General features: G+C 43.0%; 4 protein-coding genes across 4 annotated transcripts; 1 reads left to right on the top strand and 3 right to left on the bottom strand.

Annotated features, from left to right (window-relative positions):
* Positions 1–3,777: 3,777 nt before the first annotated feature.
* COX17 (cytochrome c oxidase copper chaperone COX17) lies at positions 3,778–6,670 on the bottom strand. Its single transcript, XM_080362440.1, has 3 exons — positions 6,372–6,670; positions 4,364–4,474; positions 3,778–3,960 (listed from the first exon to the last, which is right to left on the bottom strand). Exons 1-2 carry the CDS (start codon positions 6,488–6,490, stop codon positions 4,390–4,392), a joined length of 204 nt encoding a protein of 67 aa, XP_080218566.1. The 5' UTR covers positions 6,491–6,670; the 3' UTR covers positions 3,778–3,960; positions 4,364–4,389.
* A 15,502-nt stretch (positions 6,671–22,172) lies between these two features.
* CFAP91 (cilia and flagella associated protein 91) lies at positions 22,173–53,689 on the top strand (the record flags this gene model as incomplete). Its single annotated transcript, XM_080350226.1, is given in 19 exon segments — positions 22,173–22,266; positions 23,117–23,193; positions 25,328–25,485; positions 27,367–27,427; positions 27,431–27,480; positions 28,206–28,289; positions 29,569–29,625; positions 30,504–30,685; positions 31,389–31,566; positions 31,903–32,060; positions 32,320–32,505; positions 32,618–32,760; positions 36,339–36,455; positions 39,487–39,558; positions 41,080–41,226; positions 44,291–44,512; positions 45,870–46,018; positions 47,234–47,325; positions 53,400–53,689. Coding segments are annotated over 19 exon segments (2,517 nt in total).
* Positions 53,690–67,890: 14,201 nt separating this feature from the next.
* GSK3B (glycogen synthase kinase 3 beta) lies at positions 67,891–219,409 on the bottom strand. The gene is made up of 11 exons (XM_080340922.1): positions 218,626–219,409; positions 161,537–161,730; positions 134,986–135,069; positions 122,518–122,628; positions 118,368–118,498; positions 113,815–113,921; positions 105,009–105,106; positions 93,830–93,925; positions 81,092–81,278; positions 75,043–75,141; positions 67,891–68,093 (listed from the first exon to the last, which is right to left on the bottom strand). The coding sequence occupies exons 1-11, from the start codon at positions 218,711–218,713 to the stop codon at positions 68,026–68,028; spliced, it is 1,263 nt and encodes a 420-aa protein (XP_080197048.1). The 5' UTR covers positions 218,714–219,409; the 3' UTR covers positions 67,891–68,025.
* Positions 219,410–240,339: 20,930 nt separating this feature from the next.
* On the bottom strand, positions 240,340–255,298 carry GPR156 (G protein-coupled receptor 156; the record flags this gene model as incomplete). Its single annotated transcript, XM_080344271.1, has 10 exons — positions 255,265–255,298; positions 255,005–255,147; positions 252,160–252,296; positions 249,683–249,818; positions 248,762–248,872; positions 247,622–247,747; positions 247,053–247,148; positions 244,116–244,352; positions 242,127–242,285; positions 240,340–241,524 (listed from the first exon to the last, which is right to left on the bottom strand). The coding sequence occupies exons 2-10, from the start codon at positions 255,107–255,109 to the stop codon at positions 240,340–240,342; spliced, it is 2,292 nt and encodes a 763-aa protein (XP_080200397.1). The 5' UTR covers positions 255,110–255,147; positions 255,265–255,298.
* Between the last annotated feature and the right edge of the window lie 19,516 nt (positions 255,299–274,814).

Genomic DNA, 274,814 nt, shown 5'->3' with positions numbered 1-274,814 from the left:
TCTGATGGTTCCTTATTTAAGTGAAGAAATAAATCCCACCAACTGAAGCAGAACAAGGCTCAGCTGCAAGAGGTACGGGGAAATGAAGAACTTAATTTCTCTTGACCTTCTCTGCAGAGGGAACGATGATCTTTTAGCCAAAGCACTATAATAAAAATCTTGGGAGCCAAGTTCTGTTTTTCATACCATTGCCATGTACTTGCTAGATGATACCAACAACAACTGCTCTACCTTTCAGCCTCTGCAAAAAAATCAGTATTATAAGGGGCCCTCTTTCCAAGATAGTCTGCTACTTGATAAAATGGGGAGTTGGGATATCAAGAGTGATACTTTATATCAAGATCAATAAAGATACTTTACTTAAGATCTGCAAGACAAAACTGAACTGCTATGAATGGCAACGTAGAACTACATTAGAGGGGGCATTCTGAGGATCAACATTGCAATTTCTCCCACCTTTCCATACTACCAAAAATCTTCTGCAGCAATGACAAAGGAAGTGACAAAAAAATAAATTGATTTCACTCTGCAGTTAAACTCCTGAGCTAGAAAATACTCTGGAACATAATGTCAACGACTCGTTAGAACAAAGAAGGTGCTTCCTCTGGCGTCTTCCAGAACATGGCAGTGACGTTGCAGTAACCTCAGAGGCAGGTGCTGGGGTTCTAGCACTGTGAGTACTGACGGCCCCTTGTGATTTCCCCACGGAAGACAAACAGGAAGCTTTAAAGCCACAGCAGTAACAGCGCAAAGCTCTCATTAGAAACCATACAACTTTTATTCTGGGGCTCAATGTGACCTTGTAGAGAGAATGATATAGCCTTTTAAAAGGTAGATTGCTGAGCACATGCTAGAGGTTAATTTAGGTGTTTTCAGGCCCAGTTTTCTAAAAGGAAGATTTGTAAAGTGGTTGAACCACCAAGGCTCAAATCTTCCTTTCTCCCTTGAGAGTACCGTTGCCATACAGACTGCCTTCACAGCACTTTCAGTCATCCACCCACCAAGAGTTCAAAAAAAGCTCTTAATTTCCCAAAGAGAAATTTTATTTTCATGCCTTGTCTTGAATTAGAATATATGCTTTCCATCCAGGGATGCTGGGCTTCCTCCAAGACAAGTGTTCAAAAGCCAATACTGATTAAAGGGGAAAGCCATGCAAGTATTAAAAGGGAGATATCAAGGCCCAAAACAGTTTGGAATCAAGAAAGCAAGTGCATAGAAAACACCTGAGCAGCGTTAAGACTCTTTACCGGAAGAACGCACATAGGCATTACAGCAAAATGAGTCTGTGAAGAAGTAGACATGTCAAGCTTTTCAGCACTGAAACTGGCACTGTGTAAACAGGTACTCCACTGATTTCCTCACTTACAATGAATTCAACCAGTAGCACTTAATATTTAGCTCCATGCAATTATGCAAGCCAGGTGCAGAGCCTGCACTATGTTTGGCCAATAAATCCCCTATCCTCGAGAGCAGTACCGCACTGAGAGATTATCAGTCACGGATCTCACAGCAGCTATAGCGACTGGCTATTTTGCCCATCCTCAGGAAGTCGACAGGTTCACTACTGATCCCATAAGCTGAAAACTAGTCCAACTGTGTGGAGGACACTAAGGCCTTAATGGCTTAGTCATTAAGTCAGAGATGGCATCATCAAACATCTCCTCTTTATTATAGAGTGCATTGCTGACGGTAGTCTGCAAAAGTGTTACATACTAATAATCCCTGTAGCTCCAGAACATCCACTTGATGTTTCAAGTTACATTCAATCTACAAACTTTACGTGAGGTCTAAAGCCTGCTCCAGACAAGTTCATGGCAAATCACAAAGAGACAAAGGTGGCATATATGGTATTTAGAACTACTACCAGATAGTTTAGTCAAGTTTGCAGCTACTGCCACATTTCATGCCATCGCAGGTTCACTCAACACCCTGTGCAGAGCAGTGTCTGTCACCAGCTCCATTGGTAAGTAGCAACACAGTGCCAATAATCTCTGTGCCCCGAATCCAACCTTTAATCCATGCCACAGGAATCCCACAGTAACAAATGAAACCTCTCAGCACAAAATGTGATTTGATTATCAATGTTTTTCCATTGTTGCTTTATGCATATGGTTGTCCAGTATCCTTATTGCAGCATCCCACTCATCGTCTTCCTTCCCAAAACTTCCTAAAATGTCTACCATGCTTTTATCTTCATGTAGGCCTGGATGTCACATTTCTTAAGCTTCTAGAATTTATGTATAATTGTGTGGGGACCTATTTTTTTTATTTTCTCGACTTAATTTAAATAACACCCCATTCTTACTTGATCACTGTCATCTCCTGCTCTGCTCTTAACTCTGTCACACCATTTCCACAGTTTCACCCAGACTGGACATGCTACCACAAAGCTCGTGCTTGTCCACTGTTTAACATTCTCTTCAGTTCAAGCCCATGCATTCAACAATAAATTATCTTATTCAAGTTTCTTACCTCAAAACAACAATAAATGCCAAAAGGAGCACTAGGTCCTGCTCCCCAGCTGGGTATGGTGCCACAGAAGGTTTCGAACGCTTTTTGTCAGAAATACACTTGTGTCCTTTCTCTAGGCTGGAAGCCAAGATGGGTGCAACACTTATCTCAGGACAAGTGATTAGACAAGCAGCGTAGAGCTAAGTCTAACAGCTTAGCTTCTCCCCTGCAAGCATTTGAGTCCATTTCCTCAGACTTTAGCACCTTTGTAAAACATTCCCAGAAGGAGAGTCTAAACCCTCCTCACGCAACTTGTGAGTCTCGGCAGAGACAGCACCAAGTGTCACATACTGAACTTTCACAGCCTGCTCATTGCTAGCTCAGAGTATGCAGTGCCCAGCAGGCAGAGAAAGGATCATTACTTCAACGATTCCTCCAACAGCATCAAAGCCAAGAGAACAATCAAGTTTAGGCACAGATTTTGTATCTTCAATTTCTGAAAATAAAACTTAACAGGAAGAGAAGCAGTAATCAGCAATGCCATCTTAAGCAAAGTCAATTCACCAAAGGAAGAACAACGTTAGGGTTGCACAGAGACATAGTGTAAAACTAAGAAAGTCCCACATGTGTAACAAAACTATCAACCGCACTTTTTTTGCTCTAGATTGTTAAGAAGGAATCAAAGGACACAACCACCTTTCCACTGTTATGTCACACAGGCAACAAAAAAGCCAGAAAACAAAAGCCCATGCATGCCTAGCACAAAACCAACAATAAAATGTCATTAAAAAAAAAAAAATTCTTTCAGGTGAGTGACCTCTACATACATCTGCAGTTCCTTGCTAGCCCTTCCATTGAAGTACTACTGACTCAAGAATTTGAGTTTGATATGGAAAATATTTAACTCTTCCTACTAGAGAATGAAGTTTAAATCCTAGGGTACAGCCATCAGAATTCTTCCAAATTATTTTGAATAGGGGAAAGCAAATCCAGTTTTGACTCTACAGAAAGTTCATTTCATAAAGCTGTGGTCGTCTTTGTACAAATACAGTTAGATCCACGGTCACAAACAGCACTACAAGCTTCAGCATGGCTTTGCTGAAAGCAGTAATGGGGTGGTGGTACTAGCATGATTCCTCAATTTGCATCAGAAGGAAAACCTACCAAAGGCCCATCTGTTCATCCACAACACCAGAGTAATCACTGTTCTCATTTCAATGAGTAAGCAGGCTTTTCTCATTCTCTTCATGCCCACAGCACACTGTTTTGAATGAGGAAGGCAATGTCATTTATTTACTTAAAAGAAACAGAAATCAGGAACACTGGTCATTTGCAGACTTTTATTAAGAGGAAAAAAGTATCTTCTATAGCAGCAGTCAAGAGCTAACAGTGGAAAAGCCGCAAATGTGATGCTCTGTCTGTCACTAGAGAGTCTTTATAAATAGGTTGTTTATATTGGTTCTTTGAAATAACTTGCAGCTTTCCAGAACAGTCACACCACAACATCATCTAGAAGAGAGGAAAAAAAAACACAGCTTCACAAAACATGGGATTTCCACTGGATACTGAGGGACAGTTCAACAATGAATGAAAAATCCCCCGGCAACATCCCACAAAAACCAAACCCCATACTGCCCTGCCACCAGAAACCTAAGTTGAAGTTCACATCTATTAAAAGACAACAGAGGCAGAACCATATTCTGCCACTGAAGAGCTACTCACAAAGGCTTTCCCGCCCTTACAAGACAGCTGTACTTACACTAGCAGCAATGAGGATTACTTTGCCTTTCCTCTCATAAGTAAGATACCCTTGCCATCGTGAAGTGCACTGTGGGCCTTCCAGTGGCATCAGCTGAGCTGCCATGGCACTTCAGAGGCAGATATCAAGCATGCTCCTGAAGGCTATACTTACCACATTCATAGTCCTGCTAATCTCGCTCATATCTTGAAGCCCAGCGCTCTCATACACTCTTTGTGAGCTTCAATTAGGTGCCCACAATTTTCTTCCCCCTTCTCAATGATGCTGCAAAACAAAAAGATTTCCAAGGTTCAGCAACAAAATATTTGCTTAATTCTTAGTCAAAGCCACAGAACTGACAATCTGTTAGGGACAATCAAAAATCCCTATCAGGCTCCAGAGATCATTCTGCCTATCCTGTCCAGGGTAGTGCTGTTTTGGAAAGTAAAATGCTATCTCAGAAAGGTGTCCAAGGCTGGAGTGGTGCACATGAAACTCTGATAAGATGCGTAACAGAATTTCCTATTAACAGGCCAGTGTCTGTTCTGGCCAAGTCTAGATAGGGATTTGTTACACAACCTAAGGCTGTTGCATCACTTCATTGAGTATGCTGATCTCACCAGCAACCAGTTTCAAATCACTCGATAGAGAAGCAACAAAACTTATCCAATAAGAGACCAATACAGAATAGGTTGACCAGTACATAAAGTTTTAGTCCAGCTTCAGTCATTACTTAGGGAACCTGAAGGAAAAACAACCCTGCCCAGCTACTCTTTAAAAAATTATTTACCACATATGGTAACTTTTGATTTGGTGTATTGCATATCCTGCAAAAGCAGTTCAGACTGGCTCTCTGACTGACTTGCAGAGTGCTTCCTGTCCCTAGAGGTGAAGATTCCACCACACGGCAGAGAGCAGGTCACAGGTCTGATCAACATTCATCTGCCACATTATGCTATTCTTGCTGCCAAAGGAAGAGACTATCAAATGGTGAATAACTAAAATATTTTCTTAATCATTTAAGTTTTATTACAATAAGTATAGACAGGTGTGCTGGCCACCAGGGCAGCTGTATCTAACCCAGGACTTGTATCCTAACACCCTGTTCTGAGCGGGCCATGGATTCACCTTCACTCTACCACGTAACTAGACACACACCCATAACTGTGGCAAAAATACAGTGTCCAGTATTATGTCACCTACTGAATAACGTCTGTACCACTTGTCAGGTTAAAAAAAAAAAAAAAAAAAAAAAGACAGTTTGGTCACCAGATTAAAGTAATTTACTGTCACAGACAAAGGAACTATATTCTGGCAGTGCATTTCATGCTATTTGATAGGTCCTATGATCATGACTAAGCCTATAATTACAAATGCAGCTATATATATCACTGTCAAATTTTGCACTGCTGTGAGAAATGCCGTCCTGAGACCTAAAAAACCAAGTATTTTTAAAAAAGACAGCAGTTAAACAATTAAAATGTTACTACCTACTGTTAGCTGTTGCTTCAGTCAGTCAAGAGCAGCAAAGATTTGTAAGCAGCATTAAAAGCTAATCTCTGAAACCTGTTTCAAACTAGGGCTGTTAGATATTAATCTCTTAATTTCTAGTTAATGCTATTACAACCGTTTCTCACCCACTCTTCCTCCCCTATTGGATCACACAGAATCACAGAATGTTAGGGATTAGAATGGACCTCGAAAGATCATCTAGTTCATTCTCCCAACTGGAGCAGGAACACCCAGATGAGGTTACACAGGAAGGTGTCCAGGCGGGTTTTGAATGTCTCCAGAGAAGGAGACTCCACAACCCCCCTGGGCAGCCTGTTCCAGTACTCTGGCACCCTCACTGTGAGGAAGTTTCTCCTCATATTTAAGTGGAACCTCCTGTGTTCCCGTTTGAACCCAAATGCTCCAGCACCGGGATGGGGAGGGCTCCCCAAACCCTTCGGCTGGTGCAGAAACTCCTTGAAGGTACCAACGAGCAGCGCAGGAAGGGAAATCCACTGGGCCAAGTCAGGAGCGGGCAGAGGATGGGTTAAAAGGCACCAACAACCCGACGACGGGCCGAGCCTGCGCAGGCGAACGGCCGCGCAGGAGCTGCCACCCGCCCCAGGGAGCCCAGGGCCACCCGAGGCCGCCCCTCCCGCCCCGCTTCCCCGAGGCGGGAGCCGGCCCTCACCAGGCGTCCCGCGCTTTCTTGGTCTCGGGGCAGGCGCAGCAGGGCCTCAGGGGCTTCTTCTCCTCCCGCACCTCCCCGGCGCCCTTAGTGTCGCAGCTGGCGGCAGCAACCGTCGACATGGCGGGCGGCTCGGCCGGCACCCTCAGCCCGAGGGGAGGAGAACGGGCTCGCGACCGGCCGTTAGCGGGGGTCCCCGCGCGACCTGGGAGAGCGCAAAGGCACCGCCGCGCGGCTCCGTCACAGCGCCCCGGGGTTCCGCTGTTTCCGGGTAACCTTCCCCGCCGCCCGCCCTTTGCCCGGCCCGTCTGCGCTTGCGCCAGAGGCCCGCGGCGTGCCGGGTAGTGTAGTTCGGGAGCCCTCCTTCCGCCCGCCTCCCCGCAGCGGGTGCGCATGCGCGACCGCGCTCTCCTGTCACAATCAGTGTTAGGGGTTTGAAGTGACCTCGAAAGATCACCCAGTCCAGTCCCCCTGCCGGAGCAGGAACACCCAGATGAGGTTACACAGGAATGTGTCCAGGCGGGTTTTGAGTGTCTTCAGAGAAGGAGACCCCACAACCCCCCTGGGCAGCCTGTTCCAGTGCTCTGGCACCCTCACTGAGGAGAAGTTTCTTCTCAAATTTAAATGGAACCTCTTGTGTTCCAGTTTGTACCCATTACCCCTTGTCCTATCATTGGTTGTCACCGAGAAGAGCCTGGCTCCATCCTCGTGACACTCACCCTTTACATATTTATAAACATTAATGAGGTCACCCCTCAGTCTCCTCCAAGCTAAAGAGACCCAGCTCCCTCAGCCTTTCCTCATACGGGCGATGCTCCACTCCATCATCTTTGTGGCTCTGTGCTGGACCCTCTCCAGCAGTTCCCTGTCCTTCCTGAACTGAGGGGCCCAGAACAGGAGACAATATTCCAGATGTGGTCTCACCAGGGCAGAGTAGAGGGGAAGGAGAACCTCTCTCGATCTACTAACCACCCTCCTTGTAATACACCCCAGGATGCCATTGGCCTTCCTGGCCACAAGGGCACAGTGCTGGCTCATGGTCATCCTGCTGTTCATCAGGACCCCCAGGTCCCTTTCCCCTACACTGCTCTCTAATAGATCATTCCCCAACTTATACTGGAACCTGGGGTTGTTCCTGCCCAGATGCAAGTCTCTACACTTTCCCTTGTTATATTTAATTAAATTTTTCCCTGCCCAACTCTCCAGCCTGTCCAGGTCCCGCTGGATGGCAGCACAGCCTTCTGGCGTGTCAGCCACTCTTCCCAGCTTCGTGTCATCAGCAAACTTGCTGATAGTGCACCCTTCCCTCAACTGATGGTCTACAACTGTTATGCCAGTGCGAGGGCTAGAGCAGATCCCCATTCTCTAACGATCAACCAATGTGTTGAAAGAAATGTTTGCCAGGAGCACTCAGTACTTAGGAGGCAAAACGAAAAAGGAAGCAGGAGCGGGCAGGAGGGTGTAAAATGGCATCAGCAGCTGAGGGGACCTGCCAGATGCCGCAGCTTAGCAAGAGCAGCCATGGACAGAGGGGATTGCAGTTGTGCTGCAGCTAGACTCCATGATCATAAAGTTGTAGCCAGCTACCTAAAGCTCTTTTTTCCTCTTCAAACTGTGGGGAAAACAAGGGCTCAGTTCTTTGTCGCACAGAAAACTGGAGATCTGTGGGAGCAAAGAACACGTGGCTGTGCAGGTGCTGCACATATGAGCAGAGCCATCACCATTGGCAACATGAAGTGTTGCTGCTTCGTGGCTGGGGGCCAGCCTGGCTGGTCCCTGTCGTGGACAATAAGGGAAAAGATACACAGCTTCTTTGCCGTTGCAGTCTGCCCCAAATCGGGCATCAGGAGCCGCTCTTGCCTTCCAGGAATCTGCTATATACTTGGCTATTGCCACAGTCATCATCATCTCTAAGGCAACTGCGTGCTACACCTGTGCCTGCAACTGACCTGAATGATGAAAGGGTTATTTCTGCACACATACAGACTGGCAGGCATGTTGCAGAGCAAAGAGATGCCCCACACAGGTAATGTGGGAAGGTCTGTACATCAGTGGATGTGCTGCTGCTGAGAGCTTGGAAAGGGAAAAGAACATGCCCACTGGGATGCAGCTGCTATGCCTTTTAATGGCATGTAGCAAGAGTCAAAGAATAATTGGCAGCTTATAGCAAGTACTAAGGGGATCCAAAATTGTAGGAATGCTGACAAGAACATTTGGAGGGGCTGAAAGCGTGTATTTTAGGTATTTAATTAATTTTTGATTTTTAGGATGAGTTTGTGGAGGCAGATTATTCCATACTTATCAATCACAGATGTATGTATTTTAGTCTGTGATGAAGAGTAAATAGCAGTAGCTACTATAAAATAGGTTATATGCTCTCAGTCTTGCAAAATTTGGGAGCTCAAAATATCTGCTAGGGATCTGACTCCAGTCAGGTAAAAGACTGAAAAGGGCCCTGCCCCATACAAGGCATGAAATATCAGGCAACCCCGTTGTTCAAGATTCCTGGGCAAGACAGAGAGAATGATTTGACTATTTTCAGTATTTACCCTTCCAATAAGCCAGGTCAGAAGTGAGATCATTCTCTGTTGAGAGATTTTGCTCTTCTGTTTCTCTGAATCACCAATGTGAATGCCAACACTGCTGACTCGTTCTACCTGAATAAGAAAATTATAGGAGAGGACTCTTTTTTGATCCTCTCATTCTCACAAAGAGAGATGAGAAGTAGAATCTAGCTCTTTTCCAGAAGTCCAAAGCTCCATTTTCATCACATGGGTAGATGAGGCTCTCCTCTTTTCACCACTGAGGCACCTCTGTGACACCTGGACAATGGGACTCCTTGAAATGCAGGCTCCCGAGGAGGTTGCCTGTTTATTGCCATTATACCTCTGAAATGGTGACATGTAACACTCACCCACCTAATCAGCCACCTACTTAATTAACCATGAGTCTCAGTTCAGTAGCCTGTCCCCAGTTATTCCATGGGAAGGCTGTTCAGACTGAACTATGCCCCTGCAGCCTCCTGGTTCAGCACACACACAGTGTGAGGCCATGCAGCCAGGCATGATGAACTGGGAGATGTAAAGATCACATATGTTGACTGGAATATGCTTCTCCCAAATCCACGCGAACGCGCTGCAAAATGGAGCTGAGATTGAAACATCTATCAAAAGCGTGCATCAGGTCTCCAAAGCAGTGCCTTGCTTTTAGTTTTTTTGAACATATGAAGCATATTTTCCTTTCAAATTAACTAGATTTATCCTTCCTAAAGCTTTATCTGCTGGCCACTATCCAAAGGCCTAGATGGAGCTGGTGATAGCAACATAAACTCTAAGGGAAAGCCTGTGGTAAAAAACCTCCAAGGGGGCCTCCCGAGTCTGCAAGTGAACAGTGTCTTTGATTTAACAACATATTTTGTTTAAAAAGAGTTTTCATGAGATTGATTTGGCCTGTAGAAACCAGGAAAATACCAAACAAAACACATTTTATACTCTTGCTGGAATTACAGAATACCAAGGGCAGAGGAAGGTTAAAATGTAGTCATCTTGAGAGAAGACTTCAAATGGGTCTCCACACAAAGGTATGGCCTGTGGAGACTAAACATCTCTGCAAGAAACACTCCTTTTTAACTTTAGCAGTTTTCCAAATAGATTAATGAGGAACACTGCTATTTTGACCATGCTCCCTGCATGGTAATAGTTTGTAACAGAATGTGCTGGTTTGACTGAAAATGAGTTAATTTTCTTCATGCAGTTAGAAACCTTTCTTTTTCATAGCTAGCACACTCATTATTTGGATTTCATTTGAGAACAAGAGATAACACCCCAGCAGAGAGTTAATGTTTTTAATTGCTCTGGTCTGAGAGCCAAGGACATTCTGAGCATTCTGAGGTGGCCAGTAAGGGGAGCATGAATGGGGCAGAGCTTGACTGACATCCAGACTGATCAATAAGAATATTCCATCCCATTAGCATTGTGCTTCATATTTAAGGAGAGTCGGGAGCTTCTGGTCTCTCTTTTGGTGGGGCATTCTCCCTCTTGCTTGCCCCACTTTCTCTCTCGAGCTGGAGGAGTCTGGTTCCAGACGTTTAGTTCGGCCTTTTGCCATTTTGCGGAAGTCTCTGAGCCTTTCTGCCTTTTTTCTCTTTTTTTCTCTGTTTGGGACCGGGGTACCACTTCCTGGGACTGGCTGCTTAGTGTGGATGGAGTTCATGAAGAATTGCCTTGAGTATCTTTTATTTCTATTTTATGTATATATTTACTAGTAGTGTACTAGTATTTTGTTATTTTATTAAACTGTGTTTATATCAATCCAAGTTTGTCCCTTCCCTTTTGATTTTCAACCCTATTCGGTGAGGGAGAGGGGTGAGTAAGCGGCTATTGTGGTTGTATTGCTAGCTCGGGTTAAACCACGACACAGAATCACCCTGGAAGAAGGAATCTTGTTCTTGGTGGGATGAAAGGGCAAGGGCTGGGAGGGAGGAGAAGGAAGGGAATTGCCGTTAAAGCACAGTTAACATGTTTTCATACTGATTGCACCAATTTGGAGTACTGTGCAGAGGGGAGATCACAGCCTTTTCTGACATTACATTGTGCGTAAGGATTGATTGTTAATTTTGTGCTTTTTGTTTTCCATTTGTCTGCTGCCTGCTGACAGAGGCAGAAGAATTATATTAAAGACTATGTGCCAGAATGAACAAATTTATCTACCAGTCAAAGAGGAATAGCTAAGGGCAGGCTACTGAGCTGAGACTGCTGGAAAATTGTCAGATCCAGTGCCCAGGAAAGGAGATTCAAGTGAAAAATCTCAGAGTCTCTGAAAGAGAGAATGAAAAAAGACCCTATTTCAACCTACCACATCACTTGGCAGCTTGGTGCCACATGTGAGAGTACAAGGGCTACAGATAGCTCTCGACATTCACAGCTCTGGGTTTAGAGGAGTAATGGGTGAAATAGGGGGAGACTGTCCGGTTGCCATGGGTTTCCAAATTGTTTTCCCTGTACCGCCCCTTATCAGAATTAAAGAACATACAGCAGTGACTCATGATGCGTAACACTACAGTAACACTGCAGTCATTGCCATTGGCTTCTTGTATCTTCAGCTTCAGTCCACTAACAAAAATGGTTGTCCACTAAAAAAAATGGTTGTCCAAAAAAAGAAGTACTTTTCTGTTAGAAAGACTCAAATGGACAAACTTTTCAAGGAACCTCAAAAATATATTTACATTCATTGCTACTGTTAAGTAGGGTAAGCCCCTATCAACGTCAGTTGAAAGTTGTAGTCTGGGGGTTTACAGATTTCTTACACTTCTGATATATATGATAGAAGGTAAATTTAGCTGTGGAAATTTTGTGTGGTGAAACAGAGCTGAATGTATTTTGGTATTTTCCATGTAGTGCGTATTCTGGGCACCACTAACCCTTTACCATTGAGAAAAAAAAAAAAAAAACCACCTGTTTAATATTGGTCTAGAAAAATATTTTTTTGCCTTTGACTTAGTAGAAACACAAGACAATGGCTGTTCTTGCAGCTTAGTCAACCATACATTGCATCTGATTGTCAAAGAAGTTGTCTGTGGTCTTGGTCAACGCTTATACACATATAAGAAGAAAAGGACTTGAAACCTCTGAGCATGATGACTTGTCTGGGCCCTGCTGCCTTTAATATTAACTGCCCAAGTAAAGGATAGATCTTTTGATCAGAATTGCAGACCTGCAAATACCAAATACTATCAGTTCAGCAGTGTGACCTGAGAGAATAAATGCTGGGACAGGAGGACCTTTGCTCTGGTCTAGTACAATGGAAGACACTCTAAAGTGATTAATTACAGCGCCTCTAAGCCTCAATCTCCACCATTAGGTGAATACAAGTGGCTCACTGGGCTATAATCACCTCAAGAAGTCATGTGCCAGTTCCTTCCCAGGCTGAAGACACAATTCCCCACACTTCAGGACTGTGGTATGAATTTTTTATGCAGAGATGCTGTACCACAAGACCGAACCATCCCCTCCTGGGAGATCAGCACAGAAGGCTGTATGGGTAGAGTCTCCTTCCATGCTGTCAAATAAGCCCTTTAAGAAACAAGAGTAGAATCAAAATTACTTTTAATGCATTTCTGTCTCTCTGAATGCCCCACAAGCTGGTGCTACAACAGATCATCACTTGCCAGACATTCAGATGAAACTTCATAGTGTCAGAGGCTGGAAGTGGAAGGTAGTTTGCAAGATTGCAGTGACTTTCCACTTTAGAACCAGAACTGCTGTCTCTGACATTGCAGGACTTGGCTCACAGAACCCCAGAAATTCTGGAGTCTCATGCTGGGACCAGGACTCTGTGGCCTAGCCTTCCAAAGTTTAGAAGATAGCAACTGTCCTACAACAACAGGCAGAGCAGAAACTCTTGTCCCAATCAAAATTTGCAGCAAAACTAATTCCAAGGATTTCCACCACAGCTTGGTTTTTCTAAGAAACCAATGTTTTTATAATATAGTCGAGACACTGTTTCCAGTGATGAATGACTTTTCCAGTGAAATCTGGATGTTTGTACAGGGAAAAAAAAAAAAGTTTGAGCTAAGATTACGACTATGATCACTTTCATGTTATGCCTCTTCTTTTTACTGCCCACTGAAAGCATATGCAAACATGTTTGTAAAGGTTAGGAATTTGCCAGGCATGCAACACTGCAAAAGCCAGTTCAGCAAACCCAGGCAGTCTCCCTGATAACGTGGCAAAAGAAGGAAGCCGACATTTTGTACCGTGCCACAAAGTAACCTGCCTGTTCCACACGCATTGGAGGCAAGGACAACCGAGCCTGTGGACACATGGCAGAGTTTCCACGATGCAGATATGCAGCAGGGGATGTTGGATGCCCAGTTCAAGGCTGGTCAGGCTTACTTAATGCTTGCTGGGATGACTGATAAGCTGCTCCTTTTTGTGGAGGGAGCGCCCATGAAAATCCAAGCATTCTGGCATAGATCCCATTGTGCAGAGTGGTGGGAAGAAAAGGTCAGGTGTTTGCACTGAAATGGCTGCATGTGCTACCAACACAACAAAAGAGCATGTATTGTCTGACAGTCTCTGAACTTAGTAACTCAGAATATCTCAACCTGTATTTGGAAAATAACATCACTATTCCTCCAAAAGACATGAATCTGCAATGATCTGTTCCTCTGCTGCAGTCAGACTCTGTTTTCACTTCAAAATCAGACAAAAATAGCCCAGGTTTAAAAGTGTTTAGGCACCTGGGGGAAGCTTTGCTATCCTCTGATTTTTTTTTCTTCTCCACTGCAGAGTTAACCAAGACAGCTACCTATATAGTTCCTTCCAAACAGGAAACCCCTTTCATTCTCACGTTTCATTAATGGAAAGAGTAGGACTCTAAAACTTCTGCATAACTCCTCTATGAATTGTCAGAACTGATCAGAATGTGACCCCAAGCAATCAGACAGCTGAGCCACTCTTAATGTGTGGCACCACGTGGATGCATAGATGATCTCTGTTTGGTCCCCGCACAAAATTCAAATGCTACTTAAGGTCTGTGCTTATGCATTACAGGAAATCTCATTCAGAACCCAAGTCCACTTGCCTGTGTATTGAAGAAAAACGCCTCACTGTAGTAAAGTACTCCAAATACAAACTTCTAGCCTTAATCAGTTCTGCTGCAAACCAGGCAGTGTTTCTGAACAACTCTGATGAACGATGTTAAGCTGTCAATCAACTGAAAAGCAACAATACAGTAGGTCCACTTCCTTTGCTCTGCACACATTCCAGTCATCCATTTTTTTTTCTTTGAAGCATTGCTGCTATTAACAATTTTATTCTTCTTGGTGGCATGCCATTTCGATGTCTGCGTCAGTGGCAAATCTGACTTGTTTGAATCTATTCAAGTGTCTCTTGATCACGTTTTATGAAATCTAAAGCTCCAGTGTAGCAAATTGTTCAACATTCACAAAAAAATGCAGGAGATAACTGTAAACCTGGCAGGAGTCATTAGTATTTCCAAATATATGAGTAATTCCATTTTTGAGATATCACTAATTGCAATTGCATACTTGCATGTACTCACATCCCAGCATCTCACTCTTTTAAAATATTGCATCAAGACATATACTGTACAGTGTCACAAGCTGCTTGTAAAGAGCCTGCAACACTGCAGATCTTCTGAATCCATTCAAAGTCCCCACAGCTGTTACTCATACAGTAACAAAATAATGTAGAAAATTCAGTCACTCTTAAGCCATTTCTTTTACACCAGTGGTCAAGCTAGACTTTGATTTTCATCACTTAATTCTCTTGCACTTGCTTTCTTCTGCTTATAGTTGATCCAGGAGAATAATTTCTAAGTGAGTCCAATGAACATTATTGGCACTTTCTGAAAGATCTTTAGAATCCTTATTCCCACCAAAAATAATTTGGACTTTACTATAAAGTGTTTAAGGATCAGATTTTAAGAAGCATTAGGGCATCTCCTTATACAGATGGACTACAGAGAGCCTATTTACATCAACATCTTCTTGAATACATTATGTAGCTGGAGTACAACTGATTTTTTAAAACATGACACAGGAACACAAGTCATCTACATGGCGGAAAATTTCATTGAAACCTTCAGCTCAAGCCCATATCCTGACTATTTTGCCCTGTGTTTCAATACACTGTACAGCATGCTGTGCAGTATTTTCTCTAAGTACCGAGTGTCTTGGGTTGGTACTTACTCTGTGTAACAAACACTGAACTTTACTCAACACATCCCGTCTGGACTCACGCAACATTAACTTCAGCTACTCCAGTCCCTTCTTTAAAACACAGAATAGATTCTTCCAGGTCTGATTCTCCTAGGAGTCCATCCAAATACGTATTCAAGATCAAAGAGGGAATGTTTCCAGATCAAGACACTAGATGCTGAGTTCCCATTGTGCTCACAGTTGATATGTCAAGATACCAGTAATGTGCTCTAGATCCTGTACTGTGTTCTGTTCAGTCTCCACCATTTGAGTCTGGGAAGTGACATGTGAAAGGCTATGTGGGTACAGGCAAAGACAGAGGGGAATGACAAGGGAACTTTCAAGACTGAAGAGAGCACAGGCTTTGTTTTCTTACATGAGGGAAGTGATACTTATGCATCCTTCCCCAGTCCTTGGAATGGACCTCATCCGATGCTAGCTTTTTTATTTTCATGGCCTGAGTGTCCTGTCACTGTCTCACCCTTTTATTTCTGGCAGGCCTTACCTGGGCCCTTGGGTGTATGCTAGCCCTCAGCTAACCTCCATCCAGTGGATTATAATTAAAGGATGATAAGTAAATATTTTTTTGAAAGGTTTAATAGACAACATCAAGATCATGTTGCACTAATTGTTTAAGGGGAGATTAGAGTGTAGTGTATGGAAGAGTTACGCTGTGTTATAATAAGAAGCTGAAATGAGTCTCCATAGCACTTCTGTCCAGATCAGGCAAGCACAAGCATTTGCTCCCTGGAAAAGTTTTCCAGCTAGTTGGAAGACAGACTTGACCAGGCACTTTGGCAAACAACAGGAGAAAACGTAAGGAGAATAGAAATGCTGCAGGGGTCAGCAAGGTACTCCATTTCATAGATTTTGACACATCAGATAAACACATACTACATGTTCCCCTGTCTGCTGAACTGTTACGCTACCCTGCACTACTGCAGGCTTTAGTACAAACCACCCATCAAGCAGCCAGTAAAAATCTAGCTACTAAATCCTGAGGGTAAAGAGACCTCCTTGACTCAAGGAGACAACCTTCTCTCTACAGCGCTTGACATTCTTAGGGAGCCACCACCCCTCTTAGTCCTGCCAATCCCCTGCCTAGTCTGGGGGAGAGCAGGGTTGGGAAGCGTGATCGGTTGGACAGGCCAGGATGGTCGTTGCTGGTGACAGCACCCTGCCTGCATCCCTTCAGGGGGAACAGGCACCACCAGCCAAGCATCAGGTAGATCAGTACTTCAGTAGAGCCTCTCCTTAGGCTTGGCTGAGCAAAACAGGGCAATTCACATATTTCCATCCAGACTATTAACAGGCTCCAAATGGTTTTTAGGTTGCCTTTTAAAGAAAGAACCCAGCTTAGCATGGAGCTGGCAGAAATGGATATCGCCAGAGCAAGAAATCAGAGGTGGCTGGAACCCCTTCCACTCCCTGAAACATCTCCCATCCCTCCTCAAGTTCCTTTTAGATAGAGCTGCCTCTTGTTTTCCCTCTCTCCCTGCACTTGGGCTCCTTCCCAGTCAGTGGGTTTTCTCTTTTCCCCCCAGCTCAACAAGTAGCTACCAACAAATACAGTTGTTAATTTATTTATTTTCTAAATAGACAAACAGATGACAAATCTGGAGCCGAAACCTCATAAAAAGCAATATGGAATCCAGTCACAACCCAGCTATAAGCATATTTCTCATCCAGATCTCCAGAAGCAAGTGGCAGTTGGATTGCTTTGAAGATACAAGCTCATCCCAACTTTTAAGCCAGAAATATGGGATGAAATCCTGGGTGTTAAGTCAATGTAATATTATCCTTCCATCAAATGGTTCCTCTGGTTGTTCTCTTACCTCTGTACTCTGACTAGGATGTAGCATCTCTTCTGCTGGTCCAATCACATTGATGCAGCAAGGATCAGGGCGAATCTAAGGTTTAATTTTAAAAGGAAATGTCTTAGCACACTGGAACTTGGCAGATGCAATAAATTGCCATTTATTCCTCTAAGTATTGCATGGGAGAAGTGAGAAAACTAGGAACTCACTAGTTCCCTAAGAAGTTCAGTCCAAGATCTTTTTCCTACTGAGGTGAGACAACAACATTCCTAACTTCAGCCCAGCAAATCATCCAAATGACATTCCTGTTCATTAAGAATCTAATTCAAAGCTCATCCAATTGAAGGGAAATTAGGTATACAAATGTCCTTCAAAGGATGCTTGAAGTATTGGTGAAGTCGTCTTTTTGTCACATGGTTTTCTGAACCATGGCTGAAAATGTCCTTAATTCTGCCTTTTTTTAAAGTGCTAATCAAAACCATTACAGAGGTCTTTCAGCAGACTTCGAAGTGAATCCTTTACCTATGATCACATAGTACTTCTACTTCATTTTCTTTGAACTTTCATCTTTTTAGGCTATCCTTACCTGCATATTGCCTTTAGTACAGGAAATGTGCCAGCATTCATACTAAGAAAAGAAAAGCAAGAGAGAACAGGTCTCCTATAAACACTTTTATCTGTTCGGTTTTTGTTTTTTGTTTTTCTGGTTCCATAGTTGTATCTCAAGATGAATCTCTTAGCAGGGCCAAAACAGCACAAACAAACCAAAGACTTCACCTTTGTGAAGCTCCATTTACCACAATCAGTACTCCAAGGCCATGTTTACAAAAGATGTCACAAGTTACGGGTGACGTATTCCACAATGGATATAGTGCCTTACTATAGCCAAAAGCCAGCGCAGAGACAAGGCCTCGGTCCACAAAACATTAGATTTCATAGCATTTGTTTTCTCACATCTTTTTGATAACTATCTCTGCTTCCTGCCAGGAATAGTGACCGCATCCTCTTCCTCCTGTTTTCCTCACTCTGCTTCACCATCTCTTCTGATGGGTTGGAAGGAAGGCCCCCTTCTGGATTAAAAACCTAACAACCACATTGACTGCAGCCTTGTGCTGCTGGTCTCTTGCTCCTTCTGGATACACATATGTAAAGAGGTGTTTATTATACACAGTTAGTAAGCCATGTGGAGATCGGTCAGGGAATGGAAATTAGGGCCTACTTTGGATAGGTCCAACGGCGAAACTCAATGTATATAATTTTATATTTAACAGAAGCGCTGAACTGGTGCCACCCAGCTTAGAAATTGTGATGGACCATACATGGAGAAATTGTGACATCTTGTGGCGAGAATGGTAAACAGCATGCTAACGGTTACTAACTTAAAATCGATTAATTTTGGCATTTTCTGCCATCAAAGCCTTAACAGTGCTTTTAATGCTGTAACTTTGTTGCCTGTAGCAGAAAAAAAGCTACCACGGAGCAGCACATGCAGCCAGCAACACAACAGTACTGTCATTGGAGAGATGCTAACAAACAAGAGAGCAGAAGAGGACCATCTACTTCTTGCCAGGGATTACACAGGTCCTTGCAGACTGCAGAGGAGAAGTCATGTTCAAGAAACCCAATTCCCTCCCAGGCTTAAGAGGCCAGAAGGAAGACAGAGTAGACTCATCATCTCTTTAGCTCAACTTCTTTGCCTTCTTCCCGCTAGTCCTGCTTTTCCATACCCTTCCCCACTTTTTCAGGTTCTCTTCTAGGTCTCTCATTTTCTTGCCCAGAGCACTTCAGTTCTGCTCTCCTGGCTGCCCACCCTGTCTGTCCCTCCTACCCCTGCACACTGGTTCTCTACTACCCCACTCTCCTAGTAATTTTTCTTTGCTCAGCCAGTTGAGTTTCTCCTCTAAAACAACACTTTCATCTCCAACCCATCTTCTAATTTGTCCAGCTACTATTTTGCTCTCAACTAATGCCTAATCCCACCCTCCTTGTCTAAATTTTCCCCTTCTCTTTGTCTGATTTTACAGTTCAAACACATCAGAAGTCATCAGAACACAAGGCCACCAACAGAATAGCAGTAATTCATCTCGCAGCAAATTACACCATCTATCTCAAGGATAACGTGAGGTAAAATGCATTTGGCTCAGCCTCTTTCATGAGCAACTAAACTAGTGCACTTTACCACAGCTTTGCAAAATGCTACTCAGTGGCACAGAGTTAGTCCATTCAGTCACTGCACAGTAACTCACAAAAGTGTGGATAGTTTACTCATACATCCGAGCATCTGGTGTCCCCTCAGAGCCAAGTGGCTATAAAAAAATAAATCTTCAGATAAATAGCACCCCAGATCAGCTACACAGTCTTGTTCTGGAAAACCTATTACTGGGGAAAAAAAAAAAAAACAAAAAAAAGCAAAAAACCCACCAAAACCAAAAACAAACAAAACACACACAAAGCCAACCAAACCAAACAAAAAACCCAAACCAAAACAAAACCAAAAACCCCCAAAACACCAAACAAACAAAAAAAACCCCAGCCAACACAAAAAACCCCAAACCAGCCAACCAACCAAAAAAAAAACCCCACATAAACAATGCCAAAAAACCACTCCAACCCAAAAAATCATGCTATGGCTTGCAGCTCTGAGGAGAAAGCCTATCAGTCAAGTTCTTTGAAAACTGTAGCTAAGGAACAAGAATATTTTTTTTTTATTTAAACAGTTTAGTTGCCTTCAGCTTACTTTCACCTGAGCAACAGGATGCATCCTAGATGCAGTCAAACAGACCTGCCAGATAAGCTTTGAGTTCCTTTTCTAAAATGCTGGTCAGAGGCAAGATTGCCAGAGTTTACTGCCCAGGATCAAACATTTTCTCAGAGCCTTTTGCGTCTGGGCATCTTTTTCTTTGGGAATGGATGATCTGCATTTAAAGAAAAAAAAGAACGCAACTGATTCAGACCAAACCTCACTGCTTTGCCATTTCAGTGTATTCCACAGCACACACCAGCATGCTAGGGGCCCTGGCCAGGTTTCACTCCAGCTGCAGGTCCAAAGAAATATGAAGAATTCAGGCAAAGAACATTCAAGATAGTAATAAACAACACATCTTTCAACACTTGTAAGGCTGTTCACCGCCCACATCTGTAATTCACAGAGATTTCTCAGAAATGTTAGTTAAAATAAGCCAATATTTCACACACATGCCCCCTAATCTAATCTAAACAAGTTCCATGAACCTGAACCTTAAGCTTTTTAGCTCAGCCACATATACCTGTCACCTCTTGTAAAAAAGTACTATTCTTCAGGGATTTATGCAGTGACCTGAAAACTTTCATCTTGTGTTTTCTGACAGTTTTCAGCCACATAATTCTCCTGAGATGGTTCCCCATGTAGTCTTTCAGCTGCCAGCACCAACAGGTCAGAGGCAGTGGGGCCAGACACCTCATGGTGAACAAAGAAGAAAGTGGCAACATCTTACATTTAGTCCAATTTAGTGTGGTTGAAGTTAACAGTGGAACTGGACCTTTTTGATCTTTCACAGCTCTTCACTACCCATCTGTCCCCTGGCATTTTGTTTTATTCTGTTAAGAACTCACGTAGCTGTTCCATTGCTCCTTCTCTACCTGGTTTCCATCTGGTTCCTTTCCTGATCAGAAAAACAGAAGTCCAGGCCACCTGTATCCAGTCATCTCTGAAAACCTTAAAGTGGAAAAATGTGAGAGGGTGGAGCTGACAAAGAATAATTTTTTGGCCAATATACAGTTTACACACCTTGTTACCTCAAAGCAGATGTCCAGCATGGAAAATTTCACCATGGAAATTATGAAGTTCTAATGAAATGAGATGCAAAAAATAGAAAACTGAACTTGATAATGAGAAATGTTGGGCAACTCTATTAACAAGTGACCTTCACTGTCCCTGTCAATAATTATAAGGTATCTATTTGTAAAGCTCTTCAGTAAAATGAGGGCCTTCACAGCCTGCTGGGTATCTTCAGGGCATAGATGAATCCATTGCAAAAAGTAGTATGCTACAGATGTCAGTCAGCAGCAACACAGCTGTGACAGCTTTTCTTAGTTCCAACCCACATCTGAGTCTTCAACTGACCCATTTTAATCAACTACCCGAAGAAATAAGTTGTTGCTTCAAACAAGTGACAGGCCTTTCTAAGACAGTAAACCAGGATTCAAAGTTGAATTAAATGTCTATATTTGTAAACTGGTAGAGCCAAGGAATTTGGAACCGCAGGCCTAATGTTGCTCTCCCACAACAAGCACTGAGGGGTCAAAATTTTGTCAGATATGGCAAGCTGTAAATAATTCTTCGATATACACGGTTTTATATACAAAATAACTAACACGAGGGACCTGCTTCAAGATTATAGGCAGAGGCCCCACTCACAATTCTGTTCCTTTGTATATCCTATTCCAAAGGTCTTGACAGCATTGCTTCCAAATCCCCTTAGGCTGACAAGAGCCTTGGTCCTCCCTGTTTAACAGCATGAAGAAGTTTCCAGCTTCGGTCCTCATAGAAGATGATGACCTTCTTCTTGTAAAAACAGAAACCCATCTTAATGACAGCAATAATGTTTATTTGTAATGCTTTGTGCAGATTTCTCCAGGTGCTTTACAAATGCAAAAATACCTGTGGCTTCTCTGGGAGGTAGATACCAAGCCCATTTTCACCACTTTATGGCAGCAGAAGTCCTAAGCATTAATAAGCGGAGCCAGGAATAAAAATATCCAGGCTTGAACGCAGTCCCCCACTGCAATTGCTAAACCGATTTTCTTAAGCGCTAAGCCAGGATGCAGGGGAACTGGAGAGCATCACATAAAGCAACTTGAGCAAGAGCTGTTAAAAAGCTAAAATACCCAGGTCCTGCTCTCCCCGCTTGGCTGATCATTCCTTCCTAAAACCACCGAGAACGCCCCCCATGCCCGTTCCACTGCGCAGACCAGCGCACGGGCTCTCCGCCGCCCTTCCCTTGGGAGAGCGCGATCACAGCGGGGAAGAGGGAAGCTGCCCCGGGGTGTGCACGCCGCCCGGCGGCGGGGAACGATTAAAGACCAGGGGCAAGCCCTGTTCATGGGGATTTGGGGGAGGCAGGGGCAAGTCGGGCGCACACCCGACAACCGAAGCTACCCCCGGGCAAATGCCCATCGCGCCCACACCGCAGGGGGCGTGGCCTTCCGTGCCCCCGCCCCTGCCGCTCCGCCCCGCCCGCCGGCGGTCGCCATGGGAACGGCAGGCGATGTCGCCCGGGTGGCGCCATGAGCCGCACGGTGACCGGTGCGGTGCCGGCGCCACTCAGGGGCGAGCGCTGCGGCCAAATGGCTCCCGGCCGGACCTTCGACTGCCTTTACGGTACCGTGACCGGCCGGGAGGGGCAGCGTTTTCCCCGCGCCCCCTGCCCCGCCTGCAGCCTCCAGGGCGTGGGGACCGGTGCGACCAGGCCCGACACCCTCCTGTGCGGGGGGAGACCGCGTCCGGCGAGGCCAGCCAGGCCTGGGGCGGGGAGTTAAGTGCTGGAGGGGGCGGTCTGCAGGTCGTGAAGCGGTTGGGCTGCCCGAGCAGGCCTCCCGCCTCTCCCCTGGCCTGCCCTGCCGGCCAGAGCGCACAGGCCGCCCCCCCGGCCGCCATGCAGGACGAGGCACACGGCCAGAGCTGGCCCGGGGTCGCTCATTGAGCCACCGGCCAGTTGCTAGGCGGGGAAGGCAGGTTTGGAGCCGGGGGGATGGGTGCTGCCCCAGGAGCGGTAGAGCGTTAGTGTTGGCAGCAGTAACGAAGTTACAGAAGCGAGGAGAGCCTTGGGACTATGAAACACTGGCAAGCTGGAGGAAAGCCAGCACTAGCTCTGTATCCCAGAGGGGAGCATCATGTACAGTATGGTATTCCCACTGATTACCATTGAACTATGCTTTCTTTTCTCTGTTTCATGTGTGCATTTTCTGTTTAAGTTGGCAGTGCTTCCAAAGAAAGAAGATTTTTATTTAGTCATGTGCATGTTCTGCTGAACAGTAGTATTTCAACTCTAAAGCTCATTTGGGGATGGTGGAATTGCTTTGATAAGGAGACATGTATTTAATTTTTTTTCCTCTCCCAGTTTGTTCTATACTCTCTTATGGACCAGCTTTTAAAGAAGGAAGCGGAGCCTTATGTTTCACACCATTTCCTCAAATATGAAACTAGTTCCATTTGTTTACTTATCTTTCAGACCCTCTGTACACACAATCAAGTGAGAAGGACCATTCAAAGTCAAATATCCATGTTCAGCTTGTTGGTGATAAAGTGGTAGGTGTTGGCCAAAGATAACTCACATGTGAACCTTATGTTTCTGTGTGTGTCTGTGTGTGTGCATACACATGGGTGAAAAGACTGACTGAGTTCTAAGCTTCTCTCTTAAAACAGCAAAATACAAAGCAAACAAAGCAGTTTTATCTGAAATGAGACTGAACACAAGGAGTAACCATGATTGCTGGCTGAGGGTGACTGTAGCAGCAGCCTAGAAATGCTCAGTTTCATGTTCTGAGTAACTTCATAATCTGTACTGTCAGTGTTTTTAATAGAGTATCTCTAAATGCTCTTAACAATAGCCTGTATATGTTATTAAGATCTAATAAAATAACTGGACAGTTGTTGAGCTGTTCAAGCAGAGCTGTTAAAATGTGTTATTTCACATCCCTCCTCACTTACCTTGGGATATACTTAGACTACAGCTTAAAGTAGCTTACTTAGTTTGAAATAAACTAGGTAGCAACACCTAAGTGGCCTGCAAAGGCTGCAAAGCCATCCTGATTCTTCGTACTAGGTTAGCACAATTTAAATTCCTCGTTAGGTAGGAAGCCCACGCTAGGTAGTTAGTCCCTGCTTAGCTCCCTACTGCATTTGCTCCCCTGCAATCAGAATTTACCCTAGCTAGTTTGAAACCAGCTAGTGTATGTCTGGGCGTGTTACAGTCACATGTTTAGACAGCAGTGACTGATGGCTGAACAGGCTGCATATAGGTAGAATGGCAAAGGAAAACAGACTTGGTACAAGTGCACATTGAGTTGGATTTTTAAGAGTCCTGAAGCTCTGCACTTGACTGAGCCTGCGAGACAGATATTCTGAACTCTGAAACTCCATTCCTGTCCAGGGAGGAGAAGATCCCTGAGCAGCTTTCCAACAATAGAATCAAGAAACATTTTTCTGAAGAATGTCTCTTACTCCATTATCTCAGACTCTTTCTTGTATCTACATGAATAAAACGTGTGTTTGTCTGCCTCTCTATAGAGAGACATACACGTGGAGCTGGAAACATTGCCTGTTATCATAGAGATCATTGCAACGATATGTTTGCGTTAGCAGTTCAGGCCAGACAAAGTAAGCAGCCATACAGAGTCACTATTGTTGTCATGACAAAAGTGTAATGTTGTGGATGGGTATGGTGACAGGCTGACTTGCATAAAATATGTTTTAAGCATATGAATCAGCAAGTGCATAATGTGCAGTACAAAACAATACGACTTTGAATTCTTAGTCAGTAGCATCATAAAATGGAGTGGGCGGGGTTGTAATAGTATTAGTTTATAGGGTTTTCCAAAGTCTTGAAAATTGAATTCACGTTCAAGATAAATGAAACAAAAATGCAGTCTCATGCACAGCAAGCAGCTACTGATAGCAGGTTGCCCAGATTGTCATCTGATACTCACTTTCTGGTGAGTTAGTGTCCTTGAAATGTCACCAGTACCCTAGATGCATCTGAGTTAGCACCCACTGAAACAAAAGGGGTGATTCACAATTCAAATCCGATTTCAGGATCACAGAAGCTCAAGCCAATATAGCCGCATTACTTATACTTCAGTCACTATTGCAAAGATTTATTGGCAACCATAAATTTAGAGATGTAAGGCATATCTGTGCAGGGAAATCATTGCTTAGAAGGAAGGGTGTGGATTTAATGTGACGACTTTTGTGTTCTAACTCCTGTTGAAATTTTTTTAACACATGCTAAAACTGTTACAGTATGAAATAATGTAACTTCACTCTGTAAGTAGAATATGTTCCTTCATTTCTAGAGCACATGAAATAGGAAGGAGTTACATGGGGTAATGTGCTAGCAGTTCTTATTACTGCACACTTGCAGTTACTGCACAGTAACTTTTTAATGTAACAAACTGTTAGACCCTTCGATTTAAGGTATAAGTTTAGACACTGGAAAACAGCCAGAAGACATATCTGTGCATCTGCTGCTAGTCTGGTATGTTCCACATCTTGAAAAGTACCATCTAACCAGCTGACATCATTAGCATATGTATGCTGCCTTCTTTCCCCAGCCCAAATGTGCAGTCCTGTAAATCACAGCAAGCTGAAATTTGGATTGCTTTAATGCTATTTGAAATTGCTAAATCACTGCCTCTCTTCTTTGTGTCCACGTAAACATTAGGTAAATGCACCAAGGTTCAGAAGCATGTTCAATAGCTTGATCCATTTCCCAGGCTACAGTCTGTTCTTGGAGAGCAAAGATCCATTGCCTCCATTTATTGACCGAAGATGGAGAGGGAGGTCTCAACAGTGCCTGGAGGCTCTTCAGCAGCTTGCTGCGTAAGTGTTCTATGGTTGGATAATTTAAACAAGCATACAAACAAAACCAACAAAACCCTATGCACACTGAAGTGGAGATGACTGCAATTTGCTCCTACTTATATTTCCCTTGAAATTAAGAGATTGCAGCTGTTGTGGAGTATGGTTGCCCATCTGTTTCTTACAGGGTGGATGTTGCACATTCCTTCATCCCTGTGCTATCTGCTTTGCAGCGGTTGCTGTGAAAGAAAAGAGAGTTATTTCAATCTCTTACAGATCAGATAAGTTATGAAGACTTCAGTGACTCATGTGTGTTACTTCAGCAGGAACTATTTCCTTTTAGTCCCATGTAGTTGCAGCTTGTTAGTTTGCTTTTGTTGCTCATTCAAGGGTGCCTGGGGCCTGAACCAGGACACCACATTTTTAGTGCGGGGGTTTTTTAGTTGAATTCTCTCCTGGCATTACAATTTGGGCTTCTGATTCAGCAAATATTAAAGGAAAAAACCCAAACATTTATGTGTTTTGCCACACTGTGTTTTTTGGAGTCCTCTTGTAGCTGTGTTCAGTACTGCAGTCATCAGCTTAGGTAGTTATTCTCAGAGGTTTTTGGTGCATTAACAAGCTAACGTTAGATCAGGGGCTTTTCAGATGATGCATGCTCTGGGTTTACTGGTAACTTGAGTTCTACCACATGCCAGACAGTAATCAAAGATGTTTAAGAGTGATACAGTGGGTTTCACACCTGGTTTTGTTTGGTTTCAAAAGCATATTCTTCTCATTTCCATAATAAAATAAGAATTTTGGAGCCCTTTTAAAAAATCATTATTTCAGCATTTCAAACTGTTCCCAGCACACAAAAACCTCAGTGTCTCATTGACACCTGTGCTGCTTTAAAGTTGATTTACATTTCAACAACACGTATTTGCAAAATGTCTTGCAATTATCAAAGAAAGAGAAACACATCCCCTCTCTTTCAACCTGCGCTGACTGACAGTGTTGCTGATACAGAAGATAGAATATTTCCCAGCTGTCTTCTCAGTAGTTGCATTGCCTCTGCAAGGTTACCAGGAATAAATGCTCATTTATTTCAGCAAGGTCAGCAAATATAAGTCAAGGACATGCAAGAGGCACGGTCTGTGGAATAAAAGGGGCTATTTCGCTGGATTCCCATTGTGCCTATAACTACACCATAACAGGATGAACGGCTTATGCTAATAAAGTTAGATCATAAGAATAAGTGCCCACCTGTGCTGAATGAAACACAAATCCATCTGGATAGAGCAACAGTCTGATACATAAGGAGTCAGCTAGTGGAACTGGCCATCAGCTCAATGATAGTATCTCCTTTGAATTACAAACACAATTTCACAATAATAGGTTGATTAGTGCTGAGCAAGTATCTCAGGTTACCACCCTGCACCTCAAACATTCCTCTTTCTTTTGTTATGTGATATGACTGAAAGCACTGGGACTTTACCTTGGCAATAAACTGTACCTCAGGGGAGGTGAATGAAACATCTCTCTATAGGCTTTGCTGTAACAGGTAACCATACTGTGCCTCCCCGAGTTTCACAGCACAGCTTGCAGGGCTTAGATGCAGTCTTTGAAGACAACTGATCTCAGCACGCAGTCCTCTGTTTTGATCCCAGCTGTCAAACAATGTTATGTATTGCCCCCTGTAAATATACCTCTGTATTTAAAATTAGGCGTCAGCAACCAACTCTAGCACCCACAATCCCAATCCCATACATCTGAGGTCAGGATTCTTACAAGCTGACAAAAATGGTCTTAAGAGAAGGATGACCTTCAGGACTTGCCTTATATATATATATCTTAAGGAAATGACTTACCTTAATGGCATGATATGAGAGCTGCTGTTTCTTGTCTTTAGCTGCCTTGCATGTTGAGAAGAGTAAGACTGGAGTATAAAGTGGTTGTGGCATCAAAGAGCAATCCTGATGTGTAGCTTTCAAAGGACTCATTTCTACCCGTTCTCTCACAGACTGCCTTAATGAGGTCTACCTCATGGTCTTCCAAAACTTTAAAATAAAGAAAACCCTCCAAGATGTTATAGTGAAAAATTTAAACAAGTCTGCCTATTTTGAATACAAAATGGGAGGAAAAAAAGAAAGACTGTTATTGCAAAAGATTTGCTTGTTCCAGCATGGGGTTTGAAACATTCACATAGTCATCCTGTTTTTTCTACTTGGAGAATCCAGATTGAAATTGCTCATTCTAAAGTTTTCCACATTTGCTTAAAATACCTTTAGCCACTTTTGAAAGGTAGAAAATGACAGTCTTCCCCTTTGTTAATTCTATTCCTTTACACATATTTTCTGTTATGGAAAGTTTTTCACTCTTAAGGAAATGAGCTTGCTCCCCACTCCTAATAAAACCAGTTTGCTTTACATTGTCAAGCATTTAAAAGTGGCCAATCCTTTTCATTACAAGCACATGAAAAAGTTTTATTAAAGGCAGCAAATGGCCATTTTTTACCCGTATGTAGTGGGAAATATACAGGAAGTGTCAAAAGGTTTTGTGATATATATATAAGTATGAAAAAAGCAAAATATAATTGCTTGTTTAAGTATGGGGATTTTGTGGAATTTGTAGTGTGCATGTTTGATTGTGCAACCGGAGGAGTAGAGAAAGGTATTAAAAAAAAAAAGCAGCACAAGGAAAAAATATCAGAACTGGTCTGAATGTACTTCTTAAATGATATCCTGTATTTTTACTCTTAGAGCTCAATCTTCTCTTCAAATACCTCAAATAGTATATGAAGATCCCGAAGTAAGTGGAAGGAATCGCTACAAATACTTTGCACGGTAAGGAATAAACTGGTTTGGAACAGCATTCAGAAGCTTGCTTTTGTGCAGTTTATAGAGCACCTAAATAAATGCCAGAGCCTTATTTTTTCTGTCTTTTCTGTCAGTTTTTTTATCACTGCTATGGAAAATCTAAATAGTAACCAAATCTTAAATCACAAAGTCTTTTAAAATTCACACTATGCCAGAATTTTCAGGAAATGAGTTACCATATGAGCAAATGTACCAGGTATTCTGTACTTAATAATTATTAGTAGAAACCTTTGGGCTGTAGATCCTCCTACACAAAGGAAGAAGATGCTCACAAACCCGTTGTGGTTCTCCAGACTCCTGGAAAGGTGCCTTCTTAAGAAGGAGCCTTTTAACTCCCTGTTTCTGCCAAGAGCAGAAAGAGAGCAAAGAGAATCCTTTATCAACTTTTTATCAATGTCTCCTACTCCAGGACTGCTCTGCTCCTTCCAGAATGACACTGCAGTTCAGCACTGGACTCAAGATCTGAACCAACAGCTAGCGTACAAACATTCTCAGCTTAGTCACATATACTTTGAATTACATTCACTATTATACTAAGCAGCTATTGGACAATATGTCCACCTTAAATATAAAAAAAATGCCCAGTTAAATAAATTGAAGTTCTTTCTGGCTCCTTTAACAACAACAACAAAAGGACAAAGATGGTATTATATTTTGCGAATTGAAGTTAAGCTTTGAAGTCGCTCAAAGGCTAAGGGAAATTGATAGTGAACTGCAATATGCGAACTCCAAGAATGCCAAAGAAGATATTAATATGTTGTTGAGCCCATATCACTTTCAAGATACTTCATAAAATACTGCAAAAAAGGAAACAATTAAATTAGATAAGTCCAAACCAGTTTACCTTACTAACCGATTGAAGGAACTCATTTCAGTATTTCAAGAAGTTATTAAAAATAATCTCTCAAAAGCTCAAAGTGAAAAAAGTCAACTAATTAGTGAAACATACACCAAATGCTGTGAGAACACTCAAGACTAACCTTTTGTAATTATTGTCTTATTTTGCAATTCTGCTTGCTGCTTTGACAGAAGAATAACAGTCCTACTGGAGAAACCATCCCTGTTACTCCTTAGCTATGAAATAATTATTTAACATTCAGGCACAAATCTTAACATGCAACTCCAGAATCTGAGTGGTGCAAAATCAGTGTAACTCCAGTGAAATTAGTGCACTACAGTTTTTCTAAACTGTAATGATCTTTTATGCTCTTGGCTGATATCTTACATTGGCATTCTCTTTTTTCAGACCTCTCATCCCTTCTAATATGCTGCTTCCGCTAAATATTGCTTACCCAATGGCAAAGTAAGTAGTGAGTTCTGGAACATTACTGTTGTAATGGGTCACACCTCACCAGAAAAAAGACTGGGAAACTATTTAGCTGAAGACTGATATTTTTCATAACGAAAAAACAGGAAAATCTTGTTAAGAGGTAAGGGTTTGTTCACCATTGAGAATTCCTGAGGAAAGAGGTGACTGATTGCTTCAGAATTTGCTTGAGGTATATAGGTAGTGCTTTGTGGGTAAAGGACATGTGCCTCAAGTGTGCTGATTATGAGGCCTGAAACAGAAGGCCAAGTGTCTCTGAATCCCACTGATGCAAAGAAGATTCTCCAATACAACAATATTGTTGGAAAATCTTGTGATATTTTATTCCAGTCTCTGTAATAGTTGCAATACTGTTCAGGGGTGTAGAGCATCCATGAAATAGTCTAATGTGGTTTTCAGTGGGGATGTAAGAAGATTCAGTTCCTAGTACAGCAAATGGAAGTTGCACTTGCTTACATCAGAACAGAATTTCTGTTCTGGAATTGCTGGAAAAACAAACACATAAGCTAAATTCAAGCAATCCTATTTTCACTTTACAGTCAACCATTTGTTACTTTTTGTGCCCATGGATGCATAGAGAAGATTTGCATGTAATAACTGATGAGAGCTGAAACCAGAAGATTTCTGGATTGTTTACCTAAAGAGGGAGGTTTCGAAGGATTCAGTGTAGCCTCAGTCTGCTTTTACTAAAGATAATGGAGCTAACATCAGTGGGATGCAATGTTAAGTTAAAACAAAACACATCTGGATATCCTGTTAATACCTTTGACTTAATATTGTCTTTCTGTTTGTTTTGTTTTCATTTTGTTATTTAAATGAATGTGACAAATGTTCTTCCATCTTGCATCTTCTAGGACAGAGCCCTATGTCCATTCAGCTACAAGAGACAGGGAGGTCTTTGGTCCCAGGTTCCGAACGCTGGGCACACAGACAGATTACAGGGATGGTGAAGCCCAGACAGACCCTTATTCCCCTGAATATGTAGTTCCTGGTGGCTCAGTCCCTGAACTTCTAACACTCGCTACACTCACTTGGGGTGAGTTGTGAAATCGACATAATGATAATAATCATGTTGACTCCTTAGCAGGAGGCTGGTTTTTTTCAATGTCAGGTTTCAAGTTTATTGCCGGTTTTGGCAGCCCTTTGTTGTCTTCCTTTGGGGTACATTATTTTGTTTATTTCTGCAATAGCTACAATATTTTCCTACCTAATAGTGCTGTTCTGTGGCATTTCATAAAGAGTTTAGAAATCAATATAAAAAGATCATGTGTTTTACTAATACAAACTAGGAGTAGTTTTTCCATTTACCTACTGCTCTTCAGCTGTTCTCAGCTAGACATCAGTAAATAAAAAACGGTACAAACAGTGCTATGTCAGAATATACCTGTGATTCTCATCTCCCAGTGTCTCATCTGCAATAATGATGGATACTGGACACGCCCAAAAAAGCGCTTATTCTCAAAAAGTGTGTTGTTGGAAATTTTCTTCCTCTGCAGCCTGCACTAGAGGAATGAAGTGTTAGTGTTGATGTCAACTAAGCTATAGCGACTGCAGGTCATACTGTTCCTCATACTGTAGAATTTTATTGGCCTTAGAAGTATTTGCTTATGGCTGTTGACACTTATGCTTGTGTTTAACATATGGGCTTGTCCTTATCCAGCTCTCTAATACTTTATGGTGGTGGTTATTTGCTGAATTCAGCATTCTTCTAATGAGATACTGCTTCTTGTCCCTGTAAGGTCGGGGGCTACCAGCAGGACTAGCTGAGGTGGAGATGATTGAACGTGCCCGGGAAAAACGTGCGTGGGAAGCAACTCTTCCACCCATGGTGACTGCCTTGCAAATCGCGAAGAGAAGGAAAATGATGGATGCTATGGAGAGGAAGGAGTGGGCCTTTAGAGAACAAGAAATAGAAAAGTAGGAGTCCAGTTATACTGTTTATTTTATTATTGGCTGGAGAGGGAAGGAACAAGAAGGTTTAGGGGATAGGCTGAAAGGTACAAGGCTTTTTACTTCTGTGAAAATCCCTTGATTTTGGGAAGAGATATTTTTGTTAGATTTAATACAAGAGACTGCTACCACAATACTTTTCATCAGTGCTAAACTTGCTTTTTTAAATGAAAGATTAAATATGAGCTATGCTATGAACTGTGTGTAAAGTAGTCAGTTGGTATGTAGGATTTGATGATGACAGGATTGCACAGAACACTGCAGAGTACAGTAGTTCATACCTGGCCTTTTCTTTCCCTGCAGATTGCAGGAGGCTCGACTGGAAGTCTTAAAGAAGCTGCTGCAGAGGCGAGTGGAGAATCAGAATGAACTGGATGCCAAGCGCTTGGATGACCACTGGCACAATCATCAGAAGGCTAAAGAAGAGAAAATAAAAAAGATTCAGCATGACTATGCACTGAGTAAGTCTGAAAGACAAGGAGAGAGCAGTATGAGACTTAGTTTTTGGATAAGCCATTTCTATTTTCACAAGATTGCAGTCTTTATTCAAGATTAAACAGGTTGCATCCACAATATGCATATTCATGAGCAGCATTTATTCTGATCAAACAGGTCATGTTTTTATATTAACTAGCCAAAGCTCTTGTTAATTTCTCAAGATAGGGCTTTTTTAGAACTATTTGTATGAAGAACCTTCTCATGTTTGTATTTCCTTTTCAGTGCTCAGGAAGCTGATAGCCAAGAGCAAGAAGAATGTGGTGGGGAAGCTGGAGAGACGAGATATCATCAAAGATTATACTGACTTTGGATCACAAACATACGCTCCTTTGTCTAAAACTGGTTATTTCCCAGACAACCATTCTGAACACTATGTGGTGGAAAACTTCTATCTTAACACCTTTGCAGGTAAGGCATTTTGGAAGACTTAGTTTGTATGAGATATTTACTTAAAATGTTAACAAAACTCAGATTTTTCTCCCCACCACTGCATTACTTAGTTACTATTTGTATTTCTCAGGACTCTGTGAACTGGAAGCATCTCTCCCAGATTCTGTCACCCAGCTCACAATTAAAGCTCCAAAACCTAAGTATACTACCACTAAGACTGGATATATTAAAAGATCAGCAAGGCTAGAGGTGGAGCTGGCAAAAGTTCACCAGGTATGGTGCATCCAGCAGCATGTCAGTTCCTCTTAGTTTTGAGCTACTCAGAAATGCAATTGGGAAGAGACATGCATAAGCTTTCTTCCAATTTCCTGTGCTAAATTCATATTTCCTCTAAGAAAACTTCAAAGACAAACATTCAGTCTGTTGTAAACATGACCAATATTGCTCTGGAACTTAGTGTGTCAAGTACTCTCCCTAATATCTGTGCTTCTGCTCCGACCCTATAGAAAACAAGCATAGCTGCTTCTGTCTTCCTACAGATCAGGTATTTGGATTGGAACATATTATGTCAGTTATAAATTCTTTCCTGCCCTTTGCTCATTCTCATTTCTCCCTTGTTTTTATAATGCACAAGTGGCAAGCCTACTGGTTACGCTGTCAAACTACTAATAACAAAATAAACCAAATCTGGACTAATATTCCAAAGTTCTGTACATTTAAAAAATGCACATTTTAAATACATATTGTAAAAACACTTGTAGCAAAACATGATTAAAATGACCCCACTCATAAAATCGGATCAGAACAGCGGACACACATCACTGTTGTTCCCTAACAACAGCATCTGATTTGCAAACATGCCAGCAATATTTTGCATATCTTAATTTATTACAACAGATGAGGTGTCCATATATGTAGTTAACCACTGAGGAAAGAAGTACCTCATTTGCATCTACAATTGCAGTATTTGAAAATTACATGTACTTTTAAATATGCTTCTTGTGATGTTGTTGATTTTTTGAAATCAAGCATGTTCTTGGCTGGCTGCTGTATCTCTGAAAAATATTGAATTTCATTTGTAAAGCTTGGCAACTTTCACTTATGCTTTATTTAGTGAAGAAATATTTCATAATTGGAAATTACGCCTATAGCTTTCTTGTTTTACTGTAATTTAGTAATACTCAGTGCAGACGGTAACTTTCTAGTAATGAATTCTAAATTGAAATCTTGTTCTGAAAAATAAATCATATTATCTCAAATTTAAATTCTAGTGGATCTCATAAAACATGAAACATTGCATCTGATTATTATTCAGAAGGAAAATTTTCAAAGGAAACCTTGAATACCACAGGAATTGTTTAAGAAGTAAGAACACATTCACTGCAGTTTTAAAGAAGAATCACAGAATCACAGAATGTTAGGGATTGGAAGGGACCTCGAAAGATCATCCAGTCCAGTCCCCGTGCCGGAGCAGGAACACCTAGATGAGGTTACACAGGAATGTGTCCAGGAATGTCTCCAGAGAAGGAGACTCCACAACCTCCCTGGGCAGCCTGTTCCAGTGCTTTGGCACCCTCACTGAGGAGAAGTTTCTTCTCAAATTTAAGTGGAACCTCTTGTGTTCCAGTTTGTACCCATTACCCCTTGTCCTGTCATTGATTGTCACCGAGAAGAGCCTGGCTCCATCCTCGTGACACTCACAACACTGTTAAAGGGGTTCAAGTTTGAGTGCTTTTTGCATATAATTCAAGTAGTGACTATTTATAATCTAGGTCACAATGTGGTTCTCACAGGCAGCAGAATGTTAGCCTGAGCTTTCAGAGCTGTATTCCAGTTGTAGCAATTGTATGCTGTTTGTTCAAAATACCTCTCATGGTTTGAAACACTACAGTGGTGTGTCTAAACTGTAGTCACAGAGAAGTATGCCCTAATACTGGCTGCTCACACAATAATGTCTCTTCAAAGAAAAACTGGTGTCCAAAGGGAGATGGAATGCAGAGCAAAAGCAGACAATTCTGCGTATTTTATTTCTTAAATCAGGATAGATCACTTGGTCTACATTTATTTATACCAACTGAGGGGCCAACATAAATTGTAAAACCATAAAAAGGCAAAATGTATATTCTTCTAAAATCACAAAGCATTTTCTTTGCAGGAAAAGATGGCAAATTTACTATGCAAAAACTTAACTGCTGCTTCTAGACATACAGAAGTAGACACCAGACTAGTTGCTCCAGACAAGCAGAAAGTACTGACCCTGTTAAACACCCAGACTGCCTCAACCACTGTCAGATTTAAACAAACTTTCTGTTCAGAGCAACGAGAAATTACTGCCCTAATTAGCACTTGGACTCTGTGGTGCTTTTACTGGTCACTTGTCCCATAAGTGGCTTTTGTTTCTTAAGTTTGGTGGCTGCAGTGTGTTCTGGCTTAGCAGAGCCTCTCTGACAGGTCCAACTCATAAGCTGCTGCAGCTGTCAAGAACAGGACAGTAAAGGGTGCAGAGTACTTGAATTAACAGAATTTAGCACTTGAGAGGACAGCTGTCTGACCACTTGGCATAAGCAGTCCTGATCCTGCCAACAACCTCCGTCACACACAGTATGAAAGAGGTTTAAAAGCAGGCAATTAGGGATCGTCTTAGAAAGGCACTGTGTTGCTTTGCATTACTTCTATAGCTGAGCAGTGAGAGCACTTTGCCTCTTTTTAGTGCTGTCCTAGCACACTTAGTTTATAAATTTTCTCCCATAATCCTAGAAATAAAAACGAACTCCAGAAAATTCAGAGAGCACGCAGTGATCTAGCTCTAGAATGAGTTCCATTCATTTTCCCTGGATAGTCTGTGGAAGGAGGTGGCAAATAGAGGAGTGATGCTAGATTTAGGCTTAGAAGTAATTAATTTCAATAGAGGAAATTTCCAAGGCTTTCTGCTCTGGCCAAACAAGTGGCAAGGTGGACTGGTCCTCCTCATTATGTACCTCTTGGTGTGCCATATTGAAGGTTTTCCTAAGTTTAGAGCTTGTAAGAAGGGATAAGCAATTATCCAAGGAACTACAAAAAGGATCTGTGTCCTCTTGAGCATAAGATCAGCTTCTTCCAGACTTGAAAGTAAGCCAAAAATAAGTGATTTTAGAAGCAGACTTTTTGAGGACCATCCTGAAACATTTTGCAGGAGTATTACATAGACTCAGTATTCTTTGAATAATTCTATAAAACAAGAAAACATAACAGAAACAGAAGTGACGCAGGATTTACAGTAAAAACAATCATCTGTATCTTAAGTCAGATCTGTAAAAGGACAAGGAAAGCTAGTTCCTAGCCAACACAGATGACAGTGCTTTAGGGAATGTGAGACATTATATAGCCAGCCTTGTGTGAAAATCCAAGCCATTAAGGAGATAGCATACCCATATAGCTAATAACTATAAGAAAGAAATGCAACTAGGTAACTGAATATACCAAGGAACGGAGGAGCTGCTAGAAGAAATCCCAGTGCAGAACAATGCATGACTTTAGGCTGGCCCTGTATGCTCTGGTGACTCAAGAGGGGTGAACTGTCAGGTAGTTTCAAAGTTACTCTGTGCTGTACCTGAGAATAAAATATACCTAATGTCTTGCTTCCTTCTTACGTATGATTTTGAAGTTCCCATCAGTATCTTCTGACCAAGCAATAGTCTTGTCTACTGACCACATTCATTTTTTTTAGTTGATGTGCAATAAGAAATAGAAGCCACAAGCCTGCAAAATGCAAAATAATTTCGGCTCCCTGTAGTCCCTCAGCATCTAGAAGACTGGACGTACAGTGTTATTCTATCTAGCCCAGTTATGCTTAAATTGTATGTTTGTTCCAGGCACTACTGGAGAAGAAGAATAAAGTCAAGGAGCCAAAGAAGCCTCTCCGTTTCCTTGAAAAAGTAGAAAAGCCCATTCCTCGGCCACCCACTCCAATCCTGCAAAAACCATCAATTGTAAGTTGTCTGGTTTTAGCACTTTTTTTTTCCTGTTGTTCCCAATTGTTTCCTACACAGTTGTTAAAGGAATACCTAGAGAAGGAAAGAAGTGAGTTTTAACTTTTTTGTATGTGTATTCATGTTAGAAACAGCCATCACTATTTCTTAAGGCTCTCTTAGTTTCTCTTTATTCTATAAAGATACTAGCAACCAAAGAATTGCAAATCTTTTACAATTACCATTGGCCAAATCCTTAACTAAACTTTATTTTATAGAGACATAAGTTATTAGACACGTTATTCCCCTGTTCTTGGGGAACAAAAAGGCAGAATCATTTTGTTGTTGTTATTATTCCACCCTTCTGATCTTACGACACTATCATAATCCAGTAGAGCAATTTTAGTTCCACTGAAGTCAGTGAGAACTTTGGGTGCTTAGCACTGAGCATGCACTTCATTAGTTTGCTAGAGTGAAGCCCTTGTCATCATGCAGGATACAGTCTTTGATGAGCATGCTCCAGTTCACAGAAAAGGAGCCTTCTGCAGAGACTGAAATAGCAGTAATGATGTGTCACGGGGGATGTGATATGCAGTAGGAAAAAACAACTTTTTAGGGGAGCTGCAGCTTTTTTTTCGTTCTTGAAATAACACACTTAAGAGGTGGTTGCCCCAGTGGATTGCTTTGTCTACTTATTAACAGCATTTTCATGATGTAAGTATCAGACACGGTTACCTTTTAAACTCGTGAATTTAAGAGAGTCACACAACCATGAAAGTGAGAGAGAGCAAGTCTTATTAGATCATCCATGCTGTCTTCCTTTATGCAGTGTGATGTCCTATGTTTCATAGTCTATTTTAAGATGACTGAAATGAGAATGTCTCCATGGGAAGAGCTTTCCACAGTTTTACTAACTCCTAGGTGTATTGCAGTCATAGATTTAAACTATTTAGATTTACCAGTTTAGCAGATTTTTATGTACTTCCAGGTAACATGGAAAGAAATGAGAAAGATTTATTCCCCAGTTGTAGTTGTTCTTGAGCGTGTTTACAGATTATAGAGAGTTTTTTTTGAGTTCCAGTACAATAGAATTCCGCCTAAATGAATTCTGTCAACATTGGGTTTATTTTCAAGTATCTCTATGTGTGAACATATAAAAGAGTGGTGCTCTCCTGTGAAGCTCTGTGTGTAAAACCAGGCCACTTCAGCCACTGAAGAGCAGCATTCTGAGCAGCATCTCCTGCCTTGCAGTATCCAAGTAAGATTTCTCCCACCAGCTGGCTGCGAGGAGCACTGAAAGCAAGGCTCCTCTCTGTTGTTAATGTTTCTCTTCCTGCCATACACAAATACAAATACCAACTGCGAAGTGCACCAGGCTCTTCTCACTGGTGTTGAGGATCTCAAAAGGCAAGTATGCCAGACAGGCTGGTGAGCTGAACCACAAGGGATATAAAAGAAAGTGGAGAGAACAGAGGCATGACTGCAGGCTTCCTCAGCTCCTCTCCCCCAGTCATTTCTTATGCACTTATACTAGCCACAACAAGCTCGCAGAGTGCCTCTGAATTCCTTCACTTGTTTATCACTTTCTACCAGTCAGTTCTAGGATTCAGCCTGCTCTTAGAGACTTCTATATCCTTAATCCTTTTTTTTCATTTGTTTCTTTTCCTGCATGGCATGATAGGCTTTTTGTCTCCACTCACTCTTCCCTGCTGGTGTGTAGCAGGCAAATGGAGAAGCTGATGATTACCTTTGCTAGGGCATCATTTGAGGCACTGAGTGATACAAGTACACAAAATTGCATCCCACAGAATTTTAAACCAAATCTTATTTTAAATCAAACCAAGCAGTTCAGCCTACCTGTCCAGTGTATGTGCCATCTCCTTTTCCAAAACTCTAACCTGAGTTTCACATCAGAGCCAGGTGATGTGATACAGTTTACCTCTCTGACTAGAAATTCATCCCCTCTTTCCAGAGAAAAAGAATATACCAAACCATAAGGCAGTTCTTTCCCTAGTTCTGCTTTACTCCTCCCGGGTGGTGGTGTGGAAATGCAGGAATACTTTCTTTTGCTTTTGGAAAACTTGATCTGCAACACCTAAGAAAAAATGGATACTAAGATTCAAGCCCACACCACTTCTCTCATCCCACGCTCTTCCCTGTTTTTCTGACACTTCTGAAATACCACATTCCAATGCAGACCTCATAGGCTCTTTATTAAAAAAAACTTCCTTGCAATTTTTAGGTTTCTTTTTATCTTTCCCAGGCACCCAATGGGCTTTTTCTTCTGCTACTGTCAATGCCAGACTACAAGACTCCTCAGCAAGAAAAAGTGCTGCCAGTTGTGCTGCTTCTAATTAAAATAAGCCTTCTTCTCCTATGGTCACGTTCCCATTCTCACTACACTGCATCATTTGTCCAAGTTGGTATCAGTCACACAATGCTAGGCCAGTAAAGTTCTCAAAGAAACAGGTCACAATATAATGTAATTAATCTTTGTTCCAAACTATCACTTTCTGAATCTTAAATTTATTGAATTACGCTGATAAAGGCCACCACTGGAATAAATTTTAAAAGAAAAATTGTATAGGTTCTCTTTTAATTTAATCCCTTTATTTATGGTTAACAGCTCCCTTGCACCTCCTTCAATAATAATTCTTTCCCCTTACTGTCTTGACCTGTTAAATTCACGTACCTGATACTCATTTCGCAAACTCAGTTTCAGTCAGGCTACAAACAGTGCTTCTAATGCATACAGTAATTTTCTGCATCAACATCTCCTTACCATTAGGTACTCCTCTCTAAAGACCTTCTAAAATCCCAAATAGAATCTAATTATACAGCCTTTCTCCCCCATTTATTATAAAACATGGAAGTATGTATTATTCTGACTCACGTTCCTTTGCCTAGAAATTAGAAGAATGGTGTTAAGAAACAACTGAGAAAAAGCTTGATATGAGTTAGACTTTTTGATAGTTAGATGGACAATCTCTAGAAATCTCAGTCTCCAAAGAATTAATTAATTATTGTGTGGATATTTGTTGTGTTCCGGCAGGAGGAAGAGGAAACCGAACTGGCAGTGATCTGTCTGCAGAAGTTGCTCCGAGGCAGGGCTATCCAGAACATGGTATTTTGTGTCTCTTCGTTTATATCTGTCTTTAGCATAATGGGGATGATTGAATGTGTGTTTGCAATCTCTCTTCCATAGTACTAATCAAGGGTAATGAGGATTATGCAACATATCCTCCTGTACGTTGTTTGAAGTCCTTCAAGGCTGAAGTCGTTGCTCTTCAATCCAGATTTCTTACAGGAACTTCTAGGTTCCTACACGTCTGTGAATGTCTCCCTGTTCCTGCCAGCCCCTACACTCAGCTGTTTAATTAAATGCTTCATAGCAAAATTACTCAATGGCAAATTCTAGAATAGATCTGGACCACAAGTACATTTTGCCTTGATTATGCCAAGATCCCAAGCATAAGAAGCTTCCCACATCCCAGCAGGGCACCTTGTGTTTAATACCATCTTTCCAGTTCCCTGTGATGGTGAGCTAAACCTTAGATTAGGACCAGTTGAAGCATGCCGCCATGACTTCCAGCAGCTACAGGACCCATCATTCTGCTTTCAGTGAAGCCAAAGTGGGTCTAGGTAAAAATCAATTGAGTAGCCATGCCTTGTGGGCTTTAAATTAAGCAAGTCTGTCGCTTTTGATCAGACCAGTCTAGAGGGTTTGTTTTCATGCCTGCTTCTGCTTCTGGATCATTGGTATTCTCTCACACTAATTGTTTAATGTTTGTGAAGTGTTTCCATGTTGAACCCTGACATGAGCTTTAGTGAACAATACAATACTGTGAAAGTGGCTTGAGGTGGAATATAGACTTCCCAAGTCTTCTCCACATCTGTGGTGATCTATGAGAAAGAAGTTTTATGCTATTGCAGGACTGTTGACTTTCACACCATGAAGTGCCCCATCATTTTTAGGAATCTCCTTCCATCTGCTTAGGGATCACAAACATCTGACTCAGTTGGACAATGACATGAGCAGGGCTGAATGTTCCTTAATTGCTCCTGGAAATCCTGTTGGAAGTTGGGGGGAATGAAAAGAAGATGGTTTCAGGCAAGGGGTGGGCCACAACCCCATAACAGGGACAGCATCAGTTTCAACAACCTCTCCACCAATGTATCGCTTTGAGCTGTTGCTGGACTCCCTCAAAATGAAGGTCAGAGAACAGCAGATGTTGAAACAGGAGATATCTAACCTAGGACTGAAGAAAAGGGGCAATGCTCACACTGGGAAGCTTTGACAGAAAACATCCAGAATGATGTTTACCTCTTTGCTGGATGCTGGTGTTGCTGTTCTGCATTCCAGTGGTTTGAGTTCTGGGTGAAGCCAAACAGAATTTAAGAAAAAAAGAAAAAGCAATGGATCACCTATACTCCACAGCAGAAGGTTGCAACTTTCATCTTCCACGCAGAAGGGTTTAGGTAAGAGTAGTGTTTGCCTAAATGTGGCCACAAATTTCTTAGAGAGAGCTAGGTCTTGGAACCAGTTGACCCTTGCAACTTGGAAAAAAAAGGTGTGCTCTGCTGGAAAACATGTTGATCTATGTTCTCCATTTAATATGCTTAATTCTTTAACTTTATTTTTAAGATGTTTGAAGAGAAGGAGAAGCAGGTGGATCTGATCCGAGAGCTGCGCACCACTCACGCACTCCAGGAGGATGGACAGCTGCTTTTGAAGGCAGAGGAGAAAAATATACTGGCCCTAAAGCAACAGCATGACATGAAAATGCACAAGGTTTGCCTATGTAGATGGGAAGGCTGATTCACGACGCTGTCTTGACAGGACACTCTATGCTCACAGTACCACCAACACTCTCACATTTGAATTTCTTTATGTTTTCTATTATCCACAGAACAGAAAAGACCTCAAGTAACAAAAATGCTCGCGTAGCACAGCCCAAGCATTGAATGCCCAAGGGGCTAAAATTGCTCTCACTGCTGTGGGGGCTCTGGGGAATGTCAGAAACAGACTGAGCCACCCTGACCACAGCTGCTACCCAGGCCACACTTGCTTTGTTTGCAGACAGAGCACTTATTTGTATTTACAGGGCTTTGAACAAACTGCATGGTCAGACAAATCTCAGTTTTCCCACATTTCAATCCATTTGAGTGGTGCTGTGACCTGGCACTACAATACATGCTTGTCACTCACAGCTGTCAGATGTTTTACTGAATGTGTTTTACTGCTCTGTCATTTCCCTGTTCTTTTTCTAGCTTGGCACCCCCTCAGGCTCCTCATCAGGTATAAAGCATCGCAAAGGAAGCCAAAGTAGACTTACATAGTAACTCTTGCTGGGCTCAAGACTTCTAGGACTTTAGCGATGGCATCGCATTGTTGTACTTGTTATGGAAAGGAGATAAATTTTGGGCTCCAGTCTCTGCCAAGAATCTAGTGAGAGCTTGGGATGCGAATTCCCATCCTATTTCCTTGCAGGGCCACAATCTTCCAGAGCAAAGTGAATCAAATGGCAGATGTTGGTCTGAAATGGATCATAAAGAAATTTTGCCCAGACTTCACTGCATCTCAGATATACAGTATTTCCCAGACTCCTGCAGATTTTCATACAATTTCTACTGCTCTCCTGTTTTTCCAGTGACCAGTTGTGAGGCAATTCTGCAGGTTCCAGATAGTGATAGCAGTTGGTTGGCCTGGCAGAGATGAAGCCAGACCACTGCTTCCTGCTGGGTGGGCAGCAAGAAAATTTCCCCACAGATCTCAGTAAAAATTGAACCAGGTGACTGTGTATTACTGTTTATTATTTCCAGATGCTCCCCCACACACAGGGAGCCCAGGTGTGGAATACAGGAATACTCAATTTTTCTACTGAGGAATTAAGAGAAAAATAAAAGCCTTAGGCATTAGGAACCTGACATACTCCTCTTCTGGAAACTTAGGTGAGAGTGAAGAAGAGAGCAGTTCAGACACCATAATGACATTCGTAGAGAAGGAGAGCAAGCAAATGGTAGAGACACTGACCTCTGAGCTTGTAATTTCCTTTAGGGAGAGCCACTATCCCCCTCTGCTGGTATGTCCTCTACCCTTGCCATTTTTTTTACTATGTTTCTGAAAGCACACAGTACAAGTCTCAGGTCTCCAAACATTTTGAACTTTACAACTCTCTGGAATGCATATGCACGAGTTTTCTCTGTGTGTGGCTATTTCAGAAAGCCACTGATGACTGAGAGTTCTTTAGTTTTCAGTGGCCACAGTTTTGTTTGGGTTTTTGAGCTTTCTATTATAAATTTTTTTCAAGAAATGCTTTCTGCAGAAAGAAGATGGAAATTCCAGACAGAATGGTAAGAGATGAGGGGCTGAAAATTTCCAACCCGATATACAACAGAAGTCTAAGACAATAGTGTTTCTGGGTTGTTTTCCTCCATTTCATATCGGTTTTAAACACAGCACCTGGAGCAATAAAGAGAAGGCAGCATGTTAGTTCCATGTTATCCCTCCCTGTAGCCTGCTGCAGTTACTGCAGTGCAGTCCTCCATCTTACACACCCATGGGCTGAACACTGTCGCTTCTAGATGTGTGCAACGCTGACAGTCTGCTTTGAAACGCTGCACGAGCAAATGGCACAGCAGTATAAGCAAGCTGATTTATTACTTCTTGTCTAGGATGTTTCAGTTCCATTTTGAGTTTTATGTTTAGATCTACTCTGTTATCACTTGTTAATTCCAACAGAGACACAACATTGCAGCCAGCTCCAGACATTCCCTCCTGCCAAGGACTGTGGCTTCATAGTCCATACTGGAGATAATGAGCTTACCACAGATCTTGACCCTTTCTGAAGTGCAATCACACATAACCAGCCCATAAAACATGACGTGCCTGGAGCGGGGAGTGAATGGCACAGTAACACTGAATACCTGGAGTCTAGTCTCAGCTCTGTCACATGCTTTCTGGTTTTCCATAAACTGGAATTTTGAGGTCTCGTTTGCACTTCTGCAAACTCATATTAATTACTGTTGATGTGAATTTGTTAGCAGTTAGTAACTTGTACAGTTTTAGGTAACAATACCTAAAACTATAGGGAGTCATGGTTGCTTTATTACCTCAGCAAGCTATATGACTTTGGTTGCATCATGAATGTCCTGCCAAAAATGTACCATTTCACTGAGGTAGTTTTGAACTGTAACAGACATTTTGTATCCTCAGGAGAGGATAGAAGTATGGCTGTACTCACAAGTACAGTTTCCTAAACCTTTACACAAGCTTCCTATTCATAAAGATTGAGGGTTTACTTTCCAAATGCTAGAGAGAAACTTCATTTGCAACTTTGGAGACAGATTTTCTGTTCTGGTCTGGCTAAGCTTAGCACAGAAAGATGGAGGGTATGCAGCTACTTCATCGTCACTTTTGTATCTCCCCTTTCTTGGTCAGGGCAGTGGAGCATTCCCCAGTAACATGCAGATGGCCTCAGCAGCTATTCTGATTATACTCACAGCCACAAAAGCAGTTCATAATAGCTCAAATACAGCATGTCTAGTGCTTTATCTCCTCCCACCCACCCAGGCATAGAGGCTGCTTGTCCTAGTGTAACAGCATGGGGACTGTTCCTGCACTGACTAGTGTTGCCATCCTTTAGTCTCTTAATGCCATCGGAGCCTGTATATAGGAACATTACATTATGCAGAATCCAGGCCATTGGATGTAAAATGAGAATGCAGAAGTCCTGGGGTTGTCCCATGGCTGGCCTGAGTGGCAGAGCTGTTTCACATGCCTGTGGTAGTCCTGGGACTTTGAACAACATTCCTGGGGTTCGTAACACAATTCTTTGCATTTTTTTTTTTTAAAGCTGTCATCCATGGAAAACCACTTGGCCAGGGAAGAAGGAAGGGTATTGGCGAACATGTTAGATTTCCTGTCCAAAGAGCTGTTGAGGCTGCTAGAAGAACGGAAGATCCACGCTTTCGTCATGCTGGCTGAGAGGCAGAGGCGGATGCGGGAAGCGGAGGAGAGCGGACGTCGTCAAGTGGAAGAGAGACGGCGTCAGGAAGAAGATGAGCTTTTCAAACAGGCAAGAGATTTTTCCAAAGAAGCAAGAACAACAGATTTTCACTAGACTTTTAATTTCAGGCAGGCCAGCCTGAGATTTGGTTTCAGAGGTGGTTTCTGGGAAAAATAACTGTGGGACTGTGGGTAGTTTGTAGGAACTTCCTCCTTGTGGGAAGGCCCAGATGGAAGGGAGGTGCTTCAGCTCTGACTTTGTTGATGGCTAGTTTTAAAATTGAAGAGGAAGGCTTAGGGAAGGGAGAGTGATTCCTTCCTGAAAGGGTCATGCCCATTAAGATAAGGATGATGTGAATACCTTTACAGACAGTCCTGTTAGGCATGCCATGAACAGATGTAGGTTTCTAAATTTCTACAGCCAGCACCTATGGAGAACAGATGTACATAGATAATCTTTTGGAATAAAGTTTTGTCAGCACTTGGTCAGTCCAGTAGACTGTTAGGTGCTCTCCCAGGAAGGATGCCTTTAAACAAGGCTTTAGAAAAATTTTGTCCCACTCCCAAAGTGACAACAAGAGGTACAAAAATTATTTTGAAATAATTATAATGGATAACATAACCTTGAAATCCAGAAAAAAAAAAAAAAATCCTAAATTACCATGTTCCATAAATATTCTGTAGTCCTGTTCCTATTCCCTAGCTCCTGACTGCATGAAGCATATTCCTCCCAGTTGAAAGGAATGAGTGGGAGCCTAATTGACTAAACCAATAATTTTCAAGTTTTGTGGGAGGAGGTTCGTACCAAGGGAATCTGGCATCATGTTTATTTTTCTTTTAATTTTAGCATCTCTTTTCTGCACCTCTGAGTGGGAAGCAAAGAGGGTCAAAGTGCCATAAACTTATGCCCTTCAGATTAGCAGAAGGAAAACACCCATTTCTATAATCTCTGCTTTACAACCATTATAAGGAAACCAGTAATTTTATCCTGGTTTTATTCATGTTACTTTGTCTGGCTTGATGAAACCTTTTCCTTCAGGATTTGCTTGAATGAAAGCTGATTAATTTACTCAATACTAATGATTATTGTTTAGCAGTTGTTGCTCAGGGGACCATGAGAGCTGAGGAAGCAACTGCCATTGCATTCACAGAGTTAACCTGCTGCAGCAGAATTGGATCTGCCAATAAGTTTTTCTTCCACCCTTGGTTCTTTCCTGCACTTGTTTCTGTTCAATTAATTCTCAGAAAGAATTATTAGAAAGTAAATAGTTATTTTTCCCAGAAACCATCTCTGAAACCAAATCGCAGGCTGGCCTGCCTGAAAGTCTAGTGAAAATCTGTTGTTCTTGCTTCTTTGGAAATCTGCTTCCACCATGCTCCTGGCACAGCAACAGGTGGAGGAACAATCTCTTGGTGTTTTGTTCCAGGTGGTGAAAGTGCACCAGAGCACTGTTGACTCCTACTTGGAGGACATTATCCTGAGTAGCATGGAGAACACAGCTGAAGAACAAGCCAGGGAAGAGGTTCAGAGAATGGCTGTAGAAATCAATGACATTGCTTATGAAATGGAAAGTCGGTATGTTATTAAATGGCACATTAGAGGCTGTTTTCGGCAGTTTAGAACCTGCCTGACCATCTGCATCTGTGGTTTTGTGTATAATCTAAGACATGGGAAGGGCAGAGCAGTATTGTTCAAGATCACTTCATTAATGTGACTGCTGTATGGGAACTGCACTGTTACTACCTGGGACACACATATAAATCAGAGCCTTATTTCTATACAGCATGTGCCAGATTCCCTTTGCAAATCACTTGTGGGATCTGTGAATCACCCTTTTTAGATTTCTCCATGCCAATGTGATGCTGTGACTGAGCTTTAAGTGAATCTGGGAACTGCCTCAAGCAATACCCATTCATACTGGTCTTTTCATTTATTTACACTACTACAGAAAATCTGTTTGAAAGAGATGCTAAAAGATACAGCTATACAGCAGCCTTTCATTCTGGGGTGGCTGTTCTTTAAGAAGCTGCCAATTTCCATGGGAGTCAGTCGTATTGATGGCTGCCTGACAACGCACTTTGAGTAGAGTAAGTTGTTGAGAACACCATAGTCTTGTGTTTGGCTGGGGCATCAGCAGTGAATACTTTTTAGGACTTGCCAAGCTTCCAGTTCAGTTTCTATGCTCTTTTTTTGGAATTGAGCCATAAAAATCCCAATGACACAGTGACTCTCCTATGGTAGAGCAGCTGTGTATTTTGTAACTAGATGAATACAACCAGAATGTTGAAATCCTTGGGGAGAATGAAGCATAGATAAAGCATGCAGCTCCTGGGCCAGTTGGGAACCCACCAAACACTGGCATGGAAAAGAGCATGGGGACCAGCCAAATGCAGAGTCACAAAAGGGAAGAATTTAGCAAACTCAGCAATGGGCCGAAGACTAAATTGACAAAGACGCAAATCCTCTGAGGTATCTGTGTGTCTAACTCAGTTTGTCATTAGTGAGAACTGGGTTCTCAAATGCCTTTGAGGATAATGAGTCTAGGGTGATCTTTTCCCTGGAAATATTGCTTTCCAGTGCAGTACTGAACACATTGGCAATGCAGTGCAAAGGGGAATAGTCACACTGTCATCTATTTGTAGGATAAAGAGAGACCTAGCTGACAATTAACTGCCGTGACAATACGCTCCCTTGAAAATAGTGAGAATATTTAAAAGGGAGTCTTGTGTTTGCAGAGGTGATCTGATAAGAAAATTAAAATACTAATACCGCTCTATGTCTGTTCTGTAGTCGAACTCGCCTACAGTCAGAAGAGATTGTAGCAGAGCTGGTTTATGATTTCATGATTCCAGAAGCTGAGAAAATGTCTATCAGAGAAAAAGGTAAGGAGCCCAGTAACTTTATTCTCTTTGTGAACTGGTTCACACTCCTCACGAGCTCACTGAAAGATACAGTGTCAAGAGTTGTCTCAGTTCTCTGAGATTCCTCTTTTTCACTTTGCAGGTAGAAAGTTAAGCCCTCTGCCCCTTAATTGCCAATTTCTCATGAGCTTTGCTCTTTTAAAATAGTGGTCTGAAATCAGACCTGATGTAAATTGGATATAAAACTACATGAAAAGAAGCAGCCCATTGCACCTTCAAAAACAAGCTTGGAAAAGTCTTTAAGTAGCATGGCTGTGAATATGACAATTTCTAAGAACTGTAGAAGTCTTTAACAAGCAGATTACTTAAACATATGCCACATGTGGAAGATTATATCCTTCCCCATCCCAGTTGGTTGAGAGCTAGAAGCAAATATCAGGTTTTAGGGTTTGCTGTAGTGGCATCATATTTTAAGTAGATAATCTTGCAGTGGTAAAGGATGCTTCTGTTTAGCCAAAATGGAATAGTGTGTGTCAAAACACAGCGGGGGGCGGGCCCTAGAAACCTGTGTATTACATTGACCATCATGAATAAATGGCAGTTCTTAACTGGGATGTTTCCACTGACTAGGACACTCAGACAACTGTGACTAAACCAGTCACCCATACAAAGTAGATATAACCTAAGAAATGCAATTGTATCAAAATTTAGTCTGAAGCAGCAAGCAGCCCTTGCCACAGTGTACTTCTCTGACTTACGAACAAAACCACTTCGTTGCTTTTTTTGGTGCTTTGTGAATGAAAACACAAACCCTGCAAACACATTTTGTGGTCTTCGAATTGTGCGAACTTTTTCTTCCTAGCTTGTGTATTTGTCACAACAACAGTGTCTGTTCAGCAGCTGGCACTTCTACATATGCTTGAATCAGGTCACTTCTCCTTAGCTCTGCTTCTGCAAGCCTGCCAAAGCAGGTGATGTAGTTTTAGCCAATGAAGACTGTAGCTTAGGCACTAACACACACAGGTTAGCCTCCTTCAGAAAGGAGAACAGAAGGAGAAGACCCGAAGATGGCCTGGAATTCTGGACATACAGAGGTACCATCAAGGAAGAAAATAAGTACTGGGCTTAAATGCAAGAGCAGCTTATGAACAAAGCACCTCAGAAGCACTCCCAAGCAAGAAAGGGAAAAAATCTTCAAAATGTGTGATAGCTACAGTGGGTTTGCCTGGAAAGCAGAGTTAACCCAGCCAAAGTGGATGCTGGTGAAAGAGCTAGAAGAATAGGTGGTAAAGTACGAGAGCTCCTTCAGATGTGATCAGGTGAAACTTGCCACAATATTCTTGTGACAGCAGACATCAAATGGGAGGAAGAGACCTGGCTCATACTCTCTTCTGCTATTGCAGAATAGCTGAATTCTGCCAAATGTACACTCTGAGGATCACACCTGACCACAAACCTCCTTCACAGTGATACCTTGGGGAAGCAGGATCAGTAACTATTCCACGTAAATCCAAAGGAAACAGTGTCAAATAATGGCATGAGATCTCTTGAGCACATCAGTGCATTGTGTTTCTAGGGAAGCTTTTAAAACTTTCCTTAGAGTGAGCCAGATCATTCATTACGAAACTGTGTTTTAACAACCTGGCGCGTGCTTGAGTATCCATGTTTGTTGAAACTATCAGGAAGTGAGCTGAGGGAACAGTTGTCTGGCCTGCCAGAGAAGCAAATCCATTTGTAGAACAGAGATTTGAGGGCCTGCAAGTTCAGTCTTTGTCCGCGCTTTATCTCCCCCTTAAACATCTCTATTATGCCATTACCTACTCTTTTCCTCTTTTTTTCTCTCTATCTCATTCCTACACATAAAAGCAAGGATTATCCAATATTGGCTTATCCTGAAACCCTTTTGCACCTAATTTCTGAACCCTCCCTCATTGGAAGTACAAGTCAATGTGCCAATATGAAAAAAGCTTGCTTTTAAAAGGACAATCACTTGCCACTTTGAGACCACTTTCTTTTAGATGGAGTTCGCTGTGGATGAAGGAAGTGACTGTGTCAATACCAGGGGAGTATCACAGAATCACAGAATGTTAGGGATTGGAAGGGACTTTGAAAGATCATCTAGTCCAATCCCCCTGCTGGAGCAGAAACACCTAGATGATGTTACACAGCAAGGTGTCCAGGCAGGTCTTGAATGTCTCCAGCGAAGGAGACTCCACGGCCTCCCTGGGCAGCCTGTTCCAGTGCTCTGGCACCCTCACTGAGAAGAAGATTCTCCTCAAATTTAAGTGGAACCTCTTGTGTTCCAGTTTGTACCCATTACCCCTTATCCTATCATTGATTGTCACCAAGAAGAGCTTGGCTCTATCCTCGTGACACTCACCCTTTACATATGTATAAACATGAATCAGGTCACCCCTCAGTCTCCTCTTCTCCAAGCTAAAGAGACCCAGCTCCCTCAGCCTTTCTTCATTAGGGAGATGCTCTACTCCCTTCATAATCTTCGTTTCCCTACACTGGACTCTTTCCAGCAGTTCCCTGTCCTTCTTGAACTGAGGGGCCCAGAACTGGACACAATATTCCAGGTGTGGTCTCACCAGGGCAGAGTAGAGGGGAAAGAGAACCTCTCTCGACCTACTAACCACCCCCCTTCTAATACACCCCAGGATGCCATTGGCCTTCCTGGCCACAAGGGCACAGTGCTGGCTCATGGTCATCCTGTTGTCCAACAGGACACCCAGGTCCCTTTCCCCTACGCTGCTCTCTAATAGATCATTCCCCAACTTATACTGGAACTTGGGGTTGTTCCTACCCAGATGCAGGACTCTACACTTTCCCTTGTTATATTTCATTAAATTTTTCCCTGCCCAACTCTCCAGCCTGTCCAGATCCCACTGGATGGCAGCACAGCCTTCTGGTGTGTCAGCCACTCCTCCCAGCTTGGTGTTATGAGCAAACTTGCTGATAGAGCACTCTATTCCCTTATCCAAATCATCGATGAATATATTGAATAATACAGGTCCCAGTACTGACCCCTGAGGCACTCCATTAGATACAGGCCTCCAACTAGACTCCGCCCCATTGACTACCACTCTCTGGCTTCTTCCCTTCAGCCAGTTCACAGTCCACCTCACTACCCGATCATCCAGACTGCACTCCCTCAGTTTAGCTGTGAGGATGCTGTGGGAGCCTGTGTCAAATGCCTTACTCAAGTCAAGGTAGACCACGTCCACTGCTCTGCCATCATCCATCCATCTTGTTATGTCTTCATAAAAGTCAATGAGGTTGGTCAAGCATGACTTCCCTTTGGTGAAGCCATGTTGACTGCCCCTAATGACACTCTTATCCCTGATATGCCTTCAGATGGCACCAAGGATAAGTCATTCCATCAGTTTCCCAGGGATAGAGGTGAGGCTGACTGGTCTATAGTTACCTGGGTCCTCCTTCTTGCCCTTTTTGAAGACTGGAGTGACATTTGCTTTCCTCCAGTCCTTGGGCACCTCTCCCGTTTCCCAAGACTTGGCAAAGATGATGGAGAGTGGTCCAGCAATGACCTCAGCCAGCTCCCTCAGCACCCGTGGATGCACCCCCTTTGGACCCATGGATTTATGGATGTCCAGATTGCCTAACTGCTCCCTAACCCAGTCCTCATCAACCGAGGCAAACTCCTCCACTGTCCTGACTTCCTCTGGGGCCTCAGCAGTACAGGGCTTCCCAGGACAGCCTCCGGCAAAGTAGACAAAGAAGGTGTTCAGTAACTCTGTCTTCTCTGTATCTCCTGTCACCAGGGCACCCACCTCATTCATCAGTGGGCCTACATTGCCTCTGGTGTTAGTTTTATCTGCCACATATTGGAAAAAGCTCTTCCTGTTGTCCTTGACCCTTCTCGCCAGGTTTAATTCTAAGGAGGCCTTAGCTTCCCTAGTTGCCTCCCTACACCCTCTGACAACAGCCTTATATTCTTCCCAAGTGGCCAGCCCCTCCTTCCATGATCTATAAACTCTTCTCTTCCACTTGAGCTTACCCAGCAGCTACCTGTTTAACCACGCAGGTCTCCTGGCTCCCGTCCTTGACTTCCTACGTGTCAGGATGCTCTGATCTTGTGCCCGGTAGAAACAGTCCCTGAACACTAACCAACTATCTTGGGCCCCTTTACCTTCAAGCAGCCTTGCCCATGGGATTTCCCTTAGCAATTGCCTGAAAAGGCCAAAGTTTGCCTTGCTGAAATCCAGGGTTGCAATTCTGCTTGCTATCCTGCTCCTACCACATGAGATCCTGAACTCCACCATCTCATGGTCGCTGCAACCAAGGCAGCCTTCAATCTTTACCGCTTCAACCAGACCCTCCTTGTTAGTGAGGATGAGGTCCAGCAATGCACCTCTTCTAGTTGGCTCCTCCACCCTTTGCATCAGAAAGTTATCGTTAGTGCACTGGAGGAACCTCCTGGACTGTGGCTGGCCGGCCAAGTAGTCTTTCCAACAAACATCAGGGAAGTTAAAATCCCCCACCACAACCAGAGCCTGTGATTGCAAAGCTGCTCCCAGCTGTCTGTAGAAGGCCTCGTCAACTTTCTTACCCTGATCTGGTGGCCTGTAAGAGATGCCCACAACAGTATCACCCTTGCCAGCCTGCCCCTTAACTTTCACCCACAGAGTCTCAACTCTCTCCTTATCCGTGCCTGGACAACACTCAATAAATTGTAGTTGCTCTCTCACATAAAGAGCAACTCCACCACCATGCCTGGCCAGCCTGTCTTTCCTGAACAGGACATAGCCATCCATGACCACATTCCAGTCATGCGTACTGTCCCACCGTGTCTCCGTAATTGCCACTAGGTCATAATCTCCTGCCCAAACACAGGTTTCTAACTCATCCTGCTTATTCCCCATGCTGCGTGCATTGGTGTACAGGCATTTCAGAGAGCGAGCTGAGCACTCTGATTTCACCTCAGGGGTATGGGGGGCTTCCCAGCCTTCATGAACTCTAGAGTGATGCCCTACTGATGCAAGCCCAGCTACCACCCCACCCCGCTTCGAGTCTAGTATAGTTTATGTAGTCGGTGCACACAGGATTGAAGCCAAAATGCCTTGGGTAGAGAAAACTCTCCTGGAAATTGAGAGCTGGCTGGTGAAAGTCAGCTTTTCAAATGCAAGTGAGATCCCATTGCATTCATTGTTAACAAAATGGACCTGGGAGCTGGATGAGCACAAACAGGATGGGTTAGTAACATTGGGTGACAGTCAGTGACAGCATGCAGAGCTGTATGACAGCATGCAAGACACCAGTGGTTCACATTCACAGTTAAAGTACAGCTCAGCCTTAAGTGGACCAAAGCAACAAGGAAGTCGTGAACTTTTGCAAAGAAGTGACATGGTGAGAGCCACAGTTCTTTCCTGCAACATTGCCCACACCCTCCTTACAAGAACACAGTATTTCAATTCCCATGGTGGTTTACCAGCATCTTAAGTCTAAAGAGAGAAAAAAAGGGAACAAAGAATAGTGAAAAAAAAAATGAAGAGAATTGTAGGATGAAGCATTTGGCTTGAGTAAATATTTCCCAACAGGCGGGCCAGAAATATATACAAATGGGATTGTATGAAAACTGTAAAACACAGTAAAGAACAATCCTGCAGTAGCAAAAGGGAGACGGTAAGGTAGGTGACTTAATGTGTCTGTACTGTCTCCAAGTCTTTGAACTCAGTAAGAGTTTCTCAGTGCAGGCAAAATCATAACACAGGAGAGGGCAAATTTCAGCTCCAGTCTTCCAGAGACCTGCTGCAATTAACAGACACCAAAGGAGAAGTTATTTTAAAGCCTGATAACATATCTTGGGCTGTTGTGCCCTAAACGGGAAAGGAAATCACTCTGGCTGTGCTTCCCACTGCGGGGGCTAGTCTTCAAAGTGAAATGCGAAGTTGGTTGCTGCTATTAGGTGGCAGTAGAACACTTTCAGCCAAAGTTAGAAGGGCGTGAATTTTTTCCTGAGATGGGCTTTTCCACAGCTGCAGGAAGGCTAAAAGCTGTCCCTCCCATCTCCCCTACAGAGAACACTTTGCTGTACATTGCCAAGTAAAAACCTTGCCTCTTTTTATGCACAGTGAGGCAGTCCCAAAGAAAGCACATCTATGCTGCGCATCAGATCATCCACAGGGGCACAGAGAGGGTAGTGGCTGATCTGGCGCTACCTCGAGAAACATCTGTCAGCAAGATAAAGAGAGATCCTCCTGCTGGAACAGCAAGCGCTGCTTTGAGTGGGACAGCTGCTGGAGCAAGGGAGGCTGACAGGATTTGCTCTGCTCCAGTTGCACAAGTAGCAGCTAAATTTCTGTTTGAAGAAAGCCCAGGAGAGACGTCAGACGAATCAGACGAGGATTCCACAGCCTCCTAGAGGCAGAAGATAAGCCAGGTGAGTTTCCCTACCCCTCTGTGATGTGAACTGGGAGCATGGGTCAGGAGAGGGAAGCACATTATATTTACTTCTTTCAGGGCACGGAGAATGGCAAATCCTCTCTCTCCCTTGGGTTGTTGTCTCTCCTGGTGCCTGCCAGCAATGTTGTTCTGGAACCACTCTGTATACATTTTGATGTGGCAGCCCCAGCTCCCCCCCATTCCCGACTAGCTTTGGACCTCATTAGCTAATTATTAAGAGAAGCTTGAGTGAGCAAGCAGTGTTAGCATTTCTTGTTTGTTTTTCTGGCACAGACAAATGAAGATCTGCACCTTGGCTTTTGATGGTATTTCCTTGCATCAATAACATTAAATGAACAAATATTCCAGCAGTGAGAAATTTTGAGTTCAGGCTGTACACAGAGTCTTTTCTCGAGCACGTCCCACCAATTTCCATAGTGGAGTAAAGTGAAGGGTGGCTTCCTGCATTTACACTGCTATTAATAAAGCATTGAAGCTGAATGAGAACAGTCAGATCTTGCATCATCTTTTCACATAATTAGTCCTTGCATAAAGAAGAGGTGCCCTTGACCTCAGCAGAGTGGTTCCTGCCAACCAGGCGGTGTCTGGCACTAATAACTAAGGCCGGGTGATGGCAGAGTGACATGGCGGGGGCTGATGTAGCTTGTGCAGAGAACCCATTAGCCAGTGCTTATGGCTTTTCCAGAAATGCTGCTCTCTGGGCTGACCTCTTGCTTTTTATCATCCCAAAGGAGAACAGTTCTGGAAATAATCTGATTTTTCTCAGAACAGCGTTAGTCGCTCTGGCTTTTCAGCTCCAGGGGACTATGCAGAAATGATGCTGGCTTTGCCTTGTTTGCAAGCATGGGGGTGCTCCAGCTCAGGATGTCAGGAAGCAGCGGGCTGCAGACAGGCACAGTGCTGCCCATCAGGGAGCTGTCAGGGACTGGCTCAGCTCTCCAGCACTCACCTGTCAGAATTCCTGAGCTCTGTGGGTTTAGCATCTGAAAAGTACATTGACGCCGATACCAACATCAACCGCATCAGCTTTCGGAGGAGCAGGCACAGCCAAACCAGCACACCCGAAATGCTTACTCATTGATGCTCTGGCTACAACTTACGCAACAAATAGCAGTATTGGCTCTCGGTGCCAACGTGATTAATGGGCTGATCACTGTGTGCTGCCACCATTTCTTTGTAACTGATAGTCCCTTCTTTGTGCTGGGCTGCGAAGCCTCAGGTATGGTCCAGCTGACTAATCCTGCTTGTAGTGCTGCTCCTTCAAAACACAAACCAGCAGCTGGTCAAAAATTCAGGCTCATTAGTGCATTCCTGGAAAAATTTTGTGTTGGCTTTCTGTTTTGTGGATATGGCTGAGGGTGGGGTGGCAGGCAGAAAAGAGAGAGAGGAGAAAAAAGAATTCTGAATATCCCCATATTCCAGTGAGCTGTAAATAAGAACTGGAGAGAGGAAAATTAGAGTCACACCAAGAAACTGCAGCTGGTCTCCAGATCACTGAACTGGTGGGCACCAGGTGAGCAGTGGGGTCAGGCAGCCTCTGTAAGCATCGCAAAATCTGGCCAAAGTTAGAGGTGGGTGATGAATTTTGGTGAGGACTCTGTGAGGATGATCGCTAAGGGGCTTGGGAATATTCTCACAGTGTGTGTAGCGAGTCAGTAAGAGGGAAGGTAGCAAATGCAAACACAGAAACACTCCCCACAGCGTGGGAGGAGAAGTTGTGCTCTTTTGCCTCAGGCCACCTTGGACAAATTTAGCCTGGTTGAAAGGGGGGGATAACATGAATCACTAGATCCAATGTAATAAGAGAGACATGGAAAACTTGATGCAGCAGAACAGGAAGACTGATCCATTGAGACACTTACTGTATTTCTGAGATGGCATATTGAAATAAATCTTCTCCTTGTGGCTCACTGTACAATTTGATGTGGTTTTTTTTGTAAAGATCAGAAGTATTCCAACAGGTGTGGGAATGAACGTAGGTTGCAGCGCTCTGGGCTGCTTCAGGAATACAGCCCTTTGCATGACAACGAGGGGTTAGGGGACTCCAGATGCTGTGCACAGGCTGAGCTATAAATGTCTTGGCTTCTGTTATGATTTAGGGGACGCTGTCAGGGTAAAGCCATCTTTTCAACATGACATTGCCTGGCATGTAAACTGAGGGCCACAGCAGGATTCCTGCAGGAAACTGTTCTAGAAACTGCTTTCAATTGTCATACCTGTGATTTTTCTTTCAAGCTTTGCAGAATGTGCCTTGAGAAAGAAAACTATCACAGTGAGAGGGAATTGGGTTCATAAATCAATAGCATGAGAATGCACCATTCCCTCTCCTAGCAGAATCAAGAATAATCCTGGGAAGGAGCCCGTACCCGAGAAAAACACAGCAGATGCCTCCAGGGCTGAACCAATGCAGTGGCAACAACCGGGGAAATTCCGCTTGTGCTGCTTTTCTTTCAGCAGCTGCCCTGGCTGGGCCACTGCTGGCTTCTGCATCCCGACAGGTGCAGGAGTTGGCCTGAACCAAACGAGGGTCACTGTGCTGTGAGAGTGGTGAAAAATTGGTCTCTTTGCTGGAAACGAATGCAAATTGTCTTGGGTCTCCCCTGCCCATACGCTCTTGCGGAGTGCAAGGGGGAAATCCTATTGCAGTAACTACGGTTCAGACCAGCAAAAAGGACTTTTGGTAGGACAACTGGAAGCCAACACAGCTTTTTCATCAGAAATAGAGAATGGTTTGGGTTGGAAGGGACCTTAAAGATCATCTAGTCCAATCCCACTGCCATGGGCAGGGACACCTTCCACTAGACCAGGTTTCTCACCACCCTCATAGTAAAACATTTCTTCCTTATGTCCAGTCTAAAACTACCCTCCCTCAGCATATAACCATTGCCCCTTGTCCTGTCACTACAGGCCTTGGTAAAAAGCCCCTCTCTGTCCTTCTTACAAGCACTCTGTATCTTGAGAAGACACAATAAGGTGTCCCCAGAGCTTTCTCTTCTCCAGGTATGGTCCTGACTGAGATGCAGGACCTTGCACTTGACCTTATTGAACTTCATGATGTTCACATGGGCCCACTAGTCCAGCCTGAAGGTCCCTCTGGATGGCATCCCTTCCCCCAAGTGAATCAACTTCACCACCCAGCTTGGTGTCACCCACAAACTTGGTGAGGGTGCATTGATCCTGCTGTACATGCCACTGATGAAGACATTAAATAGCACTGGTCTCTTACACTTATCATCTGCCTGCTACTCTGTCGGGCTCAGTTCAGCCCTCACACATGCCAGAGGCTGAATTGAGCCTGACGGAGCAGCCATCCTCACATGCCAAAGGCTTTTAGCAAGATCCAATTGCACTGACGATACTAACGTCACCTCCTCCCAGTCCTGTCTCCCTGCTTCCATCAAAAGCCTCTTCATGCATTTCTGATGCTGGTGAATCAGTATCTTCTTGGCATCCACCAGCCTCCTCACCTCAGTGACCTCCAAAGTCGGGCCTGGGCTTGGAAGAGGAGCTGTTGTTTCATACCTGCGCCCTCCACCCCACCAGAGAGGCAGGAATAGTTTTGAATATCAGCCAGAACTGCCAGCTCCTCCCTGAGATGTTAACCACCCAGCCTAGTCTGTTCATTTTGCCTGGGACGGCACTGGGCTGAGGTCCCCACTGCTCCCCACAGCCACTGCCGGCAGTGGAATTGGCAGGGGAAGCATCTCAGCAGACAGGAGAGAGAAAACCCCAGCGGGCCGGTGGGAAGGGTGTACGCCGAAACCTGGGGAGGAGCAGCAGCTCTGGCTCTCTGCTCCGATCGTATCGCTCCCTCTCGTTTTCCCTTTCCTCCCACGCACTGTGTCAACCCCACGCGCCTCTTCCTCCACCTCCCGTGGCTGGAGTCCAGGCCACTTCTCTTGGCCTGTTCCCACGTGCCAAAGCCCAAATCCTTCGCGCAGCACTGTGAAGGGATGTCCCATTCCCGTTCCCTTCCTGGACTGGTCACCTGTATCCCACTGGCCAGAGCCCTCCCGGGCCAGCCTGGCTCAGCATGTCCCCAACAGACCTGGGAGCCGTGCCTGCCCCTGCACGCACTCACCATCGCAGCCGTCTGCCTCTCCACGGCTGGTTGGACCTGTTGCAGAGTCCAGCCACGTGACATTTATCACATCTCGTTCCCCCAGCCGAGAGCTTTCATAGCAACCCGTGCTCCTTGGCCAGTCCTGGAGCTCCTCATCCAGTGCTGGGTGCGGGGATGTTCATCCTCTTCCTCGGGGCAGCGGCTGGAAGCGTTTGTTGCTACCTGCAGCACAAACTGCTGTGAGCTGATTGCAGCTGCGCAGCCAGGACCTGATGCTGTTGCTCTTGGTGACAACATCAGCACCGAGCGTGAACGCCACCAGTGCTCTGAATACAGATGCAGCAAGAAGCCTGAAATATGTAACCAGGGCTCTTACGTAGTCCCTAGACTGAGAGACCACTACCCCTTCTGCTCTCCTAAACAGGCTTCTTGGCCAGCATCTTCTCATCCATGGCTGTACATCGCTAGCCTTTGGAAAGCAGCAGCTCCCACCAGCATTCAGGAGACTGGAAAGCTGCATTCCCTCCTCTCTCCTTAAGTTGCTGCAGGATTGACCCTAAGAATGAATCTCACTTTTATTACTGAGCCAGTAACAGCCAGCCCTTCCCTTTAAATCCTTTTGCAAACACAATGTTGGTTCCTTACTTATTGAAGACTTTTTCCACATGCCCATGTAATTACTCCTTCAGCCAAATGCAGACCATTTTTCATTGCTGTGCAGGCCCCAAGTTTGCCATCTCCAGCAGAACCAGCTTCCACTGACGGACCCGTTCCTAGGCCTGGTGCCCTGAAACAAAAATCTTGAGGGAGGAGTGAGGTGCAAAGGCTCTCCAGCTGGGTGGTCCTCTTTGTTTCGCAGGGCTGCTAACAAACAACAGCATCCCGAGCAACATCGATGATCTCCTTGAGCAAAAACACCCTCAAACCACCTGGGTTTTGCCAGCAATCACCATCCAGCTCCTGAGCACTCTTGCCTGGCAAAAGGCTTGGTTACAGGAACGAGATGCTGATGGAGGAGGAGGACATGCCTGCCTTCACGCTGCAGGAAACATGGGGCAGCCAGCGGGCTGGTGAGAGGAGGATGCAGAGTTTGAATACCTCTTGCTTCCTCTCATGCTCACGTGCCGTTCCCACCACGCATCTGACCCCACCTCGCTCCCAGCAGCTCCAGGCTCCTCTGAGGAGCCCTGCCCTGCGTTCCTGTGCCAGCAGCCCACATCTGCACCCCGCACATGCTCGCCACAGGAAGGTGGCGTAAAGCACAGGGCGTTCAAACAAGTGAGGATGAAGTGCCCTGTCCTAACTCTTGGATTCAACCAGTTTTTAAAAACTTTGCTTAGGGAAAAAACAAATACAACACCAAAACTGACCCCCCCGCTACCCTCTCTATTTAGCAATCCATTACACATGCAGACCCCAGGGCGCTGCCACCATACGCAAGACCTGTGACTGCTCTGCTGGAGCGGGGCGGTGCTCAGCCAAGAATCTCTGCCTGGGGACCAGGTTTTGTTTGCCCACAGCTGCATTTTCGTGCTCTGCAGGCTGCTCTGGCCTCAGGCCACGTGCTGCGGCTCTCCCAACAGAGCACCCTGGACACAGATGCTCTGCTGGAGCCACTTGCAGGCTTCCACAAGGGAAGGGGTTGATTGCTCTCCACCTGCCTTGCCTTGGAGGACCCAGCCTTGCCTCTGGAGAACACCAGTGGAGACGGGTGACACAGAGAGCAGAGAGTCCCTGAAAGCAAAGGCTTTAACTCTGCTGACCACATGGAAGACCAGCCGAGCAGACTCTCAGAGGGCCACAGGATATACTAAGAAGAAAGCATCTGTGCCAGGACATCAGGAGCTAGCTAGGCATGCAACAAGGTCCGGGACTGCATTCCTGCATTGACGAAAGGCAGGTGTTTGCTGACAAAGTCCAGCTCTTCCTTACAGCCCTGACCATTGTCACCTGCACTGTCTCCTGCAATGAGCACCAGCAGGGGTTTGTTTGGGGGACTGGGCTCTGCTCCAGTGCCTCAGCAGTTGTGACATTCACACCAAGACGTGAGCCTGGGTTTCCTGCTGTGCCCCGTCTGGTGTTGCTACCTACACAACTTCCTTTCCCACCAGAGCTCGGCTTTGGCAGCAGGTCAGGTCTGACCCTGCAGCCTTTGGGCACGACTGGTTTTAGCAAAGCCAGCAAAGATGGAGCAGCCCTGCCCTTGCCAGGAGCGCCACTCCACCAAGGCGAGCGAGGGAAGAGAGGACAATGACCCAGCCAAGCCCTTCCCGGAGCCAAGGGAGGGAAGTGAGGTTCAAGACTGGCTAATGAGTTGTGTACCATCTGCTGGGCTCGCTGTCTCCAAGCAACTGGACTCAGCAATTTAGACACAAACCGCAGTGCTCCTGCTCTCCCCTCTGCATTCCACAGCTTGGTCCCCTCCTCCTTTGTGGCTCTTGTTCTTCTCCCACCGAAAGAAAAAGCCGCTTGGGCATTAAAATCAGCAGCCTGAAATCTGCCACCTTCCAGACAACAAATGGTGCCAGCAGTCTTGAATCCGACTTTTAATTCCAACCCTGATGGTTGGAAGTTTGGTCAATAAAGTCAGAGCACATCAGTGGAGCAGACTTCTGTACCACATTCAGCTTGGTACCACTTTGCGTTTGGTTAGCATTTTAAATCATCCAAGGGCACTGGTGATGACAACTAAGTGTGTTTGAACCTGGTTTACAGACAGGTATCATAAGGTATTTCCACATGGGGAATGGTGACAGAATGACTGTTCCCTGGAAGGCTGTGTGGGGACTGGCTCTTGATGCTAAGGTGCTTCATTATTTCTCTTTAGAAGGTGGTTGGGATGAAGGTGTAAAATGTCCTGTAGGTATTCTTTGCAGGGTTTGCAAGAGGAGGGGATAACAGATAAACTGGACAACTGCAGCCTCCACACAGAAGGGCGAATGTAGTCCTTGGGTAAGGATACAGAGGCACCAGCTGCAAGATGCTCTCTAGCGCCTGCATTCGACACTGGGAAGACCACTGCAGGAAACCGCTGGTTGATTTGGGTACCCACTGCTTAAGAAGAGCGTTAAAAGCAACTGCAGAGGAGATAAAATGGGAAAGATTAGAAAAGATGTGAAGTTGCTGAAGATCTCCTTCCAGTCAGCTTAGCAAGAAGTTATGAGGTGACAGGGTCCCAGCCAAGGGGCTTTGATGTTCAAAAGAGAGACCCGAGGCTGGAGCAGAGGGCTCCTGTGCTAAGACAATGCAGAAAGAGAGCGCACAGCTCGCGTTGTGGTGAAAGAAGGTCAGAAGAGACGGGAGGCCCCAGTGCGTGTGTGTCAAGAGAAGTGGCCAAGAATAATTAACTACCATCCTGAATCACTGAGGATTGTGATGAACTCCCCACCAGCAGCAAACTTTAAATCAATAACCTCACCCAGTGAAGAGCTGTAGTTCAGGCACTGATGCCTTTGCAGATATAGCTGTCCACCCTTAACGCCAGGGGCTGGACTAGTTGAGCAGAGCAGGTCTTGTCTCAGCACACGAGTAACATGCAGCCTGAATCCTGGTGACATTGTGGGACCGACGGGACAGCAGCTGGTCACCTGTGTTGCTTTCAGGGCCTGCTGCCTGGCCCTGCCACCCCGGCATCCCAGCGCCTGCCAGAGCGGCAGAGGCTGAACAAAAGCTGACCCTTGGGTCCATCCCCCAGCTGGCAGCGGGGCTGGTACCTGCTTTGAGCCTCAGTACCCAGAAGGGTCAGAACAACCCCCAAATGCCTTAGTTGGGGGGAACCCGCAGAGGTGGTGTTGGAGGTTCCACTTAAATATGAGAAGAAACTTCTCAGTGAGGGTGCCAGAGCACTGGAACAGGCTGCCCATGGAGGTTGTGGAGTCTCCTTCTCTGGAGACATTCAAAACCCGCCTGGACATGCTCCTGTGCGACCTCATCTGGGTGTTCCTGCCCCGGCAGGGGGATTGGACTGGATGATCTTTCGAGGTCCCTTCCAATCCCGAACAGTCTGTGATTCTGTGAAGGAGCCTCACCCAGCACTTACGGTGCAGACCCACTAAGGGCATCAACCCTCCCGCCACCACTGCTGCCCAGCCCTGGGAGCGGGGGACACCTAATGAATGTAGCAGGGCACCTGCCTAATAAATCAAGGTCCCTCCCCAAGCAGCCGTCTGGAGGCAAGCGGGACAGCCCCTCGCACCTCCCCGGAGCAGCCCCAGGCAGAGGCTCCAGCCCAGGGCCCAGCAGAGGAGGTTTCACCCAGACGCCCGCGGCGGATGAACAAACCAAGAGGAGGCTTATTTGCAATATAAATTTGTTTTTATTGAAGCAGCAGTCACATGACCTCGCATCTAGCCTTTAGGATAGCAACAGAATGGATTCGGCCAGGTCAGCCAGCCCAAAAAAAGGATTTTATTCTTTTTTTTTTCTTTTTTTTTTTCTTTTTTTCTTTTGCGCTAATAGACATGTCATGTTTAATACATACATTATCCAGTACCGGAAACCCAACTCAGAGATAGCTACGTGCTGATTTGCTGGAGGAACGGTCCACTGGACGTGGTCTTGACAAACTTTACAGATCACCACCAAATAACATTACTAATGGGATCCAATGATTTAAAAAACCAAAAAAAAAAAACCAAAAACCCAACAAAAAAACAACCCCAAACAACCATGAGTGCAGGATTCAAAGCCAGCAGTTTACACAGGTTCTTAAGTTTGTATCTATAGGTGGACGGTAAAGGAAGATCGGTTGGTTTTAATTTGAAATATTTGTGTCCCAGGGTTCCTCTCTCCATCAAATCAAACGGTATTCTAGACAAGCTGGCACCTCTTGAAAAACAGCATGGAATAACACAGCTCATTGAAGAAAACATGCTTATTTCTTGTGGTTTTTTCTTTTAATCATTATTACAAAGACTCACGTCCACCTACTCTCGCGGAGCGGGAAGAGGTGTGAGGGCGAGGAACAAGGGGCAGAGGAGGGAAAGAGGAGGAAAGAAAGGGGCACGTTTTTGAAATAAAGACCACACACTTGGTATTTTTTTTAAATTTCATTTCCAGGCTAACCTACTTTTTATTTAATGCAAATTACAGTACCAGTTAACTATTTCCGAACCGAGTCACACAGAACAAAACGTATTTACAAGGGGAACGGGGCGGGGGAAATAATAAAACATTAAGCATACTTTCCACAAAAAAAGTTTATATTTAAAATGAAAAACAAAACAAAAAAAAAATCAGTCACAGAGGCATTCAAGTAGTAATAATGTTATACAGGTTTTGCTTTTCCTTTAAATCAAGACAGATTTGCACAAGTGTATGCAATAGTTTGTATACAACCCACAGTCCTTAATATATATATAATTTTTAGATTTCTGTTTTTAAGATGGAAGTGGTCACGCTAATTGGTGTGTACAGGCCCAAGTGATCCATCAGCAACACATTAATGAACGCAAATTTTACAGGCAAGCAAATTATATATATATAAATATATTTTATATATATATATATTAAAAATAAATCGAGAAAGACCAACACAAGGAAGCTACTTTTCTCGAGCTAACCCCTTAGGTACTGTTTTCTTCCTTCCCTGTCGTTTTGCTGTTATTGCGGTGTTGCAAAACGAAGCCGAGTGCGGCCGAGAGCCCCATGGGAATCGGCTGCCCCCCGGGTACCCGCTGCCAGGCAGGCTCCCAAAGGCAGAGCCCAGACCGAAGACCCGACTGTGCTTCTCCTCATCGGCTTTTCCTTTTTCTCCGTGGTGAATGAGGTTCCCAGTACAGGAGCACGAGTGACAGGCTGCTTAGACTTCTATTTTCCAAGTACTGAAAACCAGGGGGGAATTTAAGTTGCAAGTCGCGGGCACCTGCTGTTATTTTAGGTACAGCTTGCCTTCGAAATAAGGGAACAAAGTGTTCGGGGATCTTCTACCAGCCAATTATCTTTTGCAGGTAATTATTATAATATTTCTTTTCCTAGATAAATTTAATATTAAAGAACACCAGCGTCTTGACCGAGTGTCCATCAGGGGAGACAGACTGCGATCAAGCCCGGCTCAGAGACCCACGCCACAGCAGGGCTGACGTCAAGGACAGACCAAGACCAGACTGGGTTAAAAACAAGCCCGAAAGAGGGTAAAAGAAGAGAGGGACAGCTCTGAGCGGACTGTCGCCAACAGCTTGGCATCACTGACCTTCGTGTCACCAGAAAGAAAGTGCAGCCTCTGCTTCACTGGAATGAACACGAGATGCTTCGAAATAAAACAGCAACCTTTGGTTTGGTAAAGAGTTAAGTGTTTTCCCATTCAAGACAATCTTATGTGGAATACTAACAAGGTAGTAAAACACAAGCAAACTAGTTTTAGAAACAAGGCCTTCGTGCTGGGCACAAGAAATCAAGAGTCATGTTAAACTGATCATCTCAAGAAAACAAAAAGTGACTTCGGGGAGGGTCATGGGGGGGGTCAAATAAGGAGAAGAGAAAGGGAACACGCAGTTCCCCTGGCAGAAGAAAAACCACCGTGGTCTCCTACGGCCGTGCCCCCGCTCCCACCACGGCCGGGGGGCTCCGAGGGCTTTGGGGCACTGGGGCTCCCCTCCCCGGGGGTCCTTTCCACCCCCCAGGCCCGGCCACAGCGAGGAGGGTGGAAAGGCCAAGACTCCTGGAAGCTGCTGCAGCCCAGATGGCTCCTGGGCACAGGATTTAGGGGGTGGCGGGGGGGGAAGAGACGAGCAAAGTCTAAACGAGCTGCGAGGGCAAGTGTCCCAATGGAACCGGTGGCTGCAAGTGGTGGGGGGGCAGGATTGGCAGGGTGGGCAACTTGGAGACATCCCGAACAAGCCACGGCTCCGAGGACGTGGGTGGCGGTGGAGACGGTTTCCTTTCGTTCCGCTACTGATCAGGGTATCACCGAAACCTTACAGCACTCAAAGAGTTAGAAAGCAGAGCAGGGAGGAGCAAAGATGTGGGTTCGGGGTGGGAGACATCGTTAATAAAGGGGGAGGGGGGGGTGGAAATAACGGGAAATAAAATTCAAAAAATCATGGAAGCGAAGGCACTCCAAACTATATAGATACACTATACATCGCTAGAGTTATTGTTACAATAATACAGGCCGGTACCTACTGTACAGAGTTAAAACTATATGGCTTTAAAAAGCTCGTCTACAATTTGTCTGATTATTAAACAGAATCACTGCCCTGAACGGTAACTTTTTGCTCATTAATAACAGTTCCTGGGTCCACATATTTACATACAAAACAATAAAACTCAAAATTCTAAAACAACCAAAAATAATAATGTACAAGCTTGAATTTGGTGAGGAGCTTTGTTTTTTCATTGTTGGTTTTTTTTGTATTTTTTTGTATTTTTTTTTTCTTATTATTTACAAAAAAAAGGTTATTGAAAGACCTGGATCTAACTTGTATAAAAGAGTGTGTGATCCTGCCATGATCCTTGGAAAAAAAAAGAAAAAAAAGAAATAAAACCAGAGGGGCACCCCCGACCCTCCCCCCAGCCTAAAACACACACACACACACACGCACACACACACACACAAGACACACACAAATGCCGGCACAGTCACAAAACCAGAGAGAAAAGCTCTTAAATCCCCTCCATCAGACTTAAAAGAAGAAAAACAACAACAAAAAAACACAAACAAAAAACGCCACCACAAAAAAAAAGAAGAAAAGCCACATTTCTGGGCACAAGCAGCAATTTTTCTTTTTTTTTTTTCTTTTTCTTTTTTTTAAAGACTCGGTATTTACTGCCTCCAAATACCAGCGTCTGTGGCCAGCGCTCCAGCAGCCTCGCCTACACAGCAGATCCAGACCCTGCCACTGCCCTACTTTTTGAGTCTCCGCATCTATTTGGATCACTGGGTCAACCAAGCCCCTCCACTTACCTTTCGGGACACGGACTGGCTGAGCTCTCACATGGAGACGCTCTTCAGCCTTTCCTATATTAAACTGCACATCAGGATTTGTAAAGCTTTCTGGTTTTAAGCATGGATGTGCTTTCCCTTTGCAGCCAGACAGAATTTAATGACACCTGAACGCTGTGGAGCCTTTGCTTTTTCTCTTGTGTATCTGCCCAACAGCGAATCGCCAAGGGGTCTAACATGAGGGTTTATCGGTTTCATGGTAGGTGGTCACTCACCCCTTGAAACAGCTCCTGCCTCCCCGAACCTCCCTGCCATGTGTCAGGCAGGAGGGAGCTGGCAGGGCTTTCTATGAGCTCCTGGGCTGCTGAAAGACACCTTGCCATTAAAAATACAATAAAAAAATCCCACATCAACAGGATAAAAGGTAGAAGAGGAACCACACCGAGCTCATGCGCAAAGCCCCTTCTGCCCCCGAGCTTGCCAAAGCCGCTGCTGCCGGCTCCCCCGGGGCCAGGCGAAGGTCCATGCCCTCCCAAAAAGCCACCGCTTGCCCTAGAGACACGCGGGTTGAGGAACAGCTCGATAAGCACCAAAGGCGACTACAGTTTCTCTGAAGGACGGTAAGGCGGGAGCGGACACCAAGCGCAAGCCTACGACAAGACCAGGTCTCCGAAAGTCTCGTTTCTATGCCGCGGCTGCGTCCGGCTGCTGGCCCGGGGAATATTGCTTTGACTGCAGGAAGAGAGACGTGGGTGCTCACACCACGCGCTGTCGCAGGGAGGAAACCCAGGCCCTGAACAGATGGACTAGAACAAGCATTCACCTCATGCTTCAGTCAGACTGTTGTGGGATCATAGACAAAATAATTAAAAAAAAAAAGCAGTATTGTGTCTATGTATACATGTATATATTTATATAATATATATACACACACACTCATATATAGCCAGCTTTCCTACAAGTCAGCAGGTACAAATTACCGTCGAGAGCACTCAGATGTGTATTTTATTAATATTCTACCCATGTAAAAACATAATGGCGATGTGGCAACACGCATCAATAAATAGAGATCAAAAAAAGCAAGAGGTTAAAAAAAGATGAAATTAAATACAGATTCTAGCTGTGGATTTAAAATCAGAACTATCGAAGAATGTGGCATCCTGCAAGTTAAAACTGCAGTTAAAAAAATATTACAAAATAAACCAGTAGACTGTTACAGTTCACATTATAAACCCTAGTGTCCTTTTCCTGTACGCACCTTGGGGAAGAGAAGCCTGTTCAAATCGAGAGCTGGGGGTGGAGGGGCTGGGTTGTGAAAAAGTAAAAGAAACAACTAAGCTTTCACAGTGGCCACTTCCCAAAAAAGTCCCTTAACATCCCTGGCTGGGCCCCGGCCCCCGGCCCACCAAGGATTTTGTTCGTTCGCTCTTCTCTGCTGAGGACGGGAGCTGAGCAGACGCCTCTGCCGGCGCTGCCCCCGTAAAGCCAACTGCGTGTGCTCGTGCATGTGTGTGTATTATATTATATAGGACTCGCTTGGGCAAGGCTTTTCCCATAATGAAGCTGCAGGTTTCTTCACTGCTAGCGCTGATTTTTAAAATGAAAGGCTTCCACTAGAGGTTCGAGCCTTAAACACATGGCAAACCCTCCCCCTCACCCCACAGCAACCTAAATTTTCCTACCACGTTGCCCGCTCCCCATCCCAAGCCGAGGCAGTTCTTCGGACAACCTGGGACATGGATTTGCTGACAAGAATCACTGAACTCTGTTGAATGACCCCTGCTAAGCTCCCGACCAAATTCAAGCTGTGCACTACACCAAAGTCTGAAACTTCACTTAAAAAGAAAATAAAAAAAGAGGTTTAAAAAAAAAAAAAATCAGCAGAGAATGAGGTTTGGGTTTTGTTTTGTGTTGTCTTTTTCTTTTTTTTTTTTCCTCCTTCTTTCTGTTGTGGGAGGGGGCATGAGGCAAGAGTCCTGGTTCTGAAGTACACAACAGCAAACTTCCAACATGAAGAGATTGTCGAGGAGAGAGACATTGGTGTGTTGTATTGCTCCACTTTCCCTCCTCCCCCCACCTAGTCCCCTGCCCCGGACACCCTGCAGAGTGAGAATACAATGAAACTGGTTTGTATTTATAGATATTTTACAAGGTTAAATAAGAACAACAATAATAATAATAAAAAATTGAACACTAAAATGATCAGGTTGGTTGGTTTTCTTTTTTTTTTTTTCCTTTTTTTTTTTTTTTTTTCCTCTTTTTAATTTTCTTTCCAAATGTGACCAGTGTTGCTGAGCAAGACTCAAATTACTGGTGACTTTTCCTGTGCAGCTGGCTGCTTGGTACCGGTTCAGGTGGAGTTGGAGGCTGATGCTGTAGCTACACTATTGGTCTGAACTCGTTCTCCTGCGTTAACATCTGCAAATGACAGGTGAGAGGAAAGGAAGAGAGAAAAACAACCAGCATTACCCCCAAAATACAGACACATTTGGAACAATAGCTACGACATTCCCTGCACAGGGAAACCTGCAACTCCCACAGAAGTGCTGTTTGGTCAGGATGCTCTCCGGACTTCAGGGGGTGCAGGTTTGGTCTGGGGAGAGGGTGGGAAGATGGTCTTTAAGCAGAGCAAAGGCAACCTCAAGGGCTGCAAGGCTGGCACATGAACACCCAGTTAGGCTCCAGCAGATTTTTGCAGAATGCAGCACTGCTCACACAGGGGTAAGTTACCCACGTTACATCCCTGTAGCTCTAATTGCAATACAAGACACTCTGGTATCACCAAAGCCACCGCATCAAGTATCCATGGCCAGTACACGGTTCCATCTTGGTGCTGAAGTTCCACATTGTCAGGCCTTGTTGTAACAAAGGTGCCTGTTACAAATTGTGTGAATGAGTACACACGATGACCTGCTTCCCTGGCAGGAACAGCCTGTGCGCTAATGTGCAATTCATGCACTTGCTGCCTCAGAAAACCATCTTCCAAGCCTACTGCTATATTCTGTGCTGCTCAACCAAAGTTGGGTCTCCCGCCCCCTGACCTGCTGAAGCAGATTCACATGGAGGCCTGCAGCCAGTAAGGAGGTTTATGCAAGCGTGTGACACTGTTAGAGGATCTGCAGTAAACGGTCTCCAACACCTTCTCTTCCCTGGGATGAACAGTGCTCCACAGAGAGACAAGTCACAGGATCATGGGCATATATCAAAAAGCATTCCAAGAAAACACAGGGTTTGCAAAAAAATACCAAAATTCAGTGTTTTCATGGGCCATATACATCAGGTATTCTCTTTAAAAAAATTGTTCTTAGTATTAGAAAAGTTTGTAGGGAAAAACATGTATCGACTTCATCTGGAACCATCCTACATAGTATCTAATTAGCATGGTCACAAAAAGGAAAGTGGATGAATGGTTAAACACATAAAATACTCAACACAATAAATACGGAATGGAAGAAGATATTAAGTGAAGTTTTCTACGAGAGAGATTTCTCCCACTGAATTTAAGCAAGGTTAGCAGCAAAGCTATCAATACTGCAACAGGAGAGAAAAAAAAATAAGAGACTTATTATCTTGCTACAGAAGAGGGCAGACTGTGCAAACAGTGCATTTGAAAGACACAGGGAAAAGGGCTCATACAAAGAAAGAACAGATTTAATGACCTCAGACTGAAGGACAGTATGACTAGCGTAAATAATAGACACAACAACATACAAGTGCTGGGCAGTGGAGGTGCAGCAACACTTCTCCAGCACAGAAGAGCTCAAGAGAAAACACAGCCGGGCAGTGCTCTACAGTCAGCTCTTCGCAAAACCCCCCTCTTCTGCTGCCACATTGACCTGACCGCAGCTGGGAGTGCAGCCATGGGCAATCTAAAGATGGGCAGCACTTTCTGAGTGAAAAATCAAGTGACATACACAGACAATGGCTATAAAAATAGGAAATCAAACAAACAGCAGCATCCAGGAATACAGAGGACAAGTGGGAAGAGAGGGTGATGCCTGTTTGAAAAGGAAATGCTGCGAGGAGTGTGTGGGAAGAAAGGAAAAATCTGTCTGTGGGCAGAGAATGCCAGAAAACTGCTCTGGGAGTTTCCCATTCCCTTTCCTTTCACCCCAAATTAATTGCAACTCCTCACTCACAAAGGAATGCCCACCATGATAAAAAACAAAGCTCAAGCAGTTAAAGCACCAAGGCAGCATGACGACAGTACCCATGTGATATGGAAAGCCAGTCTTGCATGCAAGAGATGCCCTCCTACATGGATAACTACCCTGAAGAAGCAGTTCCCAAACTCCACATGCAGGCAGGCTATCAACGACCATGAAAACCAAAAGTGACCCAGCCAGAGAGGTAACAGCTTCCACAGTTTAAACTCTCACTGTTCCTGTTCTAGATTTATTTTCAGGTAGAGATATACTCCAGTTAATGCAACATCTGCCGTGCCTGATGCAAGCAGGCAGTCCAGCTGGAGTCTGCACTGCTGGCAGAGGATTTCTCTATATGTGTACAAAAAGTGCTTGCATGTCATTTGCAGAAAAGAAATGTGCCTTTTGATCTCCTATTCCTGAAGACAGCAGAGGCTGAAATCGTTATCATTACATTGCTACTGAGCAGAGATAAAGAAAGAGAGAGGAGGGGATGGAGCTATTTCATGTAACATATGTAACATCTGCTCCTTTTCTATCATCACTCTAATGGGGGAGGTTCCTGAGAAATATCTATGCCACATGTTAAAAAGGAAATAAGCCAGGTGATACAGCCCAAGACCATTTACATGGGGCTTTTCACAACAATACGTAAAAGTTCACCCAAGCTGGGACAGAATGCAGAACCTGCTCAAGGTTGTACTGGCTCCAAATCTGCAAGAAAATTCAATATTTTGACATTCCAGATTGTTCTTTGACTCCATATCAACAGGACATTTGGGGAACAAAGAGGAGCTTGTTCCAGCATCTCTTTGCTGAAGCTCCAGAAAAAGAGCAGAACTGGAGTATGAGGGTCTCTGGACATCACTCACTCTTCCCTCACCACAAGAGATCAGTGTTTGGGCACAAGAGAAGACAATCCAGGCCTTCAGCAGTGTTGCTAAAACACACACTTCGTAAAGCAGTGGCCTGTGCCATCGTGGAAGCCCTGCTGGGGAGTAAAGAAAGGAGCTGACATGCAGCCTTCTGGTATGGGATAGATAACTATGCTGCAGAGTGTGGCTTGAGGTCAGGGCAGAGTCTTTGCCCTGAATTACCCACCTGACACCTATGTCTATGTGGGCAAAAAAACAACATTAGTGCTTAAGTGTCAGCTGTTTCCAAAGCTTCGTCCAAACAGAGGGCAAAAACATCTCTCAATGTAGAGCACCTCTTCTAATTCAGCTTTTCCCTCTGAGGAATGCCTCAGCTTTCTTGGAGGGGATGTGACCCTCCTTAGAAATCTCCCGGAAAGGAAAGATGGGGCTACAGTTTAGAGAAAGACAGAGATGCCAACTCAGTCCGAGAAAGCCCATTAGCACTAATGACAGCATTAGCTGGTTGGATTTGTAATGCTGACAGACTGTGCTGCTCATCTGCAAAGATAGGGAAACAAAACTATCACCAGCCTGGGAGTTCTCACAGGACAGCTGAGGAGACAAGTGGAAGGAGCAGAAAAGCCCAGTTTGCCTGTTGTGCCTGCTGCCTGGGGGTGTAGAAATCCAGGGCTCAGAGCAAAACCGGTGAGCCTGCGACGGGCAAGTTCTGTTCCTCTAAGTGTCCTGGGCTCATCTCTGTGCTGAGCTTGCAGAAGCCTGAGTAAATTGCTTGCCCCTCTTGTCCTGGTTAAGGAATTAAAGCTTTCCAAAATTCCTTCAATTGGAGTACAGTAAATGCACTACATCTTATTTTAGAGGGCATCGTGGTCTTTTTCAACTGCCACACGTCGGCAGGTAACACCAGCTCTAATCTGTTTTGTTCCTCAAAGTTCAGCCACACCATTGCATTTGGGATTACATGGGATCAACGCAGCGGGATGTCTGAGACCATGACCCCGGCTGGCATTCCTGCCTGCACGGCTCCCCTGCAGATGGCAATTACACTCTTCCCATCTTAACACCAACTAACCGAGAGGTAACTGCTGCTGCTGGCTGATCTGAGAAGGAAAATCTGTACTCACACAAGCAGATAAGCTTTTGGCATGGTGTGTGTACTCTCCTCTCAGATGCTGTGGCTGCATGGCTGTGAAACCATCGTCCTCCTCCTACAGCCAGACCAAATCAGGATCCACATGAAAAAAGCCTGCACTGGCATTTTTAATCAGTGGCCAGCATAACTCACAGAAAGCCAGCTCACCATTTCAAGCAGGGACCAATAACTCTCATCTTCCTTTTCTTTCACTCCACTTTAGACATGCCACTAATGTCACAGAGAGTTTCTCATCATTCAGGTGAATTTAATAATGCTGGTGCAACAAGGCTTCATACTCCCACTGCAAAGCCAGGTTCCACTAGTACAGTGAGTCCAGCTTTACACCCCAAGAGGAAATTTACAACAACTACATTTTTTAACATGCAAATATTACCTACAATAATTCCCTTGCATTTAAGATGATGATTCCAGGATTACTGTTGCATTGGGCTGTTGGAATCACCACTGTGCATCTATCAGTTAACAAAAATTACTTGTTTTGGATAGCTTTTAAAAATGCAGATGTGTGCCACACTGGTTAGCCCAAGGGCTAGTATTGCTGGCTTGAGAAAACCTGCACTGTTAAGGTGGTATGTTGAAAAGCCAATCTTTCAATTTCTTAACACCACACCACTGCTGCCTCTCCTGTCAATTACTACTTTGCTAGACTTCAGACAAATATATCTATTTCTTCTAGTTATTCTCTGACTATGACCCTGCCTTGGTACATGATAAAAAAACAGTGATTTACACCTTACCAAAAAGCTAAGATTCTGACATGGCTGCAAAGCAACAAGACAGCTATGAAAATGGAGTAAACATCTGCAAGCTGGTAACAAGAGCCCAGCTGGATTATCTACAGTGCTGAAGTAGTACGCTGCATTTCCATGTATGTGCACCTATGCTGCAAGCTCACAGAGCAGGCAACTATGCTGGATATAACAGCTGACACTTAAACCTCAGTATCAGTTCTGCTTGCTAGAGGGAGACAAGAGTGGCACTAACATTGTGAATTACAGTTACACAGAACTTGCTTCGCCTTTGGAACTGCCTTAAGAGCTACCTTTTACACCATCATAACCACTCAAAAATGTAGTTTCTGGACTTGTATGGCTTAGTCACATGAGCAAACATTTTGCAGAAAGCCTCCTGCCTGTTGGGATGCCGTGGGTTAGGTGGGAGAGTTGCTCCCACACTGCTCTAGCAGTTACTGAAGAAGCAGAAATTTACTGTTCTGCAATGTGCAGGGGGTACAGAGAAAGAAAGGACCCCTTCTATGAAAAGCTCTTGCTAAGTGTAGCATCAGCATGCAAAGCACAACAGATTAACAAAACCTCATAAAGGATTTAATCCTAAAATCACAATTCTGATGAAATTCCCACTGCCTGTTGTGAGAACCCATGTGAGTAAGAACCTACAAACGAGCTGTGCTGCAGAAACCCAAAGCTGCATGTTGCTCAATACTAAATTTCACAACTTCTTTCCAAGCAGCAAGGCTATTTTTTTTTAAACTATGAATATGAGGTCCTAACCCAATTCAGCACAGTGCTTGCATACAGGAGGTTTAAAAATGTTGACATCAGTAAGGTGAGGTTGGTTTTGGTTTCTCTTTTAGTGTACTTCACATTTAGAACATGTTGAGGACTCAGCCTAATGCATTTTCTCCCCACATGAACTCTTGAAAAGTGCTGGGTGAAAACAGACTTTGTAACTCAATTAATTCCTGAAGACTTGTATCTTGGCAAAGAAAATTCCTTAAAAGGCATGAAAGGGCCATTAAGTGAAACAGTATTTTTCAGAAGGGTTTAAAATAATTTTCATGTTTGTATTTTGCAGTTTTTCCAATCACTTTTACTACTTTATCTGTTTTTTCCCGATCACTTGTTGTTGAGTAACAGATGCACATAAAAAGGAAACAGAGAACATGACTATTTGCAAAATACTGCCAAGTGTATGAAACAAACAGTAAATTTGAAAATAGCAATTTTGCTTTCTCCTAAATTCAGAGCACGTAAATTGCAGAGGCTGTAGCTTTTATCTACTGGTACTACATTTTCAGAGAGAAGCTTCATCTTTAAAACCTGGGTGCATCTGTCTGTCCTGGAGTATGAAAATGCTTTCTACACAGCACTAGCTGGACTGGGCACATCAGGTATCAGGTACCTGTCTGGTACATCAACCTTCAAATGCGTTCCTGCACATTTCAAGAATACCTTTTAATTAGGGCTTCTCCTTATCAGCTAGCTTACACTGAGTAAGTTCCCTGCAGCTCAAAAGGGGGTCACAGACCTTGTCAAACTGGACTGAGATGCATACAGGATGTGTATGGCAGCACACCCATTCTGCAGCTTGCCTTTGGTTGCCCAAGCCCCGAGACAGCCAGCAGCTGTGCTGACTCAGGCCTGACTCAGAGTGCTGTGAACTGAATCACCTCTGCTCCATTCTGCAGCACACCTAGCATTGTGTCTGGGAGTCTCTCAACTGATATTACCCAGCTTTTAAGCTTTCACTGGAAACAGAATGCAATATAGAGTGGCTACAGGCCAACAGTGAGCTTCTAAAAGGTTTCTGACAGAAACTTGAGAGAGTGTGAGAGTGGCAAAAAAAAAGAAATTTACTCGGTGTTGGCCAGAACCCAAAAGCATCTGCCTTGTGCCCCAAGATGACACAAGTGAACTCAGTAAGCAGCAACTGTGACTACTTAGATGAGGCAGTGAGCACAATGACTGCACTCCCTAACCAGACTTCTAAGTGCTGTTGCCTTGGGGAAAAATCCTCTCCGTCCACGCTCCTTTGAGACCACGTGTACTGAAGCTAGGCATTTCTTCTCTTCCTAGGCATCACAAACTCATGCTCCAAGTCAGTATTAATTTCAGGCTGTCTGAGAGCTCAGAAATTATGTGCAAACCAACCCACAAGGATTGCTAATAAACAGGGGAGGTAATGACTTTTTTAGTAGTGAAAATGAAGGGACCAACAAATGAAACAGTTGAACAGTCTAAGCGTTAGGTTAGGGTTAGGATTCGGGTCAGTGACCACAGCTAGCACCCACAGGACCACCCACCAGGAGCAAGTTTGAGGTGATGCTGGAATGAACCCTTTCTCCCCATTCATCCCAGAGGCGAAGGTGGTTCAGGAAGCACAGGAGAGGGAAGGTGCCTGGGCTGGAGGAGCGAGGGTAAGGAGGGAGGCAGGCACTTGCACGTTCTCACCTGAGGCTGCTGTAGCATTTGTAGGGGTTGAAGCAGCTGCTTGGTTCCGGGCATGAGCAGGGATGAGGATCGAAGCCAGAGATGGGTTACTTGACAGTTCTGGAGGGGAGGTGGAACAAACAGAGTTAGCTCACGTCCACAACGAGCCTCACATGCAGGCTCAGCATCTTGGGTTTCCCCCGTAACAGCAACCTCGGGTGGAACACATCCCCTAAACCCAAAGGTCACTTTACGTTTTCTTCTTTGCTGACCAGTGAGAGGAAAACACAGTGATATTTGGGAACGCAGCCTCCAGTGCAAGACTGTCAAAACTACAAGTCATGGTGTAAGGGAAAGACACCAGCTTGGCAGTCAGCAAAGAACCAGCCAAGCCTATTCCTTCTCAATGGCCTGATTCCTTCTGAGCACTGGAAGGACTCATTTCACAAACCCACTTGCAATCAATCTCAAGGAGAAGGCTGGTAACAGTGGTGCTGCTTTGGGCAAGCAAACAGCTGCAACAGTTGCTCCAAGAGCTTCATGGATTTAGGTTTTTGACTCACTCAAACATCGCTTTCTCAAAGACCCAGGAACCCAAGACCGATCTCTTACAGCAATCTTCTTGAGCGAGGCCAAGAAGAGGCAACATCTCCTTTAAAAGCACAGGGAAAGGCAAAGGGAATTGGTCTGCTGGGCAATTTGAATGGACAAAATAATGACGCAATCCCTCTTTCTGAAGACATTAACCAAGGAAAAAATAGTCATGTCTTTTAGGTTCCAAATCTAATATAGCTTCAATGTGTATCAGAATGAGAAATAGGCATCTTACAGCCACAACTGTGGGAGGATTAACACACTGCTGACAAATGACAATCTTCTGGCACCCTTTCAAGAGAATCTAGTGTCTCACAGAAGGTGACACTGAGCTGAGACAAGACAGGTCCTGTTTGTTTCAGAAACAGGAGTGACTGGCTATCTCTTAAGGAAGCAACATCTGGTGAAAAGGTTGTAAACAGTCACCTCATGGAAGGAGACTGATGTCTTTTGGGGCTCCAGGAGGTCATCTGGAGGAGAGATGAGAATAGACACCTTGTTACATAAGGCCTCCAGATAGCAAGGGCTGTACAAAACCCCATCCAAATCACACCACAGGTTCACTTAGGGGGTTTTGTATGCAGTCTTAATTTATCTGGGCTCATTTTTAAGAGCCTATTGCTTTTCTTTAGCACAAGCTTTGAACTTAGGGCCTAAACAGATCAGTAGTCTACTTGGTGATTTTTTTTTTTCTCCATTAAGTTACATTAAGTTCATTTTCTGCTGTGAGAGCAAGATGCAGAAGACTCTCACCTGCTTACAAGCCTCTTATTACTACACATTTTGGGACTGAGTTTCAGCACTGACAAACACAAGCTCGAGTCTAGGACCAAACAGGAGCTGCTACAATTACCTGCAACCCATCCAGTCTCTCCTGTAATACTCCATTCAGGTCTAAGCAGACTTAGCTAGTCCTTCTAGAAAGCTTCAATACTCACAGCATTTGTACAAATACCAATGCTCAAATTCATGTGAGAATAATTCAGAATTCATATGCTCACAATATAATTAATAATTTGTCAGTCTTCATTTTAAATGGAAAAATAAACTGCAGAAACATGAATCCTCAAGTGTCAAAGCTGAACAACAGAATCACGGAATGTTTGGGATTGGAAGGGACCTTGAAAGATCATCCAGTCCAATCCCCCTGCTGGAGCAGGAACACCCAGATGAGGTTACACAGGAAGGTGTCCAGGTGGGTTTTGAATGTCTGCAGAGAAGGAGACTCCACAACCTCCCTGGGCAGCCTGTTCCAGTGCTCTGGCACTCTCACTGAGAAGAAGTTTCTTCTCATATTTAAGTGGAACCTCCTGTGTTCCAGTTTGTACCCACTGCCCTTTGTCCTATCATTGGTTGTCACCAAGAAGAGCCTGGCTCCATCCTTGTGACACTCACTCTTTACATACTTTAATACTACCTTGGGTATTAGCTGCTCCATGCTATAAAATAATGCTCCTTAAGTATTTTTGTCCAAAGCTCTTTCTCAACCTTCACCTAATGCTGTCAGAATACCTCCTTTTGCAGCCAATTCTGACAAATATACTGTTTGTTGTTTAACGGAAGTGCAACCAATTTTCTGCAGAAGAACTTGCATAGAGATTAGAAGAGTAATCTTGTTCCTTCCTACTCAAACCCCACATTATCTGTCTTGGTATGAAGTTTCTTAAGTGCACCATGCTCTGAATGTCTTGAAGCTTCACTTGGAGAAGCAGGTCAATTCAGACAAGAAATAATCAAAGTAAATAGAACTATCCTGTCTGAAGTTTAAAAAAAGCTTTACTTGAGAACTTGTTTGAATTTTTGTTCTACCTTATTTTTGCAGCTATCCCATCTGTAAGGATGAGACAGGTCAATACTGCGGAAAAAGCTTGACCTGTGGTATCTGCACTCTACAAAGTGTTGAGAATCCCTGTTCTCAGCGATTTCAACACAGCATTTGGACAAGCTGTTGAACTGCAGTGTGCTTATCTAAATCAAACTTGCAATTCAAGGCTGGGTTAATTACAACCAATATCGCTGCAAGAAGCTATTGTGATCAAGTCAATTCAAAGTTTTCAACACCATGATGTGAACAGAGCAGCTATCCTAATCCATTTATGGGACCCAATCCCCATTCACATCAGCTGGGAGAACAGCTTTGGATTTCTCCTGATCAAATCATGCCATTTGCAGCCAATTTGCATCTCCAATAAACAGCAGGCATGAAGATGTCCAGTTTTACTAGAATGACAGATCATCTTCATTCCCCAAACACAAGAAAATGTTTGGTGATGGGAAGCAGCGCAGTGCTCCTTTTCAGCATCGTTACATTTTGTACATCAACACTCCCAGAATCCCCTGGAAAAAATCAGTCTTGTGTCACATTTGCATTGTCACAACAACAAACTTTCTATGTAACTCAATTTATTCCAGCAGTTTCTCCTCAACCTAGAGGAGTACTGGAAACAGCACAAACGTCATCATTTTCCCTTCTTCCTCCATCCACATGCCCTGAACAGAAATACTCTGCCAAAAAACCAACCAACCAACCAACCTACATGGCACTGAAATGGTCACACTGAGGATTTCTGGTCACATTGAAACAGTTTGGTTATAAATGAAGAGGTTTATATAGCTATCTATATGTATACACAAAATACTTTTGAAGGTCTCAAGTCAAGCTTATTTAAAAAACAAAACAAAACCAAAAAACCCCCCAAAAAACCACAAAAACCCCATACTTTAGCAAAAAAGTCATTTGTCATCAAGAAGCATGATAACCATTCCTAAGTGCTGAATCACAGAAGAATTTTAGTGTCTTTAATGGAGAGACAGTAACATCTATGACCCAGCACAATCACCAACATGTTACAAGTTTAGGAAATGGTAGTCGTTTCACAGATTGTTTGAAAATTCAGCTTCTAAGAGAAAAACTGTTTTCTGTCTTCCAGGTCTAACAGCTACTGAACTGCAGCTCTGTGGTAGTAAAGATACTAGTGAAGAGATTTGGCCAAAATAATTTTTTCAAACCCCAATTAGCATATAGCATTTGTTTAAATCCTAAGAGAAACTTAAAGGCAAGTCATTAAGAGCGAACAGATAAAAGCTCTCTGACAGATCTCATCTCTACAATAAAGCACCTACATGTCCCGAAACTAATGCTGCCAGCCAAAGACCATGATCTTTATCTTTAATATATTGTCGCTGCTTATTTTCTAGACTATCTGAGCAGCATCACTGTCCAGATCAGCAGATTCCATATGACGCTTAGGTTCCTTCTGAAAATCAATCCAATGCACTGATGGTCAGATTTATGTTTTAATTTCTAATAGTTTTGCCTTCAAGCCATCTGCATCTACCTCCTACTTCATGGGTTTCACCAACTGCGATATAGCCAAACAAAACACTACTTCTAAAACTCAATATTGTTTGTTGAAAACAACTGTCGTTCAAAACAAAAGGATGTCTTTCATTACTTTTTAAATCACCACAGATGACTTAACATGAGTCATTTTCTGATTTCCAATGACCCGATTCATTTCCTGGTTGGCGTTTCTGCTCTGACAGGACTTTGCACAGTCTCGCTGAAGAGCAAGGACCGCACCATGGTCAGAGAAGGAGCAAAAGCTTCTTGTGTATCTTGAGGTCATAATCAAGATTGCTCCTACATGAGACTTGCTACTGCACATTTATTCATTACAAAGGTCTTAAAATCACAACACTAAGCAAATTATTTATTTTAAAAAATTCAAAAACCTCATTATTTTTTCGAGGTTGGCTGGCCACCTGCAATGGAACTTATTTGGAATGGTTTTAATGACCAGCCTCTGTCCTGTCCTCCCTTTTTAGATGGTAAAACTGGTACCTAACAATGACAGAAACCTGTTTTTTTGAATCTCAAGGAAATCACTCCACTGGAACTGATTTACCTTGCCATTCCCATGAGTCACTGTGCAAGGGGAGAGCACATCAGCTCTGTACGATGGCAAAAGAGGAGCTTTAAATTTGCTTGAGCATTAGGGTAGCTTACCCAGCAGCTCCCACACTGCCTGGGGGGAAATCAGGGACACAATCCCAATAAATACATTATTTTTTCCTCTAAGGATTTTTAAAAAGACTCACTATAGAACTTTCCAACCGCGTCTGAAATCCTTGTTTTAATGTAGTAGACAGGCCCAATCTTAAAATTGTTAGGAAACAATTAATAAGAAATTCATGAAGAACAGGAGTGAGGCTGTATTAAAAACACTGGGATCAAAACTATCTTAGCTACTGATGATGGCCTTAGAGTATTTAGAAAAGACAGCTCATGAATATTGTAACAAGGAATGGCCTGCAACATAACTATTAAATTCATAATAACAGATGCAGGAATCAGCACATAGGACAGTGACCTGGAAGTACAAGCTATCTTCTTGAACACTTCAAGGTGTTCAAGCTTTTGAAACATTTTAATATATTCAGTATATTTACTTTCTACAAGGCAGCCACTGAAGGATGTTAAAAGTTTATTTCCAGATAGCTTAAAATATTACTTTGTATAGACACTTAAAAAAGAAAAAAAAAATAAAAGGGCTCCACATGTTCAAGGAGAGGGCTCTGTTTCACATTTTGGCAGATAGGCATTGCATGCACAGAGTTTGAAAAAGTAGATTGATGCTAACTGAGCCAAAAGGTATTTTAGACTTTCAAGAGAAAATATACACAGATCTATTCTTGCTCAAAAGATGAGAATTGGCAGCTAATCACTTAAAAAAAAGTGTTGCAAAATTAATTACTAGCATATTTGTATGCCATACTTCTCACATTCTGTTTTGGCAGGCAAAAGTGTTCTATGGGGGATATCGGTTTTACATTTCTGACTTCTTTGGAAGAAAATACATGAATGGTTTTAAAATCTGATACCAGCCTGGCTTCAAATAAAAAAGTTAGTTGTCCATCATTTTTACAGTTTCTAAATGACTAAGTCAATGTAATGTGAGATAAACTGTACAGCACATAAAATCTGGACACTAAAGCCTCTGTATTTATCTCATATCCAGAACCAAAATGGGCAGTAACGCAACAAACCCCTGCCAAACCTAATATGAGTTACTGCTTATTATGGCATTTCAGATATAAAGGAGCAGGATCATCTCCAAAACGATAATCTAATCGTCACAGTCCACTGACTGTGACATTTCACACAAAACCATCAGCTAGGTTGCAGACACTGAGCTGCAAACGTAAGCCTTCATGACGCAGTCCAATAGTAACAACCCTCGGTCGCCTGCACTAAGTTCGAATGGAAGGCAATAGGCATCTGAAAATCCCATAACCCATTTCTCCAAATCTCTTTCCTCTCTTTTTGAAATGGCCAGCTGCTTACACAATCACATAATAACCTTAGTCTTGCTCAGAGATTTTTTACTTTTGAGGGAGCAACACCTGGATTACAGTGAACATTTAGCCCAGCGGTTCTTCTGAAAGAAGGGATCCTTCAACGCTGACAGGCTACCTTGAGTGGTGAAATTGAAGAGTGCAGGTTTCTCTCGCCCATTTGGTAACTTGACATTTGGGTCCCGTAGTTCATCGAAGAAAGAGTGCGCACAGGCCTCCAGGGGAGTCAGGCGGGCAGTGGGGGTGTACTCCAGCAGACGGCTACATAGCGCAATTGCTTCTGGTGGAGTGCGGGGCCGGAAGACCTAAAAAAAACCCAAGAAAAACAAGCAAGGAGAAACAGGTTGTCTGGGTACGTTTCTTTTCTTTGCTGACCAGAAGCAAGTCAGAGCAATTAAACCTCTCATTGCCCAACAAGCTGGAACAAACTTGTGGTTTGTTCTAATCAAAGTCCTCCAGTAAGAATGGGAAAATCTAGTTCCTGGGGTTGAGAAAGGGTTAATTGCAACGTCTCGCACTAGAGTGAGGGTGCAATGCCAGCATTGAGAGCGCACTCGGAAAGACAACTTTAAGAATGAAGGGGAAACTCATTTAAAAGTCATGACAAACACACACAGGTGCTACCAGCCATGCATATGGGGTGGAGTGAAGGGGGGAAGGAGGGTTCAAATGAGCAAGATTCACTGAATGTAAAAATTGAATAAGGCCCTGCTACGGTTGTGGGTTGGGTTTTTTTTGGCTAGTGAATGAAGTCTTACTAACATGGACTCTTGCAGGCAGGCAGGTCAGATTGTTGCTATGGAGGCTGCTGTTCAACTTTGGAGAACAACAAGGAAAGCACGGGTGGGGTGCAGGAAATGTCTAGCTCTAATTTGCAAGTTACTCCTTCTGTGACCTTATTCTGGCAAGTCATTCATGTAAGTTTATTGGGATAATTCCTGCACATTTGGGATTTGTAAGAACAGCTGAAAATTTCGTCAAGGGAACCAACTATTTTATTCTAACAGATTTTTACCTTGAGTGATTACCAAAAGTATTTATTCACTGCAGCTTTGTTTTAAGCCTTTAAGAATGGTTCTACCCACTGCTAATCACACCCCCATCTTCCTTTCTCATTACATCAAAAACAAAATATGAGCTAATCATGTACGTGACCTGGATGACCTCCTCAAGCACTTGTGTCTCACTATGCTGCAGGAGATACGGAGGATGGGAAAACGTGGGTGCGAGTGTTAAGATCTGATGCCAGCATTTTTCATAAAAATTGAGCTAATCCAAAATGCTTTTGCACCAGTGCAGGTGAACACAAGCCACACATCACCAAGGAGAAAAGAGGAAAAAAAAGTGCAGGACATGCTAATTAATTGTAGATGATGAACTTGCAGAGGCACTCCTTAAGTAGGTTTTACACCAAAGACATATATGCTCTCTTGAAAGAGAATTAAACAAATGCTAAGTTCTCTGGGGATCGAAATTTTATCCCCTTGGTGCCCAGCTGGCTCAGGAACACCTTGGTTTGCTGCAGTGTGTGCTGTACTAACTTGTGTGGCAGGGAATCCTGACTCAGAGAGTCGAAGAGCCAGGTAGCGAAAGAGCAGAATTTATTTCTGCTACCAGGTTAGTGCAAAACAAGCCAAAGAAGTTTTTGCACAAGGCCTATAGCGACAAAAAGAAAAAAAGAAAGGCTTTATTTAACTTAACACTGCTGGCAGAGAACTTCTGCCCATTTTGCCATGAACACTGAGGGGCAGCAGAAGCTGCTTTGAGCCCGCTGCCTGCTGACCCCAGTGCACAGGGAACCCAAGCATCACTCCCAACTCAACGCTTGACCAGAACAAAATCTTTCTCCAATTAAAAGAGATAAGCTCTTTGTTTCCTTTACCCCACACTAAGTAGCACAAATGAGTATGTCTTGAGGTAAATCCACAGAAGTGAAGTTGCTTGGTATTTAACACGAGATAAAACTACTAAGGTCTCCCTCATGCACCTTCGCACTGAGGCTAGATTACCACAGCTTGAAACTCAAGTACTTCACTGTTAGCTGTGTTTTTTCCTCAGGACAGCTTGCGTATCAGCTACTATGGAGATGTTTAAAATTTTTTAAAATAAATAAATAAATATTTTTTTCTCCTTAACGCGAAGACAACAAGTCTTTATCTTGAGCAAATTAGCGGGCAGTCACGAATCTACCACGTGTAAAAGGAGTACTCTTATTGTCCACTCTTAAACTACACATTTTCCAGTCAGCGAAACCCTAGTATCTACTTCTTAAATCCTGTTAAGAACTGCTCAGTCTGCCTTTGGATCAGAAATAAGTTACTTGGGGTAGGCAGTTCCGCAAGTCAACCCTAACTGCTTTAAACCAGGGAGGGAAAACAAAAATAATTAGGAGGCCTCGCATGGCTTCCCCCTGCAACAGGCAGTGACTAACATATGACGTGAGTTACAGGTCTGTGCCCATCCTATCCCTATCACCCTGTGTTGCAACATTCACCTGACTGCTGCCTCAAGGATGCGTTTTGAACTCAAATATTCCACTTCTAGCATTTCCCTCCTTTTTTCAAGGCTAGGCCTAGTAATTTGAAAAAATGTTCAAGTACATACCCGTACTCCTGAGGTGAAATGTCCTGTTCCTGACGAGTCCTAAAGATGATAATGCAGTGAAATAATCCAAACAGGGGGAGTCAATCCAAAAGAGAATAGTCCAGCAAGGAAAAATATAGCCAATATTATAAGAAATCCATGGTGTGGGGGACATAGAAAATGTTTATACAATTAGAAACTTTAAACATCAGTCTCCATAGCAGCAAGTCCAACTTCACCACAGTGTATGCCAAAAAAAAATATTGATTGTGCAATGGTGAGGCATAGTATAGAAACATTTCCATATTAAATTTATGTTCCAATGCCAGTGCATTTACTAAAAAAATAAAAAACAAAAATTGAAATCAAAACTCTAACTTCAACTAAAAGGGTAATTGAAATTCCCATCATAAAGAATTTTCAGTCCACGGTCCTAGATATAAACGTCCATAGACAATGGGGCCAGATTAGCTTGCTCCCAAACGTGCATCCCACTCGTAAATCTGTCCCAGAGAAACATTGTAAATTTTTGGGTTATTTTGGGTTTTTTTCCAAAAACACCCAAGCCCCTAGCAATTTATAATTTGTGCTGAAGAGGAAGTAAAAATCTGAGATCTGTACTTTGAATTTGGATGCTTTTAATTTGCATGAGCTATGAGTGACTCAGGCCGCCGCGGATTATTCTCCATTTTGGATTGACTTCCCCCGCCACTGGATTTTGTTTGCTGGTGATATCTCCTTAGGATTCTTCAGGAACTGGACGTACCACCTCAGGAGTGTGGGTATGGACTCAATTTCTCTCTATTGCGGGTTTATTCCCCCTCATACCCGTCGCACCTGTTAATAATTTTTTTCTTTTCCCCCCTCAATTTGTCCCCTCCCGCCTCCCTTCGGAATAATGTCCTAAGAAATAAAAGCGAAAACCCCTGCGGTCTTGTAGCTCTTCCCATTCAACACAGTTCCACCGGGAAAGCTGCCCAATTCACCCACCGAGAACTACACGAGCGGCTGCTGCCTGCGGCGATGGGTACGCCGGCACTTCCATGCCATGGGGTGCCAAAGCGACGGCAATGCCGGGCCGGCGCTCCGTGGTGGGAAGGGGTGGGAGGACAGACAGACGGCGGGACTCGTGGGCCATGAAGTCCCTCGTGCATACAGCTCAGTGAGAATTTAAGGGCTCTGTAGTTCTCAGTGAGGGAATCGATTTAGTAAATAATCCGCGGATTATTTTTAGTCTGCGGACTAAAATTTAGTGCACGGACTAAAATCCGGCCCATCGGAGCAAAGTCTGTCTCAGTCTAAAATACATCTGGGTGAAAGCAAAAGAAAAAAGAATTCAAAAGAAAGAAAAAGGAGAAAGAAAAAAAAAAAAGGAAAAGAAAAAAAGCTAAGTGCACAAAGTAAAGTGTTTGGGCAGACTAACATTTAGTATGCAGACTAAATATGGCCGGGCAAAAGGCACAGCAAGTCCACAAACAATAAACAAAAATAAAACACTGACAGGAACTTTTAAAGCAATCAAATACTACCCCACCGGCGCAGCAATTCATTTTTCTAAAATGAAACAAGACCTTGTGTAAGGCTATTTGTCCACAGGAGGGACCGAAGGCTCAAGTTTTCATTTTAAAAAATGAACCTGTTTTGGAGATAAACAAATGCAAAAAAAAAAGGCTTTACATACAATATTCTTCAAGGAAAATTTGCACTTGCATAACTCAAAACCTCTTGTTCTGCAAAGCAAATGAATTTCAGGCTGAAACCCAGGCTGCTGGTTTTATATTTGGTTGTTTTTTTCTTTTGGATGAGTTACAAAAATCTCTGAATGATCATGTCAAATGGAAATGCCGACTCATCCAAAACCACAGCTTTTGGGTGTCCCTCCCACCCCCTTCAGATCCCAATAAATATACCTCACCAAAAAGCTGAGGGACCAGTGCAAGTTCTTTCTTTGTTCAGGCATGCTGGTGATGCTCGAATGCTGACAGACTAACAGCTAGACAGCAAGGCCAGATACACTCCTCTCTCCTTTCTATGTTATACTGCTATCAATGCAAATTTTTTTATGTTACTCCCCTTTCATTTTTCTGGAACTACTACCATCTTCAACATTTCAAAAATGACTGCCAGGCTCAAATGCCCCTGGTGAACTATGTGGCTCTCATGTCCAAATGACTTCAATTTAGATGAAGTCTTTGTGCACTAGCAGGGCGGTCACACTTTATCTTACTAATTTGAAAGAGTTCCTACCAGTGTAGTGGAGTTCGTGCCCTTTTTTTTTTTTCTATTTTGTACACATGGAAAGATGAAAGAAAAAGGATGGAAAGCACAAGATTCTATTTCACTTCACTCACATCAGCATTCAGCTCTCAAATAAAACCACATGGGGCAAGAGCTAAGTATTGTTTTAACAGAATGGTTGCTCTGACTTTCAGGTCATTGACATTCTTCAAACAGACTTTCCATGCAAAACACGGAGCTCCATCGTCTTGGTCTAATTAAGCCCCAACGCCAAAGCTTCACAATGTTACACCAAGGTGCTCTTCTAGCCAATGTGTATTAAAAGACATGACTTCATGCCATCAACCACTGTGCGTTTTGCATGCAGACTATGAATACCGCTTGCATGCTGTGCTGCCCAAGAGAGCAGAGGCTTATGAAAATGACATCTGTTGCTAACGCATCAAGTTTGTGACACCATGGTTAAAAATTTCCTCACCAGCTTCAGAGACTCATATGCTTTGCCAAGAACCACCCACACCACCGACTCAGGCTGACAGTCTATGCACATCCCCTTTCAGTTTGTAAGCAGATTTTTGATGGCACATGAACATTAGGTAAGAGAAAACGCTCCTCCCTTCAACCAAAAACTTGTACTGTTTACAAGCAATCGAAATCGTCAGATGTAGGACATGATCCTAAAATCAACATTTTAAAAATGCATTTGCATAATATGATTACCATGACTTCATGACGTGAAGTGATATTTTGGTTAGGCAAGTTTAATGTAAAAAGCCTTATGATAAAACACGACACATTCATAAACACAAAAGGAGAGGGAAGAGTACATGTGAGAGAACGATGTTTGCACTGAGCTCCAGCAGACACAAGGAAACCCAAATCTGCGGGTGAAGCTCTGCCCTTGGGAACAGGCATGTTCCACAGGCCTCAGGCTTTCAGAATGGGATTTCTGAAATACACGATTTGGCTATTTTGAAGTACATAGAACTTGTGATACAAATAAAGGTTAAAAAGTTCACCAAAGAGGCACTGGTGTTGGAAGTTACTTTAAAATACATATAAGCACCCCCTAACTTCCTTCTCTGATTAAATCCCCCTACATTTTTTTTTCTAAATAGCGGCTCAGAAATAGCAAACCCCTTATTAGTCAAAAATGCCTGTCAGGTGGCACTTCCACAGAGGGTGGAAAATGAAATAAAGACAGAAGGGTTAAGTGGCTTACAAATGAGCCAACACAGAACTGGGAACAGGACCAGGAACCTGTCTCCAAAGCTACTTCTTGTTGAGACCACACACTTGTTACTGGGCTCCTTCCATTGAGGACCTGGCAGGGACAGAACGAGCAAGCGTTTGTTACCCAGTGCATGTGCTCTGCTTCTACAAGCTCTAAAGGAAAGCAATGAAGTTAAGCGGAGCAAAACAGCTCCCCTTCTTCTCAGAGAGAACCCTCAAAAATCCAGCTCTGGAAGCACTCTCAGCCTTGATGGGACAGCCGCTATGAACAGCCTGGACAGATGCGTTGCAATGGGACAGCTAAACAGATGGTACATTGCAGGGGACATGTTAAAGTCAGCATTTGATTTCCATAGTTGCAGTGATGCAAATTGTGTCTTTACATTAGTGCTCACTCAGTTATTGTTAAACAACTCTTCTTTACTGCATACAAATTGGGCAGAGGCAGGGTAATTTACCATCCGACAACTCTGCCTTCTCTTCTCATGCTTTAGATGGAGGTAAGATATTTACACTATCAAAAATCATTGCTCCTACAAAAGGAGCTGGGAAACATGAATTTGTCAGAAAAACCTGTTTTGTTTTGTTTTTCTTTTAAGTTAGTCTCCAGCAGAGCTGTTTTCAGTCTTTGCTTGGAAAGTCATTACACACACCAAGTGAAAACCAGAACTGTACTCTTCAGAAAGAGGTCAGGGCATGGTTTCACAAGAGGCACAAATCACCTCCTGTTCACTCTGGAAAAGACAGTCCTGCTCTTCTCCTGGCCACACAGGTCTGCCCTGCTCCTTGTCCCAGCACTTCCAGTTGGGGCTGAGTGGTCAGCCAGGTAAGAAAGGTAATCCAAATCCTGAACATTTGTGTTATCAAAGAGGTTTTTGCTATTATAGAAACATCAATGCAGAATGGAAGCAGCAAGAATATGCAAATGAGAGGTGGAGAACTGACCCTGCGCTGCATGACAAACTTATGCCAGTTATGAAACTGCACCCAAATAAACAATTTCACCCCCACTGTACCTTTGTATCTTTAAGACAGATCAGACTGCAACCTCAGAAGAAAGAGTTTGCATTTTCAGGTTTAAATCAAGTCCAGCTTGAATTAAATTCAGATTAAATTCAAATTTAATTCAAGTCCAGAGATTTCAGCTTTTAAGCAAGTCCATTTACAAGATTTCTGACTAAAGAATTTTTTGCCTTCTTTTGTCATTAGTTCTAATTAGAAGTGACAAAACAAGCTGTCTATTTATCTGCTTTAATATTTGGTATTCTTCCTCAAATCTACAGCATGAGCAGTCACTTTGGAAGCATTACAAGCAAAACAATCTGCTAAAAAAAACAGAGAAGAACCAGGAGAGCAGAAGTAGGACAGGATGAAGACATGAAACTGATTTTGGAGGATGGAAAAACATGCTCATGAGAGAGACCAGACCCTTACACACAGAGAAGATACTCAGACTAAAATATTAGCCAAATATTTTTAAATATTAGCAGAAATCATTTGATAATATAGGCAGAAATACGGATCTTGAAGTTAATATCCAAAGGTACTCTATAATACAACCAACTGTGGTTCTGCCCAAATTCAGCTGCAGCCGGGAGTAGCCAACTGCTTTGGAAAAGCGCCAGAAGGGATGAGCTAGAGCCTGAAGTTTCATCTTAGACACCATTTTCTTCTGCTATAATAATTTGGCTTGAAGACACAGACAGAAAAGTGCTCTCAAAAGTATAAAGAATGAAAAAAAAAAAAAAAAAAAAGGAAGGGTTTATAAAGTTGGGAGGGACTCTGCCCTAATCTGCTGCAACTTTATTGCAATGGCAAAGTGCTGCAGGAAGAAGTCCTCATGTATTCATCCACAAGAATGCACTGCAGAAGGGCAGAGAAGCTGAAAACCAATCCAGACACGACATTTTTTCTCTCTCTTCCACTGTTAAACGAATGACCCCTGTTTTTTTTTCCCCCTCTCAACACTGACTTGGAAATTATGATTCAGACACAAGCTAGCTACAGATTTGGGGATGGTGAATGAAGCTATTCTTTTGAGCACACTCAAACTTATCTCACCAACTGCATATTTAAAAAGTGCTTGCACCTTTGAACAATCTTGCAAGTATCTTCAGAACAGGAGAAACAAAGTACAGCACACTGAAGAGATGCACTGTCCATTTTAAAGAACTACCTGCAGTGGAAATTGCTTCTATGTCTATACAATGGAGACAAGGCAAAGGTTATGGTATGATTAAAGAAAACAGGTTATACTGATATAACCTTATATGGTTTTTTGCTATCACAAACCATGGGCATGTGTGCAGCTTAGTAGGTAAGTCAGTTCATTATAAAGCCATTACTGGCAAACATGTGGAAGTATCCTTGGGTGGGTAAAAAAAATCCTAATGAGTCATCTCTCCAATGCAGACAAGGCCTAACCTACATAATTCTATTACATTTACATCTTACTCAAATGAGATCCTTTACTAGCTGCGTGCAAGGTGGAAGGCAAGACATCACAGACAGACATTTTTTGTATTTCTGGAAATTATCACAGCACTTTGTTTTTTATAACCCAAGGGATCTGAGACCTGAAGGCAGTAGCCATTTGAGTAACGCTAGGATAAAAGCCAGCTGTAGTGTGGCCATGTAAGCAACGCTTATCTAACATAAGCTTATAAAGCATGTTTAGACCTTTTGTTAGCCACCCCACTGTCCCTACCCCCATCTAAAAAGGGCCAAAAGCTTCAGAGAAAGCTCAGCACCTAAGCTGGACTTTAACAGCCCTGTGATGTACAATCTTGCACTTGACCTCAGATCTCCTCTTGGCTTTCCAGTCACACAGTTATAAAGCTTATATAACTTATAAAGTTATGAATCTTACTTGGAAGAAGAGAAAAAAATAAGAGAAAAAAATATAAAGATTAGTAGCAGACATCAGACTGCACTTCCAAAAAGAAAGAGGTTGAAGGACTTGAGGTGTCCGAAAGACACAGAAGCCAAGTTCTGTATTAGTAAAAACAACAGTAGCAAAGCCTCTAAAAGGCTTTTATTCGATGAAATGATACAGTTGGAAAAAATTGACAGGTTTTCTAATGAAAGATAAACCTGAAGACATTTTTGTTTATCAATCTGTCAAAAGATATTCCCACCGCTGCAAAAGCCTGCTTCTCTTACAACTTAATGCTCCTTACTCACAGACCAAGGCAGACAAGCAATGTTCTATACAAGGTGAAAACAAAGGGAGGTCTGGATGAAAAGAACAGCTATGTTACTAAATTAAACACTCCAGTATTCTGAAGAGGACCTCTCAAAAGAACCAAAATGTCCCAGATTCCTCCTTTTGGGGGTGGAGTTATGGGGGTAGGGTACCAGAGGGGAAGAAGAGAGAAGTCCTGTTTTGGAAGAACTGTTTGAAAGACTCCTGGAAAGTTCAGATTCTCTTTTCTTTTGCTAGCCAGGGACATACTAAACTCCTATCATCACCTGCATCACGCATGTAACCGGTATAAAAACACACACATGCCTGGGCAACGCAGAACTACACTGGAGAGGAGAACGGCCTCTGTGCGCTTTATCATGAGAGATTTCAGCTCCTGAGTTACAAAAGTACTTCAATCTCAAATTGTCAACCGATTGAAAAACCAGTCTGAGAGCAGTTTACAGTGCAAACTCGCATAATTGCTTCAGCACAGAAAGATAACTTTTAGAGTGTTAGCTTGACTTCTCTCCTACTCACTGAATATCAATACTGTATTTGGATGATACCAAGCCATTTCTACTGAAAACTCTTAAGATGCACCTATAAAGGTAGACTTCAAATTTCCATAAAATTGGTGTTCAAAGTTCCAATATAAGCCTGAATCTGAATGAATCTGAGAAACAACATTCCTTCATGAACTCATCCTTATTCACTCAAACAATTTATCTGGTTCTTTAAAAAAACCCAGACCTATCTCATTCTGCTACAGCACCAGACACCATTCTTCTTCACCTAGCAGGTAACAGCAAATGCAGCAGATCATACCACCACTGATACTGAGTAGGAAAATAATGGATCTATGCCTGCCAGAAACGCATAGAGATCAGACCAGAACCAGGTACACCCAACAGAATTCCAGATGCAAACTACAGGTACCCCAACTTCCAAAGAAAATTCTTAATTGCCATCTACACGCACTTTTGCATACCAGGAAGTTCCCTAAAAACAACAGCGAACCATGGACCTTACTGAATACAACCAGTTCCAGACTGCACAGACAAAGCTAAACACTTAGGCAGTACCTAAACACGCACCTTCACTGGGCATCTCCATTGCATGAAATTAATTCCAAGTAGGACCTACAAAACCCTCAACTTTGAAAAGTATCCATGTTGTATTAAACATCACGAAACAAGGAGAGTGCCCTTGTGTCAAAGAACTTATAGCAGGGAGTGACTACACTCTCAGCAATTATCTCTCAGACATGCTGAAAACTAGCTGCCTGGGGGCTCTTGCACACAAAAAAACCCCCTAACTTCTTTCTGCTGAGTGCTCTGGTCATAAGTAGTCCACAAAAATAACAACCTTCTAACTACTGTGATCGTCAGTAATTCTTTAGCCTATAATGGCATAGGTTTGTGCTTTCGAGGCTGAAACCTGAAGTTCAAGCCCTGCTGGCACTTTAGTTACATACATAGTTATAACAAAACCACCTTTGCTCTTCCACTTCTTCAGCCATTCCTTTTCTGTTCATTAGACACTCAGAGTTCAGAAGTGCTTTTTCTCCCACGCTTTTCAGTTCACAGATACAGAAGCTCCAAGAGGCTGCACATGCCCACTGACGTGACATCAGATGTTATAACAATGCAGCCTGGTAAGGGAGAGCAATTCTACATAATATTCCCACTTACATCTTTCACAGCTCAACATGCTCAGAATGTTGAAAGGAAAGGATACTTAGAAGTAATACAGTAATACATAATATAAGCATTATTAACAACACCATGCTTGATAATCTGTTTTGTTAATTTAGCGCTTGTATAATAAGAAAAGTACAGATCTCATAAATGAAGTCTCATGTATCCCAATTGTAATAAACTGGCTTAAATGCTATTCTGTACCTAGCCAATGTCAGGAGGAGTTGTGTGCAGAATGACTAAAGAACGTGAAGCTATGTTGCAAGCACAACTCTCCAAAACTAATTGTATCCTAACAGAGAAAGCAGATCTGATTTTCTGGCAAGCTCCTCTCACTTTTTTATCAATTGACTTGATTTCACCTGTAATCCTTTAGGAAGTTTCAGTTTTTTCTTGACGCTTTGCCAAAAGATCACTGTTGTGGTCCAACAGACCTTCAAGTGCATACAGATGATTCTTAAGACTACTCAGGCAGCAGACCAGTTGTATTACTAGCTTAGATGCCTACTCTGTGCACTGAAATACAACTCTGTACTCATACTCCATTGCATATTAATTCAACCCTCCCTAATCCAAACACCTTCACTACAGGAATTCAGATGCAACCTTAGTATTCAATGCTAGAAGGCTTTTGGATTTATTCTTCCAGCTTCTACTGTGATGCAATTTGAAACTGAAGAGATCAACTCCTAGGGATTTCACTTGCCCTCTTTTTTTTTCTCCTATTAACATAAGGTAATAAAAAGCCTCACTGAATTTACTGAACTCTCATACTATTATAAACAATTAAACCAACCCATAGAAATAAACTTGGATACAGAAATGCAACCCAGGGATTACTGGGGAAAAGGAAAATTCAAGTGGCGCATAACTCAGAGAATCTATCACAAAAATAGTGACCGGCAGTACCTGGCCTGGCATGTACCTATAGCGTACATGGTCTGCTATCACAAGACCCTCAATGAGCTCTAGCTTGTTTATACAGAATTTCTACCAGCACAAAGCATTTAGTCTAAAAGAGTCTAACCTGGACACATGTGTGGCTAGCAGTGTGACCCTTTGACACATACACACTACTTTCTTAGCAAAAGAAAACTTGAGCCTTTAAGATATGATGAGAATATACTGCTACTATATCAGCAATTTCTCAAGCAGCAAAAAGAAAACATTAGCTACCTAGGTTTCAACTGCTTAAGACTCGATATTTAACTTTTTCTACACCCAAGAGGCTAATTAAATGATAGTTACCCTGTCTCAAATCAAATATCCATCATTCCTCCACATGTGGAAGACAGCTTAATTGTGTGGCAATTTTTTTGTTTTAGTGCTAGCAGCTTCCTCTTCCGTCACAGAGGTTATATAATATTGTCTGTATGTACTGCAGTAGTGCCTCCTTGTGAAAGCTAGATAACAAGAAATCCTAAGAAGTAACTTAAAAAAAACAACCAACCCTCAACAGGACACCTATTGGAATACAAATACCACAATATCTATGAGAGAACCAATTAAGAAAGTAACTGTCAGCCCTTGTTGTTACATTACATAATAGCATTACAAATGTGTCACAGGTGTAAGTAGAATACTTTCTTTTTTGTAGGTGACTTGTGTGCACAACAATTTACTCTGTGACATGATTTAGATTTATTGCAATCTACAGTAAACGCATGCACCATGGTAAAAAAAAAACAGCGAATCAAACAAACCACCTGTAGGCAACCTCAGAAAAACCCAGACCAATAGATATTACAGTGCGTTGCTTTAATACCTTCTTCTCCTTATCTACATCGAAAGTTACCAGGTCCTCAGCTTAAAAGCACCCAGTTCGGACTGAAAGCCACCAAGCCACCGAACAAACTGAACTCACTGAATTTCTACTTTCAGCCCACAAGTCTTTATTATTCAGTTCATATAGACTCACCTTAGTCCATGGATGTGCCTTAATCTGAGGGAATTTGAATTCAGTATAGTTTGGATTCATTTCTCTAATTTGCTCCCTTGTAGGCGTTCCCAGAACCTGGAAAGGAGAGGAAAAAAAATGCAAACTGTTTAGATATGCTTCATATTCACATGGTAACAAAGAGCTCAGTATAACCTATCACATACTGAGACAACTTAAGTGGAATCAATCCATGTAACTAGTGAGTTAATATAGCTTTGAGAACAAAACAACAAAACTTACGCAGAATCGTTTAAGTTGGAAGGCACCTCCCTCTCCTGGGAGCTTCTGATCCACCCCCCCAGCTCAAGCAGGGTCAGCTGGAAGAGGTTGCCAAAGACCATGTCCAGATACGTTTTTAGCATCTCTGTAGAAGGAGACTTCACAAGCTGTCTAGGCAACCTGCTCCAGTCTTTGACCATCCACACAGTAAAAAAAAAAAGTGCTTTCTTGCATTCAAATGAGTTTTGCCGTGTTTTACACTTTGTGCTCTGCCTCTTGTCCAGTCAGTGGGCACCACTGAGAAGTGCCCGGCTGTCGCTTCTTCATTCCCTCCCATCAGGTGTTTATACATATTGATGAGAGCCCCATGAGCCTCCTCTGCTCCAGGCTAAACAGTCCCAACTCTTGTAACCTCTCCTCATATGACAGATGCTCCAGACCCTTAATCATCTTTGTTGCCCTGGCTCCAACTTCCACAGTCTCTTACTGGCAGTTCAGTTCATGCTCCAAGCTCAGTGTCAAAAAATCTAATTATCTCCTACAGTTTTCCACAAAATTCAAGCATCTTTCTCAAACTTAGTAATATTTCTATGGGGAAGAGAGTTTGCTCTAATTAGACTGCTGAACACATCCAGGGATTGCAGCTCATTGCGTAAGGCTGATGAAGCATCAGACCAGTAGCATAGACTACATTTTATAAGCCATCAACAGCAGCCCTCTGCAGAGCTTAAAAGATCAGCGAGTTACTGCTGAGGGGATTCAGACTGGTTTCCCTCCCCGCAAACAGTGTGGGTTCTGGTGGTGGTGCTTCCTCACCCCAGTATTTCCGCATGGAAGATAAACTGGATTTAAACCTAACCTGGAATAATCTAAAATGCAAAAGTAAACCAAGGGTGATGTGCAAATTTCTATTTATCATTTCCAGAATCTGCACAATGTTATTTATACATGCAAATCAGTAGTTTTATGATAAATAACACATAATTGCCCATCTCTTTGTAGGGATCCATACATTTTTAAAGGATTCCAGAAATCCCTTCAGGGAATAAGCCAGACAATAGGGCATTAGTGTTTTCTGTTCAGTTAGCACTAATTGTAACAGAGCTATTGCCTTCTGCCTATAAAGAAAAACTGCAAAGCAGGTTCAAAGCATCCTGTTGTTTTCTGTTTGCACCCAGTTGCTGAGCATTCTTTTGTTCTGCAGAGAAGTGGAGAGGGCAGGAGTCGCTCCTCTACACTGGGCTCAGTTTCATCTTCCTACGGGAAACCTGTAGCCATGCTACTCTCGTCCTGGATAAATCTCTCCTCCATACAGATTAGCATAATGTTATCATCTCATGAGACTGCACCGTCACCATCAGGAAACAATATAAACCAGGGGTGTCAAACTCATTTTCACTGTATAAAGGTAACTACTCCTTCATTTATACAGTCCTAAAATTACATTCGGATCTTTGAAGGCAACTGCCAGGCTGATGTGGCCCCCAGTGAAAATGAGTTCAGCAGCCCTGATCTAAACCTATCATGTTAGCACTCTACCTTACTGCTTGATAAAGGAAACATCTGGTTACATATTGTAGTATCAGTGAACATTTTCATTCTGAAGTGGAAATTATACAAGTGTGCCCTAAAGAGTCAGGTAAAGAGCTAGAAAAGCAAGAGTCACTGTTTAATTTGTATGCAACAGACAAGCTATCATCAGGTATTATGAAAGGAGCTTGGTTATCTCTTTATTATTTAAAATATGAGCTGTACAACACAAACTAAAATACCTACCCACTAAGCAATCTTAAATAAACACCAGCAGCAGCAATAAACCCTGCAACTTGTTCCGACAGCTGCTTCTTGGATAACAGATTTAAGTGACAAGTTGTACAAACCAAATAATCACAGAACTACCTTCTCGTTGCTAACCAGGATTTAAATGCCACTTACTCTAAAAGCCAGTAACCTTCAGAGCTGATAGAACATTTTTTCCGTGCATGTCTGAAAACACTGGTTTTGCTTAGATGGTAGGAAAGAGGTTGTTTGCAGGCTTGCATACATTTTTCCCAACTTTCAAAGGAAAGAAGAGTTGAGAGGCAAGCGGGCCTTTCCCCGCTGGTTTTCTGTCTGGCTCCCCCAGCTGCCAGCCTGCCAGGACAGCACTGCTCTCAAAGCTTTGATGACCGCCACTCTCAAAGCTTTCCATCTCTAAAAGATTAGATGATTTCACACCTGCAAATACTATTTTTATCACAATTTGGGATAAAAGCCATTCTCAAAGCCTTGGAAGTTTTTGTATTAGTTGCATTAGCTTCCTGAAAGATTACAGATAACTTGTATTGCCATCCCACCTTTTCTAAAGGCTAAGTTTTCAGGCCTCCCTAGTATAAATAGGGCTTGTTTAAAAGCACATTTACCTTCTTTCCCCTTTTCTCTCTCAAAAAACAACCCTTTAATAGCCTTCCTTAGAAGAGGCAAAGACTAGATTTTTTTACATAGCCAAAACTCAGGAAACTGGCTCAGTTGCCAAGGCTGCTCAGAACAGGAGCCTACACAGCACAAGTATCTGTCCTTAAAGAATGCCTTTAGCATCAGAGAGAATTCAGATTAGGTAGGCAATGGCAATTTCATGGACAATGTCTATCCACATGTTTCACTAAAAACACAGCTGTAACTCCCGATGATGGGAGGGAGCAGCTCCTAAGCTCAAGCACAGCCGTTTAGGCAAAGAGTGCCTAAGGTCTCATGAATGTTTAGAAAAGAAGGTACTGAAGAGGGATCATGCCAGCTGAAAAAAGGTATCGCTTGACCTTCCAGTTACATTGCAGTCTTTGAAATACAAAATAACCGTAAAAAAGAAAGATGACTTATATTAGCCAGTGTATTTGCTTTGTCCGCTCCAGATTGTAAAACCAGACTAGACTGTGCTTTCCATTTGTATTAAAGGCAGATTGGGGGTGGGGGGGGAGAAAAGAAGAAAAGGAAGGCAAATAGATAGGAAGAACAATGAAGTTTTAAAGGTGGTGTCAAATTCAAATAATAACTCAGAAGTAAAATGTGAGATGAATAAAGTGATAAGCTATAAAATTGTAGCTAGCAGCATTTGACCCATCTTGGAAGAGGTCCTGAAGTAATTAATGGCCATCTCCTCTCCCTGCCCCCCTAACACACCAACGCTGTTTGCTACGTGATTTTTAAATTGTACCTCACTGATTTACACTTAGTTTTCAGTGTATTAGGAATACATTCAAGTAACCTTGGTGAATAACAGCAATCATTTAAGCTATTGCAAAAATTGGGCAAACCTCCTCTTTGAAAAAGTCATGTGACTGCTCTTTCCTTTTGAAATGCAAAGAAGCAGCATAAATTATTTTGCACATTTTTGGCAGAATTATTCCATGGACAGCTGCTCTTGCTATAACAACTCTGAAAATACTATGGAGCAGATGTTCCTTGGAGAGAGGTTTCACAGAATGGATGAGGTTGGAAGGGACCTCTGGAGGTCAGCTGGTCCACCCCTCCCAGCACAAGCAGTGCCGGTGAAAGCCAGCTGCCCAAAACCATGTCCAGATGGCTTCTGAATGTCTCAAGGATGGAGACTGCACAACCACTCTGGACAACGTCTTCCAGTGTTTGAACACTCTCACAGTAAAAACTGTTTTCTTGTATTCAGACTGAATTTCACATATTTTGAGTTTATGCCCATTGCCTCTTGCCCTGTCACAGGATGCCAAAGGAAAGAGCCCGGGTTCCCTCTTCTTTGCACCCTCGCTTCAGATACTTCTATATGTTGGAGAAAGTCTTACTAAAAGTAATACTGCCAAGGAAAAAGTTGATTTTTTTTTTTTTTAATTGGGCACTTTAAAAAGAAAGTGTGAACCACAACAAAGTAGGTACTAGAATAATAGAAAAAAATTCATACATCAGACAACTCCATCTGGAATGAAGACTAAACTTTTGAATGAATGAAGAGGGTCTACATGAGACTACAAGGGATCTTCCTGCAAGTGCAGACAACAGGTTAACTAGTCTTGCTCCTGACCTCAACTGTCATCGTCACCTCTTAAATAAAAATAAAAAGAAATATTATCTACTAAGATTAATTGAAGAATGCACTTGCTGAGAAGACATATCATGCTGATTCTCTCAGGACAAAAATTGAATACAACAGGTTTTACAAGTATTTCCTGGAAGTTTTGCCTTGACATTAAGCTCCCCAAATAATCTCTATTCCAGAACAAGGTTTGTGAAGGTAGGGTAATAGTATGTATCTCAACCAATTAAGAAAAGCTCCCAGTAATATCACCCTTAACAAACATGAGGAGATTTCTGAACCTGGAATACATCCTACATTTGATTACAAACAGCATAAAGATCTTCATTTTATGCTCTGCAATTGAATTTTCATAGGAGAAAAAGATGGATGATATTCAGCTCCAAAGGACACCTCGGTTATACCCAATACTGAAGAAAGCTGCTGTCCACGCCTGGCTTCACAGTGCAGAACTGTGCAGGGTTATTAATGACTGAAACCATACTGCTGCAACACCATGGGAAGAGGAAACCGCAAGGGTCTCAACAAGCCTCAGGGGAAGAAATGATCTTTCTGACAACCATTTTCACTGCTAAACCTTTGCCAAAATGTAAGAATCAGTTAAAAGTGTAGGGACACAGAGGGTTCAGCAGCTCTTGCTGGTGGTGATTGAACTAGATGGAGAGAAGCTGGGTATTTATACCAGAAACCTCTACAAAGCCATGGTTACAGTGGTATAGCGCCTTCCTTGGGAAAACCATCCATGTTTACAAGGAAATGTACTCCAGAAAGTCTGGTGTGTATGGCTTACCAGATAGCATAATTAATACTTCTGCAAACATGGCTGCACCTCTTCAGAAAGTTGTGAGAGATATGCCAAACAGCTATTTAAAAAAACTCCCTGGGCTGATGTTTCAAGCAGTAAAAACAGGTCAGCTTTGAAATAATACTTCAAGAGGTCTGTGGTAGAAAAAAAAGTAAGTTTACCCATTTTATATACACTTTCTTTCAGAAACACTCTCTCCTCAAACAAAATGAAAGTCAACTAAACATAGAGATTTCTTCTATTCGCAAACAGGAAAGCAGCTATACACCAGGAATAGGAAGAAACCCATTGTCACCACTGACATGAATGTAATTGCTCATCAACGTTTTTACACTGCCTGCCTGCAAGTGACAAATTACATGAGACATGAGAACAGACAGGTTGTGATGTGGAGGGCTCATCAGGGAAAACAAATGCCACGAGACTTCCCCTAGGGGTGAGGAGAGAGGACCCATGTGAAAGCCTCTGTCAGATGCAGGCAGGTCCTCAGCACAGGACCACATCCAACAAAATGAAACACACTCTCCTACTGTTTATTCTCCCGGAAGAGATGGCTCCTCTCTCCCCATTAAGCACTGCGACTGAATTTATTTTATTTCAGAACCTGAGCCCAAAATAGCACCTTGACATTTGAGCATGAGCCATATATTATAATTGCAGTCTATACTTAGCATTCAGCTCAGTAAAACTGTCAGAGACAAAAAAGTTACACATGGATAGGATTCCTGATACTATTGAGCCTGGCTTTTAATACATTTTTTTTCCCCCTTGCCTCATTCCTAACCCAGAGAACTATGGGAAGAAGATTTTATTATTTCTCTTAAATTACCACGAAATGCCAGTTTTGGTGCAAGAAATAATCACACAGACCAGTGCAAACTAAAAAACCCAAAACAAACACAAAAGCTCCCCCACAACCCTTTGAAGTTTTCACAAGTCATTTGATGCATCTCATACTCTACATTGCAGCATATGGAAAAAATGGAAAAGACAATGCAAGGCAGATTGGCAGATGCTGTCCTCCCCACATCCCAGGGCTGCTGAGACAATTATTGCTGCTTCATTCTTCTGATAGACATTGATATAATTCTTTTTCTTCCATTTTTGAGGGGAGTAGGGGGAATGTACCCTTTCAGAAGATCATTATCTTAGAAACAAAACCATTACGCTTCTGACATCCCCTTTTTGCAAGGGGAACAGAGAGTAACCACTGTCTGCAGGAATGAACATATTTTAGTTCGGGGTTGATATTCCAGCCAGTTTTCTCTTGATGGTTTTCAGTGTGCTGTAGAGCTGGGGGGGCAGGAATGCCTAAAACCTCTCAAGCTTTCACAGGGGCCATGACAGTCCTGGAGAGAGTGCTGCTGCACCACAAGGTTGGAGTTTTATGAAGTCTGCCTTGACTGTATCTCAAAAAAATCCCTCTTCTGTTCAAGAGCTCCTTCTTTTGAGCTGTATTCAGTGGTATCCCACTAGCACAGTGGCTTTTTAATAAGAAAGTGGCAACTGCAACCCTCTTGGGATGCTGGCATGAGGGCTTTCTCCCTTCCATGGGGGATGGACTGTAGGATTGCTCTGAGGTGCAGCATTTTCCTGAATTTCTTCATTTGACCGCTGATGAAACCCACGCTGTCACTGTGCATGCTTTGGAAACTAAGCGCATTTCTGAAGATGTCACTCAAAAGCCAGAAGGAGCATGAATTTTAATGAATATATCAGGTTACTCAAGATATTCCTAGCGATAGGATAACCTAACATTCGGAATAGCTCACAAGAGCCAAAAATAAGAAGGAAGAGTCACCATCCAAGATCAAACCTAGGAAAAAGCACAGCACATGATTTCTGTACTGTAATAGTTTAAGTATTCAAGAAGAATGTGCTTGGGTTATTTCTTCAGATGGTGCTCCAAGACAGTATTTTCCCATATTGAATATCATTTTGTCAGGGACAAGTGGTCAAAGATCTGTCTTTCCCAGACAGATTGAGAATATCTGGAAACACTGTTTTTAAAGAAATAGGAACAAGAGAAAAGAAGCTAAAAAGAAGAGGAGTGTCTTTTGATTCACATGAACGTGATACTGTGTTTCTATAAGGGCATGGTTTTTCAGAGCAGTTTGCAAATAGGCAGCAGGCCTGGAGAAACTCCAGGTGCAAAGGGATGGAGAAGATCTTGCCAGATTGCTTGAAATGAAACTACTTGAAGACTGCTCAAACTGAATAACAATCTGGTGAAAGCCAAAAATGCTTCTGGTGCAGCAAGGGACTGAGGATGTTGGGCATGCAGCCTGCAGGAAGGACAAGCTGTGCTGACTGACTTATCATAGAAATTCCATCTTTACGAACACAGCTGCCGAGGATATGTCATCAAGAACTGCATGAGAAGGAAGGACTAGTTTAATGTGATAATGTTTTGAAGTCATTCTCCAGCCTAATGCAAAAACTTCATACCCAGGTGTAGCATCCAATTCTTGTGTCGTGAAATGAACTCTGAAAAAAATCAAAGCTGAGTAAACAACTGAAGAGACAACTGAAAAATTTATCTTGGCTCAAAAAATGCTACAAGAGTGACTGTGACTCAATCATCCTGAATTGATAGGAACCAGCAGAAAAGTTTCTAAGCTGACCTCTCTTGCAGTGGAATCAAGTAGATTTTAGGGTTGAAAGGTGCATTTCCAAATGTGTGGATAAGTATGTTTTGACTATAGCCCCTTTTTGGCATTTAAAATACTCCATTTTCTCTGCTCCTATGCTTCAGACAACACAGTTCCAAGAAAGCTATCTGAAATGCATGACTCCAAGAGAGTCAAACAGGTCCCAACCTGCAACCTTCTACAAAGTTCATCGCTGTTCTACAAGTGGCAGATCCCAGAGCTCCGCTTCTCCTACAGCCAGCTAGCATTAAAATAAGTCTGTCTTAAAATGAAAGCTTTAAATAGTAGTATTCTAATGCTACAAATGGAAGAGGTGGACACCACCTGTTAATTTCTTTTATTTATTTTTTTTAAATGAATCCCATTGTAAACGAATCTTATACAACCTAATGTTTTACATGTTGTGCCCACGACTTAACAATTCTAGTAGTTTTTATGCTGCAGAATTGCTTATGTCTCCAACTATATTGAGGCTGCAGAAACCCAAGCTCACTCAAACATAGGTTGCAGTTTTTATACTAACCTTTTAAGCCTAAGTCAAATTTAAGCATCATGCTGGGAGTGGAGAAGAGCAGAAGTTTCATGACTTATTTGCAGATTCAAAAACCAAATCTGCTTAACTTGATTATATGTCACTTTGAATGGATACATAGTAGATGTGACAGATCCATGCCAACAGCTGGCAGAATGGAAAGTTAAGCACCTCACTTTCTACTTTTTCCTCATTCTCAAAAGGTGAGGAAAAGTTACTTGAAATGTGAGGTAAAAGTACTGTTCTCCCTCTACTCCCACTATGAGAAACACTTGTTTGTGGGTATGGCATTACAAAGGAAACACCTCATTGCCCAGTTCATGCAGTTTCGTAGACAATTTCTCATGGTTGTTGATTTTGAATGCAATATTCTCAATTATAACTCTCTCTGTATTCTCACCTTAGCCTCCTGCCAGAGTTTTCTGAATAGTTTATACAGAACTTCACAAGATTTGTTAGACAAGGGCAATGAAAAACAGTCCACTTCTGCAGTTTGCACTCATTTTCTCTTCCAGCATTGCCTTGAGAATCTATGCTACCTCATTAACAAATTTACAGGCAGAAAAAAAAACTTCATGGCATCCACCCATTCAGGCTTGCATTTTCCACCATATTCCCTTAACGATTGAGTAAACCTTATTTTTCGTGACTATTAATGCAACATTTACAGCATTTGTTCTCTCAGACTTTCCTAAAGCATACTGTCTGGTACTGTAACTTTTTAATTGAAGAGACCAGGCATACTATAAAATGGAGTTACCCCTATGTTTGTTTCACTTGATTTCTACACATAGGGGTCTAGGTATCTAACAGAAGATGAGGAAACCCCAACACACCATAGGTGTGGATAATCACTCAGTATCTCCTTTCTACATTCAAAAAAAGATTCAGAAATTTGTTCCTGCAGATGTGAAAATCATCATCTCAGGCTATAAATTACTCAAGTTTGAACCTTCATACCAGATACTTCTTCAGCTGTGGTGACAGATAACATGAGTTTTCAAGCACTATGTATTCACCTATGAATTGGCCAATAAAAATTATCAAGTTATGACACCACTGATGGTAAGGTCAATTAAAGAAACCACAGATGATACCTAGGCTACCAACGGTTTTATTAAAGTACTCCTCTACTTCAATATAACTTAAGTGAAAACAAAGCAGAATCATCACAATTGAAGCACATATGTGCCATAAAGTTATTAGTTCACAGATTATATAAGCAGATTTATTTATAAACAACTCATTAGAGGTAGTTTCTCAGGACTGTAGATATTAATCAAGAAAAAACCCAGCATTTTTGGAAAATGTTCAAAGGCAAACACCACAGGTTATTGCACAAACTCTTGAGGAACTCTGGCCACCTGAAGTGTTCACAGGGACCATTTCACATCTCACAAAAGCAGCATAGCAGAAAGCAGTGCACTGCTCCAACACACTTCTCAAAAGGAAAGAACTGTCACTTGTGCCATCATCAGCCCTACTCTGACAGCAACTCTGGTTTTCCCACTAGCGTTTCCTACGTAAACTGACCCAACTTGGGTATGCTGAGCTTGAAATAACACTGGGTAGACAGGTAAAAATAAGAAATCAAGAAAGTCATAGAAGTAGGTGGAAGGCATGCAGCCTTCAGACAAAAGTTGTTGGCTGGAGGATTTCCAGTAGGACAGAAAACCACTGTAACACAAGCTAGGTTTACATGCTCAAAGGCTGGAGGAGACACGGAGAGAGCCTAGAAAGGTCAGAGTACACTGGGCCTCATCAGCCCATTTCCTCCATGTAGGAGGATGACTACTTGGCATCGGTTGGTGTCACACACTCTTAGGACAGGGACAAAGACACCAGCAGCTCTTCTACTGAAAAACACAGATGGACATAGGACATTCTACTCTTCCAACCACACATTTTGGCTTTGAGGGGGTTTTCACATGCATACCACGCAAATATACATGCATCGAGGTGGCAGTTAAGTGGTAAAACTGATTTCCAAGAGGAAATCTCCTTGTGGTGATGAAATCAATAAAGCTGAACAGCATGTGCACACATCTTATCCTCCGTAATACTCCCATCTTATTATGTACATAGTATAGATTCAGAGGAAAAATATACTGCTCTTTCTAGAAATATTTCTTCCTCCTTCATCGCACAAGTTGAAGGAAGTAGAGGAGACTACAGTGCTGGAAAATCAGACAGCAGTCTTTTAAGCTATGAATTATTCTTCCATGCCTCTAATTTGAGAATCACAGAATATTCACAGCTTACCAAATGAAGTCAGTCAAGATGTGTTTGGATATAAGCGATATATAAATGTTACGTATTCTGAAATATTAGGTCTTTTTCACTTGAAATACAAGACTCTTCAGGTGGAAGGTACCTTTGCCCTACATTTCCCGATTCTCCATCTGCAAAAAAGAGTGCCCTTTCTCACCTTTCACCTCAAAGAGCTAGAAGGAAGGAAAAAAGAAAAGAAGGCTACATATGTGAAGAATCTGGCATAAGGAAATTTAATAACACTGTTTTCAAAGCCAAGTGCTAATTGCATTCAACAAAGGAAAAAGAGCCAGATTCTTAAAGACTGAAAATCACACATTAATAAATATTGGCTTAGTATGTAAGCACTATTTCCAAGCAAACTGAAAGTGCAGTCCTTTAAGAGGGAAAGACATATATAATTAAAAGATGATACATCATTATGCATACTGCAAGAGGGCCAATAGAGATGATCAAGTTCTAAAAAAAACCATGAGAAGTGTTTTCAAACACAGTTTACATGCAACACCCTATACAATGGTGACAGAATATACATGTTGACAAGTTTATATATATATATGTTGACAAGTTTATAACAATGCATATTTTCATGTTGATTCCCACGGAATAATGCGGTGAAAACAACACTTAGAATTCCATACCTTGATTATTTCCACCAACTGATCCACACCACTGTCACCTGGAAAGATTGGTTGTCCTAGTAACAGTTCAGCCAATACACAGCCTGCTGACCACACATCTAAACAAGGAAAAGTAGAAGACAGGGAAAGGTATCAGTAAAAGGTACACATTAGGCCATTTACACAAAACACAGCAATTTAAAATTACTTTATTCTTTGCCATGTCTAATAGTATATATAACACAGCTAAAAATAAAACACATTCTTCTCCTAAATTTTGATCTAGAAAACACAGTTATCTGGCATAAAGCAATGATGGGCAGACAGTCTTAGAAGTCAAACGATGAGAAGAGAACTGGAAAACAACATTAAATATCATAATATACTGACATCAAAACTTATACATGTAGGGAAAAGACATGAGAACACTTGCTACCTGAATCTTAAGAATTCCCCAAAACCCTGTGTTGTTTTAAAAGCACATTGATCATGAGCTATACACAGGTATCATCCACCACAACAGCTGATATTTTTACTGTTTCTGCTTGATGAACAGACTAAATTTTTCATCCATCTATTGAAAGCATATATTCACTAGCAGATGAAACATTGCTGCAAAAGTATTACTTGTAACCTATTGTACATGATGGTTAAGGTATCTGGGAGACAGCCTCTCCAACTCAGTCACATCAAGACCTAATCTTTATCCCAATTCCATTTGCAAAACTGGCTGGACAACAGAACTGCAAGTCATAGATCAGATCAACAGCATCCATTAGTTGATTAGCATCGACTAATTTTCATACAGGTACCAAAAGCTACAAGTAGTCACTAGCAGCTACTACTCTACATGAAGAAAATGTTCCTAATCTATTACAGGTATATCTTCTTACATGTAAATAAGGCAATTAAATACTACAACAGCAGCTTTAAAATGTTTAAGTGTACTGTAGAATAGTTAATTCAAATGAAAAAACTAATGAAGCAAATGCAGTAAACACTGCATAGCAGATGTCTGTAGAGAATCTACTGCAACTGCACATCAAACACTGAAGTTTAAGCTGTTCAACACCATAAAAGTAGTGCACCTAGATGCAGACATAACTGCTTCTCCAAAAAATAGATTGACTAAAAGTTTTTCTAGAAAGTCATCATTTGTTCAATGCATATCTGAAATCTGACACACACACAAGAAAATCTAACCTCAAACAAGCAATCAGTAAGGAAAGATTTGTAAAGCCTACAATACTGTAATGCCCCAAAAGGGAAAAGAACAAAACCAGTCCCCCTCCACCCATCTTTCTTTGAAGTCTTGCCTGCTGTTACGAGCTAACCTTCCCCCATCAAATAACAGTTGCATCACCACAATCCAAAACCCAGAGAATTTACCTCCTCCTGAGGCCTGTTCCAACCTGAGATAACCCACGCTGTGACACAGATCCTTATTCCTCTAGTGTATTTAATCTATGCCATTGGGAAGCTGGATGCACACAGTGTCAGTTATAGCTAAAGGTCTGTGTAAGGAAAATGTCTCCAACAGTTCTCTAAACAGTCTATTATCACTTTGTCACAACCATTAGAGAATGATGCAAAAAACAAACATACATACATACATTGAGGAATTCAAGATTAGTAACAAAATCTGCACATTAGAACAGACTTTTCCTTCCCCCATTTCTAAGTGAAAAAAGTAGCAAAAGTAGCTTCTAAGTGCAAAAATAGCTTCTCCCCTTCTCAAGAAAGATATGGTTCAATCATAACATATGGTAGGCAAAAAGCACTGCTCATTATTGCAGCTTTCTAAATCATTCACCTCTGAGTCAAATGGATGTAATCTACATAATGCCTTAATACAAACTACATCTGGTTTTATCCTGAAAAGCAACTACTTCCAATACAAACAGCAACCAGAGATAATCTGAAGTTTGAGCCTCAAATTTCAACAACCAAGCATACCAGATTGTGCTTTGGATCATATTTAATAAAAGCTGACATAGCCACCAAGGTGTAAAAGAATGTTCAATTGCATCCAACTTCTAAACAACATCTTTCTCTGATAGCTCCTGTTGTTGGACTAACACACAACAAAATCATGATGCAAAGAATCACTGTTTATGTCATCCTATGCATACTGTGTTTATAGGAAATTACATAACAGTTCAACAGATAGCACGGATTTCTTCAGAAGTTTTGAAGAAACAGATTAAATGTACTAAGCAGTCAAGAGTACTGTAACTTAAGAATATTTAAAGGCACCTTAAAGGGTTTTTGAAAAAGCTAAGTCCTTTACACTGAGTATACAAAACATGTGGTACCTCAGAGCCATAATCATTATTTACAACTTCAATCCTTATTTTATGCTGAAAAAGAAACAATATATGAAAAGGAAAAATACTTGACAGAATACAGACAAATCCAAAGCTGACATGGGAGTAAATCAGCATTCACAGCTTGCTTCCTTTTAAATATTTTGCAACTATGCCAGCATGGTTTTTTTCTGAATTAGACTGTGGCTTTTAAAAACCTATTTTAAATAATGTCCTGGTCTGGCTGGTCCATGAAGTTGGCTTTGTGCTGTCCTATCCGTTCCCAGTCCCCCCAAATGCCTTTGCACTCCACCAGCCAATTCCAGACAAGTCTGAAAGGCAGAAGTCTCGAACCAGTTACAGAAGTTTTGTAGCAGCAGTGGGGAGAGCACGCATCAGTGTTGCTGCTGGGGAGAGGGGGGCTCAGTCCCTGCAGAACCCGCTGGGCTTGCCCCCAGCCTGCCAAACTGCAGCTGCAAACACGTCAAAGGATGTGCAGGCCCTTGCTTAAACAAGAAGGTCAAGCAGAAAACAGCAGAAGGTACATGAGAAAGCTGAGTGCATCACAGGAGGGAGAGAAGAGAAAAAGATGTAAGTCACGAGGAAATAGCTGGGGAAGTCTGAGGAATACTTGATGCGTTTGTGATTGTAATCCATCAAGCACAGAACAAATACATCGGAAACATATGTGGTGGTTCTTCATTCAGCAAAATCTTCCAAATGGAGTGATTTAATGCCTTGTTAAAAGTCTACTTAATTTTCCATGGTTTTCCTTGCTAACAGTTTAAACACACACTGAAATAAGCTACAGGCATTCCAAAAAAACCCAACTATTTTTCAGGAGTGCAATTTCACCGACTTCCAAATTGGGGTTTGTGCAATGTTTCCTGGGCAAGCAAGTGAACAAACCCTGGAAGCATCCTCAAGGAAAGCCAGAGAGCAGAGGCTAACTTCAGCAGCTCCAGGCAGGGATGGCAACAAAACGTAACTTACACAGGTGTTTATACAGCTCTGATGAGCCAGGTACAATAAGGAAGAAACCGGGAAATTTCAGCTCTGCTGAAACTTGATGAAATTTATGCCATTGACTTTAACAGGACTAAAATTTGGCTCCGGGATAGCTTGCCTCTCCCCCACCCCCCGCTGTGAATATGGCATTTTAAATTTTATCTTCCAAATTTGGGTGGTAACACCTTCTCAAGCCTGAAGTAAAAAAGGACTAAATTCTATATTTAAAGACACGTTACTTAAGAGAAGTGATAAGGTAGTCAATATTAGTTTTTGATAACTCAACATCCTTTTCTGCCTTAGCACAGTCACGGCTAACAATTATAGGTTAATAATCTTTCAGAGCAAACTTGTGGTGTAACTACTTGCTCCCACAGGAGGAGAAGCATTTTCTGAACTACTTGTTTTTAATATGTGGAATTTAATTAAGGCAAAATATGACTATCATTCACATGATGGACTCGATGATCCTGAGGGTCTCTTCCAACTGAAATTATTTGGTGATTCTATGCTTTAAACTAGTTAATATATAAAAGAGAACCTTTTAAGAAAACAAGTCACAGACCATCTTTATGTTAAACTACTTGGGATAATGTGAAATTTTAGGAGAAAATACTGAAAGCTATCAATTTTATATAGAAGAAAGTAGGCAAAGCTACCTTTTTCAAACCTTCAGTGAAATGTAGTCTAACCAACATGGACAGTAAATGCAACTACTCTCCAAAAGCAACCCTCAAATAAGCTAATTTCAGATAGCTTTCACACACTGTAATAGTAGCTAATGTCATATCTTTTGTAGACTGAAGAACACTCAGATAAATACCATTATCACACTAACTACCTGCACCAATTTAAGCACACAAAAATTCATATAGCCTCTTACACTACAAAACTTTTCTTAAATTAAGTTTCTGTTGCTTTATTATCTTCACAGTTGTCAGGTGGACATTAAATTGCCTAATAATATTATCTGTATAATTCCCTTGCTGTTGAATGCCATTCCAGCATTAGAAAAGGTAAGAAAATTTCTCTTCAGGAAGAGGCATCTGGCAAGACTGGCTGAAAAATACACTCTTTAGCTTCAATTCTACAAGTGGACAAAGGTGAATTCCAGCTGTCTATAACAGACTACCCTGTCCACAAATTTCATTTTTGTGATCTCAAACTCTGTCTTTCTAAGCTGAGAAGCTGGCCCTCCTCTCCACCACAAAAGCACCATACATTGTATTACACTATTACACTCCAGCTCCTCTAACTTGTTACCTGGAGAGCATGAAGAGGAAAAAATACATATTAAGAAATTTCCTTTATCTGACACTTTACAGGGTACATTTACCTATCCACTTTTTTTTTTTTTTTTCATCTATTCATCTCCGCTTCACTATCCCTTGATCTTGACAGACTTCCTTCATCTTGGAGACAACTCAAAGTTGCTGCTCTGGAAACAGTGAAAACAAACTAGCAGGGAGGAAATCAGGAGTCAGAAAAGCAGCTCTAGGAAATCATAAAATCAGCAGCTTCTAGTTGCCAAATGCCAGAGCCTGAAGTGCTTTTCACTGCTGCTGGTTTGGACCAATTTTTGGGATGTCAGAGTGAGAGCAAAATTCTGGATTACAGGCATGTGTGCTACACTGGTGCAAGTTTTGCACATCAAGCCACCACAGATCCACACATTATGGAGACAGAATGAGGCTGAAACCTGAAAACACTTGGAAAGCCATGCTTGATCCAGTATTTGGAACAAAAGCTAAATGCAAGTATCTGTATTCTTCTGTAATGAAGAGATGAAACTACAATGACAGGTGATAGACGACCTCAGTAAATTAACGCACGTGCTTATTTTCAGCGTTAGAAGTTGCCATCCCAGACACAGAGGCAAATATTTTTCACTGCTTGGCAACAGGTTTGGGACATCTTGTGGTGGTTCTTCCCCAAGAAACTCTGTAACAGCCCAACTACACATGCCTCCAGAGGAGCTTCTGCTCCAAACTGCTGAGGTGAAATACTCTCTCCCTCCGTCTTAGTGCTTGCTAGGAAAGTGAATGAGTAACTTCATGACACTTATTTTTGGACACCCCAAGAGAAGCCAGCAATACAGCCATGCAGATCAATCTTTCCCTGCCAGTAGCTATAAATGTTCCCCCTGGAACACTCTCAACTCCCACCAGTGCAATGGCTGAGAAAATGTGCTGAGACCAGCAGATCCTTGTTATGCAGAAACACTGCCATGTTGTGCTGAGTCCTCCATTGCCCCATCACCTAACTTGGCAAAAAAACCCAAACAACAGCACAAAAAAAAAAAACAAACAAAAAAAGCATGTTATGGAGGTAGACCTTAACTGCAGGGCTTCTTTTTATGCAAGAGGATCATGTGGCAACAGACACATCTGCACCCACCCCTGCTCCAGCGCCTGTGTTTGTCCCAGGACGTTGTAGGGGAATGTGGGCAGCCATCCCACTGTTTTTCAGCAGCCAACAGCATCCACATGACCGGAGCAGCCAGCACATGCCAGCAACATACTGTGGGATGGCGTAACACACACAGAGCTGCAAGGAAGACACTTCAGCCAAAACGCTGTCAAGTGATAGCTGAAGGGATTGGTCTGCAAAAAAAGCCTCCTGCGAATCAGCTGCAGGAACAAAACTATGTACCATCCCCAACAAGACTTAGGGACATGCACATGCTTGCAGAATTCACAGTCAAAGGTGCATGAAAGCCCAAACTGTACAAGCTATGAAGGTGTCCAAGTGACATGAATGTTTGTGCCTGACCACTGAAAAATCCTTTAAAGTTGTAGCACAGGCAGATGACAGATGCTATATTGCAGCACGTTACAATAATAAGCCCTGCAGTGACGTTAGCAAGCAACAAAAACCTTAGGATAACAGCTGGATGCCTCACAGATAACATACAGAAAAGTTCTAAGTAAAACACTTTTTGGCTTCACATTCTTCACTGATTTTATTTTTAATGTAGTTTTAAGACAGTATATTTAAACAGAAGAGTGAAGATCCCTACTTTACACGTAAACTCAGTTTTTATTACCACATAACACACACACAAATGGATTCTTCTACAGAGAAAAAGACTCTATAGCAGGAAAAGGCTGTTGTGCTAACACTTCAGAAGAAAACAAATGAGAAGACACAAGCATGTTCACATCACAAAAAAAAAAGCTCTAAAACGTGGCATTACAATACTGAAGCATTTCGCAGTTCCCTATACTTTGAGCTATGGATAAAATACTGATAAATAAATGTTCCTTCCTGTCCCTCTCTTTTAAGAAACCTATCTGTGCCTGTTGTTTGGTGTACAAATAATGGTGGTTGAGTTCAGATGAGCAGTCTCATGTGAAATGGGGAAGATTTCCCACTAAGCGCTGTTGCTGCCTATCCAGCAAGAACTAAGGAATATCCTGGTATGTACCGCCACTGGAAACAACAGCATCACAAACCTAAACCCCTAGAATTTCTAACATATTGCAGAATTCTGGGAAACTGCAAAGTAAGTTTGTAAAAGTATTTTATTACTTCTCGGCTCTCAAATGCAAAGATTCTGTTGAGAAGGAAGTAAAGGATAGAAAAGAAAGAGTATTTGCTGAACTTCATTTTCAAGCTATTCCACACAAGTTTCAGAGAAGAGGCTTGGGGGCACAGGGGTTTTTTTTGGGGGAGGGCACAAGAAAGTCTGAAAAACGATTAAAACTCATGATGTTTTTGGCAAGTGGAAAATGGACTCCTCACTTTAGAATATTTTCATTAGAACTACTTTAGGGACCAGCAGATAAGAAAACAAAAATAGAAAAAGCAACTTTAAACCAGTTCTGCAAATAAGTTTAATCTTAAAGTCATTATACAGTTGGAGCAAGAGACATTTCACAAGCTTATCTATAAAGAAGTCTCTTCTGGCGACACCTGAAATATTTGTTTTATGCAGTTATCCTCTGAAACAAGTTGTCTCGGTGCATTCTGATAAGGCAGCTGAGCCAATCTATCAGCTCGCAGCTGGCAAAAAGATGTCAACCAGGACCAGCCACCTTCCTCTCACTCATGAGCTACCACCACGTTGCTTTTACCAGGGCTCTGCTACTTATCGAACTACACAGTAATGCTGACTCAACTCACTAATGTAGCAGAAAGATATACTATATATATACTATATGTCTCCTGCCAATGGAAGCTGCACTGGTGCATTAAACACTAAACCATGAGAGCCAAGGTACGCAGGGGCAAGAAAGAACAAGGGCTGGGACTGCCACTTTTGGCAGCAGCCACCAATAAGTAAGTTCTGCCCTTTTATCTTTGTGTCATTACTTTCCTCACACTTCTTATGGTTCTGCCTCTTTTTTCCTATCAGGGAGATACATAAGTGTTGCTATAATACATACTGAAGAATAAGTAATTGAAAAAAAATAGTGAGAGCAGGAAAGTCTTCAGGAATGCTTCTGTTCTCAAAAGAAATGCAGAGCTCAGATGGGCCAGCCTACCACTGAGTTAGCACCAGTCAGAACATACTAACTTTAACTGTTTATAAACATATCCCATCAAGACTTACTGTGATCTCCAAATCCTTCTGGAAATATTATACCTTGCCTAAGTGACTCAAGTCCATTAGCAAGGTAAAACCTTAGCACAGTATTGGGGAACCTGAGAGTCAAATCCTGTCTCTACTGCTAGCACCCAGAAGCAGCACAGGGAATATCTTCACTAAAAAACTGAAGTTACCCAAAACCAGCTGACACACTGATGCTCATTTTAATGACTTTTCATTTTGTTGTTCATATTTTGGACTCCACTGTAAGAAAACCCGTGTGTTCCCTGTCCTCTGCCAAAACTTCCAGCTTCCCTAACATTTCCATGAGACAGCTATGTGCCAGGTATTAGACAGAAGTCTTCATGTTCAAAATTAATGACTAAAGAACAACAAAAGTTATCAGAATACGTGAAATCAGAAATACTGCTGTATGCTATGTATTAAAAATGTCAAGAGAGTTTAAAGCCCATCATTAGGCCACATTTTCCCTCCCACTAAAAGCTCTCTACTAAAACCTAAGTAAATAAGTTACAGAATTATTTGTGTGTAATTCACAGCATTTAGAAGCAGTAGTTGAGATTTCTGTGGTCATTCTTTATAGTTACTTTAAGTCATCAAAATGCTTTTATGGCTTGAGAACTCATACCTACTTTTAAACTAAATGCCAAAACTAACTGGACATTTGTTTGAAATCAGATTTCCCCCATATATTAAAAAAGCCCCTTTCCTAATGTAATTGACACTGAAATCTCAAAAAGGCATAGAAATCACAGCAGCTGTCTACAAAACGTGTATATTTTGTTAAGAAGTTGTACATGCCCACTGACAACAGAATTCTGCCTCAGCGGATTATAGCCAACATTTCTGGAAACCTTTAACTTTAATTTAACTTTTAAACCTTAAACCTTAACCTTTAAATTTAACTACAGAACAAAAACTCATGCAGTTGGTATAGATTTCAACAAATACGCATACATACCTATACTGGAGGTATAATCGGTGGCTCCAAAGATCAACTCTGGTGCCCTGTAGTACCGAGAGCAGATGTATGAGACATTAGGTTCTCCACGAACCAGCTGTTTTGCACTGAAAAGGAAACAAATCTTTCAGTAATGAATAGTTTCACAATGTTGCAGTACAGACCAACATTAAGCTTGGGCACCCTTCACCCACACCCAATTCCTAAATGCTACAGTACCATGTTCTTCTAAGTTGACGCAAGCCACAGACTCAATGATTTACCATGAAATCAGTCCAATCTATCAAGAAACTGCCTTATATTAGACATAGCAAAGGAGATTCTGACTACAGTCCAGGCAATATATAGGGTCAGATTTTTGGCTGGCAGTTGTCTTTTACCAGGTACAAAGGTTGGTTTACAAAGAAAAAGAAGACAGAATACGTTGCAGTCAAACATTTTAAGGTTCAAAAGCTCTGGATACTCACCAGAAACAAGAGTAGGGTTTTTGATAACTATTTTTTTTTTAAATTTCCATCAGAAATTAAAGGATCTTTGCTGTTTAAGGGAGTGTAGCATGAGGCAGAAGAAGTATGAGGAGACAAAGGAAAAAAACTTTGCCATTATAGTCACATGATAATGGTCCATAACTAACATGAAGGTTTAATTTGTACTCCAATAGATTAGTCACAAAGTATCTAACCTACATTATTACCCTAACTATCACCTTTGAAAGAATTTCAGAAAGTAAAGGCACATGAGAGCACATTACTTTTGGAATACGAGCCTATGAACATATTATACTTCTTTCTTAATTAACCCTAAGTATTAGATGGAAAGAAACTGGAAGATAAAACTAGCCTTTCAGAAATACAGCATTCAAGTAAGCAGCACCAAACTGAGCTGAAAGGAAAGCCAGACAAATCCAATGTCCAGCCTTCAGGAAACTCTTCTCAGCCTTCAAGGAATAAGGGCTCCCACCAACTATTTAGCCTATTTTAAAGTCTCAGTTTTCTGCTTTCTAGTAGAAACTACAATTAACAAATTCCGCCAGAGAAGTAGTACCACCTTTTTATGCATTGTTACTTTTGAGTTTCAGTGCAATTCCTATTTTGTGCCAGCACTGGTGAGGTAGCGCTGAGGAGGAGATTCCCAAGCCACCAGGCATGACGATGCACTGCTTGAATAACCATCTGACATTCCTACTCACTACAGGCAAGCAAATTTAGCAACAGCAGCTTCCGTGACCTCTTGCACATATGCCCTAACTATTTTAGTCTGCAAAGTTATAGCACAATCTAAAGACTGAAACTCCCCAGAGAGAAACCTGTCTCCTGTCCCAGTGTCAATTCCCAGAATTTCTGTATCAGTTCTAAGACGGGGCTGGACTCCAAAGCTGATTCACTTGAATGGAGGATATGGGAAATAAATGTGCCATTGGAAACAACAATACAGACATCCACTATTTAGGAGCTTAATTAGAAGTGTTGTTTCTCAAAGGTGGAGTAGGGTCTTTGAACATGAGCTAGTGGAGCTCATCAACAGAGCTTTAAATTAGACATGATGGGGGCAGGGGACAATATCAGGCTTGCCTGTGACAAGCTGTGGGATGAGACACCAAGGATAAAGGGGTGTGGTGCTAGGGAGGACCCTCAGCTGGTGGCCCTGGGATGTGCTGGCCTCATTGGAGCACAGTTGAAATCTCATGGAGATGAGGCAGGGGCTCCTGAGTTTATAGAGGCCAACAGGAAAACACCAGTGAAATACTTAAAAGGAATGAAGGGCTGTTCCGCTAAGAAGGTGATGCGGTTGACAGACCAGCTGAAGCGCCTCCATACCACTGCAGGCAGCATGGGCAACAAGCAAGAGAAGCTGGAAGCCACCAGGCTGTTAAAAGGCTACAACCTAGTGGCCTTTATCGAAATTTGGTGGGACAGATCCCATGACTAGAGCATGGTGACTGATGGCTACAGGCTGTTCAGAAGGAGGGAGGGAGGGAGGGAGGGAGGGAGGGAGGGAGGGAGGGAGGAAGGAAGGAAGGAAGGAAGGAAGGGTTTGTCCTCTACATCAAGAGACTGAGAGTGTGAAGAGCTGCCTCTGAGGAATAACCATGAGCAGGTTGAAAGCTTATGGGTAAGAATCAGAGACAGAGGCAATAAAAGGAACCTTGTGGTTGGTGTTTACTACAGGCTGCCCAAGGGGCTGGCATGGCTGAGTCACAGAATCACAAGACCTGCTGGTCAAACTGAAGGGTAAGATGGAAATGCACGGATGGTGGAAGCAGGGACAGGTATCCCAGGAAAAGTACAGGGACACTGCCCGGTTGTGCAGAGATGGGGTCAAGAAGGTCTAGGCACAGCTGGAGCTCAACTTGGCAAGGGATGCAAAGAATAACAAGGGCTTCTGCAGGTACATCAACCAGAAAAGGTCAAAAAAAGTGGGCCTCCCTGGTGAGCACAACTGGTAAACTGCTAACAATAGATAAGGAGAAGGCTGAGGTACTCAACAACCGTTTTGCCTCAGTCTTCACTGTTAAGCTCTCTTCCTACACCTCTCAAGTAGATCGACTGCAAGATAGGGACTGAAAGAGCAAAGTCCCTCTCACTGTAAGAGAAGATCAGGTTCATGACCACCTGAGGAACCAGAATATACATAAATCTTGATGAGGTGAATTCCAGAGTCCTGAGGGAATTGGCTGATGTAATTGCCAAGCCACTCTGCATGATATTTGAGAAGTCATGGCAGTCAGGTGAAGTCCCTGGTGACTGGAAAAAGGGAAACATTGCACCCATTTCTAAAAAGGGTATAAAGAACCACGGGAACTACCGCCATGTCAGCCTTATCTCTGTACTTGGGAAGATCATGGAACAGATCCTCCTAGAAGCTGTGCTAAGGCACATGGAGGACAGGGAGGTGATTTGGGACAGTCAGCAAGGCTTTACCAAGGGCAAGTCCTGCCTGCCCAAACTAGTGGCTTTCTGCGGTGGAGTAACAGCATCAGTGGACAAAGGAAGGGCTACTACAGATGTTGTCTATCTGGACTTCTGTAAAGCCTTCGACATGGTCCCCCACAACACCCTTCTCTCTGAACTGGAGAGGTATGGATTTGATGGGTGGATTGTTCAATGGATGAGGAACTGGCTGGATGGTCACACCCAGAGAGCAGTGGTCAATGGCCCAATGGATGGATGGACACCAGTGACAAGTGGTGTCCCTCAGGGGTCCATACTGGGACCAGTACTATCTTCACCAATGACATAGTGGGATTGAGCGCACCCTCAGCAGGTGGTGCAGCTGACACACCTGAGGGTCAGTTAAGACACCCAGAGGGACCTGGACAAGCTTGAGAAGTGGGCTCAGGCAAACCTCATGAGGTTCAACAAGGTCAGGTGCAAGGTCCTGCACCTGGGTCAGGGCAACTCCCAGTATCAATACAGGCTGGGGATTAAAGAGATTGAGAGCAGTTCTGTGGAAAAGGACTGGGGGTGTGGGTGGATGAAAGATTGGACATGGACTGGCAATGTGTGCTTGCAGCCCAGAAGGCCAATTGTATCTTGGGCTGCACCAAAAGTAGCATGGCTAGCAGGTCAAGCGAGGTGATTCTGCCTCTTAGCTCTGCTCTGGTGAGACCCCACCTGGAGTCCTGTGTCCAGCTCTGGAACCCTCAGTACAGGAAAGACATGGACCTGTTGGAGAGGGGCCAGAGGAGGCCACAAACATGATCAGAGGGCTGGAACAGTTCTGCCGTGAGGACAGACAGAGAGTTGGGGTTGTTCAGTCTGGAGAAGAGAAGGCTCCAGGGAGACCTTATGGCAGCCTTTCAGTACTTAAAAGGAGCCTGTAAGAAAGATGGGGACAGACTTTTTAGCAGGGCCTCTTGCAACAGGACAAGGAGTAATGGTTTAAAACTAAAGGAAGGGAGATTCAGGCCAGACATGAAGGAATTTTTTACAATGGTGATGGTGAAACACTGGCACAGGTTGCCCAGAGAGGTGGTAGATGCTCCATCCCTGGAGACATTCCAGGCCAGGCTGGACAGGGCTCTGAGCAACTGATCTAGTTGAAGATGTCCCTGCTCATGACTAGATGACCTTTGAAGGTCCCTTCCAGCCAAAACTATTCTATGATTCTGTGATCTTGAGCCCCTACAGTATTTGAAATTTTAAGTGAATTGGTGTACACACAAGTAGACTAATAAAGTGCAACATTAGTCTTTTTAGGTTACTACACCATTATACCTGTCTTCTCTTCCCCAGACACACTTCACCCTAATATATGGTGGTATTTATCCATGGCATACTAGTTCCTCTATGCAACAGCATATTTATTTTCTTTTTCTAATACCTGCATAAATAACAGGATTGAACTTTAATGCTCTCCCTCTTTACATCCTTTTTCCAGCTCTTTTCCCCCTCCCTTCATAAAAACTAAGCTTAAGAAGAAAACAGTATATTAAGAATTCCTCTTTCAAAACCACAAACAAAGAACGCAGAGGATTTCTTTGCAAGGTTGCACCCAGGTTCAGTTTGACAGAAGTTCTTTCCAACCAGGTTTCAGGCCACAGATGCACTTACCTTCCGAAGTCACAGAGTTTTAGAACAGCTGTATCAGGGTCCAGCAAGAGGTTCTGTGGTTTTATATCCCGGTGGCAGATCCCAAAGGAATGGATATAGGCTAAACTCCGGAACAGCTGATACATGTACAACTGGAACACAGAAACATTGCATAAGGCATACTTTTCCAGACAAAACAGGGCAAACAATTAATTTAGTACAAACTCTTACCAGAAGCAAAACAACCCACTCAATAAAGACCCTACTGAATGCATGTTAGTGCTACAAAGATGAGCAAGGCATTCACATAACTTCCCCACCTGCCACTTGCCAACATACCCACACAGTTCAAATTTGTTCATTTGTCCTTTTAAAAATGAGTACAATTCAAAAAAATTAATTGTACCAGCTTCCCAACATTCATAAATAATGGTAGGCATAAAAACAGATACAAAATAAAGGTGTTCAGTTTGGTCTATAAATCAGCCTCCACATAGAAATCAACTATTACACATCATTTAAAAAACAAAAAACAAAAACACACAAACCCCAAAAAACTCCAAAAACCCACCACCTCCCAACAATAAAAAACACCACAAACAAAACTCAAACCAAACCAACAAAACTAAAACAAACAAAACCCCTTGAGTTGATGAAGTTATTAACAACATTGAATATTGCCCAAGGAACATGGTAGTGTCTCAGCCTGTCACTTGAATGAATCTCCCAGTTTCTCTTGGTGATGGGGGACTCCATTCAATTTCAAATCTCCAGGCAAAAAGAGAAGGTAGATTAAAACAACTGCTCAGAATAACATTATGTAAGGCACAGCAAACAAGTATGCTCAGGGAGAGTTTTCTCTGCCCCCTTTCCAAGGCTGGCTAAACCCTCAACAGGGAGGAACACAGCAAGGGGAGATCACAGAATGACAGAATGGTTGGGGTTGGAAGGGACCTCTGGAGATCATCTAGTCCAACCCACCTGCTAAAGCAAGTTCACCAAGAGCAGATCACACAGGAATGTGTCCAGGCAGGTCTTGAATGTCTCCAGAGAAGGAAACTCCACAAACTCTCTGGACAGCCTGTTCCAGTGCTCTGGCACCCTCACTGAGAAGAAGTTTCTTCTCATATTCAGATGGAACCTCCTATGTTTCAGTCTGTACCCATTGCCCCTCATCCTATTGCTGGGCACCACTGAAAGGAGTCTGGTCCCATCCTCTTGACATCCACCCTTGAGATATTTCTAAGCATTGATAAGATCCCCTCCTAGTTTTCTCTTCTCCAGGCTGAACAGACCCAGCTCTCTCAGCCTTTCCTCTTATGAAAGACGCTCCAGACCTCTAATCATCCTTGTAGCCTGCCGCTGGGCTCCTTTTAGTAATCCCTTCTCCTTCTTAAACTGGCAAGCCCAGAACTGGATGCAGTACTCCAGATGCGGCCTCATCAGGGCAAAGTAGAAGGGGAGGATAAATCTCCTTCAACCCGCTGGTCACACTCTTCCTTCTTGGCCACAAGGGCACATTGCTGGCTCATGGTCAACCTGTCATCCACCAGGATTCCCATGTCCTTTCTCTGTAGCGCTGTTTTCCAGCAGGTCCACCCCTAACCTGTACTGGTGCCTGGGGTTATTCCTCCCCAGGTGCAGGACCCTACACTTGCCTTTGCTGAATTTTATCAGATTCTTTTCTGTCCAGCTCTCCAGGTCTTGCTGAATGGCAGCACAGCCTTCTGCTGTATCAGCCACTCCTCTCAGTTTTGTGTCACCAGCAAACTTGCTGAGGGTACCTCAGTCTCCTCATCCAGGTCATTGATGAACACATTAAACAAGACTGAACCCAGCAGTGACCCTTGGGGAACACCACTAACTACAGGCCTCCAACTAGACTCTGCACTGTTGATCAGATGTTATGAAGCCAAGAGCTTCACAGGGCAAGGGGAAAATGGTCAGCTGCTGGAGCTACACACTTCTGGCTACACAGAACAAAATGCTGCTGGATACAATTAGGGCTGTATTGCATATACAGTCAGAAAGGCATGGGAAGCCCTGTTTCTATGTAGACAACAGGCTGCCAAGTTATTTGCCATCTTTATTGTGTCCCCCACAAGGTTCCATTTAAAACCAAGCTATAGGCATTGTACCAGAGATACAACTCTATGCTTTCCTTTTCTAAGCACATTATTCCACAGTTCACCACTAATGGGTCTGTAAAACCAGGTGCAATTGCTAGATATTGATATGAGGTCACACTTGCCTCACTTTCACCATTATCTTTGTCTTTACACTTTCTGTCTTGTGTTTTGTTGTTTGTTTGTGAGGAAGGTAGAAGCCAGAGGAGAACTGCTTGAATTTTGGCTCTAGGTCTTTAGTTTTCATATTTGTTTCTGAAAACCACAACTCCACACAAAGAAAAGCAAACAAACATGTTTTTTGAATTGCCTGCTTTAGACACATTATGTATTGTGCAAGTGAATTGCAAAATAAATGCAAAAGACTGCTCAGACTTGAGGAGTCAAGTCAACACATGTGGGATTTAGAAAGCGTGCCCTTCATCTCCACACAGCAAAACCAAAATTTCCAGGAATTTCTTACAGCATGTTAAGTTACAAATGAAATTTAACAACAAGGTTACTAGAAAAGCTTCCCTGCAGTTCTTTAACAATTTGTCACCCAGGGAAGAGTAGCTCTCTGCCTGCTTAGGTACAAAACAGAAGTGAACAAATAGGTATGATGTGACCTTTGTGTAGCCAAGATGTCTGGACAATTGCAAAAGCTTTGATGACATCAAGGTAACATGATCCTTTTAAATGCAGGAGTATGAGAAAGGCTTGACTTTCCAAAAAAATAAGAACAGCCTTCCAGATTACCTGGAACTGGAAGTCCTAAGCATCCAGCAACATGAAAGAGCTGAAGCAGAATTTTCTCTCAAAGTATAAGTACAATTTCTCCCAAGTTCCCATAATGATGGGGATTAGGTGCAATTAGTGCAAGAGTACTGACAAAAGATAAACAATTTATCAAAAACTAACATATTTTGAGGAGCACATAACCTGAAGACACACTGTTCCACCAACAGACCACAGTGACCTTGCAGTACAAATTGTTATTGGATGATAAAATGTTACTGGATGATAAAATTCTGTGAATTCTTAAAAACAGGCATCAGTGCTGCCTATTGAGAAGACATGCCCTTTACAATTTTTATATATATGGTTATGGCATAACACTTTGTTATTGGAATAATTACTACTTGTAGTTTTCTTCTTAATAACTTTCACCTTCTTTCAATCAAATTAAAGGTGTTTTTTGCTTGTGCTTTTGTTGTTTTGGTTTTAAGCGTATCCTCACATTAAGCATTACACTTTTAAAGAGGGATTTGGAGAAACCAATACAAATCAGGAATATTTCTTGCTGATTTCTATTTAATGTTACCTGGATGCCATGTTAATAGGTTTTTGTCATGTGAAAGCATGATCATTCACCAGTGTGTGGATTGTGGTCACCACAATATATGAAATGGAACTACAAGACCCAAATGGGTCCCATATTTGACAAAAAAGAAGAAATTTTATTCATTTTAACCACTTCATAAAAGATGACAAAAGATGCAGACAACTTAAGTCAGGTTTTGAGGCTACAATGTGTACACAAGCATCTTACACCATGTAGGTCTTCAAGACAAGAGCAAATAAGCTCCAAGTGGGAAAAAATTGTGCTTTTCATGCCCACAACAGAAGCACATGAAGTCTTACTCATATGCCAGGAAAAGGGAAAGGTAACAGATAAGAGAACATTATTCTTCCTGACATCCTCTTTGAGTTCCTGACCTTTGTACTATTGTGTCTTCATCACGTCAGGAAACTGAAGCTGCTAATCTGGCTGGTGTCAGCCTGTACCTAAGATGCTTCAAAAACAAAACACTCCCCCAGCTTGGTCTCCTCCACCTATTACAAGAAATTTGTACAGTGAGAAATCCGGAGTGGTTGTTTTAAGCCTCTAGCTTCTATTCTTCCTTTGCCATAACAAATAATAATTCTATTTTTCGTTTTTTGTTGCCTCAAGAGGTATGTGCTCCTAAAAATTCCAGAAGATTAATTATGTCAGTAAAGAGGCATCTATAAAGTCTATTCCTATGGTATTCTTCTTCATCTAACCACATCTGTCAGTTACCTACCTTGACATAAATCATAGGGAGTGTCTGTTTGGCCCGACTATAATGTCTGGCAACTCTGTATACTGTTTCAGGAACATAGTCCAGCACCAAGTTGAGGTACACCTCATCTTTCTGAAAAAGAACAGAGAAGAAGAAAAAAAATCAGCAATGGATTTGAAGCTTGAAGTACAATTATAGCATTCATAGAAGTCAACAAGATGAAAAAGCTGTGGGCATTTTAAGTACAGTCTTAGTGGAGTGTGAACTGCTGTGCTACTGTTTTTTCTTCAGGCTTTGCACTTGTGCACTAACACTTGTTTAAGGTCACAGTAATGAATCTAGTGTCCAAGATAAGGCATTTTTTGATTCTAAATGGTGACAATGATATAACAGTTTTGCCCAGTCAATATTTTCATTAGGAGATATTTCAAGATGACATCTGGATCATTATATAAAGCAGTCTATTAACTCATTAGTCCCTTACCTGCCAAAACTCAAGAATTGCAAATGTAAAGTCCTAAAGTCACTTCCCCAAAACAACACATCCATAAAAAAAGTTTAAAAACTCTGCATCTTTTAGAAATGTTACTTTGATCTTACTGAATTGCTAAATATTACTGGATTAATAATATGTATTAACCATTTATTGAGAGTAAGTCAGTGTTAACGTTTGTAACCATTCAGTTTATGTGTATTTAGTGTCCCAGTTATCTCCAAATGAAACATGTGAACCTATTAACGGCAAAACAGAACAAGCCAAAACCAGACTCAAGTACTGCTTTTAATATCTAGGATCAGGTTAGAGGTCCATGAATGTACCAGAGAAACAACAAAAGTAGCTTTTTAATAAGGTACTTTATTACAGAATATATTAGCAAAGGAGAGAAGGAACAAAGAGGAATTAAATGACAGTACTATAATCACATAGTGCCTAACTGTGGAATTGAGAATTTTCAGCAGTAAAACAGGTCTTAAAAAGACTTCTGATATTTCAATGCAGTCTTCTGTGCAAATCCTATCAGAACTGTGAATACATTTAATGTTGAGGGGTGGGTAAAATTAACTATATCAACCTGAAAAGTTATATTTGAAAGCTAGGTGAATTAATCAGAAGTAACCTCTCCCACGTTTGCTGTATTAAGAGCTAGATCTTTCTATAGAGAAAGAAAACACAGAGACTTTACACGGACGGAAAAAGTAGAGAACTCCCAGGTCTTCAACTGGAGTCCCTTACCAGCAGGTTCACTGGCTATCTGTCTTAATACCTCAGAACAGGTTTCATCTAGCTATAGCAATTTAACAATATTACTGTGACTTAACACACCACTTCAAGCATGGAGTGGGGTGTGTAACTCCCACAGTGCCCTGTTTTACTTACCTGTTTCTGTCCTGCCCCAGCAAAGAGCAGCAGTCTCCAACAAGTAAAGAAATGGTACATGGTAACACACACAGAAATACACATCTTCAATACACAATTAACTGCTGTTTTTGTGAATTGTTAAAGACTCAGAATTCAGGATCTCTGTTCACCATTTTTGCTAATAAATGCTTTTATTTTCAGGACATTTTAAGAGCTCTTACCAATACCTCCTAATAGAACAAGTCACCTTCCAAGGCCCAGCCTACATCACTCTTCCCTACAAAAAGATGTTCTTTTTTAATGTCATTGCTTAAATGACAGCAGTAATAGCACCAGCACTAAACAAATGCCAATGGTCCACAAACTTGTATCTGCTCTTATGATATTTCTGCAACACAGACAAGAAGCAGCTGTCACCAAACCCCAGCCTAGGCTGATGCCTCTCCCAGTGCTATCCCAGGAACTGGGAAACAACATGAAAGAATCTGAGGACCAAGCTGGAAAACAAACTTTTTGAAATGGCTGAGGATGGACAACTACCACCAGTGCAGAGGAAACACCAGATGTGCAAATGTATCCAAGAAAATTATGTACTTGTATTTCAGCACTTTCCCTTCTGCAACAAGAGAAGCTCTTATTTCCCTTGCTCTCAACTTCAAGCCAGTAAAAATCCACCACTACCTCTTCTTAGGTCAGAGCTTTCAAGGTATTAGTTCTGTACTTTTAGTAGAGAAAATACATGTCCTGAAAAATGAAAGTTAACTTATGCCTAGTAAGGCAACCTGTATACCAAGAAAGAAAACAGTCTCATGAAGATGAATTCTATTTGATTCAGTGTAGATATAACCTGATGAGTATGTTGAATGCCTGTCTCTTGGAAGATGGGAAAGTCTTATTGGTAACAAGTCAGTGTACAGAGTATAGTTACTGAGGTTGATTACTTTCATTCAAGGATTCATGTTCCATGTATCAAAAAGACTCACATGAGAGACAGGAAAAAAGTGAGTAGTAATGCAATCATAGTGATTTCAAAAGGAGACATAAAACAACACATAAGATCACTAAATCCTGTCTATGCTGCTTCAAAACACTGGATTTTGAGAATTACAGAACTCTAGTTCATACTATCTTTGCTTTTCTCTTCTCAGTTTTTTGTTTTGTTTTATGTTCTGTTGGAAAAGAGACTAATTCAATGGCATGACATGACACATGCACAAATGAGCTGGAGAGATGGAGGTTTTGTATTCACCTATCAATGCTTATGAGTTTTGATGCTACCCACAATACTTGAGCAAACGACATGGATTTTGTGTGGTATTCCTCCTGTGGAAATGCATGTCACACTATCCCCTAGAACATGAAGGCACACAAACACCCTTCCTCCAGCCAACAAACAAGTTTTGATGTACCACTTGATGTAGCCAGACCTTTAATATGAAACCATAAAGGCAAGGCTTGTGGTGTTGGCTATATAAGCAGCTACATATTCCACTCCTACCACAAGCAACTGACACTTGAGAAATACTCTAAATGACTAATGGTTTGAGCGTTCTGACCCACCTCCTCCTGATGTCACCTGGCTCAAATCTGATAAACACTCAGAATACACTGTTCAAGAGCCCTTGTCTTTCTTTGCGAGCATGAGTTGGATGAAAATAACATCCAAGTTACCTTGATTCCTCCGAACAAGATTCGGGATGAGTTAGAAAGCAGTCATGGCCTGACAAGCTCGGAGGATGATGTAACTTGGATTGCCTACCTCACGCGTTTCTCCTAAACACATATTTTTCCAGTGACCCAGATGTATTGCAATAGAAAACAGGGTTAGCTCGAAGAGCTTGCCAAATGAGGGCAACTGCTTGAGGATCAAGCAGGAAGATCAAGACTTATCTTTCCATTACAGGAAGCCTTTTTCAAACCTCACCATGTATTCCACATGTGACTTGTTTCCACACTGCTGTTTCAAAATCGCTGGGCTGGGAAGAAACCAAGGTAATCTAAGTGTCAGGAGCACCTCTGAAACACCTCTACAGAGAACAGGAAAAGTCCAGAAGACTTTTAAAGTCCAGAAGACTGTATAAATGACAGAAAGCAAACAAGATGTCACGGAGTAACTCACTTCTCCTTACAGACACTGGGATTAAATAGATTATTAGCTTTCCTCCACAGGTGAATGCTTATATGCATCCAAGTTCTCCTGTGCATGCTGCTAAGATTATGACCACGTACTCTTTAAAATAAAAAAGGGAGAGGGTAGGAGGCCAAATCCTGAAATACAGGATCAATGTATTTCATTAGGGGTTTGACTTTAGCAACGCAGCTCATGCACCCGCAATTGCCTAATTTTAGAAGCTGCTTTTTGTCACTTGGCAGATAAACCCTCAGTTGATAAACACTGCTCCAAAATGAGCCACCACAAAACAACCACCACCTTGCCACTGAACCATTCCGCACTACCCAAGAACTGATAATTCAGGCACCACTTCACTTTGGTTGAAACACTTCATGTAAATAATTACTAATACAGACTATGTCATAATAGACATGAGAAAGACTAGAACACAAGAGCCAAAACATGATAACAAAATATTTTTCATTTATCAGAAACTGGAGATAAAACAGGCAGCAAGCACAACTACTCTAGCACATAAGCATTACACATTACATGGCTGAAGACTGAGCAAAATTGAAAACATTACCCTGACACAGGGAAGGCTGCATGGAGGTCTCAAACTCCACTTTTAGAATTCTTCTCCCTTTAAGTCTACATAAGTAATCTGCCTGAAGCACGATACAGCTGAGCTCAACTGTGGTCAATATAAAGGAACAGCTATTGAATTAAAAGATGTACTCTCCTGGATTGTTCCTTGCAGGGAAAGTACAAATACTCCTTCTCTATGATCCTCCCCTGTATCGACAAATTCCAAGTTAATCCTGAGTGGTTTCTATGGGCCTTCGTTATTTTTTAATTTAAAATGTGCATGTATAAAACTGCAATCAACATCAGGAGAAACAGCTGGACTGTGACTATTTACCACCAACAGAATGATGGAAGCAAGGGAGGTCATACATGCCAAACATCAGACTGAGGGCAAATGGAAAAAAGTCACAGGGTGTAATCTGAAGAGTATGCCAGCATCTAGCAAGATGTCAGAAGTTCTCCTAAACTGTCAGTCCTGTCTGGAATTCAAGGAAAAATTTTCTGGGCATCATGTACCATGATACAAAGGTTAAGAAACTATTCTGGGTGTTCTTTCTTCTAGGGTGAGTAAATTTACTGATCAGCATTCTGAAAAAGCTACTAACATGGTCATTTCAGTTTTTATCTCCTGGCAGATCAGTAACAGTGCAGTAGTGGTTCTGGTGTGCTTCTTCTGCTTTTATATTCGCCCTCTCCCTCCCCACTCCCCCGCCCCATAAAATCCCTGATGATTTAATTGAGCTGGTTTTCAGATGGATCATAACAGACCCCATGTGATGAGCTGTATGAGCACAACTGGGAGGAGATGAACAATAAAGGAGTTTCTTAAACTAACTTTGTGTTTGGAGAAATAAATATGGAACTGCACTCTGAAGAAACTCATTTTACCTGCCTATTGAAGCAAAAAGGACACAGACAAGCTCTGAACCTAAAATTAAGGTATATGACTCCAAAATGCACTTCTCCTTATTGAAATTATCCCAGGGCACCAGCATTGGGGCTATACAAGGTAAATAAGCCAGTTAGTTTACTCAAGGGGATCATGTTTTCTTTACTATATGACAGCACCCCAAAGATTATGTTTCAGAGGTAGGTGCTACACACAGAGCTATTACTGACAGGATGGCAACTACAAAAGGGTTCTGCCAAAAACCTCTGAAGGATTTAACTTGGAATTGGAAAGCAAGAAAAAGGATTTTAGCATTTCACGTGGGTGATTCAGAGTACATTATTTAAACACTGGAGTGTCAGCATGAGGTGAGATTTCCCCTTCACACAGGTTTAGCCATCTTGATTTAGACAACATACAAAGTTCAAAGTCACACAGTTTTTGCCCTAGATTCAAAAAAAGTTATTTTATGTTTTCTTAAAGCTACAACCAGCACATGCTTTGTACCTCCTTATCAAGCACCAGAGACCCACCTTCCTTGTCTTATCTTAAAGGCTGACATAATACATTAAAGACAGACTTTAGACCCAACTTCGAAGACAAAGCAAGAATTTGCAGCCTTCCTACTCCAACCACTGAGTAGCCATGATACACTGGAAAAATTTGAAATTGCAAGAAATGCTGTAGCTGACCTTATTCGTATGAAGGAATGGTGACATCCAGTGGCCACCTATGCCTGTTTTAACTTGCAGTTTACAACCACAACTATTTCAAAATAGAGCTGTGGCAGCCACCAACATAAAGTAAGCCTAGCTGCAGTTTCACACAGATACCTCTAGGGGGTTAAGAGCAGTTGAAGACAACTTCAGTGTTCAGAAAGATACTTTCTACTAGTACTGCAAATATTAGGCAAAATACCTCTTTTCCTACGCCCTCACTGTTCATGACTGAGCTTGAGAACTGAGACCTGTCCCAAGACTTCTGTTCCTATACCTACTTGTCAAAACTTACCAAATTTTTCTGTATTGCTCACTACTCTTCGATGTAACAGTCTGATATAGGCAGGAACTGTCAGCTGTGATGGTTGCCTGTAGGCAGAAGGAAGAGGTCCAGCCTCCCAATATAATTCAGATTTAAGAATTTTCCTGTTTTTTTTCCTAAAACAGTTTGTTTGCTTTTTTTACCTTTGGCCACTGAAAGAGTCTATGTTCTTAGGTGATGCACTAAGCTTTTCCCCTTCATTAAAAAATACTTTTCTGTCATAGTTTTTCCCCTCTAAAGGGAGACTACAGTAAAGAAAAAGGTTCACTCATTATGAGAATTTTGGGAATCCCTGCTGATTCTTGTTTAATTTTATGCCCTGTGAAGTTCTTACGCTTTTAGCTGTACTTTTAAGGAGAAATATTTCCATGAAGTTGGAAACAGTTGCCCAAAATCTAAAAGGTGGGATTGATTTGTGATCTTCGACACAGGTGATCTTTGCAAATTTGAACCAGAGCTCCCAAGCAGGGGCTGTGCCATATAAGCTGGCAATAATTCCGTTTGAAGATGAAAATGAACAGATAACATTGGGATCACTGGGCTGTCCTGCATACCTTACCATGAAAATGAAAAGCAGAATCTTTGGAGAACTACTTTTTTGCCTGTACACTATCTTCAAGACCAAGTGGAAATTTCTGAATATATCAATGACTACAAACTAGGCAAGTAATACACAATAACAGTTCAAACTATATGCCTGCCTCAGGACAAACAACACAAGCTGCTTTCCCAATGGCTATCCAACATGGAAAGATGAGAGCAGTGGCTGGAGCTGGTAGAGGAATGACTTGAGAACCCAAGAGTAACTATAACCAGATGTAGTGGACGGTTCCTCTGGTCTAGAGAGAAACCATGAAGCGTCCCATTGCCACTGCACTCCTCTACGAAATAGAGGTTCTAGCTACTGCTGCCTACTCTGCTCTTACAAAGCTCTACAGCAGGCAGACAAAATTGCTATTTCCATTAACACAACCTACTCAAAAGCAGAGACTGCTTATAACTACAACTAAGGAAATTCCCAGCATGTTGTGAGCCCTAACAGCAGTAACTGATAATCATTATCTGATGACTGGTGCCCTTTTTGAAATGAGCTTGGCAGGCCTCAGGCAAGGACTACAGAGATACCAACATCACAAAACTCCTCATAATTGGCATTAATTGCTCCTTTGTTGACAGCACAGCAGATCTGCCAAGGATTAAACGGATCGTAGCGATTAAATTCATCTCTGGCGATGGCCCTTCAGCACATTACTAGGCTGGTGCAAAACATTCACATAGGCTCTGTCAATTTGAAATTGGGCTCAAGGCTCTGTTAATTGAACTTTCTGTGCAAGAACATTTTTAAAAGCAAACACAAAAAAAGAAACCACACAAAACCCCACAAGTTCAATTAAGAAACCAAATGGTTCAGGTACAAGTACTTTGTTTCAACAGGGAACAGAATGCACAGTCCTTACATGAGGACTCATCTGAACACTGCTGCAAGAAAGGACAATGATGTTCATGCCTCTTTGAAGGTGAAGGATATTCCTCCCTAACAGGGATATGAACCTTGAGAAACACCAACTGTTCAGCAAAGCCCAAACTTGCAAATCAGCCAGTTGCTCCCTTCTTCCAAATTTCTCCATTGCAGTTTAATATACTGCTGCTGAAGCACATGTGAGATAGTGCACAGCAGCTTGTCGATGCAGCTCAGCATGTATCTGCTTCACGTTTATTTTAAGCCTCAGTCTAAGTCTACAAGAGTAAATTTCCATCCTGAGTCTGCATGGACTTTTGGCTGCATGCCCTTACAGCTAAGGTTAAGTAAGACTAGAAATCAAGTAGAGCATGTGGAAGGACCAGCTCAACCTCCAAAAAAGAGTCAGCTATTATTGCCTATTTGTGATCTCTCTGTGCTTCTACATATGCTTTCTTTGACTCCTCTGAATACCAAGCCACCTTAAAGAAGGGGGAAAAAAAAAGTTATATAACCAGAGATGCCAGAGATGCAATTACTCAACAAAAACTACATTTACTTTACTTGTATAAGATTTGATTCGGGGGGGGGGGGGGGGGGGGGGGGGGAGGGGAAATCTCTCCAGTGACTTCTCTTCCTCTTTTAGGCACAGATATGGATCAAACTCTTAAACACTCAAAAACATCCATATCAGAAAACCTGACAGTTATGAAATACCACAAAGAAAGATCTAAACCAGAAATAGAGAAGAAAAAAGTGGGGGGAGTGATTAGAAACTCATTTCAGGTTTTACACAGCTGAATAATTTTACTCAGCAGCCACTGATTTCAGAAGTTGTGCTATAAAACATCATGGAATACTCTCAGCAAAGCAGCCAAAGGGATTATTCAGTATGTCCATGTCCAGTGTACCTTGGTGCATAGCTCAAAAGGTTCTTAGCAGAATTAAGCTAAGAAGGACAGGCAGCAAGACCATCTCCCTCTGCTTCAGTAAATCAATGTTTACATTTCTATATCATGCTAAATGCAAGGCAGTCCCTGAAATTAAGGAAAAGTAGCAAAAATTAAACCAAAAACGTAAGCATTCCTAACACAGTTCAATCTCCCAGTGGCAAGCTGACAGACAAACCAGGAATCTTGTTTAAGACTATATCCTGAGGCAAAAACACAAAACTATGAAAACACAGCAGAGTTGTCTAGCCCTATAATCCTGCCCATTTTCTCCATGGATTATCCAGAAACCCACAAATCACAGAAATAAAGCATGGAAAAGACTTGTGACTACTTCCACCAAGAGAATCTTCCATACACAACTCAGCCAACTCTTTGGTTGTTTCTCCTTCCCCTCTGGTTCATTCCACCAGTTAAAATTACACATTTCGGACTACTGAAAAGCAAATTACAGCTATGAAAGTAGTGCCCTGCTATCAGATCTCATATAGCCTCAGAAAAAAAACCAAATCAGAATTAACTCTGGCAAATCCATTAAGGAAGAATCTTCCAAAAAACTGGATTAGCCAACAGGTCTGACAAACATCTGTAAACTTAGAAAAAGAATGAGCCAAGGAGGAAATAGTTTACAGAAACAACCTGAATGCCAAGCCTGTCAACTGTCATAATATATATTGCATGCTCTCTGAGCTTGCATTTACGTGCATATATACAAACACACAATCCACCCCCCCTTCCTAGAAAGGGTATACCTATATAAAGGCAATACAAATTCAAAGATGCTCAGACAAGACAGAGTCATCTAGCCACAGAAAAACAGGGAGGGAGAAAAAAATATCAGTCAAAACCTCACTTGATCCAAGATTTCCATGCTGCTAAGGCTGGATTGCTTTTGGCAAAAGCAGGAAGGAAGTTTAAGCAAATGGGAGACATAAAAAGAGTTCATTGAAAGGAAAAACAAAGACAGGGAGCTCAGACATTTCAAACAGTTGCATGGATTGCCCCAAGAAAAAGTTAACAGGGAGCTCCAAATCACTACAAACTAGGTATGACTTTGATGAAACTAAGGAACAGTCTTGCAAGCAAGTGTTATTTAGAACTGTTTTTCTATTTGATGCTATTTTCTGTTGTTTGCAGTTTTCTAATCAAGAATTAACCTGCCCGTTTTGCTACAATAAAGCCAGTTTTAAGGTTGGCAGTGCCTAAAAACACCTAGCGATTAAAATGGCTATTAGGCACATGGCTTTCAAAGAATGCTAGTCTGACTGGATTTGGAGAAATCCGTTGAGGTACCTCTAAGCTGAGACATACTTAAGCTTCTCAGATATTGGCCAAAAAAAATCAAAGAAAGAAAAGTCTCTGGGCTTAGAGACACTGGTGTCAAGCACCAGGAAAGAAGGGAGAAGTTTAAGGAACACTCAAGTTGGAACAGATCACAGCATGAAAACCTTCATGCAAGAAAATGTTTGATATACAGGGATCAAAATTAAGTTCATTGGTGAACTATTTCATTAAAGGGATCTGCAGTATAATAGTCACCTCTGAAATTTTCCCATCACTGCTAGACTTGAGTTAATTAGCCTGAACACAGACTATGGCAGTAGACTGTTAAGTTCTTCATAAAGACAGACAACAATTGCAAGCCCCATTCATCACAATGCCACCTCATCTTCCGCTGTACATTCCCTGGATTTTTACCTTACTCTTAACATTGGACTCGGCTTCAAGAATCACTTTATATCAAGCTCTGGGTACCTAGATAGCATTTAAATCTGCAACTGCTTCTATATGTCCTTTCTGGTTACCAAATGGGACCTTACACTTTTCTCCTTTTTCCTCTCCTGACCAAAGAGACAGCTTGATTATGAGAGTGATATGAAGGAGAAGATGTTATTGCTTCCCAAACTGACAAAAACATGAGAAGAAACATTATTCTTCCTTCCCAGATGAGCTTCAGAACACCAACTTCCTGCTCTCTGGAGCTTTTCCCAAACAGCAGCCACCAAACTCATACACAGTTCTCTTCACATGCTGTCACCTACATGGGAAGACTTGCAAGGCAATAATCTATCGTTTTGTATTGAACCGCAAAGAGACCTTGCAACCTGAATTGCAACATCACCCTGCTGGCTGGCTGCACCTTTGCCCTAGGGACTGGTTCACATTTGTCCCATTTTGCAACAGGATAGCACTGGAAATCACTAACACCCAGAGCAGAGGCATGAAGAGACAAGAGCAGAAATTAACGTGAAAGTAAAACTTCCCACTGAAGCATTAAGAATCACTGGTCACGGACAGAGACCACATTTTTAAAAACAAAACTAGCATTGCCAAGAATCAGCCGCGTGGAGTTGAAAAAGCAAAGTGGAAAATCCACTCTCAAGCTCAATTTCAAGTTAAAGATTTCCAAAAGAGCTTTACTCAAGTTACTGTTACACAAAGACTCCCAAAAACAGTTCTCTGGGAAGTTTTAACACCCCCACTCTTTGCAGGAGGTTTTTGAAAGCCATTAGGTAAGGCAGTTGCCTTCTGCTTGTCTCATGAAATTCTACTTCAATCCCAACCAAGTTTCAAGCTGCTTAAAAAAACAAACAAAAAAGCTGAAACCAAGACCTCATTCACAGTACTTTCCATATTGTACTCATGTTGATGAAGGTTAGCTGCTAAATGAGCATAATATAGTTTAAAGAACTACACTGCACTAATAACAAAACAGCAATGGCCACGTAACACTGGAAGTAATTACTATCATCAGACAGAGGGAGGGAAGGGAAAGGGCTGATCAAAACAAATAGTTAAAAAACTAAATCACATTTCTCGTTGATTCCTGCAAAGTGGTTTTGCAGGCTTTCCATAGGTAGAGGCAAGGTACAGGGCCAGGGCCCCCCAGGCACCTCTCGGGGAGGTAACAGCTCCTCCAACTATTCCTCTGTGTACTGCATAAAGCTGCAGCAACCTGCCACCAACAACTTCTCCTGGACATATCTGCTCATTCGCTTGCTCCAAAGACCATGAAGAGGGTGGAGTTGCCTCTCCCATTCTGCTGACCCGCTTTGTGGCAGCAGCAAATAGCCTTTAAGTAGCCATTAGCTCCCGTGTACAGCACTACAGCACTGTGGACACGTGTACTGGCATCTGAAGACAACTAAGGATGTAATCTGCCCTAAAAAATGAAACATCATAACATTTTATATAAATTATCATATAATTTATATAAATACGTAGAACTATATATAAAAGATCACAGGAAATTCGGATGGTCATCTAGCCCATTTCCCCACTTCAAAGCTTATGTTAACTCCAACATGGACCAGAAAGACTTTTTTTTTTTTACTTCATGGATGACTCTGCTTTAAGCATGAGGTTGGACTACATGCCATCTTCAGGTCCACTTCATCCTGAATTTCCCTATGATTTGCAAAATGCTGATATGTACATATGGAAGCTGTTATAAATTCACATTAGAACAAAACCTTGTAATGTCTTTTTTAAAAAAACCCAAGGAACTTTTATAACTAGACTGAAAGAAAACACAAATGACATTGTCTACTTCTTGAGGTTTATTAAATCCAGCTATTTGCACCTTCAGAAGCAGAAGTGTTCTGACAAATGCTACAGTCATGTGCTCATGTGCTTTCCTCTGGACTTTGAAACTTGGCCTGTACACGGAACAGATGCCCAAGTAAGGAGGACATAAACATACAAAGACTGGGTCTGGGAAAAATCGCCGAAATGTTTTAAATCTAGAATGCTTAACACTGAATCCTAGGAAATGTATCTGCACATGTAGAAAGGTAGTTCTAGAATGTGCAAATGAAACCTGGCTGTGCTTCACTAAATGAAGAAAGAGATGATGTGTATCCAAATCTGTTACGCTCTTGTGCTAGTAGTAATAACACTACCCCTCATGGACCACACACTTCCATGCTGAAAGAGATACGTTCCAACATGATCTGCTGGGCACCACCATAATATTTTTCTCAATGTTATCATGTCTACCATCTTCACACTCTTGTGTCTAGAAATTCAAACAGTTCAGTTATACCCCAGATGGTTACCAGAAGACACCTCATTGTTTTTCACTCTTACCTTCTCTCCACTAGAGTAGAAGAAATAACGCAATCGGACAATGTTACAATGATCCAGCTTTCTCATAATCTGGAGCTCTCGGTTCTGAAACAAGAGAAAGTCAAACAATCAGGAAAATAGTTTTCTTGCAAAGTTAGAGTACGGTAATGAACACCTTAATATACACATACAGGGTCTGACAGACCTAAGAAACAAAAGAACAACTAAAGTTGGAAAGAGGCATCAGCTTTCACACATTTATTAGTCTTTTTCCCCATCACTTTATCACTGAGAAAAATCAACATCTTTGAGTACATTTTTCCCTCTAAAATAAAGGTCCACAAATCCATCATAGTATCCAAGAATTACCTACTTACATTTCCAAAATTTCAGCAGTTAAAGGCAAGAAGGCATCAACTTTCCATTTTTATATTCTCATCTTACTACAATACACTGTATCAGCCAGAATGGTTGGAAGCCTATGCCCCTTGAATACTGTAAAAATAATGTAAACAATGTAAAAGTAAAGATTTCTACCTACATGCCTACACTTTTCCACACTGCCATTCTCTTTCCAATACCAACAAAAGGTACCCAAAATGGAGCAGGCATTTCAATTCCCACTTTTGTTCAATTGAGGTTTAAACTAGGTTTAGGCAGATAGATTAACAATGTTATTTTCTCTTTTTATATCAACCTGAAAAAGTTGTTAAAATAAAATCAGTTCATTACATGCATGATAAAGTGGGGACTTTACTGCAACTGAGTAACTGAGTCCTAAACAAATGAGGGATCTTATAGTCTAACAGATAAAAATGAGTGAAATGTTGAATTGCAGATACGAATAAAAACAAGCAAGTGAAATTAGCACAGCTATGTTTGTTATACTTCATTCCACAGCTGTTGCTACAATACTCACTTTCTCCTATGGTCACATTTACACATCACTGTTTTTCCTTCAATTACTATACAATCTGCAGCTTCAAAAACATAAGGTATTCCAATTTTTACTTGGATCATGGGATTGCTAATCATGCATCTTAACTAGCTAGGACCAGCACACTGGACTAATACACTGGTCCTACTAGCATCATTAACTCTAGCCAATTTCAGGAATATTTGGGAAGAAAATTCTTTAGCCGCTACACATTTTCATGCTTAAATGCACAAATCTAATACCTATTTTGTGCAGTGCTGCTGTTGAAAGGATTTCATATTCTACTTATCAGAGGGTCATGTAAGATCCTTATCACTATGATTAAAGCTTAAGGAACTCTGCAAGAACCACTCAGAGCTTCTAATGTGAACATGGCTATGAACTCCACTTTTAATTCCTCTAAGCCATGTAGCCTTAAAAAAAAAAAAGAGGTGTTAGATAGGATGCAGTTTCATTAATCCTATCATCCCTGCCACCCGCTGACTGAAAAAATAGTTCAGTATTAGCCAGCCCTTTACAAACATGAGTGACATCTCACACAATTATCAGTTGGCAATTACCCAGCCAGTAGTTAAGGAGAAAGCAAGTCCTTCCCGAGCCTGCCCAGCTTCTGAACAGATTAAAGCCTAAGTCTGTTATGTGCACACCAAGACAGGCCTATTCTATCCTGAAAGATGAAGAGCGAAAGTAAGAGAAAGCAGGGAGAGACCTTGGAGGTTTTCACGTATCTCCTAAAACCCCATGAAGTGAATTTGTGAAAGAGAAATACAGGCTTTATCACATGACATCGTCAACACACCTCACAGAGAAAAGCATTGTTCTAGCAGCAACAGTAGCTCAAATTTTCTCCACTTATTCATTCTTTATTAAACGCTGTCAAAAATAAGTCAATTTTGAGTGTTATGGCTGGGGTTCCTGTGACACATGCACAGTTCACACTTCAGATGAAGAGAAAGAGCTCATGCTCCCGTGGGGTCCAAACTGCGCCCCACTGCCAGCTCAGTGGTGTCTCCCTGGGCCAGACTTCGACTAGCGAGCCCAAGTACAGATGGCTCTAGATCCCATCAGTCACTGAAACATCAATTATAACAAGAGACAAGTTGGCTTTTACAGAGTTTAACAAGGTTACAGGAGTGATCCTAACACCACAGCTTCCAGCACCTCAACCAAATTCAACCAGCAATTCATAGCACAACATAAGGCAAGTAATTTCTTCCTCCTTTTCTTCCACTGGCTGTGAGATGAAATCAGTGGAAGAAACATTGAACACACTAAGTATTTATGCATTTATTATTTTGGTAATATCTCTACTAGGTCCTTAAGATATCCATATATACTCTAAATCAGGTTATTGCTTCATGTTCTTTACATAGTATGCATATGCTGAATGGATACACTGGGAAAAAAGAAAAATCAGAAGTTATTCTAACACTGGGCTGAAGTTATATTTATCCTCTGGTATCTCATCATAGCACAAGCACAGTCTGTGCCCACTTTGATGCCTTCCACTCTGATCCATCTCCTTGGGCTCTCAGCCTGGCCATCTGCTGCAGTTGCACAAACAGTGCTGCAAGGGTGCTAATATCAGGGATAACACAGACACCACTTACACAGTAACCTATATCTTACATTCCGTGACTAGACAGAAAGAAACAAATTCACACTGTCATGTTAGTTAAATAGTCACCTCAGCCACCTTAAAACCAAGCTGACTTCTAATCACTTCTCCCGGTGGGAGCTAAAACTGGAAATACTCGAACAGTTGCAAGCTCCAACTGAATGTGGTGGGATAACAGCTACTGATGTTCATGTAACAGACTGATGCTTTAAAGGATTCATTTATTCTCATATGAATACTTCAAGCAGTCTCACTTTACCATGTATTTCTTTGTATACAATTTTAAATAAGTAACAGCCTTTTCACTTTATAGTGTGGGATACTAATTACCAGGGCACGAATGCACTCAGGGAAGAAAAAAAAATTATCTGAATATAAGAAGGGAACCTTCATTGAAGAGAACAATGAAACAATGACAGATGTCCTACACCAAGTATAAGCGAGAAACTGCATGTTTAAATACAATGCAAGCTTAAACCACTTCAAAACATGCTGATGAGAAAGGCTGACAGTGCATGATCAAAATACAGGGTGGATGAAAACAAAGCTCATGCCTATCCTTAACTCATCATTATTTTCTTCCAAGAGACATGGATGAAAAGACAGACTCAAAGAGGAAGTTATTTTTCTTTCCCGTTCTCCCACCCATTCATGTGAAGAGAGAGGTTTAGTTTTCTTACTGAATGAGAGTATCAGGCACTGAAGAAAGCAACATTCTTCAGTGCCAGCCTTGCCACAGGAGAGGCCCCAGCAGCCCCAGAGGCCCCAGCAAAACACAGAGCTCCCACAGCACGTGTTCCTTCGAGAAGCCATAAACCAACAGGACTATGAACAGATTACTCAGCAAACTTCCACTGCAGTTTGATTTCTTTATCTCACATAGATTTCTCTATCCAGAACGCAAAGGGCTGCAGACCCACAGCTCCAGAGGACTGCTTTATGATCAGTGCACTTGAGCCCTTCACTAACTACCGAAGTAAGTCCAACGTGGCAAAATCCTGTTCATCACCTCTAAAGACATTATTTTCTAACCCAGACTGCCTCGGCTCATTATATTGAAGAAATATGGTTGCTCATCAAGGTTAAAGACTTGATTAAAGGCTGCCAAGACAACATCAAATGTGTAACTTCAAAACACAGCCAAAAAAGCTCATGGATGAAGACTCATGCTATCTCTCCCAAGTTACAACTCCAATTCTACCAAAGCAAGATAATTTCTGCCTCACTACTGTAATCTGCTATTACAGATTAAGATAACCATCAACACCCCCATTCCGCACCGCCCCCCCCCGCCCCCGCCGAGAGATTTCTAGTGCTATGTCAGTTTGCATTCATGTGACACCTAACCTGGATCTTCACCTTTTCTTCCCCCCACTCTTTTTACAACAGGAGATAAAATGACTGGATCAGAGATTATGCCTTATGGGCTTGCAACTTCCTGAACTGAACCAGAGCAAATGAAGGTGGAAGGTCTTGTACAGCTCATGTCAGCACACCACTATCAATGCATACCCAATGAAGTGTAGAAGTATCACTCGGATCCAGTTCAAAACATAATTCCTCAGAGCTTCCTGAACTAAAGGGTACGCTGAGTTTTGTTTTTTCTTTTTTTTTTTTTCTTCCAACACATCTGTTTAAAGTCTCACCAAGGTTCTTTGAGGATTATATTAAAAGCAGATGAAATGGGAGAAATTAGAAATTTGTGGTTTTGCCTTTGTGTCACACCAAGGGCATACGCTCATTCTTGTGAGCAGGTAAGATTGCATATGTCTCATCCTTTTAGGAGAGGATATCTTTCTGATGGAAAGGCAGGGACAAGCTGCCAATCTATTTCAACACATAACTTCAGCAAGTCTTCTTGCTTAAAACAAGTAAGGCCAGCAACTAAAGTTAATTCTCAGTTTTGTGCTTTTTGAACTAATTTTTATTCTTCTTGGGGTAATACCTTCAAATGCTGAAGCTCAGTATCTCACATTCTCCTATCAGGTTAAAAAACAGAAAATGGAAGGTGATTGTCACACGAACTCTGGCATTACAGATGGATGGAAGCAGCCCAGGTAGATCCAAATTTCTCAGTATACACAACCCTCCTTCTCTTGCACATGTCACGTTTACAGTTTCCTCCTTTCTCCTGCTTCCATCAATACCCTACATTGTACCACATTTCTTATTCTTCAGTAAAGATTTTCACACAGTGAAGACTGAGAGCAGGGAGCCACAGGCAAAGCTGGGGAAGAAACTAATTTCCAGCGGGGGGCATGAAGGCAGTGATGAAGCAGCAGGATTTTTTTCTCCCCTGCTCCCTTCCACTTGAACAGCCTGAAGGACTAATCACCTCCACTCACCTTCACTCGCTGCTCTGCTGAGCCTGCCTGGAGAACAGGCCTAGCCTGAGACTCTAAGAGATTTAAAGCATTTTTACACAGAAGGAAGAAATCTCTTTATCCTGAACATCTCCTAGCCACAAGTAAAAGGCTGAACTCCAAGAAAAGGGCAGCAGACATATGCTGACAAAGGTCTTTCCACCTGATCCTAGCCAGCTATGCTTCATGCCTTGTAGAGAAAGTTGCTTGGCACAACATTTGAGCCACACCTGCTAGGCTCAGCTTTGTAAAATGAACAGAGACAAAACACTCCAGACCACAGAGGAAGCCATCATACTCACCATAAGCTGCCTACGGTACAGAAAAAGCACTTGACAGGTTACCAAGGGGTAGTAGGATCACCAAGATCAGCATATTTTCACTAATATCATTACTGAAGCTCCAATCCTAGCTTGTCTGGTTTATCCTAAGCTTAGTGGAACAGACTGCAAAATAAAAGCTGTACCACATCTTCTCTAAAAAATCCTGAAGTTGCCTGACCCATTCCTCCAAAGGTGGATTTCAAACACCACCAATCACAAGGCTACTTTTAACACTGTTTCACTGTCAGAAAAAAATATTAGAGGAATTATTCTATGGCTCACAGAACTAACTGCCTTTCACAGATACGATTATTCAGGCATTTTACAGAATAAAGGCTAATTCCTACATTCTTCTGTATTTGCCCCAAGCTATCACTGAAACAAATCAGTGCTTGGAGGAAAAAGTGCAAAAGGGGCTTAATTACAGATGTCTGGGCTGGGAATCTGCCCATACCAGGCATCAACAGCTAGCCACCCATGAAAAGTTCATTTTGTAGGCAAGCAATTTCAAGCAGAGATAAATGTCAACTGAGATCGCAGTTTTCCTCATTTACATTTGAGGCACGGATTAAGACAAAGTCCTAGTCTCCTTCTCCTGCCAGTCACAGCATATTTCCAACACCAGCAGATCTAGAGTTGGGAACATCCTCGTTTTTAGCACACCTGTTAGTCTCAAACTCATACAATTGTGATCTTTAATCCAGAAATACAGGACAATACCAACAAACAAATACTGTTTAATACATGTCTGTATCTATGACATACTAATAGCCTTAATGCCACAACAACCACCACCCAGTTAGTGCTGGTCCATCGATGATTGTTAAATACTTGTAGCCCAGCAGGCCTAACACACAGGTCAGAAAGTCCAGATATTGTGTCCTGCTCCAACCTCTACCAATGTGTAACACATGCAACTGAAGCAACTTTGAAGGTTAGCATTTGTCAAAGCACTTTGATCATCCAAAAACTCTTAGAGACATAGATACAATAATAATTAATACATTGTTAACATTCATGGCTTCCCTAAGAGGGGAAAAAAAAATAAAAATACATATATATATATCTATATATATATATAAAAAAATAAATATAATCTGCATCAGCACTTTACAGTATAAATATAAAATTTCTGCTTTAAATACTCATACCCCCACCCTTTCCTTGCATCCCTTCCTGCCATTCATAGGAATCCCAACCTGCATATCAAAGGAAAATCCAAATGCCAAGTGCCTATACAACACGAGAATAATGAGTTCACATGCTCTGTGCCATGCAAGCAGGATAAGTGCAGGAAGCTGACAGGGGGTCCAAGACGCAGAATGCTTGTACATGCATTTCTGTGTGACCCAGTGAATCGCAGTTGCATCATGCTGTTTTACTGTTTAACTAAATAACAATCCAAAGGCTCCAATCCAGCTTCATTTTGCTACCAAACTTTACATTATTTGTAATCACGTAAAAATCTGATAATTAAGACCCCAAAGCAGCAAATGGTGAAGACACACAGCAGGGTTGCACGACAAAATGTTTCCGAAATACTGGCCTGTGAACACCCAGAAAGAATCAGAGGTGCAAGGTGCTTGCATCAGCCATATTCTAGCCAAAAATTTATTACTGAGCACAGCGACCTTCAGCCTTGGCACAGGTACAGATCAGGGCAAAAAGCATCAGCTCCAAACACAGCAGCAGGCAGGACCTGCCTGAAGAGGCCAGTGGGCAGAAGGTGCTGGGCTGGAGCTGGGGTCAGGCCAGGGCAGGCCAAAGACACAGGGTCCAGGCAGGCATAGATGGGGGCCACCAGTTCACTCCCAACCTGCACACCCATGATTTATGACAGCTTGACTGAAACTGAAGAGCAGATACAGGCAGCAAGAGGGAAAAAAAAAAAAAAGTGCTTAAGCTAAAGCTCTAAAATAATGAGTGAATCAAAAAGTCACAGAGATACCACAAATGTGGGCTAGACTTCCTTAAGTCCCTTAAGAACTAGACAGATTTGAACCCCAACCATGCAGTAATGAGTGAGGTGACAGAAAGGTGTACTGGATGAAAATATGAGATACCAATACACACCTTTTTTCCACCCTGTTAGTTCTTTTTACTGTATTACTGCTCCCCCACCCCAAATTCAGGCATTATATCCCTTCTCATGCAAGTGACCTCGTGCTTTTAACTTCCTAACTCTTCCCCTAGAGAGTCCACAATGGCAAGTGCCATATTATATCATCTCCTGCTTGGTCTTGCCAATGCAGGACACAGTCCCTAAACAGAAAACTTGAGTTTCATACAGCTATTACACATAGTTTCCTACAACTGGCGGCAGAAATGGCTTGTGTTCTTAAGAGAACATAGATCAAGCCTCAGTCTCTTGGGAGAAGAAAAATTCTGACTCTTCTTTCATTTCTTCCCTGTATCCCAGCAGTTAATTGAAGATTGGAAGCCAAATTCCTTGTTAGCTCATTGCTGCCTCTTTGAATGGAAGTGGAGTTCGAGAGCCTCTTGGAGAATTAATACCATCTCTAAATTCCTGCCAGCTCAGGAAGCTCGAGACTAAACTTGGAATGCAAATTGATTTCCAGCGTCATGTCACTTCCAGACCACAACCTGAAATTCGCTTAATCATTTTCCAGTGGCTGTTTCAAATATTGCAACCTGATGAATAGCTCAGTTCTACAGCATCTACTGTGCTCTGCCAGCAGCAAGTCTAGATGCAGTAGGAAATACAGTGTACTCAAGATAAAAGTTAAAAAAACAGAACTAGGACAAACTCAGAGAGATGGTTCAAGTCCATTACAACACTGAAATAAAGTGCAGGAAGGAGAATTGAAAGGAAAAGTATTTGCTAAGAGGCAGCCCTATGCTTTCAGAGATAATAGCCTTTCTTTCCCAGAAGTAGCACAGAGGATCTCTGTTGAAAAACTCTTACAGTAAAAATCATTTTCCTTTCATAGAAACAGCAGATGGAATTTTTCCTCATGTTTTGAGATTTTTAACTCTTCAACTAGGAAGAAGAAAGTATAAGTACGCCTATAACATCAGTCCTCAGGGAATCTGCAACATCCATAGAAACTTACACCTGCAATCACAAGGGAAACAGGTTGCAATTAATCTATTAATCAAGTAAGTTCCAATCTCCCACAGGCACAAGACATTTGCTGTGCTGCTAATCACTATGTTATTAAACATTAATGAAATGCTTTATTACTCTTGGCCTTCTCTTCTTATATATGATGCAGCAGGTGCTTCATGCAGACAGATTTCAAGGGACTTACAAAACAAAAGTAATTTCTCTTCACCCTCAAAAAGAATATTTATTTATTTAGGGAACAGGTAGTGCTGCCTCCAATGTTTATTATTCCTTTGTCTCAGGACTATTGCTATGTCACAGGAAGACATCTGATGCTAGAAGTCATTGGGGGGCTTTAATTTCAATCCAAATGAAAATTTCTAACTACCTAAAACCTTAGAGGAAACATCCAGGTTAGAAGGAGACAAGAAACTGAAATTGCAGGTGAACGCTGAGCTGGGAGCACAGGGGGAGTAGAACTGGTGGTGGAATTAGCTGCCTGAAGATGATTATTTGCCAAGCAGAATTAAATCTTTCAGAAGTAAGAGTCTTAATAACGAGCTCCCAGATGACCGAGCTTTTAAAAGGTTAAGCATTCCCTGCTGAATTAGAGGGAGACTGGGCAGCTCCGCTGGGGGTGGGGGAACAGGAGAGGAAGTTGTCTCAAGTCCAGCAGTGAAGTTAAAACATGGACCTGCGCTCCATACCTTATGCACATACGCAATAAGCCCTTCTCTCCAAATTCCTGGTGTGTTCCCCACCTCCTGGTTTGGTAAGTTTGTCGTGAGCAAATATCAGCATGTATTAGTTACTGCTATAATTTAAAACCACCACATGTGAATACCAGGTCTGAGATATGCCTAAAATAATAAATACCCTACCAAATTTCAGGTGACAGCTGTACACATATAAGAACATTTCACTCATTCTTCATAGTTTTCTATAAAAAACCATTCAAGTTTCCCTGGATACATATATTCATATTGAAAGGCAGCAGCACGTTCCTTCAGTAGCTGCAAAATAATTTCATCAGTTGACCTTTGCTGGATACAAGAAATCTATCATACACTTGAAAGGGAAAGCCAACTATGTCAAAGTACAAATCCACCATAAGCTACTAGAAGAGTTAATGTTCAGGTTTGATAAAACAGGTTATCAGACTTCTTCCTTGAGGGTTTTTTTTCCTTAGTCAGCACTAGTGCTTTTCAAACACTGTCCCATTTTTCAATAAATCATTTCCTTGGGCTAAAGGGTGTCACAGCACTGAAATGAAAAGATTAGGAAATCTTCACATTCACTTCTAGCCTAAATTGCCCCAAAAGAAAGAGTAGAGAGGAGTCATTTTTAGCTATTATTTGCATAGCAAAGCACAGTTTTTATGACCAATTTTGAAAGCAGAGACAAAGCACTATGGTTAGATTCACCACTTAGTCACAGTAAAAAGTAATAGGGATCCCCAAAATAAAGGAGCAGAGAGAAATGATTTCATGTCAGGTGAACACCGTGAATTCAAAGTGGCACACATTAACCACATTTCAAAAGGTTACACTACTACCTTGATGGGCTTCCAAGCTCAGAGTTTCCCAACAGCCAGGTCCAGCTGGACCAACATAGGCCAGGGGCAACTTAAGCCCTGTGAAGCTCAGCCATTCTTCCCCCAACATCTGCAAAGATCTAAGATTGTTACTGACTCAGTTGCTCCCTTCTCTGACTGGGATTAGACAGCTTCGAGTTTAAGCCTACCCCAGGGTGTCACAACAAATGCCTTAGGAATATGTTGCAATGAGAGTCAGCCTCCAGGCCCTGATGCACAAACAGCAGCAGCTAAAACTCGCAGGGCAGAGGTAGCTATACACACCCAGCTGCCCACCCCACCCTTCTCCTCCTAGGTGCTGCTGTCCCTGCAGCTAGGACATCTGGGTGGCTCATCAGATACCACCCGATTCACCAGCTTGTCAACCAAAGCACAGAGCTTACAAGGAACAGAGTTCAACACATAGACTAGGTTGCAAACAGTGATAGTTCAGAGCTGATCAACAGCCACTTTGAAGTTTCTGCTGCAGGGGCAGTGAGCGCAATAGCCAACCTATCTGTCACTACCCGCAAGTTGTCTCTTCAGCTCTTTCAAGCGTCCGCTCAGTTGCCTCACTGTTGTCACATATCTGGACATAACTAGATAGTTGATGCTGGAGCAGCAAGCTTTCAGAAAAGGAAAAACAAAAAGCTGAGAACTCAGGCAGTAGTGACAATGCCACTGTAAAAGAGGGGTAGCTTCGGGAGCATCCTGGCTTCCACCTTGCCTCCAGCATAAAACAAGAACTTGCACATAACCCTCTAGTAAGTAAACAGAAGGAGAAATGGTGAAATCAGGGGACTCAGGAAACAAAGACAACTTGATCATACCGATCATCTTGGCACCATATCACCCAATAGTACAACAGCAGCCATCACCAGATTCTTCCAAGGAAGGCTCAAAAAAGCTTAGTTCCTTGTCATCTGGAACCCTAAAACCTGATGATAAAGAAGTCTAATCTCTCTTACTGAACCTGTAAAATATGTTTTACAAATGCGTTTTTGAAAATAAGAGACTCAATGACTTTGTGACATAAATTATATCAAAATGTTTCCTATGTCACCTGCCACCTTTTAAATCGACTACACATTCTTTGTGTTTAACCTACAGTACTAGAGAAGATTCTTGTAAGGTAACTTCACTAAAACATCCATTGTTACTAGCAGTGCAAGTCACAAAACCTTTCACTGACCTTGCCGTTAACTTTGCACTACAAGATCTTATTTTCCATAGCTTAAGAAAGTCTCCCACTGCATGCATCACACAGAACAGACATGCTGTGCGGATGAACTGCAGTTAAGTGGCGAAAACAGATTTGTTTTCAGGACTCTTGCCTCATTTGTTAAAAAAGGGGAGGGCTCTACAGCAGGAGAAAGTGAAGAACTGCAGAAGTGGCAAGAACTGTTTTCTCTCATAGCACTTTATAACGCTGTATTGTGAAAAATGGACTTGAACCTACCACTAGGACATAGAACAGTCCATGTTAACGTGTTTATTCAGGAAACTGTTACATTTGTTTTACTCTGCCCAGCTCAGTATTGTGTCATCAAATATAAATAGAAGAGGTCAGTGGGACCACTGATGCTCACACCTGTCAAAAAGGCAAAATTGGCCTCTTCTGTCCTGTATCATCTACGTAAACAGGTAAAGAAAAAAAAAAAAAAAACAAACACCCCACACCTATGTCTGAACTTTAGAAGTCACATCAGGAGATGGAATGTTAGATAACCAAGATAGACAGGGCACCTGTCCTGGCCCAAGCTATCTTGCAACCCCACTGGCAGAGAGGCAAGATTGGCTTGTCCAGGCAAGCCAAGAATCGCCTGCATGCTAGCCTGTTTCTCACCAGTTACCCTGCTTGTCCTCTCTGAGCATGACATTTTATTGGCACCAAACTCCAACTATGCAAAATCAGGCAGAAAGTATGTAGTTTTGACTAGTAAGAAGTATTTCTGCTCTGTGTTCAAAAAGCTAGATATATCCAGAGGCACAAGGAACATGGAAATTGGTAGCTTGCAGCTGCCAAACAAGCTAGGCCTGCCGTTCCCCCCAGATTAAGTTTCTAAAGGACCCTGACTAAGCCCATGAAAAAGTTAGTGTCTCCTGAACACTTGGTGGCTTCCAGTGAAACCAAAAACCTTTTAAGGACTATTATACTATCTTCAAGATCACAATGCTCCACAAGGCATGAACAGCAATTCACTCCATACAAAAGCCCTTGCTGTCATAGAAATAGTAAAGTATACCCTTGCCAAAATTTATTCACACACAAATTTTTAATCCATCAACCTGTGGCTACCTAAAGCAATCAAGTTCATCACAAATAATGGTTTCTAGACCCAAATACAATAATGTAGCTCTATGCTAAAGCTTTTTTCCTCAAAACTTTAATTCTCTGCTTGATATGTTTTCTTTCCTGACCTGATATTAAAGGGTATGAAAACCAGCAATTCCTAATTCTTCCCAGCATTTGCTTGGTTTCTGAGAAAAATACATTAGAACAACCAGGGCATTAACAATTAGATTAGTTACAGCAAAATTTACTTCATGTCCCCTTGAAGCAAACAAGACCTATCTCTCACCTTTATCAAACATAGCACCCTTCATCAGACTAGAAGTTAGGGCCTACCTTCTTCAACCTCTCTTAAAACTAGGGATTCGGCATTATTTAATACTTCCATGAGAAATCAGAGCAAAGGCACTGAATTAAATTTGAATTAGCACCTCCCATGAGTTACTTGTCTATGGCAAGTCTTTACTGCATACAAAAAACACGGTACAACTTTCCTAAGCAGTACAGCAAAGAGGAGGAGCAAAAGTTTGAACATTTTTCTAAAAAAACAGATGCCTTAAAAAACAGCCTGAAACACCTGTCCAGGTAAAGGGATGGAACTTGCACAAGATAGCCTCTTGTTATAGTCTCCACCTCAGCTAAGTATTACAGCTTTATTCCAGAGCCAGAAGTAACTGAGAAGGGCTGCTGCTCAAGAAGACAAACTCAGCAGGTCAAAGCACATATTAATCAAGATGGGTTCTAGGCTAGTTCTGAGAAGCTGAATTTTTTTCCTGTGTTGAAACAAACAAACCAACAAAAGCTTAAAGACAAGTTAAATACAAGTGCTCTACTACCCATTTCCAAACAGAATACCTTCTATTGTCAGCTTTGAGCTTGAAAAAAATATACATTTTCCATAATGTTTTAGGTGTACTCCTCCTGAACATTTAAAAACAGGATCTCAAAGTTTCTCTTCACATTGAAAAAAATTACAGATCTCCCCAAAAATGACTACAAGCCAATGGAAACATAACAGGTCTCAATAACCCTTTAAAATTTTGTTTTACTATACTTCATGGACTATTTATAATTGTGTATTTTAGAAGTGGGGATGCAAGATATGAAACCTGCTATCCCAGCAAGCAATAATTTAATCCAGTTTTAAGCAATGGAGAGCATCTTGTACTTTACAGTACCTTATGTCATGCAGCTGAAGTTGCTAAAAGTTGGTGCTCAAGAAAGAGCAGGTTATAAAGGAGCCTCTGGTTATCAGAAGTGAAGATAACAAGGATCCAATGCCAGTAGCTTCATTTCTCTAACAACACAGAGTTAGTCCCTGCAGATCAACATCAGCAGCGCCAGCAGCAAGGTTTGCAATATTGCTCCTTGTACTGAGAGCAGACACAGCTTTCAATGGGAAAGTTCTCAGGATAACCCCTACTTGACAGGAACATTGAGCAGCAACACACTCACTGAAAACGCAAAGATATACTATCAGCTGCCTTGTATTTCCACAGGATTGTGCTTTCTGAGTTGAATTCATTCTTGCCCCACACCTAAACAGTTAACAATGCTTTTCCACATGTTGTTGATACCAAGCTCTAAGCAAATGGTACTGGGATTCTCTTGCATTCAAAAAGTGGACAGCATGAAATAAAGAAGAGGTACTTGCCACTGAGGATGCAGTACTGCCTGCTTATGTAGGCAACACAGTACCTCTTCCCTATACATTCTAGTTTTTACTGCTCACAAGGTTAGATTAAGACAGACCCACCACATTTTGAGTTATAATTGCATTCAGGAAAATTTAATTCAAATAAATGTTAAAAGTGAATCACTTAAAACTTCCAACAGACTTCATCTGGACAGATGAATTCAGAAGGGTCTCAGCCAAATTTAATTCCCTTTGAAAGCACATAATCTCCTCAAGAAGTCACCTACAGATTGATTATCCACAAGCAGATCCATGCAGACAAGCCAGTAGGACAAGATGCCACAACCTAGAGCTCCACTGGGAAGGGACTTTCTGCTACCACCTGCACACAACACTGTGCATTTGTGCCTGGTACAGGCTGTTCCCACTAGCAAGGCGGACCCTTTCCAAGAGATACGCATCAGGTTAGCTCCAAACGAGTCCTTGCACTGTTTATCCTTCCTGCTAATTGATGGCCTTCGTAGTGCCACAGAAACTGCTCAATGAGTACAGTGACTCTGTTATGCCTCCAACACTCCAGGCAACCCTCAACTTGCCCTACTTTTCTTACATCTCATACTACATTCTTGTCCTACTAGACCTGTTAGCCCTATGTGAAAGTAGATAACCTTTATGCCTATTATGCACAGTTACAAAAGCAGAGTCATTGCCTATCAGGAAATCTATTATATTATCTGCAAACCATGTCCTTTTTTGCCCTTTCCCAAGTTATATTGACTTTCCAGAAAAAAAAAATAGAAATATGCACTGTCCTGAGTTCTTGACTATTTGCTCTGACTCTTCAAAAACACTACCTCTAATCACCTACTGTGGTTTCCAGCACACTGGGGAAAGAGCATTTCTATTTCATATCCTCTCATGCTGCTGCTTTTGCAGGTATCTAGATTAAAGAGTGAATAGTGTTAATAACATCAGTGTAGTCAAGGAAGTCCCAGGTCTCAGACAGGCAATTTTAGTACAGGTTACTGTGACATCATACTAACAGAAGAATCTAATTTAGAATGAATATAGCATCTTTTTTTTTTTAACTACAGAATTTCTAATGTCATTGCCTCAACCAAAAAATCATCAACTCTTACTACCTAACTCTGCAAAGCACAAGTGTTCACTATTTATGAAGTATGACCAGTAGAGCACCACAAAGACAGCCCTTATTTTTAGAAATTCTTCATAAATCTGTACTCACCTCAGATCTCCTGCTCTACAACCTGTTTCTCCCTGTCAAACTTCATCTGAATTGTGCTCAAATAGTTGTTCAATGTCAGAAAGAAAAAGCAAGTGCAACTGTGTAAGACACTGAACTGAATCTTCCTACCATTCCCTAGCCCCTGCACTGCATTTTGGAGAAGCAAAATCCAAAGTGCTCATTTCCACACTTACTACTAATTCCCATGTTAGTTAGCAACACATCTTTCTGAAATTTCTTCTGTTATTTACCAGTAAACCCAAACTTTTCCACTAAGGTGCCTTACTGGTTTAACACAGGCAACACGAATGTCCACTATGAACTTTTTTTTTTTTAAATGAAAATAAAATGAAAAAAAAATTGTCCTCTGGACAATTGCAGCAGGAGCAAATCAACCAGGAGACAGCATGGCTGGGAGCTCAGGAAGAAGTCTGCCTGCCCTGCCACAACAGCCACAGAAGTTGCACTGTCCTATTTCAAGGACTAAGTAGCCTGCAGAAAATGATTTCATTTATAAACAATCAACATGCTTGCACTATTACACTAATCCGGTATAAATGAGATGCCTGTTTTCAAGGCCCAAAAGCTTAGTACAACCTTTATGACTCATGTGTCTGGTGACATTAAACTAAGATGAACACACAAAGGCCTGCAAACTCATTCTGATAAGCAGATCCTCAGACAAATCTCCAAATGAAGAAGACAGAAGCAGATGGATCTTTAAGAGACATTAAGTCAAATATTCTGTCTTCATCCTCATTTGATAAAATTTAGAGGGGAAAATAAGGAGGGAAATACACTCTAGCTGTCTGTCACAGAGTGGCTTTTGAATTAAAAAGAAATATCAAAATTAGATCCAGCTGTTCTCTACATATGCATTGTTATGCTTCAATGACTCAGAATGGATGTTTTTATTTTGACTAGTTATCTTAGGACTGAGTAGTCTAATTACCATTGGCTGGGCTTTCAAAAGAACATCACAAATGAAGAGGTGGAATGAGCACCTTTGTCAGGCCTGCAACAATCAGACTAGGCTTCAGATTTTAAAAGAACTACAGAATATAGATATGTATAGTCTGGGTATTTGCATCATGACACATATAAGAACCTCAACTACTAATACCAGTTTACTATACCAGGCACTACATAAACAAAAATCCACCCTTATAAAAGCAGACTGCATTCTATTTAGTTAAAAGTTCATAACATTTTAAAATACGATAAACACCACACCTCACATCTCATCCTAAAGAAGCAAAACTGGATTTTTGAGTGGGTTCCTTCCATACTTCTGTCCAAAAAACCAGTACAAATGCATGAGGACCTCTGTAGTGAGATAATTATTTGCATCTTAAAACAAATACAGGATAATACCAAAGCATCAGGCATTTAAATTGTAATTTTCCTTAGTGGAGTAAGTTTCTCATTATCTTTCCAGAAATATTTTTTATTTTGTGTTATTACATGATAAAATTCCTACAAGTCTCCTCAAAGAAAATCACATTCAGTTTTACTTCCTACAGCAGATCACGTAAGAGTCAAGATCATCCAGCAAAACCTCACTGTCTCCATTATCCTTAGTCTTGAACACCATAATGCTAAATTTCACTGTGTAACGCCCATAGAAATTGTGAGGGAATGACCTATATCAAACAAAGACAGAACAAGCTTTTCTCAAAAAAAGAGGAATGTAATATAGCAGAAAAGTAATTCTTTGTATTGTGTAGGCTAAAAATAATTCTGTTTGTCACTCCTGTTTCACCTTCTCAGTCATCCCAGGTACCAGGAAGTATCCAAGTCACAGGAAAAACCAGCAGTGTTGCTAATTCTAGAATATGCCAAACAGTCTGAAGTGCCTCTGTCTCTACAGTATAGATGCCTGACAAACACTGAGAGTAGCTTCCTTTCATTATTTTCACATATGGTGTTACTACTTTTCAGAGCAGCAATGGGCAGTGCATATTGCCTTTATCAGCAAAGGAAACAATCATCAAATACATGGGTCTCAAAGCTTTGAAAACTTCCCAGGAGGAACAAGCCAGTTGGTTCTAAAATGTCATGTCTATGCAAGAAAACAAAGTGGCAAACAAAAATTATTCTCATTTCCCCATTTCCTTAAATCTTTCTCATTTTATTTGCTGAATTTGAGTTATCCTTCTTCAAGGATGAACCAGGAATTAAAAAAAGCAGTTCATTTATAAGGCTTTAAACAAACCTGAAAGGGCTGAGCCACAGGACAGTGCCAGAGGGCACAGCACAGCTGTCTTGATGACACATGAACATAGATTTGCCCCCTGTCTTTGCTTCAGGAAGCCTCCATTGAGCAGCAGGTGGATCTCTTCTGTCCTTCCTGTCTCACATTTCATCAGTTATCCCTTCTTTCCCCTCAAGTGTGTAGTTACCACAGCGGAATATTTTTAATAAATAACAAGTACTGAGTTCACAAGGGACACACAGCTCGCCACTGCCTGATTTAGCAGCCAAGTTTTCTAAAGAAAAAAAAAATAAATTAAAAAAATCTGTGTTCACTGGCAAAAATGGAAGCCAAATCATTTGATGACAGATTCCAATCATGCTCTAAGGTGTATTGCACCAAAGATAATTTACCTGAGTAAGAATGAAGTAAGCAAGTGAGAGCCACAGGTATGTAATGCTGCCAGATGTAAAAAGTGTTTATGCCTGGTTACAGAAGATTTAGCAATCTCACGCTGTGGGACTTCTAAAAGAGAATACACAACGGTACAACAAAAAGCCTTAAAGCACCTGCATGCACCAAACATCCTAGTAGTCTCAAAAGCACCATTTTTATCTCAACAAGCATCAGCTAATCTTCTATTTATACTCTACACAATACTCTTCTCCATAACTGGGAGACAGGTGTAGAAGGTTCCCACTGGGACATCATTTCCACCCAACATCCCCTTTAATACCCAAGCTCTATACAGCAGCAGTGTTACCTGGCTCTCAAGAGCATTAGACATGCCTACTCTCTGCCTGTTCATCTTCGCTAGAACTGCAAGATGAAAAAAATCTAGCTTAGAATTGCTGTATAACCTCATACAGCAGCATATCACTAAATTCCTGAGCTTCATAAGGACTTAAATAATTTTACTGTGACTTTTCTCTTTTTAAATGACCAAGTTCAGGCTGCATTCACAAAACAAAGAGCAGTCCTCAATTCTCCACAGGTTGTGCACTTATTATAGAAAGGCTACTCTATTGCCACATTAAGAGGGTACCAGTGGCAGCCACTAAATCCTTCAACGAGAAAAGCATAAACTGTTCCAAGCAAGGATATATAATCTTCATGGTAATGCTCCCAAAACGCTGCTACAGATCTTCCCATAAAATACTGTGTCCACACTTTTCATAACTGCTTTTAAGCATCAGCATGGTACCCCCCAAATCGAAGAATGCACCTCGGTTGCACAGTCCTACGAATGAACCATGTGTGCTGTGAACAAGGCTCTCTCCAAGCAGGTGTGACCCAAAGTAAAACTTTGATTTCCACATGCGAACAATAAAGGAGAACACATGCAGAATTACTCTTTTTCTATGCCTGTCCTTGTCAAGCACTTAGGCAAAGTAGAAAACTCAGAGGAAAGCAAAGTGTCTTTTAAAAACAGAACCTAATGTGACCAAGACCAGAAATTCTACAACATTTTGAATTGGACTCACATAGCTACAGTATGCTGCCAATACGTGGTTACAGCTATTTATGTGCTTTAAATTACACATTTCCATACTTTAATGTGTTTGGAATTCTTTTAAACTGTAATGTTCACTTTGAATGTCATGATTTCAGAATAGCATCACTACAATGTTTCTCTTTTTTAACCTCTGCATCTCAAAGTGGTCCCCAATTAAATTTAGGAATATATATATATATATTTTTTTTTTTTTTCATGGAATGTACATAAATACATGTATTTAATTAACATCGGGCATATGAACTCACTTCCTTTAGTGGATGTGAGAGACAATAGGGAAAAAAACCAAATCATTATTACAGGAGCTTTATGAATTATGTGGACCAATGGGGCAAAAGACTTTTTATAAATTTATCTTAAGATACTTTTTGTTGGTCAGCAGATATACATAGTACATATAGGCTGAATTTTAGTCTCAAGTTATGCACTAGAAGTGAAGAGAGAAAGTTGACCACCACAAACAAGTATTGTGTTTAAAAACTCTGTCTGTGTTTCTAGTCTAGGGAGTACCACAGAAAAAAAAACCTCATGGAAACAGAAAAGCTCAAAATTCAAAATAAATGCAACCCATGGGATGGGGGAAGAACTACACACACACACACCCCCCACAAGAGCTCTTTAGACTCCTCCCTTTTCATAGAACACATTCTTACAGCAGGTATTTCCCTACTAACATGAGCTTCCACACAGTAACATGTGAAAACGCATTTCTACAAGCACAGGCAGCCACAACTGCAAATGAAGAGCACTTCCTCCTCTTCCCCAGGCCAACCACAGCTGGATTACACTGCATTCCCTGGGCAGCAGTTTTCAGTCCAACTCCTCAGCTAAAAAAGTGAACTGAAGTCAATGCCCTTAATACAAATTCCAGTTCATCTCCACGTGCCAAACTGAAGACCTATTTTGCATAAACATCTATACGGACCCAATTAATTTGTCAGATTAGAAAACATCTGTAGAAAGAGTCATAACCCAACTACAGACAATAATATCATGTAGACTAACATAATACAGAGCAAGGAAGATGCTTCTTAGCTCTCTTAGATGTCTTCTAGGCCACAAAAGTACGTCCAGTGAGGTTTCAGCTAATGGAAACAGCACACTGCTTACTTCAAAGACTGCCAAAAGCAAGGATACAAACAGATATTTGGCTCACTAGCAACTCAATGTTTGCAAAAACTGGAAAACAGAATGGCAAGCAAGGTTGAGTGAGAATTCAGATATGTATTCAGTCACTTTGATGTGCCATAGACAGGCACTGCAACTGCAATTGCAGCCCAATGACAGAATTGGCTCTGATAAGCTAACTTTCAGGAGATTAAGTACTGCTACAAAAAATGCTGTTATCTTGGTAAACATCTCAGATAATCTGGCTAAACTAAGAGGGACCAAAGCTACAAATATGGTCTCTGTACAAGAGTTAAATCACAGACTTGAAGAAACTCTCTGGAACCAAACATAGCCCTCCAGCCCTTTAGAAGATGGAAAAATATCCTGAATACAAGCCTAAGCATCTCCCATTCTGCAAATCACATCTGATAGCCCCAGTCTTTAAGAGGTACTACATCCCCTCAGATGGGGGTAGGTAGGACTACAGGGATAGTTTTGAAAAGGCTTTGAGTCAGGCTCAATTATCTTCATTCAGCTAGTTTTACAAAAGTTCATAATATCTTCTAAGGTCACTGGACATTACTTTCAACCTTCCTTCCCCACTACTGAAACAAACACAGGCCACCACATTAAAGCAGGTAAAAGACAGATGTTATTCTGGGTCCTCTTTCCAGCTATTTAACAATAAAATTAAGGCATCCTTTTTAAGAGTGCCACCTCCATAATGGTCTTATGAACAGTGATTCACTATTCCTCAGATCTTCAAAGTAGCTAAGATGTGCAAGACCTCAAAGACTTAAAAGAAAGGTGCTTAAATGTTATTATTGTTCATCGTTATGTCTCTCCGTTGTGACTTTTTATCCCATGGGTGCTTCCAATTCAACTGAGATTGGGTAAATAAAAAAATACATTATTCTGAGAGAAAGCCTTACAGATTAGTGTTTGAATATTCAATGATCCTTAGATATGAGAGCACTCCATTAGCTCACAGAAAGAGATTAAATGAAAGTGCAGTCCTTAGTTCAGTGGAAACCTGTGCAGATGACAAGAGGTTAGAGAAAGATGATAATGAATACACCAGAGCAGGTCCAACTCTACACTGTATTCAAGACTTAAAATGCTGACTTGAGATTCAGACAGCGTTCATTCTAAACTTCTGTGATAACTTCCAATTTATTTTCTAACTTCACTCAGACACTCTGTCCTTGAGAGGGTGTACAGCTCAGACACATAAAGACAAAGGAAGTCAGACTATCTATAGCCCCAGCTTACAGACTGCAAAAAAGATTTGGTTAAAGTCTTACTTCTATCAGGTTACTAAGTAGATTCCTTGTCAAAACAGATCAGCTACACTACCTTAGTAGACTGAAGTCCCCTGAAAACACAACCTTTTTTTCACTATAATGCTACTATCTGCTGTATCTTAAACAGACAAGGATAACAGAGCTAGGAAATAAATTGGGGAGGGCCAGCTAAGACTGGAACTAATTAAACCCAATTTGAAGTCAGACTTACAGCGGTCTGCTAACCACTAAGATTCTAAGAGCAAAAGATCTACATTTCATCAGTCAAGAGGTTTACAGTTTTTGTAGGTGCATGTTTCCAGAATGACACCTCCAACCACAAGCAGAGACACACAACCTATTAAAAAAATTGGGTCAAATAAACTGTTGAATGCTTTAAACAGAAGTGTCTCTTGAAAAGTTAACAGAACTTAAGAACCTAAACACCTAGTTGTTTTCCAATGGGAATTCTTCCTTGTGGTTTTACTTTTTTCATGTGAGCTGCTGCGATCAAAGCTGCTGAAATGAAGTTAGCACAAACAGCAAATATGGGCTACTTTGAAATATCTTTTTATATTTAACAGCTTGATATATTTGAGGCAGGAACTGAAGGAAAGCTGTTGCTCTTTCAGAAGCATTTCAAACAGCTCACAAAAGTACACACACTCAGCAGAGAAAGAGAAATGAGAACCTCAACATATTTTTCCATCCTGCTGTTTTAGGGGGTTTTAAAGCTCACATTAACACTGAAATTTTACATATTAAAAAAAAAAAAGAAAAAAAGGGACACACACACACACACACACACACACAATACAGATGGTCACAACATATATTCCTCCCATAGCTAAAACCAGGAAAGAATACTGCCTACTACTCAGTGGCCTCAGCTTTACCAACACAGGGTTTCTTGTTCACAGACCATCAGGGCTCTACTTTGACATCCTCTAACACTCTAGAAGATCTGCCTGTTTAAATAATTCAGGCAACTAACCTATAGGCACACGCAGTTGGATTGCCAAACCTAGACAGTCCCTGAATGATGTGACAGCTTGGATGGCATGAATGGTTCTCGCTACAGAATTCGGCTTTCTCTTGCTGCACACTTCAGGTCTATGTGAGCCATTAACAAGAAATGTGATGCCCAATCCAGACTGTCTGAAAATGTGTGGGATTATTAAGAACTCTCTTCATCATTTAGATGGCAACAGACTAGATCTAAAGCAGAAACATTAAGCACTGCAATTCAGATATGAAGAATTTAAGTATTTAGTCTCAGTCAGTTGAGAAACATTTCTAGCAATTCGCACATTGATTCCAACAGGATTTCTTAAAAATGGGCATGGAATGATAGAAGTAACAAAAACTAGACTATTTCCTATTTGTGCTAATTATTATTGCTTGCTTATTATTGCTTTTTGCAGAATTACACAGCAAAATGACTGACTCTTTATCTGCAGAATATCACAATAAACATGCCAACAAAAGCAGTGCAAGAAAGTTTATGCTACCAGTATTTTTTTTTTTCCAAGCATCACAATTAGCCTGTGTCAGTTAAAGGCCTGCACAGATGAAAATAATTGAAACTATTATTTAGAATCTAACTGCACCTATCTTTACCAGTGCTTTGCATGAGGACCTATTCTTACACATCTGCGGAATAGCAGCAGAAACACAATATAGACCTGTGAAAGGTGGGACATAATTTTCAGGAAATTTTGCCATTTGAATGGATTTTGACCCCAAAAACTTGTGAACAGCTGTCTTACAACCATTTTTTGAAGAGAAACATCTCTTACCCTTGTTAAACTTTTAACTGATAAAAACCAAAGAAAATACACCCTCTATATTGACTAAAGACAAATTCAGTGATCCCACAGATGAACAATAAACAGCATGTCGTTTGTGAGCTACTCACCTAAGTATCATGCAATTGTCCAAAATTACATTACTTAAATTCCTCACACTTAATATGCAGATCTAGCTTAATGAAGGCAGAAGAACTGAAAAGCAAAATTAAGCATAAACCTCTATATATTATTTATACCCCTCATCCATTTGTCTCTATCCCTAGTGTACCGATACTCTTGCTCTAGGTAACACTGAACTCTACATATACTCATTTTAAAACCCAGAACACTTCAGAAACCCTGTTTAAAATACATCCATGCAAGACCTGCACTGGCAAGCTGAAGAACCAAACAACTGCAGCAAGGGAGCAGAAAGAAGTAGGAACATTGCAAACTACTCGTACCATCACAGAAACTGTAATATTCAACTCTTTAGCAAAGACTTCACAGTCACTTGATTCTGGCATAAACCAATGCTGCTGCTACTTCAGTGGAGAAACTTGTCACAGCAATAGGGGGAAGGAAAAAAAAAAAAAAGACAATGCCCCTCCAGTAATTCCAGCCTTCAATCTAGCTTTAAAGCTGGATAAAAGTATCTCAGCTTCTTGGCAGAGATCTAAAAACTGGCAACTGTGGTGAATTTTCCAGATCTTCACAATAAATTCACTCCAGATTCACAAAATGCAGAAGGAGCCTCTCTTGGGACTTCCTAAACTTTCCAAATTTGTGTCCTTTAAGTTTCAACACTTCCTGCTGGCTTTTCTAAAAGCATTTCTTTTTAAGAGCTAAATCACAACAAAGGAATTATACTGTGTGTACCAAGATAAATCCATCAGGATATAGAGATAAGCAGGCCTCAGCTTGAAGCACACAGCTGAAAGTTTTGTTGGCAATTTATACTTCAGGAAGCAACTTCTAGGCATTACTTTGCTCTTGTTGCTTCCCCACCATCAGGGCCAGTGCAGACAGGTATTGTATTATACATTCATGAGAGCAAAGAAGCAGAGAATTTCTTAAGGACCTCTACTCACCAAGGCTTGGATCTAGACTCGGGCAGCCGTGTAGGGCTGGGAACAGCCCAGCTGAGCTGCAGACCACAGCTCAGCACTCAGAATAGAGGAGTTGGTCCGCTCCTGTGTTGCAATCAAACTGTACAGCCAACAGACCTTTTGAGTTCCCTGTTTAACTGGTAAAGTATCTGGTCCTGCCTTTACCATCCAGATCGGACATTCCCAAAGAGTAGCACCCCCTGAAGTAATTGTATGCTACTCTTGATATAAGATACATGTCTCTAGCTTCCAAATCCATCTAGGCAGAGGCTTTCATCCAGCCTGCAGGAATTTACACCTCTTGCCAACAGAACATGCACTTCCAGCTCAGAATGTGAAAAGAAAGGGAGGACTAAACTGATGAATGACAGGAAGAACTAGGGAGCTGAGACCAAAGGTAGATGAAGATGTGCAGCTGGGATACATGTTTGGCATAAGAACATGAAAAAAATGCTTAACTTGAATACTACTGCAGATGTGACCTATACAAATTATAAATTTCAAATTACTGCTCTCTACCTGTAAATCTACACATGCACTTGCTATTAATTCCACCTAGTTTAAGGGCACTGGATTTTCTCAGCTATGTCATCATACACAGGCAATTAGTTCAGAGTCCAAACTGCGAACAGCCTACTTAGCTTTTTAGTTTAGCTTTTTTCCTTAAAGACGGATAATATTCAAAAGATGTCACATCTTTTCAAACCACTTAAAGGAACACTTCAAAATAAAAAGATATACAGCCAGACAAAAAAATGCCACTGAATCAACTACTGAAACAAAAATCTATATTTTATTCTAGATGCCTAGTACAGATTTATATAAAAAATTAAGACATCACAAACTATTAGTATCTGATGGGCAGGATCTAAAATGTTCGGCCAAATTTTCATTTTGACAACCCACACAACCTCAGTCATGAGGAATGACAAAGAAATCAAAGATTTTGGTCTCAAGTTGTAGCTGACATCCACCGAGCGTGACATGGTAACGGAAATGTCCTGGCCTTCCCCCTGAAACTATGCAATGGGAAGAGATCAAAAAGTTCTTTAAAGTGTGACTAGGTTTAGAGCTTCCCTTATTCCTCTATCGCTTCTGTTCTTTTAAAATAATCCACTCTTAGATCACATTGCATGCTTCCCTAGTACTAATTGCCTTCAACACATAATACAGTCCAGAAATAACTCAGAAGAACAATGTAAAAACTTCACACACCCTTCTCAATTAGAAGTTAAACAATGCTGCATGATTACATTAATTTAAACATATATTTTTTTCATTCTTCATCTAATGCATCTGTGATATGCTGATGCCTGTGGTGATGACAGCATCAGCTTCAAGACTCAAGGAAAAGGCATATACCAGTTCCTTCAAAACTATTTAAAAGAATGATTTTGCTTCCAAAACAGGACACAAATTACAAACATTACCAGTGAAGCTAGTTGTGCACAAAGTCTTACTGAAAAAAAACGAGGAAACTGAGATGATAAAATATCATCCAATAGCCTTCAGAAGTATTTCTAAAACTAAGTATCAAACTGCAGAAAAGAAGTTTTAAATTGCTGATTTTCCTTAAATATGCGTCAACTTCCTATTTTTAAGCTTGGAAGTTTTTGTATCTAGACCATGCTAACAAGACTATTCATGGCACTTTCTCGAGATATTGTCCTTATGCTGTAGCTTTCAGATGCTAAAACCCACACTACTGTTTTCAGATGCTAAAACCAGTTCTATCACTGACTGCTTGCACAAGCTTACCTGCAGGCCACTTGACTATAAGGAAAAGCAGTCAAGCACACCAAGTATCAAGCAGAGAACTAACAGCAGTGATGAGGCTGCTGATGGTCCTTAACTTTTACTTGGTTTAAATATCACCAGATATAAATATAGCTTTTTGGAAGGCTACTTGTTTAGAATAAAGAATTGCTAGTCTATTAAAATCACCAGAATAGATCACATTTATAAATCAAATAACAAAGGCAAGTATTTTGCCTTCAGTTCAACCTCCCCTGGGTTCAGTATATAGTTATTCTCTTGTCTGGCCTGGGGACTTTGATTTACTCAAACACAGTCTTCCACTGTGTAGGTGTAACAACCAAGAACAAAGCCCAAAGGCTTCTGTTCCTTCCAGCAGCTTGATTACTAATGACTGGAGAAGAATCTATGCCAGAATAAGTAAGCATAAGACAAGCGCCTTCCTTGTTTCCACAGCTCATTGTCTGAAGCACCCAGCCTGCAACCTGGAAAGAGCACCACAACATCAAATCAAGATTTTTAGCTTCCTGTTTTGCACTAATCCAAATAATCGTAACAGTGACTCATGGATTTTCAAGTTAAACTATATCCCTTTATCATAAACCATCTGTTTAAGCTTTAGTCCTGGAAATTTTTATGTGGATTTATGTGCTCCAATGAAAATAAATAAAAAATAAATAAAAAAATCAAAACCACTAACAAGACATGGAAAATGAGATAACATTCATGAAAATATTCTGAACTTATGCATAGGCTCACCTTAAATCTTTTATCCTGCAGGACTTTCTTAATTGCCACAAGCTCTCCTGAATCACAGAGTTTGGCTTGATACACAACACCAAAAGATCCATTTCCAATCACCTTGGTGTCTGTGTAGCTAACTTCTTGTGGTCGGTCTGGACCTTGTCCAGGAGTTGCCACTACTGTAGTCACTTTGCTGCCATCTTTGTCTCCTGGGAAGCAAGAGATACAGAAATAATCAAGATACATGCATAAACAAGATGACCAACAAGACTGAAACAAAGTGGATAAGGCAAAGATTTAAATCAGCATGCATATTTCAGTATTACTGAGAAAAATAAAAAAAAAAAAAAAACAACTGAGAAAACACTGGTTTTTACTGAAATATATTAAATGGTGACAATTTTTCAATTAGATTATTGCTAACAAAAATATTCCTTTTCCAGGAGCAAAAAGCTCAGCAATAAAATGCGATGCATGACTAAGACAAGTACTTATTTCTGCTTCTGATTAAGATAAGTGGTATTAAACAGAGTGCTGTTTGTGTTACCAAAATGAAGCATCTCCCTGCATTTTCCTGTAACTGAAGAAACTGAACTATTAGTATAACCTGCGGGGCAGCACTCTGTCCTTTACAGGCATATATCTGGCAACAAGAAGCAGAAGCATTACAAAGTTTGTTACAAACACACCTACATGTTAAGCTTCAGCTTGCATGCATCCATTAGAAAACAAAACCTTTGTCAAAACTGGCTGCATGCACCTGAAGTGAAACATGGGCTGCACTGTACAGCCCAGTCCTACTCCTCCTTTCTTCCATGCCCAGACTTCCTTGCAAAGAAGGGAGAAACGCTCTGGGGCAGAGGGAGAAGGGGGAGAAGGATGACAATGGAACGCATTTAGCTCGCATCTTGACATGAACCAGAACACAGACAGGGACCTGCACTCAGGCTGCAGGACCCTGGCGGGTATTGCACAGGTGAATGAACTTTGGTGCAGATGCAGCAGCTGTGGGTTTCAGCAGCCCACAGCCAACCACACAGGCACTTTCCCAGCCACTTTGCCATCAAAAGATAAAGCCGCTGTTATCTACCCTTAGCACCACTGTTATCACCAACAGCACTTCCCCTTGTTCAAAATCTTAGGCATTTTGCAAGCACACACTGGGCATTTATTGCCCTTCAGTTATGATGGTTTAGGTTACCAAATCAAATACAGCTGCAAGGAAGAAAAACAGAATCTGTTGTTCCACAGCAGTCACCCTGCAACTCTACAGAAACTGCACTCCAGAGATGTTCATCACATCTGCTTATTAAGAAACCTCCTTTCCACAAGTTCCCCAGGGAGTCCCTTCCAGTCCTTTACTACTCACACGTTTAGAAAGACTTTTCTAGCAAGTAGTTCAAATCACCTTTAGTGCAGTTTAAACAAATAGCTCCTTGTTCCACTCCCAGAAGGCATGTAAAATGGCACAGCTCCCCTGTGCCCTATTTCCTCCTATCCCCCCTCTTCAAATATGTGAGGGTTTGTTGCAAGGAAAGTTACTGTGATAGAGAAGTGATTTCTCTTGGTGCGACCTGTCCCCTCACTACTAAAAATCTCACATACAGCACCCAAAACTAAACCCTGCAGAGGAAGCTCACCTCAGCTCTACTCAGCTTGCTGGTGACTTCTTGTGTCTAACTTCCAACACCCTTGTTTGTACAGCCCAGCAGTGTTTGCAGCTTGTGCAACGCTGCAACCCAGTTGACTCATGGTCAGTTAGTTATGTACCAAGTTTCCTTCTGCAGAGCTGCTGCCTGTCCCATCCTCACCCACTTTCCACTCATACACCTGATTACTCTTATCAAAGCCTAATATTCTGCATTTGTCATGACTGAACTGCATCCAAGATTACTGAACACTCTTTTGCCCGCTTGTCACCTCCTTCAAGCCTAGAGTCACCTCAGAAAGAAATCCATTTCAGGATGCTAAGTTTATCTAACAAATTTGTGAAAACTGGTGATTGCTGTGAGATGGCCTAAAGACTGCAAAAACCCATTAAATATCTCATCCTAATTTTATCTTGAACCTCTTTTTATGCTCAAACTAAATAAGCAAACCACCCTGTTCACCTTTCAGGGGATTTCCAGTGATGCATTGTTTTCCCAGGCTTCTCATGAGAAAATGTGTTTGAAAACTTTAGAGTCAAGATACAAACACCTACTACTACTTCTTCTGTACCTGTAAGATCCAGAGGAAAGGTAGGTTGGCTTGGCATGATTTACTCCTGAAAAATCCATATTAACTGTTACTCATCTCATGTTACCTCTGAGGTCCCTACAAATTATTTGCTTTTATGTATCCAACTGTTCCATGGAACAAATTAAAAATAAATAAAACTCATTAGTGCAAAGGGTGTCAACTACTTTCCAAGCAATACACAGGTTGCAAAATATTGACAAGGTGAGATGCAGATTTACACATTTGAGGGGAAAACAGAGAAACCACACAAAAAAAAAAAAAAAAAGGAAAAAAGGAAAAAAAGGAAAGAGAGACCACGAGACCAATGTCTGCTCAAAGGCAGAAAGAGAAGCATAAATGGAAGCAGACTGAAGCTGCATGGAAAATTCACCCTCCCTTTTGTTAACTGTACGAAACAAATGGAAGGAAGCCAGGAAACGAAAGGACATGAAAACCAACTTTTTTTTAAGTAAACAAGTTCAAAGTGTAAATCTGATAGCAGTAAATCTGTATTTTATTTGCCCAACTATTCTATGATTAGCATTCTAACTCAGCACATGTAAACAGGCAACACCTGTTTTACTGCAACAAACCTTCTAATTTAAAAGGTAATCCACTACTTCCTTGCTTTTTGGGCGGCTTTTTTTTTTGGGCTTTGGTCACAAGGCCAGACTATAGAGACTACTGTCATTGAAGTTTGTTCCCCAAAAATCAAGACTACTGAAGTCTTAGAGATAAAAACCTTGTTCCTAGCAATACTGGTTGAAATCTGAAATACTGGGTATGAAGAGATCTACTCTAAGGACACCCATCAAAGCTGCAATTCTCTTAGGGTTCTCCTTGATTGCAAAAGCAAACCCTGAATTTCAGGCTATGCCAGGTGGGCCTTCCCAGCATGGCACTGCAATGACCTGGTGAAATGTCTCCAGAGCTTAAATGAGAAGCCAGTCAGCTCTACATTCTTTCCTTTAAGTCCACAGAAAATAGTTCCTAACTAAACTTGTTAAAGTCTTCAGTGCTTGAAAGTGTAAGCACTGATGCTTTAATTAGTTACACCAAGAATTACTTTGTTTCTTCACCAGAATGTTAGAGAGCATTAAGTCTCCTAGATGTTTCTCCCGGCTTCTTTCTTTCAATGGACAATGGCTCTCACAAATGTATCCACAGAAGACACTGTAAGAACACCAAGCTTTTAAAAAAAGCAGCCTGTTAAGAATTTCAGTTATTTTCTATTTCAGAATAGTTGATGCTGATGGACTGTAGGAATAAAATTCACCTTTAATAGCTTTGATCTTAGAGTAAAACAATTCCTTGCTTTTCAAAGTATACAAATAATGTGTATTTGTATCACAGCAGCATCGAGGGACCCCAAGCCTATTTTGCCACTCACTGCACTGCACAGATGCACATACTGATCAGAAGACCATACATGGTTCACAGAATCACAGAATGTTAGGGATTGGAAGGGACCTCAAAAGATCACCTAGTCCAATCCCCCCCACCAGAGCAGGAACACTTAGATGAGGTTACACAGGAACGTGTCCAGATGGGTTTTGAATGTCTCCAGAGAAGGAGATTCCACAACCTCTCTGGGCAGCCTGTTCCAGTGCTCTGTTACCCTTACTAAGAAGAAGATTCTTCTCATATTTAAGTGGAACTTCCTGTGTTCCAGTTTGTACCCACTACCCCTTGTCCTACCATTGGTTGTCACCAAGAAGAGCCTGGCTCCATCCTCCTGACACTCACCCTTCATATATCTGTAAACATTAATGAGGTCACCCCTCAGTCTCCTCTTCTCCAAGCTAAAGAGACCCAGCTCCCTCAGCCTTTCCTCATAAAGGAGGTGCTCCACTCCCTTTATCTTCGTTTCCCTGTGCTGGACTCTCTCCAGCAGTTCCCTGTCCTTCTTGAACTGAGTGACCCAGAACTGGACACAATATTCCAGATGGGGTCTCACCAGGGCAGAGTAGAGGGGAAGGAGAACCTCTCTCGACCTACTAACCACCCCCGTTCTAATACACCCCAGGATGCCACTGGCCTTCCTGGCCACAAGGGCACAGTGCTGGCTCATGGTCATCCTGCTGTCCACCAGGACTCCCCGATTATCAGAATGGTTATCCCAGTTTTTGTTGTCTGGACAGCAAAAGTTGACTTGCCAGCCAAACAGCATAAAAAGGAGTTCACTAAACAGCTTTGGTAAATAGTGGTTTTAGCCTCAGCAAGACAAAAGATAGCGGAAACACCTTTTTCCAGTAATCTTCAGTACCTCCAAAATGAAACTCCTAATAGCAAACACCAAGAAGCATTATACCACAGCAAGTCTTAACAAGAAACCGAGACACTTCATCTCATGCCTTTCACCTCTTACTTTGTTTTGGACTGTCGGACTTCGTGGCCTCAGTAGATAAGCATGCATTGTCAAACACAATACTTTCAACACCTTTGACTATAGATCTACAACTGAACTAGAACATTACATTGAAAAACTAGAGGAGGAAGGACCAAACACCAGAATACTAAACAGTTTTTACAGAATATAACACATTTGTCCAAAAGAAGTTGCTTTCTGGGTCCAAAAGCAATATGACCTAGTTTTTACTGTAACAAAAAGGCAGATTCATATGACTGTACAACTGTTATCTATGCAAACCACCTTTCTAACATGCAGGACAGAAGCACAAGTAAAAAGAGCTAGCTATGACTCTGTAATACATTTGTATTAGCACTTGGTGCATTTCATGCAAAAGCTTAAAGCATTTCTCCACACCATTTGGATGTTTAACATCCAAATGCGGTATTTGGGGATGTTTTTTGATGAAATAGTTATTCCAGAGGTCTGCTGTGTGCATGAAAGCAACATTTTAATTCTCAAATGCTCTGATTTGCTAGCTCACTTCCCATCTTTAGCACAATAACTGTATGGGACAAAGCATGAGCATTAGGTAAAGTCAGTGGTTTGAAAGCAGAGAATACTCATCCATTTGTGAGAAGAAAATACTCCACTTACAAGATGACAGTTTACTAGGGCACCAGTGCAAGCTCTAATTCTATTTTTTCAGTATCTAGGTATAACTCTAGAATGGCTTATGTCATCATTTTACGTAATGCCAATGGCCACCTACCCTTTCAAGCTGAGTATTAATTCAGTTTTTTACACTCAAAAAAAAAAAAGCTGAATATATTCCATTCTGTCTTTTGTTTATACAATTCAGCAACAGAATCAAAATTAATATGGATCAGTATTATTTTAATGAAATATATGTATGATTTGGAAACAAGAGGCATGCACCTTAAAGAAAACAAATTGTGGCAGATGTTTATCCAGGTGACACAAGGGATTCTGCTACTAGACGAGCATTTCATCACACGAATATCCCACCAGCTGCAGATTCCTACCACTAGTGCAAAGTTGACCATCCTACAAGTGTACTGCATGTATACTTTTTGCCAATGACTAAATGTAGGTGTCAGTCAATAAAACTCATTTCAGCCCTGAGAGACCATAAAATATGTCCTTTGCTATTGATCAGAAGCCCCCCCATGCTTTCTCTTGAATGGGCCTGGAGAAGGCCCAAAATCACATCGGGGGAAAAAAAAAAAAAAAAAAAAAAAATCACACATGCCCTATATTCCTTCAAGTGTTTAGCTTCTGACTGAGCAGTACAAACACATGTTAATATACACAGTCAGAGATCTATGATTCTTTTTTCTTTCAGCTACATATACACCTTCTTCCTCCTCTGCCATATGTTTTGAAGTTGAAAGGAAGCAGCAATGAATAAATAGAATGTTTACAGCTGCTTTCTTCCTACTTCAAACACAACCTCAATCCTTTGCACTGCCTACAAACTCCTTTTCCTCTTCTTTTGATTTCACCCATCTCTTCTCACTTCCGTCCTCCAATTGCCATAGTGCTCTTCACTGGTACGCACACAGGTCCCCCCATTAGATGTTACTTAGGTTGATTTTTAAGTCCTAAAATAAAACCTCACAGACCTAAACCACGCTCCCTACAATGTCTGAGGCCATGTTGCTATATTCTCTGATCTGTTAATTCTCAGTTCCACCTCCCTATTAGGATATGGCTCAATATTAGGTCAATATTGACTACTTTTCCCCTTACAAAGTCTAAGGCTTCTCCACACTCTTTCATCTTAATTTGCTCAATGTTCAATATAGTCAACAAGTCACTTCCATGGAAACCCTACACTGCTGAATCCAGATGCTGCCAATTTGAATAGGTTACAAACAGCAGCTGACACAACTATCTATAGAGAAATGAGTGACCAGAAGGGGATGGAAGTCTATCAGAACTGCATTGGCTTTTTTCAGTCATTGATAATTGAGAAGGTCAAAAGATCTGAATACTTTGTGAAACAAGTGTCTTAATAGAAAGCACAAGAAAAGTTATCTGCTAGGATCCGATGCCAAGCATCAGATTAGGCTATGAAACAAAACACCTGCCTTCTTAGATACGTGCTGGTGGCATGCAAAGGCAAAAGGAGGTCACTGGCTCCTCTGAGTATCTTCACTATGAGCAACATATGCTTGAGGCAACACACTGCCAGCAGCAGAAATCACAGTGCTACATGACATTTTTCTAATATTTTTCCTTAGTGTGTTTTTAAAATGTTAATTTCACAAAAAGCTAGTAATTATGAACCAGTACAGTGGAAAAAGTAAATAGTATTTATGAACTGGTTTACTATACAGCTTCCTTTCTTTATCAGTGAACTGCATGAATGTTACCAAGTGGGAAACAGTAAAAGATAGACATGAACATTCAAGGACCAAATCAGAAAAACTCAGGTAATCAAATAAAGGAGTCTAATAAAACACAATGCATTTCGATTTTTAAATTTACCCCCCAAAAAGAAGTCCTTGAAATTTCAAAAACAGCTCAGGTCAAACATCGAACAAAAACCTTTAAGTGTGCCAATCATAACCCAGAGAAGGCAGAAGCATTCACTAAATATATATATGTAGATATATACATATATATATACACAAACATACACACTTGTTTTAGCACAAAAAATGTCATCTTACTTCTTGACTGTAACTGAATAACACACTAAAAGAGCAGCCATCAGACATTACTTAAAAATCAGAAGAATCTCATGATTTGTATCCAAGGATTTTGGAAGAGCTAGCTAAAAAGTCTGAGAAGTGATGCTGATTTTTGAAAGGAATAAGAACACTTGGAGAACTTCAAATGTAAATGAGATGATCCATATGATCCTGCAAGCTTGACAACAATTTCAGATTAAGTGCCATACCAGCTACTTTGATAATTAATAAAGTAACAGTGAAGTGGTTTACAGAGACCATATTGCGTAGACTCCATAATACAGATTACAGGTTCATCTGCAAAAAGAAGCAGGAGGGGAGAAAAAGCATTGATGCAAAAGCACTGTGACTTTGGTAAGGTTTGTGACTTGCTATCACGTCCTAAATTACAGAAACACACATACAGAAAGAAACGTGACTATTCATCAAATTATAATACACTAGCCCATGAGTTTCAACATAACTATGATATAATAAAATATAGTATGAAGCCCCACCAGCTTTAATTTTTTTGCCTCACACTTAGTGCTTTTATAAACACCCTGAAAGAAAAGCTATGAAGTTCTCAGACGTGGGATTTAAAGAGTTATGCACTCTCAACGAATAAACAATTGGCCTCCTTTTGTAACTCATGAACAAATTAAGAAGGATCCAGGACCCAAGGTGACAGGCCATACAACCAAACCAAGTAAAGACACCCAAACAGCAGAGTCATCAACTTCGACTTGCAGGGCATCTGGGCAGAGACAGAAGTACCTAAGCACAACTTTGCTATTGAGACCTAAAGCAATCTTTAGATACATAAGCCAAGGAACAAGAAAAAGTTCTCTTTCCTATTTGGCATCCACACAACAGCTACTGGAATAGTGTATTCACCCCAACAGCTAAAATTCAGAAGTGATTACGCAATTTAAGTCACAGAGAAGACATTGGAGGATTATATCTAAAAGCTACCTGTTGAAGGAACTGACATTTCAGAGAGGGTTCTTATCCAAAGGTGAAGAAGATATTTCACATAATGACTAGAAAAAGAAATCGTAAAAGTTTGGGACACAACTGTGGGTGGACAAAATTAATAAGAAAATTATTTTTTCTAAAAAACTCTGAAAGTTAAGGTCATTTTTGTAACAATTAAGAAAAAAATTAGATTGAAATCTTTTCTGAAGTGCCAGGCTTGAAATAAGAAAGCCTACACAGGATGAATATAATGACTCCATGGGTCATCAAAAGGTCAGAAAGGTTAAATACTAACATAAACTATTTTTTTCTACTCAGCAATAATGCATTGGTGCCATATTTCAACACCAAATATTCTGCTTTCTACAACAGTCAAAATCTACATTCAATCTAAACAAAAGCATAGTAAAGTGATAAATGATGAAATGATGAAGAGGTAAACCAGTCATTCTTTGGCTTTATCATTAATGACCAAATGATAGTCACAGTTAATTATGTGTCAATTCACTTCTGTTCAGTTCAATCCAGAGGTAAATAATCATGAAAAATTCCAGCAACAACTGCCAGCTCAAAGACCACTAAGGTAAAAGGCTTTTAAAACACTCCATCCTGAAATCAAAACTGGCCTTGCCTCTAGCTGGACACGAAGGAAGTAAAAAAAAAAAAAATAAATATATATATAAAAATATACACATATATATATTCATTCCACTTGCACCAAATGACAGTAATGCTTTTAGATGTCAATCAATTTCAAAATCTTCCAGGAGGCAAAACCTGTAAGCCCCCAAAATTGTTGGTACCTCTGCATTTTGCTCAACAGCTTCTAAAATGGCAATAGAAACTCAAAATACTAAGTGCTAAGTTGATGCAGCAGACAACTAGGCAGTGGAGTAAAAAGTAAACACAAAAGCAATGACTGACTGCTGCCTAGTGAAATAAACTATACCATCACTACGAAATAACCAGTAACAGCTCAGAAAGGCAACATAGCTTCATTATAAAAATGAAACAGTGTGCAACTCGACTGATTTCTGTCTTCATGTCTTTTTGAGGTCAGTATGTCAAGGAAAAAGAAACTAAACGTATTTCCAGGAATCTGTGACAGGTAATGACATGCCTCATATGCCTATAGTTAAACAATAAATGCATAAAATTACATCAAGATGCAGGAACACTTTTTCCTGTTATTTATCTGTTGAAAAAACAACAAAACAAAAACAACACTAAAATTTAACCTCGCTTTACTGTGTCTCAGTTCTGTCATTCCAAATGCCATTGAAGCTTTAAGTCTCTATTTAGAGGTAATCATAGTTTTTTGGAGGGGGCATTCAACTCACTCTCTTTGAAAGCTTAATGCTAAAGACTGTAAACAAGCCTTTAAAAAATGAACAGGGTACTTGGCAGGTCCCTGAACATTCACGTGATAGGCTTGTGAAAATGTCCACTACAAGGTCACATGAAGCTCTAAGGCATTGACTTTCTACAAGCTTTTAAGATCTTAATTAAGGAAGCCAAAGCAAGCACAGCACAACATTGACCATGCACTTGTACTCAGCTACCCCAGCCTGAGCTTGACTCTGAATAATTCAGAAAACAACGCTAAACAAACAAAAACCCAACCCACCAACCAACAACAAAAAACCACCAGGAAAAAGGATGGGAAAAGCCCCATTGATCCTGCCCCTTCACTATCACATTGACCATCAGATGACCTCCCCTGGATCCAGCTGTGGTAGATGGGATTCCAACGGCCAGCTGCCTAAATCAGCCACCAAAAAAATCCCAGCAGGTTACCATCCCACTGACTTATAACCAAGCAGGTGAATCCAAAAGTTTACTTGCAGTGTCCAAAGATTCATCTCACTAACGCCTTCCTTCCTAGCACCACATAAAAGGTAGTGCCCACATCTTTGCGAGGCACATCTAAGGCTTGTGTTAACCATCTCTCTCAGTAACACATAGCTTGCTTCGACTACTCTTTCTGTCAAGGCAAACGTAGACCACCACAGCAAATTCCTAAGCAAGAGAACTTTCTCAAGCTGCAGTTAACACTGAGAGGTGCAGAGAAGGGATGAGGGGCAGAACCCTTCCCTATTACTTTAAGGAGCAGCATTTTTTTTTTTTCCTGAGAATATACAAAATATGCACCAGAATACCTATACTAAAATTTCTGCTTTGGAAAAAAAAATACAGAAACATACAATTAAGGTAATCTAAACACTGGCTGCCGGTGGGGTTTCATAAGCAATCTCATGCTCATTAACAAGTTATTTTTAGTAGGTACTCTTTCCGTTCTCCTCTCTCCCCACCCACATACAGACAAACCCACCCCATAAAAGTTATTTAGCTATATAAATCAACTTTAAATTTAGATAAAGTGATTCCACAGATTAGGAAGCGAGTACTGAAGGGATCATAACAGCATTTGTCTTCATAATCTCAGGTTAGGTCATTCCTGCCCCAAAGACTTCACAAATTAAAGGCAGCACGAGAGACAAGGACAGAGACAGGGAGTGAGTGGAAACAGCATAACAACATTGTTTTTAGCATAAGACTGTGGCTTCAACAGTAACCCCCTTTGCTGTATAGTTCTGAGTAAATTGTTAGCTGAGAAATTCAGCCTATACAGTTCTAGGTTTTCTTATTTGAAGTTTCCTTCAGTTGTTCCTCCCTCTTACATCATCAGGGAACATGATTTAGCAAACATTTTCCAAAGACAACTATAGCAGTTCAGCTGACACGTAATAACTTATAAAACCCCTGTAACTGAACCCTGACAGGGCACCAGAGAACCCCAAGTTACAAACAGATCGTATTTATCCACTTGTTCGTGCCATTCAACAGTTCACCCTCAACAAGTCTATTGATGTCTCCTAGCAAGTGAATCCAACATTGGGCACCTACTGACATGCCTACTTCAAGAGTGCTGTCAGACACTCCAAATCTCCCTCCACTGGAAGACTAACAAATGATCAACAGCACATTAGGGGAATTCCTAGGCCGCCTCCAATCTTCCAATAGAAGTATCTTCTATGACCTGTAAAGCTTTCACTAAAGTAGGTTCTTGTAAACCATTAAAGTACTTTATTGTAAACCACTACAGTAGGATGCTATCTACTTGCTGCATACATGACTGGATCAGTTTTAGCTGAATTTGTTACAGTTTTTGAATCCAGTTAAATGTACTTAATATCACACAGTCAAGTACATCTCAAATCCCTGAGAACAGACCATCACTGTTCTTCCCTTTTCATTCTCTCTCTGCATCCACTAAGGGGTTTCTAATGCACAAGACCATACCACTAAGCAGAACACACAGAATCACCACCTGCAGTAGCCGCAAGTTGCCAAGACCCTTCCCACCACACACTTGCACAAATTAAGATCATCTTAATACATCTTAGAGGGAGTCTCCACAGGGAGTCTCTGTTCTTCTACTGAGGTTTAAATAAGAAATCTTTCAATCGTATTTATTACAGTGGTGCTTAAGAATCAAGCATGAATAGGATGCCACTGCACCAGGCACAGCACTGGGAACAAGAGACAGCTCCTGCCCCAGCACACCTGCACGCCAGCCTACAGAGCAGACGGACAGACCTAGGCTCAGACAGCATGGCCCACAGAGATAATAGTGTAATGGCGAGCTGTTTCAGGCAATCACCACAGTCATTTGAGAATGAAGGAAGAAATGAAGAAAGAAGACCCAAAGGGAAACAGGGGAGGGAAGGGAGGAGAAAAAAAAAAAAAAAAAAAGGAAGGTAAAGCACAGCAAAGAGACATGGGGGAAAAATACCAAACACAAACCTAAACCCCCAAAATAGCAAAGAACAACATCAGCACCATACTAAAAAGTGAAAAAGCAGAGAGAGAGAGAAGAGAGATAGAGCGGAGAGCAAGAAGAGAATTTGGAGAACTACCATCAGATTACTCCTGCACAGAGAGAGGCACCAAACAAGTTTTCCGAGCACATGAAGCACTTGCTGTTGCCACCACCACAGGCAGCCCAGGCTGGCAAAGCCTCCAGGTAGTTCTCTGTGGCCGCTGCAAGCCCTGCCAGACTGTGCAGCCATGGGTGAAGGAACAGGGAAAGAAGAGTGTAGTTCAACATCTGCTGGAGTCTCCTTGGCAAGGTCCCTTCTATATCACACCGCTGCAGTGATCTACCACAACATCCGATCCTTGTCGCAATGCTGCACTCTCAAACCTCAAATGTTTTGTCTAAAAAAAAGAGCAATTTCTGTATTTATCAGTAACACAGGTAGCCTTGAAAACCCAGGTGCAGTGAACAGCAACAGCTGCTTGAACCTGCAGTTTTCCAGGGCGGGGGGGGGGCAGAGCTCTACCTCCCTAGAAGTTCTAATATATTCTTCTACTCTCCAGGACATCAGAGGACTCTACTTCTGGCTTTGCAATCTTTCCCTTCTGCCAAGCACCCCACAATTAGTTTCTGCCCTACTAGGACTTGGTATGTTTTCTTACTCTCCAACTTCACTGAACACAGCACAGAAATACAGCATGTACTTGTCATGATGTTCCCTGTAAGACCAGGAAACAGCATCACAGACCCAGAGTCCAACCTAGGGAGTGAAATCACAGCGAGAAACAGATTGTCTGGAATCTGATACAGCAGCCAAATTCCAAAGAGAAAGACAGGTGAAGCTAGTTAAGGCATTCATTTGATGCCTGTCTTCTAACATTGGAGGAGTAAGAAAACTGCCAGCTGTTCAGAACCGACATCCAGCTTTGGTGGGAAGTACCATGGTAAAAAAAAATGTCAAGAAGTGAGCAGTAGCTAATCTGAATCCCTATGATGAACCATGACCTGTGGTTGAACACCATTCTAAGAGTGGAAGGGTTAAGAGAGTAAAATAGAGGTGTGCCACGCTATTCAATTCATGCAGCAGAATACAGACCAGCTCTAAGACTACACAGCCTCCAGGTCCGACCCAAGTTACTGCTTTAGATTACACCACAGAACTACACAGAAATTTAATGAGTCAGTTTAGGTTAAAGATGGTTTTGCATTCAAGGAGAGCATTATCTCAATTAAGAAACTGTAGGCTTGCCATCAATGCAATGCAGATATTTTCCACAGCAGGAATAGCTATCTTGGTGAAGGAGCTCTTATTACAGATGAGGCAGCATTTTAGAAGCTAGATGCATTAGCTTTTCATCATTGGCAAGTCTTGCTTTTTTATTTTAAAGTAATAAAAATAGTAGGGCAAAAGAACAAGAGAACCAAGTGTTGGACATCTCTAAAGCTATTTAAGGTAACCAGAGAAACTAAGCGCATTTTTGCATTATACATAATGTGATCAAAGCGGGGGCTACTGCCCAAAAGGATGGTCTTATTTCCCACCTTCACACTCCTTCCATGGCAAATCTGGCAATCTTGTAGCCTGAGGATGAGTCAGTTCAGCTTCCTGATCTGACAAACTAATCCATCTCCAAAATGAAACAAGCCTCAAACCAGCAAGTTGAACCGACTCATCTTGAGGACAGGCAGTTGTCAGATCTGACAAGGGGAAGAAACAGATCAAGACTGTTCCTTACTGTCTATTCCCACCCTCCCCTCAGCTCCGATAAACCACGCTAAGCGTAAGATAAAACCACATCCTTTGTCTCAACCTCACAGCAGAGCTGCAGCCCACAAAGGAGGCTGCCTTCAGAAGGGCAGGTCCTCCCACCCCTCCTTGTGCCCCGGCACGGCTTTGCGCCGGTCCAGGTATCAAGCAGCTGCTATCAGAGGGTGAGTAGGATCAGAACTGCTTCTGGAAGAACCAAAGTCCCTGCCCTGGTTCAGCCCGTAGCAATGAGAGCACTCATGCTGGCAGACAAAAGAGATGGAAGCAGGCAGTAAGGCCAGAGCCATTCCTCATGACGGCCTGCAACAAAGGCAGGCTGACTGAGTCTACCTGCAGGCTTGGGGAACCAGTGTGATGGTGCCTGGGCATCACATCCACTGCATTCTCAAAGCAAAACAACAAAAGTAGAAGCATCATCACATTACACCAGCACAGGCATTTATTCCAGACAATAACTATCCCACCTTAAAATGCACGCTTTAGCTAATGGTATTATTTTCTCCTAAGTCTTCTTAAACATACTAATAAGTTTATTTTTCCTCTCTCAGAAACAATACACCTTACCTCAATAAGAGTTTTTTTCCCCTGCAGTGAAAGGACAATAATGTAATTCAAACTACAGAAGATGTTTCCAAATATTTTATTGCAATATACAGATTTTACTAAAACAAAATCCTACACAATGGGAGTTAGTTTTCTCCATAAACATGAACAGAAGGAATATTTCTACTCATAAGAATGAGCCCAAACATCTGGGGATTCAATTCCCTTCTACCAGCACATGAGCAGACTCAGGTTTTCAGGGACACTCTACACATATAGCTGGAATTCTCAGAACTGTTCCTGTAATTGTTTGTTAAGGAAGAATGCTGGAGCTCAAAATCCTAAAATAGAGATGGGTATCTGGAAACAGGGAGAGGAGAGCAGCACTGTTTTAGCAAAACTTCCTCTCAACCACAGAGGCAAGAAGAAAACTAGCAAAAACAGATCTTTCCCAAATTCTAGCCATTTCAATGCCAGACAAAGAGAGTATCACTTCCGAAGATATGATGAGGCAGAAGATAAGTGATACTAAGTAGCAGATAAGCCTGAAAACACAAGAGCAAATATGAAGAAATATTTATATATGTCTACAAAAGTTGTATACCTATCCAGAGGTGGACGTTTTTCAAGGGCCGCTGTTCCAAATCTGTGTAGGTTTTGAAAGCACTTGAACCTTTCTTGCCATCAGTGCACTAAGTTCTCTTAATAAGACACTTGATCATCTTTGAGGGAAGGGAAAATAGACTCAGGTCTCAGCCCTGGTAGGTTGTCTTTCTCTTCTTACATATAGCCTCATCCTAGGAATTTCAAGCAAGATAAACCAGGTGTTACGAGGCCAAGATTGTGGGTACATGCAAAAGATTTCAATTTCCAGAAGGAGGTAATGTAGCCTATTATTTTATACTGCTGCTATGACTGAACAATAATGGCAATGCTTTATCTTGGTCCAGATAAGGAGGCTACTTTCAACACAATAATACAGACACGCAACTCAGAGTAAAGACAGAGGAGCAGCCTAATATTCTTCTACAGACAAGTGTTTAATTACCTGGCTCAGAAGATGGTAACTCACAAACAAAGCTCTTTGAAGAATACAATACCTTTATTAGAAAGGCTCAGATAAAGACACTCAGATACAATATCAAGATAAAGGAAGCACAGGTTCATCTATCCCATTTTCCCATCTCTTAGAGCAGCAAATAGTGTTTACAGAAGAGCATAAAACAGAACAAGCTCCCAGGGACAGCTATCCCAGCACACTCTCCCCACCCCCAGCCATGGGTGGCTTGGAAAGGTCAGTATCTCTGGATTTTTCTTTCTGATTTGCAAACCCAGCCCAATATCTGAAGATACTACATGCAACAAGCCAGCCAACCATTTCTGAACAATTGTAAGGAGAAGTGACACCTCCAAAGCACATCATTGTAAGGACTACCTAGTAGAAAGCTGACACTTTATTTCAACATCTACAGTAACAAGTAGTGACAATTCTATTCAAAGTCCAGGATGGCTAAGGAATATGCATACTAAGCAGCATCCAGGACTAGTCTTCACCTTGTTCAGAAATTCATCTTTAATTTTGGGATTGGACAGAAACAATCTAATGTAAAATTGACTGATATCTTTAAACAAAGATTTAAAACACCTATCACAAGTTCAGGAAGAGGAAAAGATCACAGTAATGTACGATAAAGATCAAATAGTGTTGACTTAGAGATTAAAATAATTCTTGGAAAAGAGCATATAGAATACACTTGAATGTTCGCATTTTGGCCAAGACAGGAAGTAAAGTCTGGAATATAAGTTATTTTCCAAAGTAGCAGCCACTCACGCACGAACCCACAGTGAAATTATATTAAGACATTACAGCCTGGCACTGGGGCAATGAATGCATAAATCAAATTTATCACAGAAGGATTTCAGCAAAGGCAAGATGAGACTCCTCATGTTAAAAAGCTATGGCAAAAGCCAACAAAGAAAGCAGATAATTTTGCTGATGTTTCGGTTTAGATAAAGATATTACAAAATACACTTGTTACTCTTCCTTCAGTAAAAACATTCTTCTGAATAAACGTATTTTTCTAACTATCAAATAAATAATTGTCTTTATCTGCTAAGAAATTAACTCTACATTCTGTTTTCCTTTACACTTGCATATATAAAAACCAAACGAACAACAACAAAAAAACCCAAAACACCAAAAAAACCAACCTAGAATTTCAGTTTAGATCAAACAGCACGACAATTCAGTGTGCAATTAAGGAGAAACAGCTCTCTTCCTAGTATTTTCTTCGAAACAGTGACATTTAACTGAGTTGGTGAACAGTTCTGGAATTTGTGATAATTTTTTCAAAAGACTTATTTCTTCCTTAAGATGACTGGAAAATAGGATCTACCTTTTAGCCAACTATTGCCCCTTCCAGTTTGCCACATCTGAAGGGTCTGACAGCTGATATGGCAGATATGAACTACTGAAAATAAGGCATGCTGCCTGCATCACAAATGAAGGAAAGAACAAAAACCTTCAGATATTTTTATGTATATTGCTCATCACTGGGCGGGGGGGTTAATGTGTAAGTTCATCAAAATTAGATAGTTGGGAAATAAACTCATTCCCTTTCCAACACAAAAGATTACGGCAATACTGACGTGACCCAGAAACAAGTCTTTTAGTTCAATGACTGATCGCCATCTATCCCAATGATGTGTCTTCATCTGCCTTTACTCTTGGCTCATTTGCCAAGGCAGCAGAATTATTCCTCAGAAAGTTAGACTCAGATGAAGAAATTAACAGGAGGCATCATACTTGTACAGGATGAATTAAGATTGGCTTCCTCCATAATTCCAGGTACTTCAGAAGGTGTCTTCATCACTAAAGAATCTAGGCACAAACCTATGCATCAAGAATGGAAAGTCAAGGCATTTTATTACAGTATTAGAAATATCCTGAGGAGAAAATGCTCTTGGTCATTACAGGGACCTGTAGCCTTTAAGGCTTGGAAGCAGAAAGTGTCTTACACAATAAGAGAGCACTGTCAAAATAACTATATTGTTATTTCTTAAAACTGAGAAGTTCATTATTTCCTTGATATATGAAACCAGAAAGATCTACAACTGAGATAAGAACACGCTCCCCAAATATAAGCTTTGCAAACTGATCATGAACAAAATCGTAAAGCATGTTAGATCTTTGCATTAATCTAAGAATCATTACTAGGTAAAAAAATCAGTCACCGGAACTACTAAGGTTAGTATCCAAAGATTTTCACATAATTAATAAAAAGGCACCCTAAGAATACCACTTTAGAGGTTTTAAACATAAGAAATACAACTATTAAAAAACAGGGCATGTATGATTTCAGTTACTCACTTTAATTTTACAACTCATCCTCCTACCATCAGCCCCATCAGATATTTAAGTCCCCACAGAAGCCACAAAGAACAGACCAGTGCAACGTCATCTGCAAAATACCCTCAGAGGAAATAAACACTCTGTAACCGTGTTCAACACAAAATAAACCCTGCCAATCCATCTTCTAAAAAAAAAAACACCCTAAGCCAGTCTGATTATGAGAAACAAAACATTTAACAGGATTTTTCCTTTACAACAAGAATTGTTTAATATGCAGATGTTAGTAACCTTAGTACAACCAAGTTGAACTCCAGGGTTTTACAGCCATCATTCCCATCTCCAATGTGATGGCTCTCCTTCAATACTAGAACATCCCTTGCAACTATGTAGTAACACTGGTTCAATGTACTTCAGTTTTAGAAGCACATGTTTTTGTATTTTCCATTATTTCAGTTTTAGCATCACCACAGACATCTGAATCTAACAAAGGCTATTTCAAGCAGAAGAGCAATTTGCTATCTTCCACACTTCCTATCAGGATTCAGTCATGATCTTCTGTCACCAACCCAAGTCTTTTTAGACCAACGCAATGCGACAGGAGTTCAATATTCTATTACTATACCCTATGGCCACAAGTCAACATTTACTGTGTATTACATATTTGCCCTTAAACAATGATACTGTACCAAAAAAGGCTGCAGTGAGCTTCAAGCAAGTAACATCACAATCACCACAGTAGCCACACTTGCAAGGTGGTTTTGTGTGAAAAACACAGCTAGGACTCCTGACTTACTGTTTTTACATACAGTTGATGGTATAGTGGCACGTTGCTTTTCTTTGGTAGCTAAATCATATAAAGTAGTCTCCCACACACCACAGCAGCTTATTCCTCTCTCTACTACCATAATTCATCACACGCTAAATCATGCTGATGAATCTGTGTGTGGCTATGCTATAAACATCAATGAAGTAATCTGGGAAGGAAACCAAGCTCTGTTTTTTATTAAAATACATACACTTTCAAGTCTAGATCATCTCACCGAGTTCAAAGGACAGCTGTGGAAGAAACTGGTGTGGGGAACTGAACAGGTCAGGGTCGTGGAGGAAAATAAAACGAGCCTTCTCACTAAGAAAACTAATATAAATATATACTTCAACAAAACAAACCAAAAAAAAAAGCAGCAAAAGGTAAGGGGCAAGGGGCTTGCCAGCCTTAACACAGGTACTGCCACTGTCAGAATGGATCTACCTTTAACGCAAGTGCTAAGAGCAGATCAACATTTCTGCTTTTTTAAGAAAACAACAAAAACAACAACCAAAAACCCCGCACACATTTATACCATTCTATTAAGTTAATACTGTGTGTTATATACATATTTACATGAAGCCATATATCTAATTTGGGTCTAATATGCCATATAACATAATACAGCTAGTCTGCAGGACTCCTCTAGTTATAATTGAGCTTTAACTTCACACTACCCAAATCGGTGCTTGTGGGCATACTAGATCAGGAGAAGAAACTTGTCACTACTTGTAGGTTTCTTTAAAGTTCTTCCATAATTGGCCTGCTGGGCTCTCCCAAAAAAAGACACCAGTGGGAATCTTAAGAGCTACAGACTGGTAAATGTGATCTCCATCCATGGTAAGACTGCAGATATAAGGGCATAGCAAACAACCTGCTGGGACAAATTGGATATGGCTTTGGCAAAGAAAAACCCTGCTGGCACTCCAAGCAAACAGGTAAAAGGGATCCAATGAAAACACATACTTGGACCTTAAAAAAGCCCAGGCTGCTTCTTTAACAGTCTATGGCAAGATGTCAGCTTGCCTGGTTATAGAGAAAAGGTCCATTTATGGGCAGAAACCTGTCTAAATACTAAGAAGCAAGGGTAAGACTTAATAGTCGACTTTCCACTATGGAGAAGAGTCAATAGTGGAGCTGACCTGGCAGCATTGCTAGGACTCATTCTATTCAACATCTTCAGTGACCTGGATAAAAGTGCACAGTAGAATTCTCCAAGTCTGCAGCTAAACCGAAGCTTTTTCAGGTCAGCCAGCTGCGATGGCAATGACTGTCAATTCTAGAAGGACATCACTAAACTGAATAAGCAAAGTGTGGTAGATGAGCTCCAATGCAGACAGATCTAAGACAATACACACCAGAAGGGGAAAAAAAAAGTTGTTCTTTCATGCCAAATTTATAGCTGGAGTTTACGATTCAAAAAAGTGCTCTTGGAGTCATTGTCGACAGTCCTCTGAAATTACTGGCTCAGTGTGCAACACTTGGTGAAAAAGTCATGTAGATATTGGACATCAACAGGAAGGAACTGAGAACAAGGTAGAAAGCTATTTTGCTGCTATGTAAAGACTTAGTGCACTGCAATCTTAAGAACCAAGATGTAGAGACAAGAACAGCATACAAGCAGGGCAGAATAGAATTCAAAAAGGTATAGAAAAGGACAATTAAAGGATTAAAGAGAACAGCTGCCTTAGGAGAAAAGGCTGACGAGGCTGATGCTCTTCAGCTTGGGTGCAAGATGATGAGGAGTGGGAGGGTACAATCTATTCAAAGCTTGCATGATCTGATGGCAGTAGATAAGATCAACATTCTTGGCAAGGAATTTTGAGAATCTGTTGCCTCAGGATTGTGAGTGGACACTGAAGGGAATAGACAAGGATGTAGCCTCTAATGCTGCCAGTCTGAGAATTGGATGCTAGAAGAGTAGGAGGACAGTGAGTCATGGAGTGGCCGTGCTCACATGTTCTCTTTGAACAGCAATGTCACTGTTGAAGACCACATATTTGGCTACGTGAACTACTGATCTGATCCAGTATGGTATTTCTTACCTCCTAAATTTAAACTGGAGAGGAAAATGTTAATGTGAGATATTTTGAACTGACTTAATACCAGGAAAACTTCTTAAAATACAGTTTAATTATCTAATTTCCAATTATACTCTTACAAGGAGACTCACTTTGGAAAAGAGAAGTACAGATGCTAAGTTAGATGTGGCAAGGAGCCTGGCTTTCAGGATGGAGGAGAATGAACAGGAAGCAGACAAGCTTAGCTACCTCAATTATACATTACTCTAGGCACTTACAGTCAAGAAAAGCTTGCTTCCAAAACAGCTGCACACCTCTGTGCCACAGGCTCATCTCTGAAAGCTTCTAAAGTCAGCAGGTTAGAAGTGGGTTGCTTGCCCCCAGCTGCATGACCAACCATAGTTACAGTTCCTTGATGTCATCTCAAGAGAATTCCACATGGAGTACAACACACCTTTAAAAGGCAATATCTATTTCTCCATGAAGGCCCATCCCCTCCAGGCAAATCTTACATTAGGAGGATCAGAAAAACAAGTTTAGAACAACTGAGTCACTACCCAGTACCTCAACCACAGAAGCTTCCTCAAAAGATACAAGGCCACATTTGGCATTTGTGCATGCCTGGTTTCAAATACAGCAATCTCACTGATATTCCTCTCTGTCTTGGAAACACCATGGAAGCAGGGAAGCAATGGGATTCTCATCCTAACGTCTGCTGCTGAACAGCTCTACAGCCTGCTCTTCTGATGCAGACCTCTTGAGTACCTAAGATGCATTCGCTTATTTTCTTCCCATGTCTTCCCCAAAGCAGTCACCACAGAGGATGGCAGAAAAGCAGCTGGCAGAAACAGGCTCTGAAAGCACTGGGAATGAGACAGTCCCTGGAGAAATATCTTAAGGTGATGAGTAATACGCTCTATTACTGGGTCCTCCACAGCGAGGCAGAGCTCTCTCCTCCTTGGGCTGACCTTCAGGGCAGCAGAGGTGTGTCTTAGTACAGGGCAAGTATTCCTGGAGAAGACATCTTAATACTGCTTTGGTTCTGGATGGTCTGAAAAGAGCTTTCAAGACTATGTGAGATTGTGACGGACAACTTGTAAGACAGGCCTAGAGCACACAAGCTTGTCTTACCTTGAGACAGGAACTGCATGGAATAAGACACTTTCATCCAGTCTGAATCACAGTTGAGGCAAAACTGTGTGCTGGAGTGCTAGGCTGAGCCAAGACCTGGCAACACAGACAGCAAACTGGCATCTGCTCCAATATGAAAACAGCAGCACATGTAGGACCATGGGATCCAGTGCAGCTGGGGCTCAGTGACACCTTCCAGGACCCTGGGAGGCTGTGAGGAGACCAAATGGGCCACCATCAGAACCTCCTGCAAGACCATGCCCCTTCTCCCTCCATTTACAGGCTGGGGGGAACCAGCATCGATGGCAACAATCAAGGAACTCTAAGAAAAATTATTTGGGGCTTTTCCATCTCTTCTGATTGCGGTGAAAGAAAGTGACCCATTGAAGTGGCAGCAACGAGATCAGCCTGAAGCACTATACCCACAGAAAACCACCTGAAGCATACTTATGCATGACAGCACTTCAATCATCATGTATACAACAGTATAAACACTCTAAGCACTAAAAAAGCACCAAAAAATAGACCAATGGCTTCATCTCCACTTAAACATTTCAACTGTCATTTTAAATAGTTAAGAAAACACCCACACAGCTTGCAATAAGCAGGTACAAAACCAACAAGTTTTGTCTTACTAACAAATAAAAATTAAGAGTATTTTTAAAATTATTAGTCAGTTTCTTCCCATGTATTTAAACTAAAGTATCTGAAAGGTCAACACTTCTCAAATATTACACTTCACATAGCTAAGAAAAATAAACTTTGAAATGTCTGTGCTCACTTTGTACTTGGTTGAAAAAACAACAAAAATACATACACAAAAAAAGTCAAGCTGACCCTATAGAAGAAAAATTGTAAATGACACTTCACTAAACTTAAGATACACTGAGTGGTATCACTTCTGTTTCTTATGTCCCACTCTGCTGAAAAATTTAGATTTAAATGTTAAGACCATGTTTATTTTGCAGTATATCCTAGTCATTTTGAGTACATAACTCAATATTACAACAGCACAGAGTTTTCCATATACTAAATGCTGACTTGTTAACACTTTACTACACCTGCTGCACATTTTTGTACTTAAAATGTAAGCAGTTTCCTGAAATTCATGTTTACAATATCACAACACTAAAGTCACTGAACCCTTTCCCAGAGGCCACCTACATCTTACGCTTGCATGACTTCAGCTCATCCGTTTTGTGTTACATATGTCTGACCACATACCCTTAAACAGTGTAACAGCATAACTTTTCTGATTATCTCCAACACTTAAATACTTTTTCTAATAAATTGAGCTGGCATATCAAAAATACTACGACTCCAAATGAAACAGTAGTTTGTTCTATTACACTAGACACCAGTCTTCTCCCAGCAAACAGAAAGCAGTAAAATAATCTATTTCTGCACTATTTTTATCTTCACATATGCAAGTGAAGGAACTGGGAAGGAAGGGTTTCCGCGGTTGTTTTAGTTGTGTGACAGTCTATCTATAGAGTCCTTATTTTAGTAATGTTTACCATATTGTTTGAGGAACTTTTGGAACTGGCAATTTGAGACCTTTTCCAAACAAAAAACAAAGCAACCAAAATAGAAAGGAAAACACTAAGAATTATTTATCACTGCAGAGAAGTCCAGGAAGTACCACGAGCACTGAGTTTCTGTAAATTAACTAGCACAGCTAAGGAGAAAAAAGATTTTTAAAAATCCCTCAAAGTTAAAAAGACTACAAGCCATATGTTTATTATTACTACCTTGAACAGGTACTATTCTTTTTACAGAGTCTGTAGTCACTTGATCCTACAATAAACTCAGCTCTGTTTAAAAGCAACCCACGTTTCTCATCCTATGGTTAAACAGGAACCCTGGGGAATATGAAGAAGGATAAACCTAAAGACAAAACTTCTCTCTCTCATTCAAGTGCAGGCAGTGTCATAATTCTAGGCAGCACTGTTCGTGAACAGTTTACAATTACAAAATCAGGTAAAACAGGCAAGTTTTGTTTGTTTTAATGCAAAATACAGCCAACTAGAGCTCAGCGCATTTTAGTTTACTCAGAGGGCAAGCATAACTTCCAATTCATATAAAACTGCACTATATTTGCTTCACAAATCTGGTGGTTACTGAAATCAAACTAAAATTAATTTTTCAAACATATTTGCACAATGTTCCAGATCAGTTATTTCCACCTGCTAGAACCTTATTTGACCTAGTTTCATTATCTCTCTTCCCTAATTTGTATTCCCATATCCTTTCTCTGCTTACTCCAATTGCCTTTTCAGATCTATTTTGCTCCTTCAAGTTCTCCTGTCCTGCTGCTTCCTTGTCCATAACTCAGAATTACATTAGTAACCTCTAGTTTGGGACATTCAGTTCCCTTGAATGGAAATCTCTCCTCATACCCAACTATCCTAACACATCTCCAGAGGTGAGTGACAAAGTCACTGGTGTGACTTCAGCCTCCCTTGCAGATATACAGCCTCCCTGTGATTAAAAACAAAGCTGAATTTATGTACAAATCATCACTGTGCAGATATACACAAAACCAAATGCTGGTCTATGTAGTGTTTGTTTATCCAGCAGTCAGGAAAGAACCCATATCCCAACTCATACTCCTGCAATTCTGCACACAGGTTGCAAACAGAATGATCTTTTTCCTAGAAGAGTTACTGAACATCTACCTCGCTTTACTGAAAGTTCATCAAGCAATCACAAATTAACTGTGGTGTGAGGACACCAACTACTCATTTTAGGCCTAAAGTTCTCCAAGAATCCAAAGTCATCCCAATCTAAAAGGCTGGGGTGTGGAAAATCAATTCCCGAACTGAAGAGCAATACAGGGGAAAAGTGAAAATGTGGCTAAAGCAGCTCCAAACACTGACAATCCCTGGTGGTTGAGCAACCTCTGATAATAAGAACTGCCTCACACTCCACCCTGATAACAGCTCATCCTTGACCACAAATACATGCACATGTGTGCCCCTTCACCTCATCTGGCACTCCTGAAACACAACAGTCAGATAACAGACCATACCTGCAGTAACCAGTCTGATGACAGGACTGGACAAAGCATCACCAGCTACCAAGCTAGAAACTACTTTCATGAGGCTAATTATTAGCCTTCCATTAAGTTCAAATCCAACTCACTAAAAAGAGCCAGACTCAATTTTAGCCTCTGGCTACCTTCTTTTAAAAGGTGCTTCCAACCCCCAAAGGCAAACAACCTGACAGCCAACAACCCATTCATACTGGTGAGACTGGTGTCCTCTAAAAACAGAGGTGTCTCTAGAAGCATCGACCACTGTGTCACTTCGGTATTTGCCTGTGTTTACTTCTCAAAAGAACATCTGTTTTTTGCAACATATTCTTCCTTTAGAGGTTGAGCAAGTGCTTGTAAAGTTTCCAGAACCCATAGGGCACTTAAAAGCTCCTAATCCAAGTTTATGAAAGCAATTATAGCAGTTTTCAAATGCAATTTTCAACACCTTCAGCACATATACTTTTTGAAAGGATGGACTAGAAAGCATTGAGTAAACTGTATTTCTCTACATAAGCAGCAGACTGAAAGCAACTCAAAACATTTCTTATTCTTGTATAGGAAAACACATTACCTTCTCCCAAAAGAGATACTACATTCTATAACTATTTACCTGAAGTACCTTCATACTCATACACACTTCTCAATTTCTCCTGTAATTCACATGGCTGTTTAAAGTGTCTTTGTAATACAGCTGAGTTTTTAGAAAAAGGCAGGCTCAAACACCACACTGTCATATCACAACTGCAGATCTCCTTTCTACTCATTACAGGATTCAACACTACGTTAAATATAGAAATATGCATTTTTTTTTTTACACCCCTAAGAGTATCAGGAGAGTGTATTTAAAAGTTCTTTTTAAACTATTTGGGTAGAAGTAGAAACTAGCTGAGTGTGAGGAGAAAGTTGAGACTTGTGCCCAAGCAGCACAGGGACCTCAGTCAAATCAACTGAATTCATGCTGGATGTTTTACGTAAGCAGTGTCAAGAAACTGCTAAGAAACAGTATTGCCCTGCACTGACAAACTCTCCACTCTCTAGCTACTCACATGGAACAAACACTACTACTTACAGAAAAACATTAAACTTTCATGCTTGCCGCTAAACTAAGACAGTTTCGCACTTTTAATTGGATTCCCACATCTCCAAATGCCAATTTGGAACAGGGAAGCTGTTTACTTTGCTGATGGCAAACAGCAGAACTGATTGTGCATAATTTTTTGAACTGCTTGTTTAATTTCAGAAGTCAGCTTCTGACTGATTTTTCCAAACTGAGTGTAGTTACAAGAAACACTAGAACACTACTAGCACAGCCTGAAGAATGAGCTTTAAGAAAGGTAAGCTTCCTAACTCCTCCCTTTAAGTACAAGTTCCAGCAGATGAGGTAAACCCCTCATGTGCATACAATTACTCTAAGCACTAACTTACAACAGACCTCCACTAGGCTAGATGTCCACCTTGCAAAAGAAAACGCTGAAAATCTGAAGTGCCTTTAATCACCAAAATCACTTCCTCCATAAAAATAATTCCCAATAATTATTTGCATTGTTAGAAAATAATTAACTTAATATTGCTGTGCCAAAAGCCTATCAGACTTTAAAATGCTGATAATTTCAACTTTAAACTACTTGGAAGTATACGCAAAATATAAACCACATATTTTGCTCATATCATATATACAGACAGTACTATCTGACTAGACATCATGTCTGTATTTATGACAATGCTTAAATACAAAACCTGAGCAGAAGTTTCTACACTCAGAAATAATCAACTGGTATACCAGAACAGCTCTTCTTCCAAGAAAACTCCAGGTACAAGTAACCCAGCTGTCAAGTAGAACTCCCCAAGTACCAGGGCTTGTCTGAAGCTTCTTTACCTAGTTCATTAGTTTAAAAAGCAATGGTGAGGCCACAGATCTTTAGGTACTGCCAGTATTTCTTTCACAAGTACACCCATATTTGACACAATCTACAGTCCAACTGCAGGCTTCATCGGTACCCGAGACAACCATCTCACCCTTCACAGCTTTCTGTTTGTCTGTTAGCAGAGGAGAGGGGAAGGCAAGAGCATACTAAAAGAGTGTTGTTAATTGAATGAAGCTGAAGCCTTGCTGTTTTCAAGTCATAACGATGTACTTTCATTTACAAATAAAATAGTCTTTGCTGCAGTTTTTTGTGTAGTTGTTTTTCAATTAACTATCAGCAGGAATGCACTAGAGAAAAACTGTTTCAGGAGTCTTTCCAGCCACTGTCATGATAAACCTTAGTTCTAAGCACAGAAAGTTTCAACCTACTCTTTCCACCTTGCGAGGCGAGTCATCTGCGCACAGACCTGCATCTGAAAATCTGACTGCAGGTTTCCATCTAAGGAAGGAAAATGCTACTCAAAGCAGGATGTCTGCAAGCCATCCAGGACAAACAAGAGAGTGCCTTTAGTCTTAAACTACATTGTTAGGGGTGTGGTTAGACAAGGTTTCTAAGGTGACCTAATACTTTGCTGTCATCAAAAGGGACATTGCTTTCTGTCCCCCTGCCCCCCAGCCATACAGTCCATCCCACCCCTTGTCATCATAACTACAAAAATAAGCCAATTCAAATTGCTACCCTGGCAGAACATGGTTTACTCTCATGTCAGGTTAACTTTCTGATGAATAAGCAAGTTTAACTGGCTCTCTGCATGGTCATGTTAGCTCCAGTGAAACCACATATACGAAGTAGTAGGAATATGGCCAGTAGCAGAACCCCATTTTGATACAATAAGACAATTCTGCTGAACTAACAGCTAAATGCACTTCAAAGCTATAAGAAATTATATTCAAGAGAACTATGAAATTAGATTGAAACCTAGGACTTTCAAGCAAAAACCAAATACATTTATATGCATGCACAGACACTATGTAAGGGTGCAAACATATAATATACAAAAATATGTATCATTGACTTCAAACGGTTCAAAAACATGTAAGGGCAACTCTTGACCTCATATACAAGTTACTGCTACTATTTGTTGTTTGTGGAAAAATCATTAAACAGAAAACTGGGAGGGTGATTTAATATCTGTTACAGAATTTCATTGACTTAGAAGATTTTTTTTTTTTTTTTTTTTTTTTTTAGGGGCAAACTCAAATAAGCCCTAACCTGAGTGCTTCTGTTAGAGAAGTAATTTCTAGGCCTAAAATCCACTGGAAGTGTGAACTCTGTGAGTAGAACAACACTAAGGCAATACAGTCTTCCAATGCCCCTGAAGGCATCCAATTATTTGGTCAACACTTTTCAAATAAAGAAAGGCTGAGAAGAATAACCCGCTGGCTCTCTCCTGTCTTATAAGCAAGGTGCTGACAGAAAGAAGTAGCTAATTATTTTGTTGTTGTAACTTATTTTATTATAATTCACTGATTCCTGTGGGATCTGGCACATCAAAACAGACTTCATCAGAAGTTTCACACCAGATGCTTTGTTACAGATATTATGACTAAAATTCATTAGTTCAAGTGATGAAAAACTGTCTTCATGTTAGGTGTATGAGTCATCCCCATGACAGGATAGCACCATTCCTCATAATCTTTACTTGCAGCGGTAAACAAGTAGCAACAAAAAGAAAAATAACAGCCAATGTATCACAAACCAGGCTGCCCTGTAAGAATGGCATCCCACTCACTTTACAGATAGAAACAGGAAAGGAAACTTCATTAGTATCGACATAACCTGATGTGCAAGATGACAAGTCACCAAGGGAAAGCTGAGTAGCCACAGAAACAGATGATACCTCAAGTGTGATACTAAATAAAGGAAAGAGCGTTATCCACTCCAAGAGGGAAAGAAGAATGTGTTTTGAGGATGGCAGGCAAAGAACAATGAAGGAAAACGAAGAAAGTAAGTGTTCCAAAAAGGAAAATTAAAAGATACTTACAAAAGGAAAAGGAGAAAAATAAAATCCCTCATCTTCTGATAGTTTTATATAAATTAAATTACTACCAATCAACCTGTAAGAAAGGGTCCTTGAGACAAGGAAGCGGGTCTCATGTGAAAACAGGAAGACCAAAAAAAAAAGGAAAAAAAAAAAATCTATAATCTCATCTTTTAGGGAGCACTTTATTGATGGTTTATGCATGCTTTAGTTCACAGCAATCACAATCCCAAAGAGCATCCTGTCTCAAAGGAAAAAAAAAAAGTCACCATGTTCAGCAAGACTTAAAACATGAAACAGATCAAAGAGACTTAGGAGTCCAGCTTTAAGTTCAGATGCTTTCTATTGGCAAATCTGAGTAGGCAGAACCTTTGGCTTGAAAGGAAACCACCCAAACTTCTCAGAAGTACACTCCAAAGATTTCTTCTCTTCCATAAACAGATTAAAACTAACAAATGTGGGAAAGAGGAGGGGAGGAGACTACAGGCACAGAATACAAAGTAATTATACTCAGCAGGGATCTAGAAGCAGAGGGAGGAAGAGGATGTTTAGTCCCTACCTTCCAGAAGTATTGACATTAAGCTGCCCTACCTCTTCCTACCTAAATTAATTCAAACTTGCGTAAGACAATGCATATTGGGTTACAGTGCTTCAGTCCTTAACTAAAAAGAGAGAACTAAAAACTTTGTTGCCACCTTCCTATTATTTATAAGCCATTTGCCAGCTACACAATTACCTTCAGAAAGAGTAGATATGTGTATATTTTAAGCAAACCTTGGTGGCATCCCCTTGGCTGTAAAGAGAAGTCCTATTCGGCTATGTGTGTTGCAACCAGTACCTCTGCACTCAACGAGTATGGCCTGGGAGCATACTCCTGTCTAGGTACAAGACAACCCTTCCTCCTCCTACAGATGACCACTGAAACTGGGTCCTTATGTATAAAACACTTGTAATCTACAGCTACACTTCCCTTCCTAAAGCCTTGCAACAGAACAATCTCACATGGACTGTGGCTGTCTCCATCAGAACATGGACATGCAAACAAGCTACTGCATGGAAAATACATGATTTAATTTACTATGGAATAATTAGTGCAATGCAGCTTTCCATCTGCACAGTCACCCTGAATTACTTTCATTGTAGTTTATTTTCCTCGTACAGGGCTCTGAATGAACACACACAGGAATCAGAAAGCAGAGTTTCACTCAGATGACCTGCAATGACTGTTCACATGTCCATACCCTTGGGTCCCTATTACTGTAATGCACAATGGCTTCATAATCTGTAACTGCTCTCAGAATATCTAATAAGATAGGAAAAGGCCATTAATCACATTTTTGAGCTGGGGCAGTGCAAAAAGAAATATCTGCATACATCAGATAGCAGTATTGTCTGAACAGTAAAAACCCTACCACCACCGACACAATCAGGAGGTTATAAAGGCATTTTTACATTGGTATAGCCATTTCCTCATTGAATAAGAATTGCATGTGATGACAAAGTTTCTTTATACTGGCACAATCTGACTACACCAAAGCTCTCAACCATGTAAGCACTGCTTCTTAAAAACTCCAAGCTAGCAGGATGGCAGCCAGGCATACACAGCTTGCTCAAGGTCTCACGACAGCAGCAGCAGGAGGCACCAACTCAGCCCAGACTTCCCAGCTCCCACACTTCCTTCATCTGTAAGATACTGTTGATGCTCTTCACCCTGTTCTCTTTATTCTGTTCCCTGCCATACTGACAGAACCAGAGCTTGCAGGAGCTCTTCAGCCAAGTGCTTATTTAGAGTTCATTTCACACAAGGCATAATACAGGCATATTATGACAAGTCAACTCTTTCCACTATTAATGAAAAACTGTGCTGTGACAAAAGAAGTAGAGTAAGACTAAAAACTAGGATAGACCTGGGTTCTGAACTGAAAGCCCCATATAGTGGGCAAGTCTTTCTGGCTGACAGCTTCTTTAGGAGGTAATGCTCCATGATAATAGCTTCATCAGGCAACGCTTGCAAGGCACTTGGTGTAATGACGGGGATTAAGATATGACTTGCAAATTGATATGTTGGGTAAAAATATTAAACTTTTGCCTGAAGGGACAAATAATAAACAAAGTTCATCTCTACTTCTTTGGTTTGTATTCTACTCTGTTTCCTCTGTATGTTATCTTGGTTATCACTGCTTTTATACTGGTTCCCTGAGCTAATGAGGCTTACATGGCTGCTATTCAGCCCATCTGTTTTTCCTCCCCACCACCAAAAGACCTGGATGTCATTGGCCATTATCAGTCTAGTCTGAAAGAATAGGAGCCTCACAGACGTTTTAGACCCTCTGTCAAACCAGCGAACCAGGTAACAGTCCCCCAGCTCTCTTATGCTGGTTGGCAGCATGAAGAAGCCAACTCATCAGCAAAGACATACCAGACACCAGCAAAAACTTGCTCAGCTCCAGACAAGCCAAAATCCATGCTTTTTCTGCCTGTGAGAGAACGAAACCAAGACCACTGGGTTACAGCACAGAAACAAAAAAAAACTGGACAAATCCTTAAGAAAGGAAGCATCATTAGTTCCACTGCTCAGAAGTCTGTGCCATACACATCCACAAACTTGCCAGCCTCTGCTTAAAAAGCATTCCAGGGCTATGCTTCCACGTACATTTGACCTCATTTATTTACTCACTCTGTCTCACTAAACCTGTTTCAAAACCTTGACAATGCACCCTTAGGAAACTTGTAATAGTGAGAGCTACATCTTTTTGGGGGTATGGTCACTCTATGTTTACACCTATGTCACTGTGCATGAAGCAGATATTTTATTTGTACTATGGATATTCAGACTGCAGACAAATTATAAACACAGCCCACACGTACTTTTGTTACACCAGTGGACATCTCTGCCACCACTTATTACCTACACTGAATCTATACATAACAGGCCATAAAAGTAGTAGTGATATATAAAAATACTACAAAACCTTCAGGCCCCAAAGTCTTATCAGACAGAATTTTGGTTTTGGAGGCCAAAGGTGCAAGCTAAATGTAACTCTAAAATGAGAATTTATTTCCAAACCATAACCTGTAATGTGGTATAGTAATCTTTGGATTTAAAAGTGAATGAATGAATACATAAATAAATCTACCTTGATTATTCACGCTATGGAGAATTCAAAACTCTGCTGCAAAGGGCTGACTACTTTCATTTTTTTAATGCTGCTGCCATCTAACAGGCTTCAACAGAAAAGTCACTGACTCACTAATGCTCATGCTTCTCTGGAAGTACTTCAGACAGGCAGGGACCAACCTACACACAGCTTGAGAAATTAGCATTCACATATGATCTAGCTGAACACCACTAGGCAGGAAATAGCTGTAAACGAGAGAAGGAAATCTTTAGCAACAAATCCCCCTCCCCCCCCCCCCAAAAAAAAAAAGTTAAATTTCTCCTAATCAAGAGGACAGCAAGCAGAGCAAGTAATTTCCTAACCTTTACATTTAGAACAGACTGCTGCTTTAAGCACAAAAAAACAAAGCAAACATGTCTTAAAGTGTTCAAGATCTACAGAACTGACAATTTGGTTTTCTATTTCTGTCTGCTTACCCTGCTGCTCCTGCCTGTAAACATTTCGTAGGAGGATGTGAAATTCAACATAGAGGACTCTGAACTATGAATGACTCCACAGTGGCACATTCTTAGAAATGCGTGGTGGTGCCTATGAGCTCACTCACACATGCTAACGTCACCAGTCAGGGTCAAATCAAGGCAGCTACAGCTCTACTTGGTTACAGCTGAATGTCAGTCCATCAATGTGAAAATGCCCTGTCCCTACCGTTAGTGGTAATTTAAAGAGAAGAAAAGGTGGGGGGGAACAAAAAATATGTCAATGTATTAGGGAAATCAGGTTAATAGGACACCTGGTAATACCTTCAATTCTTTGTCGGTCTTCTACTAAAAACATACATGCACTGAACATGGACTTCTTATTCCATTAGGTCTAAATATTTCATTTACCATATGCATTCTGTCCAACTTGATGACTTGAAACCATCTATATGTTGCATAATTTACTCTGAATGCTTTAATTCTGGATTCCTCAACTTGTGAGGCTCCTTTGTTCCCTGGTCTCTATTAACACTATAAGCAGCGACCTAAGCTGGTAAAACATAAGACTTTAGGATCTGATTTTCCTGTTATCTACACAGGGCTGAGGAAAGAATAAATTAGGTAAGATTAAAGTGAAACATTACACACAAGTATTCTTACTTCAAATTGGGTATGCACAACTCACCTTTAATATATCTTGACCTGATCAACCAAGATCAACACAAGTGCTTTATCTCCACAAGGAAAAGGTTGACTTTATCATCACAGTTAAAACACAATTGAGTAGAACATTATCTAAACATATCAGAACAACTATTCATTTCATAAACATGTTGTTGAAGAACTTTTCATTGCTTCTTCAAATCACAGTCTTAGCTGATTTTGTGGTTCAGTTGTATCATATCTAAGACTTCTACCAGAAGAATGTACCATACGTGGCACATCATATCATTAACTGTCTGAGAAAAAAAGATAATTGTAGGCTCCTCCATCACCATGGTTTTCCATGAGTTAAAGACAATGTACATAGCTGCTCATCAGAGAATGCAAACAGTAATAACAAGGGACCTGGAAGCTCAACATCCCAAAAGGTGGTAGAACTGCATCTTCTGTTTTATAGAAGCACAAAAAATCATTATAAACCAAAAAAGGAACCAATGCCTGCTTTTAGACAAAGATGCAGTTTTACCCAACATGCTGCAGTTTTAAGTCAATTAAAGCAGGGAAAAAAAAATAACATTGCCTAAGCTTTTTTAATTCTACATATAACCATTGTAACAACTTCAGTATACCCTGAGGTTGGGATAAGACATACACACCCCACATCTTTGTTACACCGATATTAAACCAATATAAAAACGTACACCATATGGCTTGAAAAGCTAAAACACAGTACAAAGCACAGCATCTCAGAAAACCTTGCTGTCTTTTGCTCATCAAAAACATACAGGCTCAGACAGAGAAGCTGAAAACTGCAATGCTACCCAACTATAAAATACACCAAGCTAGAGCACATAAGAAGCTATCACAACAACACAAGGTGATTTTAGCACAAACTCGTGCAAAACACCGGATAGCGGTTCCCACCACAAGGGACAGAACCCGAGGGAATGGCAGGAAGATGTGTTGAGGGAGGTTCAGGTTGGACATGAGGAAAAGGTTCTTCTCCCAGAGGGTGGTGGAGCACTGGAACAGGCTCCCCAGGGAGGTATCATGGCCCCAAGCCTGACAGTGTTCAAGAGACTGGACAAGGCCCTCAGACACATGGTGTGAACTGTGGGATTGTCCTGTGCAGGGACAGGAGTTGGACTTGATGGACTCGAATTCAGGAAGAACTAGTTTAGACTAAATATCTCCAAATCCAACCACTTCTCCCATGCATGTCACAGGGCTTGACCAAAATTAAACAACATTGTCACTGCTGAAGCAAAGCACATTTGTATGAAAAAAATACAGGAGAGTCTCTTCAAAAAATAATACTTTCTACTACTTATTAATCAGGCCTTTGCTGTCTACACAGCTTACAAATTCTACTTTCAGTCTCAAAACACGTACTACCACAGTGAAGTAACATTAAGTTCTGGCAAAAGAGAGCACATTTCCACCAGCTCCACAGCAGCAAGCAACACATTTGACTCAAGTGCCATCTGAAGGCTTGCAGCTACTGTACAGCAATCCTAGAGATGGAAACCAAGTTTTGCATTAAAGACTCGTATTGCTATAGGACAACTCTTTGCAGAAAAGTTATGTATTCTACCTTCTTTTGACCTCTCTTCCACATAAAGAAAAGTAAATCACAAGACAACAAGTCAACAAGGCAGAAATCTGAATGAAACTCAAGATTTTATCAACTGTCAGATTTGGTATGTAGGTTGCCTTACAGAGGTTTAAAGAAAATTGTGCAATATTTTGACAATTCTAGAGGCAACATCTTTTAGAGCTGTTACTACAACGTAAGAAACTCTTAAAAACCAATACATACTTTCACAAATCTTTCCATAGCAGAAAATTAAGTGTGTCATTATTTCAATACTTCAAACATAACAAAGTCATTAGGTTTATTGCTGGAATAAAGCTTCTTAAGGACAAGCTAAATACACTAAAGATATATTTTAAGTTTAGAAAAACAACATTTGTTATTCCACATGTTTAAGGTAAGTATATAGCCAAATTTTTACCATTAAAACAAGGATTCAACCACTCTGCTGTGTAAATAAACTGGAGTTGCCTCAACAAATTAACCATGGCTTTCCCTAAGCACAATGCATGTTCTGAGAATTTGTATGAGAATATGTTATATATATGAAAGGAAGAGTCATCTTAGAGCCCTCAAAAAGCCTAATACTCCACATCACCCAGAGATCCCAACTATCTTGGCTATTTAAGACAGTTTATAAAGTTCAAGTACACCTGTGTTCTTTGTTAGTTACACTAAAAGACTTGAAACCCTTCACACCCTCAGAGCACTAATTATAGCCATCATTTTAGACATCAACATTTCAAACAAAAATCTCCTTATAGGGGACTCCACAAATAACTGACTTTCAAAATGACAGTTTTTCCCAGTAAATGAAGTCTACCATGCAGAAAAATGCCATCAGATGCTACATGTTGGTCCTTGGCAACCTAACTGTACCTCCTTTGGGAATAGAGGAAAATAGGGCATTTTGAAAGCAGGCGTTCGTATTTAGGTACTGTATCAGCCTCACATTTAGAACAATGGATGGCAGCCACATAATATTTCAAAGAATTCTATGTAGAAAAACGTATTTTTCTACAAAACAGTAAATTCTGAACCCTGGATCACAGTCAAAAATAATAACTGTAACTCAGGTGTATAGTGGTGGAAGTATGGAGGCAAAGCAGAAGAGTTTGAACACACAGAGAAATATAAAAGCCAAAATCTGGAGGTAGAGTGACATATGGTCCATGTGCTCTCTACCATTTCCAACCAAGATAAAGTAGCTAGCTTTTAGTGCAAATAATTTTTTTAAAGTTTATCTAACATTGTGTATTTTTAAACAACCAATAATATTAGAGTTCATATTTCTTTAACTACTTTTTTAATATAAAAATCAGATCAAGAGTCATGTTTGTCAGCAAAAAAAGAGCAACGCATATTTACAAAAATTAGGCCAAAATAAATATTTCCATTCCTAGAGTGTAGATGAATGCTCAATTTGAATTCACATGTTCAAGATTGATACACAGAAAATTACCTCAATTCCTCTTTCTGGACCCACCAGCATGAAATCTGCTAACAGCTAGAGGAAACCAAGGAGAACCAAGGTTGGCCACATGCAAAATGCACATGCAAAGTTTCACACCTTCGTTATAACTGCGGTTATTTTATGGCCTCACTGCAAGGTGGAACATCACTCTCAGATACAGGGAGCAACTTACATGTCTCGGCACCTCAGATTCCACATGCAGGTTTGGTGAACTAACTCGTACTCAAGTTCAAAAACAGATGGTTCTACATCAAAAAGGCTGAGTATTTTGGTAATAATAAATAATAATAAAAAACCACAACAAAGAAATATCTCTAAGTCAGAGTTTAGAAGTTCAAGCCTGTTTACATCTGGTTATAAACTGTACATATGTGACAGCACTAGAAGAGGCTGACACCTCATAGCCAGAAGACATGACTTGCCAGGCTTTCAAGAAGTTGTTGCAGGGTTGTGCCAAGACTTGAGCACACTGCTTCTAAACCCTGAAGTGATCAAGCCACTCCAAATGACCAAGTGGTTACTTTGTAAACACAATTAATTTCACTGCCCGCTGCATTAAAGCTTCACAGAGCAGCAGAAACGCCCTCAAAGAGCATATTGAACTGGTACTTCATTTTAACGTATTGCAGTTTCTTTCTATCTGCTAGAAAGTGCGCACACACTTTGGACTGTTTGATGAGAACAAGCAGTCATGTTTTCACGGAACAAGAAACACACCTTCAACAAGAGAGTTCAGTGTGCTGGCGGTAGGTCTTCGCAATGCTGTTTATCTGGTAGCACTCTGTAGGATCAGAGGCATACTAGTTTCAGCAACAAGCAACACTGTCACCAGACTGGTTAAGGTGTGAAGCGCAACTGTGCAAGGACAGTATACTCTATGTTACTGAAGGAACCTAACAGCAATAAAAAGAAAATTCCCTGTAAGGATTCCTTCAAAGCTGTGCTTATTCATTTCAGAAACATTACTTGGTGAGGGAAAAAAAAAAAAACAAACCAAACCACAAAGAAAGAAAAAAAGAAAGAGTTTAGCCAAAATGTTCAGTGCAGAAGAAGCATGGCAGAAGAATCAGAAGAATCAACAGGGAGAGGAAAAATACTTTAAAAGGAAACCTGACACACCTCAACATTACATTAAAAATAAGTAAAACACAATAAGCAGACACTTGCATGTGCTTTTATCAAAGCCCAACAGGACTTGAAATAAAGAAAAGTTTAGAAAGTCGTGATCCAAATAAAAGCTCATCAAGGCTACCTATGCTTGGAAACATAGCACAAACTGTACTGATGTTTTACTACTTGATTAGATTTAACTCCCTGTCAAAATGAAGTGGTTTTTTGATCATCTCTGGGCATACATGATGCTGAACCTGCTCACTTGCAGAAGGATTATAAAACAACTTTTCACAATCAAACCACATTCAACACTAACAATCTTAACTTGTCTGAGATTTTTGCCTTATGTCTTGGAATAAAAAGCTCTCAAGAAAAGGTTTTGCTGCTAGTAAGTCAGGGACTTGAGAACAGTAAGTGAAAATAAGTGTGGCAGTCTTACCACAACCAGTTTTGTTTTCAATTTTATTTTCTTCATAAAATCCTTTGAGAAAAGAGGTTGAAAAGATCAGAGAGTGAACTCTTCTATTCACACCTCAAATACAGTGGTTTTGCTAAAAGCAAAAAGAGGCATTTATTTTTTTTTAATAAAAAAAAAGGAAGAGAAAACTGGATGGACAGGTAAAATTGCACTTAAAATATAACTCAAGTAAATTTATGTAGCTGCCTTCATTATTAGGCTTATGTTTTTATTAAGGATCTTCTGCACAAAACCTGACACGTACTTTCTCATTATTAAAACAAAACAAAAAAACAAAATAAAAATTAAACAAAACAAAAAAACACAAAAAAACCCAAGAACAACACTAAATATGACCTTTAAGTAGTTCTCCCCATTCTTCTGTAATAGACTGAATTTATGCATAAATACTACAAGCACTGAATTTAAATACCCAAACTATCACACTGATGGCTTACAAAAGACTGTTCTAACTGTATAACCCCATTCCCCTCAAGAACTCTACAGCAATTTAACTGTACCTTAAGCTTCAGAAGGTAAGACATGTCTACAGTATTTTCAAATCAACTTGCTTTCCACTACATCTTAACATGCAGTGTTAGCTAATACATTCTTTCACGTCAGACGCTATACCTACCTCTCCTCTAAACATCAAATAACCCAACTCCAAACCAGGCTGCACAAATATTGACAGCTAAAAGCACTTTAAAACTACTAGTGAGACACAGTTCATTGTGTAATACTCATTCAGTCCCTGAACTTCAATTACAACCAGAACATCCTAGTTACGGACTTCAAAATGAGAAGGGGATTTCCCTAACCAGTTCATGAGTATTCCTAATATGCTAGAGGCAGTAAGAAAAACAATTAATGCCTCTTAAAGAGTGTTAGGAGACTAGGACAAACTGGAAAAATAAATACTGGGTCGAGTTTCTTTTATTTCTTTTTACCTCACAGAAAACATTTAGGAAAAAAAATCATGTTACCATATACAGAAAAATGCTGGTTTTGTACCAGTTCCAAATCTTAACCAGGAGAGAAACTGGAAAACAAGCCTGCTGGTATAGAAAGTTCCTAAACCCAACACAAGTCAAGACAACTCAACATATGATAAAGCTACATGGCTGTTCCAGTTACTACTAGCCACAAAGAAATGTTCCACACACATTCATGAACAACTAAATTAGTATGTTTCTATTTATTCATTTTAGCTTTATTCCAGGCACTTCAGTGGTCTGGATGAAGGCACAAAACTGTTCTTTAACAAGAGCAACCAAGGATTTCTACTCAAGCCACAACAAAGGATGTCTCCGTATATGCCAGAACATCCACCTCAGCACGGCTGAAGTTGGTTTTTTGAGGGTTTGATGGTAGTGTTTTAAAAATTACAAAAGCTTCTCAGCTTCTAACTTCTCATATATACCTTACAATAATAAGAAAAATTAAAAGGATCACTTAGGTTTCCAAGTCCAACTTCTCCCTACTGAGGGAACCTATATTGCATAGCCCTGAGTGCATACTCAACCAAGGTAAGTCTTTAAGGTGCTCACCTTTTCTTGAAGAAATATATTCTTAAAGTTTAAAAAAAAAAAAAAAAATAATTTTTTCTTTGAGTAGGGAGAACAGAAAATAGAGATTTTTCAGGTAGAAAATACATCCTTTTAATAACTTCAGGTGTCCTTGTTTTCACACAAGCGTTGTACTTAAGGGAAATTAAAGCAATAATTAAACTAATGTTTGCTCGCTCTGTACTGAAAGTATTTACAGAGAAAAAAATACAATCAACATCCTCTCTGACTGTTTTGCTAAAATTAAGACAAATATCATCAGTTTCACTTCCTGTTTTGCCTTTCCCCTGCTAATCCTGGCTTGTGCTTAGACTGAATTCCCCTTTTATGCAGCCCAAGTGATGAGATGGGTGTGCAGTACTCCCCATGTGGCCTCAGAAGCAGCAATTATGGTTCTGTGCATTTCCCCATCTCCACTAGAGTACAGTACCCAGAATCATCGCATTTACAGTTATGTTGTTAAGATGTTCCAACATCTTAGTGCAAAACCTCATCCATGCACATTTTCAAATGACAGGCTTTCAACATATGAGCTCTCCATATTAAAACACGCTATTTCTAAGACACCTGTATTCACAGCCAGTGAAATATTCCTTGTACATTATTGTACTCTCACACTAGCAAAAGTAAGAATTTGTCTCATGTTAAAGAGAGTTTAAGAATAGAAAAAGCAAGATGTATCTAAATAAGGAGAGTATAAATTTTACTGCTGTTACTCCGATTCGTTTGAATGACTTCTGAGTTCATATTCTCTTTGCACTGGCAGGACTTTGAAGGATGGTACAATGAAGTATTTCTCCTTCACGTGCAGCCAAGGCAACTGTTATTTTCCCCTATAACCAAGCAGTGCTTTTGGGTACACCACACAACTTAAATAAGTTGCTTAATTTAAAACTTTGCAGCTGGATCCACTGATCTGCACACCAATTTTATTCCAAATCTGGAAACTGAGCCCATCTGCATATGATTCTGCCATCACCTCTATAGTGCTCCATAAGCCAGTACATTAAAAAAAAAAAAAAAACAAAAAAAAAAAACCACCACCACCACAAACCGAAACACATTTAAGACATTAGTAGGCTCTGAAACTTCACATTACCACTTTCTTTAGTCGAAAGGTGCATTGCTGCATTCTTTAAACCAGACCTGTTTAAAGTTTGCCATTCCACTTACTCTTTTCCCTCAAAAAATATTTTTAAAACCTGCTTGCATAAAACTGAAATCCCCTGTGAGCGTAACATAAGCTCAACTCTGGCATTATAAACAATGAACACAACATTTCCCAGAGATATCTCCATTCAAGAGCAGTGATTCCATGCAGTTTCAAGCATAAATACTGACTACAACTAAGGTAAGGGAGCAAGAAAGTGAGATGTGACCATTTAAACCAGAAGAGTCTTTATACATGAAGAAAAGTTACTAGCAGTTTGACAAGTATAGAAGAGAATGAATGAGTACTTCTTCCCAATTTTCCTTCTCCATGTGAAAGTTAATTCAATAAGAACTGCATTAACTTACAATTTCACTTAGCATACCAACTGTCTCATACTCATCTAACACACCCTGAACTCAAAAACAAGCTCCGGAAAGAGAGGGGATTTTTTGCTACTATTTGTTTTCGAGCCTTGTCAATTTTCAGAAAACTCAATTTACCTGAGAGATTCCAATACACAAAAAAGACCACTTGGTTAAGCTCTACCTTGCTTCTTTCCTAGCAGCTATTTCTGATGTCAGGTTATTCTGTTGATTTCTTCTCTACTGTCACAGAATTGAAGCTGAAGAATGTCAATAGTCTCTCACAGCTATCAAAAGCAAAAAGGAAAAAGTTTCCCACAACACCTAAGTTTTAAACTCTTCCATCATTCACATGATGACAGCTGCAGACAAAAAAAAGAACCATACGGCCCAGCAGCCTAAGCCACCTAAGAGATGGACTATTTTGTGCATGTCAAAGTCAGAGCAAACACTAAGCAGAGTCTTAAGCAAAGCACTGCACAGAAATGAAGTATGACAGTCTCCAGCAAGAGCTTCTTTTACAACTAAGGTCTAATCCTTTTATGAGCCAAAGACTTAAATAGGAAAATTCAAAAGGCATTCCGGACTATTGCTGTACCTTAAGTGGACTTTGGCATAATGCTTCAGGATTATCATTTCTTCTCTCTTATTTGACCAGATTATAAGGAAAATATTTGACATCCATTTTTGCATATTTGAAATCACTTGGAATATGGAAGGAAGGCATCAACATAATTTTACAAACCCAAGTTATAATTGTAAAAGGAATTATATTAACAATAGTTCAGGATTCCAGCCTCCCATAGTAACCTAACATGTATACTAAATAAGACTGTAGCTTTGAGGAGCACAGAAAAAGCAGAAGCTGTTTAGTTCTACTCAACATTTCCACACCAAATGGGAAACCACATATCAGTACAGATGATCACTTTTGCTCTAAAGTACCTTTATAGCTTCTTATGTGAGAACTCTCAACAGTTTCACACATCCCTCTTACTTGTGTGACAAAAAGCTAGGTGTAAGTCAATTAAAAACCCTAAAAATTTTAGAGAATGAAGAAGTTATAAAAGCCAATGCTTTGATTTTCAAGATTCATATCAAGTATTTGACCATTGACCAAGAATGCTAATAAAAAAAATAATATATATATGCACACTCCATGGATATATAAGAGCAAGAATTAATTTTCTTCCTTGGCTAACACTCTATGCAACATCTGATTTCTACACCCAATCTTCAGACGCTTGCCTATTTATTAAATAAAAACTAAAGTGACAACTATGAATAGACAGTTATGTATGAATATTCTTCATGCACTGGCATAATATGCCAAAATATTTTACCCATACTGGTATTTTGGGCAGACACCCCCTATCGTAAGGTGGTACTTACACAGCTACTGCAATATGGTCCTGGTCTATGCTTGAAGCTCTGAGGATTTCTTTACTTGGGCTAAGTTCTTTCATGTTGAAGAACCACAGGCTCAAAAGAAAAAAAAAAAATTTGAAGGAAAGCATTGTTTTTCTCAGGACCCACATGAAGCAAGCTCTAGAGATCCCCTACAGGAAGTCTGTGTTTCTCAGTTGCAGTACAGGATTACCAAACTATAGCCAGCTGTCATTTGACCAGCACTTATGTCAACACAAAACAAAACAAAAACAAACAAACAAACAAAGAACACTCAAAATTAAACCTTTAACTAAAAATACAGACCCCCCAGTCATACAAAGCTTTTCCAAATATGGTACATTTACCTGAACTCCAAGGCTGAGGAAGTTCTTTCAAAATTAGAGCATTGTGCCACAGCTAGGACAAACCACTGCATATGCTCATTTCCCAGACTGAAGCTTACCTGTCTAAGATAATTTATCTAGCCTTTAAGTGTGAAAGCTGTGGCCAGTTTCACAGATCCTCATCTTCACATCCACTAACCGCCAGCAACCTGACAGTAGTATGAAGCTACTGCATCCCAAGGGGAGAAGCAACAGATCAGTGTGCTATAATTGAAACTCATCCCAACACCATGCAGAAGTAACCAGAATGACAGAAAATAAGACTGTAAGGGAACACGGGCTGTCTTAATTAAAACCTCTCCAAACTTCTATAGATAAACTACCCAGCAAACTTCCTCATTTTTAAAACAGCCACTGCCGGGAATCTGACAGCATTCATAATATATTCCAGCGCTCCTGTTGTTCTTAAAAGTTGACTCAACTAATTCAAAGCATGTTTGCTGCACACAACTTGTTTTATCTCTGGTGGAGAAGACAACAGCTTTGTCTATTCTTTCCAAATATCTTTAGTGTATTTAGAGAATGTTATAGAAAAAAAAAATCTCTTCAGTCTCCTCTGAAAGCAGTAATCAAAAGTACCCTCAGCTTTCCTTTAGAGCACATTTTCTAGGTCTCTGATCATTCCCCTTTGCCTGCAGACTGTTCTTCCTGCAGTACAATACTAAAACTACTTGCTGCATTTCGACTTCAGTTTAATAGCCTTCTCACTTCTCAACATGCTAACTTCATGCATTTTACATGACATTGCTGTTGATGCAGCCAGTAAAAAACTTGCTGGTTTTGCAACATCAGTTGATTCATGGCCACTGTGCAAACATCTAAGTCCAAGTCATTCTCTGCAGATCTCCTGCCTTCCCATTTATCCCCCACCCTGGTAGCTGCACAGTCACGTCTTACTGAACACTACTAGACTGTACCTGCCCCGCTAAACTTCATCCTACTTATGTACCACTGCTTTGTCAAGATCATTTTAAACACATGCTCTTTAGCCCCTGGAGCACCCCTGAAGGGTCTAGAAAACATACTCAGATCAGCTGCAAAACAACTTATTACTACACTTAAGAAAACTCTGCAGAACTCCCTTGAACCATCCTTCTAGTTTAACCATGAGTCCTGCCTAACTTCAAAGGAACATTTATTTTATAATGACTGCAGACCCTTCTTAGATAAACAAAAGCTAGGATATATAAAATAGTTAACAGTGTGAAAGTAAGCACAGACAATATAAAGACATTCTATTTGTAAGAACAGACATACTGCATCAGATCAAGGCATTGCCTAATCCACTTTCCTATGTCCAAGAGCAGCCATAACCAAACACCACAGCAATTAAAAGGAGGTATGCACACAGATATACACCTTAAATTATATATACACATATACCACATATTTTAAGCACATTCAGTAGCTTTACCTAACAATAAATTACATCATCCTCCAGCACTGCATCTTGTTGCAGTGTCCATGTCCAACATCACTTTATGGAAACAAAGAGCTCTGAGCTGCCTAAAGCCAAAAAAATGAAAATGATGCTGTGACTAAACTACTGGAAGAAAAAATTAGCAGTATTCCATAAAAGTACACATTTGAAGTTTTTAGTGGATAATGTGTTTTTAAACAAGTATTTTCATGCCACACAGTTGAGTCCATTTACCAGCACGTTCCATGGCTGGTCTTTCAAGAGGTTTCAGTTATGTGGTCTACACATCCTTTTCTTCAAAGAACAGCCACAGGGTAGGTCACTTTGTAAGAATCCGAAGACTATCATATTTTTAAAAGGACAGTTTCAAACAATATCTAGAGGATTTCAGCTATTTCTCTTTTAGTAGCATAAAAGATTTTTTTTTCTTAATGCCCAGCCAAGATGAAGCTAAAAGATTCATAACTGCACCAGCCTACCTTCCTGCATTCTACAGAAGAAAATGCACTCTTTAACTTTCAGTAGCAGCACCAGCTCTCAAGTCAGATCATCCAACATGTCACCATAGTTCAGCTCCATTTTTCACACCATTTGAAGAGTTGCACATTATATAGTCTATCTTAGGACATCTAAAGAGGTACATTCTACCAAGGAGATTATTTAATGTGTAATTACAGATCTAGTAGAATGCTAGTATTATTGCAACAGCTCTCTGAATTTTCATTTAAAAACAGGGGAAAGGTATTATGAGGTAGCTGTATATTTCATGTTTAATCACTTATTTTCCATGCAAGCACAAAAACTAGTAATTAACATGGCAGAGCTGATTCCACACACAAAATAATTCCATGCAGGTTGATGAAAGTGGTAGGAAACAACAATGGTCAAATAATCACCACCTGACCCACTGCATGTTCAAGTATGACTGGGTTTCATATCAATACAAATAGAAAGAGAAATCAAAGCAAAACAGCACAAGAGATGCCCAGAGCAATTCAAGGGATTTAAACAGACAGAACTCCAGGAGTTCAGTAAAATCTGCTCTCTTCAGTTAGATGAAAGCTCATTATTCCTCTTCATCTGCAGACAAATTCCCCACCCTTTTATTAACTATTTTTTCCTGACAGAATCCTGGATATTATCTGAATTTTTCGAGATACTTGCCTTTGTTCTCTACTACACTTGGAAATATCAGGTCTTTCAAATATTCTACAGACATTAAAAAAAAAGCATCTATAGTCTCAAAGCAAAACTGTAAAATCGTATGTACAGTAGTATTCTATAAAATGTAGTCTTCAGCACCAACACTTTGTTCTCCTTACTGCATAAATCCCCTGCATCAGTTCCACAATTTAACAGGCTACCATTTATTTTTCATATGCTTCTTCCTCATATTTCTGAGAAAAATATTTTACATACTAGCACACCAGACAGAGATACCACTCCTAACAGCCATTTTTTTCCCCTGCCAGAATCTCTTACTCTATTCACACAGACTGAAGGCATACCTGCAAAATACTAAGTGAGAATTGCTCACCCCTGCAGACAAATCCATACACCAGCAAAGTCCAGTGCACCACAGCTTTGGGACTTCACTGGAAGCACAGCAGTAAACAAGAGTGTTTGGACAGGTGAAAGTGCCACAAAACAGGAGACATCAGGCCACACAGTAGGTGTGAATGGCCAAAACATGCAGGTTAAAACCTACATGTTACCAGCCTTCTCAGACACTCAAACAAGAATACCATGAGCAGCTTTGAAAGCAATATAAACTTTTGCATTCACATGTTAAGACAGAAAAATCAACCTATTCAAAATTCAAAGCAAAAAGCCAGAGGTTTGCAGCATTTCTGTGACAGTATATGCTACATTAACACAAACCTAGCCTGATGTATCAACAGCTTTGTCAAGTCCTCACATTTTTTCCATATAATAGGCATAGCAACACCAGAGTAAGAATCACCCAGTCAAAAAAAAGTGACAGAGACTATAACTTCCTGAAAAAAACCAGCAGACATACACCTACTACATGGGTAGGGTTATAATTGGTTTGGAGGGTTGGTGGGGTTTTGTTTGTTTTGTAGGGTTTTGTTTGTTTTGTAGGGTTTTGTTTGTTTTGTTTGTTGGTTTCGCAATAATATCATAAAAAAATCCATCGGTATTGAATCTCAGCCTTCAGTACAGATTGTTATAGGTTCATTAAATCGTACTGCAAATACTTGTAAAACTTGTGTTTTAATTTTCCCACTATACTAAAAACTTTTAAACTCATTGAATTAATATAAAGTCTCATTTTAAAGTCACATAGTGACTATGTCCTTACTTGAAAACTAACCTCTTGTAAGTTTGAAAAATAGTAAATTTTATAGCCAAAATTCAACAAACTCAGAAATCCCATTTCCTACCTTACCAACACGTTCTTTAAAAACTGACTTGCTGACAACCTAAATGGAAAGTCTGCAGCCAAGACAGAAGTTTCCCATAGTCACAACACTCAAATGGAAAAAGGTATTTAGAGTGATAGAAGACAGAACATTAGGTTGCAATGCAGCTTCTTTCAGAGCTCCTGGAGCAGCAGGAAAATTAAATGTTAATGCTAGTGGAATAGTGCATTACCAAGTCACAGAAAGTATCACATGAAGACAAATGAGAAACAGGTTAGTTATTTCTGACAAAACAATTATTGTTCAAGTATTAAAACATTACTCCCAAGTTTGGTCTTCAGAAATGTAATTAGTCAACCCAGATTTGGCAGAACATTTGAAAGCAGTCTGTAAAGGCTTTAAAGCAGAAGGTCTAAAGCAAAGCCTTCACACATGGTCTAGGTTTAAATTCCAGATCTCAGAAACCTAGATCATCTCCTCCCATCCGTATCATGTTTCTGCCAGCACAATGTGTGTGTCTCTCTCTGCCCTCACAAATACAAGTTAAAAGTAATGGAGTAAAGGAAGCTGCTTATCATTATTTGTTCTCATCTGAAATCTACTGAGTTTGACCTGGTCTGCCACAAACCCCTTCCAGTTGCTCCTAAAAAAAAAAAAAAAAAAAAAAAAAAAGAACAAAAAAACCCACAGCAACCAACCAACCAACAAAAAACCCCACACAACACACACCACCACAGGAAAACCCTGCCTAAACAATGCCCCCACAACGTCCAAATAAAGTAAAAAGGTATATGTGGCAACTACATGTTCTAAAGTAACTCCAAAAGAAATTTGCATTTTGTAATTACACCACCACATAAGAACGAAAATCAGGCTTTCACCAGACATTTTAAAATGTGGGCAGTGTCACTGTCTCGACATGAGTATTTCTAAAGTATCAAAATTATGAAAAGTTATGGACATAACAAACACCTCTGCACTACTCCCTTTTAGATTTGGCCCACTATAATCAAAATTTACAGTCAGTCATTAACTGCTCAAATGTTACCAGTGGAAAAAAACAAATCTAGTGAATTATTAAAAAAAAAAAAAAAAAATCACAGGCTACTGCATAAAGCCAAAGCATTGACACCACACAGAAAGTGTTGTTCGTTGCCTCATGAATATCTATACCTGTCTGCAAAATCCCACAGGCATTTCAAATGTGCTACCTGGGAAAACAGCCGCCATTCTTTTGCTGTCACAGATCCCAGTAATGCCCTTGTCAGCTTCCATGGACACTGAAAGACAGTAACTACAGCTGAAGAAAATCTTCAGTGCATTGAAGTTAAGCCTATCAGGAAACTGAAGAGACTTGCAGATTTAGTAGTATTCATTACCCTACGAAGATCTTCTATTAAGCCAGCTACATTATTCTATCACACTCCAATTAAATGACATTCAGAGAATTTGCTGGCGAACTTTATTACTCAGACATGTAAAGAGTGCAACAAACATACTCAACTACCATCTCCATGTCACTTGCATTAAAAAAAAAAAAAATAATAATAATCTATAGACAACCCCAAACTAACTCATGCCTCCTGCACTTATCGAAGAGGAGCAACCTCAAAGCTGAGCTCAATCTAAAAATGGTAGTACCTTCTGCCCTGGGAGCTGCAATCAAAGCTCTCCCTTCTCTCCCAAATGAGGAATATCATCTGAATTTCAGGCTCAAAATTTCTGGAATAGTAAAGTTCTGTTACTCTGCACAAACCTCATGCTTTTGTCTCTAGTACATTCACTAGCTGATCCACCAGAAAACAAAACCAGACAAACAGAAGAAAACCACCTAGCTTTCCATGGGCCTTTAAAGCATTTCCCCAAGACTCAAATCAACTCTGCAGTCCATTGCGGTTACTAAAACATGTAATCCAAAATTAAGAATTTTTGTAAACCTATTTCAAAGTCCCTAAAACTGAAATTTCATTAGTAAAGTCTCTCTGTTCTCCAAGGAACACAGGAAAAAAACCCAAACAAAACAACAAAAACAAAACAAAAACAACAACAACAACAAAAATCCACAAAAAACTAAAACCAACTCATTACTTTGCAACTACTACACTATACATATCTGTAGCTCCCAAGCCAGTACATAAAATCATGAGTAAGATGGCAAGATTAGAAGTGAAATGGTCAACACATACAGTCTTCTCAAGGACAACATTCTTTTCCGCTTCTTTAGGTTTCAATTGAGCAACTGTATATATCAAGAAAAACCATTCCAGAAGCCTTACATCTACTCACTTGCAAAAAGCATGCCTTGTCAGAAAGCTTTTATTCTCTCAGCAAAGCACAAAACATTCTTTCTGGTGCTGATACTCAACCTCCTACAAATGTGGGGAAATTCATTTATGGCTAGGGACTTCATTCATGGAGATACAGATCTGTGCCAAATGATTCATGTTTACTCGGCCAACAACCAAATATTCTGATTATTTGGGCTGATGAATTTGTGTCCCCTTCCTCCCTCAAGGAAACCCACTGGTACAGGTCAGTTCATTATGTTACTTATCTTTTTTAATAGATACTTAAAACAAATGAAGCACATGAGAGATGAGATACAAATAATATAGGTTACATGTAACTGTTTGCAGTAGGGTGTGAATGGAGAAAAACAGACTGGCACTATTAACTGCAACTAAGTAGTTTTTCTTCCTTCTACACTGCAAGAAAAATCAAATTCTTCTCTGCAGCAGCAGTCACATTTTCAGTTTATCTTTTTGAAAAACATATTCTTGGCCTGTCTGAAAATTAAACAATTGCCTGCATTCCTGGCAAAAGATACTTCTTTGAACTACAGGTTTTGTAGCTGACAAGAATTATATTCCTACTAAAAAAGTCAACACAGATGATGTTCTACAGTTGTGGCTGTAAGAAGTCTGCCTTGGTTGGAAAAATTCAGCTGCTGCTTTCCCTTCTGGTTATAACTTCAGAGCCAACACCCCAACTCCTCTCCTATGCGTTCTGATCCAAAAGCCAGTGGCAACTTCAGCAGCCACTTAACCTTCATGCATGCAGAGCAGTGCAGTACTTCTAAATCTCACACACCCTCTACAGCATTACTTATCCAGAGCCATGAAGCAGGAACATCTTGCCCTTCTCTTCTGATCAGCAGGTGATGATCTCTATGATCATTTACTGTCAGACACTTAGACTGCTAACAGGTTTCTTCGAATCTGCCCAATTGCCTGAAGAGACACACAGAGCAATGTACCTATACCACTACACACTCCTATGATACATTATATTTAAGAGATGTTTTTCCAGACTCAAAAATAAAATCAACAGAAGCTACCTAAATAAAGGAAAAATACTAGCAGCTGTCCTTAAATAAAAATCAACTCAACCTTATCATAACAGCATAGCAGTCATTCACTACTTTCAACATGACCTACAAAGCAAGAGACAGCCATATTCAGACTTATTACAGAGATATGAAACTATATTTTTCTTCACTGTAAGCATGGCAGGCACAAAGGTCCTCTGCGACCACACAGTGCTATTCCTTCAGCTAAACTGACAGCACGTTACTGACACATAGACCTTGCAAATGATCATCAAGAAATTAATCATGTGGAAGATACTTGGCAACTCACTTTTGCCCAGGTAGTATCAACTCACTAGTCAAGTGCATGTGCAGGAAGCATGGATACTGATACTAAGCTTACAGCCCCTCAGCTGATGAGGCTAAGCCAGAAGATACTGGGTCTGCTACTACGGAGAAGTGGCAACACGCTTGGCAAGGACTGGCACCATCCCTTCAGAAGGAGTTGTTGCTGTATGGCTTTTGTTTAAAAAGCGATCAGTCTTGACACTGAAAAGCTATCTTACATTTTTCTTTCTTCCATTATAAGACAGACTTGGGTGAGAACACAAATTGCCTTAAATGCTTAGATCTACTTCCTGTCTGCAGGAGATAAAAGTACAGAATGAACTGCTTTGCTTTACTTCCTTCTCTGAATAACAGACAAGTCATCTGTAGCAAGAACACCTAATGAAATATTCTTTAATAGCACAGATCATACAAGAAAAACCATTGACCACTTCTTTTAGAGACACATCATTATGACTTCTAGGCACCCACATTTTTCACAGTTCTCAGAGGGTGATATAGAAATGCTTTTAGTAAGGTCTCCAACATGGATTTCTTTTGAAATAATTTCATCTCTCCTACTGCACAGACAGAACATCACATAGCAGCACTGTTAGAGGATATACGATCGAGATGAACATGCACTGTGTCATGGGCTACACCTACATAACTGATCTTATCTGTACAGCACAGTGAAACAGTACCAACAGGGGCAGGAGGGGTTCTGAAGACTTCATTAAAGCAGTTCTTCTGTCTATAGTGGTTATCCAAATCTAGTTTGCAAAAGCTTCAGGCAGAGCTTCATTTTCAGCTTCTGTTTAATGAAATACAGCAGCACTGACCCACTGACCAGAAACACCTCATCTGAGTATGAATATGATGTTACAGCCATTTCTCACAGAGGTATATCTTGGTACCAGATCTTGCTACTGTGCCTCAGACTTCTCTCACCTTAAGACTAAGTTGCTGCAATGCACTTCATATACAGCTACACTTTCAAAAAAAAACAAAGCAGCATAAACCATCATGTCTCCAAACTTACGTCTTCCCCAATGGCAGTATGCAGCACTTTGGCAACAATATCCATTACATGAGAAGTACAAGAAGGTTCTCCTGGTTTTGAACCTAAAGATAGGGTGTTTGATCTGTAAAGCACTCTAGGGGTTTGAGCCTTTATGTGTGAGGGAGTATCTTCTCTTGCCATATTGTAAAAGCGGCAATTAGCATTTATTTTCAGCATACATAAAGGAGCATCTCTTTGTGTGGCTTACTGAAGGAAGTGCTGACAAGACAAAATTTTGGATTTTATATGGACTTGGGTCAAATAAAAATGAGGGGACCTGTTTCATGAGGCATTTAAACTTTCAATAAGCTCCTTTCCATAGCTGCTTGACTAGAAAATTTTGTTCATCTTTCAAGGCTGCACTGGGCTGATGATCATTAAATTCAGAAAACAGCCAAGTAACTCCACCAACCACAGAGCTTCTGCAGAAGACAGCCACTTCAGCACTTCCCAGACTAGCTATGGGTGACTAAAAATCCTCAAAGTTTTGTGTTGCTTTGGTTTTCTGTTTTGTTTTTTAAACAAAACAAAAGGGAGAAAACAAACAAAAAAAAACCAAAACAAAACAACAAAAAAAACCCCAAACAAACAAAAAAAAAAAAAATCAAGTTTAAATCTATTGAAATTTTTGGAAACTCAAGGTAAGTGACCTTTCCATTTAAAACAGGACTCATAAAGTCATTCAAAACAACATTCAAAATAAAGAGACTCCAACAGTCTGAACCAAGAGGCTGCAAGTGTTCTCCAAACACCTTCCATGTTATTAGCTAATCTGTTCAAATAACTACAAGATTTAGCATTAATTCATTTCAGAAAATGCCAGAGGTGGTCACAGTATGAAACTGCAGACTTTTTTCAGACACAGATACCCTGTAGGCTTCCAGTCTTATTTACATCATACATCCATCCTAGTTCAAGAAAGAGCATGGGTTGGGGGAACAGCAATAGCCCACAAATCTGTAACATTATGAAGACCTGCAATGAGTAAACTGGACACCAATACTGGAAAATCCTAAATGTTCTATCTAAAATAGCACTTAAAGGTATAACACATCAAAATTAAAGAACTCTTGGGGCAGTAGAAGGGAAGCCCTTCAGCCTGTGGGGTAGTCTTCAGCAACATATGTCAAAGAACTACTTATCTCCCAAGAAAAAGATCAGAGTAAATAAACCACCACTGCTTTGTGATACCTACAAGGCCCTATGAAGTTAACGGATGAAGTGATACAACAACTTCCAGAGCTAGGATGCACACAGGCAAGGTACATACTCCATAAGCCGTACTGGTTTCCAGAGCCGTTTAAACAGGTGAACAATATTGCTAAAAAGTAGAAAAGGTGAAACTAGTGATAATACAATAGGGGATCACCTCTGTGGAGCAGCATAAGGAAGAAGAAACATGTAGAATAGTGATGGAACAAGAAGGAAAGGTTCAGGACAAACTCCAATGTCTTACAAGAAAAAAAAAAAAAAAAGCCAGCAACCAAACCACCAAGCCACAGAAACAAGATGCAGGGGACACAGTGGAATAATTAATCAAATTATCATTTGTAAGGTTCCACTGGCAGGCCTCACTTTTTTATTAGTTATTTTTCTCCTCAACTACCCCTAATGACACGAAAAAAAACCAGAAAATAGTTCGGCAGTGTCAGAACTAAGTACAGCAGACAGCAGCTTTATTCCTTTTCAAACTGCAAGGGATAACTTCAGGGCGCTACAGCATGAGACACTTTTCACTGTAGAGCACATGGCCACTAGCTGAGGCCATCAGTGCAATTCTTTCGAGTTTAGGCCCAAGGAAAGCCGCTCACCCAGCAGCAGTCAGAAAGCTGGACAGGGCCAGGATCAGCGACAGCCAGACACAGAACACGCAGCAGGCTTCTGGAAGGGAGTGTTCTTCCTTTCTCCAGCAAGGAGAGCAGGATGGGCGGCTTCCAGTTTCAGCAACCAATTAGGCAGAAACTGCTATCAAAGCAATAGAGAGGGCCCTACCCTAACTGGGTTGAGAAAGAGAAGGTGGCATTATCTCATTTCACCAGTTTCAACAGCCCTCCTCATTCCTTCTCACTGAAGTTGCCCAGGGTGCTCTTTTCCCAGGCTCTTCTTACACACCTACCTGGACATCACACAGTACTAAACCACCACCTAGACACCACATACTATCTAAAAGCAGTCACTTTTACATCCTGGCTTGTGAAGTGGCTAATAACAGAGCAACAAACTCCAAGACTTTATTCCTTCATGAACCACTTTTTAAAGAGCCGTTATACTAACAAAAGATGCATCACATTTAAGTGCCAGCAACAGTACCATATGCGAACAGTACACAACAATACAAGGTTATCAAGCTATTGTACTTTGGGGAGATTATACATTGCAAAAAACAGTGAATCCAAGAAGAAAAGAAAAACTTCAACAAAACCCAAGTTTGGCATCACTGTAGCATTCTTCCAGAGAGTCTAAAATGAATTATTACAAGATTGTCCTTTAGATTTTGCAACCGAGAGTATGTGTACAACATCAGAATTAGCTAAAGCAAACAGAATTGCCTTCCTCACCCTCCAAGTTAACAACTTCTGCATAACCAACTACAGAGACATGACACTCACACATGGAACAAAAAAACTCTTCATGGCAAGCCTTAGCCATGACATTATTTACTGCAGACCAACAAGATAATTGGCTACAGTTACAATAAGCACTGCTGTCTACAAGGACTTGGTGTTACTTGAAAGCCTTATTTTCCAGAGGCTCCAGGGGGGGGAAAAAAAAAAAAAAAAAAAATCAATTCCACAGTCATTAGATGAAAATTCTCAAACTGCAAAGTTTGAGACTTCTATTTTTATACAGATATTTTTGGTCATGTGTTGCATGACTACCCTTTATATTTCAGGATTATTTTTGTCCCATTTGGGAAACAATGTACATCTGGAAGCAATGCAAGAACAACTAGGTGAACAACAAAAGAAAGCTTCAAGCCCATACATCTTCTCTTATACTATAACCAGCAGGTTGACAGTATCAGCAAGTGAAGAACTGGAAGCTCATCTCCCTCCTGTTGAAGGACATGCTCCACACAAGGAGCACACACCTTTTTTGTTTGTGCAGGGAAAACCTACAAACCCAGCAATACAGACCTCCACAAAGAACAACATATTTGGGAATCAATTCAATGTAGAAATCCATATAAGGTGGAAAAAATGGTGGAATGATTTGCAATTTCAAAACCACCAAAATATAAATGGAGAAAAAATAGTTAAGTTTTAGAAGGTACTCTTTAGGCTGGTATGGACTGAAAGATACATAAGAAGGTCACAGGGCTCCTACTCTTACAGAGATGTTAAAACCCTTGTAATGTTTATTACACAGCAACATGCATGCGAAGTCATCTTTCCCAATAGCCAGCAGAGAAGCAGTTGTTGGTAGGCTCCCATCCTTTCATTCAAGGCTCTGACCTTCCTACCAACTTCCTACAACAAAGTCTCATAAATTAAGTCTAATAAATTACTCAGTGAAAAGCTGAAAAATCCTTGCTCACTCTTCCTCCCCCATACACCCTGGGGAGAAGAGCAATCACTGTAAGGTTCCAGTGCTGCTCTGCACAGGTAACACACGTATCACTGAGCCCTGCTCCACTACTTTATCAACCCTTTCCTCATCACTTGGATTCATCCTTCCTAGATCACTGTTGCAGTGCTCAGCCAGGAGTAGCAACAGCTACAGACATCAGAGCAAGAGTGACTTCATCATTTAATGTCGTCATGCCACTACTCCAGGATAACAAATAAAAGTAAAAAGGCTGACATCAAGTCAGGTTTCACATCAAGTCAGGTTTCACTCCCTGATGACTCGGAAAATACCTGCACCAAGACAGATGTACTGAAGATGTCCAATAAACTCAGAGGATACCGAGCCATCAATTTTCACCTGCCTCACAAGGACTCTTTTGTTCCAGCTTTCACTCAAAAGGGCTCAGAATGTAACTAAGTATCAGTCTGTAAATATATAGCAAAATGAAAGTGCCAGCAAACTCTCTGTTCATCAAATAAGTGATTTTTTTTTTCCTCAAGTATTAACACTGGTAATAGATGAATTGCTACATCATACCCTAAGAGGCTACCAAAACTCTTGAGAAACAGAAAAATATAACCCTTTTTGACACCCAACAATGTTTCCCTCCTACAAATAAAAAAAAAAAAAAAAAAAAAAAGTTAGCTTCCTCAATTATCTTACATGGATAGATTAATTGAAAATATAAACTGCATTTCCCAGGCAGTCCTCGTCTATGGTTCTCCTGCTTTGTTCTGACATTTTTTTCCAGACAGCAGAAGGACCAGGAGCACATGACAAGAGCGACTGTGGGGGTTATCACAAGTGTGTGTGCTTTATGCTACAGCCTTTGTTTCTCCCTCAGTTATACACACTTGGGATTGAGTCATGTTTGCAAACTTGTTAGTCTGCATCAGTTAGCACCCTCTTGACAGGCAAGCATCTGTCTAGTCTTTGACCTCAAATAAATAGGAAAGGAGCATCAATGACCTTTCAAAAAATCAAGCTGTAGAGCTCGAATAAGAGAAATCTAGTTGCTGAGCATAACAGGTCCAGGTCTCACTTTGCTTAGATATCCAACTGCAGAAATACTAATCAACAAGATCCACTTCCTATTCCACACTCGCATAAAGTAAATCAATAAATTAAAATTGAGTCATCTAGTTTTTCTCCACACAAATCAAGAATCCTTAACAAAGGCTAATACTGGACCTGATCAAACATACACTCTTCTGCTGCTCATATGGGTTAACTGCATCCATGGCTTTTGAAGCGCTGCAGGCATGCTGATCATGCGGATTACAAGGCAGACTACAGACCCCCAGCCCAATGCTCTCTTCAAGGCTTCAACCGCAGTGGAAGACATTTCGGTGCAGAAAAACGTCAGAATTTCTGAGCTGTCAAAAAGCTCACAACCTTACAGTGCTTTGACATGAAATGCCTGAAACAATATGATATATATGCACGCATGCACACACAGAGCCATGTCAGGTGTGTCTGTATGCAAGTACCAAATAAATCAATTTAATGGTAATGCATATCAAGCATTCCAGGCCCCATAAAGATCCCACCTCGTGCTTCTGTAAGAAAATAGAAAATATATCTGAAAACTACTCTATTAATATGAATCTGGAAGAACAATTTAGTTGTTAATATGAATATATTCAAATCAAGGGTTAAGAAATTCCCTATTATAAGCATATAGCCAACCTTAAACGACTCAGAACTAGGCCTTTTTCCATTCACACTGTACACTTGTTCAAATTCAATACATACATTTAAATCACATAAAGCAGCCAATCCCACAAGCTAGAATATGAAGACAGGGCACATATTAAACACATTTTCCAACACGTCTGTGCAGAATAAAGCACAGGCCTCATTCTTAAAAAAAATATTCCTCTGATCAGAAAGCTGGAAGAGGCATGCTGAGCTTAAAATAACTATTCCATAGGCTAACATGTCAAAATAGCCATTTTCTTATCCCCTCTACTGACCATTTTACCAGATCCTAGAGGATATTAGAGACACCTTTTGTAAGCCCCCCTCCCCCACACTTTTTTTTTTTTTAATGGGCTGGACTAAAAGGTGCTCACACCCGATCTACGGGTGCATGGAAAAATCTTCCAAGCCCTCTCCTTCAAAGCCAGGAGCGCTTAAAAACGCATAATGAACGTGAATGTCACAGCCATACCTGCGTGTCCGCAATTCGTTTCCTCCTCTCGAGGAGGGGTAATAATAAGGAAATACAGGCTATGGAGCTGACAATCCGTTTCACAAAGAAAAACGGAAGAAAAAAGAAAAAAAAAAAGGTTTTTAATCAGCCAGAGGCCGCTTACAACGCTGGCAGCGATCAGAGGCTAAAGGAGAGGACAAACCAACCGGCATTTTTTTTTTGTCCAACAGGCCCCAGCCGAAGCGGCGGCGTGCGCCTATTCAAGGTTAATGGAGGGAGGGGGGAAGGGGAGAGAAAGGGAGCTGCCTCCGCCGGGGTTGGGGCCGCTCGCTCGCTCGGCCCCTAGCCGGGCTCCCGCCCGCCGCCTCGGCGAAGGAGAGCGGGGAAAAGAGCGGGGGGGAAGAGGAAGCCCCGGCAGGGCCAGACAGACAAGCAGGCACCCACCCCCCCGCGCAGGGCGGCAGGATACTCACGGCTAACTTTCATGCTGCCGAAGGCCGAGGGCTGCTGCACGGGCTTGCAGCTCTCCGCGAAGGAGGTGGTCCTGGGCCGCCCGGACATGGCCTCCCGCTCCTGCTCTGCCCCGATCACCTCTCTCTTCCTGCCTTCCCCCTCCGCCTCGCCCCGGCGGCTCGGCGGGCCCTGCCGCTCCCTCGCTCGTTCAGCTGGAGGAGACGGGCGGGACGCGCCACATGAAACGCCGGGTCCCCCCCTTCCCCCCCCCGGGGAAGCCCCCTCCCCTCTCGGTCTCTGTCGCGCTCTTCGCCCGGCTTCTTCTTTCTCCTCCTTCTCCTCACGCCGCCCGTTGCTCACAAAACCATCCTTCCCGGCAGTGCCGGTGGGTCCAAGAGCCGCCTCCGCCCAGTCCGCAGCACCCCTGGCGCCGCTCCTGCTCCCGGCCGCGAGCGAGGGGGGTTTGCTAGGCCTCGCTGCCCCCACCCTGGGCGCCAGTCACATGGGGCGGAGGCTCACGGCCTGGCTCCTCCGATCCCTCGCTGGGTTTCTTTTTTTTTTTTTTTCCTTTTTCTTCTTTTTTCTTCCTCCTCTTTCTTTCCCCTCCCCTCGCCTCGCCTCTCCTTCCCCCTCGCCTCTGAGGGAGGCGGCAGGGAACGGGACTATTTTTTTTTTTTCCCTGGCGGAAGGATCTCGGGGCTCCCGAAGCCACCGACAGGAGGTGATGCGGCTCCCTCGCAAGGGGATCCGGCAGGGGCGGTGGGATCCGCGGCGGGCGGAGTAGGGGTGAAGCGGCCCGGGCGGCCTCGCTCGCTCGCTAAGGCTTCTCAGTGCGGTGCTGAGGCGGCGGCTCCGGCGCGGCTCCTCATTGCGCCTGCAGGGGCAGCTGGCGACGGATCAGGCTGGAGAGGGTGCACTGCGGGCGGCGGCCGGCGGCGGCGGGGCAGGCCATGACGGCGGCTGGCTTCCCGGCTTCTCCTCAGCCGGCTTCAGAGTGCTCGCGGTGGCGGCGGCTGTTGCTCCCACGGGCGTCCAAGGCACATGGGACTCGCCCGCCCGGCTGAAGCCTCCGGCCGGGCCCCCCCTCCCCGCTTCTGGCGATCAGTCTCTTTGTCCTCGCCGCTGCCTCCGCTGCGTGCCGGGCTCCTGCTGCTGCGCTCTGTGTGTGCGCGCCAAAGCCGCGCAGCCGCCGATGCCCGTCGCCGCCCTACGCTGCGGAACGGCCCTAAGCACCTTCTGTGAATACCCAGACGAAGAACCCAACGCACTCGCTAGCGCCCAGCCCGAGGCCCTTACGGAAAGAGCCGAGCCTTCTCGGACCAATCCCGAGTTCGTTACGAAAATGCCTGTAACGGATCGTAACCAATCACGGAGGCGTCACGAGCGCAGCCGAGTCTCCCCGAACCAAAACGGACAACCAATCGGAAAATGCTGCCACCGCCCTAGCAGCGCGGTCGGGGAGCCAATAGGAAGGAGCCCTCTCTTCCGGCTATTGCCGGGCCAACCCGAAGAGAGCCGAAACAGGAGAGCCAATCAGGTGGCGCGTTGCCGCTGTCACACAGCCTTGGGACGGTTTCAAGCCACAGCCCGAGGGGGAGGGCGGGCGCGGGCCGCGATTGGCTCCCCCGGCGGAGCGCTCCGATTGGCTCCCGGCGATGAGGCGGCCCGAAGACGCAATCCAGCTCCCCGCCACGGACCAATCGCCAAGCCCGAGGCTGCGGGCAGCGCTCAGTCCCTTCGGGGCACAGCCGCTCACCTTTATGACCTCACCGGGCGCGCAGGGCGGGGCCGGGGGGAGGGGAGCGCGCATGCGCAGTGCGGCGCGCCGGGCGAGCCGGGGGTGCGGGATGGCTCAGTCACCGCCCGGTGCCCTCGGGGCCGTCCTTCGCGCCTCAGGGCGGGCAGCCGGCGCCCCTCAGGTCCTACCCGTGCTCCAGAGGCGGCTCCGAGGCCTGTACGGCAACGAGATAAACCGCTTGAGCAGCGCAGAGCAGAGGGAGTGGTGTGAAAAAAGCCTCGCCCAAATACCCCCACATAAAGGCGTTTGTGCTTAAAACCGTGAGGGACTGAGTTCCTGTGCACCTGCCCTCAGCCCCTCGTCGAGCTGTGAGAGACAAAAGACATTGAACCAGCTGTTGCCACCGCATGCAGTGCCATTGGGAGGCCTTTGGTGTGCTTGACTGGAAAACCTGGCTGCTGTAGCAAGGGGTAGCGGTGTGGTGAGATGACTTGTCGAGAAAAATAACAGTAGTATGCTGGAAGTCACAGAGGTGGCACCTGAAATTATGGTAAACCTGTTCTGCAGAGATTGGGCTGAGCGATGGGGCAACAAGATGAAGTCTCTTGGAAGGTTCTCCCAGTTCATTTGTTACCAGCAAGACATTCTTGCAGGAAAGACTGTTTGTATTAGAGCCCCTAAGCTGTCCCTTGTATCCCTGTCTCGGTGCCACCATGAGTGGATTTTGCTTGGCCCTGGCTGAAGTGCCACACTCTGTTCTGGAAGAGCCTGTACTTCTTCAGGGTTCTGAAGCATCCCCAGGGGCATTGATTCCCAGCTGTGGCAAAGCAGGTGCTGGAGTACTGCTGCCTCCTGCAACCTCAGTGAAACTACTGGGCAGACCTCAGCAAAAATTGAGCACTGCTTGCTTATGCCATTAAAAAAAAATAAAAATTCTTGCCGTAATAGTTTATACCACAAGCAAAATAACCTGGACTAGCAGAAGCACTTTTTGCCAGTGTTAGAATCTAGCTAAGAGCTGCTTGCTTTTCAAAGCATCAAAACACTGCCAGATTTACCTTTTTTTTTTTTTTTTTTTTTTTTTTTAGTCCTGTTGTGAACAACATTGCTATGTGAGGAAACAAAGACCTGGCCGAAGGCAGCTAAAATTTATTCTTTAAAAGAGCTGTTTTCTAAAGCAGAAAACAAACCCAGTCTCTCCAAATGGTCCTGTTCAGCAGTTTGCTCGCCCCAGGGTGCTTGGTTTGCTGGAAACCTTTTTCCTTCCTGATAAATGATGAATGGTTTTACCTACTACAAAGGACGTGGGATTGTTTAAGGTTTGATTCATCATGAGCTACCTGTGCAGCTCTGTACAGCTGGAAACCTGACAGCTGAGAGTGGTATGCCCTAACAAGGACTAAAATAGTCTGAAATGACAGTACTGGAGTGGAACTGCAGCCACCCCAAACTCCCCTACCATACTCATCATTTCAGCCCCCCTCTGAGACACTGCTGTCTCAAATGTTGCTGAGACACAGTCTCAATAAGCCACCAACCACAAAAATGATGTTTCCTCTCCAGTTTTGGTAGCGCTGTCAACCCCAGGCATGACTAGTTGTCAATAATTAGGGGTACAGATTGAGTTAGTTCCCTAAAGGGTGATCTTAGATAATAAGACAAAGTGGATAGGCAGCTAGGCATTGTCTAGCTTTCTACCTGAAATGTGCCACAGACATTCCAGTAAGGAGCCTGATTTTATTTTTTTTTCTGGCCTTGAGCACCAAAATACCAATGCAAATCACATTTTCTTATTTTCTGACATTTTTTCCAAAGAATACATAAACACGAGAACCAACTCAACAGAGACAGCCAAGCTTTGTTACTGGAAAAAGTTGGCAGTCTGAAAAGAGCATGTGGGGGAGGACGAGCTCTTTGCTTTAGCATTTATTGTTGCTCATAATAGTAGTAAATAAAAATCAGAGCAATACATAATTTATACTGACAGTGTCTATTTGAAAAATATCCCTTAAAGCTTTATAACAAGTCTACAATCTGATAATACAAATGTGAAATCAACTTAATTCACTTACAGAGAACAAGGCTACATCAGGAAAATAGCTTTGTGCTTGTCCTCCTGTATATGGTGTAGCCCTTCCCTAAAATCACCCAGTTTCATTTTCAGCGCCAAAGCAACCCATATTAAACCCAAACCTCTTGATTATTGCTAATCTCACTGTGCTGAATACCAAGCCTAACCATCCACTTGGGGAATGCACACTACAAAAATCACAGCTGCGCTATTTCCTATTAGGCAATCCTCCCCACATTTCCACGTAATAATTAGCCAACCACCTCTCCAAAGCCTGTCCATTCAAGTCCTAGTGCCTCCTCATCTACCAGGAAACCACACAAGTGTGCTTAAAGGAGGATTATTATGTATTTGAAGGGATGGAAAAGCATCTCCAATTTCTGTTAGTCTTTTTACAGATTCTTTCCTTAGCTAGGACTACTCTCTGAAAAGCCCCAAACACATGGTAATGGCATCTATTAAGCTTTCATCCTCCATTTCAAAGATGCACTGACAATTAGAATAATTTTAGAGAGTCATGAGTGAGCTAGTTGCTTTTTTAGAGTGAAAGATTCTCTTATGATAATATTGCAAGGTTCATATTTATTTTTGGCCCCTTGGCTGATGAAATGACCTCCCTTTAGAATCTGCAAATATAAATAGAATTGACATTTTAATGATCAGTTTTCACAAGCAAGTATAATCCAGCATCTCAGACATTAATATTGTTCCAAATCTGGCTGCAAGGAGCAGTTTCATAGCTGCTGTGTTTCTGTAACATCCAAGTTCCCAGGGAGGCTGCCTGAAAATACGAAGCATCCGATAGAAATTACTGACTGTTATCTCTCTTAAATGCCATAAGGTGGCAGTGAATTGGAAAATGGGTAGAACAAAGCTTTAAGGAGCTCAGCAGAAGAAGAGAGGAGGCTTTTTGTTTGTTTGTTTAGGGGTTTTCATTTATCTGTTCACATTTCATAAATCACCATAAACTTCAATCATCTTAATCAGACACTGAATAGGCCTGCTTCAACATGCACGAGCAGACATGTTCCTGTGCAGGGAACTCCTGCTTTTTCTTTCTCCGTTGCTTCCTTTTTGGGTGATCAGGAAGATTTTCTGTTTGCTTACCTTGCAGCTCTTACTGGGTCATTGCCCCAGAAGCCACGATGACAGGGCTACCCCCACAAGCCTGATAAGGTTGCAGTCATTCAAGGCTGTTTTGAATTTTATTACGCTAGTGAATCAAAACGATACTGATGGATCTACCAGTCTGACATATAATTCCTTCATATTGCCAAGGGAATTATCAATAGAACAATTTAGTGAGGTATTGTAAATGGCTTGTCTCTTGTTTGATTGGCATGGGCAAACTCAATGGTTATGGCTGAACTTGAACTTTCTTTTTCCAATGGAAAATAAGAGATTGTAACAGTAACAAATTTACTGCCTTCTCAGGCGTTAATGATTAGACAATAAATCCCTAAAAGTGGCTTTGATTGTTCTCCCAGAACAAAATCCAAAGGCATCTGTGTTTAGAACATACCTGTTGCATTTATTTTTATAATCAGGACAGTGTTTTTTAATCCTGAGAACCCAGTATTTCCTGTCACAAAATATGTCATCACCAATGATTGCTTCAGAGAAGAGCTGATGTTTTGCTGATCTGGATGCGCGTGGGTGCACCCGGGCCTCGCAAGACTCCAGGTAAGATCGCCAAAACCAATAGAGCCAAGCGGTCTGAACAGTTTAATGTAACAGGAACCATGAACAGCTATCTCCCAATTTTGCAGTGCAGTCGAACAAACAGAGACACTGAATACAGGTTCCTGGCAACATTTCAACACATGGAAAACATCAGTGACTCACTAAGCAGGCAAATGCATCATGTCAAAGTCCTCCTCGCTGATGTTCTGCACAGGTTTAAGGTTGGTCTTATCCACTGGATCTTGAAAGAGGCGTCAGGTTTCCCACTGTACCAGGAGAAGGTCTTGTTCAGCTGGACAGTTTCCCTTCCTCCAGTTTTTGTCTGGCCACACCTCCTTCATAAATAACCCTGGAAAATGACAGTGTCCAGAGACAGAGAAGCTCTGTCAGTCTAAAGAGCCTCTGACAAATCTTTAAGACATTTATGCCTGTTTCCTCAGGAGTTTGAAAGGGTTCAAATCTAGGATATTATTGGCTCTTCTCTGTGTAGCATCTCCCTCACAGATTCAGTCAAGGAGCCCAAGACTGGCATCCATTTGCTTTCTATTTGTATTTTCCTATGCTCTTGGCAGTTATGTGTGTTTCTGTAAAGGGGATACCAAGGAGCAGGTGGGTCATTCTTACAGCAGGAAATTTAAACAACCCTATTCCTCAGAGCGTACTGGGGTTCTCTATACTACAGTGTTGGTGGAAGGGCCCATGAACGTCCCATGCTCACTATTTCCCTGCCTGCTCAATCAACTTCCAAAGTGGCTCTGGAGGAGACTTTCAAAATTAAGAGAATTAAAGCCAGCCTGATCCCAAGGCCTTCAGTGCACTCAATAAAATCTTGTAGGGCTGGGAAGCCTTAACTCAAGACAGGGTTTTAGGATTACTCTACAGCTGGGCCTTGATAGAAATATGGGCAGAGGGAAGGATGCAGACTGGGCTTCCAGGCCATCACAGTAACCCAGAGGTTGTACAGGGAGCCAAGCACAACAGCCAACAAAGGAGATTTTTCTCCGTCTCCTCTTTCAGACATCTGGGGGATGTTGCACCAGGGTGTACTGTGCCTTCTCACAAATGCAGGAAGAGGATTCGCTAGTTCCTATTGTAATAATTTTTGGAAAGAAAGCATTGCATACAATGCAAGGTGCCAACAGGAGGAAAAAAAGGCTGTCTGGAATAGATGTCTGCGTCACCAAAGAAGCAAAGAAAGCAGCAATGTGTCTGTTAGAGCCTGCCTAGAATACTGGTTTTGATGCCAGGGCTCCCTGCAGCCCAAAATTACCATCCTTAGGTGCAATAAAATGCTCATTTGGCTCTTGCTGTTGCAGCTGCTTTTACCCTGTCTGAAAATAACAGTGTGGGTACAGGTCTCCACAGGACAGCCAGCTCCCTCAGGGAGACAGGGGGCAATAGTGCTTGGTGGGTTAGAACCATTCTTGATATCCACAAAGCAAACTACGGGGAGTATAACACTCACGTCTGCAGAGAGGAACAATTACTCTGCAATATAAAATGTATAGCAAAATGGTTGAGTAGAGCTGTAAAGCCTTGGTCATTCTACATCAGCAACAGCAGTGAACTTGCAAGTGTTTTACATCTTACCTATGAACTGGGGGTCTTTACTTTGCAGCCTGGAAGTAAAGGTGATGATTCTCCTCAGAACCTGGGAGAAAATGCAGTTAATTATGAAGTGGCCGAAAACATAACAGTATTTTAATTTCGTTCATTGAGTTTTTGCCAAGCACTCTAATTGATTTAATGATCCCTGTCCCTGGCTGCGCACTAATCACCATCGCACACTACTTCCTTCATCTTTGGCTTGCAAATGGTTACTAATTGTTGCTGCATCTTGCATTGTACATCTGGTGTTGACAGCTGTCGTTGCCATGAGATGGAGAGACAGCTGTTTTTAAAAGGAGAGATCTCTCCTAAAGCTCTAAAACATCTGAGAAAACGTGGCATTGAAATTGAGTTATCAAATACAAAAATTTAGCAAATATGTGGTCAGGCTAGAGGGTCTGCAAACATAAAACTACAAAAAAATATAGGCACAGGAATCAGAACAGAAAAGACTCACTACTGTGTCTTTAAAACACAAGTCCTGAGTGTTTCCCAGAAAAAAATGCCTATTTCCCCTCATTCCCCATGGACTGCTTAACATGGCAAAATCTTTCACACTCTGCACAACAGAGCACACCTCCTAATTTGATCAGACTAACAACTCATTGCTTTTGCTTTGGCCTATTAGACATAATTCAAAAGCCTTTCTACAAGGCAGGATTCAGGATCAGGCAGCAAGATCTAACTGGCTGGAGACAAGAAAGCTTGAAAGCACCAAAAAGCCCTAGAAATCAAGGGAAACAATTACATTCCTTCAAAAAAAAAAATCCTTTCCAGACTCTCATTTCCTTCTGAACATTTTGTGACTGTGATTGTTACAAGCAACCTATTTTTTTCTCTCCCTGTTTATTTTGTGTATTTAACAGCACTGAGCCTACAGTCCATTGTTTTGCCACTGATCAGCAAAGCTTATCTCCTGATCTCGCCCAGCCGCTACCGCTCACATGCTGTTCTGCAAGAGCTGGATGAGCACTCCTCACAGACCTGTGAGAGGCTGCAAGCTGGCAGCCAGAGCAAAGCTGGGCTCAACAGGCAACAATGAGTAGGCCTATAAGGACACAGAAAGGAAAAGGGTGAGCTTAAACAAGGTTAGCGGTGATTGGGCCAGCAGTCACTCCAAATGACCCCTAAGAAAAGAGCCTATAAGCAGAAAAACCTGGTAAGATCAACAATGCTTTTTTATGAGGGAGTCATTTCAGGACATCTGACTTCAGGGAAGTGCTACATTTATTTATTTTTAATTGGTCTGGATTTAAGCCATATCAAGCTGATGATTCCATTCTGAGTTCAAAAGGATATTCTCTTTGCCTCATAGCTCAGGAGCAGGGGGACAATGCAATTAACTGGAAAGGTGGCACTGTTTGAATTCAAATCACTGTTTAAGTGTGGAAGTCTGGGAAGGTTTATAAAACACTCTGAAACATCTTGCCCTGGCTACTATCAGAAACAAGATGTTGGACAAGAAATCAGGAGCTGGGCTGTTTGATCATCAAGGATCATCTCCTCAAAGCTCAAGAGTGGTTCATCCTGACAAGAAGAAAAAGTAAGCAAAAGTGGCAGGAGACATGCATGGATGCTCCTGACTAAACTCTGGCATAAAAAGAAAATGTATAAAATTTGGAAGTAGGAGTAGGTGACCCAGGAGGAAATCTTACTGGTGAGAGTGTCCTTCAGCAAACCCAGGCCCCTGAGCAAGAAGCCCAGAAGTACTGAGGGAGCTGACTAATGTCATTGCAAGGCCACTCTTTGAAATATCATGGTGAATACGAGAGGTTCCTGAGGCCTGTAAGAGAGCAAATGTCCCTCCTATCTTCAAGAAGTGCAAGAAGGAAGAGCTGGGAAACTACAGTCTGGTCAGCCTCACCTCAATTCCTGAAAAGGCATCGGAGCAAGAAGAGGAAGCCATTTCCAGACACATGAAGAACAAGGAGGTGGTTGAGTGTAGTCAGCATTGGGCTTAACCAACCTGACAGCCTTCCACAGCAAGATGACTGCCTTGGTGAATGAGAGGAGAGCAGTGGATATTGTCTGCCTTGACTTTAGTAAGGCTTTTGACACCATCTCCATTAACATCCCCGTAGACAAGCTGACAAAGGGTGGGTTATGTAAGTGGACAGTGAGGTGGATCAAAAAATGGCTGCATGGCTGCACCCTGAGCTTTGTAATCAGTGGCACAAAGTCCAGCTAGGGGCCAGTCAGTAGCGGTATGTCCTGTCAATAGGTCTTATAGTGTTTAACATCTTAATTGATGAGATGGATGATGGGGCAGAGTAGACCTCTGGCAAATTTACAAATTATCAAAAGCTGGGAGGAGCTAATACATCAGATGGTGTGCTGCCATCCAGAGTGACCTGGACAGGCTGGGGAATTGGGCGGAGAGGAATCTCATGAAGTTCAACAAAGAGAAAGGCAAAGTCCTGCACCTGGGGAGGAACAGCCCTGTGCACCAGTACATGCTGGGGGCACTGCAGAGAAGGAGCTGACGGGTTCTGGTGGACATCAAGCTGCCCATGAGCCAGCAGTGCACCCTCACAGCAAAGACAGCCAGCAACATCCCAGGCTGCATTAGGAAAAGCATTGCCAGCAGGTCCAGAGAAGTGATCTTTCCTCTCTACCCAGCAGTAGTGAGGCCTCACCTGGAGTCCTGTGCCCTGTTCTGGTCTCCGCAGTACAAGAAATACATGGACTTACTGCAGTGAGTCCAGCAAAGGGCCACAAAGACGATTAAGGGACTGGAGCATCTCTCATGTAAGGGAAGACACAGAGAGCTGGGACTCTTCAGCCTAGAGAAGAAAATGCTTGGGGGAATCTCATCAAGGTGTATAAATACCTGGTGGGAGGGAAGGAAGAAGAAGGAGATAGGTGCCTGCTGACAGGACAAGAAACAATAGGCACTATTTAAAACACTCGAAACTTCACCTGGACACAAAATTGCTCTTTATACCATGGGGGTGGTCAAAGACTGGAGCAGGTTGGCCAGAGAAGTGATGGAGTTTCCATCTGTTGAAACAGAGAAAATCTGACTGGGCACAGTCCTGGGTAACTGGCTCTAGCTGACCCTCCGTGAGCAAGGAGACTTGGTCTCCAGAGGTCTCTTTCATCCCCCCTGCAATCCTCTCATGATTCTGTGATCCACTATTGCAATTCCTGGTGTCCCGTATGCTGTTGGTTCTTATGCATTTCACCCACCGATTTTGTCCCTGAGGTAATTATAGACATTACTGGTGTAATTAATTGCTCTGAATGCATATACCTATGAGGGTGAGGTGGTTATGGAGAAACTGGAACTTAATAAAATAGTCAGAGGAACTGTTCACAAACAAAATACAGGGACTGGGAATCATCATTCATGACTGTGAGGTTCTGTGCACATGCTTTCAGCAGAACAAGCAAGGTGTGGGGAGATGTAGGCTGACAGAGCACACAGGGCAGGGTTGGGTGAGAAGTGGGAGATGAGTGACTTATGACAGCCAGTACTGGGAATGGTGCATAGAAATTTGGGTTTTCTTTCCCAGACTATGGCAACCAGTGCAGCAGGGGCTGGGCTATTTGTGTGGTGATGGTAAAATTAAAGCCCTAACACTGTATTAAAACAGGGCACCGAGCATGGACAATTAAATGAGAGACAGTATTTTCAAGCTGAGCATCCAGAAAATGGAGAAAACACAATTAATTACTGCCTAGGAGAAGCCTGATTTAAATGACCACCCAGGAACTCTGAAGCAGATGCAGTTCTCCAGGGCAGCAGTCTGCAAGCTGAACCGTGAGCCTGTCCTTTCTCCAGCTGTGTTCCCAGTCTCCTCCACAGCATGGTCCTGGTATATTTTATGCGCTGAGGCAGGATCCTATTAAGAAAAAGTATGTGATTATGTCATTAGTGTCTGTCTCACAAGAGAAGATTAGAGAAACATTTGTCAAGAATGGTCCAGAAGTAAATTGTCCTGCCTTGAGGGTAAAGAGGTGGACTGGAGTCCCCACATGGCTCCTTGAGGTTCCTTCCAGGTCTGTTTTCCACAGTCATACATGCCAAAATTAAGCCAAATCAAGTTTGCAAAAATTATTTCGCTTCCAGCCTTCCCTAACTTCTGAATGCTTTATTTCAGAGCCTTTTTTTTTGGCACAGATTATGGCGTGCTAGTTTTTAGGATCATGGTTGGTTTGTTTTAAAGTGAACTCAACCTAGCAAAGATGCCATGACAGGCACATCCACGAGGTTCATTAACAACTCAGTAACAGATCTACCACAGGGAACTCTTCCAGGGACTGGCAGAGGCAACTCAGGTGGCTGTGCCCTCTCCAGCTAATGAAGGTAAGGGTGGCAGTAGGAAGAGATCGCTGTACTGCTGGTCAGCCCCAGTGGCTTGCCTTTCAAATGCACATGCTGGCAGCAGATGAGATGAGAGTCTCAGGACACCTGGGTTCTCTTCCAAACTCTGAAGAGCAACATGTGCCACCAGGAGCCTTTTGCATATTTCCATCTGTGTTCTCCCCAGTCCTGTTTTTTCCAGGCCCCTGAAAACAAACAGCCCCTTCCCTACCTCCTCTGCTCCCTCCCCATGCTTGTCAAATCAGGGTCTCTCCCACCTCTTCCCTTCACTAATTGCATACCACATAGAGTCACCCCATACCCTACCTCTGTGCCCCTCCCTCTCCTAGTCACCTGGCTTGACCTACCATCACACATTTTTTCACTTCTGCTCTTTCCCCTACTCCCTTGCCTTATTTTTTGCCCAACAGCTGCTCCCAGATCCCGAATCCTTGTTGATTTAATCCTTCTCTCTATCCTCATTCGTATTCTTTCTTGACTCAGAAAATGAAGCTACTCATCTTCCATCCTCTGCCCCAGTCACACCACCTTTCCCTTTTCCACCACCTCCTCTTCCAGCTGTTCCAGTCCCAGTCACAACTGGCTCTTCAACCAGATTTACCACTTTCACAACTGTCTTTCACGACCACTTCTGCTGCGCCGCTCCATTGCCAGCATGGTGGTCATCCCCTTCATGAGAGAAAACCAACTTTGTTCTCAGCTCCGTGCACCCTCACACAACAGTAACTGCAACAACTCGCAGGTGGGGTGGGCTTGGCCACCACCCATGGACATCCCTGGTGCAGGGTGCTCCAGCAGCTGTGCTGACATGGAGTATACTCAGCAGGGGTGGAGTTTCCAGGGAGGATTTGAGGATGGCTTTCTGTCCACTAGATGCTAAGAAGCCTCCACAGATCTGTGTTGCCTTATGTTTTTTCAAAGTCATAAATTGTGGTCCAGTTGGATGGGTTTTGTCAAGACCCATAGAAGCTGGATTTCCAGTTTGTTTGGTGTGAGGGCTATGAAGTGTCTCAGACAAAAAAAAAAAAAATAACAGACACATTTGAAATGGAAACAAATGCATTTTTGTTAGCCTTGTTCCTGGAAATATCCTGAATCACTTTCATTTTAACTTTCCAGCACACTCAGCGTAAAATTTCTGGTATACTGCTTAAGTTTTAATAAAATGATAAGCAAGTCTGGGATATTTTTATGGGAAATGCTGTGCAGCCTTAATATACAGGGGATATTATACATCCCAATGCATAGAGATGTTAACTGTTAGATAATGCACTCATAAAGTATTGCACTTTCACTTTTTTCCCCCCCTCATTTCCGTTCTCACCAATTATCAAAATCTTCTAATTGCTGCATACTCTTGGCCCCTAATATTTTACTGTTCATTGGAAACCTTTTTGCTGCAGGACAAACTCCTTGTTATCTGGAACATCCCCTGAATTAATTTATTCCATCGGTTACTGCAGAGTGGATAAAAATGGTGATATTAAACTGGGGACTTAAGCCATAGGCAATGTTAAAGGAGCAATCTGCTCATGCAGCTGAATTAACCTGAGCAACATCCTTCCCAGCACAGTGTCACAGACTTCTCTTACACTGAGCACTTTGTTTTGCAAAAGCGATATTCAGGTTTATTAAATGATGTTATTCTGAGCTTGGGCATGCTTGCTCAGTTGCTGAAAAATTCCACAAGGTTTATGTTACAGGTGAAAGTCACCATGCTCTTTGCAATGGACACACACATCAGTACAACAGCTATTGCTGCCTAAATGGCATGAGAAAATCAATGTCTTATATATGTTTGGGTCAGCCCAGCATTTCTTTTATACTCTACAGGTAGGTTGTAAACTTGCAAAAACCCAATGAGACAGTGGAAATTTCCCTGTAATGAAAGCATGTCTCTCAACACTTCTGGGCATGTTGCAGCAGAACAAAGCTGTGACCTATTCTTTCATCTGCCACCCTAAGGGTAGGAAGATCTTTAAAAGTCAATGTCTCACTTACGACTGCGCGTTAGAACAGCCTAAACTGGTCACGGAGGGAAATCATGTTATAATAATCCTGTAAAAGGAGAGACTAAATCTCGGTTGCTCAGCTGCTTGCTGCAGCAAGCTTGGCACCAGTCTTGAAATCTGATGAATAATCTTTGAAACGAGATTGTTCCTGGATTTCCAGCTGTACCGGAAGGTGGGTGGTCAGCGCAAAGCCTACCTTGTCTCCTGCTGCTGTTGCAAGATTGATGCTGTCTGGAATGGGGGGAGGACAGCTCAATTCTGCAAAATAAGTAGACTCCTGCTGTGTCCAGCATAGAGGCATCATCTCTCCTTGTAGGGCTGTGGCCCCCCTGCAGCCCAGGGTCTGATTGCATAGCAGGGCACTCATTTTTCCAAGGGGAAAGCTGCAAGAGGACTTTTTTTTTTTAAATTTAAGTACTTTAGCAGATGTATCTCACATGCTTGTGGTGTTGTTCCTAATGCTGTCATTATCTGAAAAATCTCCACTTAGTGGTAGAAATCTCATAGGCGCTTCAGCAGATGCTTGAATTGCTGATGGGGAGCAGGGTTCTTGGCTCTTTCTAATATATGATTGTCAAATTCCAATTATTCCAGACAGTGGGGTGATCCTGAGAAAGTGGGATGTTTCTCCTTGGTTTAAGGACACAAATATATGCATGAACACACACAGAAATATTATTTGATTCTCTAAAACCGGCTGTTATGAACAAACGATCCACATAGAGCAACCACTGAGTACTCAACAGCAAAAATGTTGGTCTCCACTGTTAGTGCTCCAGTTTGTTTCCTGAATTCCTTTCTCAACTTCCCCAGCCTCTCACTTTTTCCAGAGAATGTTTGGGATTCTCACTGAGGTCCAAGACTTGCTGCTTGAGGAGGTGAACCAGGGCCCAGCTGGCAGCATCGGCTCTTATTTACTTGTTCTTTGATGGGTGAACCCGTCTCTCAGGCCTTCCTGCTGTAACACCCAAAGCCTTTTTTTGCAAACACATAGTGAAGAAGCCCAAATGCATCTCTCAGGGAGGTGGCCTTGTGTTCACTTGAATGACAGGTGCCAGTGAGAGAGAAATGACACTGCTTTTTCATCTCTTGGATGAGCATAACAGTCAGTAGAAGAGACAAGACTCTTGACTCCTGAGTCTTCTCCCTCAGTAAATTAGACCCCCCCATCATCCTCAGTTATTCTTTATTATTGTTGGGTTTATCTGCTTTAAAGGCCAAATTCAGATGCCTTAAAGCAGCTGTTGCTGAAGGCAGCAGGGGCTGAGAGTTTTTTTCCACCAGAGAGTGGAATTTAGCCCAGAGGTGTCATACTGTGGCACAGCAGGTACCCAGTAATGCTGGGCTTCCAGGAACGGGAGAACCTGCCTCCCCCATTGACTGCAACATGATGATAGCAGGTACTAGGAGAACTGGGAAAAAGACCTTGCCATGAGAGAGTTGTAAAGGGTGGGTTGCTGAAGCAGGAGAGCACTAAATGTGTTTTTGTTACTGACATGAAAAAGGCTGTATACCAGAAAATGAGCTGATATTTGCAAAAACGTAATCCACCATCAAATGAAAGATTCACCATCAGAGGAAAGGAAGTCTTTATCCAGCACCTGTATTTGGGGGACTGTTATGAAAAAAAAAAAGACAACCAAAAACCAACTGCTTTCAGTCAGGAGCTTGAATTTGCTGTAATCATGTACAGAGTATCCCACTGTTCATGGATCTGCTGTAAATTCAAGGTGCAATTGCATCAGCTAATATTATTCCTGCAGTTCTCTTTGGTTTGAAATATTGCCCGACTCATTTGGGTTAGATATGAGATGTAATTGCTTGGAAACCAGCACACAACTCCAGAAAGGTGCCCTGCTATTTATATTCACCTTGTCCAATAAAATGTCCATATAATTCCTTTGTTGGATCATATCATCAGGACACTGTGCACAATGTGCCTTCATTTTCCCTTCCAGTGGGCCCCTTGAGAGACACCAGGAGCTTCCTAAGGAACTCAAGTCATTATGGATTTCCTAAGCCATGGGAAGCTCCAAGAAGCAATGGCTCTTCAGGGTTTGTGCACCTGCCAGGCACAGATGCACCTCTTGGCACTCACAGGAGATGTGTTGTGAGGAAACATAGATGGACAGGCCTTACTCCATGAGTATATTAAAATACTGGTAAACCTGACACCCGATGTCCATTGCAGGCTTTTAGAGAAAATGTCAAGTTCATGCTGACCCACAGGAAATGTCCCTGCTTCTGCCTTGCCTTTCTGATGTCCTAAGGACCAATGAGTATTTCTTCTCATACGCTTTTCAAAAGGTGAGCATGATCCTGTTTTGGCATCTTGCCAAACTTTACAGACTCCTCAGCAGCTGGAGGCAGGGAGAGGTGTACAGCCATCCTCACATCGCTGCAGTGGAAAGAGCATGACCTGATAGTGATGACACCAGGGCTCACCCTCAGCACCTTCCCTGCAGACTGAAAAAGGGACAGGTAGGAGCTGCTAGAAGAAAATAGACAGACCCTTCACTGGGTAGACCAGGGGTCATGGGATGAAAAGGCCACGTTTTTCGTCAGCATGTAACAGAGTAGGTTAGAGAATGAGAAGGAAGAACAGCTACTAACTAGAAGACAGCATTGGCATGAGAACAAGTAGATAAAAATAGGCTATGAAAAAATGTGGGCTGCAAATCAGAAACAAGTTTCCTTCTGTCAAAGTGAGGTTCTGGAATAACCTGCCAAGAAAATTCCCAATGACTCTTAAGATGGACTGTGATAAATTAACAAGAGGGACTTTATGACTCAGTGCTTGTCAGAGCTGGGGAATATGACGATGACTAGGAGATCCCTTCTAGCCCTGCATTCCTGTTGGTATGATAACAGAGGAATCTGTGTAGGGCGCAGTAAATGCTGAATCACTGAGTGCTTTATATAGCTGCCTGGCAGGACAAAGTCCCTCGCACCCATCCTGTCTGCAGGAACCTCCAGGACAAAAAAGAAAAAAAAACCTTACGTAAATGAGTGTGCTCTGGCAGCACACAGCATAATGCTACAGATGCCTGAGTTAGGAAAAAAAAAACAACTGAGCTACAGGCTCCTCTACACAGGGAAAAAGGTGGTGACAGGGCCATGAAAGTAAGAAACTTCACTGTAAACACTGAGGGGTACATGCTCTGAGGTGAACACGCTCCAGCAGCTTCAATACACAGTTTTAATGGGGGAAAGAAACTCGGTGTGTTGAACTGTATGGAGGTATCCCATGCTCGGCCAGGTGCGTACAGGAATCATTTCCACAGGCCACGATCACATAGTGTAGCAGAAAGTTTCTGCAATTAAGATTGACTGCTAAAACGTGCACAGTTCTCCCACCACTCTAGGGTCCACAACTCTTGCTGTTGTTTTTTCCTGTCTCCTAGGAGCCCCCAAAGGAGTAGACCACTTTCTGCAGCACAAGGCCAGCAGTCAGGGTGCGGCTTACATTGATGTGTTTGATGCCTCACAACTGGACATCTACAACTTGGCTGCTCTGGCTCTAAGAGCAGACCTTGGGGTAGCAGCAGCAGCTGCAGTAGTACCTAGCTAAAAGTAGAGGCCAAGGAAAAGGCACTCGTGAAAAACTAGATAAGGTAAGAGGCAGGCCTGGTTTCTTGACTCAGGAGAGTAATTGCTCAGGAGGAGAGTGCTTCTCCACAGCCCTCATAGCTGTTGGACTTGAGGAAAACTTTTCTGTAGCTTTTCCCAGAGCTGTGGAGGTCTTGTGTAGATGTGGGTACTCCCTCACATCCTCAAAACCTGCAGCACAGGCTACTTGGAAGCCCAGGGCCCCTGACTGCTGCTCTGCACTGTGCCACAGGAATGTCCTCACACAGATGTGGCACCACTGTACAACCACTGTCTCCACAGGTCACACAGTCTGGTTACTCTGGACCAAGGACACCTGTGAGTTTTCCCTCTTACGTTACTTTTGAATACCCATTATTTGTAATAACTGTCCCTGGTATCAAAAATCAGTGCAAGAGGTTCCACACAGATCCCAGCTGCTAATGCCAACACAAGGCAGTGGGGAAACCTCCATGCCAACAATCAGCGCTCTTCACCCTGAGAAGCCTGGCTTAATCCCTCCCTGCTATAGCTAAAAGAGACCTCTATTTATTTTTCCCACCATTTCCTTTTTTTTTTTTTTTTTTTTTTAACCAGGCAGCTGAATCACCATCGAGATCAATTTTGTTATTTCCTAAACAGTCGCAAGCTGACAGGGTAACAGAGGCAGACTGAGCGATGGCAGGTGGTTTCAGCACAAGAGCCTCAAGGCTTCCTGCCATCCTGGCTCTTGCCAAGGCCCAGCAAGCAGGCATACAGAGACATCTCATACTGGCTGTGACGTGACCCTTCCGAAACAGCTGTCAGCAAGGAAAGGGCACAGAGGTGTTGGTGCATCGCTGGGGTCTGAGGGAGTGGGCAGAGGCTATAGAGCTTTTAAACAGAAGAGCAGCAGCTGTTAAACAGGCCCACGGGCAGGAAAAGGCTCTGCTCTGTGGAGCATCTCCTATCACACTGTGCACAGCAGGGCCAAGGTCGACTCATTGTCTCTTCCCATGGTTTGCAGACAGCAGCAGAAGTCACAGAGCTGGAACCTGTGGAGGTGCACAGCTAGCAGGGGAAGGATGGCTTGGAAACATGGCTCAGGAAGCTGAAAACATTCAAGGGATCTCATCAGCATTAACTGCTGTGGCTGCCTGCTGTGTCATTGGAAGATGTAACCTCTCTGCTGGCAGATACTGCTTGGATGGGGACAGGGTGCTGGGATAAGGTGTACAGGATTGCCAGGGGCTGCTCTGTGGCTTCTGGGTAGCAGAGTGTCTCCTGTGCCCTGAAGTACTGTGAGGATATTTGTAAGGATGGTGAGTCCAGCACTCACATGAGAGCAGGCAGGGGACCTCGTTCCAGTCATTTACCTTTCATTTTGATTTCTGTAAGATGAAAGTTTCTGCCTTGAAATGCAAAGAGGCCCAGCCCTTCCTAAAGGGAACAGATTTAGACAGCAGATATGTTGGAGAATGAGTTGCTCATGTGGGATATGAATATTACAGGCCCCTGGAGAGATGGCTCTCTTTAGGCTATGTCCATGATCAGTGGCAAGAGAGAGTCAGTTATAGTCAGCTATAAATCAGGGCACTTGTGGTCCTGCTGCCACAAGCCTTCTCCTCAGCTTGCAGAGTCTTCCTCTCTGCCTTTGCAGAACGTGTAGTGCTGCCCCTACAGCTGCTCAGAAACCTTGGATTCAGGGAAAAGCTCTAATTAAGATGCTTTGAATGGCTTAATGGGAGAAACAGGCACCTCTAAAGACAGTACAAGGAGCCATGGGGGGAACCAAATGCTGAATTCAGTGCCTAAGCCAGGTGTCTAAAGTTAAACAGCGTCAAGGTTCCTCTGTGTGCCTGTGCAATGCCCAATGCAAAGATCCTGTAACACCACTGACAATGAAAGGCAGCCCACCATCTCACTCTGTCCTTTCTTCTCATGTGCAGGTGACTCCACCACTTCCCTGGGCAGCATGTTCCAATGCCTTAAAAGCCATGAATAAATTTTTCCTAATATCCAATCTCAACCTCCCCTGGCACAACTTGAGGCCATTTCATCTTGTCCTATTGCTTGTTATCTGGGAGAAAAGACTGATGCCCAACTCACTACAACCTCCTTTCAGGTTGTTGTAGAGGGTGCTAAGGTCTCCCCTCAGCCTCCTTTTCTCCAGGCTAAATAGCCCCTGTTCCCTCAGCCGCTCCTCATCAGACTTGTGCTCCAGACCCCTCACCAGCTTCATTGCCTTTCTCTGAACTCCCTCCAGCACCTCAATGTCTTTCCTCTAGTGAGGGGACCAAAACTGAACACAGGATTTGAGGTGCAGCCTCACCAGTGCTGAGTACAGAGAGACAATTACTGCCCTAGTCCTTCTGGCCATACAATTTCTGATACAAGCCAGGATGCTGTTGGTCACCTTAGTAGGTGCATCCACATGGCGTGCTGTTTTCTGTTGGTCACTACTGGTCACCAGACAGAAAAGCAACCCCAAATTCCACAGATGTGTTTCCAAACAAATCACAGGTCCAAAGTCCTGGCGGGGGGGTGGTGGTGGTGGGGTGTCTGCATTCACTAGTAGATTTTGAAGTTAATTTTTATATCAGCTGCTTCCAGGCGGCTTCATGGTTTATATTTTCCTATTTTCGAAGCTGCAGAGCAGCTTGGGAGTGGGGAGAAGTCAGCCCCAATTTGGAAAAGTGTCTTTGCTCCATATTTAATATGGATCCTAGCGCCTAGCCACCTCTCTGTCCCACCCGTTGTCCCGGCGTGGGGATGCCGTGGGATGCTCTGCGTGGGGTTTGCCAGCGCACCCGATGCGGCAGCAGCAGCCCCTGCTGCGAGCGCCGCAGAACTGCAGGCGGCTTTTCCCCAGCCCCGGGGCGGGGAGCGGGGTGGGCAAGGAGCCACCGCAGCCCCACCTGCCCGAACCCTCCCGGGCTGCCCCCGCGGCCGGGGATCTCGCCGCCGGCATCCCGGTTCCGCAGGCTGCGGAGCCGGACGCGCTCCGGCCTGTCAGATAAATAAATGATGGTTATCGATGAACCACCGGCAGCTGCATGCTCGCAGGGCGCTCCCGCTTGCCTGCGGCCAGGCGGTGCGGCGCTTTCTGGCTCCACGGGAGCTCCCTGCGGCTTCGGCGTGGCACAGGGTGGATTCAGACAATAAAACCTGCTTTTTGGGGTGCTCGAGAGAGTGGTGCGGAGGGGTGCGCTGTGGCATGCCTTTCTAACCAGCCCCTGCGCCCTGCTCCTACCCACTTCTGTCTTGTTCAGCACCCCTCTGCACCAGCAAGGTCCCCTCTGCTGGGGCTGCAGGACGGTTTACACATTCACACCGCAGCTGCGTTTCTCTGTTTCCAGCCTCCGAATTTGCCCCACATCAGTAGGAGAGACACAGTCAATACATTTTACCCAGGCCAGAACTAAACAGGCAGCCCCAGCCTCTAAGCGCTCAGGCAGCTCTGAAAGAAAAAAGAAAAAAAATGAAGGAAACTGGTTTCTGTTACTTAAAGGTGACAAAAAGAAAAGTGAGATCGCCCTCTGGGGTGTTTTCATTTTAGGAAAGAAGAGGGGCTATGGGAATATTGTTAGGACACAACAGTGAAGGATTTCACCGTCATAAAGCGTAACAGAGGGGGCAGCGCTAACATGTGTTGTTCAAAACTGAGTTTGGGATTCCTGTCACCTGCCTATTTCACAGTCTTTCTCCAGAGGGTCTCAGCATCCCAGACCTCTCCTGTGGAGGCAACAATATGCTGAAATGCCTTCACAAATATCCCAACAAAAGCAGGCACACTGGATTTACTGTTCTTAATATTTCTAAGATAAAAATTAAACAGACTGTATTAATTTAAACAAACCTCATTCCAGACTACATCATCTATACAAAAGCATACAGAAGGGCACAAGCCCCAGAAAAACAAAGCAATAAAAGAAAAACCTTTTCAGGTCCTCTTTGACAATTGCCAGCTCGTCTTTCCTTTTTGTCTCTGACTCGAGTCTCACCCATGACCATGCAACTGAACTTGTGAAGACACCTCTAAGGATGGCACCTTTGGTCTCCATTTTCTCACTCAGACACTACCAAAAAACACCCCTCTGAAAGCCTCCCCCACTGTGCCCCACTCTGAGGTCCTTGCTTTGCCAGGGAGCAGTACCCCAGGTGAGTGGGAGACTGCAATTGCCCCTAGAGTCCAGCTGTCTCCAGTCTCCAGGTAGGCGGGATGCTGGTGGAAGGTTTGGCATCAGCACCGTTGGGGGAAGGAGTCCTCTGTCTGTCCGTCTGCTGCTGCGTGCAAGAAGCCACGTGTGTTTCTGAGATGTGGTGCTGCTCCCCACTGGTGCAAATCACCCAGCGCTCGCAGGGGAACCTGTCTGAGGTGATGAAGTTTGGGCTCCCACAGGCTGCTCAGCCCCAGTCTTTGGGCTGCTGGCACCAGGACTGACAGACGTGGTATCTGCAGGGCACAGGCAGCTGCCCAGAGCAGCCAAGGCAAAACCCATTGTCTCCCTCCCTGAGTGCTACCAACCACTTCTCAGCCAAACACAGTCACCGCTGACCAGGCTGGGGCTGAAACAGCAAACCAAAGCAGAGCAAGATTTATTCCAGACCCCCAGGTGCCAGAGCAAGATGCATCCCTCAAAGGGACACATGGCTCTAGCATCACTGAAAACACACAGTGTTTCAGGGATGGTAAAGCACTCGCCTTTGGGGCAGGGGTGCTCCCAGTCACACAAAGGTAGGCTTCAGATCTTCCTTGAAGTTCACCACAGGCTGGGGCCCACCACAGTGCTCTGTCCAGTGGTCCAAGCAGCCCCTGGGCTCTGTGTCTGTGTCCATGTCCGTGCTGCTGCTGCTCAGGGAGCCGCGCGGGCTCTGGAAGCACACCTCGCAGCAGGGCCGGTGGCAGCCATGAAACATCTCCTCAGAGCTGCTGCTGCTGGAGTCCGAGTCCGGGTAATAGTACAGCGAACGCAGGGAGGGCTCGGTGGGTCCCCTCAAGGGGCCCTGCTGCCGCTGCTGTTCTCGCGGGGTGCATGGCGAAGCACCCTGGGACTCTGGCCATCCTGGCCACCCCTCTGGCTGCAGGCAGACCTCCCCAGGGGTGGCTAGAGGGGACGACGCTGGCTGAAGGAGCCCTCTGCCAGCCATCTCCTCTCCCCTTCCCAGGGAGATGTGTGCTGACTCCCCACGGCCACAGCCACCCTCCTCCTTCACCCTGCGGCTGGCACAAGGGGACATGTGTCCGGGGAAGCAGGTGGAGTTCATGGGCAGTGGGATCTTCCGCCGCCGCCTCGCCAGATGGGGGCTGAGGGGTGTGTGAATGCCTGGGTAGCCCTCCTGGACCCGCCATGTTCCTCTCTGCTCGCCTGGGGGACCCTGGCTGCCACGTGGGGGTCCCCCAGGTAAGGCTGGGCTGTAGGTTTTGCCATCCAGGCTCAGCTCTTGCAAGATTTCCCGCAGCTTCTCGCTGCTCACATAGCTGACTTTGGGGGATGACTCCCAGGCCACGCCAGCTGAGATGTCCTGGCCCTGCAGCTGCTCCGGAGGCTGCCCCTGCCCCGCAGGTGTCCCACGCTCTCCAGTGTCTTTCCGGCCACGTTCAACACTGTCCCCCACATCAAAAAGCGGCACCCGAGAGCAAACAGGATCGTGGCTCACATGGTTCTGGTGGTCCTGAGCATCACTGCAAAGAGGTGATGTACACAGCAATTGGGGTGGCTGCCACCCCTCCTGTTCTGGATCTGAGGAGCAGTGGTCCCCTGGCGCATCCTTGTGCCTTCCCAAGCTCTGGCTGCAGGAACCCGCTGGTGGCACTTGAGGGTTGCAGCCACTCTCTGCAGACATCAGCCTCATCAGCTTCTCCTTGGCACTGCTCACTTGCTCCTGCAGGCTTTCGATGACGGCGTTTTTCTGCATCAAACAAACAAGCCTGTCAAGTGTGGGGTGAGTGAAGGGTATGAAAACACCACCAGTGTGGAAGCAGGTGCTGCCAGAAAAAAGTATTGCCCCTCTCTGCATGGAGAGGTGCTCTGAAGCAGTGCAGCAGCAGGCCTGCAAGAGCCACACCAGCAGCATGTGTGACTTTGTCTTCCCCTGGAGCCCCCTCAAACCCTCACAAAGGTGAGTGCAGGAAGATGGGCAGCAGGACAGGCAGCTCTGTGAGCTGGGGTGCTCCTGCCCATGCAGTGTAGGTGAGGGAGCAGGTGTCTGGGGGCTTTCCTGAGATGGAGCATCTCCCCTCTAAATTAACTGTGTTTGACTGGGCTGTGGGAACCAGGCTCTCCTCTTCACCCTCCCTGTTTTTTTGAAACCCTCTGGATCTTGCCTACATTTTGGCACTTTGGGGTGTGATGTGACAAAGTGGCTCTTCCTCTCCAAAGGGAAGAGGTCAGAGGGGGAGCATCAGTGTGGACTGGGGTGTACGGAAGAGCAGCTCGCCCTGCAAAGCCTTCAGCCCACAAAGGGAAGGGGAGAAGCCGACACGGCTGAGGGGGCCTGGCAGAGCCCCGTACCTCAGTGAGCAGCCGCTTCATGGAGTTTTTCTCCCCTATCAGCTGGTAGAGCTGCTCCTCGCTGTACATCGAGCGGCAGCTCCTGCTTGGGCTGGTGAAATATTTTGCCATATGGCTCACGGTTTGGCTTTCTTCTTCAAAGGCTTTCCACTGCTTGAGCTGGGGAGTGGAAGAGGGCGTTATCGGCGCGGTACGCACAGCCCCTGCTGACGTGGCAGGAGGCAGGCACAGCTCCAGCACGAAGGAGACAAAGGGACCAAAGGGAGGGAGAGGGGAGACAAAGGCAGGGTGTGACGGAGGAGCAGAGACGGGTGGTGAGAGACGGCTGGGCGAGGGGCTGTGGCGCCGCTTGGAGACTCCCAACCATCTGAGCCCTGCCCTGTCCCTGGCTCCAGCTTCTAATGCAGAGAGGGTGGGCACCCGCCTGCGCTGCAACCCCTAAGCATGCTGTAAAAGCCCCTTCCCCCTTCTCCCCGCTGCCTGACTCCGTGACAGACAAAGACAGTGTCACGCACGCCTCTTTATTCCCAAATCACCAGTGACAAGCTGAAAACCAGCAACGCTTAGTATCTGTTTTCTCATCTTGTGTCTGTGTGGAAGCCTCGCGCAGCCCAGCTCCAGCTACTCATCGATCTCGGATGAGCAATAGAAGAGCAAGCCCACTAGGAAAAACAGGTTGATGAATGAAAAGATCCAAGTTAAATAAAACGTTGAAGGCCCCCAGGCTACAGCAGAAAAAATGGTGCAGGCAGAGTGCAAGTACAGCTCATCAGCTCCTCCACCCTCACCCCGAGAGACCTCACGCTTGTCAGAGCATCATCAGGAGGCTTGGCACTTGTCAGAGGAGGTTTGGATCCCACTCCCATGGGCTGGTCACCCAGTGGGCTGGGACTCTGCATCGACTGAAGTAGAAAGGGACCTCTAGAGATCATCTAGTCCTACCATTCTGCTCAAGCAAGGACCAGGCTGCCCAGGACCATGTGCAGCTGGCTCCTGTATATCTTCAAGCACAGAGACTCCACAACCTCTCTGGGCAACTTGCTCCAGTGCTTTACAATTTTCACAGAAAAACAAAACAAAACCAACAACGTCTTTTTCTGATATTTAAACAGATTTTCCTGTGTTTCAGTTTGTGCCCATTGTCCCCTGTCCTGTCAGTGGATACCACTGAGAAGACTCTGGCCCCCTCCTCCCTACTCCACCCCCACAGGAATTTATGCACATTGGTGAGATCCCCTGAGCCCTCTCTTACACAGATCTCCTCTTTCTTCAGCTTCATTTCTTCCTCCCTTTCTCACCTCATTTCCTTGAGCCCAAACATCCCTCCAAACGTAACACTGAGTAAACAACTGTTTCCTCTCCCTGTAACAATGGGAGCATTTTTCCCACTAATGTCATGGCCAGGCACACCAGGCTGCTCCTGGAGGACACAGGAAGCTGAACAGCCTTGCCTTGCCACAAAAGGCTTCCTCAAAACACCTCCATGTCCTCCCCCTCACTTGCAGCAAAGCCCAGCTTCCTCTTCCAAGCATGCAGAGAAGGACAGCCTCCCCTGGGAAACACCTCTGAGCCAGGCCAGGCCATCTGGATTGCCAGACCCCACCTCTGTCCCTGCTGTGGGCAGAAACCCTTGGTGGGGTATGGGGAGAGGACAACTGTATGAAGGACTGACTCTGCCACCCACGTGGAAGAGGAGGAGGAGGGCAGCAGCCACCTGGCTTCCACATGTGCCCTCTATGTGGCTGCCACCCGCAGCACATTCTTGCAGGAGGGTTTCTGAGCAGCAGCTCTGCAATGCGCCTGCACTCGCGGGAGGCTCAGGGGACTTGCTTGGGGAAGCAGAGCCATGGGGGCTTGAAGGATGAGCTAAGTGGGTGAGCCCAAACATTTGAGGAAAGGAGGAAAATAAGCGCTTTAGCCCACACAGCTGCTGCTGTTGTTAAACTCTGAAAATGTGCCTGTTTTCAGCCAGGTGGCGGGACAGTGTACCTGTGGGACAAAGATGAAGCAGTTGATTGTAGTTGTACACACGAAGATGCCTCCAGAGGTAAAGCCAAACACCAAGTTGTGCCAAGTGCAGAAGAAACGGTGAACTAAGCAGACAGTGCCGGCAGCCAGGAAAACGAGATTGACCCCGACGATGAGCGTCAAGGACTGGTTGACTGGTGGGGAGCTGACATTGTCGGTCAGACCGGCCAAGTAGGTCCCATACAGCAGAAGGATACTCTGGAAGCAGAAAAAAGGTTTCCAGAGCGTGGAAAATTACAACCTGACGGTGTTGTCATCTCCCACCTTGTACCGAGCCTGGTGAGCTCAGATACACTCAGCGCAATCCTAATTAATGCTCTTTGATCTATGATGCAGACTTTCAGTGCAGGGTGGTGACGCCACAGCAAAGGCCTGTCATGCTGCGGCAGGTCAGATGTGGGGCTGGGGAGAGAGGGCAGGAGCCAAGGGGCTCTGGGGGTCCTGACCGAGGGGTGTGGGGAGCCGAAGGTCAGGTCAGCAGGAGATGCCATGGAGCAGGGCACAGCTGGGAGAGACAAGATGTGACAACCTCCCCTTGGGCATCTTGGAGCAGGAGCAGCAAAGATGGACATACAAGAGTTGGAGGTCCCTGCGGGGGAGCGGCAGTGGGGGGACACCAGCGACATACCTCTGAAGGAGCAGGAAGGAGATTCAGAAAGACACTCAGAAGGAAAAAGCGAGGCAAAAGAATTGGAGGTTTAGACTAGAGGGAAGAGGATGTCCTTGGAGCCTCTTTAAATAGAAATCCAGGAAACTAACAGGTGCAATTCTTCTCCCTTCCCTTTGCCATTTCCTGCCTGACTCTAGCAAGGGTGGAAGGAGCTATAGAAGTGCTCTGTACACAGAGGTCTTCTCCCTCCTGGAGAGGGTCAGTTGTTTCAGAGCAGACATCCTCACCATGCTGCCCCTTAAGCATCCCACATGTGCATCTTTCCAGTATGCTCAGGATTAAACTAACCAGCAGGCTGAATCCCTCCTTTCCCAGGTGTCACCAGCAAGAAACACTGAGTATTTTTTGTCTGTCTCTGTAGCACAGGGCATGGTCTGCTTCCAGGATCATTTGGAAATACCATATAACAAAATCCTTGCTCCTGCAAGGACCCAGAATACAGGGAACAGGACTTTTACATTATTCCTGTGATTCCCAACTGTCGGCCTTCTACTAAGAGATGTTAAATTGTTATTTGGGCAACGCAGATGATCTGTAGACCTTTCTGGACCCCTCCATGCTGTGGCTGCTTGATGACCAGGATGGCTACTGCCAGGGTTGGGGTCTGGATGGACACTCTTGCAGGCAAGAGAGGGTCATGTCCATGGTCTTTGGTGAGACTCCCAACTTCAGAGCACCACAAATTCTCAAGGAAGTGGTTGTAATAGTGAGACCTGTCTCACTGGGAACTAGGCTGACACCCGACCCTGATTTGTAGGATCAGTGCTGAATCGGAACCATGTTCACCACAGGGAACCTCCAAATACACCACCCAAAGGCAAGCCAGCTCCTAAGATGCGAGCAAGAAAAAACCAGCACCAAAGTCCCATTTAAAATTCATGTAGTCTGTCTGGGACATAGACAGCAGTACTACCGTCTGGTAAACTAGGACATTCAATAAGCACAGGCCTAATTTTTTGGTTTTTTGTTTTAATCTTGAGCAGAGGACTTTGCTCCTAATTCCAGGCATGTCCTTGGCAAGTCATTTCTGTTCATAGCTCTATGCCAGTAAAACCATAATACACTGAGTGGCTTCACAAAAGGGCTGAGCACATTAATGCTGTTGAAGGTAAGTGCTACGTACACGCAAAGATAGAGCCTGCTCTCACATTAGTGTAAATCCAGACTAGCTCCAGAGAAACCACTAAAGAAATAACTCCATGACCCCCAGAAGGTACACAGGACCAGGGTCAGGTTCAGTGAAGAGTACCTGTGACTGGGAATGGGGATGTTTCACTCGAAAAAGCAGTTTGTAGGAGCTGTAGGCAAAAGCGCTACCTGTCTATGCTCTTAACACAAACTCTGCATAAAATAAGAGGTGGAGACAGCACTGACGGCCCAGGGAATGCCTGCAAACCTTGGCATCAAAGTCCTTTTAAGGACAGGTTCAACTAATGTCTTTAAAATGAAGTGTAGAGGGAAGAAGGACTTGGCTGTGTCATGAGGTCTCTTTTCCTGCCCTTTTTCCTATGATTTTGGGTAGATGGTCAACGAGTGTTATACTACAGTGAGTCAGAAAGGAACTGGCTGTACTGCACGCAGAGAAGGAGCCGTTCCGAAAGAAAGGCTGTGATCTCACAGGCTTCAACATCAGCTTTCTGAAATGCATCCAGCCTCTGCCAACCCAGAGACACATGAGACCACAGATAATTACAGCAATAATTATACCTGTGTAGTTACATCAGTATAACTAACTCTGCTGGAATAAGAATGGCCATGTGCAAAGCTACCCCAGTGAAAGTGTCCCTCAGTGGTATAATTAAGCTGACAGACGTCCTGTAAAGGTAGGCACCAAGCACTTGTCGTCAGCACCTCCCTCATTTGGAGTCAGAGAACTCGAGATGAGCTGCAAAGTGCATCACAGAGGCAGACAGTCATCTGAGGCTTTATGAAAAAGCGCAGGGGGTTGCAGGGGGAGAAATAGAGACAGTATGTGCACCAAAGAGATGTATGCCAAAAAGATGGTGAGGCAGGAAGAAAGTGGCTAAAAGGGCTTTTACCAGGGGATGAAAGAAAACATCAAGATAGGAAGGACCAGGGATGGGAGGGCTTTCAAGACCAACAGCAGTGGCTGGAATCTGTGATAGGCATATAGCTTGTGAGGGCTGTGAAACTATAATACAAATGCTGCTATACAGTTTAGGCTGTGAGACTGGGAGGAGGCGAGAATCCATAAAGAGGTTACGTACCTTAAACCCTAAGATGAGAACGAGCCAAAGATCGGAATAAAGAGACGCGCAGGACTGCACCCGGCTAACGGAGCAGGTCATGCCTTTCTCTGTGGCCTAGGAGGCAAGGGGAAGGTAGAAGTGAAGGCTCCTGCCCCAGCCTGGGAGCAAACACAGACCCATGGGCCGACAGAGTACGCATCTGAGTGAGTCTCCTCTGTGAATTCCTAAGAAGAGCTGGTGCTGCCAGGGGCAGAGGGTTAAAGTGAAAAGTGAAGAAGATCTGGGCACTCTGCTGCTAACACGGTTGGTTAAATCTTTCTCCAAAGCATCTGCAGATGCTATGGAGCTCTCCCATGTCACCAAGGTGACCTGTATAGACCTGCAAGTTTTCCAGTGCACCCTCTTCTCTGTAATAGACCAGATATAAACCCAACTTGGAATGCCTAGAAGGATTTCCAGCTTTCTTTTTTTTTTTTTTTTTTCCCCAAATGGCACCTCCAAATGCCTGACCATCATCTACCAACTTTGTCCACAGAGATCAGACAGGACATGGTGCAGCCCTCCCTTGTCCCTCTTCATCCTTTTACCCGCAGTGAGATGCTGAGGCTTCGGAAGCACTGGACTGGATCAGAGAATACCCAGGTCAAGAGCAACACGGCATCTGCCAGCACCAATGCTGCCACCATTGCCAGCAACTGGAGGTCTTTGATAATCTGCAAACATGCAAGAAGTAAGTGTTACTGTGCGGGGCAAACAGACACCAATAACCTCCATCCCCTTGGATCTCCTTCTGGTTGTTTCTTCCAAAGGACATGTCCATCCTAATACTTCACCCAAAGTAGAGTCCAGCAGCACACCTATATCTGAGTCAGCCACAGCTCCCAAATTCTTCAACACCTAATATGGCTTGGGACCAGGTATAAACCCTTCCTGACGGTGTGGCTAGCTGGTAAATGCTATCACAGAAAACAGCTCTTCTGAAACAAGAGTACCATCCCTTATCTCTTATGCCCATTTCACAAGCAGAGACAAAAAGGGTGGGGAAAAAAAAGCTGTTAGGATTATTATTTTGCAAGTTTAACACAGATCCCGGTGCCTCAGGAATGGGAGTCCTTGCTGGTTCCTGTCTCCCTTGCAAGCCCTCTTGTCTCACCTTTCATTCAAGACCATTTTTTTCGCTCTTGGAAAGTGGCCACTGAAAGCTCTTAGTGCCCTGTTACATGCACAAATTTATATAGGTGGCTCCCATTTCCCTCCCAGCTGCTGTATGTGCTCCCTCCAGTGCTGCAGGGGAGTACGCAGCGCTACCTTCCTCCCTTCAAGAGGAGATCAGATGCATCTGAGGATGACCCTACATCAGATGCCCCTGGTTTATTTTCATCCCACAAAAATAATCATCCCAAACCTGGACATAAACACCAGCGTGTAGCATAATGAAGGCACATGGCCAGCGTAAAATGAGAACAAGACCTTGCTTGGTGATGGGGCCAGGACTCCGCTGGGGAACAAGCAGCCTGGCAGGGCACCTGCTTGCCTGTAGAATGGAAAAGCTCCTGCCTTGTTGTGCAGGAATAATTGAGGAGCCTGTGCCCAGCCAGGTGTGCAACCAGACCTGTGGTTGTGGCACCCATCCCTGTCACGTGCTGGTTCTACCTGCTATCCTGCATTGCTGGTGTTTGCCCCGCTTGAGGAGTTTGTCCCCCACCCCCGGGGTGCCGTGTACTCACCACCCGCTTGTCTGGCACTCTCTGGGTGAACACCTTGTAGAGCCGCCAGCTTTTCCCCAGGACAGGGCCAAACACCAGGGAGGTCCCAACACACAGTAGGCAGAGCCGCACCTGATGGGGGGCAGAGGGAGGGGGCTGAAGGGGCAGCTGTGAGGCTCGCAGGGACACCTCGCACCCTCCCACCCAGGGACGTGATAAAGATGGGTGGGAATGCGCCTATGGTCGTTTGGCTTCTGAAGGGTTATATTGGACACTAGAAAGCTGACCACAGGGTGAAATAAATTAAAAGGTGCGTATGCCTCTGCAGGCATGCCTGCTGCCTGCGTTTATCTCCCCACTCCAAGGGGCTCTCGTTGGAGGAGCAGGCAGGGAGAGCCAGGCAGCTAAAGGAGGGGAGATTCAGGCTAGACATGACAAAAATATTTTACAAAGAGGGTGGTAAAACACTGGCACAGGTTGCCCAGAGAGGTGGTAGATGCCCCATCCCTGGAGACATTCCAGGCCAGGCTGGATGGGGCTCTGAGCAACATGATCTAGTTGAAGATGTCCCTGCTCATTGCAGGAGAGTTGGACTAGATGACCTTTAACGGTCCCTTCCAACCCATTCTATGATTCTATTGCATTTCTACAAGCCCAGCAGCCTGCCTGCATGTGGGGCAGCTGCCACAGGTGCTGCCCTCTCCCCTGGGCACCTGCTTTGCATCAACCCTGGTACTGCTGTGGTTTGCATGAACGGCAAAGGCCATTCAGACAGAAAGCATGTGGTTGTGTTTTGTGTATGTGGAAGCCACAGCCTGGCCAAATGCACCCAGCAGCGAGGTGGCGACAGGCTGCAGCTAAGAGAGAGCATGTTCAAACACGCATGAACATGCACACGTGTGCATATGTGAAGGCACTCGTCCCAGCAAACCACCCGCTCACCTGAATAAGCTTTTCCACTGAGCCTCCGGATGGCAGGCTCTGCTCCTGAATCCCAAAGAGGTAAGCACTAGTGTAAGTCAAGCCACTGCCCAGCAGGGTCACAATGTTCAGATTGGGGCTGGACATCTTCACAATCCTCCAGGAAACAAAGCAGGGAAGGTGGTGACAGTTACTGAGCGTCATGACCTGGCAGCACAGGGGCAAGGCCCCCTTACAGGAATGGCTATAAGGAATGCTGAAACACTGTCCCCCCCCAGCCCCTGCTGTTCACAGCTCTCCAAAAGCTCACCCATTGCTCCATGGTGCACACCCCATCCTCTCCCCTGTATTGCTGGGCTGCTTCACTAAGTATTTGTTTTGCCCTACTCCAGCTTTCCTGTGGTACAGCAAGATCCCTTCTCCCTAAAACAGAAGGGTACCAGGCTTGCTTCATGGCACCTCTATCCCCCGTATGGATGCGCGGCACAGAAAAGCATCCCTGAGGCAGCTTCAGCGACCGTCTTGATGGACAAAACTGTGGGAAGCCATGGGCTTTTGGCAGCAAAGCAGCCAGGGTCACCACAGCTAGGTCTCTCTGCTACCAGTGCCCATACCAGGCATGCAAAGCTGTGCAGCAGGGCCACCATGTCCCACGGCCACATGTCCCCACAGCGCTACCAAGCCTCATGGTCTCGCAGGGGACACACAGCAGAGTATCCAGCTCAGCCCCCCACGTTCAAGGCCAACATCTTCCTCCACTGTGCTCTGCTGTAAAGGGGCAGAAGTGGAAAACCTCACCAGCACAGCCTGGGGTGACTGTCCCCAGCAGCAAGCTTTGGGTACAGCAGCTACTAATGCCTCCAGGAACAGGCTCTTCCCACTGCTTCTTCCTTTAAGGAGATACTTCCACCCTCAGCACAGTCTCAACGTCAGGAAGCTGCCAGCAATGTTCAGGTTACAGCTTCTCCTCTGTAATTTCACCCCATCACTCACAACCCCGCCACCCCCTGCATAGCTCCGTCCCTTCGATCTCCTGCTAAGTCATTGCATCTGTCTACCCTTGAGCTCCTTCCTGTCTTGCTGCCTCGCAGACACAGAGCCTGGGATTCAACCTGGCTCTCTCCCTCCCTGTCTTCTTTGCCTTGCCTCAGCCCCTGGGGAAAGATATTCATCAGCTCAACCTCCCAGCTGCATGCTGAAAAAGGTCTCCTTTGCCCTCCCAGGTTCAGTAGGCAGACTCGTATTTATTTGCTGCAGTGCAAATAAATAACACACATTCATCACAGCTTCACTCTGAGGATATATTCAGGCACCTAAATAATCTGGTAAACAAGTGAGGTGGCCAGTGAACTCAACACCACTCTGCTTCAGTAAATCAAGTACTTGGGACCAGGCTGCAGCTCATGCAGCTACTGCACCACCGTAGGCGCAGGGCTCAAGATAAACCCTCCTGAGCAGGACTCTCCTGACAGTATGGCGGTTATAAGGAGCCTTAATTTAACACAACCAGAGCCCTGGAACAGCAGCAGCCTGGGCTGCACTCAGATGCACCTCTCCACAAAACAACAGCCCATGGAGCACAAAGGCTTTCCCTGGTGAAGCTTGGGAGAGGGATGTGTCTCTATGGGGGAAGCAGTTGAGAGACCAATGAAGCTGAGGAGAAGGTGGTAAGGAAGCAGGCGAGACATCTGGAATTGCTGAGGAATGCTAAGCACTGGCTGAGACAGTTTGAGCTACTATGCTACTAGCTACTAGTTTGAGGAATTAGATGACTAGATGGACTAGATGATCTTTTGAGGTCCCTTCCAATCCCCGACATTCTGTGATTTTGTGAATCACTGAGCCTTTTGCTCGATATATGCTGCATTCAAGGGAGCAGGAATTTTACATCCTTTGTGCAGGCTGAACAGCACCAAGGAAAGCCTGTTCTCACCATCAGCTTCTCTCACCAGTATAGATCATATTCCCCACCAATATGGACAACACCAATATCAAAAAAGGTTAAGGCATATCTTTCAAACTCCAACTGGTCTAACGGCAGGAAGGATATGTGCACACTGTGGAGAGCTTGATGGCTGTGCTCATGGAGCTATGCTGCTCACAGTGACGCTCTCAAGACTGCGGAGTAGATAAGGAGATCAGCTCTCTTTCTGCTTACTCCTGTTGATGGTTTTATTGAATAGCACCCTCTGAGTGAGACCATGCACTGCTGCCTGTGCCACACCGAAGCACATCCATGCTCTGTCTTGTTCACAGCTCCCTGATTCAAGGAGGAAGGGAGCAGTCCCAACAGGATTGTCTCCACCAGTGATCAACACCAGGTGTGTGGAGAAAGCTGCAATATCCCTGGCATTGCCCTTTCTTTCCTATGCTGCTCCTTCAAGCTTGTACCTTCCAGATCCTTAGCTGTCCATCAGCTCAGAGCCTGGCCCTGAAGGAGCCCGACCATGCTGCCCCAGTTTGGGGGAGCTTTCATGGCAGAAGAAGGAAGCCCTTACCTGTTTTTCCTGAATCGAATTGTGAAGACAAGAAAGAAAAGTGCTAGCAGGACTCCTCCGGTCAGGAATGTCCACACAACTCCCAGGAGAGCAGCAGAGAAGGACGGGGAGCTCTTCCCAGTGCGGTCAGATGATGTCTAGGGGAGGAAAAAGGCATGAGGAGGAAGAGGATGTTGCTGGCATGGTCACTCCCATGGGTGCTCCTGCTCAGGCAGAAAGGACTCTAAACCACATCTCCCAAACCCCTCCTCATGAGCAGACATCCTGGCACTACACCAAGACCCGGTGGCAGGGCTAAGGAGATGTGTGTAGACAGGACATATGTGCTGCCACTTGACGAGCGCACAGGAAGAGAGGGCAGCACAGGAGCCCTCTTCTCATGGCCAACTAGCCAAATACATAATAGAGCCATACAAGTGAATCATAAACCTCAGGCAGGCCTGGTCATGGGAGGGAGGAAAATGCGTGACAGTTCCCCACTGTCCTTCTCTGGAAATAAACCTCTGGAGAAAGACCTCATGGTACCCCAGTTTGTGGCACACTTCTTTGGAAAGCTGGGTAGGGCATCCATGGCTGACCCCTACATGCAGCAGATAACCAACAGACTGCTGAGGTGACTGGGAACCAGCAGCAGAGCTGCCAGTCGGTGCAGAAAACACAGAAAAGGGAGTGGGAGAGCGTTTTTCAGATGTGTTACGCTGTGACACACAGAGCTGGGCCGCACCCGTCTCCCAGATGGCTGGAAACTAACTTGGTCCAAGGCAGACATCAGCTGAGAAATGGCTTTTGAGGGACACTCCCAAAGCAGGTACAATGGAGGCACCTCTCTCCTTGCACACAAGCGACCTTGTGGTTTTAAGTCTCCATCTAAAAATATTCTCTGCTTGCTCCCTATTAACATAAGATGGATAAAATGGTCTTACATGAAACAAGAACCCTTTTCTGCTGCAGATCTAGAATACTCCAGCATTTTTAACGGGATGTGGATGTGTGGGTTCATTCACACATGCTATGTGTGCATGTTACTGATTTTTTTTTTTTTCTTAAAAAAAACCCAACAAAACCCCTTTACTTTTACTTAACTGCTGGTGCATGCCTTTTAAGGGGAAGGAGGAGGATGGAGACCAAGCTGGGATTACACACCTCCTCACTCCTCTGGTGCTAAGTCCTTTCCCAGGTATTCCAGTTCACCTGCATGCTATTACTCTGGCAGAAAACTATTTTCCCAACTGCTGCCACCCTGCCGAACTCCCAATTCTTCCTTCAAGGTCTGAGCTGATTCTGCTTCCAGCCTTGCTAGAAGTAACTGCAGTGAGAAGCAAGGCAGTCATTTCGAGCCAATGCCTCTTCTCCCTCTTCACTAGCCAGGCTCCATCTCCTCTGGGTGAGCAAGAACAAGGCACAGCTTAGAGAATTAAAGCCAACACGTAAGTCTTAAAACAAAAATGTGTCGCCACCACAGAAGCACAGCTGATCCCTGGGCTCCTGGCAGCTCGCATGCTGGGACAGTGCTGGGACTGCTGGGTAAGGCAAACCCCTGGCTGGAGAGGCAGCCAGCGAAGCGCCGATGTTGCTGCTGCGTTGTGCTGGGATACAGCTGCACGCAGGGCTCAGCCTCGCTTTGCAGCAGAGTGAAGGGATCCCTGGGGAGACATTCATCTCCCTCCTGCAAACTGCTCCCTGTCTCCTCTTCCCTCTCCCCATTCCCCAAGGCATCTTTTGGCTCTCTGGCAAATGAAGACCACACCAGACGGTGGAAATGGTCAGCCAGGTCGGTCCCCCTGCCCTTACAGCAGGACTTGCTCTGCAAAAACCTCATCATTCAGCATGAATCAGGGCCATCTTGCCACCTGCCTGGAGCTCAGAGCAGCTGTTGGGGCTGGTCGGGGCTGGCATGAGGCTGTAACACCACCCTATTTCTGCATCCTGCCTGGTCGAGCCTGAAGGTAACACCTGGCTTTTGCCAGTAAGGTGAGCAGAGCAGAGTCAGCATCCCAGAGCTCCCACACTTCACTCCAGATGCATCCCCCAGCAGTATCTTTACACCTCTGTCTGCTGCCAAAAACATTGATGCACCCTATTCCCAGCAACCACCAAGGAATCCTAAACATCCCTGCAGTCTCCACCTTTCCTTTCACAACAAACACCTCTCCGCCCCAACTGCTGTTTCCTTGGATGTTGATGCTACTTGAAGTTGATTGAGCGCTTCATTTGCTGCTGAGCGGAGTAAATCCTGGCCCTAGCAGGGGGAATATTAATTGTAAGGCAGCTGCCAGGGCCAGAGGAGCCAAGCAGCTTATGGTCTTCTAATTAAAGGCCCATGGTCGTGCAGGATGCAGTGGAGAGCCAAGCAGGCCAAGCCTTGCTGGTCCGTCCAGCAGCCTCAAATGGAGCCAGCTGCAACTAAGTGCATCCCAGTGTCATTTCTACTGGCTTAGTGATGGGGGGGAGGTACCATTTATTATAGAGGATTACATTTAATTAAATCCTGCTCTATTCATATTTGAAAAGCACTTTGAAGTTCAAGGGGATGGGAAAGGCCAAGGGCAGAGGAGGCCATCCCAGGCCACTCCTAAGCAGCTGTCACATTGGCCGACATACAGGAGAGCTGCTTGACACAACTTGACTGTCGTGGCTGCCTCCTCACCTTCTGCCTAACTGCTGGGTGTCATCTAGGCAGGGCTTGTTTTGGAGGCCATCCCAGCAGGTGACCATGCGCAGCCTCTGGCTGCACAGGGATTGCTTGGGAGCTGTGCCTCTGTGCCCCCTCTCCATCCCTCCACCCAAGTCCATTTCTTTGGAGCAGACATCGTATCCCAGAGCGCTCCCCTGGCTCTGTACGTACCACTGTGACAGTGCAGAGCTCCTGCAGTGCCTGTCGCTGCTGTTCCTGGCTGCTAAAACTGGAGCTGCCATCACAGAGCTCAGAGCAGTTGAATCCCGGCTCCATAGCACATCCTCAGCCGTCATCCAGCCGTACCTTTGGCCCTGCCAGAAGAATGAGGGTCAGCTTTCTCAAGCAAGAAGAAGCCTTTGCCACATGCTGGACCTCCCCCCATCAGCAGGGCATAGGGAAGGGGTCTGGCAGCCCAAGGCTGAGCTTACCCAAAGCGATTCCACGCACATCCAGAGCTGGAATGGGGAGAGCCCACCTCCCAGTGTCCCTCAGGATGTCCTCTGTGGTGAGGCGAGTCAGCATAGGGGGTGGGTCCCTGTGGAGCGTGGTGGCATCCTGAACCCTGCTACACCACCCTGTAAATCAAGACACGCTGGCATCACGGCAGCCCTCAGTCCCTACTTCCCAGCTGCAGAGCCAAAATGGGGTGCCATGCCAGTCCAAGCTGGAGCATGGAACCCCAGCATCCCCAAGCTCGCCACAGCTTCCCTCTGCCAGCATGCTTTCCTGCACTGATGCAATTTCAGAGAGTTTCTTTGCAGGTCCCCTCCCAGCAGCCACTGCTCGTTTCCTGGCATGGTACCTTCTTCCAGCAAAGAACCAGTAAGTGAAGACAACAACAAACAGCAACAAGTGTTGCCATCACCTAATGGAACCTAAATCCTGGCCTGGGTGAGCAGGGGAGGAACATGCTTGAATGACACATGTCCCAAAGGGTTTTGGCTGGCTCAGCCCCAGCAGCAGCCTGGCGAGCTCTTTATTAAAAAGATTTAAAAGCCCAGCATCTCTGTGCTCCCCAGCCCTCCCAGTGCTTTGGCTGCCAGGTATTGTCCACGCCTGCGCCCGCTCCCCTCGCACCACCTTTGCCTCTGTTCCCTCTTGCGTTTCTCTTTTTGGTGAGGATTTTAATAGGCCTCATTACCATTTTAGACATGAGGTCATACTTATCCTCAAGCATCCTTACTCAGTTACTATTGTCACCGGTTTTAATTAGCTTCCAGTGCACGACCATGAGCAAGTCTCCCGTCGTTAGCAGCTGGGGAGGAAACGCAATAGCTCACTCCCTATTTGCTCCTAACAACAGGTGGGAGGAAAAAAATTATCCCTATCATGCTTCTTGAGGCTGCTCCCCAGCCAAGCATCCCCTGCACTGGCCGGTGCTCCATCCTTCCCTGCTGCTACTGCCAACATTTTGATCCCCTCTCCTCACAAGTCCTTTCTTTGGAAAAACTCCTGTCATTACATGAGCAAAGAAAGAGTAAATTACAACAAAGCATGGTCACCAGGACCTGGTCTGAAACTTGTTATTCCTCATGTGGGATAACAAGGATTCAAACACCAGAAAAGCTATGGGCATCATTCTCAGCTTGTGTAAACTGATTTTCAACTTTAGAGAAGTCATAAATCCCAGCCTGAAAACATCTGGGTCAGTGGGCCACTCATGGAAAACTACCAGAGCCACCTCTGAAGCAACAACCGCAATTCCCCCACTGGCAGAAGCCCTGAGGTACCATGGGTCTGAACACTGTCCTGCCTGCACCAAGACTGCTCCCAGTGCAAGATCAGCTCACCACATCCTACAAACACTGTATCACACATTAGCCAGATCTATGATTTTGCATGCATGACAGAGTTTTTTCCCAATAGCGCTGGTGCAAGCCAGTTCCATCAAGCCTCTCCCTGTCGCTAGCTTATAGCAATCTGTCATGGCACTTCTCTCACAGCAGGACCACTTTCTAGAGGCTTCCATGCCCTTCATTGCTGAGGCTGAGTACAAAGGTACAGCTGCAGGAGATCTCCAGCTGCTGCAGTGAATGCCAGGTATCACAACAACAGTAGAAATGCAGTGGGCAGGAACAGACAGGCTTCAGGTGAACAATTCAGGGATAATGCTGGTAAATGAGAAAGCACATGGAGAGGCTGTGTGCAGTGCCCAGGGTTGGGGGTAGGAGATGGGCACTGAACCTTTCACACTGAGAAAGGCTGCAGGTGAGTGCTGCCCAGCTTCCCAAAGGGCTCAAATCCTCCCCACGCCCCCAGGTGTACTTAAGGACATATAATCACCTATAGCTCTTATAACTCCCTGTAAACTCCTGCCATGTGGACCACAACCAAGGCTGCCATGAGGCCAACAGGTATGGCCCTCCCATGGCTCACAAATGGAGGTGTTTCCAGAAGGACCATCAGTTCAGCCCCCATTTCCCCAGGAAGCCACCCTTCAGCAAAGGGCAGGAGCCCCTTGGGGTCTCCCTAGACCCCACCCCACTATTCTGCAAACAGCTCCTGTACAACGTTGATAACAAGCCAAGGACAATTAGTGCTCATTAGTATGCAACAAAGCAGGCACTACTGTGGTTGTTGAAAGGCAACAGGCATTGAGAGTGCCAGTAGGAACACTGCTCCATGGCCTGGAGAGCATCCAAGGGGACCAGTCACTGCCCTTCAGTATGAGGTTAGGCGATGGTTGGGGGAACAGACAGCAACACAGGTAGGAAAACACATCCTTAAAATGTGAGGCTCTCTTGACGGCAGAGATCTGCAGGGGTTTTTTGAGGTTTGTCTTTTATTTTTAAGGCCAAGATGCACAACAATCCTAGTGTATTGCTTCCAGAGCACCATCTCAGAATAGTTTCAGTTGGAAGGGACTTTCAAAGATCATGTAGCCCAATCCCCCCACCTTGTGTCCCTAGCAGGGACACCTTCCACTAGACCAGGTTGCCTGAAGTCCCATCCAACCTGACCTTGAATGCTCCCAGGGATCCACAGCTTCTCTGGGCAGCCTGTTCCTATGCCTCACCACCCTCATGGTAAACATTTCCTCTCTTATGTCCAAACCAAACCTACCCTCTTTCACTGTAAAACTGTTGCTTCTTGTCCTGTCACTACAGACTTTGGGAATAAGCCTTTCTTCGTCTTTCTAATAGGCCCTTTTTAAGCACTGAAGGCCGCAATAAGGTCTCCCTGGAGCCTTCTCTTCTCCAGGCTGAACAACCCCAGCTCTCTCAGTCTGTCCTCACAGCAGAGCTGTTCCAGCCCTATGATGATTTTTGTGGCCTCCTCTGGCCTCTCCCCAACAGGTCCATGTCTTTCCTGTACTGAGGGCTCCAGAGCTGGACACAGGACTCCAGGTGGGGTCTCACCAGAGCAGAGCAGAGGGGCAGAATCATCTCCCTTGGCCTGCTGACCACGCTCCTTTTGATGCCGCCCAGCACATGGCTGGCCTTCTAAGTTGCAAGCATATGTTGCCAGCTCATGTCCAATTTTTCATCCACCGATATCCCCAAGACCTTCTGCACAGGACTGCTCTCAGTCCCTTCATCACCCAAGAGGAGTTATTTCTCATTGCCTGTGTTTGCTACTCCAGAAACATTAGGCTCCCATTGGGTAATTTCAGAAGAAAATTCAGCTCCTAGAAAGAGGAAGGGAAAGGCTTGGGGCATTAACACCTCCTTGTGTTCCTGTTAGCCTGAAGATCACAGAGGGAAAAGAGAAGCCAGAAAGTGATGCTGACTGTAAGTGGAATTTATAGTCATTTGATTTTCAAATAGACATGAGGAAACACTGTGAGAGCAGTTTCTGACAGCCTGCACACTCTGTAGAAGTGGTCACAGCATCAGGCTCTGCTTGCCTTGTCCTCCCCTTGCCACCCTTGGTGTCTGTGGTATTACATCTGCCAGCTGGTTGGGCCATCATGGCTGGTATTTGGCCATGGCTGAGCAACAATGTGAAGTTAACAGGAAACAAGTGGCTGAACTACATGAAAAAATATTAGCACCATTATCTCTAACATAAAAAAGAAGCATCGACTGTTAAAACCAATATTCAGATAAAAGCAATTTGCGGTCATCTTAATGGCTGATCTTCAGGGCTGGAAAACCTGTTTCTTTAGATCCTTCAAGACCAAAGATTACTTATCTTCCAATACTGAACAACTGTAGACTAACACAGAAATATCCCTCAAAAAAGATGCAGCTGATGACATCTAAACGCACATCTTGACTGTCAAAGTTTCTTCTTCCCTTCAAAGCCTGTCTTTCGAAAAAGGAGAGGAAAAAAAGACTTAAAGAAGCTGAAAAATTGATGCAGCATGTACGGGCCCAGAGCAGGCAGAATGAATGTTTCACCCCAACCGGTTCCTTTTGATCTAGTGTTGAAAGAGAGACTTCTTCCCAAAGAACAAGGCGATGTCACGGCTCAGTGAGTCAAAAGGTGGAAAACTGAAGACATCAAATTGCAGACAACAGAACAACTGCATTCAGAAATGTGCCAGTTTTCATGAGCCCTGTAATCCTGTCTGGTTGTATCGGCCCCAACAGAGAAATAACACATATACACCTCTGCAAGGCTAGTGCAGAGCACATCTGGGGAAGCACATCTGTTGGGGAGAACATCCTGGGAGGATGGCTGTGTGGCCAGCTGCAATGTGCAGCTTTGCTGCATGCCAGAGAGACAGAGAAGAACAACTAGGGGGAAGGAGTGACGTGCAGAGAGTGGAGCCACTCCTGCTGCCTTGGGAGGGGATCTTGGCTCACCCATGCCTGTGCTGCTACTAGCACTGCTGACCGGAGATGGAGGTCTGCTCTGGTGGGGACTAGCCACAGCTAGACAGGACGCTGAGTCACACACTCAGAACAGCAAGTCGCCTGGATAACTGTTCTGGTGAGACGAATGACACGAGATCGTGTTTTGCAATTCAGAAAATCCTGGCACTTCTGAGAGAGGTTCCTGATTTTCCTTTCTGCTCTTCTTGTCCAACAAGATCCCTCCTTGTTTGATCTGAGAAACCTGCAATATTGCCAACCCCAAGTGATCAAAACAAAACAAAAAAAAAATCACAAGCTAGACTTACTGCAACATCCCGCCCCAACGGAGCTAGTTAAAAGTCACAAGTTAAAATATACAGCATATCTGAAGCTTATTTTTAATTTATATTTAAAACTTGAACATCTAAGTTTTCACACTTTCCCCTGCAAACACAAGAAGAAAAAGAAAGACAACCAAGAAACTCTGCTCATCACATAATCCTAAAACCTGGGTCACAAAGCCTCAGTCCCTGCGAACACGGAGGAGTTGCAAAGCCATCACTCTGCTTCTCAGGAACCATGCCGCCTTCTCGCTCCATCCTGCTCCTTCCCCTAGGATTTCCAGAGGCACCTCCAGGCCTCTCGGAGACCTTCACTCCTGGCAGGCAGACAGACAGCTAGCTCACTGCACAGCTGCACAATGGGTCATGTCACAGTACCCAAATTGGGTCATCTTCCCACCCAGGCAGTGTCCCTGGCTATGCTCCTGCCCCGTCACCCATGCCCAGGGTATGGGTGATAACCACCAGGAGCTGCAGGACCTTGCACTATGCAAAGGCAGGAGATGCAGGGCAAGCTGCTTCTGTCTCCCAACACACAGGGGGCTTACAGGGTGACTCTGAAACGTGCAATTCCATTTTTAGTGCAGCTAGTTGCCATTTTGAAGCCACCTATCCCTTTCTGATAGCATCTCCCACGATTACGAAGGCAGCCACTTCTGAACAGCAACCTTACTGATCGCCCCAGCACTGCATGTCTGTTCACTGTAGGTCCTTCAGCTTGGGAGGATGGCACCAGGCTGGCATGTTCAGCTCTGTGTCTAGTCTTCTTAACATTTTTATACCCACCCAGCTGTTTTTCAGTTCTGTGGTTTATGTTTTGAATGTAAAAAAACCTCCATGCAAAAAAGCAATGACTTTTTTCAACCACCACATGGTTCTGCAAGTACCTGGACTCACCAATCTCCCGCCACAGAGCTGATAAGTCTTTTAATTCCCTGTTGCTGTGCAATGATAGTCATATGAGAAATAGACACAGACTAGATTGGAGATGCTCAAGGGAAGGAAAATTGTGAGGAAATGCCGAGAGCCTTGGGGAGCTTGCCACAGATGAGACCGACATGACCAGACCTGATGAGGAGGTGAGCTGAATGCCTGGAGCCATTGCTGAGCAACCCTGTGCCATGCAAAGACCCTCCCGGGTGCCCATCTGTAGCAGAAGCCGAGGAGCACATGGATGAAATTAGTGTAAACCTCCAGGTTTCTTGCTCCCTGACGTGGCTGGGAGCCCAGGGGTTGGGACCCTACCGTCCATCACGCTGAGTTCACCCACACTTGTGCTGGGCAGCTCGGCAGGGCTCCCTGCACGGTGCCCAGCCACAGTGGGAAACAGCCAGAAACCCTTGGAAAGCTCCTTCTTGACAAATTTAAGTGACACCGTTGCTAGTGTAAGCCCACCTTTCTGCAGTGAATGAGAGAGGGCAGCAGGATCTCTGCTGCAAGACTGCAGTCTCATCACTCAGGGCTAAGGCAGGCGCAGCTCCCCCACCAGAAGCAGGGCAGGGGACATGCCCAAGCACAACTCCCAGAAGATGCAGTGCTGCCTTTTCCCATGGCCAAGCCTCTGACCCCCTGCCTGGAGGTAGTGGTGTCTAATGGCCCAGCAGCCACGCTGCATGAACAAGGAGACCGAGCAGAAGTTTAGCACCACTTTGGGCAGAATCCTGGGGTTTCACTACTCCATAACGACTTCATTAATAATTTCATTTATTAGTGGGAGACCACACCCGTAGGTGCTGTTCTGCCTCCATGGGGCTGTGTCCCCATTTGGCCCCAAGCCAGGAGAGTCCCCATCCTAAGCACCAGGCATGTGGTGGATGACCCGAAAGTGGGGCAGCAGGGGCTGCCCCTCTAAAAACACACGGCCATTTCCAGGCTGAACTGCACCTTCATCAGAAACAGCTCCAGCTGTTTGCACGGCCAGACTGTGTGGCCACCATATCATATGCCCACAGAAACATGGCTCTTGCCTGCCAGGCTGCCTGGTGCAGCCAGGGAGAAGAAACATTGGAGGTGTGCGAAAATGCCCAAGTATCTGCTTCATATTTTGCCATCCCTGCCTCCCGGGCAGCCACTGTGGGTCAAGTGGTGAGCCCCCATCTGTGGGGCTGGTCAATCCCAGATCCCTGCCAGGGATCACTCCCACATCTGAGGGTGGTAAAGCACTGGCACAGGTTGCCCAGGGAGATGGTGGATGCCCCATCCCTGGAGACATTCCAGGCCAGGCTGGACGGGGCTCTGAGCAACCTGATCTAGTTGAAGATGTCCCTGCTCATTGCAAGGGGGTTGGACTAGGTGACCTTTGAAAGTCCCTTCCAACCCAAACTATTCTATGATCCGTGCCTCACAGGACAAGAATGCTGCAGGACACCCTGTTGGGGCTATGTGATGCTCACACTTGCCCACTGGCACACTGACTCAAGGCACCATGACATTGTCCCAGCACAGCATCGACTGGTCTCAGTGCTCAGAGCCTGAGGTCCCTGCCCATCCACGTTGCTCATATCGTCCTCTCCTGCTTCGCTTCAGCTACAGACATGACCTCCTTCAGTAAACTGCCTTTCTCCAGGCCATTCCTATCAAATGCCACTGCTTCCCAATTTGTGCATGCACCCCAATACACTGCTCTGAGGCACCACTCAGCCCCAGGCACCGCTGGCAGCTCCAGCATCCCTCACACTATCAGCTCCCTCTGCCTTGAGGGTGTTTGCACCAGCCTGATGAACTGCAACGGGCTAAACAGCCGTATGGGAAGGTGTAGCCTGCAATTTTTTCCCTCTCTTTACTGTACCATGTTTAGAGAGCTGTCATGAATAAGAAGTAAAAAAGCCTGATGATTTAGTATTTTGATTTACAAGACAGATCTACCTTGTGGTTGAGGTGTGTATGACTTAATTAAAAAGCAGAGGCTCACTCCCACTGAAACTGTTCGCTGCTGAGATATCAAACGCACAGGAGGAAGAGGCCACAGAAGGGATATTTTCATAAAGCTACTTTTCAGATGAAGCCTATGCCCTCAAGAGCTCTACATTTCACAAGCTGGCAGAAAGGCACAGTTCGTGCAATTAGACACCAGCCCCTCACAGTCTCTGCAGCACCAGCTTGTGTTTTCACAAGCAGGGCTAGGATGGTCAAGTTGCAAAACCGGACAGTCCCAAGCATGACGATGGATGCTAACCATAACAAGGTCGGCATATTTTTCTCTCTTTTTTTTTCTAAATCTGGCAGGATTTGGAAATCAAGTGGCATCCTGTGTCCCCGAAGGAAGAGACAGAATGGAGCACTCTTTCTCCTTGCCCCTTCTGACTGAGCAGCAGGGAATATTTCCCCCTAGCAGTCAGATCTAATTCAAGGCTCTGAAAGCCCAAGATGTCCACAGCTCATGTATCTCACCTCTCAGGTACTGCAGGCTGCCCAGATGCACCCAGCCATCAGGCTTCTCCTCCCTTTGCTGGGCAAAGCAACTGTCCCATCAAGTGACAGGGCGACATCAATGTTTCCAGGAGGTCCACCAGCTGGGGCTCACTGCAGATGGCAGTGAGGCTCACTTGGGTTGAGAGGTACAGCTCCAGAATTGGAGGCGCAACTGAATCTGGGTGGAAAGAGCTACTTGTCAACTGTACAAGCACAGGGGTGTGCAACAAGAGAGGGGCACACAATGCCCCAGCACCAGGTGGGTGAGCCGATGCAGTAGATATATTAAGGATGCATAATAAACGCCAACTGCAACTCAACACTGACAGCTCCTGGTTACCAAGGATCCAGTTTCCTTGGCCTCCTCCCCACCCTTCTCAGGCTGCAGATCACCTGTGGGGCAGTGGAAAAACCTAGGTCTGGGAGAGAGCTCCATGAGCTGCCCTCCCCAAGACATGCCCGAGCCCCAGGCTGCTGTGTGATGCTCAGCTCCAGCAGCTGCAGAGGAGCAAATGCATTGGGGTGCTTCCTGGGGGACTCCCATTCCCAGCAAGCAGGGGCAGGACCATGGATCCAGCGCTGAAGGGGCACATGAGTCCCTCTCTCTCTGTCTCCCCAAAGCAGGCAGGCTGCACCGTGGGGTTGGTTGCAACCTTTCTTCCCCCAAAATTAATTTCAGCAACGCATGCAGCTTGCCCAGGTAGCTGCAGTTTCATTAGAACAAACTTACCAGCGCTGCCATTGCACATCTTTGCATCCTGCAGGACGGCTCTTTTCTATTGCAAAGTGCCGTCAGGCTCCCACTCCCACAGCCTCTTCTACAGCGCTGCTTGGAGCTTTTGGGACAGCGTTTTCTAGAGAGCTACAAAACACCGGCTCAAGTCCAGCACCAGTTTCAACTCAGGGGTGTACTCTGGGCACCGCCGAGACAGCGAACGGCAAAGGAGGAGCGAGCACTCCATCCCCAAAATGAGACCCCAAACCACGACAGACCCGCTTGGGAGTGGGAGTGCTCGGGGGTGCTGCCACCTTTCCCCTCTGGCAACTGCCAGCCCAGCCCCCCGGTCTCGCTGCAGTGGGGGTCTCGCAGGGCTGCACCCACGCCACCCCGCTCACCGCGGGGACGGGAGCACGGGGAGCCAAACACTCAAAAGCAAAGAGCTTCGGGGTAGAAAAGCAAGTCGGGAGGTAAACGGCACCCCTCGTCTCAGCCACCCCACCTCCAGCAGGACCGGCTGGAGCGGGGCAGCCCCAACCCCCGCTGCCGGCCTCCCTCGCCCCAGTCCCCCCGAGACCCCGACCCACCTGCGGGGACGGCACCTGGGCGTGGGGTGCGAACCTGCGGGGCTGCCTGCGATCGGCGCGGGGGGGCGAGTGCTCCGTCAGCGGCCGAGCCGGGCTGGGCTGAGATGGGGAGCAGCCCCCGCCGCCGGGGGACGCGGAGCTCCGCGCCAGCTGCCGCCCCGCAGCGCCTCAGCACGGCACGGTACGGTACGGCCCGGCAGAGGCGGGCGGCGGGGAGGGGCCGGGGCGTCTGCGCTCCTCCCGCCCGCCCGGCCCGCGGCTCCGCCGGGACTCGGGCCCCGTTTCCATCTGACCCGGGACAAAACTTCGCAGCGGCGGGGAAAAACCCCGGGGGGGTTGAACCCTGCTTCACACCGGCGCCTTCTCGCCCTCGTAATCATCGCGCCTGCTTCATACAACGGCAGTGTCACCCCCTCCCCAAAACACCTCCCGTGTGAGAGCCGCACCAGCACCCTTCCGGCCATATCTGACCTGACCACGATGCCACGTCCCGTTAGCCCCGCGGGCCGTCCTGCTGCCCCATGGCAATGCCTGTCTCCTGTCCCTGCACCGCTGCTGCAGGTGGGGACACAGCCCGGCCGGTAATAAGCAGTCTGGCTTGGGCCCTCCCTGCAGCTGAGGCAGCACAAAACCCCCACATTTGTGGCAAAACCGGCCGGAGAAGGTGAGTAAATGTGAGGGTGGCCAGCCTGCACTCTGCAACCTGCTTGTGCAGCCCCATGGCTACTGGTAGCCAACGTGACTACTGCAATAGGTATGTCTGTGTGAGCAACACTCAGTGTCATGTGTACAGACCCACCACCTCTCTCAGCATCCCCGTGCTGCCCATTTCATTCTGCCTCCCACAACCCTGTTGCCCTCAGCAACTTCTTGGTCTCTCCCCACAAGACATCCACTCAATTTTACTGGATTTTCTTCCCCCGCTCTGAAAGCCAAAAGCTCTGCTCCAGCACCAGTTTCTCTCCCAGCCTGCAGCAAAGTGCCAGGTGCTACTGGAAAAGGTTGTTTGTGGAAAGCCGTAAGGCCATGCAGGTTTTCTGTCTTTATACACTCTTGGTTACCTCATTATTTGACTCTGCCAGGCCTCAGCATGAAGAGTGCTATTTTTTTCACTCCTGTCCTTTCATTCCCAAACCTGCAGAGCCATGGGCCAGACGCAGTCTTGGTCTGAATGGGAGCGGAGAGGTTTGAGCAGCCCTGTTAGGTATGCTGTGCCACATGGCACTGTCATAAACACACAGACCTGTTAGTTCTCCAGCATAGTAAAAGCAATCAGCTTGTGGTCACCAGTTCAAGCAGCAGCTCCCACCTCCTTTTGCTGGATTTGACTGAAGTTCCAGAGGAGAAAGAGGGGAAGCTGCAGTAGGACTGCTCCACTCCCTTTTCCCATCCTCTTCTGAGGGAAAACAGAGAGATGTGCCCTTCCCCAAGGAGTCTAACACACCACCCTCTAGAAAGCATTTCCCAGCCTGGACACCAATTGGTGACAAAGGCAGATATTTTGGGTTTCAGTCCTGGAGCTCCTGGTGGGGCAGATGGTGACATCTGGAGCAGGTGAAGGAACTAGGAGCCTTCTTACTGCCATGTTCAAAGGAGAATGAAAAAGCCCCTTGGAAAGCCTTGAAAGATTAAGATCCAGCCCTGGTGGCCAGCAGTCTGAAAGCTGGAGGCCCTAATATGGATTAAATCTGTTTTTTGGCACTGGAAGCAGCAGTACCCTGATTTGCAGAGGTGCAGAACATCTGCAGCTCACAGTGGCTGCAATGAAGGTCCCACATATCTAAATATCTCTTGGAATCTGATCTCTTTTAAAACATACAGGCTCTTAGTCTGGATTTACCAATCTGGTCTCCACCTCTGTAAAACCAGGATAATAAACCAAAATGTCTCATGGTGGGGAGGGAGGGAAGAGAAGCGGGAAGCTGACTGGTCACACAGAAACAGGAGCTAGGTACCTCATTTCTGGTTCCTCCCAATGCTAACAGAAAATGCTCATGTTGTCCCACTGACTCATGCTTATTACTAAGCTCCTTGTAAACAGCGATAACAGGGAATCACCACTTTGTGAGTGCTTCAGTTTTGCTCTGGGTTTAGCGCTAAAAAAAATAATTAAAAAAAAAAATCAAAGCTCTGGGGGCATTGACATTTCTGCAGCAATAGATATAGAGGTGTGCACGTGTCACCTCTTATTCCTCACCCAGCAGTAGCAGGACCATGACCTCACTCCAGCCAGCTCTACAGCACTCCAAGGGCTGGGGCATCCCTCCAGTTGTCACTTGCCTCTCTTTAACAACACGTGGCTGCAGCCAGGATGTTAAGGACTCCAGGAAAATGCCTGGGTGTTTTGTCTGGAGGCAGAAAAGCGTGTGATGTACTACAGGTACATACCAAGGAAGGATTTATGCTGGCAGGTAGCCTCATCTAGGTGTTCCTGCTTCAGCAGGGGGATTAGACTAGATGATCTTTTGAGGTCCCTTCCAATCCCTAACACTCTGTGATTCTGTGAATAGGGGTCCAGAGAGGGGCAGAGAGCCCACAGTTGAGTTGTATTACTATCTCTGCAGGGATGAGGTCCCTTTTATCCCAAAGGATCCTGCTGTGCCTAGAGAACAGTCAGTAACCCCATGTTGGGAACACATCACCCCATGCCAGGGTATAACTGGAGCCCAACATCGGCATGGCTCAGTCCGAGGCTGGGTCCTAAGAAGGGAAAGCAAAAGCTGAACTTGGTTGAAATTGCCAGGGGAAGTAGGATACAGGATTTTTTCCAGCTGTTTTCCATGACTCAGCTTGGCTCAGTCCCCACTATTTTTAAAAATCTTATTGAAAGTTTAGACTGCAGAGCTACCCAGAGGGTTTCAGTGACCATCACACTGCCCAATAGGAAGGATAAACCACCTGCTCACACCTCCTCAGTGTTCTTCTGGCTCTTCATCCACAGCATCCCGTTTATCCTGCACAGAGCTATTTATACATTTTATCTGCCAGACCCTTCTTGGGGATTGTGGACATCTGAGACACAGCACCTCCTTTTGGAGACAGGGCCCATGTCATTTGCTCCAGGCTTCATACAACAATTTTATATTTACTTCAAGTTTACCATTGAAAAAAGTGGGCTTGGAGATTGCTTTTGTGGACCCCCTACTTGTCAGTCATTAGCATTAACCCCTTTCTCCTAAGGTCTGGCAAGTAGCAGGGTTTTAACCCATTTAACACATACACATTGTCCATTCTGAAGTGTTCACATTCAACCTAAGTGTCAAACACAGAAACATCAAAACTGCCCTCTATTTTAACTACAGCTTTTAGCCACCTGCTAAACGTCCCTTAAGCAACTCACTTTTCAGTCAAATTTCACTAAATTTGTCTATGTTCTCTTCAGGACAAACTGAAATTTGTACTTTCTTCAGTTTGGGGAAAAATCAGTCTCTTTGAAAATCCGAATTCATATATACTACCTGTGATTGTCCTGACTTTGCTTACATTGATTGTAATGAGGCAACTAACTGCTGGTAGCTCAGCAACAAATTCTTCTTTACCCATCACTGTGAATCTAAAGGGGAGACAGCATGTGCTGGATGGATGCATTCTCTGCTGGGAAATTATCATCCAGCACACTTATAAACTCTCATGAGACTTGTTGTTGGCCTGCAGGCAATCTCCACAGATGTGTCCTAGAATTAAATTCTCTATGCAAATATAGTTTTCTTTTCACACATTGCAAATAAGCCTGTAGAGAGACATCCGTCCCAGGTCTCGTTTGATGAGGCAGTCAGTTATACACACAGCCGTGCACAGAGTACTCCCTCTTGGGCTTTACTAATTAGTGCATTGATCTACATACAGTCTGCTCTGAGTTACCCCTCATTGTAAAACAGGTAATGCTGCCATTAACATGAAGCACCACCCTTATCTCTTTCACTTGCTATCTCCTTTCTCAGCATGCAGTAGCCAGCAGTTGCACCATCTCTGTAATAGAAAGTATCTGGCCACACTTAAGCAATACCAGTTTTGCCCAATTCAGTCTTAAAAATGAAACTTTTCCAAATTTTTATCTTATTGACAAAGTTTCTTTTTCTGGAATCTTAAAAACTGATTAATTTTCTTCTTTTCACATACCCGTTTAGTCCATGGTCCCTTGAGTTTAAATTGCTGAAGCTTTTGCCCATTTGAAGATTCTCCTTGCAGGGTTCATTGAAAACATCCTGCCTTTTCCAGCCCATTTCCAGGCTGTGAGGCTGGGTGCTGCGCTTTGGACAGGCAGCCCATCCTGTAACACCACTCTGCCCCCACAGACCAGGGCTGAGTCCCCCACACAATGCAGCCGCTCAGCAAACACCAGCCACTGCTTTAACCTCCAGGAGCTCCTATCCTTTCCTCCAGCTCACAGGACCTTTGATATGACCACTTAAACTTCCTACTTTCCTGAGGTTCCTGAAGTCTCAAATAGACCCTTGGTACTCTCATACCATCCTACTGGCTTTGTAACCCTTCCTAAATAGTCTCTTCTTAACTTCTCTTTGTTTTCCTTAACAGGAGCTGCCAATTATAATTGATTGCCTTGTTAAGGCAACTGGGCACTTGTGTGGGCCACTCTTGCAAATTGAGCCGAAGAGCTGCACTCAGAGAGGTTCCCACTGCTCACTCCATTTCCCCCAATACATCCTGGGAGACTGTCTATTCAGATGGTGAAATCTCTGCCAGGAGAAGTTAGATGCAGCTGAGGAGAGCAGTATGAGCCAGGTCACATCCCTTTCAAGCCTATTTTCCATGTTTATGTGATTCACTTTAGGATGAGTTTGTAACTCACTTCTTCCACAGCAAATTATTAGGCCACCTAGTGCTGCTCCACCCAGGGCAAGCTAAAAGACTCCACTTTCTTTGTAACATACAGCCCTGCATCTTCCCAGATTTGAAATAATATCTCAGAAAGATGACGTTACAATCTTTGTATGGTTGATGTGGACCCCACTGTTGCTAGATGGACATACCAAGATCTTAGGAGTGAGCCGGGTGAGGACAGGAATAGGAAAAAATGGGGAGAACCAGAGGAATCCAAGGGAAGACTAAGAATCTGGTGGAAGGCAAGCACCTGCTAGTGGCATGAGACCCACATCCCCTTGTAAGCAAAAGCTACAACACTTGGAACACATCTGGGGCAGGAATGTCAGCTCCAGCATGGTTTTCACATGCTTGGAAACGAAGCTCACTCCCACTAGGAAAAACTGGTTTGCTAACAACACCCTACTCATCCCACCTGTCTCTTACACAAAACAAGGCTTATCCAAGATCTACCTTACAAGGGGTCAGGTCAGAGATTCATGGAAGGCTTGGGCCCGAGGCACGATCTCCTTCTAGCCACCATTTGGCTAGTTCCCTGTAAGAAAGGAGCTGGCGCTCACTGCCAGTGGAAAGGCAGGTCTGCTTCAATTCTCCCTGATCCTTTCTGCTCCACCCATTAAGCAGATCCATGGGGTGTTAAAACCTCTCTGTGAAGACCTTCTGCACCCCACCAGTGGCAATGCTGGGATCAGCCTGCCTGCAGACGGGGCAGAGCAGCAGGATGGAGCAAATCCTCTGTCAGATGTGGGAGAGAGGTTGCCAACCTCCTGTAAGTTGGTTTCCCACACGCTAATTATTATTTTTTCAGGATGGCATCAAGGGGAAATCATGAGGTTATGAATTAGGTGCTGTGTTAAGGAAAAGGAAGCCATGGTAGGGTTTCTGAGAAAGCAGCAGGCTGATCTTACACCACAATGTGTAGGCAGTGTGTAAGGGAATCGAGGGAGGTTGTGACCAAGCTTTCTGGTGGAGGAGGCACCAAGCATCTGTCTGGCTCTGGCAAACAAGGATGTTCATATAGGTTTGGTCTCAGGACTTTGAGACAAACGATTGCCTCATCTTTGATGAGATCTTCTGAGACCAGTTAGGACCATTCCCATTTTTAGGGTGATGTCCTAAGGGAACAAGGCTTATTCATTGCATCTCCTCTTCACCAATAATTTGTAAAACACCTAGCAAATTGCAACAAATTCAACAGTGGGCTGGGAGTCTCAAAGCTATTAAGTTTATACAAGTCCCAGTGGCTGGATGGGGAGAGAGAAACCTGGTGAATCGTTCTCTCCCCTACTCCAGCATGGGGAAGGGGCACGTGCACAGCTTTCATTAGACATGGGTACATCCCGCTCACAGGGATGGGATCAGGCAGAATTGCCTCTTGTGTCAAACCACAGGGTCTGCTGGTGGGAAGACCATCCTCAACTGAGCTGGACATAGAATGACATTTTTTTACCATAATACAGAAAATTAGGGAAAAAAAACCCCAAACCTGAAGAACCAGGTGGTTTTCTGCTTCTTGTTTTTCCTATTTGTATTTTCCATTGGAAACTTGGTATTCATTGGTCCCCATTTTTGGTGAGTGAATGACTCTCCAAGGTTAGGTGATACTTCAGTGAAAGACCATGCCTGGGTGCCCAAGCACATGCTGACACAGGATACCAGGAGTTTGGCTAATTTTAGGTGAGGGATTGGTCATGCTAGATGCCGTCAATAAGCCTGCTCGCCCTTTCCTTTCATATTGAGACTCAGTGTAGGATTTTTATTAAAGGTTTAGCATGACCTGGAACCCAGGGGAAGCGTTCAGCCTCTTTGATGCTAATCTGAACCACTAAACCTTTTAAGGTTCACTTAGTGCTGCCAGAAACACCCAACCCCAGCAGTGATTAGTGGTCTCCTGGGAGGTATCTCAGCCTCTTAGGATTTGACAGAGAAACAATAAAGTCTGCAGTGGAGCCGAGTTTCAGCAGTGCCTGTCTGCTAAATAACAGGTGGCAAACGATAGTTTCCTTCAATTGTAGCAGTTCGTGACTACTCATGAAGTCATACAATGATCTCACCTCAGTTATTCAGCATGTTCTTTCTTCTACCTGGCACAGTGAAGATGTTTTTCTTTCTAACAACAGAGAATAATAACAAAAACAAACCCCTTTCTATTAATGCAGATCTAATGCACATGCAGTGCACAACAGAAGCGTCCCTTGTTTCTGGCTCTAGCTGCCACATCTGAAGTATTTTCCCTTGTAAGAGCTGGCAAGACAGGCCACCACCTTCCTTTTAAGGTGGTCCCTTGTCACAGCAGGGGCCTGGCACTTGTCTCCCCGGCTGTCAAACACTCTGCTGCCAGGCAAGGACAGCACATCCCTGTTTCTGGATCCTCACAACCAAGGAAAACCCTTGCTTGTGGCAGCCCTTAGAGACAAAGACTTCAGTTTGAACCTGAGCTGACAAGCATGTGGAGTAGAAGGTGTCGGTGGGAGATGTTCATCACTCAATGCTTGTTCCTGAGGCTGGTGGGAGCATGTTGAATGAGGAGGTTCTGACGTCCACCTTGAATGGGCCATCCTGGAGCAGAGACCGGCTGGCTGTGTCCTTACCCATCCCCGTGGGTACAGCTATGAAGTGCTGGGGACCAGCAGTGGAAGGTGGTGCTTCCAGGCTCACTAGGAGGAAGAAGAGAAGGCAAGAAGAAGGACAGAAAGAAGAAAGGCCACCAGCCACTTGCACAAGCACTGTGGAAAAGCTCATCCATGTGAATGGGGATCCTTGGCAGAGTGGACTTATCTTCTGGCTGCCAGAGAAGGGGCTGCAACATGAGGAATGGAAGGGAAAAGGAGTATGATGGGGTCATGGAAAAATCCTTATGCACAAGAGAGAATGAGAGAAGAAAGGGGTACTGTGTGGAGGCAAATGGTAGCAAAGCTAGGCCTGTAAGGCTGAAGAGCTGAGTCAATCTGCTAAAGCCTTGACTTTCACAAGGGCAGCGCTGCTGACTTCAGAAAGAAAGGCAGAATGGGTTATGAGCAACAGGGTCAGGAAATGGAAGTTACCACCATCCACATTTTGATATCTGTAATATCAAGAATAATTCAGTAAATTTGAGTTCAAGGAAGGAACTGGGGTAAGTGGGAAGGTAAAAAGATGACTAGTATCACTGAAGGAACTGACATGTGCCCCAAATATCTTGTGCAGCAAATATTTCTACAAAATCTGTCAAGTCAGAAGAAGATCAGTACGTCCAAAGAGCAGCAAGTGCAGATATCGTGAGTAGCATGGAGAAGGAAAGGCAGCTGAAAGAAGGGTTGCTGTGGCGTTCCTCCATGCCCGGGATACAATATTAATTTATGGCATCACCATGAGATGTTGGACAATGAACTCAGATGGTGGGGAAGACAAGCACACACTGCAGAAAGAATAGGATGAGCTTTAGGACTTGAGTAACAACGGCTGAATGACATTAAACACTACTGGTGTTAAGGTGCATGCTTAAGCCACAATATTGCTGTAAGTCGGGAGTTCATCAGCTGAAGGTAATAGGGAAAGTGGAGCAGGAACAGGAGGAGGAAGAGTGATGACTGAGAAACAACAAGGCAAATACAAGCCTGGCATGTGAGGAAACAATTGTTTCGTACCGTCTGTAAATCTGGCACAAATGTATTTTAAAAGCAGAACTATTGTTTCAAGTGCAGCTCTGCAGCAGCTTTCCGTAGAGGCTCAACACCTGATTTAACAACTGCTTAAGCACATCTTATGCATGAGAGGCACTGACCTAAATATGCCCACATTTTACACCTAAAATACAAGTCATGTGATAGATTTTCTATGGCTTTTAAGTTACTTTGAGTCAGGGACATGGACCTCAAAAATCACAGATCTCTAGTACAGAATTTTTAACTGAGCTTTGAAGCTCTTTGATAAATAAACTCACTGCTTTGTTGCCACTAAGAAACTTGAAGCAGCGACTGGAGATTGCTTTACCCCAACTTTTAAAAACTGAGATGGGAAAATATTTTACAACCCACAAGAGTTTTTGCTTGCTGTCGTTTAGTAGCATTATAATCACAGATTTCATAGAGCGACACGCACCAGCCCTGACGTTGTGAACTCCTCAGTTTCTCTGAAGGTTTTGAAAGCCGTTCATCATGGGATGCCTTAAAAATAAAAGAAACACACCTTTCTTTTCTTAAAAAAAAAAGCCTTTGAAAAAGTTTTGACTATACGATTACCAGTGAAATTTGCACAGAGAGGACACATTACTGAATAAAAGATCATGAAGACATATGTCAGCTTTTTTCACCCTGGAAAAAAATGAAAAACAGTTAATGACAAAAGCAACAGGACTTTCGAGTTTGAAAAAGTTGTTTCTGTACAAGGAAAGGGAAGAGAAAGTCATTGATGAAATGGTTTGGCTGACATGTAAAATTGAACAGTCAGGTGGAAACCCCTCAGATCCGGGATGTTCAGGCACGTTACGATGAGGAGAAAACACAGGCAATGGAAGGCTTTTTTATCACTCTAACCAGGAGTGCCAGCACTGACGCATTCTAATAAAACACCAGCTCAGCTTCTGCAATGCTTATTTAAACTCAAGGGTGTACCAGATTTCTGGGAAGGAGGCTTGGGAAAACACATTATCTTGGCACCTGGAGCAGTAGCAAAAGATGACTGAAACAGTCTTTTCAAATGCCGCTTCACCCACTTCAGGAATTAGAGTACTGCATGACCAAAATTGCTGCGGACCCATGGCCACCGCCTGTGGTTGCCTGGATCAGGACCACAACTGCTAGAGTTGTCTGGAGAACCTTTGGAAGGATGAAAAGGTTTTCCACTGGTGATGAACTAGTCAGCATCTTAAGGATTTGCTGGATCACAATAATGCTGAATCTTTCCATCATCCCAGATATTGGCGGAGGATTTATCTGCCAGTGCACTAATATGATCAATGTGAAACAACTGTTTGCGAGGAATATTTCCGTATTTCTAACTCGCTACATCCCTATACATGGAAAAAGCAACATCTGTTACCTTAAACCATGATGAAGTATATTCTGCCTCTATTGACAAATCCTGTATCACACCACCATCACTAAGTGGTATCAGACCAGAGAAGATATGCCTCATTTTGTTGTGTCAAAGTATCATTAGGTTTCACTTTTTCTCCCAGAAAGCTGGAGAAAACACTATGATGGTTTAAAAAAAGCATCAGATGAGACTTATCTTCACTAGACACGGTGCATGGAATGGTATAGAAGGCCTATTCCATAAATCTGTTGAAACAGAAAATACAGCTTGTCTGAAGAGGGACTGGAGTTCAGAACATTCCATTAAAGAGGATGTACCCTC

The sequence above is a fragment of the Nesoenas mayeri genome (assembly GCF_963082525.1).
Source record: "Nesoenas mayeri genome assembly, chromosome: 1".
In the NCBI taxonomy this organism is placed as follows: Eukaryota; Metazoa; Chordata; class Aves; order Columbiformes; family Columbidae; genus Nesoenas; species Nesoenas mayeri.
The sequence above is the reverse complement of the archived record's forward strand: the minus strand, read 5'-3'. Positions and strand labels throughout refer to the sequence as shown.

Excerpts from the sequence above, each read along its gene's own strand:
- COX17 (XM_080362440.1), bottom strand. The coding sequence starts at position 6,490 with ATGTCGACGGTTGCTGCCGCCAGCTGCGACACTAAGGGCGCCGGGGAG. Across the intron at positions 4,475-6,371 it reads AAGAAAGCGCGGGACGCCTG|CATCATTGAGAAGGGGGAAG; the intron begins GTGAGGGCCGGC and ends TTTGTTTTGCAG.
- GSK3B (XM_080340922.1), bottom strand. The coding sequence starts at position 218,713 with ATGTCCGGGCGGCCCAGGACCACCTCCTTCGCGGAGAGCTGCAAGCCC. Across the intron at positions 118,499-122,517 it reads TCCCTATGATTTATGTCAAG|TTGTACATGTATCAGCTGTT; the intron begins GTAGGTAACTGA and ends TCTGTGTTCCAG. Across the intron at positions 113,922-118,367 it reads AAACTCTGTGACTTCGGAAG|TGCAAAACAGCTGGTTCGTG; the intron begins GTAAGTGCATCT and ends TTTCCTTTTCAG.